The sequence below is a fragment of the Hemitrygon akajei genome, chromosome 16, assembly GCF_048418815.1.
Source record: "Hemitrygon akajei chromosome 16, sHemAka1.3, whole genome shotgun sequence".
NCBI lineage: Eukaryota > Metazoa > Chordata > Chondrichthyes > Myliobatiformes > Dasyatidae > Hemitrygon > Hemitrygon akajei.
The window spans coordinates 46693607-46963243 of NC_133139.1; the positions used below are offsets into that span (position 1 = coordinate 46693607).

Genomic DNA, 269637 nt, shown 5'->3' on the forward strand with positions numbered 1-269637 from the left:
TCCCCTCTCCCACTGGGCAGCAGATACAAAAACTCTGAAACACATACCACCATGAAGGCCAGCTTCTATCCGGTCTAATGAATGGTTCCCTGCAATGATTAATATGATCTCTTGACCTCACAATCTACCTCATTATGTCCTTGCATCTTATTGTCTGCCTGTATTGCACTTTATTCTGCATTCTGTTATTGTTTTACCTTGTTCTACCTCAATGCACTGTGTAATGATCTGATCTGTATGAACACTCTGCTTTTCACTCATTCTCAATGCATGTGACAGTAATAACCCAAATCCAGTTCCGCGCTTTATCTAAGTGGCTCACGCAGATTGTTGTCGCGTCTCTTAATGTGCATCTCCCCCAAGCACTGCACTCACAGACAGATTTCCATCCCATTCCATTTCATTGAAAGAGCATCCTGCACCTTGTGCATCGCTGGTCCCCATAGATACAGGCAACCATCGGCTGTGCTCAAGTACGTAATGGCTCCTAATCAATCTTTCCATTAACAGGGAGTGTTTCACCCCCTTAGTTTGTGGATAAGCATGAGACTTGTGCCATGCTCAATTCTTCCTGCTCAAGAAGTCTACACTACTGTGACTGGCATTGCCTGAAGAGTGGATACTTGGGGACATGGGCTGCTTGCAACTTCCCCAGCCCCACAGTTCAGGGTCCACCCACACCTCTCCACTGAGAGCCAGGCAACAACAATAAACAGTTAGTTGTGGAAGTCTTTCACAGCTATCCTTTTACAGTAGGAGCAGAATTTGTCCATCTGGCGCTGACATTCTATCATGATTTATAATCCCTCTCAAACCCACTCTCCTCCCTCCTCACCACAACCTTTGATGTCCTTACTAATCAAGAAACCTCCAACCTCCACTTTAAATACATCCAGTGCCTCGGTTTCCACAGCCATCTGTGGCAAGGAATTCCACAGATTCACAACTGTGTGGCTAAAGAAATTCCTCATCTGTTCTAAAGGGACATCTTTTTTATTCTGAGACTGTGCTCTCTGGTCCTAGATTAACCCACGATAGGAAATATCCACTTTATCTGGGCCTTTCAATATTTGATAGGATTCAATGAGACTCCCCCCCCCCCCCACCCTCATTCTTCTAGACTCCCGTGCGTACGGGCCCAGAGCCATCAAATACTCCTCACACATTAACACAGTCGTTCCCAGGGTCCTCCTCTGTACCCTCTCCAGTGCCAGCACATCCTTTCTTCGATAAGAGGTCAAAACTGTTCACAATACTCTGTGGTCTGACCAATGCCTTTTAAAGCTCCAGCATTACATCCTTGCTTTTATATCTAGTCCTCTTGAAATAAATGCTAACACTGCATTTGTCTTCCTTACCAGTGACTTAATTTGCAAGTTAACCTTTAGGGATTCCTGCATGAGGACTCCCAAGATCCTTTGCACCTCTGATTTTTGAATTTCTCCCCATTTAAGAAGACAGTCTATGCTTTTAATCCTTCTACCAAAGTACATGACCATACACTATCCTATCCTACATTCCATCTGCCACAATTTTGCCCATTCTCCTAATCTAAGTACTTCTACAGACCGCCTGCTTCCTCAACACTACCTGCCCCTTCACCTCTCTTTGTATCATTCAAAAACTTGGCCACAAAACCATCAATTCTGTCATTGAAATCAGCCTATTAATGTGAAAAGACGTGATACCAACATCAACCCCCAGAGAACAGCCCTAGTCACCAGCAGCCAACATGGAAAGTCTCCTATTATTCCCACTCTTTGCCTTCTTCCATTCAGCCAATTACCTATCCTTGCTGCTGTCTTTACTATATTACTCTGGCCTTTTAACTTGTTCAGCATTTTCATGCTTTGCAGCCTCATGTGTGCCACCTTGTCAAAATCTTTCTCAAAACCCAATTAAACAACATCCACTGATTCTCCTTTGTCTATGATGCCTGTTATTTCCTCAAAGAATTCAAACAGATTTATCGGGCAAGATTTCCCCTGAAGGAAGCCATGTTGACTATAACTTCCCAACTTTTGTCTCCTTCCCTTCTTAAAGAATGGAGAAATACTTGCAATTTTCCAGTTCTCTGGAACCATTCCATAATCTGATGATTCTTCAAAGATCATTATTAATGCCTGCACAGTCTCTTCAGCTACTTCTTTAAGAACCCTGACATGTTGTTCATCTGATCCAAATGACTTATTCACCATCAGACCCTTCAGCTTCCCAAACACCACCTTATTAGTAACAGTGACAACACCCACCTCTGCCCACGACACCCACCAATTTCTGACATACTGCTGGTGTCTTCCACAGTGAAGACTAATGTAAAACACTTATTGAGTTCATCTATCATTTCTTACTACCTCTCCAGTGTCATTTTCCAGTGGTCCAGTATCTATTTTCACCTCATTCTATATCAGAAAATTATATCGTTGGCTAGCTGACCTTCATCTTTCATCTGTCCCCTCTTTATGGCTTTCTTAGTTGCCTTCTGTTGGTTTTTAAAAGCTTCCCAATCCTCCAGTTTCCCAATAATTTTTGCTCTATTATATGTCCTCCCTTTTGCTTATATGTTATATTTCATTTCCCTCGTCAGCTACAGTTGCCTCCTCCTCCCTTTAGAATACTTCTTGGTGTATATCTACCCTGCACCTTCCAAGTTGCTCCCAGAAACTCCAGCCATTGCTGTTCTGACATCATCCCTGCTAGTATCCCTTTCTTTCTTTTTCCATCTTTTTATTATCATTATTAATAACAACAAAATAAAATTGGTACATAGATAATGGGATTACAAATGTACATATTTCAACTAACTATAAAAGATTACAAGAACAATAATTACAGTATAAATGAGTATTCCCACATCGTAAATGATACAATATATAAATAGACAAGGCAAACCTAGGTGTATCATAATATAAAATAAAAAGAAAAAAGAAAAAGGAAAAAAGAAAAAAAATCATTATGCAAAAAAAACTAATCTAAAAATCTAATAACTAATAGAAGAGAAAAAAAACAAAAAAGAGAAAAAAAGGGCTGTTTATAATATCTCACAAAAATACAAAATCATCAGTGTCGTCAACTCCGATCCTCTTGACATATATGAAATCAAAACTGGAAAATCAAATAGGCCTGGAACAGGGTCCTATTACATCATATGAAAATATTGAATAAATGGTCTCCATATCTTTTCAAATTTAGTAGAAGTGTCAAATACACCACTTCTAATTTTTTCTAAATTTAAATATAACATAGTTTGAGAAAACCAATGAAATACAGTAGGAGGATTAATTTCCTTCCAATTCAACAAAACAGATCTTCTAGCCATTAGTGTAAGAAATGCAATCATTCAACAAGCGGAAGAAGATAAATGAAGTGAGTCCATCATTGGTAAACCAAAAATTGCGGTAATAGGATGGGGTTGTAAATCAATGTTCAATACCGCAGAGATAATATCAAAAATATCTTTCCAATATTTTTTCAAAAGCGGACACGACCAGAACATATGAGTTAAAGACGCTATTTCAGATTGACATCCATCACAAATAGGATTTATATAGGAATAAAAATGAGCCAATTGATCCTTGGACATATGAGCCCTGTGTACAACCTTAAACTGTATTAATGAATGTTTAGCACATATAGATGATGTATTAACTAATTGAAGAATTTTATCCCAATTCTCAATAGGAATAATAAGGTTGAGCTCTCTTTCCCAATCATTTTTTGTCTTATAAAGGGGCTCTGAACGTTATCTTCATAATTATATTATAAAGTTTTGATATAAGCCCTTTCTGAAAGGGGTTTAATTCAAACAAATTCTCCAAAATGCCTGAAGACACAAAGTTTGGAAAAGTAGGAAGTACAGTATTTTAAAAATTCCTAATCTGTAAATATCTAAAAAAATGAAATCTAGGCAAATTATATTTATTAGATAATTGCTCAAAAGACATAAAACAATTATCCAAAAATAAATCAGAAAATTGTAGTAATCCTTTAGTCTTCCAAGCCAAATAAGCTTGGTCTATAATTGAAGGGTGGAAAAAACAATTGGATACAATAGGAATATTTAAAACAAACTGAGTCAACCCAAAAAATATCCGAAATTGAAACCATATATGTAAAGTATGTTTAACTATCGGGTTGTCAATTCGTTTCGGCAATTTAGAAAGAGCAAAAGGGAGAGAAGTCCCCAAAATAGAACCCAGTGCAAAACCCCTGGTACCGATTTAATTTCCAGGCTCACCCAATGAGGGCTAAAAGATCCATCCCAATCTTTCAACCAACATATCAAATATCTGATATTAACTGCCCAATAATAAAATCTAAAATTAGGCAATGCTAATCCACCTTCCTTCTTTGCCTTCTGTAAGTATATTTTACCTAACCTAGGATTTTTATTCTGCCAAATATATGAGGAAATTTTTGAATCAACATTAGTAAAAAAAGATTTCGGAATAAAAATTGGTACCGCTTGAAAAATATATAAGAACTTGGGTAAAATAACCATCTTAATAGTGTTAATCCGACCTATCAGAGATAAAGATAATGGTGACCACTTAGTAAACAAGCATTTAATCTGATCAATTAAGGGTACAAAATTAACCTTAAATAAGTCTTTATGGTTTTTTGTGATTTTAATCCCTAAGTAAATAAAAGAGTCATTAACTAATTTAAAAGGTAAGTTTCCATAAATTGGGACCTGTCTATTTAAAGGAAACAATTCACTCTTATTAAGATTTAACTTATACCCAGAAAAATCACTAAATTGAGCCAACAATGATAAAACTACAGGAATGGATTTCTCAGGATTGGAAATAAATAATAATAAATCATCTGCATACAAAGATAACTTATGAATATCTGTCCCACGATTAATACCAAGAATATCCTGTGATTCTCTGATAGCAATTGCCAAGGGTTCTAAAGCAATATCAAATAATAGTGGACTAAGAGGACAGCCTTGTCTAGTGCCCCGAAATAAACGAAAAAAGGGAGATCTTTGATTATTAGTAAACACCGAGGCTACTGGGGTATGATAAATCAGTTTAATCCAGGAAATGAATGTCGGACTAAAATTAACCTTCTCCAACACATTAAATAAGTATGGCCATTCAACTCTATCAAATGCTTTCTCCGCATCTAATGAAATAACACATTCTGAAATATTATGTGAAGGAGTATACACAATATTCAATAACCTCCTAACATTAAAAAAAGAATAACGATTTTTAATAAAACCGGTTTGATCCTCCAAGATAATTTGGGGTAATACCTTCTCCAACCTGGATGCAAGTAACTTGGAAAAAATCTTGGAATCTACATTCAGTAAGGATATTGGTCTATAGGATGTACAATCAGTAGGGTCTTTATCTTTCTTCAATATAAAAGAAATAGAAGCTCTATAAAAAGATTGTGGCAAATTGCCCAATCTAATTGCTTCTTCAAAAACCCTGTATAACCAAGGAGAGAGAGTAACGGAAAAACATTTTTAAAATTCTGCTGTATACCCATCCAGACCAGGTGCTTTCCCTGAATTCATAGAGGAAATAACCCCTTTGATTTCTGCATCAGTCATAGGAGTTTCCAATATTGAAAGATCATCTGGTGATAATCTTGGGAAATTCAATTTCCCAAGAAAATCACACATGGTACTACAATCCTGAGGAAATTCAGAATGATACAGGGAAGTATAAAAATTTTGAAATGATTTATTTGTCTCATGATGGTTAACTGTCAAATCCCCATTTTGCTGACGGATCTTAGTAATTTGACGTTTAACCAAAGCATTCTTCAATTGACTAGCTAGCAGTTTACCCGATTTATCACTATGTATATAAAAATCAGATCTGGACTTCATCAGTTGATTTTCAATCGAAGATGTAAGTAATAAACTATATTCTGTTTGAAGTTCAACCCTTTGTTTGTAAAGCTCCTTACTAGGAGTAATCAAATATTTCTTGTCAATCTCTTTAATTTTATCAACCAATAGAAGAGCTTCCTTCTTTATGCGCTTTCTCAGACCAACAGAGTAAGAAATAATCTGTCCACGTATATATGCTTTAAAAGTGTCCCAAAGTGTTCCGTAAGAAATATCTTCCGTGGAGTTGGTTGAGAAAAAGAAATCGATCTGTTCATTCATAAATTTAATAAAGTCCGGATCTTGCAATAAGGTAGAATCAAATCGCCATTGTCTAGCATTAGGAACTGTGTCCATAAATTTAATAGAAAGTTTTAATGGAGCATGGTCAGAAATAGCTATAATATCATAATAACAACCATTTACCGAAGGAATCAAACAAGAGTCAATACAAAAATAATCAATTCTCGAATAAGAATGATAAACATGTGAGAAAAAAGAAAACTCTTTGTCCTTAGGATGCCGAAATCTCCAAATATCAAAAATTCCATTATCAGTCAAGAAAGAGTTGATACAAATGGCCGACTTATTGGGTATTTGAGTCTGAGTAGATATAGATTTGTCCATCAAAGGATTTAAACAACAATTAAAATCACCACCCATTATTAACTTATATTCATTTAGATTAGGTAAAGAAGTAAATAAGGACTTAAAAAAATCAGGACAATCCACATTTGGAGCATAAACATTAACCATAGCAACCTTTTTATTAAAAAGTAAGCCCGTAATTAACAAAAATCTACCATTCGGATCCGAAAAGATATCATGTTGAACAAATGCAATAGAGGAGTCAATAAAAACTGAAACTCCCTTTACTTTGGCATTCGAATTTGAATGATACTGTTGACCCCGCCAAAACCTAAAAAAGCGATAGTTGTCCTCCTTCCTCACATGAGTTTCTTGTACAAAAATGATATGAGCATTAAGTCTTTGGAATACTTTGAAAATCTTCTTTCATTTAATCAGATGGTTTAAACCATTAGTATTCCAAGAAACAAAATTAATGGTCTGAGCCATATTTCTAAAATCAACCCTTTGGTATAAAAAGGGTTAACCAAATTATAAACTCATGCACCCGGCAGAGGAACAAAAATAAAGAGCTGACCCGGAAGTGACGACATTGCGGACATATTTGTAGTTCAAAATCAGCCCAAATGAAAAAACTAAAAAAAACTGGTAAAAGAAATATAGAATTGGAAAAAAGACCACCCACCTCCCACTCAAGAAAGAGAAAAAAAACCAGAGCCAAAAAAAGGCTGGGGAAAAAGAAAGAATGAAACTAACTCTACCCCCATATCAGCGGAAGACCACTCCGTATATAAAGGATATATATTTTAAAAAATCCACCCAAACTTTAAAAATTATAATCACTGTACTAAAACCAGACTTCTTAATATAATTGGTAGTAGAAAAAAACCGAAGAAAATATAATCACTAAAAACTTATAAATCGGGTTAAAACCCAAACAAACCAAAAAATATTTAAACTGTGATAAGCGATGCATTGTAGGCAGAAGACGAGAGAAAAAAATAGCATCATCTTAAAAAACACCAAAAATGTTTTTTCAAAAAACCACCATCTTAGTAAAAAAAGTATTCACCTTCGAAGGGTTAAAAATACACCTTCGAAGGAACAGAAAATAGCCAGCGATACAGTATAATGGTTTAAGTGTGTAAAACAAAACAATTAATATGTCGAAAGAACACTTTAACTTGAGTATAAAGTGTAGAGTAAACCTACACCAACAACCAGAAACAAAATCTGGTTTGGAGGATCAAAAACCATCTTATACAATCGAAATCACTCATTCATTCGGCCTGAGAGTCCGTAGCAGTAAGGAAGTTCTTGTTCAGAAAACTTCTCGCTTCAAACGTAGAAAGGAAAACCCAGCGAGGAGCATTCAGCGGGGAGATTCTGAGCTTCGCAGGGTATAAGAGCGCTGGTTTTAAATTTTTCTCAAAACATTCAGACATCAGCAGTTTAAAAAGAAGCCTTGCCTTCATTACTTCAGGACTAAAATCTTCTACTAAACGGAAATCCTTTCTCTATCTCTATAAGGAGAAGCACTGTTCTCTATAAGGAGAAGCACTGTTGACATTTCGGGCCGAGAAACGTTGACAGTGCTTCTCCTTATAGATGCTGCCTGGCCTGCTGTGTTCCACCAGCATTTTGTGTGTGCTGCTTGAACTTCCAGCATCTGCAGATTTCCTTGTGTTTGCAAAATGAAATGGATAGTCACCGGGAGATACTACCTTTTGCCAACACCTCATATTCCACCTGGGTAGCATCCAAAGTGATGGCATGAAGTCTGATTTCTCTAACTTCCAGTTATTTCTCCCCCTTCCCTTCTCTCCTTTTCCATTCTCCATTCTGGTTTCCTTCTCTCCCCTCTCTTCTCACCTCATCCTTCCATTTCTTCTATGCTCTATTGTCCTTCTCTTATTAGATTACTTCTTTAGCCCTTAACTTCTCCCACCTATCATCTCCCAGCTTATTTCAGCCCCACCCACCTTCCCCCTCAACTGGTCTCACCTATCACCTTCCAGCTCGTACTCCTTCACCACCCCACCTTCTTTTTCTGGCTTCTGCCCGCTTCATTTTCAGTCCTGATGAAGGGTCTTGGCCTGAAACATCTACTGTTTGTTCCCCTCCACAGATGCTGACTTGCTCCAGAATTTTGTGTGTATTGCTCAGGATTTCCAGCATCTGCAGAATCTCTTGTGTTTATGGGGGTGTTGTTTAGAAGCTGGGGGGAGAGGGGTAAGAGGCTGGGGCTTGTTTTCACTGGAGTGAAGAGGGCTGAAGGTGACCTGGCTCTCCCTTACAGCTCCAGAGATTTCGGTTCAATTCTTACTTTGGGTGCTGTCATGTGGAGTTCCTGAGTTTAATGGTTCCATTTAATATCAGAGGATGTATACAATATACAACCTGAAATTCTTACTATATGCAGACATCCTTGAAACAGAACCCCCCCAAAGAATGAATGACAAAAAAATGTTAAGGACTTCAAAGCACCCGACCCTCCCCCCACTGCACAAACAGCATCAACCCTCTCCCACTTACTCTAACATAAAGCATCAGCATTCTCACCGCTCACCATGCAAGCAAAAGCAAAACCCCCAGAGACTATGGTCTACGGCCCATTTAAAACTAAATGTTTGACCTCAGACTCTCTTTCTCACTAACAAGGGAGCGACAGGTATCACTCTTTCCACGACGAGAGGGGAGACAAACAGTCGCTGTTTCGATGTTACAATCACAGTCTGAAGCGTCGTTTTATTTAAGGTTCCCGGACGAGACCACCAGAGTTCAGAGGCTTCCTACAGCCTCCCTCTCCGTCCCGATGTACCGGCTCCCGGCGACGCTTCAGTACGCAACACCGGCAAGAATTCGTGTCGACAGGGCCGCACCTGGACATACCCAAAACACGGCCGCTGTAGATCACGGAGTCCGACAGAACCCCCAAACTCCTTGAAAAGGAAATCAGAGACATTAATAAAGGAAGAATTTAACTGTTTCGCTGATAGGACAGCAGAATTGGCCCTCTGGCGCCATCTTTCATTCCTATTGTTGTGTGGATTTCCCCCATTTTCTTCCCATAGTAGGTTAATTTGCCATGCGTGTGGGGTTAAAGACATTGAGCATAAATAATGAGAGTGATGTTTGATCGTGCCAAGCAGAGAGCGATGGGCCGAAGGGCCTGTAGCTCCGCATGATTCCTCATCGGGAACCACATTTAGACACCGATCAACAAGTATTGCGCTGTGCCGGTTCACACGCTCGGCACCACCGCCAATATCGGGGCCCATCCACTAACGGAGGGGCGAAACGGGCTCGGATGGCCCAGCCCGCTGCCCCGTTCCAGGGCCGATTTCTCTGGAGAGCAGGGTGAATGAATCTCCGCGTTGCCCCGGTACAGAGCCTGCGGCTGCCCGACCTCCTGGGCCGGGTTTGCAGCTGGTTGGTATTTGACAACATACAGCGGGCGGGCAATTCACTCATTCACAATGAAAGCGTGAAGCGAGGGGAAGGGAATAAAGATTGGTGTAAACGTTAACGCCTGTCAGAGGGCGGCGCCGCCACACTTCCACGTATTAATTAAACCTCAGCTGTGAGGTACGGGGCTGCAAAAACGCATCAGCTGCGATTTTGTGTAAAACAGTTGCGATGGCCGGGAATCGAACCCGGGTCAACTGCTTGGAAGGCAGCTATGCTCACCACTATACCACCATCGCAGCGCTGGGGAACAAGCTGAAAGTGCTCACTACATCAACACCACGTCAAACAGTAGCTATTGTTCAAGGATTATTGACTGGATTTTATGATTAAAAGTGGTGCTAGGAACTAGGAAAGACCGGGGAATGCAAAATGTGAGCAGCTCCCGAAGGAATATTTTCCTTCCGTATATTCTCCAATTTCCATCAATAGAATCACAGCCTTTTATGGAAATACCAAAGCCTACAAAAAGTGGTGGATACAGTCCGGTCCATCACTGGAAAGGCACAGCTACAAGAAGCGGTGCCAGAAGAAAGCACCATCGTAATCAAGGACCCCGCCATCCAGGCCGTGCTCCCTTCTTGCTGCTGCCATCTGTAAGGACGCACAGAAGCCTCAGGTCCCACAGAACCAGGTTCAGAAACAATTACAACCATCAGGCTCCTGAACCAGCATGGACATCTCAACTCTGGACTGAGTCCATAACCTATAGACTAACTTTCAAAGACTCTACAACTCATATTCTCAGTATTAATTAATCAATTCACAGTTTGTTTCCCTGTGCTCTCCAGTTGTGTGTGTCAGTCATAGTATGTAGTTTTTTCATTGCTCTATTGTATTTCTTTGTTCTTCTGTAACTGCCAGGAAGGAAATGAGTCAAGGTAGTATACTACTTTGATAATAAATGTACTTTGAACTCTCCCATTAACCTCAGCTTATCCTGTACTGCTGTAATGTTGGATCTACTTTTGTCTGGTGTCAGGATCCCGGACTTCCTGCCAGATGGCTGGCAGGTGGTAAGAGTGGGCTCCCTTACCTCTGACCCTCAACACAGGAGCCTCTCAGGGCCGCATCCTAAGCCTCCTCCTTTACTCTCTGTATATCTATGACTGTGTCACCACCCACAACTCCAATCTGCTAATTAGATTTGCTGACGATACTACATCGATTGTAGTATGACGAGGCAGCCTACAGAGAAGAAGTCATCACCCTGACACAGTGGTGTCAAGAAAACAAGCTCTCCCTCATTGTCACAAAAACAAAGGAGCAGATTGTGGATTACGGGAGGAATGGAGACAGGCTAATGCCCATTGACATCAATGGATCTGGTGTTAAGAGGGTGCACAGCTTTAAGTTCCTTGGCATCCACGTTATCGAAAACCTCACATGGTCTGTACACACCAGCTGTGTGGTGAAAAAAGCATAACAGTGCCTCCTTCACCTCAGACGATTGAAGAACTTTGGTTTGAGTCCCCAAATCCTAAGGACTTTCTACAGGGCACAATTGAGAGCATCTTGACTGGCTGCATCACCACTGCCTGGTATGGGAATTGTTCTTCCCTCAATCACAGGATTCTGCAGAGAGTGGTGTGGACAGCCCAGCTCATCTGTAGATGTGAACTTCTCACATTCAGGACATTTACAGCAACAGGTACATAAAAAGGGCTAGAAGGATCATCAGATCACCCCAACCACAAACTGTTCCAGTTGCTACCACCCAGGAAACGATACCACAGCATAAAAGCCAGGACCAACAGTTTCCAGGACAGCTTCTTCCACCAGGCCATCAGACTGATTAATTCATGCTGATACAATTGTATTCCTATGTTATATTGACTGTCCTGTTGTACATACTACTTATTACAAATTACTATAATTTCCACATTGCACATTCAGATGAGATGTAATGTAAAGATTTTTTCTCCTCATATATGTGAAGGATGTAAGAAATAAAGTCTATTCAATTCAGTTCAGAAGGGAGGTTGATAAATTGAATCTATTCTCATTTAAATTCAGAGCACTGTGGGTCGATGTTATTGAACATGTTAGTGCAGACACAAGAGACTACAGATGCTGGAATCTGGGGAGCTCAGTGGTCAGACAGCATCTGTGGAGGTAAAGGGATCATTGATGTTTTACGTGGTGATCCTGTACTCTTGACTCAAAGCTGCAGCTATCACAATCCTAGTGAGGTACTGGAGTTGTTTAACCATGGTCACACGCACAGTGAAATCACGCCATCCAGACAGATCATTCCGTACATCTAAGCAGATCAAGGAGGTAAACAGGAAAACAGGTGCACAAGGACCACATGAAGATAAGGAATTCATCTTAAGCATGAGGTCCATTCAAAAGTCTGATAAGTGGAATAGAAGCTGGCCTTGAATCTGGCAATGAATGCTTTTGTATTTTCTGTCCAAATTCAGCAGAGAGAAGAGAGATCTGACAGGCTGAAATAATATTTCTTTCCCCTGTTGGAGGTATCTATATTAGGTGGCATTATTTCAGAGTAAAGGGTTGTCTGTTTTGGAGGGAGGTGAGGAGAATGTTCTTCTCTTAAAGGATGTGAATTTTTGGAATTCTCCAACCCAAAAACCAGTGGAGACAGAATCAAGGGAAAGCATGAGGGTGTGGGTAAAGGGGTGTTAAACCCAGACTGCATCAACTGTGCTATGGAAAGGGAGGGAAGGTCAGAATCAGGTTTAATATCACATGAATAGGTTGTGGAATTTGTTATTTTGTGGCAGAACTACATTGCAATTTATTGTAACTATAAATTATAATAAGTATGCATAGTGTGTGTGTATATATATATATATATATATATATATATATATATATAGTGTAGAAAGAGAAGAAAAATTACTGAGTGTTCGTGAGTTTACTGCCCATTCCGAAATCTGATGGCAGAGGGGAAGAAGTTGTTCCTGAAGTGTTGAGTATGAGGGCATGTCCTGGGTGATGGATCAAGGGTGGACTAACCCATATTTGCTTCTGTTCCATTTCTCATTCCATTCTCTCACACTATCCTCCCTTTATCCAGCTCTCCCTTTCGTTCCTAGGGTGATCTTACAACCCAATAACATTAGAATAAGGGGTTGACCCTCCATGCAATTAATATTTTAATTTTTTTTCAGGATCTAGGTGCCATTCATTCTCAAATGCCTAGAAAAGCTGATGATTTTCAGTAGGATTTTCCAAGTTATAGACCCAGTGACAAAGAAGGACTGTCAATATATTTCCAAATTCAGTAACCTAGAGGGGAGCTCGGTAATTGGTGGAGTTCCCATTACCTGTTATCTTTGCCCTCTGTGGTAGATGTTGAGGGTTTGGGAGGTGCTTTCAGAGTAATCCAGGCTAAGAAGAGCACTGCCTTTCACCAGTGGTCCACACTTCAACCATTTTACAGCAGTGGTAGCAATAATCTTTGGTTCAGGTGAAGTCTGGGTGTCAAGCAGGCAGGTAGTTGTGCACCATTCCAAATGGTGTATAACTTCTTCAGAGCTGTTGGTGATGCATTCCTGCTGTCAAACTGAGAGCATTGTATCACGTACCTGACTTTTCCTTTCAGATGTTGAAAATTTAGGGTGTCTAAAGGAGGGCAACAAATCAAAATGAAGATTTTTTAAAAACAACTATCTCCAACTACACACCCCGCCATTACACTAACTTCAACCGGCCCCAAACATGCCCCGGTTTGTCACACATGCTACCTGAACTTCTCACATTTCTCCTATTCCACAATCTCTCTCGTCCCTTCTCTCCCAGGCCAAATCCATTCTTGCCATCATCCTGCAGAACACCAGAAATCACAGGCATCCAGTTGCAAAAACAACCCGCTACTATCATCTTATCGAAGCCAATTTCAAATTTAATTAAACGATGTGCCGTGTATCTCATGGGTTCTATCCTTTTGGACCAGTCTCCCTTGTGGGATATTGCCAAAGTCTTACTGAAATTTGTCTAAACCACACCTAATGCACTCTCTCCTCTTCAATATTTTTCTTACTTCAAGTTTAATCAGTTTGCTCAGAGACTCCCAACTCCACCCTTCTCCTGCATGACATGCTGTGTCTGCCCGTCATCCCTCACCTACCAAGACAGGTAGATAAGTCACCCAGACCAGATGGACTGCATCCCAGGATTCTGAAAGAGGCAGCGGAAATGACTGTGGATGCATTCGTATGATCTTTCAAGAATGACTGGGTTCTGGAAAGGTTTCAGAGGTCTGGAAAATTGCAAATGTCTCTGGAACCATTCCAAATGTTACTCCACTCTTTAAGAAGAAAGGCAAAAGACAGAAAATTATAGCCCTAGGCCAGTTAGCCTGACTTCAGTAGTTGGCAAGGTGTTGTAGTCCATTATTAAGGACAAGGCTTCAGGGTACTTGGGGGCACATGATAAAATAGGCCAAAGTCAGCATGGTTCCTTATGGAGAAATCTTGCCTGACAAATCTGTTGAAATTCTTTGAGGAAATAACAGGCAGGATAGACAGGGTGTTAAACACATGAGGCTGTTTAGAGGCCATGGCATTACAGGAAAGAATGGATAGGAGATTGGATGATTGGCAGGAGGCGAAGAGTGAAAACAAAGGGGGACTTTTCTGCTTAGGTGCCAGTGATTAGTCGTGCTACGCGGGGCTGTGTTGGGACCACTTCTTTTCGCATGATATGTCAATTATTTGAATGACGGATTTGATGTCTTTATGGCCAAGTTTACAGATGATACACAGATAGGTGGAGAGGCAAATAGTGTTGAGGAAGCAGGGAGTCTGAAAAAAGACTTGGATTAAGAGAATGGGCAAAGAAGTAGCAGATGGAATACAGTTTAAGGAAATGTATAGGCATGCTCTTTGTAAGAATGCATAAAGGAATAAACATGTATTTTCTAAACCAGAGCAAGTTCAGAAATCAGAGGTGCAAAGGTACTTGGGTGTTCTCGTTCTGGATTCACTAAAGGTTATCAGTGTTGTCAGTGCTAAGGAAGGCAAAATCAATGTAAGCATTAATTTTGAGAGGACTAGAACATAAAAGCAAGGATATAATGCTGAGGCTTTATGAGGCATTGGTCAGACTGCACTTGGAATACTGTGAGAGATTTGGGTCCTTATCTAAAGAAAGGATGTGCTGGCATAGGAGAGGGTGCAGAGGAGGTTCGCAAGAATGATCCCAAGAATGAAAGGGTTAACATATGAGCATTTGTTTGCTCTGGGCCTGTGCTCACTGGAGTTTGGAGGGGAAATCTCACTGAAACCTGTCAGATATTGAAAGCCTAGATAGAGTGGATGTCGAGAGGCTGTTTCCTATGGTGGGGATATCTGAGATCAGAGGGCACCGCCTCAGAATACAAATACATCCCTTTAGAATGGAGAGGAGGAGAAATTTCTTTAGCTAGAGGGTGATGAATCTGTGGAGTTCATTGCCACAGATGGCTGTGGAGGCCAGGTCACTGAGTATATTTAAAGCAGGTTTGCTAGGTTCTTGATTAGTCAGGGTATCAAAGGTTACAGGGAGAAGACTTTATAAAACTTTATGCAACTTTATAAAGCTCTGGTTAGGCCACATCGAGAGCATTGTGTACATTCCTCTAGCCCACTAGAGGAAGATGCTGAGGCTTTGGAGAGGGGGCAGAAGATGCTGCCCGGTTTAAAGGGCATGTGCTATCATGAGAGGGTTGTTTTCTCTGGAGCACCAGAGGCTGAGGGAGATCTAACAAAGGTTTATAAAATTTGGAAAGGCATAGAGTGAACGTAGACGTAGTGAATATTGAAGCAAAGTATTCATTAAGTACCTCCGCTATCTCCTCCGGTTCCATACACACTTTTCCATTGTCACACTTGATTGGTCCTATTCTCTCACATCTTATCATCTTGCTCTTCAATGCTTATAGAATGCCTTGGGGTTTTCCTTAATCTTGTCCACTAAGGCCTTCTCATGGCTCCTTCTGGCTCTCCTGATTTAATTCTTAAGCTCCCTCCTCCTAGCCTTATAATCATATTGTTACCTAGTTTTTTAAACCTTTCGTAAGCTCTTCTTTTCTTCTTGGCTAGCTTTACAACAGCCCTTGTGCAACACTGATCCTGTACCCTACCATCCTTTCCATGTCTCATTGGAACGTACCTACTCAGAACCCCACGCAAATATCCCTCGAACGTTTGCCATGTTTTTTCAGTTGTGATCACTGTCTCCAAAATGCTCTCCAAGGCAATTTCCAGTCTTAGCCTGGAACCATCACATTTGAAAAGATATATTTGAAGAACAATGCTGACTTTCTGCTGTATATATTCAGTGGATTTAAGCTTCTAATTATTGAAACATTCACTTGGACAAACTGAACCCATCTTGTTTTACTTGGGTGCCTCATCTTTAGTTGCCAGTATAAGTTTGGATTGAAAGGTTAATTAATCCCTGTAAGTTACCATTTATTTTGGGGATGATAGGAGAATCAGGGTGGAGTTGTTGCACTGAGAGGAGGGTAACTGAAAATCAACTCTAGGGACTGTTGGGATTACGGAAAGGCAGCACAGATTAAATGGGCCTTGACAAAAGGCCTGTGAGCCTGGTTCTCATTACACAGGTGAAAGGGGGAAGTTTAAAGGAGATGAGTGAAGCAAATTGGGTGCTTGATGGGCTGCCGGGGTGGTGGTAAAAACATACCATGATACCGTTAAGAGGCAGTTAGATAGACAATAGCATGCGGGGAATTGGGTGGGGGTGAGTGACGGAACAGGTACACACAGAAAAGATTTAGTTTAATTTGACATTATGAGCAACACACTGCGGGGTGAAGGCCCTGTTCCTCCACTGTACTGTGCCATGTTCTATAACAAGTTGTGCAACAGTGTCAAATATCCATTTTAGTTCTACTTCTGTAATTATAAATTTCATAGAAGTCCCAGAGTGCCTTCAATTACATTTCCCTCTAGCAATGTGTTCTGTCTGGTTTCTCTGAATGAAAGTGTACAATGGGGATTGTGTGGGTATAAAGTGTACTATTTTCTGTTGTGAAAAATCAGTCTTCCATGAAGAGAAAACTCCAGTTATACCATTTTCACAAAAAGGCAGATCTGGAGGATCACAAACATGAGAAATGCTGGAAGTCCAAATGAGGCCACACTCAGGTTAGAGGAACAACACCTTATATTCCATCTAGGTGGCCTCCAACCTGATGACATGAACATCAATTTCTCAAACTTCCAGTAATTGCCCCCCCTTCACCATTCCCCTTTCACCTTATCTCCTCATCTCCTTACCTGCCCATTACCTCCCAATGGTGCTCCTCCCCTTTCCCTTACTTCCATGGTCTTCTGCCCTCTCCTATCAAATTCCTCTTCCAGCCCTTTATCTCTTTCACCAATCAACTTCCCAGCTCTTTACTCACCCCTCCGCCAGTTTCACCTATCACCTACCACCTTGCAATTCTCCCTCCCCTCCCTCCACCTTCTTACTCTGACTTCTCTTTCTTTCCAGTCCTGATCAAGGGTCTCGGCCCAAAATGTCAACTGTTTACTCTTTTCCATAGATGCTGCCTGGCCTGCTGAGTTCCTCCAGCGTTTTGTGTCTGTATATCTGGAGGATTTACTAGAGGTCACTTTGTTCCAAGAAGTGTTGGGAGTTACATTGACACCATCTTTGAGCTGCAAATTTGTGGCATTTGGAAAACAATTTCCTTATAAGTGACAATAGCAACACCCTGGGAATGAAACTCATCCTAGGCTGTAGAATAAATGGTCGCAGGTACTGGCAGCCACCTTTTGTAAACCTGCCCATTAAACCAGCAGTGGAACTGCAAATATCAGTTTCTGCTGCCTCTCAAGACTAGTTTAAGTTGATCATTCCAGCCACTTCAAAATTAGTACTTGCTGCACCATACACCAGGCACTCTCGTCAGTTACCTGATGAGGTGACCGTAGCCTTTGGCCACGAGCAGCTGTCGTCAGAGAGTGTTTCAGCCCTTGACCACGACACTCTCTGGCTGATGGAGCAGCAGTGACTTCCAGCTCAGCTCCTCTGATTTCTGTGCTACACATGGGTTCAGATCTATCTCCTCTCTCAGCACACTAAACAGAAGTTAGATGCCTTCCACTGGGGAAATATTAATAAGTATGTCACAAGCCAATCTGCCACAAAACTCATGTCCTATAAGTAATGATAATTACCACTCTGAGTTACTCAAAATTTACCTTAGCCTTCAGTCCACTTAATAATTCAACAAGAGCTCCCTAGAGTAGGCATTTCCAAAGATCCATAACCAGTCAAAATTCCTTCACGTATCAGTCTTAAATAACAAACAGAAATGGAAACCAAAGTCTGGAAACACTCGTTACCTCTCTTTCTTAAAAACTCCAGATCTATTCTATTCACCAATTGAATCTATTAAGGAACTCCAGAATCTGTTCACGTTCCCCATAAATCAATCCAGTGATGTAGGGAAGCTTCACCTCAAATATAACCCTCTCTTGAACAAGGAGACTGGAACTGCACAGTACCTAGCCTCAGCATTGCCCTCTTCTACGAAAACGTTTGCACTCCATTGCTGTAGCGGAAAAAGGTCCACACTGGCTGTCTTCCTAAAAACGTGTACCTACATGCTACCTCTCATTTTAGCTCACCCCAAATCTTAATTATTCTGCTTTTCTATACTTCTTACCAAAACAGGTAACCTTGTACATTATCTGCCATCGATTCACTCAGTCTGTGGCCCTTTGTAGACATTGCACATCATTCTCAATTGGCTTTCACATTATTTGTGTATGTGATTAGGCCACATCTGAAGTGTCACAAAATGTTCTGGTCGCCCCACTGCAGGAAGGATGTTAAGCCTTTGGAGAGGGAGCAGAAGATGTTTACCGGGATGCTGCCTGCTTTGCTTTAGAGGGCATGTGCTATCATGAGAGGCTGGGTAAACTTGGGTTGTTTTCACTGGAGCGGCAGAGGTTGAGGGGAGATCTGACTGAGGCTTATACAATTATGAGAGGCATAGACAGAGTAGACAGGGAGTATCTGTTTCCCAGGGTTGAAATGTCTAATACTCCATGGCATGCATGGGGAGGGGGGAATGTTAGATTCAAAGGGGAATTGATGTTTAGATAGGCACATGAATGTGAGGAAGATGGAGGGATATGGACATTATGTAGGTAGGAGGAATTAGTATTTGGATGTTTTCAATTTGCTTTTTAGCTGGTTCCTCACATTGTGGGCTGAAGGGCTTGTTCCCATCCTGTTCTATGTATTCAAGTTTGCAAGTAACACCCTACATTGCACAGAAACCTTTCATTATTAAATGCAGTTGAAGCTCACAGTCTTTATTCTTCCAACTATCTCACCAGTTATACCCCATTTTGCTTCTTGTGTAATGAACAAATTTAACTAATATCTTGGAGGGAGGGGTACAGGAGTAGTAGTAATTATTCACATGAGCTCCCCCAAGATTACTCAGTGAAGGTAAGACAAGATGATATAGGACCCAGTCAGTCAGCTCATTCCATCATGGCTGATTTATTATCCCCCTTAACCCCATTCTCCTCATAACCTTTGATGCCCTGACTAATCAAGAACCTATCAACCTTTATTTTAAATATACTCAGTGACTTGGTCTCCACAACTGTTTGAGGCAATGAATTACACAGATTTACTACCCTCTGGCTAAAGAAATTGGAGAGGGAGAGAGAGTGAGCCTTATATTTTACTGAGGCAGTGGGAAATATAATGAGATGTCCATTGAGGGAGGCTGCTCCCTGTAATATCAACATCGCTCAGAGCAATTGCTGTACCAAGCTGTTTTGCCTCTGTATACAGTGCTTTCTATGGTGTAATGATAAAAATTAGTAAGGGTTGCTCGAGACCTGCCAGATTTCAGTAGATTCACAAGATTCTGGTAGTCCTATAATTTAACAAGCTTAAACATCAGTCTGCCTTGACTCGTTGTTCCAAATACACCATTCGTCAATTTTCTTTATAATTAGGTGCTCTCCACACCTCTTTCTGCAAAGTTGCCCTGTATGTCAGAAGGATTCAATTAATGCAAAGTAGTTTATTGATGCATAGTAAGCTCATGAAAATACTCTGTAGAGACAAGCACAAGGTGGTGTCTAGTACCCAAGTTCCATGCCACTGATCAGCTAAACATGAAAAGTCCTCAGAGGATCACAAGGTACATTTTTGGGAGGGATCAGCAATGAAAGATCTTAGTGACCTATTATAAATAGAATGCAAGTATAAAAATGCCACCATATTTTGTTTAAAAAGTTTATTACAAAATGTTAAAGAAACAAACCTTGGTCACCTTAAACAGTAAAATACTTTGTTCATAGCTCTTAAAATATTCGTGTGTGATGCATACAAATAGCAACTAATGATCAAAGTTTACAATAAAGGAAATTAGAAGTGGTTTTAAATACATGCGTCATATGCAATAGTTGGTGTATAACATGCCCACTAATGCACTAGACAGTGAAGACAAAATTAAAGTGAACACTAAATACTTGATAGATAATAAACAGACCTTTATCTCTCCCCATCATTCCTATTAAATTGACTAATGAAATACTGTATGCCATATGTCCCACTTGTTTAAAATAGTGTAGAAAGCTTTATCACATTAAAAACAGTTTCTCCCATAGAAGTTGTGTTCATTGAAATAATATTGGCAAGTTTCATTGCACCATAACAGTAATTAACAAGAACCAGCAGTCAGGCGAGGAAGCTAGCTGACATCAAGCTTCCAAACACAGGGCAGATAACTGCTTACCCCTAAGTGGAGCCTTACACCCACTGAAAAGGGCTTTAAATAGGAGAACCTCTTGGCTGTAGCTAGTTTTAACCACTACTCATTGAAGGAAATACATGGACAAGTGATCTTTTCAAATATGCAAATACAGCTCAGAAAAGTTCATTTCCATTTGCACTGAAAATTCAGGAAGTGAAACCTGCACCTGCAGGAAGGTTGGGTCTATGAGTATTTAAAATGGAAGCTGAATAAGAGAGGCACAGGTCATGTTGATAAGGTTCAATGAAGGTAAAAGCTGGACTATTTGCTGTATAAGTAAAGACCTGATAGATCAAACATCATTTACAGCCCAGAAAAATACTTATTTTGCTGTATTGAATGACTTGGATTCTGCTCATTAAATATGAAATGGTTTAATTATGTGTGCTTGTCTACAGATAACTTCTCCAGTGCTGGGTGGGCGAAAATGTTGCCCACTTTTTCTTTATAGTATAATTTGTTCCTCAAGTGTGTTACACTTGCAGCCCATCAAGTGCTGGTTCGATAATCATTCCAGAGTGTATACCTTACACGGTATTAAACAGCAGCTCAAGATGCAACAGGATGAACTTGACTGGTTACAGAATACACTTGACACTGAGTAAGGCTTTATCCTGCAACTCCTGACTTGCTGATACTGACCAAGTCATTTCATAGAACTCAGGACAGTTGAAACAAACTATAGCAAGATTTGCTGCAGCTACAGAAAGTCAGGATTTGTCACAGATTGTGTCTTTAACCAGTTCATATATTAGTCTAAATTTATACACAAAGCATTTAAAATATTATCTCTATAGTATTCTGCTGCAAGTTGATTAGCTATTAAATTGCTAGGTAACTCCATTTTATTGAAGGTTGGGTTACATAAGATAATCAATAGATCAAAGATATGAGGGTAATGAAATTAGTCACTGTTGCAATATAGAAAATGCAGCAGCCATTTTGTGCATAGCACATTTTCACAGATAAGGTTATAATGATTCCGTCATGGTGGGGATGGGGCACAGGGTCCACAGAAATCTAATTAACACTTTGCTATTCAAAGCACCAGGGTAGGCCAATTGTTTATCATTTTTCTCAATTCTAATTAACTAAGGACTAATAATCAATTTAGATTATTGATCAAATAAAATTAATGGCAAGGTTAATGTACTGCCAGATCAATTGGACGGAAAGCAAAGTGTGATTTTAAACAAAACAGTACAAAGATTTAAAATTACAGCGTCAAAAAGTTCCTTGTCAGAGATAATTTCCCAGTACAACATCCTAATAGAATTCTGCCCCTCTCTTCTGAACAGCCAGCACTGAATACAGGCAGAACAGGTCAACTATTCAACAGGTCTGAACCCAGTGTCAGGATATTTGACTGTAGGGAAGTAACATCACTAATATCCAAATAAGCATAATCACCGGAATTGCTAGAAAGCAGATGCTGGAATATTCCCTTGATTTTTCTCCTTGACATGTACATTGCTGACACTAAATATAAAGGACTGATAACTCCATGCAGATCAGAAATCAATCTAGTATGTTTCCATTCTCTCCGGCTGAGTGCAGGGTAGGTGGTTGAAGATGTGCAGTCTGGTGGTCTTTTCCAAGACTGAACAGACATTTTAATTCTATCATGTTTCTCCAGTACTGGAGGGATAGTTAGCACATTAACACACATTAATAGATTTGAGTTTAAGATGTATCCATATTGACCTATGCTATGAAGATCACATCTCTGCCATTTTCAAGAAATGCACTATGCGTTAAAATATTTAAAGGTGCTTTTAGTGTTCAGCTGAATAAATATGAACTTTGCAGTGTGTAGACAATGCCAGGACTCGATGTGCATATAATACATCTGGTCACATTCATTTTGTCTAGCAACCATCTCATACTACTGTGCAGGATTCGAGTCTTAAAACAAAGTATGCATGTGGAATGTTACAGTGACTTACCTCACAGAATAAGTTAATATTTTGCTATATATATATATTCCAGGATAGGAGAGAATGGAAACCCAGAATTTTAAATATCCAGAACTTAAACAGTTTAATGAAATGTTTTGGCTTTGTATTGAACATCAAGACAAAGTGACATGGTGATATTGCTGACAATACTGATCAGTTCTGATCACGACTGAGTGTTGCACTAAAAAGTCCGTTCAATGCAAAAGCACATTGTGACCAAAATGGATTTACCACCACAAGAGTATTAAATTACTCTAAGAAAGTTTTACTGTTCCCTCTGTTTGGTATTCAAGTATATTTTACTCAAACAGTCCAAGAATAGTTAATATCTGTGTGGCTATCTCCACAAATTAAACCCATCAACAAAACTAATTTCCTAACTTCAAATTCTTGGAATGGTTAATGTTTATTATTGCATGGAAAGTAACGCATTACGTGCAAATGGTGTTAACTGGACAGTTAAATATTAAGACTAGATCAAAAGAAATTTGCACAGTATACCACACTGAAGTTCTTTACATCACAAATTATAAACAAAGATTTAACTTGCTTATAACAAAGCTCAAAAGAAATCAAGTTAATGCCATATTAAATCTTAAGACAATATTGTTGTACAAATAATAGGAGTACAAAAAAGTGAAATATTTTAGCCGCTAATGTTACAAAAGGAGTTGGGATGGGAATGGCAGCAAATATCACTTGCAAAAGTTCAGTGAAATGAGTACAGTACCAGTGACTGCAGTAGATCCCTCTAGTGCATGGCACATTGAAACACCAGCTACTTACAGGTAATTCTTTCTTATAAGGACTTGCACCAAGTTACTACTAGTCAATACAACCTTTAAAGTATTTAGTGAAAACTGCACCACAAATTGAGCTGGTGGAAAAACATTTTTGTGAGGACAGGTCATCCCTTTCACACAAAGCAGGCACAATCTTGTACTCAACTACTGGCATTTGCACATCTCCTGAAGATGCACTAGCATTTACCCGGTTTGGCAAGTGGGTTGTGGGGGAGGGGCCACTGAAGGAAGGAACTGGTGTAACTAGAACTGACTTTGAACTTGCATAATGGTTTGAGGAATTCCAGGTTCATATTAGAAATCTGAAAATAAGCAAAGGATGCCTTTTCAGAGGATACTATGTTCTAATACACTTAAAAGGGAACAATGGAATTTTTGGAGATCTCAGCAGTCATTTTGCAAGAGGTAGTCAGGTTTGATAATTTGTGGAATTTAAGTTTGGTATCACATCATCCCCTGTTCTGCTACTCGACTTCTGCTAGCTGGACTTTCATCCCTGGCACAGGAAACATTAACTTTGCTGCCAGAACTTAAAGCTGTTCATAATTATGTAAATGTCTAAATAAAGTTTCCATAACACCTTTGTGTAGCAATGAACAAAGCATTTCATTACTGAGATTCAAATGAAGATCCATTTCAACTCATTCGTCATTAGTACCAAGTCAATGTCATAACATCCAAATTAGAGATTTACAAGCAACAAAATCCGAGACCCAATGTCAGAATGTTTTAAAGGAAATGCAAAAGAGCTGCCCGTTGGATTCTGGAGAATTGGACCTGAACTTGCAATGAGACAGAAGCAGTGATAGATTCACCCCACTCATCATCTCCTCACTACAGAAAACAAGGCAGCTGCTCAGAGAATTTGGCATTTTAGCTGTCTGCCCACATCCACAATTCAATCTGCCAATCAGAATTAGCAGCGAGTATTGCAAAAGGTTTACTCTCCCTACTGAAGCAGTGAAGCAAATGCCAGTGTGTAAAATAAGGAGATTGTCCTTCAAAATCAGAAATAAGTACATTTGGTCCTTAGTTTCACTAAGCACACTACTGAAGTCATTGATGCAAATCATGCATCTGGTCTTTTCTGAAGATTTTGCTATTTCTCCAGTGAATGTCAACTCATGCAAATAGGAAATTCTCTTAACTATTTCATATGTAACCATTTTAGATTATAGAAGGGATCAAAAGACTCAGGCCTGACAACAACTGAGTCATCCGACTAGATTAGTTATTCCTGTCAGCAAAAGATCCAAATAATTTCAGTAACAGTAAAGATTGGGATGGTGGGTGGGGAGGGTGTTTGAATCTCATCCAAAAGAAAGCACATCTCTCATAACAAATAAATGCCCTCCCTGCCAATAGGTGTTGGGAAGGAAATTGTGCTCACTGGGAGGTACACAAGTATTCAAATGTAGCAAAGGCAATGCCAATAGTAGCATGCACTGCTAGTGATTGAGAATCCACTGACAGGTCGTTATCCTCAGGGATTTAACAAAAAAATTCATTTACATTTAACAATAACCCTTCAGAGTGCCAGAATAAAGATAAACTCAAGTTTGTGAACTGTGGCTGAAGTGAAATTCCAATTTGGCAGAGTTCCAGATAATGAACTGGCTCAGGAGGTTCACATTTTTCCAACCGAATGGCACCTAGCGCATTCCTCCATGTCGGCCATCGTTCCCAATCCCTCCTTTCATTCCCTCCTGCTCCACAGACTTCAAGAGTTCCTCAACCCACTTTAGTTCTGCAGTTAATGCATCATAACGGGTTTCTAGTTTAGTATATTTTCGCTTTAGGATGTTGGTAGACAGCATGGTTGATTTGACTTCATCCTGCGCCTGCTTCCTCAAGGTTTCTGTCTTGCGCAACTCATTTTTAATGTGCCCAAGGTCCTGGCTGATGCTTTCATTCTCTTCTTTATACCAAGATTCCTTCTCATCGTAAATAGAGACAAGGGCATCAATGTCCTCTTTGAAGGACTTCTTGTTTCTCACCAGCTCCTGAATGCTTTCTTCTACTGCAGTGATTTCTTCGAGCACTTTGGAGAATCTCTCAAAGTTGACATAGGTGTTGTTTGGAGGCATGCTGGAGTGGGATTTGATTGTGTACTCCTTGAGGCGTGTTGTCTTCAGTCTACGACGCTCTGGCTTCTTGCCGTTATCCTCCCGTCTCACATTCCTTCTCTTGATCACCTGCAGATGGGTGAAGAGGAATAAGATGTTAAATTGGGTACTTCTCCTTTAATCAAGTTCTGCACCATTTCAAGGCACTTAACTGAACCTACCTGCATGCACTGCGTACTTCAACATTTCTAAATATCATTATACTGTCCAGCCTCCCATCTTGTATCCTGTATAAACAAGCTCTGGTACCTGAATACCTACTCACTTTAGTTTACTGATCTACTCTGGCTGAGAAATGAACCTCAGGGTAGTATATAATGACAAGCTTCAAAGTAAACTTATTATCAAAGTAGGTTACGAGCTCCTCAGGTTGAAACTTACATCCTCATTTTCAAATCTATTGATTCCATCTGTAACATTTTCTAATGCTTCAAATTCGAGGACTATACTCTGACACTTTAGATTTTTTATAGTTTATAGTTTGAGATGACTGGAACTTAAATTCTGACATTTTCTCCATACTAGGTAATTCTTAACACTTTGCATCTTTTACATACTCAAGTTTGAGTAACTATCTTGCAATCTGCTATGTGACTAGAAACCACATATTTATAACTTACAGATGATTTATCATATTAAAATAGTGGTGGGGGGGCCAATAAAACTTCGGCACGTTGTAATACTTGACTGATACTACTAAACACAGGTAGTGTTCTGGAGTGAATCATACTGCTTGAACATCACTACAGGCAGGGTAGAAGTCTTTGTTAGTTAGCAATTTGTTAGTTCCTGGTCATTTAGCAACAACACGAACAAGTAAGCTGTGTTCCCCACAGAATATCAAAGTGTAATTATTGGACCTCTACGATACAAACACAAAATAAAATAATTACCTTAATCCATGGATGTTCAAGACTATCACCAATGGTCATTCGTTTTCTGAAAGAAAGGCAAAAGATGAAAAATTGCACACATATTGACGGATACACAGGTCTCCACATTCTCTAACTAATCAATCAAAGTACTCTGTTCATTACAGGCACAACTGATACTTGCATTTGCCTACCACTAATTTGGCAAAAGGTGGTTCTTACTTGGGGTCTTTCACCAGAAGTCTGCGGATGAAATCCTTTGCCAGTTCACTGGTGTTACAGAAGTACTCTTCATCAAAGTCATAGTTCACAGCAGAAATGTTTGTCAGGGTTTCTTGCTTGGTTTCACCCAGGAATGGAGAAGCACCACTCAAACTGGAAATAAGAGGGAAGAATTGCACTTAATATCAACATATCATTCCATCAGCTGTCTCTTCTGAAAATATTAAGGACAGTACACCTCTGAACCATAAAGTCAAATAATTTTAAGAGTATAGCAGGCATATGGCAGATTCACTTCTAATTTCCAAGGGAAATATATTGAGAATTCAATTTTCTGGTAAAGGTTTCAGAAATCCAAATCACGTCATGCCAGAAAAAAGCACTTGCCTCAAAAACAGAAGAGAAAGGGAAATACTTCAACTATTTCATACCAATCAGTAAAAAGTATTAACAATCACAAGCAGGACAGTGTGAAAAACTGTTGTAAATGGAAGTTACTTTGTGATTTAGTTTCATAGGGGAGTGGCAAGAAAACCCAAAGATAAGTTTTTCACAGAAGTGATTACATGAAATAAAAAAATTGAAGTCTAAAATTAAGTGTTTTGATAAGAGTCCACGGAAAAACAAAGGATTCGTAACAAGATATTTGGTTAAGCCAAGCCAATCAACAAATATATCTATGGAAGATGTAAAAAAATCAGTTTTCAGATTTCATAATCAAGCCCGAGCCAATTCTGTATGAAAGTCCCAACTAACAATATCTACAATGCACCTCTTCTACAGTCCCTTACCTCAAGATCCTTTTTGCACTTAGCGCAAACCTATGCCCTATATTCTTAAGCACCTCTGCCAAAGGAAAGGTTTCTGCTCTCTACAACCCACCTTTGTCCCTCAATTCTGAATCAGGTGCCCCCCTCAGCACCCCCCGTTTCAGGGAAATCAGACCCTCCAGTCTTTCCTCACACTGAAACATTCCACCCCAACAATAACCTGGCAAATCTCCTCTGCACCCTCTCCAGTACAATTTCATTCCTTTTAATAGTGTACTGACTAGAACTGTACATGATACTCCAGTGACCCAAAGCCATTTTTAAAAAGATTGAACCAAGATCTCTCTGCGCTTATACTCCATCTTGATTAATGAAGCCAAGCATCCCATTTTTCACCACTATCTACTTGTATTGTCACCTCCAAAGATCCTTAAGCTTGTACACCAAGGTTTCTTCATTCCAATATACCCCCAAGGCACCTACCATTCATGGTATAAATCCTACCTTGATGAGAAGTCACAGCATTTATCAGGATTAAATTCCATCTGCTATTTCCCTGCCCAGTTTACCAACTGATAAAGATTATTCTGTAGCCCAAGATTACTTTTATCACAATCAATAGCAATGGTCATATCCTCTGCAAACTTAATCATATTATCACATCCAGGTTCTCAATGTAGATAACAAACAGCAGAAGTCTCAGCATTGATCTCTGTGGTACACTCCTAATCACAGGCTTCCATTCACAACAATAGCTCACCATCACCCTCTGCCTCCCATTCGTAAACATATTTTGGGTCCAATTTACCTTTGCTCCAACCTTTGGACTAGTATTTCAGTATTCAAAGATTTACTGATGTCCATGTAAAACCTCATCAACCACACTGTCCTCCATATATTAGTTTTCTTCAGAAAGCTCAATAAAACAGGACCTCCCACCAAATCTGGCAATTACTGCTCATCAATCATTTCTATTTAATTTTCCCTATTTGTTTGAAGCAGCTGCTTCTCAACTAATTGCCGGAATATAAGGCAAGATTACACCATATCCCACAAGTAATAATGGAGCAAAATTGGGTAAGTACCTGTTAAATTACCTTTGTGACCTAATGAACCAAAATAACCCTTGGTTAGCACTTAGTCCCTACCAACAAACATCCCAGTTATGATTTCTGGTTTAACTTGAGTTAGCTAACCTCAAACAAGTTATTAACAAAGCACTATAATTGGTGTTGACAGTTTTAGGCAGAAAGTGAAATAAAAAGATGACTTCTAGCTTGTAACCAGTGATTCCCACAGGAAATTACTCGTACTGGATTAGATATGGTCTAATCATCCAGGGTCAAATGCAGGAAAGGGAATGGGAGGAAGGCACGATGGGCAGAAGAACAAACTTGTACTCAAGTAGAAGGCTATGACATGACTGCAAAGATGGGGAAAGAAGTGAACAAAAAAAAAAATCAGTACAAATTCCAGTTATGCTATTGGGCATCCAGAAATGCTTTTGAGCTGCAGTCATGAACTTTGAAACTACTCCATGATCTCAACTGATCAATTGTCTTTATTGCCCTCAAGGAAAATACTTCTGCAAAACCAAACACGAATTGCAAACTGAGTCACACTATGCTCTTCGCAAGTTGAGGCATAACAGCCTTGATATACTTACAGAATGTAAGTGATAACACCAATGCTCCTGTAGCAAAGGAAAAATAAGATCTGGTTAGTTTAGAATATTCTGGACAAGTCTCAATATAGAATCAGCAATAGGATGTGTGATATGCTAAGTTAATTTAAGAAAAAAGTCTAGGTAAATCTGCTTTTAATTCTGTACATACAGCAACAATAGGTGACAGTATCAATTTAGCAGAACAGCAAAACGAGACAATGTCAGAAAGGATTCTTAATCTGTCGCAACGATGTTATGGAACTTTTCACAATAAAGTCAACCAAGGTTCATCAAACTTCTTCTGAAATCCTTCGGCCCATAAATTTGGAAATATAGGTGACAACTGTGCAATGCAGGACATCAGAAGTATTCTCATTTTTCGTGTAAACTATTGAAGAATGGCACAGCTGAAACCCAAGGATATGGCTTAACCCCAGTATTGCCTCACTTAGAAATGCTGCTAAGATACTACACCCAACACAATGATTATTTGCAACAGCTATATCTACAGTCATACCCATGGATCTGTATTACAGTGTAGAATGATGCCTTCAGTAAAGGGGATATCGAAAGGTAGAAGATTAAAGGATATATCCACTTTTTTTTCTTAAAAGAAAAACAATTTCATTACGGATGTGGGATGAACTTACCACATGTCTGCTTCTAAAGCCAAAGGCTCATAATTGACTATTTCAGGGGCTAAAAGAAAAAAAAGACAAAACGATGCTCAATAAGCTGCTATTTATCAAAAAACTGTCCTGCAATGACAGGGAGGAGAGAAAGAAGGAACAAATAATGCAGACTGTATGGTGGATAACCACAAAACAATGTTCTTTTTCTCAAACATACTTATCATTACAATGGTCAATGAACTTAGAGTGATGGAGCTCTCCTCAATCTTCTCTAAAAATCAAAGAATGTTTCAGACATCAAAACTTGGATGTCTCAAATTATTTTTGTTTAATGCTCATCATGATGAATACTTGAAACTGATTTGAGCATAAAGACAGGAATTCAATGGAATTGATTGAGGAAAGTTTAAAAACAAAGGTTAAATGGGGTTGCCGTTTGAGTAAAACACAAAAATTCAGATAAAACAAGTTCAAAGATTACAAGTCAAACATGCTCACATACATTGGCCCAGATATTCCTTTAAAGCCAAAACAAAGATTGTGCAATTAAAAATAATGCTTATGCTAAAGATCAGACCTCACCTACTGCCAGTTCTTTAGGAATCTGACAGGAAATCCAGTTTCTGGCAGAACTTTGTTAGCCCTGGAAGCACTTGATGCAACACTCCCCTTAAATGTCAATAATAGTTGATTGCCCAATATTCATCTCTTACTAGGCAGAAAAACAAGTTGCTTTTTACTCACAAAACTAACACTTTGACTTGAAACTGCACTCTTTAATACAGGATTCTGCAGACTCACTGCCTATTCAGAATACTGATCAGATATACTTCAACTCTTTTGCTCTGCAAAATGATTTCCAACAGGTGTATATCCACACTTAGCTCCTCTCTTGCTGCATGGTATGGAAGTGGATCACAGGTACTTTCAGAGAACACATGGTGAAAGGCTCAGAATCCTTGACTGTCTCAGTTTACAGGGGGCCATGTTCCTCAGACTTCTCCAAGGTACAGTATCTATGCAGGCCAAGCTGCATCAGTGCAATTCTCACTAGGTTGTGGCTCAAGACCTCAAATACAGCTTCATATACATGCCTGGACTACTTTGTCTTCAGGATCTCGATGACAACCTCTCTCAACAACCTGATCCAAATCATTTCAGGCTGACCTCGATCAGATGTTAGAATTTGCTACTCCCTGTGAAAGCAGCTAAGCTCTATATTCAAGGATAAAAGACAACCATTTTAGCTTACAGCCTTCAAGACATACATTGTCCGTAGATTTGCAAAGTGCAGGCTTGTATAGGCTACATTCATATACCAATCCTTCATGACTTCCCATGTAATCTCCTGCCACATGTACCTCAACAAGCTCCCGACTGAAGTACTATTCTCTAATGCTTCATCCAGAGTCCTCAAGTGAACTTTCCTCCTTCCATACCCCAATACCTTATCCAATTATTTGAATTCTTGAAACAAAGTTTCTCATAGTCTGTGCTGAAATTGCAGTGCTTATCAAGAAAGCCTGTCAATTTAGCTCTGAAAACCTTGCAAAATAAGACTGATTTGAGATTTAAAAACAGTATTGGGATGACAACACTGGCTTAAAGTAGCAAGGAATCTTTAGGCAATGTTAAAATAACATTTAAAATGCAAATATACAATTGAGCAGATGGGATGTGCTGAAGACTGGACAGTATATAAAAGAATGATTGAAAGGTAAAATTAAAAAAGGTGAGATGGAAATGCGAAAGTGATTAGTTTCTACAGAGACTTATAATAACAAAGTGAACACTGGACCTACAGAAAGTGACTCTGGGAATTAATGTTAAATAAATAGATGGCAGATGAGTTAAACAAGTATTTTGCTTTGGTTTCCTCGGTATATAAATTACCTTGCAGAAATATCTGTAAATTCAGCATCTGGAAGTAAAGAATATTCACTAGCACAAAGGAAGTAGTACACAGAAAATTATTGGAATTTTAGGCAGACAACTCCTTGGACCCTTGTAGTCTTCATCTTGGGTCACGAAAGAAATCCATGAGTATTAAATTTTCCAAAATTCTCAATATTTGGTTAAGGTTCTGTTAGAATAAGTTTGCTACTTTCCTATTTTTTTAAAAAAAAGGCAAAAGCAGACAACTGAAGGCCAATTGGATTAATGTCTCTCAGGGAAAATGTGAGATGCTATTACTAAGGTCATAATAAAAGAGTACTTAGAAAAATTAAAAGTATAGCCTACTCTCGTTATATGTGTCTTCAGACTATGCTGATTCAGTTATGCGAGGAACCTATTTCTACCAACGTCTCCTTATATGCGTCCAAAACTCAGTTATGCGAGGAGCACTGCTTTCCCGCCAATACAAGTCACGTGCGCACGCCTCACAGTCTCACTATTGGGACAAGAAGCACTGCTTTCCTGGCAACGCAAGTCAGGTGTGCACACCTCACAATCTCACTCCCAACAGTCTCACATTGGTTTTGGCAAGGTGTGGATGTGCGACCTTGCACTCTTAAATTTTTGTTGGTTTTATCTACGGTGCAGTGATTTTGTGCTTGAAATATTTAACTATGCCTCCTAAGCGTCTGAAGTCACGTCTGGGCCATCAGCCAAGCTGCAGAGAATCGCTTTAACACTTGGAAAAAAAGTTGGGAATTATAAACAGCGCGGCATCAGCTGAAGGTAACACAGCTCTGGGACGCTACTACCGGGAACAGAATCTTGCCTCTAAAGTTCTTTTGTTGCTTGACAATACGCCAGCCTAACACAACATCGCTGATTCAGCCACTCGACCAAGGTGTGATCCACATTCAAGGTGTTTTTTTTTTAATACGGCGAACTCTCTCATAGATGCTGCAAGCAACAGATGATTTTGAAAATCCCGGGAGTTACCCAACGATGAGGGAATGGTGAAAGTCGGAACACTTGGCACAAATGGCGATGGACATGGACCCAAGTTTAGAACGAAGTCAGCATTTCAGTTGTTCCCTGCCATCAACCCTTCTTCCCTACAAGCAAATTTATGCTGAAAAACAAAATGCTGCCAAGCAAACAACCCTCACCACTTTCTTCAAACCGGTGTCATCTCCTGCTGCCAGGAGTTCTAAGAGTTCTGTGAGTCTTCCTTCACCCCTTGCTGTGTTTGATATGATCCCAACACAACACCCACTCATCTCCTGGAGCAAACACACCTGTCACTGTTGGTGAGTACTGTACACCCTAGTATGTTAACTTTCAACTTACGCTGAATATTACCTTAAACTGATGAAATATAATACGAATGTTGCCTTGTGGTACTGCTTTTGTGTCGTATTGGTATAAAAATGTGAATAAATTACAGATAAAACATATTTAGGAAGCCCTCTGGAACGCATCCCTATTTTCTTCATTTAAATAATTATTCACATTATGCATCGACTGTGAGGAATGTATCCCCCACATATAACGAAGATAGGGTGAAATGAGAAAGTCAACCTGGCTTTGAGAGAATATTCAAGTTTGAACAATTTACTAGCATATTAGCATGTACAGTGAGTGGGTAAAGAGGAACATTTACATTTAGACTTTGAGAAGCATTTCATAAGGTGCTACATCAAAAAGTTATCAAAGATAAAAGCTCATGGTGTTGAGGTTCTGGGGTAGATGACTGGCAGCCTGAAGGATATATTTTCCAGGTTTATGCCATAGGGATTGGAACTGAGACAAATATAACAAATCTTAGTTAACACATTTTTTGATGACCAAGTGGAATTGCAAGTAGTAAAGAGAGTGACAGGCTGCAAAGGAACATAGATAAAATTAGTTGACTAAAAACTTAAGTGTAGTATGATGGGCAGGAAACATGAGGTTGTACATTTTGGCAGGAAAAATAAAGCACATTTTGAGAGAATGCAATGCTCAAACACATTGGGATAAAGTCATTCTATTGCTTGATTCACAGAAAATTAGTACTCAGATACAGCAAAAAAATTAAGTAAACTAAATGTTATTTGTTACTGTGAGGATAATTGAACACAAAAGCAGTTATGGTTCAGTTATTATAGGACCTTGGTGAAACCTATAATCAGACATACTCTTGACAATACTGCTCTAATTAAGGAAACAAGGAAATCCATTAGCAGTTCAGGGACGAGTTACAAGATGAACCATGGTTGAATAGGTTATTTTGGGGCAAAGCTTGGATAGACTTGTCTTGCAGCTTGATTAAAGCAAGATCCGTAAGAGTCTTTACATGGTTTATATGCAGAAAATGTTGAGAATCTAAGAGTTTGCTATTTAAAATAATGGGTCACTCATTTAAGACAAGGCAAAATTCTAAGGTTGGCCTTTGGAATCTTCGTTCAAAGAGCATGCTGACCAGAATCTTTGAATATGTTGTTGGACTAGACTGAAAATTATTATATGCCTTGTAGTTTAACTTTCTTATGCTTGTTTGTATTTTTGTATAGTTATCTATGTATAATGCAATTGTTCAGTGTGTTTTCTAGTGGTTACAGTACTTTATCTTTCTGGAAGCTGCTTGTGTATCACATTACTTGAATGGGAACCAATTTATTGGTTGATTCAAACAGAATTTGAATGAAATTTATTGCTAATTAGCAAATTGGTACAAGGCCAATCCACGTTGGATTCCTTCTCTTTTGACATTCTGCTTTCACCCTCCCTCACTATTAGACTTTGCTTCTGCTATGCCTTCCCAATTACATTGCTCTGAGTGCTTAATAATAACCAAAAGCAACAAGTTTTATGTCTCATTCTTGACTTCCGAAGAACCCCATATCAAAAACAGCAGGTATCCAACAATATTTAAAACAGAGTAGATAGATTCTTGATTAACAGAGATGAACAGTTACGTGGGTTGGGCAGAAATGTAGTGTTGACGGTACAATCAGATTCACCATTATCACATTGAAAGGTAGAGCAGGCCTGAGGAGCAAAGGAGCCTACACCTGTATGTTTCATTCATGTCTGTTCAACATTGTCAATACTTGGGTAATCAAAGGAGTGCGATTGCCTATCCCTCGTGTTCTCACCACAGTAGTCACGAATATGGGTTAACTTCACATTGAAGGAGAAATTTACAGAAAACAAGATGAACATGGGATAGCACAACAATTTGACATGGCACATCTTGCAACATCTGGAAGTATCAGTTTCCAAACAAGTTGGCAACACCAAGCAGCAAGACTCCACTGCCATCTCTATCAAACCTTTCATCACTGTGTCACTATCTTAATAAAGGAGTCTTCCCCTCAAATAGGGTACTCAATTACTTGATTTCAACTTACGTTTGTATTACAATTGTTTGAATAGCGAAGTAACTCAAGTAACCAACAGGTGTACTGACCAACAAACTCGGGGGTTCCAAAGATGTTTTTAAATTCATTTCCATCTTCAATTTTATGTGCAATACCAAAATCGATCAGCTTGATGCGGGGATTGGGAACATTTTTATCCAGAAGCATAATATTTTCAGGCTGAAAGAGATATTAAAAAGGTTTAAGATAGAGGAAACTTTTGTACATAGAGAGCAAAACCTTGAAAGCACATTTCTACTTGATAATGCAAGTCCAGATGGGACCGGGGTTCCCAACCCAAGGTCCATGGACTTGTAGGTTAATGGTAAGGGTACACAGCATAAAAAGTGGTGTGAACCTCTGGTTGGGACAATTCCAGTGTCTCACCAGGTTAATTAATGCAATGACATTGATCTGAAATCTTGGTTCAAGTAACATCAGACTCTTAAAAAGGTAGTCTTAACATACAGTTTATTCTACACAATAATGCACAACCAGATTTAAGGCATGAATTAAGTTGGCTGTTGATCACGAAGTTTTCAAAATCCTTCTGATGTTTTTAAAGAAACAGTATATCCTTTCCCAGGATTTAATGCGTGGCTTGCTCTCCAGTCTTTTATAGTACCAGCTACTTGTTTCTGCAATTAATACCATTTTTAATACACACAAGTGCAAAACCATCACAAGTTTTCTGTTGGCAATGATCACCGTACTATTTATTTTCTGGAGAGAATTGGAGAGTTCAAAAGAAGTTCACAAAAATGATTCTGGAATGAAAGGCTTAAGGAACATTTGATGTGGAGAAAATGTTTCCTACAGTGGAGGAGTCTAGGACCGGATCCCACGACCTCAGAATAGAGAAACGTCCATTTAGAACAGATGAAGAATAATTTCTTTAGCCAGAGGACGGTGAACCTGTGGAATTCATCGCCACAGGCAGTCCTAAAGGCCAGGTCATTGAGTGTGTTTAAGGCAAAGGTTGACAGATTCTGATAAGTCAAGACATGAAAGGTTATGGTGAGAAGGTATGAAAATGGGGATGAGAGGGAAATGGATCAGCCATGATCAAATGGTGGAGCAGATGCAAATGGGCAGAATGGCCTAATTCTGCTCCTATTTCTTATCTAATTCAAATATCGTGTTCAGTTCTAAGCTCAGTTTTTCCCTTGACCTTAACCGTCATTGCATCATCCCTACATCCACAGTATCCTCTGCTTATCATGTCAATGTGCTATTACCTTTTCCTTGCTAAATTTTAAAACTTCAAGCTGAAATGGTACCATGCAACCCACTATTTTGTACAAAAACTATTACTTTAACTTTTCCAACTTGCCAGGACATTCAGCCCAGCCCCATCAAAAATACAGTAGGTGCAGGCACGAGATCCCTCGAGCCTGCTTTACCATTCAACAAGATCATGACCATCTTCTACCGCAACCCTATATTATTCAGTTGCGATTGAATCCAGTTTTCTAGTCTTGAATGCAACCTGTGAAACCTCTGCAGCAAGGCAAAGGATTTTAATGATTTACCACCCTCATTTCTCCCGTCTAACACTGATGTCCTAACCCATATTGAGAGTAGTTCTACATTCATCAGCCAGGGGGAAACAAGCTCCCCATATCCATCTAGTTGAACCTTTTGGTAATCTTTGTCTAGCATTGTCACTTCTTGTCCCTCCAAACTCCAGAGAACAGAGGCCTAATCTTCTGTCTCTCCTCTTATAGCACACAAATATCAACCCAGGAGGAGTCTGGTGAATCTTCACCCTTCTTAGAAAAGAAGAACATAAATCATGCACAAAACTCCAGTTATATTCCAAGGCATTATAATTATAATTAAGTACCCAGATACTTGCAATTTAATGTGTAAAGCGATGCACTTTAGGGTCATTAAACCAGGCCAGGACATACACAGGCAGGGCCCTGGGGAGTGCTGCTGAAGGGAGAAATTTAGTCGTACAATGCCCAATTCCCTGGAAGTGGCAACATAGGTAGACAAGATAGTGCCTTCCATCAGTTGAGGCACCAAGTACAAAACCTGAAATGCCAAGTTACAGTTACAAAAAATGTTAGTTATTCACACTTGCAGTTCCAGTCACCTCACCACGATAACGTGATTATGCAAGGGGGTGCAGAAACAATTCACAAGGATGTCTACAGGACTGGTGAACAAGTTAAATAAATCTACAGTGGTGCTAGAATGTTCATCAGCCCTGTAGAATTTTCCCTATTTCTGCATAAATATGACCTAAAATGTGATCAGATCTCCAAACGTCCCAAAACTAGATAAGGAGAAACAATTAAATAACACAAAAAATTACACTTGTTCATTTATTTGAGAAAACTAATCCAATATTACATGTATTTGTTGGAAAAAGTATGTGAACCTTTGCTTTCAGTAACTGATGTGACCTGCTTGAACAGCAATAACTTCAATCAAACATTTCCAATAGCCATTGATCAGTCCTGCACATCGACTTTGAAGAGTTTGAGGCCATTCCTCCTTACAAAACTGCTTCAATTCTGGGATATTAGTGGGTTTCCTTCCATGAACTACTTGCTTCAGGTCCTTCCACAGCATTTCTATAGGATTATGATCAGGGCTTTTGACTCTCCATTCCAAAACACAAATTTTCTTCTATTTAAACCATTCTGTTGTTGATTTACTCATCTTTTAGATCATTGTCTTGTCGCATTACCCAACTTCTATTAAGCTTCCGGTGATGGACTGCTACCCTGACGTTTTCCTGCAAAACGTCTTGATACAATTTTTGAATTCATTGTTCTCTCAACAATTGCAAACAGTCCTTGGATCTGAAGCAGCAAGCAGCCCCAAACCATGATGCTCCTTCCACCATGCTTCATGGTTGGGATGAGGGTTTGGTGTTGGTGTCTGGTACCCTTTTTTCTCCAAACATAGCAATGTGCATTTCTGCAAAAAAGTTCAACTTTTGTTTCATCTGTCCACAGAACATTGTCCCTGACACATTGCAGAACATCCAGATGGTCTTTTGCAAACTTGAGATGTGCAGCACTGTTTTTTGGAGAGCAGTGGTTTCCTCTGTGGTGTCCTGCCATGAGCACCATTCTTGTTCAGTGATTTTCTTATAGTGCAGACATGAACAGAGACTTTAGCAAGTTCTAGAGATTTCTGCAGGTCTTTTGCTGTTACCCTTGGATTCTTTTTCACCTCCATCAGCATTGCACGCCATGCTCTTGATGGGATCTTTGCAGGATGCCCACTCCTAGGGAGAGTAGCAACAGTACTGAATTTTCTCTGTAAACAATTTCTCTTACTGATGAACAACACAGGTCTTTGTAGCCTTTTTTCAGCTTCATACATCTCTACAGTTCTTCTAAGATCCTCTAAAAGTTTTTTGATTGAGGCATAGTGCACATAAACAGATCTTTGAGAAAAGCAGTTTTTTTTTTAAAGTAGAGCAGGGCACCTCTACAACCCACACCTCCAATCTCCTCTCATTGATTGGAACACCTGACTCCAAATAGCTTTTGTAGAAGGCATTACCCTAGAGGTTAACACTCTTTCCAACAAATACAGATATAAATATTAGAAGCAGAAAGAATAAAAAATTAGTTAGCACAAACAGTCGAACAAGAGGGGGTCATCACTTCCCCGCCTATAGGTTGACTCATTATAGAGCCTAATGGCCAAGGGCAAGAATGACCTCATACGGAGCAGCACAGTTGTCTTACTGTTACTAAAAGTGCAATGCTGACAGTTATTGACGGTTATGTGATGGTTGACAGTTATTGTTATAAAGAATCCAAGCCCAAAGAAAAAAATTCACAGGATTAGATAGGAACAGAAAACTGATCCTGACTGAGAGCTTCCATCAGGAGTGTAAACCCAAGGAAAACATCTGGCCCAGATGGTGTATCTGGCCAAATGCTGAATACCTATGCTAATCAACTGGTTGGAGTGTTTACAGGCATCTTCAAACCTCTTGCTTCAGCAGTCTGAAATAGCTACCTGTTTCAAGCAGACTTCAAATCATACCAGTCCCCAAGAAGAATGTGGTAAGCTGCCTCAATGACTATCATCCATAGCACTTACATCCACTGTGATGAAATGCTTTGAGAGGTTGGTGATGAAACATATCAACTCCTGCCTGAGGAGCAACTTAGATCCACTCCAACATGCGCAACAGGTCCACAGCAGAGGGCATTTCATTTGCTCTTCACTTAGCCTTGAAACAACTGGACAGCGAAGATGCATACATTAGGTTGCTCTTCATTGACTACAAATTTTCATTCAACACCATCATCCACTCAGAACTAATCAATAAGCTCCTAGACCTTTGCCTCAATGCCTCCTTGTGCAACTGGATCCTCTGTTTCACTTTCAGACCCCAGTCAGTTCAGACTGGTGACAACATCTCCTCCACATTCACTATCACCACAGGTGCACCACAAAGTTGTGTGCTTCGCTCCCTACTCAACAATTATGTCTGTGAGGCTATGTACAACTCCAATACTATATTTAAGTTTGCTGATGACACCAGTGTTGTTGGCCAAATCAAAGGCCAACATGAGTAAGCATAAGAGAAAAATTGAAAATCTGGCTAAATGGTCACACAACATACTCGCTCAATTTCAGCAAAATCAAAGAGTGAATTATCAACTATAGGAGGAGGGAAGCCAGACGTCCATGAGCCTGTCCTCATCAGGGGATCAGAAATGGAGAGGGTCAGCAACTTTAAATTCCTCAGTACTTTCATTTCAAAGGATCTGTCCTGGGACCAGCATGCAAATACCATTAAAAAGGCAGCACAGCAACAGCTCTACTTTCTTAGAAGTTTGTGAAGATTTGGCATGCTATCTAAAACTCTGACAAACTTCTAAAGATATATGGCAGAAAATATATTGACTGGTTGCTTCATGGCCTGGTATAGAAACACTAGTGTCTTTGAACAGAAAAGCCAACAAAAGTAGTGGATACAGCCTAGTCCAACACAAGTGAAGTTCTCTCCACCATTGAACACATCTACAAAGGGTGCTGCTGCAAGAAAGCAGCATCTATCACTAAACACCTCACTTTTCAGGCCATGATCTCTTCTCGCTGTTATCAGGAAGGAGGTACAGGAGCCTCAGGTCCCACTCTACCAGGTTTGGGAACAGTTATTGCCCCTGAACCATTAGGCTCTTGAAGAAGAGTGAATGACTTCACTTACTCCAAGACTGAACTGATTCTACAATCAATGGGCTCATTTTCATGGACTCTATATCTCATGCTCTCCATATTTAGACTTGTACTACTTCTTATATTTACACATTTGTTGTCTTTTACATATTGACTGTTTGTTCACTTTTGTGCAGCTTTTCATTGATTACATTGCATTTGTTTGCATTTGCTGTGAATGCCCACAAGAAAATGTATCTCAGAGAAATATGGTGACACATGTACTTTGATAATAAATTTACTTTGAACTTTGAGAATGGCCATTTCCATATTTGAACATTTCAGGAAAGAACTTTTGGTAAAATTCAATATGTTGGTGATTTTTCAAAGTCTTTTAGATTGTTAAATTATAGGTACCACCAATATTATGTGGAACCAAAACTGTGGTTCAAAAATAAAATACCACAAATGGTGGAAATATGAAATCAAAACAAAGTGTTCCAGACTGATATCAAGTTATGCAGATTCTGCAGAGAGATACAGTTAATGTTTTCAGCTGATGAATTTTCTTCAGAAATGGGGAAAAATAGTAATGAATCAAGTTTAAAGTTTTGAGATAGGGGAGCTGTGGAAGTGAATAACCAGAGTTAGAGTGAATGCAATGAAATGAATGAAATCAAATGAGATCACAATACACACTGGAAATGAGACAACGGATTGGTTGATCATGTGAAATTGTGAAGCTGAAACCTGTATTCGGAAAGTCTGGATCAGAGTTTGAGCTGTGATTGAAGACCAGGTCTGAATGGAATGGAGAATTTAAGTGACAAGCAGCTGAAAGCTCAGCATCATCCTGGTAGAAATGTACAACTGTGTAGTAAGATTGCACCTTAAAAGCCAAATGACTATAGCTAAATCATTGAAATAGAATCCACAAATCTTTCAGTAACAGAGCCATAGAAACTGTACCTTTAGATCAAAATGTGCAATCTTCTTCGAGTGGAGGTAGTGTACACCATCCAAAATCTGTTTAAGAAATTCAGTTGCCTCCTCCTCAGTCAATGATTCTTTCTCAGCCAAGAAATCAAAAAGTTCCCCTCCTGACACCAGTTCAAGGATGAGAATAACATCAGTCTTGTTCTCAAATATATCATGCAGAGTAATGATGTTTGGGTGCTGGATTTCCCTCAGAATGTTTACTTCCCGCTCTATTTCCTCTAGGCTCACCCCTCGGCGACTGGAAGAGAGGCGGCGCTTCTTGATGAACTTGGCTGCATACTCAATATTGGTGCTTTTCTCACGGCATTTCCTCACAATGGCAAACTGGCCACTAAGGGAATAAATACAGTGGTGGTTATTAAGCTGCAAATGATGAGAATCACAATACTTAAGTATAAAGCTTGAAATATACAACAGATCTATCTGCACCTGGAAAAGGAATGAGCAAGCTTTTCAATGCAAAGAATGAAGAATTTGCAACCAGAATTCCCACTTCTCATAATGCTGTAATTCAAGGCCAAACTTTCAAAAGTTGAGCTCGCCAGGATAAATCGAAGTCTTAGGGAGAAAGTGCGAACTCCACAGATGCATCCTAGAACAGGATTGAACCCCATTCTCTGGCACTATGAGTCAATGTCTCTAAAACGGGTAGTGATATGGTAAGGATTATGATGTGATTCAAGTTGTATTTGGAGGGTATATTTGACAGCCAGGTGCAGAATTACCCAGCAGAATGCATAATTTATTCATCAGTAACATCCACAACCTGGAAATAAGATCGACATTTATTATCAATTATCTTCAGTAGTTGCCTTCAACCATTGTATCCGTCTAGTGAAAATAACTCAATGTTGTAGGTAGGGCATTATACAATCTGGACCCAGCAACAAATGCCCAACTTTTATGACTTGCTCACCAACTTGGTGGTTTTCAAAATAAGGAATAGTCAGCATGGCTTTGTCGAAGGCAGGTCATGCCTTACGAGCCTGACTGAATTTTTTGAGGATGCGACTAAACACATTGATGAAGGTAGAGCAGTAGATGTAGTGTATATGGATTTTAGCAAGGCATTTGATAAGGTATCCCATGCAAGGCTTATTGAGAAAGTGAGATGGCATGGGATCCAAGGGGAAATTGTTTTGCCCACAGAAGGCAAAAGTGGTTGTAGACGGGTTCTTATTCTGCATGGAGGCCGGTGACCAGTGATGTGCCTCAGGAATCTGATCTAGGACCCCTACTCTTTGTGATTTTTATAAACGACCTAGATGAGGAAGTGGAGGGATGGGTTAGTAAATTTGCTGATGACACAAAGGTTGGGGACGTTGTGGCTAGTATGGAGGGCTGTCAGAGGTTACAATGGGACATTGATAGGATGCAAAACTTGGCTGAGAAGTGGCAGATGGAGTTCAACCCAGATAAGTGTGAAGTGGTTCTTTTCGGTAGGTCAAATATGATGGCAGAATATAGCATTAATGGTAAGACTCTTGGCAGTGAGGAGGATCAGAGAGACCTTGGGGTCCGAGTCCACAGGACACTCAAAGCTACTATGCAAGTTGACTCTGTGGTTAAGGCAGCATATGGTGCATTGGCCTTCATCAATCATGGGATTGAGTTTAGGAGCCGAAAGGTAATGTTGCAGCTATATAGTACCCTGGTCAGACCCCACTTGGAGAACTATGCTCAATTCTGGTCGCCTCACTACAGGTAGGATGTGGAAGCCATAGAAAGGGTGCAGAGGAGATTTACAAGGATGTTGCCTGGATGGGGAGCATGCCTTATGAGAATAGGTTCAGTGAACTCGGCCTTTTCTCCTTGGAACGACGGAGGATGAGAGGTGACCTGATCGAGGTGTACAAGATAATGAGAGGCATTGATCATGTGGATAGTTAGAGGCCTTTCCCGAGGGCTGAAATGGCTAGCACGAGAGGGTACAGTTTTAAGGTGCTTGGAAGTAGGTACAGAGGAGATGTCAGGGGTAGGTTGCTTCTTTTTAAAAAAAAATGCAGAGTGGTGAGTGCGTGGAATGGGCTGCCGGTAGCGGTGGAGGAGGCGGAAATGATAGGTTCTTTTAAGAGACTCCTGGATGGATACATGGAGCTTAGAAAATTAGAGGGCTATAGATAAAGCTTAGGTAGTTCTAAGGTAGGGACATCATGTTCGGCACAGCTCTGTGGGCAGAAGGGCCTGTATTGTGCTATAGGTTTTCTATGTTTCTAAAGAGTGTCACCCAAGAGTTTAAAACCAGAGCACTAGAATACCAAAATTAATAGATGAGATAAAAACAAATGCAGGGAACATTTGTGGAAAGAAAGAGTTAATATCTGTTATCTGCTGAATACTTCCAGCATCTTGTTTTAGTTCCAGATTTGAAAGAACCTGCAACCTTCAGCTCTTTAGTAGACAGGATCCAAGTTCGATGTTCTGCAATAATTAGGAAAAAATGGACTTTTTTTTTTAATACTCCACTGAAAAAAGAAGCCTCTACTTTACAGACTTTCCTATGCAGAGTCATACTGTACAAAAATCAAACTTTCCCTGGACACCAACATACAACCCCCCAAAATGCAGGCTCCCACTCTTCAATATCAGACTGCACTGTACAACTCACTGAGCCCTAATGCGAAACAATAGGAATAAGCCATACAGCAGCTTGAAGAATGCTTCCTACTCAATGAAATCAATTGACCCTGTATCTTACCCACTTCCTTCCAATTTCCATGCCCTTTTATCTCCATCAATCTCAACCTTAAATACACTTAAAGCCTGAGAATCCAGAGCCGTAGCAGAGAAATTCAAATAATTTAAGTTCAAAATAATTTTATTATCAAAGTACATACATGTCACCATATACAGCCCTGAGGTTCACTTTCTCACAAGCATACTCAATAAATCCATAATACGATAACCAAAATAGAATCAATTAAAGACCCCACCAACTTAGGCGTCCCAACAGTGTGTAAAAGACAACAAAATGTGCAAATACAGAGAAAGAAATAATAATAAATAAATGAGCAATAAATGGTGAGAACATGAGATGAAGAACCCTTGAAAGTGAGTCCATAGGTTACCGGAACATTTCAATGATGAAGCAAGCAAAGTTATTCCTTTGGTTCAATAGTCTGACAGTTGAAGGGTAATAACTATTCCTGAACATGGTGGTGAGATTCTTGAGGCTCCTGTACTTCACGATGGCAGCAGTGAGGGAACAGCTTGTCCTCTGTGGTGGGGGTCCCCAATGATAGATGCTGCTTTCCTGCCACAGAGTTTTCAGTAGATGTACTCAATGGTTAGGAAAGCTTTACCCACAACAGACTGGGCCGTATCCACTTCTTGTAGGATTTTCTGTTTAAGAGCACTGGTGTTTCCATACAAGGCTGTGATGCAGCTGGATCAATACAATCTCCATCACACATCTATAGAAGTCTGTCAGAGTTTTAGACATCATGCCAAATCTTTGCAAGCTCCTAAGGAAATAGAGGCGCTGCTGTGCTTTCTACGTAATTGCAATTGCATGCTAGGCCCAGGACAGGTCCTCTGAAATAAGACTGAGTAACTTAAAGTTGCTGACTCTTTCCACCTCTGATCTCCCAATGAGAAATGGTTCATGGACCTCTGGTTTCCTCCTCCTAAAGTCAATAATTAGCTCTTTGGTCTTGCTGACACGGGGAAGCTGTGGCTTCACTGAGCCAGATTTTCAATTTCCCTCCTATATGCTTATTCATCACCACCTTTGATTCAGCCTATGATAGTGGTGTCATATGGCATTGGAGCTGTGCTTGGCCACACAGTTATAAGTGTAAAGTGAGTAGAGCAGGTGGCTATGCACAGCCCTATGGTGCACCTGTACTAAGAGGTCATGGAGGAGATGCTGTCAATCCAACCTGACTGGTATCTGCAAATGAGGAAATCAAGGACTCAATTGCATGAGGAGGTACAGAGGCCAAGGTCTTAAAGTTTATTAATTTTGAGAGGATGATGGTATTGAATGCCGAGCTGAGGTTGATAAAGAACATCCTGATGTAGGAATCTCTGCCGTCCAGATGTTCCAGGGTTGCATGTAAGATGGCATCTACAGTGGACCTGTTGCACTGGCAGGCAAATTGGAGCAGATCTGTTTCAAGATAACTAGTCCTGAACCGGTTGGTGTGAGGCCTGAGGCTCCTGTACCTTCCTTCTGATTGCACTAGCGGGAAGAGGGCATAACCAGAGTGGTGGTGGTCCCTGATGATGGATGCTGCTTTCTTGCAACAACACTGTGCAGATGAGTTGAATGGTGGGAAGGGCTTTACCTGTTATGGGCTGGGCTGCATCCACAACTTTTTGTAGGATTTTGCATTCGAGTATTGGTGTTTCAGTTGAGGGTAAGACTGATGAAAACTGATAGCTGATGAAAATAGTTTGATTTCAAGTTAATCTACAAATTAGACTAGTGCAACTTTCCATTTGATTACCTTTCAAAACCCAAATCAAAGTAAAACTATACAACTTAAAGGAAAGCATGGGGGGGGGGGGGGGGGGGGAAGAAAAACATATAATTGTTTGAATTCCAAAAGTCAGCACTGGATATGGGAGCAGTTTCAAGTTCCTGGGCCCAACGTATTGATGCAATTATGAAGAAGGCACACCATTGGCTATACTTCATTATGAGCTTCAAGAGATTTGGTACTTCACCAAAAACTCTTAGCAAATGTCTACAGATGTACTGTGGAGAGCATTCTAACCAGTTGCATCACTGTCTGGCATTGAGGGGATTGGAAAAAGCCAAAGAGGGTTTCAAACTCAGCCAGTTCCATCATGAGCACTAGCCTCTCTAGCATTAAAGTTATCTTCAGTCTGTTCCCTGGCCCAGGCAGTTGTCCCCACAAGCTTCAAGATCGCCACCATCGTGCCAGTCCCAAAGCATTCCACTGCCACGGGCCTGAATGACTTCCGCCCAGTTGCACTCACCCCCATCACTGCAAAGTGCTTTGAGAGACAGGTTCTATCACATCTGAAATCCTGTCTGCCCACTGCCTTGGACTCCCATCAATTTGCCTATCGCACCAACAGGTCAACAGAGAACACCATCTCCACGGCACTTCACTCTGCCCTGACCCACCTGGATAGCCCCAACTCTTACGTCAGAATGCTGTTCATTGACTTTAGTTCAGCATTCAATACTATGACCCCTGCAAGCTGATCGCCAGACTTTGCCAGCTTGGTATCAGCTCATCCCTCTGCAAATGGACCTTGGACTTTCTGACTAACAGACCCCAATCTGTTAAGTTAGACAACCCCTCCTCCTCCACTTTCACCCTGAACACCAATGTGCCTCAAGGCTGTGTGCTGAGCCCTCTTCTGTACTCCCTTTTCACCTATGACTGTGCTCCTGTACATGGTTCTAACTCCATAATCAAGTTCACAGATGACACCACAGTGGTTGGCCTGATCAGAGGGGATGACAAGATGGACTACAGGGACGAGGTCCAGCACCTGACTGTGTGGTGTGCTGACAACAACCTGGCCCTTAACACCCAGAAGACCAAGGAGATCATTGTGAACTTCAGGCATGCTAGGAGACACATTCACATCCCCATCTACATCAATGGAGTTGTAGTGGAGCATGTATCAAGCTTCAGATTCCTTGGTGTCCACATTTCTGAGGATCTCACCTGGTCCCTGAACTCCTCCATCCTGATCAAAAAGGTGCAGCAGCGCCTTTATTTCCTGCGGAGCATCAAGAAAGCTCATCTCTGTCCCAGGATACTGACAGACTTTAACGCTGTACCATTACGAGCATACTCACCAATTGCATCTCAGTGTGGTATGGCAATTGTCCCGTTTCGGACCACAAAGCACTCCAGCGCGTGGTGAAAGCTGCCCAGCGGATTATCGGCACCCAATTGCCCACCATTGAGAACATCTACCATAAATGCTGCATGGGCAGGGTGAAAAGCATTATTAAGGATGCATCTCACCCTAACCATGGACTCTTTACTCTCCTTCCATCCACTAGACACTACAGGAGCCTCCGCTCCCACACCAGCAGGCACAGGAAGAGCTTCTTCCCTGAGGCTGTGACCCTGCTGAACCTCACGTCACAGCGCTAAGCAGTATTGCACCCACATTGTACTGTCTCAGTACTTTTATATTTGTGTGCTGTAGCACTTACTTTTTATTAGCAGTTATTTTGTAAATAACACTATTCTGTACATTTCTGGTTAGATGCTAACTGCATTTCATTTGGTTTTGTATCTGCACTCGGCACAATGACAATAAAGTTGAATCTAATCTTTAAAAGGCGATGCCTGAAAAGATGACATCCATCATCAAGAACCCCCATCACTCAGAACAGGCTCCCTTTTTAATATCAGAAAAGGATTTACAAGAGCTTGAAGACACATGCACTCAATGTGTTAGAAACAGCTTCTTCCCATCGTCATCAGATTTCTGAATGGACACTGAACCAACCCATGACCACTACTTCACTATTTTTGCCCTATTTATTTAATTTTAACGTTTTTATGCATTTCATTGAAATTAAAGTATTTTTATGTATGCTACTGCAGCAAAGCAACAAATTTCACATCACTGATATTAAACCTAATTCTAGCCCTGAATCTGAAAAGTTGTAGAGTTACTAGCAGCCTTTAGTCTTTCAAAAAAAATCTCGTTCGTACAAAAATCCCTATATAGAGATCTATAGTGTAAACAAGCATATACAATAAAAAAATTATCCTTATAAAGGCAAAAGTCTGCACTTTAGTCTAAATGACAATGACTCACTGACTAAGAATGACTCAAACACTTAAATAATTATAGTCAGCTTGCATTGGGAATGTTTTAGTTATGTAAGGCTTCCCTCGAATTAAACTTGGGATTGCTCAAAAGCCTGAAGTGACGCACATATTGTGGAGGGAATACAGATTACCAAAGGTCAATGGTAGAGCAATTTGAAAATTAATAATTTGTAAACTGAGATTTTACGAAGCGGAAACAATGTGCTCAGGAGTACAGGGATTTTGCACAAATTTATTATCAGGAGGCAAGCAGATAATTTAAGATTGCCCAAAGTTAGAGTAGAAAAAGTGACATCAGCCAGACATTCATTACAATAGGCAATTTAAGACTGATAGAGTATGTGTGAGGATCTTGACCACAGAGGAGCTGAGGCAGGGGGCAGAGAAAGGCCTATGTTTAAAAAGATAGAAACAGCTAAAAAGGTTTTATTGAATCTTACTCATCTTGGAGCTTCGTGCTACACCAAGGTAGTGATCAGTGAGGGGAGGGAAGTGTTGCATTTCCAATTTTATTTTACATCCAAAACTGTGCTGGACTTTAGGTCAAATTAAGTAAATGACTATTCAATCCTTTTGTCAAGTGCAGGGAGTCATCAGCTTACAAGTGGAAATTGACCCTGTTTTTGACGTCAAAAGGCATGATATCAGAATTAGACTCAAACTCAAAGACTAACAATATCTGCAGCTGTGGTCTTTTTAGAGTTCTGAAACTTTGTAATCTCTCAAGTAGTTAAAATATTAATTCATGTATTTGTTTTCTAGAATTTAATATGTTCCATTAATACCCATTCCAAAGGGGCAAAGGCAAGAGGTGTGATCTTACGAGCCGGCTGTGGGGGTGTGGGAAGGGGTGACAAGATAATAGCCCCAGCTTCCTACTAGGCAATCTGAAGCAAAAGAAACCAGCCAAACATTGACAAGACCAAATAACTAGCTCAGTAATATTGCTCTCAAAAGTGGAGTATCAAATTTAGGGAAAGGAGCAAAAAGATTTTCAATACGAGAACATTCAAAACTCAAAGCAGAGGCAATGCTGCAGTGCAACCACACAACTAATGGTCCAACGAAAAGCTTCAAAATGAAGATCACCACCAGGTTTACTCACTGACTAAACATAATGTTCAATGATATTTCTTCATAAATATTCTTTAAAGGATTACTGCACATCCAAGGGTGCAAGTGACAATATTACACAGGCAAAATATTATGAGTACTGAAATCCTGAAACAAAACTTGAAAATTTCATAAATACTCATGACATGCAGCATCTCAGAGCAAAGGCTTAATGATTCAGATAAAACCTTCAATAGGTGAGATTAATCAGTCAGAAACATTATCTGTTTCTTGAATCACAGATAATGTTTTGACCAAAGAATGAACAAAGTTTCTGACAGCAAGATACCAGATTGAATAATGGCCTTTATTTACTCTTTAGACTACGCAATCCTGTAAATGATTAGCTACAAAAGTGACCACCAGATTATTTGTTAGAGGACGAAAAAGTAACAAGGAAACTTGAGTGTTCCCAGTAATGCATTCTAGAAGCTTAACATCCAGGACAAGAAGTCAACAAAACCGCAGTGAATAAGTCATGATGTCTCACCTTCCCAGCTCTTCACCCATCTCATAGTACTTCTCTACATTATCTTGCTTGAAAACTGCCATAGTGCAGGTCAGACCCAATGTCATTATCCACAAGAATTATCAGCCGGAAGTGATATTGCCTGGGCAAATCCTTCAAATTTCAATGGTCTAGAATACAAAATATACATTAAAAAAGTTAAAACAAAGTACGCAGAACAGTTCAGATTTTATTTACAGGAAATTAAAAGTCATGCTTTCATCTTACATAAAAGATTTTCTAAAACTGATTTTCTTAGAAGACGGTGTCTAAGTGACGCTTGGAATGATGTTTTCTTGTTGTCTTTAAAATCTAAGCAGTAACTAAGGCATAATTACAGCACATCACACAAGCTCTCCAGTGCACCATACATGGCTATCCGTCATCTATAGAGTGCCTTCTTCACTACGGATCATAGGGCACAGAAACAGGCTCTCTGGCCCATCACAACTATGCCAACCCATAGCGTAACCTTCTATAATCATCCCATTAACCAGTATCTGGTCTGTTGCCTTCTATGCTTTGGTGGTGCAATTGCTTACTTAAGTAAGAGAGTTTCTGCCTCCACCAATTCACCCCAATCTCTTAAACAGTGCATTTCAGATTTCATTGACCCTCTGCAAAACCACATCCTCAGAACATCTCTAAATTAACTGCATTGTTCCTTAAACTTGTGTCCTCCGGTTTCACGTACCATTGCACGGGAAAAGTTGACTATTATGTACCCTATCTATACTTTTATTTTATTTACCTCTGTTGGGTACCTCCCAGGAAAACAAGCCAAGCCAATCCAGTCTCTCCTCAAAATTGAAGCATTCCATCTCAAAGTTCAAAGTAAATGTATTATCAAAGTACAACCCTGAGATTAATTTTCTTGTTGGCATATTCAGTAGATCTATAGAATAATAACCATAACAATCAATGAACAACACCCCATCTTGCGTATCCAACCAGTATTCAAAAGACAACAAACTTTGCAAATTTAAAATGAAAGACATAATAATAAATAAGCAATAAATATCGAGAACACGAAATGAAGAGTCCTTGAAAGTGGGTCCGTAGATCCTGGGAATACTTCAAGGATGGGGCAAGTGAAGTTACCCCTTTGGTTCAAGAGCCTGACGGTTGAGGGGCAATAACTGGTGGTACAAGCCTTGAGGCTCCTGTACCTAATTCCTGATGGCAGCAGCAAGAAACGAGTATGCCCTGGGTAGTAGGGGGCCCCAATGATGGACGTTGCTTTCCTGAGACAGTATTTCATGTAGATGTGTTCTAAAGTGGGAAGGGCTTTACTCGTGATGGACTGAGTTGTACCCACTACTTTTTGTAAGATTTTCCGTTCAAGGGCATTGGTGTTTCCATACCAGGCTGTGATGTAGCCAATCAATATACTCTCTACTACACATCTATAGGTTTAAGAGCTTATTGGTTAGTTTTGAGGGGAATGATGACATTGAATGCTGAGTGGTAGTTGATAAGGAGCATCCTGATGTATACATCTTTGCCATCCAGATGTTCCAGGGTTGAGTGAAGAGCCAATGAGATAACATCTGCTGTGGACCTTTTGCTCCAATAGGCAAGTTGGAAGTTCTCCAGCTATGGAGAATGTTTGCAAACCTGTCTTCATCACCTTTTGTATTTAAAGATTAAAAACCTGAAAGTTTAGATTAGCTTTATTTGTCACAGGTACATTGAAATATACAGTGAAATGCATAATTTGCACCAAATCAGTGATGATCGTGCTAGGCAGCCTGCAAGTACCAACATAGCATGCCCCACAAATCAATAACCTTAACTGTATATTTTTGGAATATGGGAGGAAAGTGAAGCACCCAAAGGAAACTCACATGGTCACAGAGAGAGCATACAAACTCCTTACATGCATGGCAGGAATTGAGTGACAATACAGATATCGTTGTAAAGGTTTATACTAACTGCTACATTACCATGTCATGTGTTTGTAATCAGAAACCATTTGGGTTTATACAGGAGTCCCACGCTTTACGAACGTTCACTTTACGCCACTTCGCTTTTACAAAAGACCTACATTAGTAACCTGCTTTGGCATTATAAAGAGGATTTTTGCTTTTACGAAAATTTTTCCCATATAAATTAATGGTTCTTCGCTTTATGCCATTTCGGCTTAAGAAATGTTTCATAGGAACACTCTACCTTTGTAAAGAAGCGGGGGGTGGGGACACCTGTACTGATCTTCTTACACAGAATTCACTAGAGCCACAATTACCAATATTGGCCATGTGTCACAGCTGCTTTTGAACTAGCACAGACATTCTCCAGCATATTTCCATTTCAAATGGTTCTTCTATTCTCTACCTAGTCTTCTTCCGAAAAAATAATAAATTGCATTGTATTTAAAATTACTCTCGACATAAGCAAAATGTGAATTGCTATTAATTACTTTGGAAGATACAATTTCAAAAAAGCGAGTTTTATAGATGGCATACGGAAGGTCTTGCACTGTGTTAAAAGTATGGGCAAGTCAGATGAAGCCAAATCTAGTTGTGTTTTCTTTTAAAGAAACTGAAATTAATATACTCTTTAAGCTTGGTGCAAGGCCAGTGAGCTGCATTCAAGTGCACAATACAGCCAGAGACTATGAAAAACATCAGTAGAGAGGGAACAATTCGAATCATGCACATTTTTTCTCCAAAGTAGTGTCAAAATGAGAGTGTTGGAACACAAGCAACTTTGGAACTTATTTTTCCAAGCTCCACTAGTGATCTGTATCTTAACATCATTTATCCACTTCACTTTCACCTCTCCTGCTCCTGATTTGATAAAGATCAACCAAGGAGCTTTTTTGGTTTTAAAAGCTGCTAGCTCATCAGCCTAAAGCAGTACTTGTCTCCTGAATTCTCTGCTCATTAGCAAAATAATTTTTACTTTCAATTTAGAAACTCCTAAAAACTTCAAGGTTAAGATGTGACTTATATTGAAGTTCAGAAAGAGCGGATTCAAATTTAATTGAAACAGAATTTGGCCAACAGTTACAGAAATATTCAAACAGATGATGCAGCATCTGTAGAAAGAGAACAGTTAACCTTTCACCATATTTCATTTCAGATTTTCAGCATCTGCAGTCTTGTTTTTTATAATACTTGGGGACAGAGCAAGAAATATTTCCAATCAATGACATTTTATTTGAAGTTGAAAAAGTTACAAATAGAACAGGTTGAGTTAGGAAAAGGGCCAAAGAAAATTAAAGCAGGAAGAAGTCTTGCAAGGTGGAAGGTACGATCAATTGACAAATGAGAAGATAGTGAAAGAATGTGGTAATTAGAAATTAAGAAACAAATAAGATTCAGTCAAAACATGTGAAAAAGAGCAAAATTACCAAATGTACTCAAAAGTTGATCTAAATTGATGATTAAAGTTGAGAAGGCTACAAAATGTCAAATGAAATGTCACTACTGTGTAAGCTGTCCTCGAAACATAATATTCTGGCTTATCTGGGGTCAACCCATCCTTACCAAGGTGTGGTGCTCTGATTCAGATCCCTCGGGGCCATGACAACTCCAAAACAAACAAACAAAATAAAACCCTATAGATACCAAAAGTCCAAAGGAAATTACTGGAAGCAGGTCAGGCAACTTTTGAGTACACGGTTAATATTTTGGATACTGTATATAGTCAGTCACAATTGAAATATTCTCTTCGGTTTTAGGATGGAATGCTTGAAGGACTGGTTAGTGAAGTAAAACATACAAAATCATTAACTTCAATAGCTATTCATGAGAAATAGGAGTAGTTACAATCTGAATTTGGTGTTCTCTGCCGTCTTCTGCAGTGTGCAACTGACACCAAGAAGAGAAACTCATTTAATGATGAACCTCTGAGAATGGGTCAGTACATTAAAATGACAGACAACTTGGAGCTCAGGGCACAATTGCTCACAGAAGACTGTTAAAGTAGTTACTCAATCTGCACTTACCATCTCCAGCATAAATGAGACAATGGCACAAACTAATACAATATCAAATTGGGAAAAAATTAAGAAATACTGATTCATCTGGAATATGTCTTTGAGACTCAACATTGGAAGAGGGAAGTTAAAAGAAGAACGTACTACTTCCCCTGTGCTTGCACAGAAGTGTTGTGGGAATAAGCACAGAGGATGATGGAAATAGATTAGGGTATTGCAGAGCCGAAGATCCATCAGAACTTCCAAAGGGAGGAGAGGAAAAGTGTGGCCTGCTGACTAAAAATGGAGCATGAGGAATCCAACTATGGTTCTGGGAATGAAGACAAAAGCCCTGAAAAGAAACAGCTACTTGAGGGCCTCAGCTACAGAGGATTCCTTAACTGAGGTACAGTGATAGAGGCAAGGACACTGGTTTCTGATGCCCACTTCCAGCTCAAAAGCATCCCTATTTTGACATGGCCTATCTTTACAGCCACCAAGGCCCTTAACTTTGGAAATCAATTTTTTTCCTGCACTTCATCCCAACCTCCACTCCTTTATAGAAACACCCACCCCTTATTCTACCGCCTGTTCAAATGCAACTTGCAATTCATGGGCAAACATTGCCTGACCACACTTACAAATATTTTACTCCATTAAAGATATTATACAAATGCAAGCTGTTATTTGGTCATTAATACACATGGAAGAGCTTCATAAGTTCAACTTTACCAAAACCTGTCTTGACTGTCTCTCAATTGTTAATATCCTTGTCTGAAATCCAGTACTAGATTAGAAAAAGTTTTCAACTATGTAGTAAAACACCTTTAACGTCCGGTTACGATGGCGCTACTGAATGCTCACTGGTAGTTAAAAAGGCAGGAAGTTCAAATACACTAATAATACCTTTCCTGAGGTAAATTGTGTTAAATTATGGCCACAAACAGTGAGGGGCAAGCAAAGGCAAGGTGAGTTCGGGGGATGAGCCAAACTGGTGTGCTGCAGAATCGAGGCCGATGGAATGAGCTATTTGGACAGAAGTTGGGGCAGAGGAGATTCGATGTGTGTACAACTGATCTGGGTGCAATGCTGGATCGTACTGAGCACCGAGGAGATTTGAAGAGCTTTATCGATCTATGCCTTTCCTTTGGGTTCACTAGATTCATGGAGAAGGGGAGCTTGCTACATGGGCAACAACTTGTTCTCCATACCATACTGCACTGGCTTGCGTATCTAATCAGTTAGGACGCAACATCCATGGTCGACCCTGACCAACAGAGGCCTCAGACAGTGAACAGAAGGAAACACAGGAACTAAAACATTGTAGATTTCCAAATAGTCTGATAACATTAGTTTTACAGCAAAGTGGGGAAGAAAAAATTGAAACTGTTGTCTTTGGTCTTTATTCCTTACTCCTCAGACAAATGAACCAAACTTTTCAAATCTTACTACTGTCACTTTCTAAGTAATACACTTCACATCATCATCAAGAGTGCCTACATGGACCACCTCAACATTGCCTGGTACCTTTGCAGCAGAAACTGAAATTCACATTTTATACCAATGCACCCTCGCCCAGAGTCCAGCTACCTGAACTGAACTTGCAATAGGATCTGACTGCACAAGTTGGGTATTAAAACCATATATTCTCAGCCTCTGTGAGTTTGGCAGTGACAACTACTTATAAACAGATACTCGGGCTCAGAAATGTAAGATGTTATAGGCTGACTGCCAACAAATTGCCAGGAGATAGCACAGGAAGCACTTCCTCTTCTTAATACGACTCCACTGTACAGCTGCTTCCCTGACTTCAATTGTTTGTATCGGCAGTGCCAGGTCTGGTTTTCATTTTGTATCCTCTAACCTTGATAGTTCTCTCTCACTGTATTGCTTATAAATCAAATTTATTTTTATTTTTTTTAAATTCAGAGTCCATTAGTCCAAAAGCACCAAATTGGATTCATCCACCATCTCACCTCAGGCTGACCATATTGTTCAATTTAAGATTCTTAATTGTTTGCCATTTTCTTCATGGTCTTTATCCTCACTTTCCCCAACCTGCTCCAGTCTTCTAGCCCTTAGATATTTCCACAGTGCTAATTTTGGACATTATCCCAATTTTAAGTTAAATCCCTCTATCAAATGCCACATACTCAATGACCACCATCCCACGTTTAAAATCTTGTTTATAAATTTCTGCCCTTCTACTACTCTTTCATCCTTTGAGATGTTCCTTAAAACTTATTGCTCCAAACTTTGAGAAGCTTGAATGTTAAGTTTGCGTGGCTTAGTAATGCACCCATCTTAGACTTCCTGTGATAACATGACGTTGTGTGAGGATATGGCTTATCTTCCAGTCGAAACCCGCTTCCACTGTGTGAGTCGTTGGTTAGCCTGTTTGAAACCGGTAGCAGCTCTTTCCCATTGGTTGCTTTGTGCGCTACAGCTCTGCTGTCTGGTTTCAGACACCCCAGGTATAAGAATGACACGTACAGGAGGCTTACTCTCTTTCCTTTGTCCCTAGGGCGCACTTCACAGAACCACTGGGAAAGTAAGCTAAGTGTGCATGCCTGGAGCAAAGTTATCTGTTTGTCCAATATTTAGTCTCGTTGCTTGTGTAACTTGTAGGGGAGGGGGACACAAATGTTTGATTGAATCTTTTACTGCTTGTAAACAAGTTATTAATATGTTTATTCATAGTCAGTATTTTCTGTCTCACTCACCAATCCCTGAATCTGCTCCCACGTTACATGTGATTCTAAGCCTTTGGCGTATTAGAGTAGAATCATGACAAGAACCCAGCAGAGATGGTTATAGTACTTTACTGTTATGTCTACAATACAAAAATTCTGCACAAAAATGAAAATTAAAATGTTAAGAAACCAATATTTAATTGCAGCAAAGCAGAAGCCAAAATAGTATTCAAAAGGGTAACAAACTCCTTGACTAATTTTCTTGGAGTGTAGAAAAAGCAAATGGATAATCCACACGCAGTGGATGATACGATTGGTCAAAGCTGAGTACTCTTCTACAGACCGAACTTGAATGTTCCAAGCAAATCCTACATATTGCAGTTAGCATCCCTTGACACATGATAAATCAAAAATTCATTGACCTCATCCAAAAGGATTGTTCAATAAGGCAACTCGATGAACAGCAATTAGACACTTCCTCTATGCAGCTACAATTTAATCATATTTACAAGTAAAGACATTTCAGTCATTCTCTATATTAACCATTGGCTCCCAATGTCCCCACACTTGTGGAACACATTAGGCAGAACTGCAAGATCCACTTTTGCCTGCTTTGTGTTTGAAGGTAATAAACATGTTATTTAAATTCCTGAGTCATTAAATAATTTCAAGACTGTAGCTAAACTCATTGTTCCATAGACTCTGAAAGCAAATTAAACCAATTCCCATAAACCACACAGTGATTTATTAAGCTTTAGCATGTCATTTCCCACTATTACTCACTCACTATTAACCAAATTTGTGCTTACCACCATCCTGGTATGCAGTGAAACATGTAATGTATTGTGGATATGCTATTTATGGATCCCTTGTACTCTGACCACTTTTCAGATTGGTTCTGACAGAACATTCCAACTACTTCTGGAATCAATTTCCTTCCAATAACTCATTTATAGAGAATGTTCGAAGTAAACGCATTTCACAGTAGAATCTCGATGCCACGTTCCATTAGCAAACCAAAGGAAAACACTAAAGCCACCATCCTTTACATTTCAAGCTGAATGTGCACTTAACTGCACACGAACAATGTCAGTTTCTAACATCTGAAATAGTGCTGATCACAATCTTATTATACTTAACAGGTTTTGAATGTGTTTTTGCTACATGATACGGAGACCAGGTAATTCTCCGCTTAAATTGCTTTCTGATGACCCAGAAATAGTGTACACAAGTATACAGGATCACTGGATTAATGGTCAGCTGAACAATGAGAGAAAAACCCTAATCTATGATAGGTAAATTGATCTCGGCCAGGCAGCACTGCAGGGCTGAGTAGGTGGTAAATTACCCCTGAGGAACAAAGATTAAACACAGATCTCCATCTCAAAGCTTAGCCACAGCCAGGGAGTTGAATAGTACTTTTAGTCCTCATCTTCCAACAGTCCTTAGCAAAAAAATTCTTTCATCACAGATCACAGAACTTGGAGATGAGAATTTATTGTTGAATTTCTGGGAAAGAACACATTCATACAGCTCCTTGCTTTTTTTTTAAAAAGTGTGTCGCACCAGACAGTCAGCCATTCTCGTCTGGCGCGTGGTGTCAGGGTTGGTCCCCTTTCGGATTAACCGGGTCAAGGTATGAACGCTCCTGACTCGACCCTAGTTTTATTTTAAACGATGCCGAGTGGCTAGCTCAATGCTCAACCCGGCACGGATGGAAGTGGCCCGACTTGGATTCGAACTCGGGAGCCTTCACTCGAGTCTAGCTCCTTGCTGCATTACTGTTTTATACAAGTTTATACCAACAGCGGCTAACGAGAATTTTCTCATTTTATAAGCTGTGACTACAGTTATAAGCACCATGGTCATTTTACATACTGTAAGATTTTACAAACTACAGCAAGGTAAATAACTGAGTAAAGTATCCCAAGCTGGACGGACACTTGTGGAACTTTTTCAAACTTAACTGTGGCACAAGATCTTTAACAGCTGTGTGAAACAGTATCGAATGTGGTTTAATAAACTTGGGGACATGTCTTGTCATTAGAAAACCCAAGGATTGAAAGTACTTCTGACTCTTGAAACAGTTCGCTCTTCCTCAAAATCCACCGAGCTTGCAACAGCAGCAAAGTAAGGTTGCAGGTTTGTTAACACCACTTGTTGGAGGGTAATAGGGCCAGGAACACATTGCCTTTAAAAAGTGGCAGAGGCAAAAACCTACATCACATTTTGACAATATTGGATGTGCACTCAGGGCAATAGAGGGCTACAGACAAAAAGCTGCAAGGTAGGATTAGATTGTATGGCTTTTAAACAAACCAGCACAGAAATAATAGGTGAATAAGCTCCTGTTTCATTACTAACCAATGACTTCTTGATTCTACAACCTGATCCTAGAAACAAAAGTACATCTTACTGTCAAAGGTAGGTAACAGTAGGCTTTAGTTGTTTGATGTTGAACTAAGTAAATGCCACTATTTTGGTCTCTTGTTGAAAAGAAAAGCTTTAGGAACTCTGACAAATCAGTATTCCTAACCATTTGCATCTGAATTGAAATACAAGCCTCCAGCTGAATACGGAGACCAAAACTATTTTCTATGGATCCCACGCAATAACATGTAATGCCATCTCTCTCCGGAAAATATTTTGGTGAATTAGACCATCTGAAATCATACTGTCCCATTTGATCCCGAGAAGAGTTTAACTCTATGCTCTCCATCACAATAATAAACCTCCACTGAATACTAACATTACTCTTTGCCCTCATTTCAGAATCCTTGCTACTAAAATCTTATCACATTAGATTTCCCCCATCCAATCTCATTTTCCATGATCCAATCCAAAACACTGTAGTCCTTTGCTTAATTCACTCCATCCCATTCAGTCCTCCATGTTTGGAGAGCTAAACTGGTTCATCGAGGTACTTTTCTCATCACTGACTTCAAATCCCTCTGAGCCATCTGCCCTCAACACCAATATCCCCAAACCAGGGACACTGCCCATTTGGTTTTCACACAATCCCATTTATTAGACTTCAGTTAATGGGCCAGAGATTCTTAGAATTCCTCCCACATTCTTTCCACACTATTATTTGTGATTATTTGCAATTCTTTGATGCTTTTGGTCATTTGTCCTGGTATCATCTGTCAAGCTCTGAGATAAAGCATCCCAAAGGGACTTAAAATTTACAAATTTTAACTATTTAACACTTGCAGCTTCACCAGAAAACTTGTTTACATTGTTTTGTTAAAGTATTGTTACATTTTCCATATTTCATTAAAATAAATTTAGCTGAGGTAAACGCAGGTTATTTTTGTACACCTGAAAACTTGATAAAGGGATAAACTTGGTAAAAGGGAATATTCAGTAGAGATACATCATTTCAAAACTAGCCCAGTAATGGACATCTGGACTCTGGATGCATTTTCAAATCTGCAAATACCTCACACGAAATATTTCTATTTTACAGAAATAATATTAATTCTTTCCCCTTCATCAAACTCTTTGAACAATAGTCATAGAATCATACAGCACTACAGTGCAGAAACAGATCCTTTAGCCCATGCCAAACTGCATTTCTGCCTCATCCCATCAACCTCCACAAGTACCATAGTCCTCTATTCCCCTCCATTAAAGGTCTTGCCCAAACCTTTCTTAACTGTTGAAATCAAACCCACATCAACCACTTTCACTGCAGCTCATTCCACACCTACACCAACGCAAATTCAGTTCTCCCTTAGGTTCCCCTTAAGTCTTTAACCCTTAAATCCATAATTTCTAGTTCTCATCTCACCAAACCTCAATGAAAAAAGCCTGCTTGCATTTACCCCATCTATACTCCTCATAATTTTGTATTGTTGCTGTTGTTCCTTGTGGCGCATCAAGCAGCAGTCTAGCCATTTCTTTAGTGTTTTTGTCTATTTGGGGTTGTCTATTTAAAAAAAAATCAAGGCCAAGTTGCCAGCTCTATGTTCAACCCAGTACAGATGGAAAACCTGCAAGGAACCAGCCGGATTTGAACCTGAGACCACTCGCCTCAAAGTCCAGTGCGGATGCCACTACACCATCAGCCAGCTATAATTTTGTATTTTTCTATCAAATTTCTGCTCATTCTCCCATGCCTGGTGGAATAAAGTCCTAAACTAAACAACCTTTCCCTATAACACAAGTCTCAGCAACATCATTTTAAATTTTCTTTGTACTCGTTCAATCTCATTGATATCTTTCCTGCAAGTAGGTGATCAGATCTGCTCACAATCCTTCCAATTTGGCCTCACCAATGTCCTGTACAACTTCAAAGTAAACACCCAAATCCTGTACTAAATACTCCAATTATGAAGGCCAATATAACAACTCTATCAGTGATGCCACTTTCAAGGAATTATGTATTTGTATTCCCAAATGCCTTTGTTCTACTACATTCAGTACCAAGTTCTACCCCGGTTTGTCCTCTAAAATGCAACACCTCACTTGTCTGCATTAAATTCCACCTGCCATCTTTCATCCCATTTCCGGAACCTGCTGCAGGCAATGATGGCCTTCTTCACTATTCACAATCTTCCTGATTGAGTTTGTCACATTACCATGCAGAATGCTGACCACAGATGACAAACAACAGGCCCAGCGTCAGTCCTTATGGCAGAGTTCAGAGTTCAAACTCTACATCATCTGTAAAGGGTCTGTACGTCCTCCCCTTCAAATGCAGAAATTTTCTCCAGATCCTTCAGTTTCTTCCCAGAGTCCAAAGAACATACCGGCTCATAGGTTAATTGGTCATTGTAAATTGTCCCGAAATTAGCCTAGGGTTAAATTGGGAGTTGATGGCAGTGCAGCTCGAAGGGCTGGAAGAAACAATTCCACATTACCCCTCTAAATAAGTAAATAAACTACCAGTCACAGGCCTCCAGAGAGTCAACCACCCACTGCCACTCTCCGGCTTCTCCCCCTAAACCAATGCTCAATTCAACACCCTAATCCAAATTTTCCTCAATCCATTTCTGCAGAGGGGATGGCATTTTGAAATACAAGACTAAATATTTAATTACATTTAAATAACACTTCCATTATTACATATCCACCTCTGCCAAAGCATAAAGTCAGAGGTCAAAGCAGTTACAGGCACTTCAGCCCAAAGTCTGCACAAACCACAACTCACACTCATCCTGCATCAATCCGATTGTTTCATTTTCCCCACATTTCTACAATTCCCCCAGAATTGACCCATCACCTACAGTAGGTGTAATTTATAGAAGCCCATAAATCTCCCAACCTGCACCTGGAGGGAAAGCCACTCACAGGAGGAACTTGCAAACTCCACACAGATAGCACCCAAGATCAGGTTTGAATCCATATCTCCAACCTTAAAGAGAGAAGGTTCAGGCAGAAGTGCAAAGGAAGAGTCAGATAGTAAGGATAGGAAGACTCAAGACAGGGGCAGAGGGAATGAGGGTGGGTGGGGAGGGAGGGAGAAAGAGCGAATGAGGTAGGGAGGGTGGGGGAAGAGGGAATGAGGGTGGGTGGGGAGGGAGGGGAAGAGGGAATGAGGGTGGGTGGGGAGGGAGGGGGAAGAGGGAATGAGGGTGGGTGGGGAGGGAGGGGGAAGAGGGAATGAGGGTGGGTGGGGAGGGAGGGGGAAGAGGGAATGAGGATGGGTGGAAAGGGAGCAGTGAGAGTGATGCGGATGTAAGGAGGGGGAAGAGGGTATAGGAAGGGAGAATGGCGAGGGTGAGGCCGCCTTCGGCTCTCCACTATCCTCTGCGCCTCCGCTTTCATTGTTCGCCTGAAGGAGAAAACGCCTGCATTACCGGACAATGATACGGCCGCCCGGAGCCTCCCTACCGCCTGGCTATCCACCTGCTCACAGCTGAGAAAGGAACCCGTTCAGGGTCTCTCCCGAGACGGAATAAGGGGCCTCACCGTTGTCAGGATCCCAGACCCGGCGGAACAACCGGGAGGAACCCACGTCACGGACGCACCTCCCACCCTCGCATGCGATAGGCCTTATTACAGACTACGCTATACGTCAATCAACTAAACTGCATAATATAATAACATGACGTAGCACCGGCTTCTTTCTACGCTTCTGATTCGACCAATCTCACGTCAATCATCGAGTAGACTGACGTAAGTGGTTCACGGACGGTCGACCCTTCCTCCTTTGTAATTGGCTGCAGTGAGGACAATTGCTTTCTGATTGGACATCTATGATGTCACACGGTTGCTACGCGGGTGAAATGTGTCTGGCCTGAGATTATCAATCAAATCTGCTCGCTGTTGCTGCAAGGTTTGTTCGAAGATGGGGAAGAGTGCGAGTGGGGTTAGGATGATAAACTGCAGATGTTGTGGTCAAATCAACACGTACAACAAGCTGGATGAACTCAGCAGGTCGGGCAGCATCCGTGGAAACGAGCAGTCAACGTTTCGGGCCGAGACCCTTCGTCCGGTCCTGACGAGGGGTTAGGATGATACTTTCAGGAGATGTAACAGGAGGATTAAAGCGAAGATACTGTGGGAATGCGCTCTGGTATAACTTGCAGAAAAGCTGCGGAACGCTTTCCAGCCTCAGCTCCGGGAGGAGCGATGGGCTGTAAAACAGCTCTGCTGGGATCACCAGACCGGTTAGTGGACAGAGAAGCAAGGTTCTTCGTTAGGTTGAGGACCTTTCAAAGCGACCTAGCTGTATCCAGCATTTTCCATTTAATCCTCGAATTTTCATCACGGTCGCTGGTTTGAATTTATATAGAGAGGGTGTGGACTAGGAGTGAAAGGGTGCAAACTTTATATGCCAACAAATCTGAGGGAACATCTCGTTTTTTGTTCCAGCTACTCTGCATTTTCGTTTTTTCTTTTTTAATTTTAAAAACTAATTTAGTGGTTCTATCACGGAGTTAAGAGGTCGAGAAACTTGACTATGCGTTACACCAAAATAGAATATTTTACAAGCAAGCTAATGCTTCGCCTGGATTCTAGGATGACAGGTAAGGTTGTAGAAGGGCATTTGATCCAGATTTCCAGCATCTGCAGAATCTCTTGTGTTTAGGATTAACGAACTTTGGAAGCCTCGTTGTCTGTCTATGTTCCAAGCCTACACTGGTATCACTACCCCCGACGCTACATCGACCACCGCATTGGTGCTGCTTTTTGTACCTACGCCGAGCTCGTTGACTTAATCAACATTGCCTCCAACTTCCCCCGCCCTCAAATTAACCTGGTCCATTGCCGACACCTCCTTCCCCTTTCTCGATCTCACTGTCACTATCTGGAGACAGCTTGTCCACTGATTTCTATTATCAACCCACGGACTCTCACAAATACCTGGACTATACCTCTTCTCATCCTGTTACTTGTAAAAAACGCCACTCCGTTCTCTCAATTCCTCCGTCACCGCCGCATCTGCTCTCAGGATGAGGCTTTTCATTCCAGAACGAAGGAGATGTTCTCCTTCTTCAAAGGAAGGGGCTTCCCTTCCTCCACCATCAACGCTCGATACTCTCGGTGTGGCCTCCTGTATACTGGTGATACCGGGCGGAGATTGGGAGACACTTTGCCGATCACCTATGCTCTGTTCTCCAGACGAAGCGAGATCTCCCATTTTAATTGCACTAGCCATTCTGATATGCCTCCTCTACTGTCGCGATGGGGCCACTCTCAGGTTGGGGGAATAACATCTTGTATTCTGCCTAGGTAACCTCCAACAGGATGACATGAACATCGGTTTCGAACTTCCCCACTTCACCATTCCCATTTCTCTCACCTTATCTCCTTGCCTGCCCATCGCCTCCCTCTGGTGCTCCTTCCCCCCCCCCCCCATCTTTTCTTTCTTCCATGGCCTTCTGTCATCTCCTATCAGACTCCCCCTTCTCCAGCCCTGTATTCCTTCACCAATCAACTTCCCAGCTCTTTTCTTTACCCCTCTTCCCCCTCCCAGTTTCACCTATCACCTCGTGTTTCTCCCTCCCCTCCCCCACCTGTTACTCTGCTCCTCATCGTTTTTTTCTCCAGACTTGCTGAAGGGTCTCAGCTGGAAACGTGGACTGTACCCTTTTCCATAGATGCTGCCTGAGTTCCCCCAGCATTTTGTGTGTGATGCTTGGGTTGACAAGTGTCATTTTACACTGGAAGGTGCCAGGAGAAGGGAAATGGGTAGTGGTAGATTATCAGGAAAGGAATAGAGCAATGAGAGAATGCACAGCACTGGATCTGCTATTAGGGAACGAGACAGGGCAGGTGACAGAAATTTGTGTAGGGGGACACTGCATGTAGTGACCACAATGCCATGAATTTCAAAGTAAATATGCAAAAAGATAGGTCTGGTCCATGGATTGAGATCCATGGAAAGGTCAACTTTGATATTATGATCAGAAATGAACTGGCAAGTGTGGATTGCCACAGGCTGCTTTCTGGCAAAGGTGTGCTCGGAAAGTGGGAGGCCTTCACAAATGAAATTTTGAGAGTTCAAAGCTTGTCAGAATAAAAGGTAAAGATAACAAGTATAGGGACCTTGGTTTTCAAAATATATTGAGGTCCTGGTTAAGAGCAAAACTGAGGTGCATTGCAAGTAAAGGTAGGTAGGAAAAAATGAGGTGCTTATGGAGTCCAAGAAATGCCAGAGAACACTTAAGAAGGAAATCAGGAAGGCTAAAAGAAGGCATGAGGTTGCTCTAGTAGACAAGGTGAAGGAAAATCCTAAAGGATTCCACAGCTATGTTAAGAGCAAAAGGACAGCAAGGGACAAAATTGGTTCTCTGGAAGACCAGAATGGTAATCCATGTATGGAGCCAAAACAGACGAGGGAGATGGTAAATGCCATTCTTTGTATCTGTATTTAGTCGGGAGATGAATACAGAGTTTATAGAAGTGAGGGAAAGCGGCATTAACTTCATGGATCCTGTGCAAATTACAGAGGAGGAGATGTTTGCTACCCTGTGGCAAATCAGGGTGGATAAATACCCATGGCCTGACAAGGAGTTCCCCCAGACCCTACAGGAGGCAAGTACTGAAATTGCCAGGGCCCCAGCAGAGATATTTAAAACATCCTTAGCAACAGTAGAGGTACCAGAGGATTGGAGGATAGCCAATGTTGTTCTGCTGTTTTAAAAATAACTAAAAACCAGGAAATTATAGTTCAGTGAGTCTGTTTCCCATCAGTTGTGGGAAAGTTATTGGAAGGTATTCTAAGGGACCAGATATAGAAGTATTTGGATAGACATAGATTGATTAAGGGTTGTCAGCATAGCTTTGTGTGTGGTGAGTCATGTCTAACCAATTTTAAAGAGTTTTTCGAGGAAGCTACTAGGAAAGTAATTGTTGTCTATGTGGACTTTAGTAAGGCATTTGACAAGGTCTCGTGTGGGAGGCTGGTCAAGAAGGTTCAGTCGCTCACCATTCAGGATGAGGTAGTGTACTGGATTAGACATTGGCTTGGTGGGAGAAGCCAGAGAGTGGTTGTAGAGGGTTGCATCTCTGACCGTAGACCATAGACAATAGGTGCAGGAGTAGGCCATTCGGCCCTTCTAGCCAGCACCACCATTCACTGTGATCATGGCTGATCATACACAATCAGTACCCCGTTCCTGCCCTCTCCCCATATCCCTTGACCCCGCTATCTATAAGAGCTCTATCTAACTTTCTCTTGAATGCATCCAGAGACTTGGCCTCCACTGCCTTCTGGGGCAGAGCATTCCACATATTCACCACTCTCTGGGTGAAAAAGTTTTTTCACATCTCAGTTCTAAATGGCCTACCCCTTATTCTTAAACTGTGGCCTCTAGTTCTGGACTCACCCATCAGCGGGAACATGCTTCCTGCCTCCAGCATGTCCAATCCGTTAATAATCTTATATGTTTCAATCAGATCCCCTCTCATCCTTCTAAATTCCAGTGTATACAAGCCCAGTCACTCCAATCTTTCAACATATGACAGTCCCGCCATTCCGGGAATTAACCTTGTGAACCTACGCTGCACTCCCTCAATAGCAAGAATGTCCTTCCTCAAATTTGGAGACCAAAACTGCACACAATACTCCAGGTAGGGTCTCACCGGGGCCCTGTACAGCTGCAGAAGGACCTCTTTACTCCTATACTCAATTCCTCTTGTTATAAAGACCAGCATGCCATTAGCTTTCTTCACTGCCTGCTGTACCTGCATGCTTGCTTTCATTGACTGATGTACAAGAACACCTAGATCTCGTTGTGCTTCCCCTTTTCCTAACTTGACTCCATTTAGATAGTAATCTGCCTTCCTTTTCTTGCCACCAAAGTGGATAACCTTGCATTTATCCACATTAAACTGCATCTGCCATACATTTGCCCACTCACCCAACCTGTCCAAGTCACCCTGCATTCTCATAACATCTTCCTGACATTTCACACTGCCACCCAGCTTTGTGTCATCAGCAAATTTGCTAATGTTACTTTTAATCCCTTCATCTAAATCATTAATGTATATTGTAAACAGCTGCGGTCCCTGCACCGAACCTTGCGGTACCCCACTGGTCACAGCCTGCCATTCCGAAAGGGACCCGTTAATCGCTACTCTTTGTTTCCTGTCAGCCAGCCAATTTTCAATCCATGTCAGTACTCTGCCCCCAATACCATGTGCCCTAATTTTGCCCACTAATCTCCTATGTGGGACTTTATCAAAAGCTTTCTGGAAGTCCAGGTACACTACATCCACTGGCTCTCCCTTGTCCATTTTCATAGTTACATCCTCAAAAAGCTCCAGAAGATTAGTCAAGCATGATTTTCCTTTCATAAATCCATGCTGACTCGGACTGATCCTTCTACTGCTATCCAAGTGTGTCGTAATTTCATCTTTTATAATTGACTCCAGCATCTTTCCCACCACTGACGTCAGGTTAACCGGTCTATAATTCCCTGGTTTCTCTCTCCCTCCTTTCTTGAAAAGTGGGACAACATTAGCCACCCTCCAATCAGCAGGAACTGTTCCTAAATCTGTAGAATATTGGAAAATGATTACCAATGTGTGCACGATTTCTAGAGCCACCTCTTTAAGTACCCTGGGATGCAGACCATCGGGTCCCGGCGACTTATTAGCCTTCGGACTCAACAGTCTATCCAACACCGTTTCTTGCCTAATATAAATTTCCTTCCGTTCATCCTTTACCCTAGTTCCTTTAACCACTATTACATCTGGGAGATTGTTTGTGTCTTCCCTAGTGAAGACAGATCCAAAGTACTTGTTCAACTCATCTGCCATTTCCTTGTTCCCCATAATAAATTCATCCGTTTCTGTCTTCAGTGGTCCAATTTTGGTCTTAACTATTTTTTTGCTATTCACATACCTAAAGAAGCTTTTACTATCCTCCTTTATATTCTTGGCCAGTTTACCTTCGTACCTCATTTTTTCTTGGCATAGTGCCTTTTTTGTTATCTTCTGTTGCTCTGTAAAACCTTCCCAGTCCTCTGGTTTCCCGCTCATCTTTGCTATGTTATATTTCTTCTCTTTTATTTTTATACTGCCCTTTACTTCCCTCGTCAGCCACGGCCGCCCTTTACACCCCTTAGGATCTTTCTTCCTCTTTGGAATGAACCGATCCTGCACCTTCTGCATTATTCCCAGAAATACCTGCCATTGTTGTTCCACTGTCTTCCCTGCTAGGGTATTGTTCCATTGAACTTTGGCCAGCTCCTCCCTCATAGCTCCATAGTTCCCTTTGTTCAACTGTACTACTGGAGGCCTGTAACTAGTGGTGTGCCAGAAGGATTATTGCAGGGTTCTTTGTTGCTTGTCATCTATATCAATGATCTGGATGATAATGTGGTTAACTGTGTCAGCAAATTTGCGGATGGCACCAAGACTGAGGGTGTTGAGGAAGGCTATCACGGTTTGCAGAGGGATGTGCATCAGCTGGAGGAATGGGCTGAAAAATGGCAGATGGAATTTGATGCAGACAAGTGAGAGGTTTTACACTTCGGTAGGACCAGCCAGGGTAGGTCTTCCACTGTGAATAGTAGGGCACTGAGGAGTGTAGTAGAACAGAGGGATCTGGGAATACAGGTCCATAATTCATTGAAAGTGGTGTCACAGGTAGATAGGGTCATAAAGAAAGTTTTTGGCACATTGTATTCATAAGTCTTGCCTGCTTGCCTCTTTCTGGCCTTTTTCTGGGGTTTTGAGGGTGGGGGGAGTGGGATTCTTTTTTGCTTTTGCTTTTTGCTTAGTTTTTACTTCATGGGCTGGCTCGAAACTACCAAAATGACTGGAGTGTCGTAACTTCTGGTTCCTCTTTGAACTTGCTGTCCTCTTCCGGATTCATGAGTTCATCTTCTTTTTAACCTTATGTGTTAATTGCGATAAATATTGGCAATATGGATAAGATTATCAATTTTGTTTCTTGGAATACTAACGGTTTAAATCATCCGATCAAACAGAAAAAAATATTTAAAGTATTCCACAGAATGAGTGCTAATATTATCTTTGTACAAGAGACTCATGTGAGGAAGGAGGATAATGAACTTTTTTTAGGTTTTGGAAAGACCAACAGTATCATTCAAATTCCCAAGCCAAAGTAAGAGGCATTTCCATTTTTATAGATCCCTCAACCTCTTTAATACACTATGAAATAATTTCGGACCCACAAGGTAGATTTTTGCTTCTCACTGGTTTACTTTTTAATCAAAAAGTTGTTTTAGTTAACATTTATGCTCCAAATACTTACTGTCCTGAATTTTTAAAGTGTTTATTTACAACTTTTCCTAATTTAAATGAGTACATGTTGATAATGGGTGGGGATTTCAACTGTTGCTTAAATCCCTCGATGGATAGATCCAAATCCACTCAGGTTCTTCTGAATAAATCGGCCTCTCTTATTAAATCCGTTATGGTTGATTCTGGAATTTCTGAAATTTGGCGATTCTTACACCCCAACGACAAAGAATTTTCATACTTTTCTCATGTTTATCATAATTAATCAAGAATTGACTATTTCTTTATTGATCATCGTTTACTTCAGATTCAGATTATTGTCATTTAGAAACCACAAATGCAATGCAGTTAAAAAATGAGACAACGTTCCCCCAGAATGATATCACAAAAGCATATGACAAAACAGACTACACCAGAAAATCCACGTAATGTTTGACAATCCCCAATCCAGAGTCCGGAGAGGCTGCTGCGTATTAATATCGCGCTACCGTCTTCTTTTTTTTTAAATATGGAACGCTTCACGAATTTGCGTGTCATCCTTGCGCAGGGGCCATGCTAATCTTCTCTGTATCGTTCCAATTTTAGTATATGTGCTGCCGAAGCGAGCACCGCTACCGTCTTAGCGCATTCCCCAGAAAGGAGCTCCAAATCCACCAGACAAACAAGACAAAAAACTAAAGCTACAAGACCTGCACAAAACCACATAATTACAACATATAGTTACAACAGTGCAAACAATAGCATAATTGATAAAAAAAAACAGACTATGGGCACAGTAAAAATAGTCCAAGATGTTAAAGGACTGTAAGTTCAAAAGAAATCACCACACAGTTTCCACAAGTCCCCAGGGTCCCGACAGACTCGCCATCCCACGCCGGCGGCAGAAGGGAATACCCCTGCTGTGGACTTCCAAGGCGCCGCCTGACTCAGCCTCACAGACACAGCACACAATGAAAGCTCCGTCGAACTCAGCCTCACAGACACAGCACACAATGGAAGCTCCGGCGAAACTAGCCTCGCAGACGCAGCACACACCGAAAGCGACCTGAGTCAGTCGAACCTCCGAGCCGATGACCATCCCCTCCAGCACAGCTTCTCCGAGCACCATCCTCTGCTGAGTGTATTAAGACGGCCCCGCCAACGGCCATCAGCAACACGACCCCGAGGACTGGGGGCCTGTTCTTCCCAGCAGAGTCCCGGACCTCACAGCAGCAGCAGCAACAAAGAAGGTCTTCCTGGAGATTTCCTGATGTTCCTCCGTGCTCCCACGTCCGTTTTCAATCGATTATGATTGCGCACGGCACCCCACTTCACAAATAACAGATAATCGGTTCTGGAGTGGCCGCTGCAAGCTGCGTCGCGCCGCCATCTTGGATCATAATCATAACTTACAGATGTTATTGATTGTAAATATGATTCCATTACCATCTCTGACCATGCACCTTTGAAGCTATCTATTAAGACAATGGATTCATTTTCTAATGCTAAATCTTGGAGGTTCAACTCTACTTCAGGACTCAGACTTTCTTAACTTTATTAAACAACAAATTGGTTTGTTTTTTTTCAACAAACTCTACAGAAGAGATCTCTAGTGGAATATTATGGAACACTTTTAAAGCATTTATTCACGGACAGATTATTTCATTCTCTGCTGGAGTTAGGAAACGAACTAATACTGAAATACTAACATTGGTCGATAAAATTAAAGAAATTGATAAGATTTATTCAGTGACCCCAGTAAAGAACTTTATAAAAAGAGAGTTGAACTTCAAATGGAGCATAGTTTGTTATTATCCTCCTCGATTGAAAATCAGTTAATTAAATCTAGAACACAGTTTTATGTACATGGAGATAAATCTGGCAAATTATTGGCTAATCAATTGAAAACTGCTTTGGTTAAACAACAAATCATTAAGATTCGTAAATGAGATAGCACTTTGACGATTGATCATAAAGAGATAAATAAATCCTTTCAAAATTTTTATAACTCTTTATATCAATCAGAATTTGTTGAGGATTCTTCCATAGTGGATGAATTTTTAAGAAAATTGAATATCCCGAAATTAACTGCAGAAGATTGTGTATTTCTAGATGCACCTAGAGGTTTTTTTTATTAAACTTTTTTTATTGTGTTTTCAAGTAATTACAGAATAAAAGTATATTAAAAAATGTATATTACCCATCCCCCCTCCCCTTAACCCCTCCCCCCCTAACATACCTATAGAAAAAAAAGAAAGAAAGAAAGAAAAAAAAAAGAAAGAGTGCCTGGATATTGGAAGATCCCCACATGCTCCATGGAGTTCGTAATAACTTTAGTATATATATTTATTTCTTTCCCCAAATAACCAATTATTTCATCTTCGGAGCACCTATATATTTAATCCTGTCTTTTGTAAATAAGGGCGCCAAATTTTCAAAAGCACCTAGAGTATTGAAGCATTCGGGCTCTCACGACCAGACTGTGCAACAGTTTTTTCCCCCAAGCCATCAGACTCTTCAATACCCAGATTCTAGGCTGACATCTACATCATTTATTATTATATTGAATTTGTCCTCTACTGTGCCTGTTGTCTTGTTTATTAATTATTAATTAATTATTGTACTGACCTGCACTGTTTTGTGCACTTTATGTAGTCCTCTGTAGGTCTGTGGTCTAGTGTAGCTTTTGTGTTGTTTTTACTTAGTCTAGTGTAGCCTTGAGTTGTCTCACATGTAGCACCATGGTCCTGAAGGAACGTTGTTTCATTTTTACTGTGTACTGTACCAGCAGTTTATGGTCGAAATGACAATAAAAAGCGACTTGACTTAAATGGACACCCCTCTGTGTGGAGGCTGTGCCCCCTTGTCCTAGACTCCCACACCATGGGAAATATCCTTTCCACATCTACTTCATCTAGGCCTTTCAGCATTCAACAGGTTTCAATTAAATCCCCTCTCCTAAATTCCAGCGAGTACAGATCCAGAGCCGTCAAATGTTTCTCATATGATAACCCTTTCTGGAATCATCTTTGTGAACCTCCTCTGAACACTCTCCAATGCCAGCACATCTTTTCTTAGATGAGGAGCCCCAAACTGTTCACAACACTCAAGGTGAGGCCTCACCTGGGCCTTATAAAGCCTCAGCATCACATCCCTGCTCTTGTATTCTAGACCACTTGAAATAAATGCTAACATGGCATTTGCCTTCCTCACCACTGACTCTACCTGCAAGCTAAACTTTAGGGTGTTCTGCACAAGGCCAAGACCCTCTGCGTCTCAGATTTTTGGATTTTCTCCCCATTAGAAAATAGTCTGCACATATATTTCTACTACCAAAATGCATGACCATGCATTTTCCAACATTGTATTTCATTTCCCACTTTCTTGCCCATTCTCCTAATCTAAGTCCTTTTTACAGCCTACCTGTCTCCTCAACACTACCTGCCACTCCACCAGTCTTCATATCATGTGTGAACTTGGCAACAAAGCCATCTATTCCATCATCTAAATCATAAATATACAGCATAAAAAGTAGCGGTCCCAACATTGACCCGTGGGGAACACCACTAGTCACTGGCAGCCAACCAGAAAAGGATCCTTTTATTCTCACTTGCTACCTACCACCAATCAGCCAATGCTCTAACCAATAACTTCCCTGTAATGGCATGGGCTCTTAACTTGGTAAGCAGCCTCATGTGTGGCATCTTGTCAAAGGCCTTCTGAAAGTCCAAATATACAACATCTACTGCATCCCCTTCATCCATCCTACATGTAATCTCAAAGAATTCCAATGGATTCGTCAGGCAAGATTTTCCCTTAAGGAAACCATGCTGACTTTGTCCTATCTTGTTCTGTGTCACCAAGTACTCCAAAACCTCGTTCTTAACAATTGACTCTAACATCCACCCAACCACTGAGGTCAGGCTAAACTAGTCTATAATTTCCTTTCTGTTACCTTCTACCTCCTTTATTAAAGAGTGGAGTGACAATGATTTTTGAAAGATCATTACTAATGCCTCCACAATCTCTACCACTCTCTCAGAACCTTAGGGTGTAGCTGATCTGGCCTGGGTGACTTATGTACCCTTAGGTTGATCAGCTTTTTGAGCCCTTTCTCCCTCATAACAGTAACTGCACTCACTTCTCTTCCCTCTCAGCCTTCAACATCTGGTACAGTGCTAGTGTCTTCCACAGTGAAGACAGATGCAAAATACTAATTTAATGCAAAATACTTGTTTAGTTAATCTGTCATCTCCTTGTCCCCCATTATTGTTTCTCCAACCTCATTTTCTGGCAGTCCCTATGTCCACTCTCATCTCTCCTTATTTTTGAGGTGGTTTTATTGACATCTACAACTCTTGCTCTTTAGGGGTTCAAACTGGAGTTTTATTATAGAAATTAAAACTGAAAATGCTGGAAACATTGAGAAGATCAGGCAGCATCCATGGAAAGAGGAACGATCAACTTCTTGGGTTCAGACCTTCATTCCCAGATTTTGATGAAGAGTCCATGAAACATTAACTTTCTCTTTGCACAGATGCTACCAGACCTGCTGAATGCTTCCATCATTTTGGTTATATTCCAGATGTGCAGCATCTGCATTTTAAACAAATTCTTATTTAACCTAGCAAAGAGTATTCTTCACCACCCATTGCCTACAGCAGTTTTGCCTATTAACAGATTGTAGTTCACCCCAGACATCTTGAGTCACTGAGTAAAAATTCACACACTTGTAACAGGCAGTAAGATAATGGTGAGGCTATTAAAGTTTAAAATACATTTAATATGTATAATATATACAACCTAGAGATTTGTCTCCTTACAGGCAGCCACAATAGAACCCATTAAAATAAAGACCATCAAAAATCTGAACATCCCATGTGCAGAAAGAAAATAAATCATACAAACAATAAAAGCACAAAAATATCAGATTCAGAACTGAAGTTCAGTGTTGTATATCAGCCAAACAGGTGAGTCCTCACTCTTGGATCTGGCCCTGCAGCTTCGATATGCTCTTGGGCCCGGAACCTGCCATCTCCATTCGGCCCATAACCGATCTTTCCAAACATCTGCTTGATCCTCGATCTCAGGCTGGAGCCACTGCCTCAGCTCTGCTGCTTCAAATCACCTCCATTTCCACTCCAACACCAAAACAATGGCTCATGCACCAGGGCCTGGGCCCCACCACTTCAATTCGGCCCGTACACGCCACACCACAACTGTCCTGCACCTTTGAGTCTGCAGTTTCCATGGCAAAGATGTCAGGCCTTACAGGTGGTTCAAAAGCTCCATTCCAAAAGGGAAGTTACAGGCTATTGATTGCAGTGACTGATGTCGAGAAAAGTGTGGTTAATAAAGCAGCTAATAGTTGTGTTTATTGCCAGAAAGTCTTCACTGTTCTTCACCCGCATCATCTTAAACCAGAAATAGCTGATCAGCCAAGACTTTGTCATTTTCTTGCTTGAACATTGGCCTTTATCAGTCTATTTGAAAGGACTGACCTTAGTTTATCTGGAGAGGCCAGACCATGTGGCTAAGTTTCCTGAGCACCCATCAGTTGATGCACAAAATGCAGCCTTCCACAAAAGTATTCAGATTGTCTGCATTAATGATATTAGGTGAAGGATAAAAAGAGAGTGCATGTTCAATCAAGAGTACGTGTTTTAAACAGAAGTTATCATTAAAATGTTTACCAGTTAGTAGCTAATTAACCTTGTGGCAGATGGCAGAAGTAAAAGAAAATATCAGATATAATTAAATGCCTTGAGTCTGGAGTTTAACACATGTCTAACACAGAAATTGCTGAACAAAACAGGCTGTTCACCCCCAGCTAATCATTTTTTTGTTCTCAAACTGTCTTTCTATATCCTTGCATCTTCAGAAACAGCTCTATTTCCATCTTTAATATCTCTATTTTTCCTTTTCAGGGTTCTTTTGAAGACCCTGACCTGGAGTTACACATGGAACCGTTCTCGGGGTTTCAGGACGAGCTGTTGTTTGGCACGCCAAAGGTTCAGCCTTAGAGTCAGGCTCGAATTCAGAAGGCTAGGATCTCGGGACTCTGGAGATGGGCAGATCGAGGGTCGGTGTCACAACAGGAGACCCATGTGTCGTCGGGGAAGTTGGGATATCTGCTGTGTTCTGGAGACCCAAGATGTTTGCATTCTTTGGGCACAGAGCTCGATAAAAGTGATGTAATGGACTTTTAACATCGTAAACCAGCAAGTTGTTTATGTTTACCTGTTCGCTGGGAAATGGAGACACCTCTTTCTACCTTATTAGGGAGAGAGGGAGAGCCTGTGGTATGTCATATACCGGGTGAAGTGCAAAGTCTTTGGGGTAACTGCAAGTCTGTGTCTTTGCTGTTGCTTTGCTCACATTTGAGTGCTCAGTGGTGGTGCTGATGCTTGCTTTTTGCCCGCTGGGTGGGGGGGGATTGTTGCTCACTGCCTCTTACGTGCGGGAGGGGGGAGCTGGGGGAGACTTTGGGGTCCTAACATTTAACTGTCGTTCATTCTTTGGGGCACTTCTCTGTTTTCGTGGATGGTTGCAAGGAAAAAGCATTTCAGGATGTATATTGTATACATTTCTCTGACATTAAATTGTACCTTTGAACCTTTGAATCCTTTACCTTCAACCACCCATCTGACATTTACAAACATTGACATGATCTCTGCTTCAATCACTCCCTGAGACAAAATCTTTCAATTTCTTTCAATATTAGCAATTCTTTCTAATGCTTCTTATGCTGTACCAGCCTCATCTGTACACACAACACTTCACCGCACTGGTACCACTTCCTTCTACCCCTAGTGTTTTTTCTCCTCAAATCCTTTCCTTGTAACCAATTTTCCTGTCTTTAATTTAATTATAATCCCCTTAAGGTTGTTATAACTGGGGGTGATAAAAGGGACTAGCTCTCACTGCCTGTTAAATGCTGCCAATGGTGTGCATCTCAACTAACCTCTGACAACCAAGTCCAGCTCCTGGACCACGTGTGGCTTAGCTACTAAGCCCAGTGGAACCATTTCTACTGATAGAAGATGGGTTACTGGAACCTTAAAACCAGTTACTTTGGGCAGAATAGACTGCTCATCCATGGTTGGCAGCTCACCTAGTGTATCCAGAGATACCGGCCACGTGACAGATGCATTGCCACCTGGCTGGTCAGAGGACACACCACACGCCAATCAACATTTGGTCCCTCCCAACTAATCAATGCACACCTAAATTATTGGTCACCCTAACTGGATTATCTCACCCAGCCCCATGCTATAAAAGGTGAGACATGTGCCTGGCTCGCTCTCTTACAGACCACCTCATTGAAGGTAAGTGCATTGATTTATGTTTGGGAAGGTTTATCGTTTGTCCTGGCAGCTATCCAAGGTCAAGGGGGATAGCTGTTGTAGTGCTTTTCCCTTGTTCTTTGTATGTGTAACTGTACCCTGTCCCACACCACTTTCTGTGTATTGTACAGCTGACCCGACCTTACCCAGACGTGTTAACCCTAAGCGTTTTTTGTTAGAATATTGTAGTTGCTTATGTTGACCCAACTTCCCCATGTAAATAAATTCCTTATTATTAAAACTGTGTGTGTCCAGGCCTCTACTGTTGAGACTCAAAGAACCAGTTATTTTCCATCACAACACCTAGGAGAAAGAGAACTCCAATCTCAAAGCTCTGCTGCTATACCCACCCATGGGGAAGGCTTCAGGAGTACCTCCTGCAGTAAAAATCCAGAGCTGCAGTCCCTAAAGCAGCCTGGCATTGAAATCAACACTGGCTGGCAACTCCTGCAGCACACTAGTGCCAAACTGTATTGGTCCATGGCATTCCTTTGGATTCATCACCTGTGTAGAGAGGTGGGGGGCAACTGCAGGGCAGTTGCCTGCTCTCCATATTGTACTGCCACGGTTTGTGTATCACATAGACAGCTAGGAAGCAATATCCATGGTCAACCCTTACCTGCTATCTTGTCAAAAACACTAAATTTCCCACCATCTTGGAAAATGTATCTTTCCCCAAATGGACAAAAAGTTCAGAATAATGTCATATATTTAGAGATTTATCACTATCGTTCTACTTTTGAATATTTGTGCACTATGGTCACTGGGGCCCAATCACTTCAGCCCCCGAATATTGTGCGCAGAACAAGAAACAAACTGCTGGAGGAACTCAGTGAGTCAGGCAGCAGCTGTGGAGGCAGAGGGATGGTTGATATTTCATTTCAAGATCCTGCATCAAAATCTTTATCCACAGAAGCTGCCTGATCACCAAGTTATTCCAGTAGTTTTTTTATGACTCGATTCCTGCATTTGCACTCTCTTGTGTCTACATTCATTATCAGTCTTTGTCAGGGCCACATTGAAGGCCTATCAGCTTCTGCTGCTGCATCAGCAACCCTCCCTCTGTCAGACACACTGTTGTCTCTAAGCTGGCAGTATCTGAAATGCTCCCACACACATAGCCTTCGTCACCACGCATCTGAAATTTCCTTTAATATCATGTTTTATTAAAGTGCCGTGCAGTTTTCAGGCTATGCAAAAAATTGTCCTGCTCACAGCAATGGTTGATCCACACAGCTGTAAATAAATTATAGAGAATGTTAGTTAGACATGTTAACGTTCATGAGCATTATATCCACAGCGCCTTGGAATGATGAAGCAGGCAGCACACAGCCGGCTCCAAACCTAGTCAGAGCTGATGACTACTCTCCTAAAACGGGACACAAGAATTGAACAGTAGATCAGTCACAAAGAAGGTAAAGATGGAATATGAAAGTAAGGTAGCCAATATTAAAGGGTACCAAGTTTCTTAGTGTAAGAGAGAGGCAAGGGTGGATATAGGACCATTGGAAAACAATGCTGGAGAGCTAGTAATGGGGGACAAGGAAATGGGTATATTTTGTTAGTATTTTGCATCAGTCTTCACTGTGGAAGACTAGTAGTTTGGTGGAAATTCCAGGTGTCAGGAGTCATGAAATGTGTGAAGTTACCATTACTAGAGAGAAAGCTCTTGGGGAAGCTGGAAGGTCTTAAGGTAGATAAGTCACCCAGACCAGACTGTGTATACCCCAGGTTCTGAAGGTGGTTGAAGATGGCACCTGTGTACAATGCTCCTTCAGTTGACATCTTCTGGATAGATCGGTAAACCAGTGCATTCCTGAATGAGCAGCCTGTCAAGTGCTAGATTGGTTGTATAACGATTGTGGAATCAACCATCTCATTCTGGGAAAAGGTGAGGCAAGAACCCTATTTTGAAGGAGAGACTACCTCTGGAAACAAGTGTAAATAGTATGGATACCTATCGGGGATAGTGGGACCTTGGAGGTGCTAAAAAGTTTAAATGCTTCTGTAGATGCTGGAATTCCAAGCAACACACACACGCAAAATGCTGAAGGGAACTCAGCAAGCTATGCAGCATCCATGGAAGAGTACAATCAACACTTCAGGCCAAAACCCTTCATCAGGCCTCTTCTGCAGACACTGCCTGGCTTGAAGCATTTTGTTTGTTGCTTAAAAATTAACCTCTTGGTTTCACCCTTGTAGTTTATTGGCATCCATCACAGCCCTACAACCCACTGAACAGTAATTACACCAGTACAGGCAGCTATCCCTTCAATTGCAGTATTCTCTAATACATAATTTACCCCTGCCAAATCTACTATTTAAAAAAACATATCCTGAAACTACTGGACATTCAGCATTAGCTACATAACTTGGATTTGCTTTATCCAATGTGCCACACATGAAGTCGAATTAACAATTTACAGCTAAGATGTCAATTTTATCACTAACTGCAAAATGCTAGTTTATTTGCCATCCATTGTGGTGAATGGGATCCTTTATAGGATCCCAACTTGAAAAGGAACATTAGGACAGGAAAAGATCCTGTCTACTGCATTTAATACAAGTAATTTTCACTTGGAAAAATATACTTTAAAATGAATTCCTTAGAGCTTCCACTTTTATCATTTTGCATCTGCACATAAGCCCCACTTTCCAAGCCAATGAAACACAATGAACTTTAGAAATATTTAATTTAGGAAACAGTAGCCAACTTAGCACACAGCAAGTTCCCACTAACAGTGTTGTGTTATCAATTCCCGTAAGTCCCCAACAGATGGATTTGCACTCATTAATACCTTATCCAATGATTGGAGCTACCCTTGGAATCACTATAAAGACCCATCTCTGGCATGAAGTTTAAGTATAACTGACAGTGAAAGAATTGCCTACAGAGAAATCTGATATGGCATAGTAAAAAACATTCTAAGAAATTAATCTCAAATGCCATACTTAGAAAGCAATAACAAAGCTTAAAGCAGAGAAATATGCAACTTCATTATTGAGAAGAGTTACACTGAACTACCATTTAATTCAAAATATCCATTAGATCAAGTTTAGAGGAGGAAACCTTAAATCAGAGCAGAACAGTGATAGAAAAGGTATTTCTTAAGACATTAGCAGCACATTTAAATGGTTCACAAGCTCAATGAGATCACTGGAAAGAAAAGCTGGGCAATACAGATAGGAAAGTTAGGCAAAGCTGACTCATAAGTACACCACTGCAATTGTAGCAATGTTTATTGTTTACATACCACCAATACAATCTATTGCATTTTCATCTTTCACAATGTTAATGACAGTCAACCTCACTTCTAAGGTGCCATACACATTGGCCCCAGTCTCAGTTGGTGAGAATGACTTTCAATAAAGTCCACTGCTGTACAAACTTGCTGTGCATACCATACTGGCGTAGTGTTTCGTGTTCAGGATGTAGACCCCGAATTGGAATACCCCAACTCAAAGCACTGAGCTTAATATTCAAGCACTGGATAAATATTAAAACAGGTAACAAGTTGTTACCACATGAAATGAAAAGTAATGAATGCATATATAGCTAGCATGGCACAAGATGATTTGACAGCAATGCAATGAAAAACCCAGATATGAGGTAAACATTCTTTTAATTTATATCAGTATGATGTCCATTTTCTGTTTAAAGTGAATCTCATCGCAAAGGTACAATACAATACACCACCATATCTAATCTGGCAATGTTAACTTCACTAATTAGTTCAAAGCCATTCAACGGTGTGTTGGTCAGATTTCCAATGATGTGCAGCTGAACTTTATAATTTATCCAGGAAGTTGTCCAGAGCTGGGATGCCTTCTTTCAAGCCTTTACGTTTGCGTGTTTCAGCCACAACCTGGGATGGGCGAGTGCCGGATTCAAAGGGGTCACCAGGTAGGACCTGCCAGTGGTCAAAGACACATTGTGGAAATGCCTGGCCGCCTGTATTGGATCTCAGGTCAGCAGTGAAACCTGGGCAGGAAACAAATGTCAGCTCATTTTAGATTATCACTTTTTAACAGCAGAAACAGGCTTAGCCAAGCCCAGTTCAATTAAAAAATCAAACCAACTTTTCCTTGAAAGCTTAACTTTTATGTAGCATATTAAAAACTGCCTGTTTTTCATTAACAACAGCCCGAGATCAGAGCAAACGTCAATGTAACAGAGAAGAGGATGGAGTCAAATTAGCCAAGAAAAAGGAAATTTACAAATCCCAAACTGCAAGATGACTCCTGCTGTGCTTAAGACTATTTTCCATTTTCAACAAATGCTCAATGTCTGCAGGTAGACAAAATAAACTTACCAAATGATTCATTTACTGGGAGGTAGGCCTTAACAACAAACATGGGTGTGCCAGCTACATGGGATTCTTCAAAGACATGACCACGTTTTCTGTTCAGTACACCATAGATACCACCAACCACCTGCTCAGGACACTGCAATGAAAGGAATCACATGCTAAAACTGCAATATTTGAAAATACTAACCTAGTTAGATAAGAAACATGCCATTTCATTATAGTAGGATAGGGGGCAGACTAAATTAACAGATTTAACCCAGCAATAGGTGTTAAGTTCTTATGGGCATCTCAAGTCACTTGTAATTCACAACGAACTCTCTACAAAGAGTGAATACTGTTCAGCACACTGTCATGAAAATCAGCATCTAAATGATCAGTAATGAATACATTGTACTTCTGATTCCTGCCCATCCCACAAATCATACTGTAGACAATACCTGAATCTCAACCAGATAGACAGGTTCCATAATTCTAGGTTGGGCAGTCAGTACGCAGGCATACAAACATCTCCGGGCAGTGGGGATGATCTGACCACCACCACGGTGGATAGCATCAGCATGTAGGGTTACATCATGAATATCAAATCGTACCCCACGCATGTTCTCATCACACAGAGCACCCTAGGAAGGAGAAAGACTTGTTAACACCAAAACTCAAATTAAAAGTACCAGCTGCACAACCTGCATGTGCCCCATACTTGAGCACAGCACAATGAAAAAATTTTAAGTATTGTACCAAGTCTGAAATAAGCTCACCTCTTTGGTTGCCCACTGAAATCCAGCAACAACACTATCCTTGATTTCATTTAGATATTGGACTCCCTTAGTCACATCAACCAGGATATTTGGACCAGTGCCATCAGGTCCAAAGCACCAGATCTTGCGTGCCTCAGTGACATCCCACTCGTATTTCTCAGCAAGATATCTGGCTCGTTGTTTAAGTTCTTGACGGGCAGCGACATCACCCTTATCAATGTCTTCTGGTAGGCCCTCAGGTAATGGCCGTGCCTTCATATACAGACGGTTGTGTTTGTTGGGAGACTTGGACAAGCACATCATGCTAGATTCCTCAGCAACAGTCTCACGGTAAGAAACAACAGGATCAGATTTCTATGGCAAAAAGATAACAACATTAGAGAAGTCCAAGTTATCAAATAAGATATTTATCATACTGTTAACCCACAGGCATTACCTTGATAGGAATGCAAGCATGGTCTTCTTCAAGATCTTTCAGGCAGATTTCCAAATGAAGTTCGCCAGCACCAGCAATGATGTGTTCACCAGATTCTTCAATAATACACTTGAACAAACAAGGAGAGGATTAGCATATTATCTATTTATCCTCAACAAAAAAAAAATTCTATGTGAAGGACCTACCTGCACCATTGGGTCAGACTTGGCAAGACGCTTCAAGCCTTCAACCAATTTGGGCAAATCAGCTGGATTCTTGGCTTCAACTGCAACCCGCACAACAGGACTGACACTGAATTTCATCACTCTTAAGTTGTGAGCTTGATCGTAAGTAGTAATGGTACCAGTCTTCACCAGGAATTGATCAACACCAACAAGCCCCACAATGTTTCCACAAGGCACATCCTCAATAGGCTCTACATAACGACCCATCATCAGAATGGTTCTGTTTTTCAAGGAAGAATTAGGTAAATGTCCAATACTTGCAAAATCACTGCACATTGTGGTAGATAAGCTACTGGAATAGATCTATCTCCAGTCTCTAATGTTTTTGTTCTTGATTGAACTCTACCCCATTGTGTAATTCTTGGAGAAAAATAGCAACTTGCTTAAAACTAAAGAATTGGGTAGGAATGAATTAGGTCTGGGATCCGGTGTTGATACGGTAACTCCTATGAATAAGGCGGACGGGAGTTTACCCCGCCAAACTACTCGAGTTCCTCCCGTAGAAACTCACCGAAAAAAAAGGTGATGGTTAATGGGGGCGCCATTTTAAATAGGAAAACTGGCTGTACGGGATTTTGACAAAAGCATGTGAATAACAAAGACAACCCCCTTGGAACCTGCCTGTTAAGTTGAAATCTGATGCTACCAGCCTTTAGTCAGGTACAAGAGAAAAAAAATATTAAAGTGCCACTGTACTCGTTACCTGTTTAGATGCTGAATTAAATGTATAACTGTACAGCTCTGTAGTGAAACGGAAAGCTTGTGTATTGTGTTAGATTCTAAAATCCTGTAAGACTCTGTACTGCTTCGTTTCACCGCTGGTGAAAACGCTTTGAAGAAAGGGGGTGTTATGAATGTACCACAGCTCTGAGGGGCCGAAGGGTGCGGGACCAGCCCCCTCCTTCCGGAGAATCGCAAGATCGCTATTAATTCGGGTCTTGGACCCAGGAAATGAGAGACAATGCAACAGATTTGACCATTGTTCTTAGAGACACCTGTGTGAATTGCAACTCTATAGTATGTGCCAGCTATCAGGGACATGGACACCCTCGGGCAATGTGGGGTGGGGATTGTATCACCCTACCTTGAGTGACATCTACAAATCTGCCAGTCACGATAAAAGGGGACAGCAGGAGACAGTACCCCAGCGACGCACCAGACGGAGACACCATCGCTCATGTAAGGACGGGAAGCTGTTCGGGAGCCAAGTGATTCGGTTCCCCTAGCTAGGGAATCGAGTGGCTGATAACCCCGAAAAGGATTCCGAACTGACAACGGGGAGCTCACGTTCCCGATTCAACGATTTGAGTCTAACAGGCTGGCAAGTTTATTTTCTCTCTCCAACACGTGAGCCCCAGCGGTCTCAGAAAGGCTAAAAGCCTGCATGAACTTCAGAGACTTTGATATTTCCATTGGACAATAGTTTTACCCCATGACAAACGAAAGAGCTACTTCGCATTGTTGATTATTACTATACCCGTGCTTTAGATTGAGTATTGACGACGTATATTATCTGAATGTTTGTATTAACCTTACTTTTGTGCCCCTTTATAAATAAAAACGTTTAAAAATGGTACCATCAGACTTCAGTGGACCTCTCTATCTTTGCTGGTAAGTGACCCAGTTATGGGGTTCTTAACAACGTACATTTAATTTAATACGATATAGACTGCCAGCTGAATACATGCCAAATTTTAAAGCTAAAGAACTTTATTTTACTACTTTTTTGAGAGCCCAAATCACTAACCTTTGGATTGGCTTCAGGTACAGATCTTCCTTCTTGCCTGGAGTGTAGTTAGGGCCCATGATTCGGACCTTGAGACCAGTTGAGACAACACCGGAGAAGACGCGGCCAAAAGCATAAAATCGACCCTTGTCAGATGTGGGTACCATCTTGGAGATGTACATCATCAAGGGACCCTTTGCATCACAGTTCTTGATGCCTTCAAAAGAACAAAAGTTTAATCCTTCCACTCAAAAATGCCATCTGCAAAGTTGACAACTTCTGTAGTCTAAGGTTTTACAACTGAAGCAACAGTTAAGGCAACTTATTAATGCAGCTGGCATCTTTTACATCCAGCTTCCAGAAAGTTTACACAATTGGAGACAAATCATAGAAATTAGGGCTTATGGAAAGGTCTGGGAATCTCTTAAAAATTATGGCTTGAGAGGCAAAGGATCAAGTTGAGAGATTTAGCCATCAAGGCCACAGCAGAAATCACAACAGAGACCAGAATGAGGAACAGACATAAAATCCAAAAAAAGACAGATTGCAGGCAAGGTGGAGACCAATTTAAAATGCAAATGTAAAATTTTAAATTTTCAAGATGGTGGTGCGACACAGCTTGCAGCAGCCACTCTGGAGCGCGAGGAGTTGCGGAAACTGTGTCGGTTTCTTTCGGACTTAGTCTTTTAACATCCTTAGACTATTTTTACCGTGCCCATGGTCTGTTTTTCAAAATCAAATTATGGTATTGTTTGCACTGTTGTAACTATATGGTTTTGTGCAGGTCTTGTAGCTTTAGTTTTTGGTCTTGTTTTTGTCTGGTGGATTTGGAGCTCCTTTCCAGGGAATGCGCTAAGATGGTCTCGCGATATTAATATGCAGCAGCCTCTCTTGACTCTGGATTAGGGATTGCCAAACGTTACATGGATTTTCTAGTGTAGTCTATTTTGTCATATGCTTTTGTGGTATAATTCTGGAGGAATGTTGTCTCATTTTTTAACTGCATTGCATTTGTGGTTTTTAAATGACAATAAACTGAATCTGAAATTCATTTTGGAATTGAGGAACCGAATAACCTTCAAGTCAGGTGAATGAACCAAAACAGCTAGTCTCTAAGATCAGAGACAAACTATTCATCAATGCAGAGATCATCAGTAGCTCAAGTCTCAGATGACCTAACAGCCAAATAACAATTAAGCAGTGATGCGTCTTTTGAAAACGAGTAGAAACAGAAAATGCTGACGTCATCTCTGACAGATTAGAAATAAGAATGGAACCAACAAGGCAGTAACACTACATCATGGGCAGTACTAATTAGCAATTATGAGAAAGGTTTATTACAAAATTTAATTGTGATGGGAAATAAGACCCAATACAAAGAACTGCAAACAGACAGGATTAAAAATTGGGAAATTTGGAGATGATTTACAAAGATGTTTGCAAGAGGAAAAAAGATTAGGGGTGTCTAGGAGAGCAAGCCAGTGGTATTGGAGAAGTTTCAGAATCAGTTGGCTTACCATTTGAACATTTTGTTTCATGCCCTCATGACTTTAACACCAGCTATAGGACAACTTGTTTATTCAGATGATGTATTGGATAATTGTCAAGCCTCTGACATCTTTGACAATTTTACTTACCCATGGCAGCCTCATCATCAGGAGGTCCCTCATAGAGAAGGTCACAGCGGTACCTCTGAGCAGTGACAGGGGATGGAAGGTGAATGGTAATCATCTGCAGGAGAGCATCTCCTGCAGGCAACCAACGACGCATCACAGCCTGCACAAGACATCACATACCAATGGATAAATATTGCTAACAGGAATCAAATCAATGTTTTGAGTTTAGAAATACAACTAGCAGCCAGAACTTGAAATGTATTTCCTAAACAATGATAATTAAAATAAATCTCAAAATCATAGCATGGAGTGAAGTGAAATAGAAACCAATGTGCAGTGTGTGGGAGAGCTATTCACCTTTAATAGAGGTTTCCCCTCTTTCCCTTTATCTTCATTATCCAATTTAATATCCAGCTTCTGAATCAATTTTTCAGTCTCTTCCTTCTTGAAATTCATAATTGCATCAAAGACCTGGAAAGAAAACACCCAATGTTACTTGAAATTTATACTATCCTGGACTAAAGTGCAATGCTTGCTTCTGTCCAGAGATTAATTTCATATTATTTAAATGGCTACAAATCTTATAATCAAACAGGAAACTGAGCATCAGATATGAGTTATCATCACTTAACAGTCAGGTCAAAGTGAAGAAAACGCAAACAAGTCATCACACACAGCTCAATGCACAGTCCATTTGTTCTCATGCTCTGATTTCCAATCCTACCTTAAAGATGGGATCCAAGACTAGTTGACAGAATGTTCTGGGCAACTTCTTGCCATCAGCATTGGTGGCTGACTTGCTAAATTTACCAGCAGCAGGATCAAAATACCTGGTACAGAAATAAAGCTCGTTAATCTACAGCTTTTCAGCTTTCAGAACTAATTTCCATACCAGAGGGGAACAACAGAGGGAAAATGCAAAATTTAGAACCCAGGGCAAATAACAAGAATGTTCTCCCTCACCACCCCCCACCCACTGCCCTGGCAATTCTACTAATCCGACCACAGTAACCATGCACTAGTCTCCCTAAAACACGATCTTGATTAAACATCAACACTGTATCTTAGGCTGCACTAGAGATTTCAGTCAGACTTTACTGAGCTCCTCCTGCTGTAAATGCCTAAAGTACACAAAATACTAAATCCCAAACCACAGAAACTCACCTGTCACCCCACAGTTTTTTCATCATATCTTCCACTTTCTTGGCACGCTCATCTGGAGAGAGGGCAGCCTCACCCTTGGCAGAAAATTTGGCAACGTACATTTCCGCAAACTGCTTCAGAGTGAAGGCCCAGCCATGAAGTCCAGAACCAAAACCAACTGTTCCAAAAATTGGATCTACCTGGAAAATCAAAGCAATTGAAATTCAAGATTGCTTTAGTGAGATACCAGACAAGGCACAAATTTGAACCTTATCCTGTTGGAAGGGACCTCAAAAATAAGAGGGCATTGGTCTGACGAAGGACGTTTCAGTTTTAAAGCACCACTTTTTAAACAGTCCTTCGTGGAACTATGCCACAGGATGTGGAGGAGTTAGGAGCTATCATTATATTCAATAAGCATTTAGAAAGGTAAGGATTTGAAATATGAACCCAGCACAGGCATATATTTTAGTTAAATACATGCTGCAGAATAGGCTCTTCTGGCCCTTCAAGCTGTACAAACCCAGTCCCGATTTAACCCCAACCCAACCAACGGACAATTTGCAGTGACCAATTAACCTACCTAGTAGTCTTTGGACTGTGGGAAGAAACTGGAGAACCGAGAGAAAACTCAAGCATTCCACGGGGAGAACGTAGAGGTCCTTACTCCAAACACCCAATGCCTGAACTGCAACAGCAGCGCACTAACAGCTAGATAAGCAGAGGTTGTACTAATATGTTGGGCCAAAATACCCATCTTGTGCAATACAACTATGACTACAAAACAGTGCCAAATAAACTAAGACACAAAGACACTGCTCATGCAGACAGCTGTTCCTGCTAGAATGTATTCAGTGTAACCAATTGCAATGCACAACTGTAAATGGTACAAAGTGAGAAAGTTACCAGAGTGTAGAAATTAATGTACAAATTGGCCAGCTCCCAACCCAAGTCAAATGCTTTTATTGTATCAACTAGCTTGAAAGGTACAGATGAGATTATGTTGCAAAATCCTGTGGACAATCTTATTAAATAACAGAAAAGTTAGTTCTAAAATAGGAAGACAGCAGAAGATTGACATTGAAAGTATGAAGCAGCAAGCTGCTTCAATCTACTGCATTATAGCTTGAGCAAAAAGTATTCTGCAGTTCAGCTGCTTTTGTGCAGAACACCAACGATGAGACAAAATGTCTGATACAGCTGATAAGAACAATTTCCAATTTCACAGGAGAAGAGTCAGAACTATAAAATCAATATTTGAAGGATAAGAATTATCCAGTCAGAATGACAGCAATCAGGAGTAGTAAAATGGAAGTGAAGGCAGAGTCTTTTTACCCCATTTTCCAAGTGTGGAGCAGGATGCAGCTGGCACTTTATATACTGCACCTGATTCATTGTCAGTTATATTACAGCAAGAAAAAATAAAACAGTGCAAATTATTCTTACCATGATGTTGCCCATGGGACCACCTTCGTCTTCACCATAGGTGGAGATGATGACATTGACATTTTCCACAATGCGCTGGAAAGTCTGGTACAGCTCCTCAGGGACAAGCTGCAGCTCCAGCAAGGCACGGTCCATTTTGTTCATCATTAGGACAGGTCTGATACGCTCAGCAATTGCCTGGCGGAGTACAGTTTCAGTCTGCACACAAACCCCTGGGAACAAGTAGCAATGCCAACTTAAATGACAGGCTCAAATTCACACAAAGTTTGAATCTAGAAATCATCCACCTTAGAGCACCTCCACTCCATCTATCAAAAATGGACATTCCCAGTGGCCAATCATTTTAATTTCCATCTCTACATGGTAGACAATGGCCGCCTCTTTTTGCCATGACTAAGTCACCCAGGTTGGAGGAGCAAGGTAGCCTCCAACTTGATGGTAGGAACATTGTTTTCTTTCAATAAGAATTTTCCACCCCGCACTCCCTTCTCACCATCTCCCCTTATGCCCCCCTCCCATTTCACTCAAGTCCACTCCACTCTCCATATTCCTTCTTCAGATCTTTACCTTCTCTTCACACTTGGCTTCACATATCACCTTCTAGCCAATCCCCTACCCCCACCTTTTTGTTCTGGCTTCATCCCCCCCTTCCTTCCTAGTCTTGAATGGTCTCAGCCCAGAACTTCCAAGTGCTTATTCATTTCCATAGACTCTGCCCAACCCAAGTTCTCTAGCACTTTGTGCACCCCACCTTGGATTTTCAGCATGCGTTTACAATATGGTGAGTTTGAAACTATTCCATTAAGCGACAGAGCACTAAAGACTACATGGGGCCACAACTCAAATTGTAATTTCTGAGAATTTTCAGCCGCATTCATGCTGTACCTCCTGCTTTTAGAAGATATATGCCCAATTCCTTGGCCGCAAGATGACTTACAAATTTTACTTGATTTCCTGTTGTGGTGGGTTGAAAACTTCAATCACACAGCTGTTCAAAGCAATGGAGTATCACTGCTGAAGCTTACCAGACACACAGTCCACCACAACCAGCGCACCATCAGTTACACGCAGAGCAGCCGTCACTTCAGAGGAGAAGTCAACATGTCCAGGTGAGTCAATCAGGTTGATAAGAAAGCCACTGCCATCCTTGCACTGCTTAATGAAAGCCAAGTCTTCATCTTTGAGCTCGTAATACAAGGAGATAGCACTGTATAAACAAAAAGTCAAGTTGTTAAGGTTCTGTACAAGTGCAGGAAATTAATTTGCAAAATGATGGTCACTTAATGGAGACAAATTACTCTGTGGCTTGATCCACAATTCAGATCAATGGACCCTGGACTAAATTTTTAGTGTTGACTATTTTACTGATATATACTTGCTTCTTTATGAATTAGGTGCCTTGTGCTGTGTGTGACTGTTGGGACTGAGTTTTACATCTTGGCCCCAGACTAACACTGTTTTGTTTGATTGCATTCACACAAGGCTGAATGACAACTAGACCTGAACTTGCTGCTGATTGCTACAAATTCTTGTAGAGTGGAACTAGCACGTAAACCAGCACAAGGATTAAACATCGAAAACAATGTTTTCCTCCAGACATTGCAAGGTCACGACCAGATCAGGTTGATCCAGCTTGCAGAACTCTTAATACCAAAACAGAACACTGACAAAGGGTGACTCACTAAATAAAGTCCAAATTACTCACGTAGACTTAATGGTGATACATCTTTCTTGTTCATCCTTGCGTGTGTCAGTGAATCTGGTTTCACCAGCCCGAGCAGAAGCAATGATTCCAGCCTTCGATACGAGAGAGTCAGTGAGGGTGGATTTGCCGTGGTCAACATGTGCGATCACGGACATGTTCCGGATGTTGGACTTTTTGTCCATGATCGCACGGATCTGGTCTACTGTGAAGTTCACCTGAAGGACGAGAAAATAAACATCCAGAACTGAACTGCCCGCGTTACCGAAGCATATACCAGTATACAACTCCGGCAAGATTGCTTCATACTGAAGCCAAAACCAAGGATCGTGCTGTGTCTCGCCATATTATGAAGTCAAAACGCAGACAGGCTGCCAAATCAAGATCCCAATACGGCATTTATTCTCAATACGAGCCGAAATTATAATTTGCAATGACAGCGATGCGCTAGTGTTAATCCACAAACCGAATCAAAATGCTAAGCGGCCACGTTACAGAAGTGTCGAACGCGTCACTCCGACGGTAATAAATATCGGACTCATGGTAAAACATACCATGATTAATGCTCGGGATTAAGTCGGCATTTGAAGGCAAACGGCAGGTTTGAACAACAATCCCGGTCAGGTTGATAGCGTCATGTGCTGCAATCAATTCTATAACCCCCCCCCCCCCCCACCACCACCACCCCACCCCGGGGAATGACTCAGACGGGAAGCAAAGTCAAGCTAGGTTTTGCAGCCGGGGCCACGTCCAGCCGAAGCCGCCGGCGGCCGCAGTGCGGGTACGGGGACGGGGCGACAGCCTCCCGGCGTCACAAAGGGGGCAAACGCTTGGACGGAATGTGGCAGCGATGACTCGCTCCACGTGGCGGGCAGTAGCCGCCGCCGTTACCGACCCCAACCAACACCGGTGGCGGCACTGCGGCTGCGCCGGAGATGGGGGGGGGGGGGGGGAAGAAAGGCAGAGAGGCCTCCCAATGACGCACAACCGCACCCAGCGGCCCCGACCCCGAGCTGCGGCCACCGGACCGGCATAACCCCCAGCAGTGCCGTCTGCCCTGCGGAGAGCCGGGAACCCGTCATGGCGGCCCGCCGCCTGCCCTTCTTTGTCCTGCGCCGGTGGCCCGCATCGGTGAAGAGGCTCCAGGACAAAGCATCTGTCGACAATATGCCGGTAAAAACTCCGTAAGCAGTGCCCCGAGTCCGTCCAGTGCCGGTCGGGCGGCCGGAGACTCACCATCTTGCCGGATTGCGGTGGATTGTGCGGCAGTCGAACTCCGGCTTCTATCCGCCTCGCTGGACGGCGGATGGAGAAAGGACCGCTGACAGCAACTTCCGGCTTTTTACCAGCCGCAGCGGTGTCACGTGATTTCCCCCCCCCCCCCACCGGTGCAGTCCTCCGGCTGTAACGCCAACTATCGGCAGGAATGGCATGTTGTTCCCGCAGTCGGAATCAGAATCAAGTTTATTATCGCTGATAACTTCCACTCCTTCATAGCCCCCACCCTCGGCTTCTGCCCCCTTCCTTTCCAGTCCTGATGAAAGTTCTCACCCCGAAACGTCGACTGTTTATTCCCCTGCTGAGATTCTCTAGGACTTTGTGCATTGCCCTTGAATTCCATTATTCCAGTAATATCTTGCTTCTAGGATATGGAAATTGTAGCTTTGCAGTCGAAATACTGCACAAAGGTATAACAATTATTATGAATTACAAAATATATAAATAGTTCAAAGTAAAAGAAATAATAAGGTAGTATTCATGGATGTGTGGAACATTCAGAGATATGATGGCAGAGGGGAAGATGCTGTTTCTGAATTGTTGAGTGTGAGTCTTCAGGCAGGGACAAGAGAGGGCATTCCCTGGATGGTGAGGGTCCTTAGTGATAGATGCTGTCTTCTTTAGTCACTGACTCTTCAAGCTGTCCTTGATAGCAGGATTGGCAATGCCAGCAATGAAACTGGCTGACTCTACAACCCTCTGTAGCCTGTTATAACCCCGTTCATTGGTGCCTCAATACCAGGAATTCCCCTCCCCACCATGGACACATCTACAGGGAACACTGCCACCAGAAGGTGACATCAATCATCAACGCCCCCACCATCCAGGCCATACTATCCTCTTGCTGCTGTCATTGGGAAGGAGGTGCATGAGCGTTGGGTTCATCAAAGCAGAATCAAGGTAACAGGCACATTGGGTCGGATGTTTGAAGTGTGTATATTTTAATGCTATGAGTATTTTGGCTAAGGGTGATGAACTTCATGCATGGAACTACAATGTTGTGGCCATTACTGAAACTTGGTTGAAAGAAGGGCTTAAATAGGTGATCAATGTACTCGATTTTCAAAGTTTTAGAAAAGATTGGCGAGGAGGTGAAAGAGGGAGGGAGAGTTCACTACTAATCAGGGACAATATCACAGCTGCACTCAGGAGAGACATAATGGAGGGGTCAGAGACTGAGTCCATTTGGGTGGAACACAGGAATAGGAAGGGTGCAATCACACTGATGGGATTGTACTGCACACCCTCAAATAGCCACCGGGACATTGAGAAACAGATATGTAATCAGATTAAGGAAATGTGTAAAAGCATTAGGGTTGTTGTCATGGGGGATTTCAACTTCCCTAATATAAACTGGTCAAATGGTTGTTGTGACTCATCTAGTGTGGTGGAACTCACTCTCAGTTCCACCGCAGGCTAGCAGTCTCATGAAAAGGTGAGTTCAATGCGTATGTCTCTCCATGCCAGTACATAGCCTCTCCAACAGCAAGCCTCCTCACTGGCGACACACAGAGAGACTGAAATCCTTTCAGACTCAGCCTGAACTTCTAAGGATGGGGAGGAGGTCTGGCTCCTGCACATGTAGCACACAGGCCCACCGATGTGTGGACATGCCCTGGTGCTCGGGATCCAGATCCCCAGCTATGGGTAAACAGCTCCACTGCCTCGTGGGCAGCCTTGGTAGAGACAAAGGCTATGGGAGAAAACCCAGACACGAATCCCGAGTGGAGCCCCTAAGGCGGCTGGACGTCATTGAACATCCTTCTGGCAGCTCCTGCGGCCAAACGTATTTCTTCATTTTCCCTTGAACAACACCGGTGAGGCCAAGAGGGGTCACTCCAGTGCTGCTGTCCATTGTTCTTTGAGACAGACAGATGCCATCATCATCAATATAAACTGGGACCTTCTTGGTGCAAGGGGTATAGATGGTGCTGAATGAGTTAAGTGTATCCTAAGCCAATATGTTTACGAGAGGGGTTCTGGACTAGACTTGGTGTTGGGTAATGGGCCCAGCCAGATGATTGACCTTTCAGTGGGTGTACAATTAGGAAACACTGACCACAACAGGTCATTTTTATAAACGACCTGGATGAGGAAGTGGAGGGATGGGTTAGTAAATCTGCTGATGACACAGAAGTTGGGGGTGTTGCAGATAGTGTGGAGGGCTGTCAGAGGTTACAGTGGGACATTGATAGGATGCAAAACTGGGCTGAGAAGTGGCAGATGGAGTTCAACCCAGATAAGTGTGAGGTGGTTCATTTTGATAGGTCAAATATGATGGCAGAATATAGTATTAATGGTAAGATTCTTGGCAGTGTGGAGGATCAGAGGGATCTTGAGGTCTGAGTCCATAGGACGCTCAAAGCTGCTGTGCAGGTTGACTGTGTGGTTAAGAAGGCATACGGTGCATTGGCCTTCATCAATCGTGGATTGAGTTTAAGAGCCGAGAGGTAATGTTGCAGCTATATAGGACACTGGTCAGACCCCACTTGGAGTACTGTGCTCAGTTCTGGTCACCTCACTACAGGAAGGATGTGGAAGCCATAGAAAGGGTGCAGAGGAGATTTACAAGGATGTTGCCTGGATCGGGGAACATACCTTATGAGAATAGGTTGAGTGAACTCGGCCTTTTCTCCTTGCAGCGACGGAGGATGAGAGGTGACTTGACAGAGGTGTATAAAATGATGAGAGGCATTGATCATGTGGATAGTCAGTGGCTTTTTCCCAGGGCTGAAATGGCTAGAACGAGAGGGCACAGTTTTAAGGTGCTTGGAATTAGGTGCAGAGGAGATGTCAGGGGTAAGTTTATTTATGCAGTGAGTGCATGGAATGAGCTGCCGATGATGGTGGTGGAGGCGGATACAACACGGTCTTTTAAAAGACTCCTGGAAAGGTACATGGAGCTTAGGAAAATAGAGGGCTATGGGTAACCTTAGGTAATTTCTAAGTAAGTACATGTTCGGCACAGCTTAGTGGGCCAAAGGAACTGTATTGTGCTATAGGTTATCTACAAACATTTGTATGTTCTATGTTTCTAACTCCTCAACTTTCAGGATAGCTACAGATCAAGATAGGTACGGTCCTTGTGGGAGAGTTCTAAATTTCAGTAGAGCAAAATATGAGGGCATTAGGCAGAAATTAAGAAGCATTAATTTTCTCTGTTCCACATTAGATATGTGGAGGGTGCTTAAGATCAATTGCACAGAGTACAGGAAAGGTATGTTCCTGTTAGAAGGAAGAACAGTCCCACCCACGGATTTGGCAGCACAGCAGATTCAGCAATTGTGCTCATGAATATGCACGTGTCAGCTAATTATTATTTCATTGTGATAGTATTTAACTCCATTCATTCTGGTATAGTATTTGTCGAGACTTCGACACAGTAATGCTTCGCTGCCTGTTTGCATTCCGCTTTGCCTGAGAAATTGGACCGTCGTGTCAACTGTCCGTGAAGACTAGTGGTATTCGTTTTATTCTTAGTTGTTCTTCTGTAGTGTCGGCTTCGTTTTCCACTTGAGAGTTGGAAACCCAAACAATTTAATCTCAGTGGCATGGACGTTTCTCCAAACATTGATCAGGGACAGGAGGAGAATGATTAGTTACAGAGCACAGATTTGTCAGGGGCAAACTGACCAATTTGATAAAATGTTTTTGATGAACTAGGATGGGGTAGATGGAAATATGGGCTTTCCAGAAGGTTTTACTGCATGACGGACTTGCAGCAAATTGAAGCTTAAAGGGGAGCATGGGTACAAAGCAGGAAACAGAGGGCTGCAGTGAACAGTTGTGTTGGAACTGGAGAAATGTGAATGGTGGTGTTAACCAGGAATTGGTATTTGTATTGGTGCTTTTTGGTCTATACTAATGGCCTAGATTTGGGGGTGTGGTGAGAGGCTCATGGTTATAAGCCACAACTTGCGGATGTTAAAAGATCTATCAATTTGCAAACTACTAGGAGGACAGTGATAAACTGCAGCAGGCTGGTGGAATGGGCAGATGAGCAGCTGGTAAAATTTGATGCAGGGAAATGCAAGGTGCTGCATGTTGGTAGGAGTAGTAGAGACAAGGAAAGACAAAGGATATTGTTCTTAGAGAGGTGTGGAAGCAGAAGGGCCTGCAGGTATGGATGCACTAGTCATTGAAAATGGAGAAGATAACAGCATCTGTTAATCATAAGCTGGAACAGTTTGATTCATACTGGGAAAAATGGTTTAACTACATAATGCCTCATAGGCCTGATTTTATTCTCACAAATCAATGAATATGTTGTACAAAAAAAGACCTCTCCCTTCTTATATAATATATAACAATCACAGCACGGAAACAGGCCATCTTGGCCCTCCTATTCCGTGCCAAACTCTTACTTTCACCTAGTCCCACCTACCCGCACTCAGCCCATAACCCTCCACTCCTTTCCTGTCCATATACCTATCCAATTTTACCTTAAATGACACAACTGAACTGGCCTCTACTACTTCTACAGGAAGCTCATTCCACACAGCTATCACTCTCTGAGTAAAGAAATACCCCCTCATGTTTCCCTTAAACTTTTGCCCCCTAACTCTCAAATCATGTCCTCTCATTTGAATCTCCCCTACTCTCAATGGAAACAGCCTATTCACGTCAACTCTATCTATCCCTCTCAACATTTTAAATACCTCGATCAAATCCCCCCTCAACCTTCTACGCTCCAATGAATAGAGACCTAACTTGTTCAACCTTTCTCTGTAACTTAAGTGCTGAAACCCAGGTAACATCCTAGTAAATCGTCTCTGCACTCTCTCTAATTTATTGATATCTTTCCTATAATTCGGTGACCAGAACTGTACACAATATTCCAAATTTGGCCTTACCAATGCCTTGTACAATTTTAACATTACATCCCAACTTCTGTACTCAATGCTCTGATTTATAAAGGCCAGCTTTCCAAAAGCCTTCTTCACCACCCTATCTACATGAGACTCCACCTTCAGGGAACTATGCACTGTTATTCCTAGATCTCTCTGTTCCACTGCATTCCTCAATGCCCTACCATTTACCCTGTATGTTCTATTTGGATTATTCCTGCCAAAATGTAGAACCTTACACTTCTCAGCATTAAACTCCATCTGCCAACGTTCAGCCCATTCTTCTAACCGGCATAAATCTCCCTGCAAGCTTTGAAAACCCACCTCATTATCCACAACACCTCCTACCTTAGTATCATCGGCATACTTACTAATCCACTTTACCACCCCATCATCCAGATCATTTATGTATATTACAAACAACATTGGGCCCACAACAGATCCCTGAGGCACCCTGCTAGTCACCGGCCTCCATCCCGATAAACAATTATCCACCACTACTCTCTGGCATCTCCCATCTAGCCACTGTTGAATCCATTTTATTACTCCAGCATTAATACCTAACGACTGAACCTTCTTAACTAACCTTTCATGTGGAACTTTGTCAAAGGCCTTGCTGAAGTCCATATAGACTACATCCACTGCCTTACCCTCGTCAACATTCCTCGTAACTTCTTCAAAAAATTCAATAAGGTTTGTCAAACATGACCTTCCACGCACAAATCCATGCTGGCTACTCCTAATCAGATCCTGTCTATCCAGATAATTATAAATACTATCTCTAAGAATACTTTCCATTAATTTACCCACCACTGATGTCAAACTGACAGGTCTATAATTGCTAGGCTTACTTCTAGAGCCCTTTTTAAACAATGGAACCACATGAGCAATATGCCAATCCTCCGGCACAATCCCCGTTTCTAATGACATCTGAAAGATCTCCGTCAGAGCTCCTGCTATCTCTACACAAACTTCCCTCAAGGTCCTGGGGAATATCCTGTCAGGACCCGGAGATTTATCCACTTTTAAATTTCTTAAAAGCGCCAGTACTTCCACCTCTTTAATTGTCAAAGGTTCCATAACTTCCTTACTTGTTTCCCACACCTTACACAATTCAATATCCTTCTCCTTAGTGAATACCGAAGAGAAGAAATCATTCAAAATCTCTTCCATCTCCCTTGGCTCCACACATAGCTGACCACCCTGATTCTCTAAGGGACCAATTTTATCCCTCACTATCCTCTTGCTTTTAATATAACTGTAGAAACCTTTCGGATTTACTTCCACCTTATTTGCCAATCCAAACTCGTATCTTCTTTTAGCTTTTCTAATCTCTTTCTTAAGATTCCTTTTACATTCTTTATATTCCTCGAGCAATTCCTTTACTCCATGCTGCCTATATCTATTGTAGACATCCCTCTTTTTCCGAACCAAGTTTCTAATATCCCTTGAAAACCATGGCGCTTTCAAACCTTTAACCTTTCCTTTCAACCTAACAGGAACATAAAGATTCTTGTACATAGTTTTTTTCTTTCCACTCTTTTCTATAAGTGTATACCTCAGATAAATACTATGTGGAGATTTGTGATATATATGATATATACGTACAATGTCTGAAATACATCTTATGGAAATGTTTGATGATGAACTTCAATAACAAAACAAATTACAAAAAAAAAGAAAAAGGTGGCAATAAGACTAACATAATACCAGTTTTTATCTAGGAGGGAAATCATGCTCAATCTTTATGATTTCACCTCATTACCTCATTAAAGAAAGAATGTGAAAGAAATGGAGAAGGTCCAGAAAGATTTATGAGATTTGGTCCTGGGATGATTATAAGGATAGAAGCTGGGTCTGTTTGCTTCAGAGAAGGTAAGTGAGGGGGAACCTGATGTAAATATTTTGAAGGGTCTGGGCAAAATGGAATATGGCAGGCAGTCTTCATTCATGGGGGAGCTGAAGTCTGAGATGGCAAATAATATAAAGGGGAAAAATCCAGGAGTGACATGAGGATAAACATTTTGCACAGCACGTAGTTGGAATTGGGATTACATTTCCTACAAGTGTGGTGGAAGGAGATTCCATTGTAGCCTTCATGAGGGAAGTGGATAAATCCATTTTGGATAAAGAATTGCAAGGCCAGGAGGAGCTAGTGAATTGCTGTGGTTGAGAGCTGGTGTAAATACAATGGGCTGAATGGCCTTCTGCACTGGAACCTTTCTATGATTCAATGGTCTGTCAGTTGAATAAAATGAATTTTAAAAGCACTGTGGAGACATCCTATTATATTTTAAAAGGTAGCAGAAAAAATCATAACCCCAGAGCTCTTTGAATAGCTAGCATTTAATACCTTCCTCTCAGAGGTAAAGGAGCCCCACTTTACTGTCAGGAAGCAGGTCACATTTCCTCTCCATGCACACTCAGAAAACAACGTTTCACATCATCAGCTTTATCTGGAAATCCCTCCGTTCTCAAATACATCCGCTTCAAACAGAAGGACATCAGAGGAAGGCCGATTGGTAATTCAAATTATCTTTTCTTTTTTGTGCACCACTGCTGTTGGAAAAATTGTGTTTTAAATTGTAGTTATTGCCATCAGGAGAGCTGGATCCATCAGGGCTGCATGAAGAATTGAAGTGAAAGCTTTGTGCCGGTCAGTACTGTACCCCAGTGTGTTATATAGTGACAACCTTGCGACCTTCATTTGTTAAGACCAGCCTGAATGTCTGTGTCTCAAGTTGACCTGGGTAGGAAAGGACTGGGTTTAACTGGATCCTTGGTCTGTGTGGCCCAAGCAACTAGCCAATACTGGGTGGGACCAAACTATCCAGGTCTGATGCAGGGGGTTCCAGGGACTGGATAGACAGCAGTGGAAGTCCTGACCTTAGTCAGTGTACACAAGCCACAACAACTTATCACTCAACATCGGTAAAACTAGAACTTATTGTTAACTTCGGGAGAGAAATATACATTAGTCTACCTTGGGGGAAATCAGTTGTGCAGAGAGTCAGCAGCTTTAAATTCATGGGCATTAACATATTGAATGACCTATCCTGGGCCCAACACATAAAAGCAATGGAAAGAAATGTACATCAGCAACTTTACTTCCTTTGAAGGTTAGAGGTTCGTCGTGTCACCAAACACTCTATCAAACTAATACTGATGAAGGGTCTCGGCCCAAAACCTCAGCTGGTTATTCCCATCCATAGATGCTGCCTGACCTGCTGAGCTCCTCCAGCACATTGTGTGTATTGCTCTAGATTCCCAGCTTCTGCAGTACCTCTTGTGTCTATAACATACAAATGTAGTGTGAAAGTATCTACCAATGAGCTATGAATTTGAACCCCAAGATCTCTCTGTTCAGCAACACTGCTTGCATTTGCCCTACCAAGGGGCAACACCTCACATTTATCAGGGTTAAATTTCATCTGTTATTTCTCTGCCCATATCTACAACTGATCTACATCGCACTGTTTTCTTTGCCAGTCTTCAACACTATCCACAACTCCACCAAAGTTGGTATCATACACACTTACTAATCCACCCATCTACATCTTCCTTGATCTCTAAATGCCCTAACATATTTATGCACTCAGCACTGATCTTCTGGTCCTCCATATCCTTTTCCTTGATAAATACTGAAGCAAGGTACTCATTAAGTACTGCACTCACATTCTCTGCATCCAAACAAATGTTTCCCCCCTTTATCCTTGTGATCCCACCCTCTCCCCAGTTATCCTCTTGCTCTTGATGTTTGTATCGAATACCTTGGGATTCACTTTGACCCTACTTGCCAAGGGCTTTTTGTGGCCTCTCTTGGCTTTCCTGATTTCTTTCTTTAGTTCTTTTCTGGCTCGTTTATACCCCCCCCCCCCCCCCCCCCCCCCGGTGCAGTACTGTTCTATGTTCTAAGAGGAGAAAGGATTAAAGCTTATTCTGTAAATTGTCTTGAAATTCTCTTGATTCAGTCATAAAAGGTGGGTGTTAGTGGTAAATCTTCAGGTGACCCCCATTTCAATTCAACTTCTTTCCCAGTCTGGCTTGTCTGTTCATGGCCTCCTCTGCTGCCTGATCAGTCCAAACTTCAGTTGGAGGAGCAACATCTCATATTCCATCTGGGTAGCCTCCAAGATGTTGGCATGAACATTGATTTCTCCAGATTCTGCCCCTCCCCTGTTATCTCTTCTCTTCCCTGTTCTGGTTACCCTCTCTTCTCTTACCATCTCCTCCCTTCTAGTACCCCCCCTTTTCTTCCATAGTCCACTGTCCTATCAGCTTCCTTTTCCTTCAGACCTTTATCTCTTCCACCTATTCCCTCCCCACCCTCTCACCTAAACTGCCAGTTTGTACTCCTTCCTCTCTTCCCACCTATTTATGGCTTCTGACCCCTTCCTTTCCTGTCTTGATGAAAAGGTTTGGCCTGAAATGTTGACTGTTTTCATAAATGCTGAGTTCCTCCAGCATTTTTGTGTTGCTGGAGATCTGATGCTGGCTCATTTGACGTGCTCTGATACAGGACTCAGCACTAAGTCACATGATGAAGCTAAACTATGTGGAACTGGGTAAGTGACCTATTCAGCCTCTTAATGCCCCTTTTGTGTGAACCCCCTTGCTCATTCATTTGAACAAGTCACTGATCAGGATTGAAGAGGTAGTTACAGATGAATCAAACACAAGGAAATCTGCAGATGCTGGAAATTCAAGCAACACACACAAAATGCTGGTGGAACACAGCAGGTCAGGCAGCATCTATAGGGAGAAGCACTGTCGATGTTTCGGGCCGAGACCCTTTGTCAGTCCTGTCGACAGTGCTTCTCCTTATAGATGCTGCCTGACCTGCTGTGTTCCACCAGCATTTTGTGTGTGTAGCTACAGATAAATGTTCATTTTACCACACATTCTACTTTAGTATCTTGTTTTAATTTAATTCAAATTCATTTCAGTTATACAAATTAATTCAACTTTAAAGTCTTTTAAAGATTTTGAAATGCATTTGATTATTTGAATCACCTGAAGCTTACTCACAGATTGAATCTACTAGGGTAGCTACTGGTCTGTAAGGACACTCGGTACGATTTGAACCAAATACAATCCAGCCCACTCACCATCCATAAATGTTCCCTGAACTAAAGTGATTTGCTTGGCTATTGCAGAGAACAGTTAAGAGTCAACCACAATGGTGGATCTGGGTCATACATTGGCCAGAATGATATAGATAACCTTAAAGGAAAATAAATAAAGAAGCAGACTTTCACAACAGTCCAGGACTTTCATTAAACCTCTGAAATTTGATGTACCTTTTCAAATTTACCCAGAAGTGGTTGAATGAGAGTTGTTTGCCATGCAGAATTCCCAGAATATAGATGTTATTCCAATTAATTCACTAATACATTCTCAATTTAAAAAATGTATACAGTAGAATAAATTTAAAGTGTGTGTGGTTATCGGGGCCACAAGAGCCTAATTCCCAAACAGTGGGATTTCTGAACAGTCACAAAGCAGACTGTTGGGAGTTTTATGGTTGTTGTTGATCTGATCATTGGAGCAGTATGTGAAACTGTCCACAAAAACTGGCAAAAGATCTTCAGGTTTTGTGATATTCAGTCTTACTATGTGATTTTATTCAGTTTAAAGTAAATGAAAACCTTCCAGAAATTCATTTATTCTATTCCACAACAAACTTCCAAAGTTTCAACAGTTATGTGGAATTTCTTAGAAACATTATGAAGCTTTGTTTATGTTTGTGCATTTTGTTTTTAGTTTGAAGAAATGCTCTAAAATAACAAGGATTTCAATAAAGGTACATAGGATAATTAAAACAAATATTTTAATTAGCTGCCTAGCTTCACCATTCATTACATTTAATTCTGTCTACCTTCCAGCCAAACGTGCATTAATTTGAAACAAAAGAATTAGGCAGAAATGTTAGTGATCCAAAGCTTTAATTTAATGGCAGAGACAATAGCATAAACACTGATATTCACATGAAAATCATGGTGCAAAACCATTGTTATTGTAAAATAAATTTGCTTGACCATATTTCATTTTAATAACCAGATGACAGGTAAAATTTTCTGTGAAAGTAGTAAACTCACCCAAAGTGATTTACGGTTTCAACAGAAATAATGCCAATACAGTACATGGAATCTGAGACAGGCAAAAATTAATTAACCTAAATAATTTCTCTTCAGAATCTTTATGCAGTAAATCTAAATTTTCCAGGATTAATTCTCATTTAACTGCTGAAAAATTAATTGTTAGCAATGTTCAATCTTTTCACATCACAATAACTATAGGAATCAGTGATGAACCTGATATGTAAAATATCCCAAAGATCTGCTTGTTGCTCAAACAATTCATTTGGAATCTGAATTGTGACATAATAACTAATTTGAGTGTTACAAATAAACTAAATAAACTATATAATATGTACAACTTTGTACAGCAACATATTCAAAGTAACAAAGGAATAACAACTGTCAACCATGTGGTACATCAGTAGCTAGAGCACCAAAGTAATGGGCTCAATAATGTTCAAGTCAAACTTGGACTAGTATTTGGATTCCTTATCAGCAAATTTTCCTGTCCAAGGAAGGAAAAGAAAACAGGGCAGCCTCCTTGCATAATTCTAGAGTGCTTCATGGTGGAAACGAACAGAAAATACACTGGCAAAATCTACTCATTGATCCACGCAATCTCAATGTTTGCTAATGTGGTGCCCATAAGTTTGGAAAATTAAACAATAATAAATATGGGCAGTGTAGTTGACAAGGAATACTACTCCATCAAAAAAAAGAGCCTCCATGTTTGCACCCTTTTCAGGAAGAAAATTTCAAGTATTGAATCTTTGGATTGGATATTCTTTGTAGTTTTTATTTTGTATTACTATTTTCCTGCATTGATAATGGAGGATGCAGTCAAAAAGTCTTTCCATCCAGTTAACCGAACTTAAAATCTTAAGAGATTTATAAATGCAAAACACTCAAAACACTCCTCTCTCAAGCCTTCCCATCTTGAGAGTAGCGCTTACACTCATGTCATACTTTCCTGGAAACCTACCATTTTTGCAAGGTAGTGGGAAAAGGATTAAGTAGGCAAGTTTTTTTGCACCTCAGCCAATGTACTTCTCCAAACTACCTGTTTAAACTAAAAAGTTGTAATCAACACTGTTTGTCTATAGCTACCTCAGTTTTAACCAATACTAATATATTTGCAAGGTGTTTAGAATCAAACAGTGAGATGGAAAAGGGCTAGCATACACCACTAACCCAAAATGTTTCAGCTTCTAAAATCAACTTATAAACTCTTGGGTTTCCATGACGCAAGCACTTGCTTTGGAAATTAAAAGTGAAAGCAATTAACAGGAGAAGCCAGTTAAACTTTGTTCCTATATGCTTCATTCTAAGAACAAGAACATGACCAGGTATCAATGTTTGTTCAGCAGTTAATACAGCAGAATTTAAAAGCAATCCAACTATGGGGTACTGTACTCGTTTCTCCAAACAATTTATAAACTATGTATCAGTCCTTCACATCTACAACAATGCACTCTTCAGGAGCAGCATTTCTCCAAACAGACTATTTGTCATCTTTTACTGTACTAATCCTTTCAAGAGGTAGGTATGGCTGGAGGGCCTCAAAGAAAGTAAAGCCTACAATGTCAGAGGTAGACTTCTTTCAATGGATCTTTCCATAATGCGTCCTTCATGTTTGTTGAACTCTCTCCAACATTCACAGTAACATTCTTTTTGAACAGCTGATCCTCCTTATTAACAGTCTACAGTCAGGTCGATAATGTCCACATCACTTTTGCCATTTGCAGGATTACTAAACTGATTGTTGCTGGAGTCTGTGAAATACAAAATTGACAACTGGTGAGTCAAGTACAAAAATGCAGTGTATAAAGACTTCCATTTGCAGAGAACTTTTTTCCAATACAGTGGCTTTCCAAAACATAATAACCCATTAAACATCAATCCAACAACACCAGTGTGGAGTGCTAGACTGGAATTTTACTGTATCCTCATCCACTCATTGCTACCTCAAAAATACCTCAAAGTCACACACTACTTTCCATGGACATTTCCCTTTACCAGTTCATGCTTATTCAAAATGTTAATTTTACCTCTATCTTGAGCTTTCAATCAGTGCAGGATCAATAAAACCCAACTCTAAAATATGGTATCAGATCCAGATGCAAAATTAAATCCTCAGACATGTCAGAGTCAGAGCTAAACAGACACGGGGGAAAAAAGCATCATACAAAGAGGAAAGAAAAGGAGCATCTGAGGCTGGGTAAATTATTGGCCACTTTGGGCACATCAAATAAGTACATCAGCTGTGTGGAAATAAGTCTTCTCTCCTTTCTTGAAGAAGAATGTGATTAACCAATCCTCAGAGGGATCAGAAGTGGAGAGAGTGAGCAATTTTAAGTTCCTGGTGTCAAGATCTCTGAGGATCTAACCTGGTCCCAACATATCGATGCAACTACAAAGAAGGCATGACAGCGGCTGTATTTCATTAGGAGTTTGAAGAGATTTGGTTTGTCACTGGAAAACTTTTATAGATGTACTGTGCAGAGCATTCTGACAGGCTGCATCGGTGCCCGTTATGGTGCGGCTACTGCACAGGACTGAAAGAAGCTACAGAAAGTTGTATAATTAGTCAGCTCCATCTTGGATACTAGCCTCCATAGCATACGAGACATCTTCAAAGAGTGGTGCCTCAGAAGCGAGGTACAGAAGCCTGAAGGCACACAGTCAGCGATTCAGGGACAGCTTCTTCCCCACTACCATATGATTCCTAAATGGACATTGAAACCATGAATACCACCTCACTTTAAAAGAAAATTCTGTTTTGCACTATTTTAAATCTATTTAATATACATATACAGTATACTTACTGCAATTTATTTCTACATGATCATGTATTGCATTGTACTGCTGCCTCCAAGTTAACAAATTTCATGACACATGCTGGTGATTCTGATTACCCCAAGAAAATTTAAGTATTACACATCAATTTAAAACACAAAATGGATGATGGATAGAAGCGTAAATGTTCCAATGAAACCTTCACGTTAAACCAAAGCAATTATAAAGTGACTCAATCTGTCATCCCTTCTCAAATAGCTACTGAATAGGCACAAATAGGAACAAGGAACTGTACAACCACACGAATATGAAATATAATTTATGAATATAGAAAATACATGTTTGTATTTCAGATCCAGGTCTTCCACTGCAAACAAAAAACCTTTAAAAAATAAGGCCATAGTAAAAGGGTAGAAGAAAGTATCAGAGGTTTGTTAAATGTTTTCAAAAATGTGCATTAACAGAAAACTTTCAAAGCACAGATGAAAATGGGGAGATGATGAGTGGGTAAACATTAAAACAAAATAGTTGAGAATGAAACGTCCATTTTCTTTTTCAAATCTGTTCAATGATTAACTAATGGCATTCACTGCCCTTGATATTTATTTGAATAGGAGCAACGTGACAAACAGTAAAGAGCTCCAAAAAGGCTCCAAACTGTTTTCCAAGCCTTTGATTAAATTTATGCAGCATAGGTCAATTATAAACACATTATCACAGTCGCAAAAATTGCCCTGGTACTTTGACCCCTGTAATTTTGACTTTTTATTTGTAGTTTTGACTTGTCCCAAATTTAGCACACTCTTGTTTAGAGGATGTTACCATAATCTATTGGCATATATTGAGACTTGAAGTTACAGAACTCTAATAGTAGCAGCATATGTAGTCCTGCCGAAGGGTCTTGGTATGAAACTTCAACTGTACTTTTTTCCCCATAGATGCTGCCTGGCCTGCTGAGTTCCTCAAGCATTTGTGTGTTGCGCTTGAATTTCCAGCATCTGCAGATTTCCTCTTGTTTTCTACATGCAGTAGTATACACAATGCATTGGGACACCATCGCTACCTCAATATCCTGTGCTCTCAGTCCATTCATCTGCTTCCAGTATTGGATGAGATACTTTCCTTCATTAAAAACTACAATATGACCAAACCAGTACTGTTTGTTCTCATCAGAAGCTTTTTTCACAAACGACATCCATCTTGCCAGCTATTGCCTCACACTAAATGAGACTGCACAACCTTGTTGTCATATCTGATCCTGTTCTGAGTCAGTTATACACATTTTGTTGAATAACAAAACCACCAGATTTTGACCTCCATTAACAGAATTCTTCTCTACTCTTGCCATTGTTAGGTCAGATATACACTGTATATGAGGTCCGTTCATAAGGGGAGAGAGTGTCGGGGCCTTACCAATGTGGAAATGTATTTTACTTGTAGTAACAAAATGGCATTTTTGTCTGTAACAAAATAGAACCTGCTTAAGATGGTGCTACTAAGGAAGGGTGACAGCATAGTGGTGGTTCACAAATCAAAAAATACAACTAAATACCATTAATAACACTTTTTCTGTGGTAACTTGTGGTAAACTATCACCACAAACGATGAATAGGCAAGAAAAGGTGAGGCTGACCCAAGGGTTGAAGTATGCAGTGTGATGCAAAGTTGGAACGTTTGAGAAGTGGTCGGAGCAAGGTTGAGGCACGTCAAGGAGTCAGGGATGGAATTGGAATGAGCAAATTTGAAAGCAATCAGAGCAGAGAAGCTTCAGAGCCTGTCCATTGAAATTGGGAGTGAGGTCAGATTGATCTAAGCACCAAGCTGATTTGGAAAGATCGTGTACGGCCTCAGGCTGTGCACAGGGTACAGGTCCAGAGTGTATCGCTGCAGCAGGGCCAGTATCCTAGTGTAGGCACGACCCGGTATTTGGACAATTAAATGTTGGTCCAGATAGACTGAAAAAGCAGCGTGTCAGGACTGCAGGCAAGGGTTAAGCCAATTCTGCTCACTCTTCCATGGCACTGAGGCTGTGAGACTTCTCCAGGCTTCACACCTGTGAACTTCACTGTGATTAGCCCTACTGTGTGATGAACTGAGATGGAGGCTATGGGCATACTCAGGCTCCAAGTCAATGCGCTCAATTTCACTCTGTATGGTGTTGTTTGCTTTTATTGTTTGCATGTTTTGTGGTATTTTTCCCCCCTCTCTCTCTGCATTGGGTGTTGGGTCTTTTTAAAAATTGGGTTATTTTGGGTTTCTTGTTTTTTGGCCGCCTGGAAGCAGATAAATCTCAAGGTTGTATAATTTATACATACTTTGATAATAAATGTACGTTAAACTTTGAACTTTTATAATAGTGTTTTGCTAATAGCGCTCGTGTAACATTATGCCGATGGAAGAATGCTAAATACACTGATCAAGCAGACTTACAGAATGCATCATATCCTTGAACTTGTGTATAAACGAGTAACTATGCTGTTTTATCAAAGCTATCGCCAGCTCCTGTGTGGTGCTAGTCTTCCCTTGCTGTAAGTAAAATAAACGCACATATGATTGATCCATTCTGAGTTAATTTTTTTTGTTATATTACGTAGTATAAAGGTGCTCGACATCAGAGATCTTTGTACTTCTTTAGCTATGAGTTAGGTCTCAGAAGACTAGATAATAGCCAATATTGTTCCTTTCTTTAAAGGCAACAGAGACAAACCACAAAATTACAGACAAGTGGTTCTTGCATCAGAATAATTATAGAAAACTCTTAAGGACAGGGTTTACTTGCATTTGGAAGCATGGCTTTGTGCAGGTGTGGCCTAGTTTTAAAAATGAGGTTTTTTTAAAGAAATGATAGAATTGGCAAATATAATTCATAGTCGATGTTGGCTGCATAAATTTTGGTTAAAAAATTGACAGAGTTCCTTGTGGTAGGCTGGTCCAGATATCACAACAGATCCATGACAAGTTGGTAAATTGGATGCAAGATGCCTTGATCATTTAAGTCAGAGGGTAGTGGTGGAAGAGTATTATTCTGGATGGAGGTCTGTTTCAAGTGATGTTCTACAAGGATCAGTGCTGTGATCTCCCGTTTGTGATATACAGTCAGTGGCAGCTTTATTATTTACCTCTAGTAACTAATAATGTGGCCACTGAGTGTATGTTCATTGTCTTCTGCTGCTGTAGCCTATCCACTTCAAGATTTGATGTGTTGTGTGTTCAGAAATACTCTTCTGCACACTCATGGTTATTTGAGTTACAATTGCTTTCCTGTCAACTTTAATAGGTATGGCCATTCTCCCTTCACCTCTCTCAATAACCTCTGCCCATAGAATTACTGCTTACTGGATTTTTTTGTTTTGGACGGGCAGAGCAAAGAATTAGGACAGAACTCACAGAATTGCTCGTTGTTAAAAACTCACTGCTTTTTTAACTACCAGACCTTCCAACCTGCATTAATGAATGGCTAATTAAGTTTCGCTTTCCCTTCAATTTCTCTCGCTGCATCAGTCATTAGTGAGTATGGATTTACTATGACCTGCAGCGATGAAGCCAAAGAAAACTTTTACAGTGATCTTGACTGCATTGTGAAAGCAACAACACCTGGTGACAAACTACTGATGGAAACAACTTCAGATTTTGGAACAGGGTACTGGGACATCAGTCACACAAGTGGGACATTTTTGATTTCAGATTGCTAGAACTACGTGCAGTGCAGAGACTGATCGTTGACAGGTCAGATTTGTTCACTGCATCGCAAGAAGCCAAAAGTCATTTAGACTTTTAACATTGGAAAACTGAAGCAAATTGAACATCGTGAGCAATTTGCAGCTAGTTTTGATGACAAGCTGATGTCCCGTGGACCCCTCACTGGAAACACAACACAAAATTGGGATTTGTTTATAACTGTAGAGATAGAATCAGAATTATCAGTCCTCAGATTGAAAAAGAGGCATCGCCACGACCGCTTTAATGAAAATGATGAGAACATTATTGTCAAGATACTGGCAGTGAAGCAAAATGCCTTTATCACATGGCAGAACAACATAAGCTCCAAACTAAAATATGATCGCTTCAAATACCTCCAGAGCCAGGCACAGACTGCCTTGTGTAGAATGCAGGATGAGTGATGGGAGAAGAAATAAGAAAAGGTCCAGCACTATGCTGACATTAAGAACTCCAAGTTGTTCTTCAGTGCTATTAAATGTGAAGAGAAAAACACCTGCCATATGAAATAACAACATTAAGGCAATCTGTAGATACACCAAGCACAACCTTGCTTAGAGAGAACAACATTAATACCAGGTGGAAGGAACCCTTCAACAACCTGTTCAACAGGCTCTTTGCTGAAGACCAGGGTGCACTTAACCAGTTTCCACAGAAACCTCTTGTTAACACTCTCAGACTTCCTCCTATGTGGATGAGGTCAAGAAAGTCATTGCTCAAACAAGCTCAGGAATATCACCTGGACAGGACTGAACACCTGTCAAGATCTTCAAGTCAGTAGGTCCAGTTGTAATTAAAACCTACAGAATCTGGTTTATCATCAACGGCATGTGTTGTGAAATTTATTAATTTAGCAGCAGCAGTACAACGCAATACATGATAATATAGAAAGAGAAAATAAGTAAATCAATTATAGTAAGTATATACAATTGCAAGAAAAAGATTGTGAATCCTTGTTTTCTGTATTAATTATGCATAACCTCTAGTCTGATCTTCATCTAAGTTAAAACAATAGACAAACACAATCTGCCTAAATTAATAACAGAATTGTACTTTTCATGTCTTTGTTGAACACGTTTAATCATTCACAGTCCAGGCTGGAAAAAGTATGTGAACCCTTGTATTTTGTATTTACTAACTGGTAGAACCTCCTTTAGCAGCATTACCCTCCAATAAATGTTTCCTGTAGCTGCTGATCACAACTGCGAGGAGGAATTTTAGACCACTCCTCCACGTAAAGCAGTTTCAGTTCATCAATATTTTTGGGATACCTTGCATCAGGTCATGCCATAGCATCTCAATTGGGTTAAGGCCTAGACTCGGACTTGGCATTCCAAAACACAAATTTTCTTCTTTTTAAATCACTGTTGTTATTTACTTTTGAGTCTTGAATCATTGTCCTGTGGTATCATCCAACTCCTATTAAGCTTCAAGTGATGGACAGCTACCCTGGTGCTCTCCTGAAACATTTTGAATTCATTGTTCTCTCAATGATCGCAACCTGTCCAGGCCCTGAGGCAACAAAGCAGTCCAAACCACGATACTCATGCTTCACAGTTGGGATGAGGTTTTGGTGTTGGTGTGCAGTCCCCTTTTTCCTCCAAGCGTAGCAGTGTGCATTTCTGCCAAAAAGTTCAACTTTTGTCTCATCTGTCCACAGAATATTGTCTCAGAAGCACTGTGGAACATCCACATGGTCCTTTGCAAACTTGAAGCAGGCAGCAATGTCATTTTTTGGGAGAGCAGTGATTTTTCCATTGTTTCCTTCCAAGAACACCATTTTTGTTCAGTGTTTTTTCTTATTATGGACACATGAAGAGACCTTAGCAAATTCTAGAGATGTCTGCAGGTTTTTTGCTGTTACCCTTGGGCTCTTCTTCACCTCCTTCAGCATTACACATTGTGCTCTTGGCATGAATTTTGCAGGATGCCCACTCCTAGGGAGAGTGGCAACAGTACTGAGTTTCCTCCATTTGCAGACAATTTATCTTACTATAAAATGAAGAACATTCAGGTATTTAGAAGTGCTTTTGTAGACTTTTCCAGCTTCGTGCATCTCTGCAATTCTTCTAAGGTTCTCTGAAAGTTGTTTTGATCGATGCATGGTGCACATTAACAGATCTTTCTTGAGAAAATACAATTCTGTCAGTAACCTTACTTTGTGTGTCTTTTTTGTAGAGCAGTGCACCTCTACAACCCACACCTCCAATCTCATTTCATTGATTGGAGCACCTGACTCCAAATAGCTTTTGTAGAAGGCATTACCACAGAGATGCACATACTTTGAAATAGACTATGATTGTTTAAATGGTGAACTCTGTATTGATGAGAAACACAATTATTTGTGTTATTAGTTTAGGCAGATTGTATTTGTTTATTATTGTGATTAGATGAAGATCAGACCAGATTTTATGAGTAATTAATGCAGAAAACTAGGTAATTGCAAAGGTGAATGTGTGCTTTCAGGCTTCTGTACCTCCTTTCTGACACTAGCAATGAGAAGTGGGCATGCCCTGGGTGATGGGTGTCCTTAATAAAGGACATCGCCTTTCTGAGGCACTGCTCTTTGAAGGGGTCCTGGATACAACGGATGCTAGTACCCAAGATAGAGCTGACTAATTCTACAACTTTCTGTAGCTTCTTTCTGTCTTGTGTGGTAGCTGCTCGCCCATGCCGGACAGTGATGCAGCCTGTCAGAATACTCTCCGTGGTATATCTATAGAAGTTTAAGTGCCTTAAGTGACAAACCAAATCTCTTACTAATTAAATATAGCTGCTGTCTTGCCTTCTTCACAGCTGTGTCAATATGTTGGGACCAAGTTCGATTCTCAGATCTTGACACCTAGCAATTTAAATTGCTCACTCTCTCCACTTCTGATCCCTCTAAGAGGATTAGTTTGTGTTCCCTCGTCTTACCCTTCCTGAAGTCCACAATTCTTTCGTCTTACTGACATTGAGTGCAAGGTTGTTGCTGCGACACCACTCAACTAGCTGGTATATCTCGCTCCTGTACGCCCTCTCATCTCCATCTGTGATTCCACAGCATTCGCACGAGCATCTGGGAAGAAGACAACATGCAACATGCCTGAAGACTTCAAGGATGCCACAATCGCCCTGCTCTTCAAAACGGGAAGCAAAGCTGCCTGTAGTAAATACTGAGGCATCTCCCACTTGTCCATTGCCAGGAAAGCTCTGACCTGTATAATTCTCAACAATCTGATCACCAGCTTATCAGAAGACAACCTCCCTACAACACAGTTTGGTTTTTGTTTGGGTCGCAGCACCATTGAAATGATTTTCGCTGTTCCTCAGGTTCAGGAAAGGTACCCGGAACAAAATTTGAACTTGTATGCTGTTTTCACGCACACATATGAACAAATAGTCTGGATGAAAATGAAGGTCTTCTCATTAGTGAACTTACAAATGACTCAAAAATTGATGGAGTTGTGGATAGTGAGGAATGCTGTCAGATACAGCAGATTATCAGCTGGCTATTTAGGCTAAGAAATGGCAGATGAGCTTATTAAGGAAAAGTGTTAAGGATGGACCATTTTGGGAGGTCAAGTGCAAGAATAAAGTATGAAGTAAATGGCAGGACCCATAATGTTATTAATGTACAAAGAAATCTAAATCCATAGTTCATGAAAATAGCAACAGAAGTAGACAGGGCAGTTAAGGCAGCATATAGTGCTTCATCGGTTTGACTATTGAGTGAAAAAAGTTGGGAAGTCATAATGTAGCTGTATTAAACTTTGGTCAGGTCATATTTGGACTACTGTGTACAGGTTTGGGATCACCACATTGTAGGAAGGATATGGAGGCTTTCGAGAGGGTGCATAAAAAGTTCACCAGATGAGTTGCATGGGTTGAAAAGTATTATCCATAAGGAGAGACTGGACACACTTTCTTTGTTTTCTCTGAAGCATCGAAGGCTGAGGATCAACTCAAAAGAAGCATATAAAATTATTCAGGCAGATTCAGTACATAACTAGAGTCTTTTCCCCCAGGATAGAAACAGCAAATATTAGAGGGCATAGGTCTATGGTGTTTCTTTGCTTTGTGGGTGCTTGCAAGAAGATGTGTCTCAAGGTTGTATATGGCACATATACTTTGATAATAAATTTACTTTGAACTCTAAGGTAAAAGAGGGCAAGTTTAAAGCAGATGTGAGGCATTTTTATTTATATATACAGCGAGTGATAGGTACCACCAGGGAGGTGGTAGAAGCAGATAAGACAGCTATGTTTAAGACACATTAACAGGTAGGAAATGGAGGGATATGGACGCAGACAGACAGATGGAATTAGTGAGATCGGCATCATGATCAGTGCAGACAAGGTTTGTTCTTGTGCTGTATTCTAGTTACCTTTGACAAAATAGTGAAGGATTTTATCAGTATTTTTAGGAAGAGTTTTCTATTATTTAGATCCTATATGTCAAACTCAAGGCCCGCGGGCCAAATCCGGCCCACGGTGGAATTATCTTTGGCCCGCGAGATAATATCTATTTTCTATTAAAGCTGGCCCCAGTAATCGAAGCGCCTATGGCGTATGATATGGCTAATGCTGAGTTTATTCAGGTACCAGGTTTTCAGGGTTTTTTGTGTTTATTCGGCAGGCTTGCTCGGCAGTCTTCTTCATAAGAAACGGAATTTGTAAAGTGAAACACTTTGTAGTTATAGCAGAGACTGAGACACATGACAGCAGGCTGAAAAAACGGAGGCAATGAAAGCTGCGTTCGCACGCGTCCGACTGATCCGGCCCGCGTGAAGCTGCATTTTGTTCAATCCGGCCTGTGACCTAAAATGAGTTTGACACCCCTGATTTAGATGATACAACAAAGTGGAAATGTTATACATTTCAAATCATATTTTATGGTTCTTAATGGGAAAGACTGAGCCTTTTAGGGATATTAACAGTGAAATCTTGTCATTTGCTTCTATGTGGATGGTACACACCACAAATGGCCAATTGAGTGGCAACTAAATGGTTGCACAAACACGAGAAAATCTGCAGGTGTTGGAAATCCAAAGCAACACACACACAAAATGCTGGAAGAACTCAGTAGGTCAGGCAGTATCTATGGAAAAGAGCAAACAGTCGACATTTCACACTTAGACCATAGTTTGGGACAAAATAATTGCTTTGTCTTGTTCTTTAATACCATAAAACATAGGAGCAGAATTAGTCCATTTGGCCCATTGAGTATGTTCTGTCATCCTTGGCTGATTTATTATCCCTCGCAACCCCATTCCCCCCAAAATTTGACCCCCTTAATAATCAAGAACTTGTCAACCTCCATTTTAAATATACTTAATAACTTGGCCTCCATAGCCTTCCATGGCAATGAATTCAACAGATTTATCACCCTCTGGCTAAAGAAATTCATCCTCATGTGTTTTAATCTTTGTATTTTGAGGCTGTATCCTCCCTTCCTACATTTCTTCACTCTAGGGACATGTTCTCCATGTCCACTCTATCTCGACCTTTCAATAGTTGAAAAGTTTCATAGTACATAGAATAGTAAAGCACAGTACAGGCCCTTCGGCCCACAATGTTGTGCCAACCCTTAAACCCTGCCTCCCATATAACCCCCCCACCTTAAATTCCTCCATATACCTGTCTAGTAGTCTCTTAAATTTCACTAGTGTATCTGCCTCCACCACTGACTCAGGCAGTGCATTCCACACACTAATCACTCCGAGTTAAAAAAAACCTTCCTCTAATATCCCTCTTGAACTTCCCACCCCTTACCTTTAAAGCCATATCCTCTTGTATTGAGCAGTGGTGCCCTGGGGAAAGAGGCGCTGGCTGTCTAAGCTATCTATTCCTCTTAATATCTTGTACATCTCTATCACTGAAATCCTCCCCCTCACTTCATTCTTCTAAACTCCAGTGAGTACAGGCCTAAAGTCATCAAACACTTCATAGCGTAATCCTTTAATTTCCAAAATCATTCTCGTGAATCTCCTCTGGACCCAATACCAGCACGTGCTTTCTTAGATCAGGTGCCCAAAATTTATCACAATACTCCTAAATGGGGTCTGACCAATGCCTTATAAGACCTTAGCATTACCTTCTTGCTCTTATATTCTAGTCCTCTCGAAAGGAGTTCTAACATTGCATTTGCCTTCCTTATCAATGACTCCACCTGCAAGTTAACCTTTAGTGAATCCTGCTAAACCTCTGATTTCTGAACTGCTCCCTGTTTAGAAAATAGCCTACGTCTATAGCCTTTAATATTGTTGCAAGTTCACTCATCCAGGCAGTGGTGATAATATTCCTTCAGCATCCTAATTTGTAGATAATGAAAGGATTCTGGGAAATCAGATGAGCCATGGTATACAATTTCTCTCATTTTTGCCTGTAGTAAACAATAGATAGGTTTAGACCCTAATTAAGTTTCTGGTCCATAATGATAGACAGGATGTTAATTTAGGATTGGAATTCCACAGTGATTATAATGTCATGGGGAAGTGGCTAATTGGTTATGATATTGTCAGATGCTTGGGCAGTGCAAATGCTTCTTGCCACCAATCAGCCCATAAAGTTATCCAAATTTTAACCAGACTGCTTCAATATCCAAGGAGTTACAAATAATTCGATCATTAATCAATCCAATACCTGGTTGAGGAATGCCAAATATACAAACAGCCAATTGTGACTGAACTCAGCACACTGTCATGTGGACCAACTGCAATGACTGGCACATCTCGATTAAAATAATTGATCACTGATAATCACAAAAGTATCAATTGCATATGTTTTCCCTTCTAAAGATGAACAGGGAAGGGGGGAAAATGACAGGAAACACCGGATTGATGTTAATTATATGCAAACTGTGGTACATCTAATATCCAATAAGTGTACTAGCATGCCAGAAAAGCAATCAAGAGTAAAAATGGGCAGAAATTAAAAATGAGCAAAATGAACATTACATATTGCTTCTTTAATGTTGGCGCCTGGATTGAAATGCAATCTATTGTGATTCCATACCAGTAAATTAGCAAGTGAAAAAGAGCCAATATGCAATCACCAGAATTCCTTTTCTGGTGTGAAACTACAGCACAAAAGCTCCCCCAGCTTCCTTCAAATACAAAAGGAATGGCTGCTCCTGTAAACACCACATCAATACAATCAAAAGTGTCTCAAAGTTAAATTCAAGATATAATGAAGGAGCAATATTCAGCATCAAGCAGTGTGACAACAGTAAGGAATACATAACATAATGTACTAAAGAGACTAAGTGTGTTGTATTTTACAACATCTTTGTAAGCACAAAAATTTCTGTTTCCTTCATTATAGAGTAGCTGATTTGCAACTTATAAATCATGTTTCACCGATTATCACATCAATAGGACAGAAGTTAAAAAGAGACAAACCATCTAATTCCACTACTGAACATTTGGTTCCAAAGTTCCTCGGAGGCTGTTTTTCTGGCTTTATTGGAGACCAGCTGCCATCATCCTTAAACTGAACTTCAGTAGCATCTTCACACTCCTTCAATATATCTAAAAACAGCCTAGAAAATAAAAATGTATTTATTCTTCAAGCAATCCAACTATCACCATCATCTCAACTCTACTCTGAGGAGATAGCAAAGTGAATTTTTTTTCTAATCATGGCATTGTACATAACAAGTTACATATAATGGTTCATACATTAACACATCATTTGTAGATCCAGCTGTTAATCCAGCAAAGACCTCCTTACCTTTACCTGGAACCTTTGTATCAAAATTAAAAGAGCTGCCTCTCAGGTTAGTCGAATATTAAAGCAAAACTGCGTTTTTCAGTCAAAACTCCAAGCGCTTCAATCATCATTCATATGATTTGTAACAAAGGCAGAATAAAGCCACCACAGACGGTGGCACATAGTGAACAAAACAGTGATGTAACAGCAGAAAGTAGTAAAACTTCTACAAAAGAATAATAGAACTGAGCAGAACCCATGAAGATTTCCAAAAGGAAAATCATGTTTGACTAATCTGCTGTAGTTCTGAGGATGTGACTAGCAGAACAGATGAGGAGGAACAAGTGGACATAGCTTTCTAGCTCTTCGGAAGGTACATCACCAAAAAAGAATGTACTAAAGAGACTAATACTACGGATGAATAAATTATAAATGGAAGAAAGGAAAAACAAACAATATATTCATTTAATAGATTAAATTATACACGTTACACTATTCTCTGTATCCTATGAATCATAAATAGGTTAGCTATGTTCACAGAAATGTTCCACAAATTTAACCAATGGAGAGGTAAAACTGTTGGGAATACAGTGAACTGAATACTTTGGTGGAATGAATCAGAGAGAGAAAAATAAATTAGCATTTCCATAAAGGATCTTGTCCAATTTTCCTTTAAGAATGAAATTTTTCTTTTTTTCTAGCATTTCAATGTGGGGTAATCAATGAGACTGCAGTGAAATAGTTCACAATAAACGGATGACCACACATAGGAGAAGCTTCACTTCAACTGAGTCAAAACTAACCCAGCTGAACTACCGCTTCCGACCCAGCCTTTCACTGATCCGCTCTTTCAGACAGTCCCCACTAAATCAGTGCTTGTGGAAAATAAAGCCACAAAAATCCCACCTGGTGCTGTTGGGTTACAGATGCTTTGTCCAACTGCCTCCCGACCTGAAGCTGGTCACGCAAGAGGTACAGTCTGTTTGGACAATGAGAAGATGCACATAGAAGTGTTAACATATTCTTTTTTGTGGAGGGGAGGTGGAGGGAAAACTTGGTTTATCCATTTCATCAGATAGCCCAATCAAACAGTGAGTGTGAAACCAGTCACTTCAAGAATAGCATTGAAAACAGTACTGTAGGTTTGCAATAATAATACTTACTGATCTACAAACAACAGTTCATAAGGAGCTGGCTTGTCACACACAGGGCACATCCATGTAGGTTTTTTTTCATTCATCTGAATATATAGAGCTGCATCAAAACACTGTAAATGTGTGCAGGTAATACCACGGCAGGGCACTGAAAGGCGCATCTTACCAAGCTGTTAAGCAACAAAATTAGAAAAAGATTAGAAACAAGTTCCCTTTTATTAATGCAGTAAGATTCAATAACATGATTTTTGAACTGCTATATCCACTTTCCTGGGATTAGATCTAGCACTGCCCCATTCCTACAACTATCTAGTACTGGCAGAAAATGTTTCAGTGATGAAGATGGACCACATGGGTTTGTTTTCCTTGGAGTAGGGGAGTCTGAGGGAGACCTGATAAAGGTATACAAAATTATGAGGGTCATAAATAGGGTAAATACTAATTTCCAGACAGCAAACCTGCATACAAATTCAAAGCAGGAATGGCCTTCTTGGACCCTTGAAACCACTCCATTATTTACTAAGATTCTGGTTGATCTGATCATTTCAACCAAACAGATCATATTGCATGATCCTGGTTGCAACATTTCATCCATCCTGGTGATCCGATTCCCAGGGTTGTGTGCTCAAATCACTGTATACCAATGATTTTGTGACCAGTTACAGTGTAAACATGATCTTTATGTTTGCTGATCATACTACTGTTATTGGCTGTATCAATGACAACGATGAGATAGAGTACAGGAAGCAGATTGTGAACCTGTGTCATGGTATCAGAACAGCCACCTTGCCCTTAACATCAAAATGGAAGTTGGTTGTTGACCTAAACAAGCAGGATTAGCTGGTTTGATGAACACAACTCAGCCCTCATCAACCGAAACAGATTCAAGTTTTTTGCCATCCATATCACAGCAACCTCACAAGATTCTTCCACATTGATGTGGTTATCAAGAAAGTGCATTAGTGCAGTTATTTTCTCAGGAGTCTGAGAAGATGCAACTTATCCACAAGGATTCTCTTGAACTTCTACAGATGCACCATATGAAGTATCCAGATAGGTTGGATCTCAGCCTGGTAATGGAAACTGCTCCATTCTGAACCGACAGAACCTGCCAAGAGTTGTTAATATGGCCCAGTTCATCACAGGCTTGTCACTTCCTTCAATGGAGCCCACCTTCAGGATGCATTACTTCAGGAAGACTAATAATATAATCGAGGACATCAACCACTCTGGTCATTCCCTTTTGTCTTTTCTGTCTTCTGAGAGAAGTCACAGGAGTGTGAAGGTCCAGATATCCGGACATTACCACAGCTTCGTCTCCACTGCTATCAAGACTTCTGAACCAATCATCTCAAGATGGCGCCAAACTGTGGTCTCTGTCAAGCTCGTGGTTCTTAGTTGTTTTTTTTAAAAAATGTTGGTAATGATGGTTCTGAGGACAGAGAGGGGAGTTAGGGTTAGGGACTGGGAGGTGGGGGAATTAGCAGATCGGTTGGAGTCTAAGCCTTTGCTCTGCATTTGAAGACCAGCAATACGTACATGATCGGATGTCCGGCCAGCAGACTGGCAAGGATGAGGGCAGGTGCCCCCCACAACCACCACTCTCCAGGTATGCAAATAGTGAGAACAGAGTTAAAGGCCTAGTATTCAGGGTCCTGTCATTAGTGAGTCCTGAGTTGATAGTAAAGATCAAAGCCTGAAGACCGTGAAGCCCAAAGATTGATTGGAAGTCCAGAAGTGAGGTCTGAATCCTGTGAATCTCTGCAAGTCCACTGGAGAAGTTGAAGACCCAATATCTGCGATCCACGAGTCTGCTGAAGTCTGGAGCCCGAAGATAGTCTGCCCTGGGGTTAGAGTACTGTGTATGTGTGTATGTGAGTTGAAGGTAGGGAGGAATAGGGCTTGTTTCTCTATGTTCAGTATTACTGTGATCTCTAATTCCACCGAGCATGGTGGGCATGCTATGTTGGCAACAGAATGTGTGGTGACCATTGTGGGCTGTCCCCAGCACAGCCTTCAGTGTTGTTTGTTAATGCAAACAATGTATTTCACTGTACGTTTCCATGTTTATGTGATAAATAAACCTGAAATCTAAACTTTTCTCACACCTCCTTCCTGCTGATGCTGCCATATTCTCGGACTCTTAACTTGACCTTTCTTAGTTGTGCTTAGTTGTAGGTCAGTTGTGCTGTGAGGATTACATTCCTTGACTTCTCTAGTGCCTTTAACACCATCCAGCCCAAGATCTTAAGGCACAAACTAACAGAGATGGGAGTAGACTCTCACATGGTGGATTGGATAGTGGACTACTTGACAGATAGACCTCAGTATGTGCGGTTGGGAGACTGTAGGTCTGACACGGTGGTAAGCAGCACAGGGGCGCCGCAGGGAACCTTACTCTCTCCGGTCCTGTTCACCCTGTACACATCAGACTTCCAATATAACTCGGAGTCCTGCCATGTGCAGAAGTTCACTGAGGACACGGCCATAGTGGGGTGTGTCAGGAATGGACAGGAGGAGGAGTATAGGAAACTGATACAGGACTTTGTGATATGGTGCAACTCAAACTACCTGCGTCTCAATATCACCAAGACCAAGGAGATGGTGGTGGACTTTAGGAGATCTAGGCCTCATATGGAGCCAGTGATCATTAATGGAGAATGTGTGGAGCAGGTTAAGACCTACAAGTATCTGGGAGTACAGTTAGACGAGAAGCTAGACTGGACTGCCAACACAGATGCCTTGTGCAGGAAGGCACAGAGTCGATTGTACTTCCTTAGAAGGTTGGCGTCATTCAATGTCTGTAGTGAGATGCTGAAGATGTTCTATAGGTCAGTTGTGGAGAGCGCCCTCTTCTTTGTGGTGGCGTGTTGGGGAGGAAGCATTAAGAAGAGGGACGCCTCATGTCTTAATAAGCTGGTAAGGAAGGCGGGCTCTGTCGTGGGCAAAGTACTGGAGAGTTTAACATCGGTAGCTGAGCGAAGGGCGCTGAGTAGGCTACTGTCAATTATGGATAACTCTGAACATCCTCTACATAGCACCATCCAGAGACAGAGAAGCAGTTTCAGCGACAGGTTACTATCGATGCAATGCTCCTCAGACAGGATGAAGAGGTCAATACTCCCCAATGCCATTAGGCTTTACAATTCAACCGCCAGGACTTAAGAACTTTTTAAAAGCTATTATTAATGCTTTTTGAGATAGTGATTTAGATGCATATCATTTTTTTTTTACTGAGTTAAGTATTGTATGTAATTAGTTTTGCTACAACAAGTGTATGGGACATTGGAAAAAAAGTTGAATTTCCCCATGGGGATGAATAAAGTATCTATCTATCTATCTAGTTATTATGTCCACCAGGCTCATTGCTGTATTCATTCTTATTAGCATATACACCACTTCATGCAAGGAATTTCACTGCATATTGGTTTATGTGAGAATGACCAATAAACAATGGCACGGTGTTATGACCTCAGCCCCCTCCTTTGTGAGAATCACAAGAGAGAGAGAGAGAGCCTTACGGTTTTGAATGTGGGCTGGTCGCTCAACAAGACAAAAGCCTTGGACATAGCCATTGTCTTGGGAGACACCTTTGTGGAATAAGGAACTGGCCTACGTGCAGACCCTCAGGGCAATGTGAGATGGGTGATGGGGGAAAGATTGCCTCGCGCCCCCCTCCCCCCCCCCACCCTGATGGACATCTACAACCCTGCCAGTCCAGATAAAAGGTGGGCTGCCGAGGCGGGGCCTCAGACGCACCAAGGAGACACACGAAGGAGACACGATAGCGCTTCCCGTCGGAGCGGGAAGCCATTCTGAAGGAAGCCACGTGCGTTAGATTCCGGATCGGGAGTCTGTGGCTGGACCCAAAAGGAAAAACCGCTTTAACTAACAGCAGGGATTTGCCTCGCAAGGACGACGGGCAAGTGTTCCTTTTCTCTCTCTCCAACCCATGAACTGTCAGCGGTTCCCGAAACGGGGAAGTTTGCAGACTTTGAGTGACTCTTATACCCAATTGGACTCAGTATCCCCTAGACAATGATAGAGCTCATCTTTGATTATTACTACACCTGTGCTTTAGATTCAGTTTTGACGATGTATATGATCTGAATGTTTTGTAGTAACCATACGTTTGTGCCCCTTTATAAATAAAAACGTTTGAAAATAGTAGCACCAGGCTTCAGCGGACCTATCTATCTTTGCTGGTAAGTCACCCGGTTACTGGGGAACGTAACAACGGTAATTTCTTACCCCTTGCTTTTCAAGACCTCAATCCCCCTACCAGATACTAATTCCCCCATTCTTTCATTGATTTCCAAAGTATATTATTGATGACATTGAACTCTCTCTTTACTAAGGAGTGCAAATAGAAAAAAAAATGATTGTTGTCAATTTAAGTTACACATGATCTTTACAAATACTATTTTAAATATGAGGAAATATTTAGTTTTTCTTTTAACTAAAAGAACAATTATATTTATTACCTTGTCGGTAGTGTTTAAAAATATTAAAGTAGTGTCTAAGCATTAAAGTAATTCTTGCAAATCTTTTACTAATTTTAAGACATATTGTCACAGGAAGGAATACATACGCTACACATAAGAGAGACACGAAGGCCAGTTGTGGTAACATCATTATCAGGTTCCAGCTGAAGCTTTTTGCGAACTTTAATGAAGAAGAAAAAGATAATTTAATTTATCAAAACTTTTCAATAAAAGCAAAATTGCAATTATCCTAGCTTAACCAAGAAACTGTGCTCCTGGTATGATTTTTTTGTTAAGCAAAATCAAGTTACAATATATGTAATTACTCCATTGCACTAACTGAGTATAATGGGTCTAAGTACTTACTTAACTCCCTGGACACTTCCGAGGCTCTGGTTTCATTTACTTGAAGTTTCTGCAACAACTCTGCAGCTCTGTGCTGCCTTACCAGGTTTAGTACCACAGAATATCGCTACAAGAAATAACCAAAGAGGATAGTTACATTCATTAAATAGCTATAAATCTCCTTCAAATTAAATCCTGATTCTGTAACTATACCAGACAACGTATCACTTGCAACACAAGAGTCTGGTGATACTATTGCTAAAGCATCGATTCTAAATGATCACATCACACATAATCATACCTGAGTAAAATGGCCCCAAAATACTTTTACATAGTTAGCTCCACGAGATGTCAAATTGAGAAGAGGTGTAACATCAATGGGTCGACAAGGTCTTTTTGGTTCTACTCCAGGTCTTCTTGATGAAAAGTAACTCTTAAATGAAAAATACAGAGGATGAAAATATCTGGCAATAAAATTTAAGTCCAACACTTGTTATTAATTAAAGCAATTGATATTTAAGCTGCTTCTAGCTTTCAGAGGACCAAACCTTAGGCCAAGGAGTCTGTCACAAAACTAAGCTATAATTTCAACTTGCAAGTCTGAGCCAATTTTAGACCAAAGGTCAGAATTTTGTCTGATGGTAAAGGCTATCTGTTTATGGATGCTTGCAAGATAAATTCAATACCATAGCATGCAAGTCGGATGCTGGCACCAAAGTGATGATTCTTCTTTACTGCTTCAAAGTAGAAAAATTTTTTTCCTTGTCATGATTTATAACCCCAAGTTATAAATTACACTACTAATATCACCGCTGTATTCATGGGAGACATAATGGAGGGGTTCTGACATCCAGTCCATTTGGGAAGAACTCAGTGATAGAAAGGGTGCAATCATACTGATGGGATTGTACAACAGATGCCCCCCCACCCTCCAAATAGCCATTGGGACATTGAAAAACAGATAAGTAATCAAATTAAGGAAATGTGTAAAAATAATTGGGTTGCTGTCATGGGAGATTTCAAATTCCCTAATATACACTGGGACCTTCTTAGTGCAAGGGTTTAAATGCGGCAGAATTTCTGCATCCTGGAAGGATTCTAAAATCAATATGTGGATGGTCCAACGAGCGGAGGGTCTGTACTGGATCTAGTATGGGTAATGGCCTCAGCCAGGTGACTGACCTTTCAGTAGGTGAGCAATTCAGGAACAGTGACCACAACTCCTCAACTTTCAGGAAAGCTACATATCAAGATAGGTATGGTCCTTGTGGGAGAGTTCCAAATTGCAGTAGAGCAAAATATGAGGGCATTAGGCAGAAACTAAGAAGCATTAATTGGGAACACCTATTCTCTGTCAAGTCCACATCAGATAAGTGGACACACACAAAACGCTGGTGGAATGCAGCAGGCCAGGCAGCATCTATAGGGAGAAGTGCTGTTGACGTTTCGGGCTGAGACCCTTCATCAGGACAACGCTTCTCCCTAGAGATGCTGCCTGGCCTGCGGCGTTCCACCAGCGTTTTGTGCGTTGCTTGAATTTCCAGCATCTACAGATTTCCTTGCGTTTGTCAGATAAGTGGAAGGAGTTTAAGATCAATTGCACAGGGCACAGGAAAGGTATGTTCCTGTTAGGAGGAAGGACAGGGATGGAAATATAAGAGAGCCTTGGATGTCCAGAGAGGTGAAGAATTTAATTAAGAATAAAAAGGAAAAGTATATAAAACTTCAGAAGTTGGGGCACCCTGGTCAAAATTTGTCACTGTGAATGGCTAAGTGAGTAAAAGATGACCTGATTTCCAAAAGGCATAAAGTTAAAGATTACACATTTTGTAGTCGCGCTGATACGCAGCCAGTGAAAGCAACACATTGAGTCGAGCAGGGTCTGGTTGAACTGTTTATTGTTTCAATCAGCGTGCGCTTAAGTGCCTGCTCCCAGCATTACCCGGTCTTTGCAGGGCGGAAGTGACGTCGGCTTCCGGGCCAAGGTCTGCCCCGCACTCAGAGCCCTCTCAGCTGTTGCTGGCTGCGGACTCGCCCGCGACTGCTGGAGCCAGTTCGCTTGCTGCGTGGGCGGGCTGCCACATGACCCCCCCCCACCAAACCGGCACTAGGAGGTGCAGAGTCACAGCCTGCACACTGTCAATTCTTTTAGGTGGCCGGCCTCGTCGTTGTGGGGGTGGCATTGCAACCGGGCGTTCAAGGTCTAGATGCGCCGGTTTGAGACAGTCAATGGTAAAAGTCTCTTCATGACCACTGATGTTGAGAACGCAGGTCATCCCATTATGGCGCACCACCTTGTAGGGTCCTTCGTATGGTCCCTGCAGGGGTGGTCTGTGTGTGCCTTGGCGAACGAAAACACACTTGCTCTGTTGTAGGTCCTTGGGCACAAAAGAGGGTGCTGTTCCGTGATAGGACGTCGGGACTGGGGCAAGTGTTCCAAGCCGCTCCCGTAGTTTAGTTAGGACTGCCGTAGGTGTGTCCTCCTGGCCACTGGGTGCTGGCACAAACTCACCGGGAACTGTGAGCGGGGCACCGTAAACAAGTTCGGCCGATGATGCGGCCAGGTCCTCCTTGGGTGCCGTGCGGATGCCAAGCAGCACCCAGGGGAGTTCGTCAACCCAGTCTGGCCCTCGGAGGTGTGCCATCAGGGCTGACTTCAAGTGCCCGTGGAAACATTCCACCAGACCATTGGACTGTGGGTGGTAAGCAGTCGTTCGGTGGAGCTGGGTTCCGAGGAGTTGTGGCAGTGCGGACCACAAAGCCGATGTGAACTGCACACCCTTGTCTGAAGTGACGTGGGCTGGGAGTCCGAACCGTGCCACCTAGGTGGTAATCAGGGCTCTGGCGCATGTCTCCGTGGCCGTGTCAGTGAGTGGGACAGTTTCTGGCCACCTTGTGAACCTGTCCACCATGGTGAACAGGTATCTCACTCCTCTCAAAACTGGCAGCGTGACCATGTCCATGTGGACATGTTCAAACCTCCTATGTGTCAGCAGGAAGGGTTGCAGTGGGGCCCTCACGTGTCTCTGGATTTTGGAGGTTTGACAGTGCATGCATGACCTGGCCCAGTGCCTGACCTGCTTGCGTAAGTCGTGTCACACAAGCCTGTCTGCGATCAGCTGGATGGTTGCCCGGATGGAAGGGTGGGCTAAACCGTGCAAGGTGTTGAGAACGCGGCACCTCCAAGTGGTTGGAACAATGGGCCAAGGTTGCCCGGTGGACACATCACAAGTAGCTCATTACCTTTGGGCCCAATGGGAATGTCTTCGAGGCAGAGTCCTGAAACTGCGGTTCGGTATACCGGCATCTCGCTGTCCAGTTGTTGCGTCTTAGCTAACGCCGCATAATCCACCCCCGGAGACAGAGAGTGCACTGATTGGATGGAGGTGCGTGACAGCGCATCAGATAGATAGATACTTTATTCATCCCCATGGGGAAATTCAACATTTTTTCCAATGTCCCATACACTTATTGTAGCAAAACTAATTACATACAATACTTAACTCAGTAAAAATATGATATGCATCTAAAATCACCCTCTCAAAAAGCATTAATAATAGCTTTTAAAAAGTTCTTAAGTAGTTTACTTAAATACATTGAGTCCTAACCCCGGCACTTTAACATATCTTACTCCTGGCGGTTGAATTGTAAAGCCGAATGGCATTGGGGAGTATTGATCTCTTCATCCTGTCTGAGGAGCATTGCATCGATAGCAACCTGTCGCTGAAACTGCTTCTCTGTCTCTGGATGGTGCTATGCAGAGGATGTTCAGGGTTTTCCATAATTGACCGTAGCCTACTCAGCACCCTTCGCTCTGCTACCATGTTGCTCTTCCCAGAGATGAGCTCGATCGTGGTGGTAAACTCCGGGATGTATGACAGGTGGTGTTGCTGGCAGCCTGAACACGGGTCTGACACTTTGGCAAATGCGAAGGTGAGGGGCTTGTGGTCTGTGAAGACCGTGAACTTCCTCCCTTCCAGGAAATACCTGAAGTGCCGGATGGCAAGGTACAGGGCCAGCAGCTCCCTGTCGAAAGTGCTGTACTTAAGTTCTGGGGGTCGTAGGTGCCGGCTGAAAAAAGCGAGCGGCTTCCACTGGCCTTCGATGAGCTGCTCGAGCTCGCCGCCAACTGCCGCGTCAGAGGCATCCACAGTGAGGGCAGTGGAGACGTCGACCTGGGGGTGGACCAGGAGCGTGCCGTTTGCTAGCATGTTCTTGGCTTGTTCGAAAGCCGCCGTCGCCTCCTCTGTCCAGGTGACCTCTTTGACCTTGTCAGACATCAAGCCGAAAAGGGGCCGCATGATCCTGGCCACTGAGGGCAGGAAACAGTGGTAAAAGTTAACCATCCCAACAAATTCCTGCTGGCCTTTAACAGTGCTGGGTCTGGCAAATTGGTGGATGGCTTCAACATTTGCCAGCAGGGGCACAGCTCCATGGCGGTCGATCTGGTGTCCCAAGAAGTCGATGGTGGTTCGGCCGAACTGGCACTTGGCGGGGTTGATAGCCAGGCTGTAGTTGCTTAGGCGGCCGCAGAGCAAGCATAGATGTGCTAGACGTTCCGGCTGGAGCAGCTGGCGATAAGTATGTCATCCAGGTAGATGAACAGAAAGTCTAGATCTCGCCCTACTGCGTCCATCAGGCGCTGAAACATCTGCGCCGCGTTTTTGAGCCCGAATGGCATCCTGAGGAATTCAAACAGGCCAAAGGGGGTAATGAGGGCCGTCTTGGGTACATCGTCAAACTGGACTGGGATCTGATGATACCCTTGAACCAGGTCAATCTTGGAAAAGATGCGTGCCCCGTGCAGGTTGGCTGTAAGGTCTGGGATAGCAATCGGACGTGGTGGCGTCGTTTAGCCTCCTATAGTCGCTGCACGGTCTCCACCCTCTTGCGGATTTGGACACCATATGGAGTGGGGAGGCCCACGGGCTGTCGGAACACCGCACAATCCCCATCTCCTCCATCTTCTTGAATTCCTCTTTCGCGAGGTGGAGCTTGTCAGGCAGTAGCCTGCAGGCCCGGACATGGAGGGGAGGTCCCTGTGTGGGGATGTGGTGCATCACGCCGTGCTGGGGTCTGTTGAGGAAAACTGCGGCGTGATGATGGATGGGAATTCCGATAACATACTGGCGAACTTGTCTGAATACGTGACAGAGTCCAGGTGCGGGACCAGTAACCTGGCCTCACCGAGGGAGAAAGTCTGGAACGTCTTCGCATCGACCAATTGTTGTCCCTTCAAATCCACGAGCAGGCAGTGCGCGCGGAGGAAGTCCACACCCAGCAATGGCTGTGATACTGCGTCCAGCGTAAATGTCCACATAAAGCGGCTGGAACCAAACTGCAAGGGGATGGTTCTTGTGCCGTAGGTGCGGATGGTGCTGCTGTTGGCTCCTTTAAGTTCCGGTCCTGTTCTGCTAGCTCGGGTATCGTGGTTTGAGGGGGGTAGGATACTAATTTCCTCCTCCGTGTCCACCAGGAATCTATGCCCAGAGTGCTTGTCCCAAACGTAGAGGAGGCTATCATGGTGACCAGCTGCTGTAGCCATCAGCGATGGCTGGGCCTGGTGTTTCCCTGGAATGAGCATGGCAGTCGGCAGCGGCGGGCCCCGGAACCCCACCTTTGATGATGAAAACACCAAGACTCAGAAGTGGTGCCGCCCCTTGGTGTGGGTGTTACGTGGTCCGCTGCTAGGGTGTGAGAGGGCTGGGATTTTGGCCGTGGCGCAGCACTAATTTCGATTGGTGGTTCCGCCATTTTGTTTGACGCGCCAAAGCACGTCCGTGCAGGCAGCCACCATGCGCAGGTCTCTGAAGTCTCCACCTGCTAGCAGGAGGCGGATATCTTCAGTCATTTGCTCCAAAAAGATCTGTTCAAAAAGGAGGCAAGGCTTATGGCCGTCTGCCAGTGCTAGCATGTTACTCATCAGGACTGATGGCGCGTGGTCACCCAGGCTGTCCGTATGCAGTAACTGCGCGGCCCGTTCGCGGCAGGAGAGGCCAAATGTGCGAATTAACAGGGCCTTGAGTGCCTCGTACCTGTCTGTTGCCGGGGGCTGATGCAGGAAGTTGATATCGCAGCCCGCTGTCTCCTGGTCGAGGGCGCCCACCACATAGTAATACCTGGTGGCGTCTGAGACAATTTGACTGACCTGGAACTGGGCCTCTGCTTGCTCGAACCAGACCAGGAGCTGAGTGGTCCAGAAGGTTGGCAGTTTAAGGGAAACTGCATTCTGCAGAGCCGAATCGTTCATGCTGGGTCCAAATGCCGTTGGACCGTCGGAGTCACCAATGTAGTTGTGCTGATACGCAGTGAGTGAAAGCAACGCACTGAATCGAGCAGGGTCTGGTTGAACTGTTTACTGTTTCAATCAGTGTGCGCTTAAGTGCCTGCTCCCAGCATTGGCAGAAGTGACGCCGGCTTCCAGGCCAAGGTCTGCCCTGCACTCAGAGCCATCTTGGCTGCTGCTGCTGGCTACGGACTCGTTCACTTGCCGCGTGGGAAGGCCACCACAATTTATTTTATATTTTAAGCAAGATTACTTTAATTTCCATCTTTTAGTTTCAAAATAACAAAAAAGGAAAAGGGCCCGAAGCAAAAGTTTGGGCACCTTGCATGGTCAGTACTTAGTAACACCCCCTTTGGCAAGTATCACAGCTTGTAACGCTTTCTGTAGCCAGCTAAAAGTCTTTCAATTCTTGTTTGGGGGAATTTTCGCCCATACTTCCTTGCAAAAGGCTTCTAGTTCTGTGAGATTCTTGGGCCATCTTGCATGCACTGCTCTTTTGAGGTCTATCCACAGATTTTCGATGATGTTTAGGTCAGGGGACTGTGAGGGCCATGGCAAAACCTTCAACTTGCGCCCCTTGAGGTAGCCCATTGTGGATTTTGAGGTGTGTTTAGGACCATTATCCTTTTGTAGAAGCCATCCTCTTTTCATCTTCAGCTTTTTATTTTACAGACGGTGTGATGTTTGCTTCCAGAATTTGCTGGTATTTAATTGAATTAATTTTTCCCTCTACCAGTGAAATGTTCCCTGTGCCACTGGCTGCAACACAAGCCCAAAGCATGATTGATCCACCCCCATGCTTAACAGTTGGAGAGGTGTTCTTTTCATGAAATTCTGCACCCTTCTTTCTCCAAACATACCTTTGCTCCTTGTGGTCAAAAAGTTCTATTTTAACTTCATCAGTCCACGGGACTTGTTTCCAAAATGCATCAGGCTTATTTAGATGTTCCTTTGCAAACTTCTGACTCTGAATGTTGTGGTGAGGATGCAGGAAAGGTTTTCTCCTGATGACTCTTCCAATGAAGGTCGTATTTGTGCAGGTGTCGCTGCACAATAGAACAATGCACCTCCACTCCAGAGTCTGCTAAAACTTCCTGAAGGTCTTTTGCAGTCAAACAGGGGTTCTGATTTGCCTTTCTAGCAATCCTATGAGCAGTTCTCTTGGAAAGTTTCTTGGAAGACTTCAACTTGACCTCCACCGTTCCTGTTAACTACCATTTCTTAATTACCGTAGATTCCGGACTACAGAGCGCACCTGATTAAAAGCCGCTGGCTCTAATTTTAGAAATAAAATCAATTTTTTAATTGTACAGGCCGCACCGGATTTTCGGCCGCAGGTGTCCCACGTTGTAATATGAGATATTTACACAGAAAGATATTACACGTGAGGATTTTTTAACTTTTAATTAAATCCATATGGTAACAAAAACAAATACATATTGCAAATGCTTTTTTTCGAACCGTGCCCGTAACGCGGCTACTTTTAAATATACGTTGCGTATACTGCTTTACTGAACAACATTCCAATATCTCCTAACGACTGGTAAAAAATATATATACTGCAGCCTACCAGGAAAAGTTATTGATCGCCTTTAACTTAAAAGCAGCGTTCGCTCAGATCCAAAGCCGCTCGCGTAATGCGCTCCCTCCCTCCGTCCCGTTTTATCGCAAACTGGCATTTTTCCCACAAGACGCGGCGAAACCGGGTGTGACGTCATAGCATCCCGCAATGTAGTACAGAAAACAAATATAGTTAAAACTCTTCTAACTTTAACTAGAAAATGAATTACTAAGCGAAAATATTATAAACTAAATAACTGCCATAAAGGCAGCACAATGCTTTTCTTCGAGTGTTTTCCATGTTGATGAGGGTGAGTACAAATGACTGATTTACAATAATTTAATTGTGAAAGTGCGCTTGATTTATCGTACAATTTCATTGGACCTCTGTGAACAACTCATCAATTTTATTGGTCTACTGTTATGAGGCAAAATGTTTACGAGGCGGCATGAAAAAAAATCATGTATTAGCTGCTCCGTTTTAAAGGCCGCAAAGTTCAAAGCTGTTCAAAATGTGGGAAAAAAGTAGCGGCTTAAAATCTGGAATCTACGGTACATTACAAACTGAGGAAATGACTACCTGAAAACGCTTTGCTATCTTATAACCTTCTCCTGTTTTGTGGGCATCATTTATTTTAATTTTCAAAGTGCTAGGCAGCTGCTTAGAGGAGCCCATGGCCGCTGGCTGTTGGGACAAAGTTTGAGGAGGCAGGGTATTTATTAAGGTTTGAAATTTGCATCACCTGGCCTTTCCTAACAATGACTGTGAACAAGCCATAGTGCTGACAAGCTATTAAGATCTGAGACCTTGGTAAAAGTTATCTGAGAGCTCAAATCTCTTGGGATGCCCAGACTTCTGCATGCCGCTCCTTTCCTTTTTTTCACTCTAAAATTGTACAAAACAAAAATAATACACTAATGTTGAATAGAATGTTTTATCTTTAACTTTATGACTTTTGGAGATCAGTTCATCTTCTACTCACTTAACTATTCACAGTAACAGAAATTTTGACCGGGGTGCCCAAACTTTTGCATGCCACTGTACATCAAGAGCAAGAGGATAACTGGGGAGAGGGCAGGATCATGAGAATATAGGGATGGGGGGAGGAAACATTTGCTTGTGTAACCCCTGGGTCGCCTCAGGCATCACTCAAACTCATTCTAGTCTAGGGGGAGCAGCCTTCGGCCCCGCCAAACTGGGTAATCAGCTGGTGTGGATGCTGTGTGATGTCCCCGCCTCGCCCAAAAACCAGACAGTACACCTTATGCGATTAAATGAGTACAATTTATAAAGATTACTATAACTAAGCGATTACTAACGATACAGTATATATGAATAAGAGGGAAAAAAAGAAAAGGCGCCAAACTTATCAAAGTCCAAACCACTTCGTGCACAATCGTTGGAGCTCAATTACTGAAGTATTTTGGCATTCGATCCCCTCGACTCCTCGACCCGCCTCCTGGGACCCCCACGGTGGTCGACCAGACGCTCCACACTCCTCTGTCTCCGTCTCCTCTCATCACCGAAACCTTGGGCCGGGGACCGTCGCCCAGCTTCCAGCATCCCGTCCTCTCTCTCTCACTCCATCGCCCTGACTCCCCAAAATCCCGCCAACAATCAGTTTACAGTCCCAAACAAGCTTCCAGCACTTATCATAACAAAGACGCTAGCATTCCTACTATTAACACAGGCGCCAGCATTCCTACTTTTAACAAAACAAAGACGCCATTTTGATTACATACACAGTAACAAAGAAAAAGAAAAAACCCCCGTTACACTCTCCCCCCACCAAATAAAAGTCATGTCCTCATGACTATTAGATAACTCGTCACCTTTCCTGCCAACACACCGTAACCCAAGCACAAGCAGTGACATCTCCTCCCCACACAGTAAACCTCACGCCCTGTTCCTTAGGCGCTATATAGGCCAACTATCTGGGCGTTCCCTAACCCTTCTGAGACCTCCGTACCCCCCTCACCTAAACCCTTAGGCTAGGACACAGCTGGGGATACCTTGGGTCCACTACCAACTCCTCTTTCAACCTCTCACTCATGCCCCACACTGCACACAGCTAACCCTCCCCACTACAGCTGACTCAGTGGAAGAAGGGCCAAAGATCTCTTCCTCAATCGAGGGAAAGTCAGCAAAAGGCAGCATGTACCACACACCCAGCACATCAGCCTTTGAATCCGTATTCTTCCTCATTTCTTTGATCGGTAGCTGCTGTTTGATCTTCTCCAAACGGAAACACGTGACCTGCACTGCTCCTGCAGTCTCTTCAGCCTCCTGCAATTGAGATTATCATCTTCTCTGGCCCCTGGCTCAGCAGTTCTGACTCCTGCATCCCGGCCATCTCAATCTGGAATGCAGTTACTCCAACAGCTTCTTCCACTCCGACCTGAAAAGCAGCAGTTAAACGATTGGTCACCCTCCAGTTCAGTATTCACTGCACTTCTCTCCAGCTTCTTTTTTTCTCCTCATGACTTCTTCCAAATCAACTTCATTTGGTGTTGCACTTCATTTGAACTGTCGATGGTCATCTTCAGGTTCCCTTCAAGCTACCGCTTCCCCCTTCCAAGATTTGTCCGCAATTTCTTCACCTCCGCAAACTCCCTTCTCCAGGCTCTCAGTTTGCTGTGGCCCTCAGTCAAACAACTTTCTTCGTTCTATCCAATTTGTACGTCTTTCAAATGGTTCCAGATCACTCTCTCTGGTCTCTCAGTCTTCATTTCAAACTTGATTCCGTAGAGACAGTCACTCACGAGCTGCGACCTTCGCCAGCCCTGGCACGTGTCCAGAAAACACTTTAACTCTGTAGTTCTCAGCCGCTCCTGCAACGACCTCACTTCATATTCTCCTGAGGCAAATCCAAATACCAGGAGATCATCCACATACGTCAAAATTCCAAACACCTCCACACCCCCATGGTCTTCCACATGCCCTGCAGGAAGGTTGCAAGGGCTCCGGAGATATCCTGTGGTATCTTTTCGGACCGGAAGACTCCTAGGGAACTTATAACCACCGTTTTCTCCTTGTCGGCCTCACTCATCGGGATCTGGCAACATCCACTCCTCAGATCCAGCACCTTAAACTTCTTCGCACCACTCAGATAGGCCATCGCCTCTACGGCCCAATATAATCCACACACATGCTGCCTACGTCTGCCACGCTGTAGGGGCCAGTCGCCGCAACCTCTGCCTCACCAAGGTGTCTTCAGCAGTCAATTCCCCTCCCTGGTGGTATTTCGCAGCGTCCACTAAGAGGGTCCCACCCTCAGATACTCCTCCAGGCCATACCACCACCGGCTCTTGTTTGAATTCGGTATCGGCCCAATGCTGCTACACACGTCCGCACAAGCAGCTCGAAACTCTGGGTGCATCGATAATGCCTCCAAACAGCTCTCACCCGCCTCCTCCGGGCAGGCCCCCAAGCGCACCAACAGGATATTGGTTCTCTCCATAACCGAAACGCTGCCCGTCTCAACAGTTTCCGGACACATCAGCATCAACGATTCACGAACCTCAGTCACCTCCACATTTGCCTCTAAGAACTCCATTTTCACTGACCAACAACCGTCGTCTTTATAATCACCGGCACTGGTACCCCAAATCTCCAGTGCCGTCAATGTCATCAAGGGTAAAGGCTTCCAAAAACGGTTATAAAACAAACTGAACAGCAACTTAACCGGTGCCCCGGTGCCGAGGATGGCTTGAACTTGACCTCTATCCATCCGTAACAACACCTGAGTGCGTGGTCCCTCTAAGCCTTCAAGAATAGGGTCTGTTCCTTGCGGGAGTTCCTTGGTACATTGCTGGGAACGTGCTCCCCCAGAGACCCCAAGCCGTTCTCCCACTGGGCCTCCTCTAAGTTTCCCGACACCTCTCGGATCAACGGAACAACTGATCCCCTTGACAAATCCCCGTCTCCGCAAGCAATTTATCTGCCCTCCTAACCAAAAGGGATACCCTAAAAACTTCCCACCAATCTCTGGCCACGGATATGATAAGCCCCCCAGCTGCAGCATTTGACTTCCAGTCGAACCACACGCATTTTCCCACACTTTCCCAGAACTGGCAGTTGTCACTTCGAGATAACTGCGCCCGACAGTTCTAACAACGCTACCAGCCCGCCTACTCAAACTTTCAACCAATCCCTGTCACTTTCCCTCAGCCAAGCACTGCCACTCACCCAACAACTGAGAGGTCTGCTCCGCCCACGTCTCCGCCCCTTTAGGGCTGGACATTATTCCAACAACTGGGCGGAGCCCAGCATAGCTGAAACATCCCAACCTGTCACTCCTCACTCTCCAAACAGTACGGACAACCCATGGTACCATCACCATTTCGTCAGCGCTAGTCGGAACTCGAACAACGACCTCCGGGCCACCAACAGCAGCCACCCTACCCAACACACATGCAGAGACAACCGGCAATCGCACACCCACAAAGGCACACCAGCTCTTCGCCGCAGATACAATTCAAAGAGGGCGATCACACAGCTTCCACAGAAATCAATCTCGGACGAACACCCCCACAATGTAACCCCTGGGTCGCCTCAGGCATCGCTCAAACTCGTTCTAGTCTAGGGGGAGCAGCCTTCGGCCCCGCCAAACTGGGTAATCAGCTGGTGTGGATGCTGTGTGATGTCCCCGCCTCGCCCAAAAAACAGACAGTACACCTTATGCGATTAAATGAGTACAATTTATAAAGATTATTATAACTAAGCGATTACTAACGATACAGTATATATGAATAAGAGAAAAAAAAGAAAAGGCGCCAAACTTATCAAAGTCCAAACCACTTCGTGCACAATCGTTGGAGCTCAATTACTGAAGTATTTTGGCATTCGATCCCCTCGACTCCTCAACCCGCTTCCTGGGACCCCCACGGTGGTCAACCAGACGCTCCACACTCCTCTGTCTCCGTCTCCTCTCATCACCGAAACCTTGGGCCGGGGATCGTCGCCCAGCTTCCAGCATCCCGTCCTCTCTCTCTCACTCCATCGCCCCGACTCCCCAAAATCCCGCCAACAATCAGTTTACAGTCCCAAACAAGCTTCCAGCACTTATCATAACAAAGACGCTAGCATTCCTACTATTAACACAGGCACCAGCATTCCTACTTTTAACAAAACAAAGAAGCCATTTTGATTACATACACAGTAACAAAGAAAAAGAAAAAACCCCCGTTACACTTGGATGCAAAGAATGTGAGTGAGGTACTTAATAAGTACCTTGCTTCAGTATTTATCAAGGAAAAGAATATGGAGAACCAGAAGATCAGTGCTGAGTGTATAAATATGTTAGGGCATTTAGATGTTGAGGAGGAGGAAATATTGGGCTTCCTAATGAGTATTAAGGCAGATAAGCCCCGGGGCCTGATGGGATTTATCCCAGGTTATTGAAGGAGGCAACATTCAAAATTGCTGCGGCCTTGACAGTATCTTCATGTACTCTCTAGCCACAGGCGAGGTCCTGGAGGACTGGCAAGTGGCTAATGTACCTCTAAGGAAACAAGGGAAAATTCTGGGAACTATAAACCAGTGAGTCTCACATTAGTTGCAAGGAAATTGCTGAAGAAAATTCATAGGGAGGGGATATATTAGCTCTTGGAAACCCATGGCCTAATTAAAGAAAGCCAGCATGGCTTTGTGCGGGGCAGGTTGTGTCTTACCAACTTGATTGAGTTTTTTGACAAGGTGACGAGAGATTTGATGAGGGTAGGGCAGTGGATGTTATTTATGTGGATTTTAGTAAGGCTTTTGACAAAGTTGTCATGAGAAGCTAATCCAGAGGTTAAGATGCATGGGGTCCATAGTGAATTGTTTGGATTCAGAAATGGCTTGCACGTAGAAGACAGAGGGTAATGGTTGAAGGGACTTATTTGAGCTGGAGGTCTGTAATTAGTGGAGCTACACAGGGATCTGTCCCAGGAGCTCTGCTATTTGAGATGTATATAAATGACCTGGATGAAAATGTAGATGGATGGGTTGTTCAGTTTGTGGATAATACCAAGATTAGTGGAGTTGTGGATAGTGTTGAAGACTGGCAAAGAATACAGTGCTATGTAGATCAGTTGTAGATATGGGCAGAGAAATGACAGATGAAATTTGACCCTGATAAATGTGAGGTGTTGCACCTTTGTAGGGTAAATGCAAGCAGACAGTACACTGTTAAGGACAAGACCCTTAACAGTGTTACTGAGCAGAGATCTCCGGATCCAAGTTCATAGCTCATTGAAAGTGGCTACACAGGTTGATAAGGTTGTTAAGGATGCTTACGGAATGCTTGCTTTTATCAGTCAAGGGATTGAGTTCGGAAGTCAAGCAGTTATGTTGCAACTTTTTAAACTCTGGTTGGGCCACATCTGGAATATTGCATACAGTTTTGGTCGCCCCACTATAGAAAGGATATTGATGTTTTGTAGAGGGTGCAGTAGAGGCTTACCAGGATGCTGCCTGGTTTAGGTGGCATGTACTATCGTGAGAGGCTGGATAAACTTGGGTTGTTTTCTCTGGAGTGACAGAGGCTGAGGGCAGATCAGATAGGGGTTTACAAGAGAGGCACAGACAGCGTAGAGAGGGAATATCTGTTTCTCAGGGTTGAAACGTCTAATACCAGAGGACATGTGTTGAATGCGAGAGGAGTTAGGTACAAAGGGGATGTAAGGAGCAAGAGTCGTGGATGCCTGGAATGTGCTGCCAATTATGGTGGTAGAAGAAAATACATTACAGGCTTTTAAGAGATGTTTGAATAGTCATATGGATGTAAGGAAGATGACATATGGACAATGTGCAGGTAGGAGGGATTAGTGTTTGGGTGTTTTTGATTTGCTTTTTAGCTGGTTCAGCACAATATTGTGGGCTGAATGGCCTGTTTCTATACTGTACTGTTCTATGTTTTATTGACACCAACTACTTATATGCAAACCCAGTAAGTTCAATTCTGTTGTCAATTATAAAATTTAAGCAACAGTAGCCAAGAGTCAGTGAAGTCTTTGCCTCCTAACCCATATTTCCTATAATTATAGCTTTTTCTCCTCCCACCACAAAAGAACAGATACTTGGTTAACTCCATTAGTTACAGGTCTCCAGACAGACAGAGAGCCAGCCACCTACAACTACTCTCTGGCTTTTTCTGCAAAGCCAAAGTCTAATTCAATTTACTACCTCATTGTGAATGCCAAGTGACTAAACCTTCCTGACCGACGTCCAATGTGGGACCGGGTCAAAGGCCTTTCTAAAGCCTGTGTAAACAACATCCACTGCACTGCATTCATCAACTTTTCTGCTAACTTCCTTGAAAAACTCTAAGATTGGTTAGACACGACCTACCATGCACAAGCTATGTTGACTATCATTGATCAGTCTTATACATCTGGTCCCTTAGAGTGCCTTCTGATATTTTCTCCACTACTGATGTCAGGCTCACCAGCCAATAATTTCCTGGCTTTTTCTCAGAGCCTTCCTTAAACAGGACAGGAGACGGAGTTTAGAAAGACAATGGTGCCTAACAGCAGCTCCTTTGCTTGCATCTTAGAAACAGCTCTATCTATATCTTCAAAATCTTTTCCCCCTTTCAAGGCTCTTTTGAAGACCGTGACCTGGCGTTACATGCTGTCATCAGTTCTTTGCGGAAATGGGACCCGCTCTCGGGGCCTTGCGACCAGCCGCATTTCAATACGGCCTGGAAGACCAGTGCGCCTTCAGGGTGCCGGATTTTTGTGGCTCTGGATACGGGTGGATGCAAGGCCGGTGCTGCCGCCTGATACATCGTGGGAGACGGAAGATCGTTAGCAGCAAGTTGGCTGCTGGTTATGTGCCAAGAAACCTGAGTTCTCTGGGCACAGTGTTTGGAAAAAGCAACGCAACAGACTTTTAACATCATAAATCAGTGAATTGTTTTGTTATGCCTCCCCTCTCACTGTGAAACAGGGACAACTCTTCCCTTATTAGGGAAAGAAAGAGCCTGTGGTATGTTGAATTACTGGTGAACGAGTACTCTTTGGGGTACTGCAAGTCTGTGTCTTTATTGATACTTTGCTGCATGGCTGAGTGCTCGATGGGAGGTGCCAATGCTTTTTTGCTGGTGGGGGGGGGGGTCGTTGCTTTGCTACTGCTTATGCGTGGGGGGGGGCTTTGGGGTTCGAACATTTAACTGTCATTCATTCTTTGGGGCACGCCTCTGTTTTTGTGGATATTTATGAAGAAAAAGTATTTCAGAATGTAGAAACATAGAAAGCCTACAGCATAATACAGGCCCTTCGGCACACAAAGTTGTGCTGAACATGTCCCTACCTTAGAAATTACTAGGGTTACCCATAGTACTCTATTTTTCTAAGCTCCATGTAACTATCCAAAAGTCTCTTGTAGCCATTGAACCATTGACATTTTAGCAGAAACATAATCTTTCATCTCAATTAGCCTTAAAAGGGAGCTGTGATTTACCATGTTGTTTCAGTGGATTCTTTTTTTACAATGGATAAAAACCCAGAGGAATTGTTTTTAAAATATCAGGATAAGTCCACACACAAAACATAAGAATGTACACTGATAAAATAAAATCATTGGTCAACTCCAATGTTCCTTGTCAAACCATTTCCTATTCATTCTGACAGAATAGGGCAAAAAGCATTACTTATGTGCCTTCAATGTTATCATGTACTCTATTGTTAGTTTAAAAATCAAAAACAATCTCACTTGGAACTTAACAAGAAACATTTAATTGTCAAAATCCAGCCAAATGTAGGAAATATCTGTATCATTATTTAGGAATGCCTATGAGATTGATGAATAGCACAATAGCACAATAGCTCAGCGACTGACTCTCTGCTTCTCACTGGGGACAAGTAAATCCATTATCTTTGCTGCTGACATAAAAATTACAGATCCTTTACAGCAAAATTTTAAAATTACAAATCCAAAATTATAGGAACATCTTTCTAGAAATTCAATGAAAAAGTGCCATATTAGAAGTTTTCAAAGCCCTTTCCAATTAGTGAAATGTCACTCAATAAAGCCATCAATTTCAAGCATGTTCATATCTATGATATAGATCTCCTTAACAAGATGCCTCTAGCTCAACCATAATGATCATTTGTGGTTGTTGGTCAGAACAAGCACAACAAAATGTTCACAACTGTTAAAAGGTAATCAACTTGGTTTCATGGCATCAATGCCTAGCCAGCCACATCATTAGTAACCAGCCATCATTAGCACAAAATTAGATTAGCTGAGGAAGTTGGTTGTATTGTTTATGGACAATTGTGTAATGTTCAGTGCTTTTTACAACTACTCAGATAGTCCAGCATGCAGCAAGACTTGAACAACAGGTATGGGCTGATAAAAGCAAAGTACAATTCACATTATGAGTACTAGGCCATGACTCCTCTATGACATTTAATAATGTGTCCAACAGTCAACATTCTGACAGTGAAGTGAATAACGTAATCAGAAACTTTATAGAATCAGCCACATAAACTGTAACTATTAGCATAAGTCATCCAATCATTAATAACTTGTCTCCCAACTTCTCAAAGATGTTTCACAAACCATGTCAGGAACTTGGGAGTATTTTTCACTCACTTTAACAAAGCTCAGAGTATCCAAGTCAGAGTATCTTAACTGACCACCAGAGCACCGTAGCTGTAGTGCATACCATCTGGAAAATGCCTTACATCAGCCTGGCAAAGATGTTACACAGCATTTTCCAAGTGGACAACCTCCACTGCACAGAAAGACATGTGAAGAATATCACTTTTAGCAACTTCTCCTCATTGCCTCATACTATTCCGATTTAGAAATACAATTTCCATTTCTTTATCCTTAGAGGTTCAAAATTCTAGAAAGTTTAACAACATTTTGAGAGTACTTTCACCACAAAGGTTGCAGTTCTTAAAGATAGTACACCTCTACTGTTTCCAAGGTCTATTAAAGATGGGCTTAAGTACTGGCCTTCTTAACAACATCTGCATCTTGGGAATGTAAAAAAAAATTCAACTGCCTGGCCTGAAAATTGTTGTTGGGTGTTCACACTCATTACTAACTAAGAAATTAAAGCAGAGAAAAAATAAAGTTGGAGCAGTGAGCATTATAAATCAAATATGAACTTAAAAAGGTAAATGCAAGATAGCAACGTAACCTACAAGTATTTAAAGATTATTTCAGAATGTGGTTAGGTTTCATTCCACTGTTACTAGCAACTGTTTTTACACTATTACTTTTACCAATTGCTTTTAAAAAGTAAAAAGACATGCAAAATAAAATATACTACTTTGTTTATCAAAGTTTTACAACCAGTTGTGAAATATTCTTTTCTCCCATGCAAGTCAATGACAAAAGCTTACCGTGAAAGGACACACTCTTGAGTTTACTTTTATTGACAGGTAGGGGGGATACTGGTCTTCCTGAATAAATTCAGTGTCTGTATGACAAATCCTTAAAAATAAAGTAACATACATTCAGGATTAACTGAGAAAAAGAATTACAAGTGTTTCTACTGTTATGCCTTTTACAAGAGCATTAACAATACATGCTCTTTAATAGTTGTAAAAAGCACTGAACATTACACAATTGTCCATAAACAATACAACCAACTTCCTCAGCTAATCTAATTTTGTGCCAATGATGGCTGGTTACTAATGATGTGGCTGGCTAGGCATTGATGTCAGAAAACAAAAGGTGCTGTTCCAATATTAGTTCTATCATTGCTAGAATTAAAATTATGTTAGTTCTGATCGGCTGTCTTCCATGTTACAGTCAAAAGTAATTTGGCAATTAGAAAACAAATTTTCTTGACAAGTCAATACTACTGCTTACTGAGAAAAATCAGAATATTTTCCACTTTTTGTAGTAATTTCAATTTCTGATTGCAGCATGTATCTACTTACAAAGTGAGAAAACATGAAAAAATTGCTTGTTTTAAAAAAAGTGGAAACAGATCATTATTTCATCTATCTTATTTGGGGAAATACTCAACAAAACACCATGTTCAAATAGTTATCTTAGCTCTCATCTACAATAAATAACTAGGATTTAATTTTACACTGGCTTCACATATGATAAACAGACTGTTCTTAGTTATTACTGGTCTCAACTCCTTCAGTGCAGAGTCGATACTTTAAATCGAAATTTACAACCTAGTGACTCCAACTCATTTTTGGGATACAAAATTCCGAAATATTAGGAGTCATGACCACAGAAAAATTCTGAAAAGCTGTCCTGCATAGCATAAGCACAACTTCAGCTGTCCATTGCCTTTATTAGATTAACAAAATTATACCATTAAAGCAGGTAATTTTGCTACATTAGAAATTGCGCACACTTCTAAAGTTGTTTGCACCGTTAGTGATAAACAGAGAGTAAGAAGTGGAGAATTTCTTAAATGCATTTATTTTAATGCTAGGAGCATTGTAAGAAAGGTGGATGAGCTTAGAGCATGGATTGATACCTGGAAATATGATGTTGTAGCTATTAGTGAAACATGGTTGCAAGGAGGGGTGTGATTCCTGGATTTCGTTGCTTCAGGTGTGATAGATTCGAAGTGACAAGAGGGGGAGGTGTTGCATTGCACAGAGAAAATATTACAGCAGTGCTCTGGCAAGATAGATTTGAGGACTCGTCTAGGGAGGCTATTTGGGTGGAATTGAGGAATGGGAAAGCTGTAGTAACACTTATAGGGATGTATTATAGACCACCTAATGGGAAGTGAGAATTGGAGCAAATTTGTAAGGAGATAGCAGATATTTGTACTAAGCACAGGGTTGTGATTGTGGGAGATTTTAATTTTCCACACACAGACTGGGAAGCCCATACTGTAAAACGGGTGGATGGTTTGGAGTTTGTAAAATGTATGCAGGATAGTTTTTTGCAGCAATACATAGAGGTACCAACTAGAGAAGGGGCAGTGTTGGATCTCCTGTTAGGGAATGAGATAGGTCAGGTGACGAAGGTATGTGTTGGGGAGCACTTTGGGTCCAGTGATCATAATGCCATTAGTTTCAATATAATTATGGAGAAGGATAGGACTGGACCCAGGGTTGAGATTTTTGATTGGAGAAAGGTTAACTTTGAGGAGATGGAAAAGGATTTAGAAGTAGTGGATTGGGACAATTTGTTTTACGGGAGGGATGTAATAGAGAAATGGAGGTCATTTAAAGGTGAAATGTTGAGAGTACAGAATCTTTATGTTCCTGTTAGGTTGAAAGGAAAGGTTAAAAGTTTGAGAGAGCCGTGGTTTTCAAGGGATATTGGAAACTTAGTTAGGAAAAAGAGAGATATATACAGTAAATATAGGCAGCATGGAGTAAATGAGGTGCTCGAGGAATATAAAGAATGTAAAAAGAATCTTAAGAAAGAAATTAGAAAAGCTAAAAGAAGATGAGGTGAAAATAAATCCGAAGGGTTTCTACAGTTATATTAATAGCAAAAAAATTGGTCCCTTAGAGAATCAGAGTGGACAGCTATGTGTGGAGCCAAAAGAGATGGGGGAGATTTTGAACAGTTTCGGTATTCACTAAGGAGAAGGATATTGAATTGTGTAAGGTAAGGGAAACAAGTAGGGAAGTTATGGAACTATGATGATTAAAGAGGAGGAAGTACTGGCGCTTTTAAGGAATATAAAAGTGGATAAATCTCCAGGTCCTGACAGGATATTCCCTGGATCCTTGAGGGAAGTTAGTGTAGAAATAGCAGGGGCTCTGACAGAAATATTTCAAATGTCATTAGAAACGGGGATGGTGCCGGAGGATTGGTGTATTGCTCATGTTGTTCCATTGTTTAGAAAAGGGTTCTAAGAGTAAACCTAGCAATTATAGGCCTGTCAGTTTGACATCAGTGGTGGGTAAATTAATGAAAAGTATTCTTAGAGATGGTATATATAATTATCTGGATAGACAGGGTCTGATTAGGAACAGTCAACATGGATTTGTGCGTGCAAGGTCATGTTTGACAAATCTTATTGAATTTTTTGAAGAGGTTACAAGGAAAGTTGACTAAAGCAGTGGATGTTGTCTATTTGGACTTCAGTAAGGCCTTTGACAAGGTTCCACACGGAAGGTTAGTAAGGAAGGTTCAATCGTTAGGTATTAATATTGTAGTAAAATGGATTCAACGGTGGCTGGATGGGAGGTGGATAACTGTTCGTCAGGTTGGAGGTCGGTGACTAGTGGTGTGCCTCAGGGATCTGTACTGGGTCCAATGTTGTTTGTCATATACATTAATGATCTGGATGATGGGATAGTAAATTGGATTAGTAAGTATGCAGATGATACTAAGGTAGGTGGCATTGTGGATGATGAAGTAGGTTTTCAAAGTTTGCAGAGAGATTTAGGCCAGTTAGAAGAGTGGGCTGAACGATGGCAGATGGAGTTTAATGCTGATAAGTGTGAGGTGCTACATTTTGGTAGGAATAATCAAAATAGGACATACATGGTAAATGGTAGGGCATTGAGGAATGCAGCAGAACAGAGTGATCTAGGAATAATAGTGCACAGTTCCCTGAAGGTGGAATTTCATGTGGATAGGGTGGTGAAGAAAGCTTTTGGTATGCTGGCCTTTATAAATCAGAGCACTGAGTATAGGAGTTGGGATGTAATGTAAAAATTGTACAAGGCATTGGTAAGGCCAAATTTACAGTGTACAGTTCTGGTCAGAGGAGATTTACTGGAATGTTACCTGGGTTTCAGCACCTAAAATACTGAGAAAGGTTGAACAAGTTAGGTCTTTATTGGAGCGTAGAAGGTTGAGGGGGGACTTGATAGAGGTATTTAAAATTATGAGGGGGATAGATAGAGTTGACGTGGATAGGCTTTTTCCATTGAGAGTACAGAAGAATTAAACAAGAGGACATGAATTGAGAGTAAGGGGGCAAAAGTTCAGGGGTAACACAAGGGGGAACTTCTTTACTCAGAGAGTGGTAGCTGTGTGGAACGAGCTTCCAGTAGAAGTGGTAGAGGCAGGTTCGATATTGTCATTTAAAGTAAAATTGGATAGGTATATGGACAGGAAAGGAATGGAGGGCTATGGGCTGAGTGCAGGTCGGTGGGACTAGGTGAGAGTAAGCGTTCGGCACGGACTAGAAGAGCCGAGATGGCCTGTTTCTGTGCTGTAATTGTTATATGGTTCTTATAATGCATGAAAACAGAAACTGCTGGAAATATTCAGTGAATTAGGCAATATCTCTGGAGAGAGAAACAGATGACCTCCCATTGACCCAAGATGTTAATTCTCTCTTTACAGATGCCTCCTTCAGAGTATTTCCAGCAGTTTTGTTTTTGTTTCAGATTTACAGCATCTGCAGAATGTTTGTTTTTCTGTAATTACACTTTTGATTAAACTCCATTCTAATAAAACAATAAATATCAAGAGATCATAACTAGTTTCATCCACTTGCTTTTAACATGCCAGTAGGAATGCCAAAAGTTATATCCACTGTGAGATGAGCTGTCTGCTTTTATATAGGCAGTGATTTATCACCACTCAGGAGGTCCCTGACTTTGTGTCCTTCTGGTATTATTTTTGATTTTCAGCAACTACGACTTCTATTTAAAATTTTATTTTACATTTTCCAACATGTTTGAGGAAAAATTCAGAGAGATCATAACAATTATTTTGTTTTAGTGGAAGGATAATTACAAGGCATAACAGCAACACTTTTAGTCTGAGATCAGGCAGCTGATAGACTAAATCATAATTTCGGTCAGGGGCTGTTAACATGACCGCATTGCCTTTGCCAAGGCAGATAATGAAAACTACTGGATTGTCCATCACCAAACCCACTCGAGTATCTCCATCAGCTTGGCTTAAAACATCATCAGCAACAGAAGAGCTACTGCTAGAAGGTCAACGTCAACCCCAATACACAGAAGTGTATTTCTTATCAGTTAGTGCCTCACAGGTGACCTGTCATCTCCCAGCTTTAACAGGAGCCAGAGTGCCCACATCTTATGGGCTACCCTGTTTCACCATAATCATCCTACAAAGACATATTTGTTTCCATCAAGAGCAACCATGACAAGTTTGATAAGAATCATTCAACAATCAAAGAGCTAATTATCAGTAAATGTTGAGCTTTCCTGATTGGAAGCTTCAAAGTACAAGCAGTCCAGTAGGCACCTGAAGGCAGATGTCTTGTGTGATGTAAAGAACAGATAATGGATAGAGAAAATCACAACTTGCTGATAGCCATGAGTGAGTGGTCTCTTCAGTACTCTTCAGGCCATCCAGATCCCAAACATCCTTGAGTCAACATGGCAGAGATGGAGTCAATGCCTGCCAGAATGAATACTTCAAATACCTTCTTATCTATAACTCGGTTTTTGACATGAGCACCCTTAACACCATCCCAGATCAAACCATTTCAATCTCACGGCAACAAGTCAAGACCCTATCCTAACTAAATAACAAGGACTCATGAAAAAAACAGTAGAATATGTAGGACTTCAGTCATAAATGCAATCTTCAAGAAGATAAATTAGTCTGACTGCAGCAGCTGTAGATTAATATTCCTGCCATCGTCCTCAATTATAATTGAAGTTCAAGACCTTAGATCTGGCATAAAACTTATGGTATACTAGGCAGCAGGATCGCTGGACCCTCTATATTAGTGGTCGCCAACCCATCAATCGTGATCGACTAGTCGATCTTTGAGACTTTCCCAGTTGATCCCAAAAAAAATGAAAAATAAATACACAAATACTGTTGAGAGATTGTTTCCGGGTTGCGGGGTTTTAGTTCCGTTCTTTCTGTCCAGTGTGCATGCGTATAGCTCTCCTGCACTACACAGTGTAATTCACTGGTCTCCAACCACCGGGCCACGAGGAAACGAAATGAGTCAGCTGCACTTTTCCTCATTCCCTGTCAGCCCACTTTTGAACTTGAACCCACGCAAAGTCATCAGGCGACCAAACGCAGCGATACCTCACGCCAGGGATCACCGGTTGGCCTCGGGCGGCTGGCGGAAGTGCCGTTGCTACTGGCCTGCAGCGCTGCCTCTAAACCTGTTTAGCACACCAATGTTCGTGGGGAATCCGGTGCTAAAATATTTGCAGACGACCTAATTGGGACTCAGTGTTTCATAAGTATCAGAGCAGCTACCGCGCTGCGATCTACTGAAACAAACATTTGTCAGCTGATAGATCCTACAAGGGGGGCGGGCGGGCCCACTCCCTGTTACACTCCTCGCTCGGTCGGCCGTGCTCTCTGGACTGCGACTGCCGCGGCCCCAGTACGGGGACCTCCATCCCTGAACTTGTCCTCTCACCCCACCCACTACCAGCTGCACCTGGCCAAGGCGTCTGGCGGCAGGCGGGCGGGAGGCTGAGTTTGGGCCCGGAGGCTGTCTAATGAGGCAATGTCTCAAAACTGCTTCAGTACCCTGAGTCCAAGTACCCAGCACTTAAAGATGAACCTGCTGAGTTTACTCAGCGGAAAAAATTTGAGCAAGTGGGACAGAAGCCGAGAGCCACGAAAACTAGAATAGACTCTTCATAAGGAACCTGCTTCGAGTATCACTGTATTTCGGTCATGTTTAACACCCCCCCCACCCCGCCCCCGTCAGCCGGTCCACAAGAATATTATCAATATTAAACCGGTCCGTGGTGCAAAAAAAAGTGTGGGTACCCACGGTGTTTATATATTATTTCTACTTCCGGGTTGCGGGGTTTTACTTCCGGTCTTTTCTGCCCTGGTGCACATGCATGTAACTAATTGATGTGGGGTTGATCTTGCCTTTTACTAGGGCCGAGGTAGGGGATCTTGGGCTTAAAAAGGTTGGTGAGCACTACTCTATATGCTTCACAGTCACAGTGATGTTACTTATACCAGGTACCTCAAGGCATTGGAATATTACCATATATACTGTCACTGCAAAATCTTTCAACTTGAAGTTTAAAGTTCAAAGTAAATTTTTATCAGAGAACATATGTCACCACATACAACTCTGAGATTCTTTTTTCTGAGGGCATACTCAGCAAATCTATAGAATAATAACTATAACAGGATCAATGAAAGATCAAGCAGAGTGTAGAAGACAACAAACTATACAAATGCAAACATAAATAAATAGCAATAAATAATGAGAACATGAAATAACAAGATAAAGCGTCATTAAAATGAGATCACTGGTTGTGGGGGCATCTCATACAGATGAATGCAGTTATCTCCTTTTGTTCAAGAGCCTGATGGTTGAGGGTAGCAACTATCAGTAGTTCTTGAACCTAGTGGCGTGAGTCCTGAGGCTCTTGTACCTTCTACCTGATGGCAGCAGCGGCACGACCTGGATGGTGAGGACCTTTGATGATGGATGCTGCTTTCCTACGACAGTGTGCCACTTAGAAGTACTCAAACTTAGATGGCAGGGTTTTACCCATGAAGTACTAAGCTTAATCTATTATCTTTTGTAGGATTTTCCCTTTAAAGGCATTGGTGTACCCATACCAGGCCATGATGCAGTCAGTCAATACACTCCACATCTACAAAGGTTTGCCAAAGTTTTTGTCGTCATGCTGAATCTCCACAGACTCCTAAGGAAGTAGAGGTGCTGTCATGCTTTCTTTGCAATTAATTTCTATGATGGGTACAGGATGGGTGCTTTGAGATAGTAACACTTTGGAATTTAAAGTTCTGACCCTCTCCACCTCTAAACCTTTGATGAAGACTGACTCATGGATTTCTGGTTTCCCTCTCTGAAGTCTATAATCACTTCCTTGGTCTTGCTGACATTGTTATTCTGACACCACTCAGTCAAATGTTCAACTTCCCTCTCATATGCTGATTCATCACCAACCTTAACGTGGCCCAAACAGTGGTCTCATCAGCAAACTTGAATATGCTGTGCTTAGCTACAATCATAGATTGAAACTAAGTAGAAAAGGGGGCTAAGCACACAGCCTTATGGTGCACCTGTGCTGTTGGAGATTGTGGAGGAGATTTTGCCAATCTGAACTGGCTGGGGTCTGCAAGTGAGGAAATCCAAAATCCAAATGCACAAGGAGGTACTGAGGGCCAGGTCTTGGGAGTTCACCGATTAGTTTTGAAGGAATTGTGTATTAAATGTTAAGCTGTAAAGGGCATCCTGATGCATGTATCTTTGTTGTCCAGATGTTCCAGGGTTGTGTGAATGGGATGGCATCTGCTGTAGACCTGTTGCTCTGGTAGGCAAACTGAAGCAGCTACAAGTCATCTCTCACACAAAAGCTGATATGTTTCATCACCAGCCTCTCAAAACACTTTATCTCTGTGGATGTAAGTGCAACTGGGCGTAGTCATTGAAACAGGTTACCACGCTCTTCTTGGTTATATTGAAGCCTGCTTCAAGCAGGCAGGTACCACACACTACCAAGGTGAGAGGTTGTAAATATCAGTGAACACAACAGCCAGTTGGTCAACACAGGTCCTTAGTACACAGCTAGGTACCCCTTCTGGGCTGGAAGCTTTCCTTGGAGTCATCCTCCTGAAGGCAGCCCACACATAAGCTTCAGATACTGAGATCAAAGGGTCATCAGGAGATGTGGGGGTTCATGATGGTTCCTTCATGTTCTGATGGTCAAAGCAAGTATAGAAGGCATTGAGGGCATTTGAAAGCAAGCCCTGCTGTCCCCATGTCGCTTGATTTAACTTTGAAGGAGGTTATAGCGTTCAAACCCTGTCAGAACTGTCGAACATCCTATGTTAATTCAAATTTGTTGCAGTATCTCCACTTCGCCCATGAAACAGCTTTCCAAGATCATATCAGCACATCTTGCAGCATTCTTGATCTCCAGACTTGAATGCCTCCAATCTGGTCCTTGGCAAATTTTGGATTTCATAGCTCATCTAGGGCTTCTGAATGGGGAAGACTCTGAACAATTTCATGGGGACACACTCATCTAGCCTGAAGGTGCACACACAGTAATCCAGGAATAGATACTTCCCCTCTACCATATGATTCCTAAATGGACATTGAAACCATGAAAAGTACCTCAAATCTTTTAATGTATATTATTTTTGTTTTGCACTATTTTTAAATTTTTATATATATATATATACACACACACACACTCACTCACTTATGGTAATTGATTTACTTATTTTTTCTTTCTATATTATCACTTATTGCATTGTACTGCTACTGCTAAGTTCACAAATTTTACACATGCCAGTGACAATAACCCTGATTTTGATTTACAACTGTGTTAGTATAGTCATTCAGATCCACAGATGAATGCTTGAACACAGCCCAGTCCGTGACTCAAAGCAATCCTGTAAATGTTCCTCTGCCTCACGTGAACACCTCTGAGTTGTTTTAATTTCTGTAGCCTTACTTTTTAGGCTATGTCTGTATTCAGGTAGTAGTAGGACAGCCAAGTGGTCTGATTTACGAAAGTGTACCCTAGGCAAGGAACAATAAGCATTCCTTATTGTAGTGTAGCAGTAGTCTAGTGTGTTGCAACTTCTGGTGCTGCAGGTTATATGTTGGTGATAATTGGCAGGGTTTTCTTCAAACAGGTGTGGTTGAAGTCTCCAACTATAATATGAAATGGGATAGGCTGTTCCTTATCTAGACGTCAACATGCAGAGTCACGAGTTCTTGCTTATATCTGGCCACTAGTGGTATATAACAGGCAGTCAGGATCTCAAGTGAGAACTCTTGAGGCAAGTAGACTGGTCTGCATTTGGTGTTCCAAGTCAGGGGAAAAATCAGTTTGACATAATTGCCACTTCCGAGCACCAACGAGAATTGACCATAAAACAAATGCCACCTCCCTTTGCTTTACCAAAATATGCAGTTTGATCCATTCTGAAAATTGTAAATTCTTCTGCTGCATCCAGCGTCTGCAGATAACCAAGTCTCGATACTGCAAACAATTGAGATCTGCCTCCAATACAGAAGTCCTGCCTACAGATCAAGCGACTGCACATTTGGCAACAAGATGCTGGGTAGAGGAAGCCTCCTCCCTCTGTGTTTCAGCATGGCTTGGATTCCTCTTCTCCTGCCACGCTTCCAACCATGGTATTCCAACCCTTAAAAGGCATTGCGCCTGACTGATCTATGTTCCTTCATCAATTGTGAGATCTGAAGATCATTGACATAATTCAGAAGTTCGTTGTTAGGAAATTTACAGATTGTAGCCAAAGTAATTCAAAAGAGTTGCAAGAAAAAAAGGTTATGAACCCTTTGCAATTAACCAAATTTCTATCCACTGAGACACTAACCTGTGATGCAAAGGGGTTATCAGTTGGACAGAGGAAACAGTTCAAGATATACTACAAGCCTCTGAAATAAAATGCAATTCCTATGCACTCTTGCAAATTCCTGGTCCACAATCACTCAAAGTAGAGAAGACGTATTTAGGCTTGTAAATCTTGAAGCCATGCACTGGGAGCAAATGTATGTGTAACTGGGAGATGGTTTTTGAGGTGAGAGGGATATAAATGCAGATCTTGAGATGTTTTATTTTTAAAAATATGTATTTTACTGGCTAAGGAAAACAGCAAAAACAGGAGTAGAAGTTACGTGCTCTACCCACCATATTTTACTTCTCCATTTAACCAAACATTTCCAAGACTAATAACTCATATGAATTAAAATTAATTGTTCTTTCTACTGCTGTCATTGAATAATACTCCAAAGACTGACCACTTACTGAAATAATTCTGTAGATTAATTTTGAATTCTCTCTATTCAAAAATCCCTCAGTTCTCTGGACAATGGGTAAACAGTTCATCATACTTTACATTACCTAGTTTCTGGAATCTGAAAAATGGCAATCATTTAATTTCTCAATCATCTTGGCCAAGAACAAAACTGGATGACAGAACAGTTCCTCATTATCAAATCCCTTTATTCCTACATTAGAATGTAACTAAAAAATGTTGCAAATGCTGTAAATCTTAAATTTAAACAGGGAAGTGCTGGAAATGCTCAGAAGCAGGCAGCATCTGTGGAAGGAGAAACACATTTAATATTTTGGGTTCATGAGTTCTAAATAAAGGAAAACAACCTAAAATGCCAAATCTGTTACTTTCCACAGATGTTGTCTGACTCGCTGAAATATCTGTTGCTCCTTCTACCTTAATATTAAAGCCCAAAAAGAAGAAGAATAGCCCTTAACTCGGCAGTGGAGTTATCAGGGCACTGTCTTTTGATGATGTTTCCATAGCAAACTATTCTTGTTTTTACGAGGCTGAGTTGCTAGCTCGACGCTCATCTCGACTTGGATTCGAACTCGGGAACCTTCGCTCCGGAGTCTGGTGCTGATATTATTGCGCCACCAAGTGGGATATTAAATCCCAAAGCTACTCTAAAATTCAAAATATTTTAGATAGGTTCTTTGCATATAGAAGTCATATTCAGTAAATTAAAATATATGCTGGAGATCTATCGTTCCAATTGTTGAGGTACCAGTAGCTCATTAAGATGCTGTGTGCATTTACAAAGCAAGAACAACAATAGCTACTGTGCCTATGGTTACTTTTAAAATATTTCATATCTACTCACAATTCCAAACTATATTGTTCTGTAAACTGTGTACTGCTTACCTTAACTGAACTTGAACTGTCTGCACACCAGTTTTAGAGCACCTGGAGAAAATAAAATATATTTAATGTTTTTCAGCAAGCCAAAATTTAGAAATTACACATATGTTCACAGAATAAATATTTCTACATCACAGTTCATATCTAAGAAGTAAAATGTGTACAAAATGGGAAGACCAGGTCACCAAACCTATATCATTCATGAGCTCATTAGATTCAACCCGTGATAATCAGCAGACAACTGTCATAGCTTTCTCATGCCTGCTATAAATTGGAGACAATGACCTTGAACATAGCTGCATTAAACCAGTTAAGATGAAGGCAAAGCAATACTTTAAAAAAAAAATTGGCAACAGCTGCACATTCCCAGTTCACTATTTTCTCACAGATGTGACAGAAATGCTGGTTATACTTCAGGACAAATGAAGTTATTTTTTGACAATATTCAAATTTGTTAGTACAGAAGAATACACCTGAAGTTAGGGAAGACACACACACACATATTGCCAAAGAGAGATAATCATTTTCTGAAAATTTAACAGTCATTTGTAACAAGAGCCATTTTGAAAAAATATACAAATCTAGAAACTTACCCAGCAATAATCTGCTCTCTTTGCTTTTCAGTTAATGCAAAACGAAACTCATTTGATTGAATCCTCTCAATGCTGGTTGGGACTTAAGACAAAAAAATGCCAATAATTAAATTATTTCACACTGCAATCAAAGCTGAAAAGAAATTGAGCATTCCTGAATGGAATTATATACCCTTCTTTTGTATATACATTCTTAATCAAGAGTAAATTCTAGTTCTTAAATTTATCAAAATGCTAATTTCCCTTTTTATCCAAGAAATAATTACATATTAACCAAGTAATAGTTTATTAGGTTTGATTTACTATAACAGAAGAACAAAACAGTCAAATTATCCTCTTTTCTTAAAAAAAGTTTCATGTTTCAGGGCTTTTTTGGGTAATTGCTTGCAAAAATGCTTATCTTTGATTATGTATAAATAAAGTGAATATACCAGCTATTCTTTCTATGATAAAATGCAGGGAACAATAATATCACATATGCAAATTCTACCCCTGATGTCAGCATTTTTACTATTCCATCAGGACTGCTTCCATTTCTCTTTGAGGGAGAGAAGTCCAAAGATCCACAGACCTCAAAATATTTATGCCACAACTTCATTATTTTTCCTCAAAATATTTATGCGACAACTTCATTATTTTTAATTAGCAACTCAAAAGTATAATTTAAAGTCCATTTCCAACCTGGTTTTGATTCACAGCAATTTGTCATAAAACTACCAGTCTGACTTAAAAATGTAAACTTGCAACAAAATCATTCTCACATTTCCTTTCAGACTGAGAGGTTGAAAACTATATCCAATTCATGGAAAATCTGGCAAAGTCAAAATTGTAACTAAAAGGATAAAGTAATTTATAAAGGGTGAACAGCTGTTCAGCCAATATCTCCAGAGAGAAGAACTTGTTTTCAAGCTTTCAAGATTATCTTTGTGAATGGCAAAAATATATTTAAAGTATTTTAGCTTAATATCACGCAAGTGATACTGTTGCTCTCAAAGATATTTTCTTTCCCAAATATCAGATTTACTGTATTTTAACATAGGTAACACTAAATTTGAAGTATTTGGTTATCCTGACAACTGAAAAACACTAGAGAAGTCAAGGGCTAGAAACTTGTCACCACAATAAAGTTGATCTAGATCTGAACAATCATCTTAGAAATCTGATTTTATGAGGATGCTCATGCTATTTCAGATATCCTACAACAAACTACACAGGGAGTTAAAACAATATTTTTCAAACAGGCCATCAAAAATTATTACAATTAGAACTAAACTATTTCAAAAAACTTAATTATTGAAATCAGCCATACTGGTGAATGCATTAAATAAGGCATTTTGCTTAAATGTACAAATGAATTAAAGTTAAAATAATTTTTTCTTAATAGAAGTAAATTCATGTATGGTACAATGCCAAAAAATGTTACTAACAAAGTTAATGCACTCTTCAGTAGTGCCATTAGCCTGTGGATCACTGGAGAGTAGCTGCATTAAACTATTCTTATAGTCCATTACACTCTTGACTTGTCACTTATAAGATGAAAGACTTTTGGGAATTCATAGGATATGCTAGCAAATGTATTCAAGTTGATGTACCTCACTGAGATCAACAGATTTACGAATTGAGCAGCACTTTATTATGTAACTCAAAATACATAAATGGTGTAAAATTCAAGCAAGTGCAGGCTTGTCACTCTGGAACTGGCTCAGATCCATTTATACACAAGGGCTCAATATGCCTTTAAATCAGCACAGCTCAACTTACAGAAATAATGCCTATAAAAAGTATTCACTGTCCTTGGAAGCTTTCAAGTTTTATTGTTTTACAACATTGAATCACAGTGGATTTAATTTTGCTTTTTTTGACACTGATCAACAGAAAAAGACACTTTCATGTCAAAGTGAAAACAGATCTATAAAGTGATCTAAATTAATTGCAAATATAAAACAAAATAATTGATTGCTTACATATTCACCCCCCCCCCCCCCCCAGTCAGTATTCAGTAGATGTACCTTTGGCAGCAATTACAACCTTCAGTCTGTGTGAATAGGTCTTTAACAGCTTTGCACATCTGGACACTCCAATTTTTCCCTATTCTTCTTTATAAAATTGCTCAAGTTCTGTCAGATTACATGGGGATCGTGAGTGAACAGCCCTTATCAAGTCCAGCCACAAATTCTCAGTTGGGTTGAGGTTTGGACCCTTGACTTGGTCACTCCAGGACATTAACTTTGTTGTTTTTAAGCCATTCTTGCATAGCTTTGGCTTTATGCTTGGGGTCATAGTCTTGCTGGAAAACAAATCTTCTCCCAAGTTGCAGTTCTCTTGCAGACTGCATCAGGTTTTCCTCCAGGATTTCCCTGTATTTTGCTGCATTCATTTTACCCTCCACCTTCGCAAGCCTCCCAGGACCTGTTGCAGTGAAACATCCTCACAGCATGATGCAGCCACCACCACGCTTCAGCCACTACCACCATGCTTCTCGGTAGGGATGGTGTGTTTTTGATGATGTGAGGTGTTTCACCAAACAGTTTTTTGTCTGATGGCCGAAAAGCTGAAGTTTGGTTTCATCAGACCACGGAACCTTCTTCCAGCTGACTTCAGAGTCTACCACATGCTTCCTGGCAAACTCTAGCTGAGATTGTTTTTTTTAAAAAAACAGTGGCTTTCTTTTTCCATTCTCCCAAAAAGCTACGACTGGTGAAGCACCCAGGCAACAGTTGTTGTATGAGTAGTCTCTCCCATCTCAGCCACTGAAGCTTGTAAATCCCCTAGAGTTGTCATAGGTCTCTTGGTGGCCACCCTTGCTAGTCCTTTTCTTGCACAGTCACAGAGTTTTTGAGGACTCCAGCCAGATTTACAGCTGTGCCATATTCTTTCCATTTCTTGATGATTGACTTAACTGTACTCCAAGGGATATTCAATGACTTGGAAATGTTCTTGTATCCATCTCCTGACTTGCGCTTTTCAAGGAGTTGCTTGGATTGTTCCTTTGTCTTTGTGATGTAGCTTTTGCCAGGACACTGACTCATTAGCAGTCGGATCCTCCCCGGTACAGGTGTACTTTTACTACAATTAATTGAAACACTTTGATTGTACAGAGGTCTCCAAATACAGATCTCCATATAATTAATTGTGACTTCTAAAACCATTTGACTGCACCAGTGATGATTTGGTGTGTTATATTAAAGGGGTATGAATACTTATGCAATCAATTATTTTGTGTTCAACATCTGTAATCAATTTAGATCACTTTGTAGAGATATATTTTCACACTGACATGAGTCTTTTTTCTGTTGATCAGTCAAAATCCACTCTGATTCAATGTTGTAAAACAAGAAAACATGAATTTTTCGAGGGGGGGGAATACTTTTTATGGGCACTATGTGTGCAAACCTTGTTCACATTTAGTATATTTACATCAGAAACTCTACCAAAACTTCTCTATGAAAGGACGAGGTCAATAAAATTCTAGCAGGACAAGTCAAGGAACCTAATTTGGAGAAATACTTTAATCTGCTAGGCTAGATTAATTTACCAGATAAGAGCTTAAGATATTTGGCAAAAGAAGCAGAACATCAAACTCCAATTTAAAATTTATCAGCTTATTTGACCAAACTACTATAATCTTAACGAGTAAGATGTGCTGTGATAAAGGACTATCTGTTTCTGTACTATTCAGTATTTGATAAAGTTCAGCATCAACAATTATTGTAGAAAATGAAAGCTCACGGTGCAGAAGGTAACAGCATGGATGGACCCTTTCTGATTGGCAAGACGTAACAAATGGCATCCCTCAGTTTATGTTTTAGGGCGTCAACTTTTTACAATCAATGTATTTAAATGGGATAAAGTCATCTATCTAATTTGTGTCATAGTAAAAGGAAACCAAACTGTGAAGACGGCAAGAAGACAAGTGACAACAAATGATAGCAATAGGATAATTAAGGGAACAAAGATCATGATGTGCAAAAATGAGAGACTGCCCATCTTTGCTAAAAAAATCTTATCTAAATGGTATGTGATTGCACTGCTTGAGGTTGCTCTAGGATCTCAAAAATCCTCTGCATGATTGACAGATGTCTAGTATACAGCAAGTAATTAGAGAAGTTGAACAATGTATGGGTTATTGCTAAAAGAATCAAACACAGAAGGGTTTACCTCAGAGATAAAGAACATTGATTAGACCACATGAGAACAGGCAGCCCCAGAATTCTGCAACGATTCAACTCCTGAGAACCATCCATAAGCCAAATTCTCTGTGTCAGCAAAATCTGTTTCCATAGAACTGTAAATCATAGCACTCCACATACACTCGCCGTTAAGCCATTCACTTCACTGACTACTCTTCATAACTACTCATGATTAAGCTAATGAAACATATCTTATATCCATCATCAATGAGTAACTGGAGCATATAGGGTGGGATAACACCTCTGGTGAAGGGCCTTGTTATCCTCATTCCAGGGTAGCTAACTCACCTTTGGTCCTCACTGGACACTCAGCTCTCACTGGTGGCTCCAAGGAGCTGTTTGCATGCAACAGTGGCCACACCCTGATACATGCTTTTACAGGTGGGCTATACCACCTGAGCGTAGCTGGTATTGGAGTATAAAAGTTGCATTGTTTGCTGTGTAACCAAAACTATGTAGTCAGCTTTGAGCTTGCTATTTGCTATTCATGTATCCAATTTAGTAGGAGAATGAAATCTTAAGAATGTAGAAGATAATGGAGTGTTAATGAGAGGTCGCTAAGAGATGTAGACTAGAACATGATTAAGTCAATGGGTAGAAACAATAGTGGCGGATGTGCTTGTCATACGCAACTGTAGACCGATTGGATATCCTAATGCAACTAAACCAGGAGATTGCTATAAAAAATGCTATGTACAAGGATCGGTGGGCAATCAGCGACTAGCTCAATGACTGTCTCAGCTTTGATTTGCAAATTAAAGTTTAACCCTTCTTGAAGAATCTTCTGCGTCTCCTGGTCGTTTGTGGGGCACGAGAAACCACGACAAAATTGGCGACCGTGACAGGACCGGAAAGAGACCCACGGAAAGGAAACGGCAGATTGGGGACGCTTCCCAGTCCTCGAGGGACCCCCACAAGGCTAACAGAATTAAGGGTGCACCCAAACAAAAGGTAAGCGCTTTTTGTGACAATTTGGACTAAGAATTCTGTTGGTTTTGGGGAGGTCTTGGAGTCTCAGAAATGTGGAACCACTGCCGAAGGGTCTCTCTGGTCCAAAGAATCTGGCAGAATTGGGGGTTAACAGGAGGTTCAGAGGATTGATCAAGAACACTGCAGTGAGGGTAAGTACAAATAAGCTAATAAGAAGTTAAGTGAAGAAAAATTCCACGTGGTGTTGGTAAGTCCCTGTGGATACCGCTTTGTATGAAACGAAGGTCTGAACGGGCAGGGAAAGGAAAAATAGAGAAAATCCTCGTGGATACCGCCTTAAGAGATAAGGGTCTGAATAGACGAGGTGCAAAGAGAAAGTTCTGTGGATATCGCTCTGAATAGAGGTCTGTACAGGCAGAACAGAATAGGAAACAAGGACAGTCCAATATATTGTTTAAAGCACTGGTAGATAGACGATAGACTAGGCATAGAATTAGAGTAAATAATATTATCGAGTAAACGAACTGTGAATCTCTGAAATACCTTAAAAAGAGAGAACATGACAGGCAAAGGAACGGCAGTAGAGATTCTGAGCAAAAAATCCCGGTAAATAAATATGAGATCACAAAAACTTCAGAAAAATGGGAAAAAAGAACCAAAAACCTGGTCACAAAATGGCCAAGAGAAGGAACGTTTGATGTAAGCTTGTGCGAAGAAATGGAGGCACTAATTAAAAATTACAAACCAAAAGATAAATCTAAGAAAAGAGGGCAAAAAAGAGAATGAGAAATGGAAGTGCTAAAACTCTTCAGAACGGAGGGAGAAAGCCTGAGGAGGACAGGTAGAATATTGATTACAAGCGAGGAAGACACTAAGGTGCTGGAGAAACAGCCTGTTAGCGAGAGAGGAAGGTACAGTGAGAAGCTGGCTTCAGCTCCGTACCTGGATGTGAAAGAAACAAAAAAGCCCCCTCCCTATAATGAAGAAGGAACCCCTAAGCAGTGCCCCCTGCTGACGGGAACAGTAAACATGCAGGGAGAAGTACAAGTTTGGGATAATGAGGAGGAAAAAAGACAATACGAGAAGGAAAAAGTGGCAATATGGAAGGAGATACAGGCAGAAAGGATAAAGGTGGAACAGGCAAAGAGAGAAATGAAAGAAGAGATTGAACGGATGAAATACTTGAGAGAGGAAAAGGAGTATGAGGAGTATTGGTTGTACCATAGAAATAAACAGACTAGAAAAGAAAGTGGCTCATCAGGGCAGGAAGAGATGAGGCATTCAAGAGGAAGTGGAAAAAAGACAGGATATGAGAGCCTTGGAGAAACACAAGAGAGAAGGGAATCAAGCACGAGTAAGGATCATGAGGAGTCCCTGCCACAGGTGTACAGACACGGACAGGAAGAAAGAGAAGGTGACTCATTGGAGGAGCAAGAGTTAAGTGGAGAGAGAGAGGATGCAAGAATCTGTGGGGAAGAGGTACGAGGCAGAAGCCTAGAAGAGCAGAAGGAGGTGGTAGGGAAGCGACTTGCGGAAGTAGAGAGAGAGCTAGATAAGTTACTGAGAGGGGATTGCCAGAGGAGATGCGAAAAATACTCCAGGGGCCAACCAAGTATTGAATCAGGACAGAAAGGAAGGACTCCACAGGGAGACCGAGGGAAGAAGAGGACCCCGGAGAAATTTGTGTGGGAGGCAGTAAAAACGTACCCTGAGACAGATGGGGAGTCAGGCGAGGAGGAGAGCCAGGGCAGGTGGGAAGAAGGAGGAAGAATGATGCCGTTGTTAGTTAAAGGATCAGGACAAGTGCAGTACATCCCTTGGGGATCCCAGGACCTAGAAGGGCTGAAAAACACTCTGCCCAATCTACATGAAGGAGCAGGGAAATGGATTAGAGCCTTTGAAGAAGAAACGGCGGGACGATTATTGGCTATGGGAGATTTGAAGGCACTATTGATAAGGTTGATGGGAACCTCCAAATTTAACGAACTAATGGAAATGGCTGGCATAGTAAACTCGAACGACCCGAGAACTGATGGAGACGGGTTTGACAGAGTGAAGCAGAGGATATGGCAGGCCCTCAGGAAGCTTTATCCACCCAAACTGGACCCCAAAGCCTTAAAGGGGGATCCACTGGGAGACACTGAAAACCCAGCAGCCTACGTAGAAAACCAGTTGAAAAGGTGGAGACTGGAGACTGAGCAAGAGGTGGAAAATAGCTTATTTATCACCACACTGTTCCGACATAGCATTTTGGATGCAATGCCTCCACAAGTAAAATCCAAACTGGAGGAAGTGGTTGGGCTAACGTCAATGACCCCACAAGAATTTAGAGACCACGTAGTCCATGCGGTTGAGAAATACCGGAAAGACAAACGAAGGTTGGCTGAGCAGCAGGAAGAGGTGCAAAGAAAGTTAATACAAATGCAGCTCGAAGAACTCAAAAAGGAAAAAGAGAAAAGCAAAAAGATGCTGCCAGCAACCATCGGTCCGAGTACAGCCATCGAACAGGATGAAGCACCGCTATATGGAGGAACCGATCATACTGTAAGACAAGGGCCGGAAAACCCCATGCCAATAATCAATGTCTTTGGAGGAGCATTCCCACAAATGCCCTTTCAGGAACAGACTAAATTCAAACAGCCCAGACAAAACTGCAAGTCCCAAGGAGGGGGACAGAGGAGCTATGGGCAAAGGGGACCAGTGAGGAAACACAGGGAAAGAGAGGTAGAGAGATTGTGCTGGGGATGTAATCAGCCAGGTCACATGAGAAGAGATTGTCCGTTTATACCATGGCCTGTCACACACCAGCAGGAACCGATAAGAAAGGAACTAAAGTTTAGCTAAGGGCCAGCCCCCACAGGCCCAAGCGGACCTGTGAACCCCTATGCGAGGTATTAGGGGTGCCCCGAGAACTCGAGTGGGAAGGGACATTACCCAATGATAACAAGGGAGGCAGACGAGGAACCCATTGTTCAGGTTATGTTAGAAGGGCAACTGACACCAATGATGACAGATACTGGAGCCACGTACACTTGTGTACAGCCACAGTATGCCCTTCACCTTCCCATGTCAGGAAAGTTTATTAAGACGGTAGGGTTCTCGGGGAAAACACAGTTGACACAGTGCAGTTGAGAATGGGAAATAAAGGAATTGTTTTGTCGGTGCTAGTATTTAAAGGAACTCTGATTAATTTGTTAGGCAGAGATGCCTTATTGAAACTGGAATTAAAATTAGAATGCACCAGAAATGGGCTGAGTGTGGAAATAGCAGGGGCTCAATTGATAGTGCGAGAAGACAAGAAAGCTAATGTCTTTTGGATAGGAGACATCGCAGATCAGATTCAGGAAACCTGGGAAAAATGGAAAAAGGGCGTGCAGGCTATATTACCCAGGGCTGTAATGCCCAAATCTGAGCTACATTGTACAGTGATTTTTGACGAGACTCAGAACAGGGAATTAGAGGAGAGATGGCACCTGGAGGCATGTACCCAACAGCACCTGAAAAGGGAGGCTGTGATAATTGGAAAGCAAGGGGCAGCTTTAGAAGTTAAGTGGAACACCTTTTTAGAAAAATGGTACAGGATACCGGACGCTGCGCCCCACGTAACGTTGTTGGTAACCAAGGGATATCAGTCTAAAGACTTAGGACCCTTAGTTAAGAGTGCTGAAACCATAACAGTGTGGAGGAAGATCACCCCAGAGGTGTGGATATCAGAAGACAACAATTGCATTAAAATAATGGTAAGTGTAGATATGGTAGGGACAGTGAGAGAGGTCAAAATAACTCCCCAACCACACATGCCATTGCTGGGAAAGGAAAGAAGCCAGCAGAAAGATAGAAGGTTAGATGAGTTGCCATCTATTCTGTGGTCACAGCATGACACGGACGTAGGGAAAATAAAAACAGCTAGTCCGGTGGAAATAAGGCTGAAAAAAGGAGCAATTCCACCCAGGAGACCACAATACCCTCTAAGACCAGAAGCAGAAGAGGGAATAGTATCGACAGTGCAGGGGTTGCTTGAAATAGGAGTGCTTAAAAGAACAAACAGTCCATGCAATACCCCGTTGCTGCCGGTCTTAAAAGCAGATAAATCTAAGTGGAGATTGGTGCATGATTTGCGAGCGGTAAATGATGTGGTAGAGGACTGGCCAGCGGTAGTCCCCAACCCACACACGCTTTTGACTAATGTTCCACCAGAAGCGGGTTACTTTTCAGTGATTGATTTGTGTTCGGCTTTCTTCAGCATTCCTCTGGCCGACCAGTGTCAGTATCTGTTTGCATTTACTTACAGAGGTGCTCAGTATACCTATACCAGAATGCCGCAAGGGTTTAAACATACACCACATGTTTTTAATCAGGTGTTGAAGGCAGACCTAGAGGGCATGCCATTGGAAAGTACATTGTTACAGTATGTGGATGACCTGTTGATTTGCTCCCACAGTAAGGAACAGTGTGAGCAGGACACTATAACTCTGTTAGAGAAACTAGCGCGCGGAGGACATAAAGTATCCAAAAAGAAACTGCAATTTTGCACGCAGCAAGTGGAATACTTAGGCAGGGTAATATCCAAGGGAGTGAAGGCGATAGCACCAGATCAGATTGAGGCAATAACTAAGGCCCCAAAACCCCAGACTGTAGGGCAGATGATGACGTTTTTGGGAATGGCAGGGTACAGCTCAGATTGGATAGGAGAATATGCTGAGATTGTGGCACCTTTGAGAAAGATAATGAAAGAAGCAGGACATACAAATTTGAAGAACGGCTTACAGTGGAATGGAGAGGTGGAGATAGCTTTCAATACTATTAAGCAGGAATTGCAGTCAGCACCAGCATTAGCTTTGCCTAACTACGAGAAGGTTTTTCATTTGTATGCATCCAACCAACAGGAGGGTTATGTCACAGCGGTTCTAACACAGGAGACAGGCACAGGAAAAGCAAAGCAGCCAGGAAAGCGTCTGGGTGTACATCAGTTATTATTGCACCCCAGGTAAGCCTAGAGCTGGAACCCATGATAGAGGACCTGGTTGAAATGCAAGGTAGGGCAACGTTGGCAGAACAGACAAACAGGACACTATAACTCTGTTAGAGAAGCTGGCGCACGGAGGACATAAATAGTGCGTGCTGCAACCAAACAATTTCCGATGCTCGTGGCAATTACTGAAGCAAGCTTAGTGGAGAAAGCAGCACCGAAGATGTATTGTTATAGCCTACAACACCTGCAGGATGAACAAGAGCAAAACGACAGTGTGGGAGTAGATTGTAAGGGCTTCTGAGTTTTTTTTCCCTGTCTCAGGTACAAAGGGACAGGTTTTTGGCTCAGCGGCCCAGGGTAACAGGGAGAGAATACTTTGAGGTCTTGGCGCAGAAAATTATAGTTTAACCCGAGATTTGGGAATAAGTGCTTGAGTTTATTGGGGCTTTTGGGCTTAGTCTTCTTTCTTAGGGGGGATATATTGGAGTATAAAAGTTGCGTTGTTTGCTGCGTAACCAAAACTATGTAGTCAGCTTTGAGCTTGCTATGTGCTATGCATGTATCCAATTTAGTAGGAGAATGAAATCTTAAGAATGTAGAAGACAATGGTGTGTTAATGAGAGGCTAGCTAGCTAAGAGATGTAGATTATGTAGTCAGCTTTGAGCTTGCTATTTGCTATGCATATATCCAATTTAGTAGGAGAATGAAATCTTAAGAATGTAGAAGATAATGGAGTGTTAATGAGAGGTCGCTAAGAGATGTAGACTAGAACATGATTAAGTCAATGGGTAGAAACAATAGTGGCGGATGTACTTGTGATACGCAACTGTAGACCGATTGGATATGCTAATGCAACTAAACCAGGAGATTGCTATAAAAAATGCTATGTACAAGGATCGGTGGGCAATCAGCGACTATCTCAATGACTGTCTCAGCTTTGATTTGCAAATTAAAGTTTAACCCTTCTTGAAGAATCTTCTGCGTCTCCTGGTCGTTTGTGGGGCACGAGAAACCACGACACTGGCAGCCTCATACCCCAATGAGATATGGATATGCCTGCCCTAGCATGCGAAGTCAGCTCTGGCAGACTAGGTGGATAAAATCTACAGTGAAATTTAACGGCCAGGAAGGTACTGCAACGCTCCATGGAAAGCAAAGGGCATGACAGGGATAGAAAACACCATGGTCATCCACTGCAACCAAGGAATACCTGGAATTACAGGAATTGTGATGCCTGTTCGTACCACTGGACCTGGATTTCTAAGGTCCAGAGTGGTACTGCCCCAATACAATAGCTTTTCCACTTTAAAATCTCTCCCTCACAGGTTTTCTGTCATTGTTGGAAACGACAGACAGCAACAAATGAATGACATGAAGCTTTCTACTATCACCAGTCTGAAAAAAGCTTTAAAATGTATGGGAGAATTTGCATAATCATATTTCTGCAAATTAGGTCATTCATATCCGAAGGGAGCCCTGTATTGTTCATACTATTGACCTCCTTATTTAATGAATGGTGTTATTGCAAGTGATAATTAGGGAAGATTAAATAGACCAATACAGGTTATCTTACGTTTGACGGAGTTTAGATAAGTGAGAGGGATTCAATGTATATGTACCTTGATGAGAATTAAAGGGAGTCTTAACATGGTGGGCGTGGAATGTATGCTTCCTCCTGTGGGAAAATCTACAACTAGGGATCACTGCTTAAAATAAGGGAGAAACCATTTTAAATCAAAGACAACATGAAAATAATTTCTCTCAGATCTGGGTCATTGGAACTGTGGCACCCTTGTTCTTAGAGGAAAAAGTCGTTACTTATTTTAAGTCAGAGGGAGATAGAAAGTTAGTAAGTAAGGAAGTGAAAGGTCACCCCAGATAGATAGGAATGCAGATGAAAGGTTTCCATAGATCAGACACAATTATATTAAAAGGTGGAGTAATCTTTGAGGTCTGAGCGGCCTACTCCTGTTTTTAGTTTCTATGTATTCAAATATATTATTTAGTAAGCACTACAGGACTGTGCAAAAGTTTTAGTTATATTTATACCTATATAGCTTTCTGTTTAAAGGAATTAAATGTTAAAATAAAATTTTTTAAGGAAACATGGATGGTCGTTTGCCTCCCAGGTGCTGGGGTCTGCGATGTTTCTGAACGCATCTACAATATCCTGAAAAAGGAAGGTGAGCAGCCACAAGTCGTGGTACATGTTGGTACCAATGACATAGGTAAAAAAGGGAAGTCCTGAAAACAATACAGGGAGTTAGGAAGTTGAGAAGCACGATCTCAAGGGTAATAACCACGTGACAGGGAGGATAGGGATAGAATGTGGCAGATAAATGCATGGCTGAAGAATTGGAGCAGGGGACAGGGATTCAGTTTTCTAGATCATAGCGGCCTCTTTTGGGGCTGGTGTGACCTATAGAAAAAGGATGGGTTGCACTTGAATCTGATGTGTAATATGATTCACATTACTCTTCTTATGTGTAATAAGAGTAATGTCACAATTGTAATGAGACACTTCAATATGCAATGGGATTGGGAAAATCAGGTTGGTGTTGGATTGCAAGAGAGGTAATTTGTTGAATGCCTACAAGATGGTTTTTTAGAGCAGTTTATGCTCAAGTCTACTTGGGGAAAAGCTATTGGGTGTTGTGTAATAACCCAGATCTTATTAGGGAGTTTAACATAAAGGAACTCTTAGGGAGAAGTTATCATAATATGATTGAATTCATACTGCAATTTGAGAGGAAGAAGCACAAATCACATGAATGAGTATCGTAATGGAATAAAGGGAATTACAGAGGCACGAGAGAGCTTACCCAGGTAGATTGGATGGGGATACTGGTGGGGATGATGGCCGAACAGAGGTGGCTGAAGCTTCTGGGAATAGCTCACAAGGCGCAGGATAGACATGCCCCACAGAAGTTGTTCTCAAATGGCAGGGCTAGGCTACTGTGGGTGGCAAGGGAAGTTAAAGACTGCATAAAAGGCAAGGGAAGGGCATATAAGGTAGCAAAAGTGATTGGTACGTTTTTAAAATCGAACGAAATGCAACTATAAAAGGTATAAGAAGGGAAAAGATGAAAATGAGGACAACGTAGCTGACAAACTAAAGCAGGATACTAAAAGATTTTTCAGTTATATAAAGAATAAAAGGGAGGTTAGAGTTGATATTGTACCACTGGAAAATTATGTTGGTAATGTAATAATGGGAGACAAAGAAACGGCAGATGAACTTAGTAAGTACTTTCAGTCTTTACTGTGGAAGACACTAGCTGGATGCCAGAGGTCTGTGAGTGTCAGGGAGCAGGAGTGAGTGCCATTGCTATTACAAAGGAAAGAGTACTAGGCAAACTGAAAGGTCTTGGTGAATAAGTCACTTGGACCAGATGGACTACACCCCAGAGTCTTGAAGCAGGTTGCTGAGGAGATAACAGATGCAATTGTCACAATCTTTCAACAATCACTTGATTCGAGCATGATCCTGGATGACTGGAAAATTGCAAATGTCACTCCACTCTTTAAGAAGACAGGAAGACAAAAAGAGAGGTAATTATAGGCCAGTTAGCCTAACCTCAGTGGTTGGGAAAGTGTTGGAATCCATTACTAAGGACGAGGTTTTGGGGTACTTGGGGACTAATGATAAAATAAGTCAAAGTCAGCTTGGTTTCTGTAAAGGGAAATCTTGCTTGACAAATCCGTTGGAATTCCTTCAAGAAGTAACAAGCAGGGTGGACAAAGGAGAGACAGTGATGTTAGTTACTTAGATCTTCAGAAGGCATTTGATAAGGTGCCTCATGGAGGTGCTTAACAAGATAATATCCTATGGTGTTACAGGAAAGATACTGGCATGGACAGAGGAATAGCTGACAAGCAGGAGGCAGCAAGTGGGAATAAAGGGAGCCTTTTCTGATTGGCTGCCAGTGACTTGTGGTGCTCCTCAGTGGTCAGAATTGGGACCACTACTTTTCATATTGTCAATGATTTATAGACAATAGGTGCAGAAGTAGACCATTTGGCCCTTCGAGCCTGCACTGCCATTTTGAGATCATGGCTGATCAATTCCTATCAATACCCGGTTCCTGCCTTGTCCCCATATCCCTTGATTCCCCTATCCATAAGATACCTATCTAGCTCCTTCTTGAAAGCATCCAGAGAATTGGCCTCCACTACCTTCCGAGGCAGTGCATTCCAGACCCCCACAACTCTCTGGGAGAAGTTTTTCCTTAACTCTGTCCTAAATGACCTACCCCTTATTCTCAAACCATGCCCTCTGGTACTGGACTCTCCCAGCATCTGGAACATATTTCCTGCCTCTATCTTGTCCAATCCCTTAATAATCTTATATGTTTCAATCAGATCCCCTCTCAATCTCCTTAATTCCAGCGTGTACAAGCCCAGTCTCTCTAACCTCTCTGCGTAAGACAGTCCAGACATCCCAGGAATTAACCTCGTGAATCTACGCTGCACTTCCTCTACAGCCAGGATGTCCTTCCTTAACCCTGGAGACCAAAACTGTACACAATACTCCAGGTGTGGTCTCACCAGGGCTCTGTACAAATGCAAGAGGATTTCCTTGCTCTTGTACTCAATTCCCTTTGTAATAAAGGCCAACATTCTATTAGCCTTCTTCACTGCCTGCTGCACTTGCTCATTCACCTTCAGTGACTGATGAACAAGGACTCCTAGATCTCTTTGTATTTCTCCTTTACCTAACTCTACACCGTTCAGATAATAATCTGCCTTCCTGTTCTTACTCCCAAAGTGGATAACCTCACACTTATTCACATTAAACATCATCTACCAAGTATCTGCCCACTCACCCAGCCTATCCAAGTCACCCTGAATTCTCCTAACATCCTCATCACATGTCACACTGCCACCCAGCTTAGTATCATCAACAAATTTGCTGATGTTATTTTCAATGCCTTCATCCAAATCGTTGATGTAAATTGTAAACAGCTGTGGTCCCAATACCGAGCCCTGTGGCACCCCACTAGTCACCACCTGCCATTCCGAGAAACACCCATTCACCGCTACCCTTTGCTTTCTATCTGCCAACCAGTTTTCTATCCATGTCAATGTCTTCCCCCCGATGCCCTGAGCTTTGATTTTACCCACCAATCTCCTATGTGGGACCTTATCAAATGCCTTCTGAAAATCGAGGTACACTACATCCACTGGATCTCCCCCATCTAACTTCCTGGTTACATCCTCGAAAAACTCCAATAGATTAGTCAAGCATGATTTACCCTTGGTAAATCCATGCTGGCTCGGCCCAATCCTATCACTGCTATCTAGATATGCCACTATTTCATCCTTAATAATAGACTCTAGCATCTTCCCCACCACCGATGTCAGGCTGACAGGTCGATAGTTCTCTGTTTTCTCCCTCCCTCCTTTCTTAAAAAGTAGGATAACATTAGCCATTCTCCAATCCTCAGGAACTGATCCTGAATCTAAGGAACATTGGAAAATGATTACCAATGCATCCGCAATTTCCAGGGCCACCTCCTTTAGTACCCTAGGATGCAGACCATCTGGACCTGGGGATTTGTCAGCCTTCAGTCCCATCAGTCTTCTCATCACCGTTTCCTTCCTAATGTCAATCTGTTTCATTTCCTCTGTTACCCTATGTCCTTGGCCCATCCATACATCTGGGAGATTGCTTGTGTCTTCCTTAGTGAAAACAGATCTAAAGTACTCATTAAATTCTCCTGCCATTTCTCTGTTTCCCATAACAATTTCACCCAATTCATTCTTCAAGGGCCCAACATTGTTCTTAACTATCTTCTTTCTCTTCACATACCTAAAAAAGCTTTTGCTATCTTCCTTTATATTCCTGGCTAGCTTGCGTTCGTACCTCATTTTTTTTCTCCCCGTATTGTCTTTTTAGTTAAGTTCTGTTGTTCCTTAAAAACTTCCCAATCATCTGTCCTCCCACTCACCTTAGCTCTGTCATACTTCCTTTTTTTTTAATGCTTATGCAATCTCTGACTTCCTTTGTCAACCACTGTGGCCCCTTCCCCCCTTTGAATTCTTCCTTCTCTGGGGGATGAACTGATTTTGCACCTTGTGCATTATTCCCAAGAATACCTGCCATTGCTGTCCCACTGTCTTTTCTGCTAGGCTATCCGTCCAGTCAACTTTGGCCAGCTCCTCCCTCATGGCTCCATAGTTTCCCCTGTCCAACTGCAACATATCCTTCTCAAATTGCAGATAAAAACTTATCATATTATGATCACTACCTCCTAATGGCTCCCTTACCGCAAGATCACTTATCAAATCCTGTTCATTACATAACACTAAATCCAGAGTAGTCTTGTCCCTGGTCGGCTCTCATACAAGCTGTTCCAAGAATGCATCCCGTAGGCACTCTACAAACTCCCTATCCTGTGGTCCAGCACCAACCTGATTCTCCCAGTTCACCTGCATGTTGAAATCCCCCATAACTACTGCGACATTACCTTTGCCACATGCCAATGTTAACTCCCTATTCAACTTGCACACAATATCCATGCTACTGTTTGGTGGCCTGTAGACAACACCCATTTGGGTCCTTTTGCCCTTACTGTTCCTCAATTCTATCCACACAGACTCTACTTCTCCTGACCCTATGTCCCCCCTTGCAAAGGACTGAATCTCATTCCTCACCAACAGGGCCACCCCACCCCCTCTGCCCACATTTCTGTCCCTACGATAGCACATATACCCTTGAACATTCATTTCCCAGGTCTGATCTCCCTGCAGCCATGTCTCCGTTATCCCAACAACATCATAGTTACCCATTCGCACCTGGGCTTCAAGCTCATCCGCCTTATTTCTGACACTTTGTGCATTCAGATATAGAATTTTTAGCCCATTTCTCCTCTCTCTGTTTGAATCGCTGCCTATTGTGCTTAACCCAGCTCCCCGAACTCCAGTCGGGCTATACGCCCCTAGAATTTTGTTGTCCTTCCTAAATTTACTTATTCTTTCAACACATTTAACTCCATGTTCCGTCAGACCATCCCTCTGTACATGTGTCCTCTTTATATAGTGGAATTGATGGCTTTGTGGCTAAATTTGCAGATGATATGAAGATAGGTGCAGGGGTAGATAGTGCTGAGGAAGCAATGCGATTGCAGCAGGACTGAGACAAATTGGAAGACTGGGCAAAAAAAGTGGCAAATGGAATGCAGTGCTGTGAAGTGTACGATAATGCATTTTGGTAAAAGGGACAGTGCAGATTATCTAAATGAGGAGAAAATTCAAACATCAGAGGTGCAAAGGGACTTAGGAAACAGGTTAATTCATAGGTTGAGTCTGTGACAAAGAAGACAAATAGAATACTGGTATTTATTTCAAGAGGAAAAGAATATAAAGCAAGGAGATAATGCTGAAGCTTTATAAGACACTAGTCAGGCCATACTTGGAGTATCGTCAACAGTTTCTGGCCCCTTATCTCAGAAAGGATGCACTGTCATTGGAGAAAGTCCAGAGGATGATTCCAGGACTGAAGGGGTTAACATATGAGGAGCATTCAGCAGCTTTGGGCCTGTATTCACTGAAATTAAGAAGAATGAGTGGGGATCTCATCAAAACCTACCGAATGCTGAAAGGACTATATAAGGTGGAAGTGGAGAGGATGTTTCTTCTGGTGGGGGGTATGCAGAACTAGAAGGCATTGCCTCAAAATTGAGGAACCTTTTAGAACAGAAGTAAGGAAGAATTTTCTGAGCCAAACAGTGGTGTATCTGTGGAATACTCTGCCAGACTACGGTTGAGGCCAAGCCCGTGGGTATATTCAAAGCAGAAGCTGATAGATTCCTGATTAGTTGGGGCATCAAGAGATATAGTGAGAGGGCAAGTGTATGGGGTTGAATGGAATCCAAGATCAGCCATATGAAATGGTGGAGTGGACTTGATGGGCCAAATGGCTTAATTCTGTTCCTATGTCTTATGATTTTAAGGCGAGGTGATTCATTTGATGGGAAAAAGAGATCCAGATTTAATGGTGGGAGTAGCAAGATTCACAGCATGTGTCTTTAAATATGACAAAACTGCATTTATGAAGGTATCTTTGAGTGTTTTGGTCCTCCTCACTAGTCTGTTTTGTTACTTGATTATTCACATCAATTGCATTGCTATTCTTAATACATTACCATTTTTAACCATATTAAAAGAGTTCTTGTTATTTGTGTTAAAGACTCCTGATCTAACCTGCCCAACTGCAACATTCAATTCCTTTCTACCCAATACATTTATATGGCTTCACCTTAAAAGCCTTTTCTTCTTGGGCATTTGCTTGGGATCAAGGAATATCTGCCTCCATTCCAGTTTTGTGGATTATGAAGTGACTGACAAAGCCAAACTGATGGAAAAAGCAAACTGATCTATCAATTAAGATGACTGGTGGGCTGGGCAGGTGGGTAGTTTAAGACTGCATACTCCTATATTTAAATAGAACCTCTGCGTACTCCTAATGCATGCTCACAAATTTCTCTACAGCATCTGAAAAGCTAATTTGCCATGAATGATAATTGGCCAGGTATTCCCAAGAATCAATGGGATCAACATCGAAATTTGTAAATATATGTTGGAATTCATCATACCTTTTACAAAAGTGACAACTTTTTCAAGGCAAGAGGCTGCTAAATATCTTTTGTGCATCATTTTGAATTTTTATTCCAAAGTTTCCTAACATCTTTGTGCTCTTCAAAATGGGAGATGTTAAGGAGAGAATTATACATTCCAGTTATTAAACAAGCTGCACTATTAACCAAGTTAATTTAGCACAGTTAATGCTAGAAACAGTGTCTTTTACTCTGAGGGCAGTTTTTCTGTTTTCCCCACATCATTCATCCCATGGCCTCCATACAATGTTTTCATTTTACTTTACAGTACTTAGTCACCAGTCAGAAGTAATAATCTACAAGAGACTGGGTTGAACTAGAAAAGAGAGACCGTTAAGGAAGGACTGCATTGAAGACTCCTACACTATACCTGAACTTGATTATAATTTTTTAGGTTACAGATAGTTGTAAATTGCTTGACTATCATGTTCTAATTAACAAAGTAATTTATAATTATTAGTTCCCTAAAAAATTAAGGCCCTGCACAGTGAAATGAGTCACTGCCTTCAATGACAAAAAGAATTGAGATAATGTAAAATTGCTATTTTGACAGGTGAGCATATTTAAACCACTACTTCAATGAACTGAAACAAAAACAAAAGGATTTTGAAATCTGTAAAAACTTTCGTTCATATTATTGACACAACTACATATTATTGAGATGTTTAGTTAAGAGCAAATTTTGAAAATAATCAGTTATCTCCCAGATAACCCAAGTACATGTTCAAAATCTATCTGAGAAAACTTTATCACTAAGACATTCCTAATTTTGGGCTTTATTTTTAAACAAATGCGAATCAAAGAAAATTTATAACTCTGGAGGCTATTCATTATCACATCATGTCTGTGCATGTTGAAAATCTAACAAAGTATTAACCTACCTAGTTCTGTAGGTACCATGAGATTATCCAATATTTCATAGAAAGGCAATTTGGTTAATCTCACTTTAGACTTTGTATCATCCTTTCCTGCGAGACAAATTGGAACTGATGTTCTTGCATTCAAAGCTGCTTCTGAAGAATGCAAAGGAAAGGTTGGCGCAGACAGAAGCGGTTGACTCTGTGCATTTGTCGAAGCCAAACTGTTCCTCTGAGCATGCAAGTCTTGAATCTTCTTTAGAATCTCTGACGAACAGTTGGTCCTTACCAGGTGTAAGGCTCGTGACACCAATTCATGTTTCAGTCCGCTTTTGTTACGTCCTGCAAATCTTAAAAGTGCTTGAAGCTCAGATATCCTAAAGCCCAGGATCATGTTCTTTTTTTGTGGGGTGGGGGGAGGAAGAATGAACAAGATTATTAATATAGTTCTGGTGATTAGCACATTGAAATTACAAAGTAGAATACACACACATGAAATGATAAGAAAATGAAGCCATGATTTCAAAAAAATTGAAGAGTTAAATAATTTTTTTTTAAAATCCACCAAATAACTAAGAATTTGGAAAAAGGGAAAAACTAACAAGACATGATTTTGGAGCAGTTTATCTTTAATTAATTACTCTATCTAATTTTATGTACCTTAATTAAGTTGCTTCTCAATCTTTCCTAAGGAAAAAGAAAATCCTAGTTTATCCAATCCTACCACAAATTTTTCTACTGATATCTCATAAATCTCATTTTCATCTTGCCTAGTAGTGACCTAATGTAGTGACCAGAACATTATGCTAGACTCAAACTGTGGCCTGACTGATGTTGTATAGTGCTCTAGCATAATTCCTTCCATATATTCATATACAAAATACAGATTTTTCAGAATTACAAAATTATGTCATCTTTTCCATTGTATTTAGTCTACTGAAAGAAAGCATACCATTTAAATCATCTCACTGCTTCTTTAAGGATGTGACATAAAATCGTTTCCAATGGTTCAATGTACACATTGCTTCATGCATAAATTATTAAAAATATATAAAACTATCTTCAGGGTATATTTATAAACTACATATGTATGTAAATGAATTTTGTGTTTAGACTTGGGTCCCAACCTCAAGCTATCTCATTATAAGATGCAAATATTCCAAAATCTGAAACACTTCCAGCCCCAAGCATTTCAGATAAGGGATGGATGCTCAACTTAATCTACAAAAAAAAAACAAGATACAAATACTGAATACAATGAACTCCAAAGGGAGCAACTTTCTAGTCACAAAACACTCAGCAAATATTACAGCTTGCTTCTTGCAACTGAACCAATTTTGGATGCAATTTACCACATGCCCTAAACTTAACTTTTGGATTCCTTACTGAAGTGCATGATCTAGCTCTTTCTCACAATAAAAACAATTTCCCCTGTTTTTGATTATTCATTCACCCTATATACGTCCTCCTGCACAGCTCAACCATCCTCATTACAATATGTCCTCTCACCTATTTTAGTGTCACCAGAAAACTTCGCATTCTGCCCTCTTCTCCAGGGTCATTAATATAAGCAGTAAATAATTAAGGGCTAAGAAATGATTCCTGGCTATCACAGTTATATGATTGATACTAGAAATTCAAAATTATCAGCAAGAGACAACAGAAATCCCAACTCCCAAACTCTCATTCATTTTTCAAGGTTCAGGTTCCCACACTCACTTTAAACTTACTTGATGCATTGGGAAATCGTTTAATATTAATAACAGTTTAATAATAAACTGAAGTTAAAAAAGTGTTGTGTGCAATAATACCATCTGCATTATAAGTTATGGTATATGAATGGAGATTGGAGAAAGAAAAATGTAAATCGGCAGCGTCTCGGGGATTGCCGGATTATCGGAGTTTTGTTAAGTCGGACTGCCTTGCAACATTTTAAGGGAGAACCTCATTGAAATGGCACAGAAGTTATTGCATCCCTCAGGACGAAGCCCATCTCTTTCCTTGGACTCCCCGCCCAACAAACAAGCGAAAGCATTTGGCGGGAAACTTAGACATATTTAAAAATCCTGAACTGAGCATGCTCAAAAACGGGAGTGGGGGTCGCTCACTCCCGAAGCACCTTAAGAAAAAATATTTTTAAAAAATGAAAAGCGGAACTCATCCAAACCCTAGCACTGTCCCGTGGCAACCGCTGGCTCCGTGCCGACGCCGACAGCCCCGCGAACAGGCCAAGCCGTTACCTTCGCCGCGCTTTGTTCCGCCATGTTTTGTCCCGTCTCTTCCCCGAGCCCGGCCCGCACTCCTCAGTGAGCCGCGCGCAGAATCACTCCGCCCTGACCGGCGAACCAATCAGGCGGAGGCGAGCGGGGCGCGCTGACCGGGGTTAAAGGAGAACCGGCGGCCCGGCCCGTCCCGCTCCGCTCCGGGTACTGTGGTGCGCCGGGGCAAAGAACCCATCCGCATATACGTTAATTTAATTTTTTTTGCCTTGTTTAAAATGAATCTGTGAGGTAGCGGGTTGACTGACAGTTCAGAGGCGTTCAGTTAAGATTGCCTCCTCTCCGCAGCAGGTCATCCAAGAGTAAAATACGTTCGAATCTGCAGTAGCGCACGGAAAATGCTGGTGCCTCGAGACGCTGAATGAATGAAGTTGCTGAATGCCCGCAAAGAAAATGAGTCTCAGGGTAGTATATCGTAACATATATGTACTTGACATAAATTGAGTTTGAAAATACATCTGACGGGTAGGGTGGGTGGAGAGAGAAGCCTGACCTATGTGCTTCCCGCACGTTTCATTTTGTTTTAAACTTCAGATTTCCATCATCTGCATTGCTGTCACTTTCCCTTTTTTGAAGGTAAAATGGATCCAGTTCTCTTTTCAAAACCTATATTCTCCATTCCACTATCACATAGTGTGCAATCATTTTAGGCAAAAAGTTAAGGAAAATCGGACCAAAACTGCTTTTGGCACCATTATTTTCCTGCTTTCTCTTTTTTTTCCAGCATTTTGCAGGGACCATTCCCTGATTCCCTGGTCCATTTTTTCTCTTCCCCTTAAAATGGCACTTTACCATTTAACTGCAGGTGATTCAAGACTTGCCTTTTCACCTTTTTTCCAGGAACCCAGTCTGTCCAGGTGAAGTAGATGATTCACTTGCACTTTTTCCAGACTAATGTACTGCATTTGATGTTCACATTGTGGTTTCCTATACATTGAAGAAACCAAATTTGGTGAATACTTTGTGGAACACCCTTGTTCAGACTACAGGGTGATTCTGAGCTTATGTTGTCCATTTTGGTCCCACTGTGGCCTGAGAATGTCCAAATCAGGCCCAACACATGTGGCATTCATGTGATGCAGGTCTGTACAAGAAAACCAGGTATGGCTTGCAGAGGGCTACTTCAAGAGCTTAGGAGCACTATTCTGGGTTGGAGGCAACATCAACTCTGGCAGGGTTTGCAGTCTATTACCTCCTACAAAGCAAAACTCAACATCATGAATGGCAGTGATGCTTCAAGAGCTCACCAACTTTTATGCTTGCTTTGAAAGGGAGAATAAAACTACAGCTATGAAGAACCTGCAGCACCCAGTGACTTGTGACCTCTGTCTCAGAGCTCGATGTCAGGCTGATATAAAAATGGTTGGGAACCCTTGTCTAGACTCCTACACTATTTCCAATAACCTGTCTTGCATCATTTCTTGTCCTGGAGATTGCATTTCATTCCTAAATAAACTTCCCACAGACGGGTTAATTTTGTTATTCAGGTATTCATCACTGTATTGCATACTTGGAACATGGTCAACAGTTTTAGGCCCCTTATCTAAGAAAGGATATGCTGTTATTGGATAGGATTGGAGACAAAGATGCACAACACAATACATAGAACTCACCCACATGAAGTAAAAAGAAAAGGCTCCCAACCTTTTCTATGCCATGGGAACAATAACATAAAGCAAGTGGTCCTTGGATACCAGGTTGGGAACCCTGACGGTGGCAGGGAGTTCAGTAGTCTTACTGCCTGGGGAAAGAAGCTATTTTCCATCCTTACAGTTGTCCTAATGCTACGGAACCGCCTGCCTGAGGGTAGTGGGTGAAAGAGATTGTTGGATGTATGGGAGGGATCATTGACAATGCTAAGGGCTTCTGATAAATATTTCTGATGGGTGGAAGTGAGACCCTAATGACCCCCTCAGCAGTCCTCACAATCCTCTAGGGACTTGCAGTTAGATGCCTTGCAATTCCCATAGAAGACAATAAAGCAGCTGGTCAGGGCACTTGATGGTGCTTCTGTGAAAAAAATGATTGAAATGGTTTGGGGGGAGGGGGGGGTAAAGGAGCCTCAATCATTTCAATTTCCTCAGGAAGTGGAGACGCTGTTGTGCTTTGTTGACAAAAGAGGTGTTGTTGAGGGACTAGGTAATATAATCTGCTATGTGCATTCCCAAAAAACCTGGTGTGCCTAATTCTCTCCATGGAGGAGCCGAGTATGTGCAGGGAGGAGCGGTCAGCCTAAAGTCCATGATAATTTTTTTGGTCTTGTCCAGATTGAGAGTCAAGTTGTTATGTTCACACCATTCTACCAGCCACTCCACTTAGTGTCTGTATGCTGTCTCATTGTTATCGTTGATGAGGCCAGCCACTGTTGTGACAGTGAACTTGATGATTTGGTTTGAACCATAATTCCTTCCAGACTTGACAAGAAGCTCAGAGACTTTGGTTTTCACTCTGCCTTATGCAGCTGGATCCTGGACTTCCTGTCTGATCACCGGTAGGTGGAAAGAGTGGGTTCCCTCACTTCTGCCCCTCAGGGCTGTGTCCTAAGCCCCCTCCTTTACTTTCTGTATACCCATGACTGTGTCGCCACCCACAGCTCCAATTGGCTAATTAAATTTGCCGATACTATATTGATATCAAATAATAACGAGGCAGCCTACAGAGAAGAAATCATCACCCTGACACAGTGGTGTCAAGAAAATAACCTCTCCCTCAATGTCACAAAAACAAAGGAGCTGGTTGTGGACTACAGGAGGAATGGAGACAGGCTGACCCCAATTGACATCAAAGGATCTGGGGTTGAGAGGATGAACAACTTTAAATCCCTCCGCATACACATTACTGAGAAACTCGTGGTCTGTACATACCAGCATGTGGTGAAAAAAATCACAATGCCTCTTTCACCTCAGACAGCTGAAGAAGTTTGGCATGAGTCCCCAAATCCCAAGGACTTTCTAGAGGGGCACAATTGAGAGCATCCTGACTGGCTGCATCACTACCTGGTATGGGAACTGTACTTCCCTCAATTGCAGGACTCTGCAGAGAGTGGTGCAGACAGCCCAGCATATCTGTAGATGTGTACTTCCCACTATTCAAGACACTTACAGGGACAGGTACTTAAAAAAGGCCCAAAGGATCATTGGGGACCCAAGTCAACCCAACCACAAACTGTTCCAGCTGCAACCATCTGGAAAACAGTACCACAGCATAAAAGCCAAGACCAACAGGCTCTGGGACAGTTTCTTCCACCAGGCCATCAGACTGATTAATTCATGCTGATACAATTGTATTTCTATGCTATATTGAATGTCCTGTTGTACATATTATTTATTACAAATTACTATAAATTGCACATTTAAATGGAGATGTAAAGATATTTACTCCTTGTGTACGTGAAGAATGTAAGAAATAAAGTCAATTCAGTTCAACCTAGCAGTGCAGAAATGTGTCAGCAGCAGGCTGGGCATGCAACCCTGGGAAGCACCAACGCTCAGCATGATAGAGCAAGAGATGTTTCTGCCAACATGGACTGCCTATGGCCTTTCTGTGAAGTCCAGGATCCAGTTACATAGAGAGGTGTTGAGACCCAACGAGGACCGTTGGCTTCTGAGGGATGATCTACTAAATGTTGAGCTGAAGTTTCCTAATCTGATGAAAAACGGATGTGGGAGCACGGAGGAGCATCTGGAAATCTCCAGGAAGGCCTTCTTCATTGCTGCTGCTGCTGTGAGGTCTGGGTCTCTGCTGAGAAGAACAGGCCCCCAGTCCTCGGGGTCGCATTGGCGGGGCATCTTAATACGCTTGGCAGAGGATGGTGCTCGGAGAAGCTGTGCCGGAGGGGATGGTCGGAGGCTCGGAGGTTCGATGGACTCGGAGTCCGCTGCAGCCGGGGCGCTTTCACTGTGTGCTGTGTCTGCGAGGCTGGGTTCGACGGAGCTTTCATTGTGTGTTGCGTCTGCGAGGCTGAGTCCAGCGCCGTGGAAGTCCATAGCGGGGGTATTCCCTTCTGCCGCCTGCGTGGGATGACGAGTCTATCGGGACCCTGAGGACTTGTGGAAACTGTTATGGTTTCTTTCGAACTTATAGTCTTTTAACATCTTTGGACTATTTTTACTGTGCCAATGGTCTGTTTTTTTATCAATTATGCTATTGTTTGCACTGTTGTAACTATGTGGTTTTGTGCAGGTCTTGTAGCTTTAGTTTTTGGGTTTATTTTGTCTGATGGATTTGGAGCTCCTTTCTGGGGAAGGAGCTAAGATAGTAGCGTGATATTAATAAACAGCAGCCTCTCCGGACTCTGGACTGGGGATTGCCAAACGTTATGTGGATTTTCTGGTGTAGTCTGTTTTGTCATGTACTTTTGTGATAACATTCTGGAGGAACGTTGTCTCATTTTTTAACTGCATTGCATTTGTGGTTTCCAAATGACAATAAACTGAATCTGAAGTCAATAAAAAGCATCCTGGCCCATGAGGCATTATGTTTCAGCTGGGACAAGACAGAACTGAGTGTAGAGGCTATGGTGTCAACAGTGGACTGATTTGAGCGATAACCGAACTGGAAAGGATCCAATGTAACAGGAAGTTTTGATGTGATCAATAACCAGATGCTCAAAGAACTTCATTATTGAGGTCAGTGCCACTGGATGGTACTCATTGAGGCAGGTCACTGTCATTCCTCTTGGGCACAGGGATGATGTTGACCTGAGGGGATAGTGGACTGTTCCAGACAGATGGTGAAGATGTCTGTTAGAACCTCAGCACCTGACCAGCGAATTTATCAGGCCCTGAAGCTTTACCTGTGTTGACCCTGGCTAGGCTCTTTCTCACATCACCACACAGAGTGCCTGCTCCTTGGGGGGAAGGGGGGCTTTCCTCACCGGCACATCGTTCCGTGCATCAAACTGAGTGTAAAAGACATTCAGTCTATCAGGAACAGAAACATCACTGTTGTTGATGCACAGGGTGGATTCATAGGCCACTATGGTCTGAATACCCTGCCAAATGCACCTCATGTCTCTGGCTGTATGAAATGGCTGAATATTCTCTGTGAATAATACTGTTTTGCCTTCCTGATGGTACAAGAAAGCATAGCTCTTGCTTACCTGAGAGCTGTCTTATCCTCCAATCTGAAGGCAGCATCCCGATCTCTCAGCCATGCTTGGACCTCCGCTGTCAGCCATGGCTTCTGATTTGTCCTCATGTAGATGTGTTTAATAATGGTGACATCCTCAATGAATGTACCTAGTCACAGATCTTGCATATTCATTGATATTAGTGTGACAGTCGTAGGTAGCTGTCTCCCCGAAGATGTTCCAGTCCATGTTTTCAAAACAGTCCTGTAATGCTGAGGTTGCTCCTGGCCAGGCCTAATCTTCCTTTGAAATGGTTTGACAGTTTAATCAGTGGTCCCTAAACTGGAATTAGCATAATAGATAAGTGGTCAGGTAACAGGCAAGATGGGGTGCAGCTTTGTATTGCTTAGGGATGTTGGCATAAACCAGGTCTAATGTGTTCTCACCTCTGGGAGCAATGTCAACATGCTGATAGGATTTAGGCAAGATGGTTTTTAAGTTAGCATGGTTGAAGTTGCCAGCAACAATAAAGAAACCATTGTTTGTAAGTCACTGATGGTGCCATAGAAGTCACGCTTTACTTCACCAGCATTCACCAGGGTGCGGGGGGGGGGGGGGTGAGTGTATACAGCCACAATCACAATAGCAGTGCTTCATCAGTAATCAGAAGGGCCTGCACTTCACTATTAAGAACTCTACATAGGCGAACAGAGGGTTATCAATACTGAATCGTTCACAAACCAGTTCTTATTAACGCAGACACATATACCTCCACCGCAGGTCTTACCAGAGGTTGTGGGAATTCTGTTGGCCCCAAAAGGGATAAAGCCTTCTGGCTGGATGGCTGCTCCAGCCATGTTTCCATCAGAATGAATACACAGGTGTCATTCATCTCACGCTGATCCCATCTCAGACACAGGTAATCTAGTTTATTTTCTAGCAATCAAATGTTTGAAAGCAGAATTGATGGGAGAGCTGCTCTGAATGGTTTCACCTTTAGTCTTGCACAAATACCAGCGTGCTTTCCTCTCTTTTGTTCCCTTGTGCATCGCTTCTGACAGCATATCCCTGAGTGGCTGTAGCAGGTGACAACATGGTGCACAATAAGCTCTGCTGCTGAGCCTATTTGCTTCCCACTCACTCACTAGTGAGGTAGACTTGCAGTACTTAGTGTTCTTAATATCCAGCAAAGTCTTGTGATCATAAGAAAGATGTAAAGGATAAACAATTATACCATTTGTTGGAGCTGAAATAGTCACTGCAACTGGACACACTGCCATCTTGATTGAATCAACTTCAGTTTGTTTCAGAAACATTTTTACAACCTGTAATGTTAATTCAGTTTTTCTTATCCTACAGAGGTTGCCTAATCTATGGTCTGTTTCCAGCTTTTTGTTTTATTTCAGATTCCTGGCACCTGGATTGTTCTGTCTCTCAGCTCCAGCATGGTTTCTTTTCTTTCCCTGTTTTCATCCATCTTCTGCATATTCTTTGCACAGATCAGTGTGATTAATAACCTTTATCCAGTATCACCAATTTGTCTCTTTTTATCTCCTGCCTCTTACTGACATAACTCCGCCAGATGATCTGAAGCCTGGCTGCGAAAGGAGGAAGGTTGGACATGGGGCTAGGAACCCCATCCCGTTAAAAACCCAGCACTACAGAAATGCCAAATTAAGCTCCAAAGCCCTCGTCCCTGGGAGATGAAGGATACACCAAGAAGATAAGCTAAACCTGAAGACAACATGAAGGAGTGGCCCAGGACAGAGGACTCTGGTGAGCTAATGCCGGTTTAAGTATCACTGACATTCTTTGCAGGTCTCTCTTTGCAAATTGAATAGGTTAGACCTCTAGCTTTTCTCAAATCTGATATAAACCTATTATATGATATTACCTCTTCCTAAGGAAGCTACCTAAGTAGCCTACTAGCTTCTGTTTTGTTTCCGAGTTCTAAAATCTGTAGTTCATTATTCTTTAATTTTATTTTTCTGTTATATGTGAGAATTCTTTCATGACATATATCTCATTCTCTCACTCAAAACCCCTCTCCAGCCTATGTCTCTTTTATGTAGCCATACTGATTCTGTTTCTGTTTTGCTTCCATGGAAAAAGTGTCTTTTAAGACTGGTAAACACAAGACATTCTGCAGATGCTGGACATCCAGAACAACACACCCAAAATGCTGGAAGAACTCAGCAGGTGAGGCAGGAGTCTTAATGATGGGTCTTGGCCTGAATTTTCGACTGCCTGACCTGATGAGTTCCTCTAGCATCTTGTGTGTTTTATTTGAAGTTTCTTTGCTGTGCAGAAAAATTGAAGACAGCAGTAATAAATCTGAATGATCCCATGGAGACTTATACTCATGACAATTTAATGTACCTTTGACTGAAAATCATACCAATCTGTTGCATGCTAGCCTCCAACTGATTTTACAAAGTAACACATACTAAATGTTGGAGGAATGCAGCATGTCAGGCAGCACCTAAGGAAAGGAATAAACAGTCAACGTTGCAGACCGAGACCCTTCATCAGGACTTAGTGCTAAACCCGGTGCTATTGCTACACACAATGTTTTAGTCTGTCAAAGGAGAAATCTAGGTGCCAGGGAAGGAACTTCCAATAGAAATAATAATAAAATGTATAATTTTAAAATAGAGCTTGAAATAATTCAGATGCCTTAATGCAATTAGCCCGAGATTGCGATGCAGATTTCACCTATAGATTACATTCAACATAGAACAGTACAGTGCAGGAACAGACTCTTCATGTCACCATTCCTGAGCTGACCATGATGCCAATCTAAACTAATCACAGCTGTATGCACATGGTCTATAACCAACCCCTCCCCAATTTCCTGCCTGTTCATGTTCTTTCTACAACTGCACACAATACTCCAAATATTGACCAAAGTTTTATACAGCTTCAACATGACTTCCCAACTTTTTATATTCAACAACTTGACTCTTTTCCATAGATGCTGCCTGGCCTGCTGAGTTCCTCCAGCATTCTGTGTGTTTTGTTTGGATTTCCAGCATCTGCAGATTTTCTCTCGATTCTGATTGGACCTTCTTTACCAGAGTCTTTTCATTCTGGCACTTTCAGGCAACAACGGACTTGTGTGTATTCTTAATTACTTGAGTGCAGCATCAGGAATTAACTGGCAGAAAATAAAAATTAGTGTAGAATGTATAACTTTGAAATGAGGATTCAATTCATTTGTTAATCTGATTCCATTAACTCAGCATTTGACCACACTACACCTTAAATCCTAATTTAATCTTGACTGTTCAGGAGGTTGTTTATATTGTTTTTTTTCTGTATTCATTCCAGTATATAATTCTGCATTTAAATGAAAATTTCCAATATAAATTTGCCATGCTATTTAACCTTCCTATCATTGTACCATTATAATGCAAATATATTACATCAATCCCACCATCCTTTCTTGTCTGAACATAGAACATTATAACACAGCTCAAGCCCTTTGGCTCACAACATTGTTCCATTGTGCCGATCTTTTAACCTACTCTAAGGACAATCTAAGCCTTTCCTCCTACATAGCCCTCAAGTTTTCTATCATCCTTCTGCCTATCTCAGGGTTTCTTAAATGTTGATAATGTATCTGCCTATGTCACCACCCCTGGCAGGGCGTTCCATGGACCCCACCACTCAGTATAAAAAAATGTTAACTCTTTGTCACTCCACCGTACTTTCCTCCAATCACTTTAAAATTATGCTGCCTCATATTAGCCATTTTCACCATTGGAAACACTCTGGTTATCCATTTGATCTATGCCTATCGTTTTGTACACCTCAATGAAGTCACCTCTCAACTTCCTTTGCTCGAAAGAGAAAAGCCATAGCTTGCTCAACCTATCCTCATGAAGATATGCTCTCTAATCCAGGTGACATCCTGGCAAATCTACTCTGCACTCTCTCTAAAGCTTCCACATCCTTTCCAGAATGAGATTATCATAACTGAACATAATGTTCCAAGTGTGATCTGACCAGGTTTATAAAGAATTGCAACTTCCTTGATTTCCTCACTTACAACAGCACAGGTGCACCACAAGGCTGTGTGTTTAGTCCCCTGTTCTACTCACTTTATGACTGTGAGGCTAAGTACAGCTCCAATGTCATGTTTAAGTTTGCTGATGCCAGCACTGTTGGTCAAATCAAAGCTGGTGATGAATCAGCAAAGAGGAGAGAGATATTTATTGAACTTTGAATATTAGCTCATAGCTCTTGAATTCAGTCCCCTGACTAATGAAGATTGACAACCATATACTTTCTTAAGAACCCTATCAAAATACGCGCCAGTTTTGAGAGATCTGTGGACGGGCACCCGAATATCCCTTTTTCCCTCAACACTACTAAGACTTCTGCCATTAACTTTGTATTCTGTCTTCAAATTTGACTTTCCAAAGTGAATGACTTCACACTTTTCCAGGCTGAGCGCTATCCACCACTTCTCAGCCCAGCTCTACATCAGTCAAGTGTCCTGTTGGAGCCTACCTTCTATACCATCCAGACCTAAACCAACCTTGCATTATCTGCAAATTTACTAATCCACCCTTCCACATCCTTAACTATGTCATTTATAAAAATCACAAAGAGCAGGGGTCCCAAAACAGATCCCTGAGGAACACCATTAGTTACTGACTTTCAGCCTGATTCATGCTGTTCTCACAAACCTCAAGGTCCCTCTCACTGGTGAATACTAAAGCAAAGTATTCATTAAAGAGCTCTCCTAATTCCTCCAACTCCAGGCACATGTTTCCTCTTCTATCCCTGATCGGTCCTCCTCCTGTACTTCACGTAAGTGTAGCATACCTTGGGGTTTTCCTTAATCCTTTTTGCCAAGGCTGAGTTATGCCCCCTTCTAGCTTTCTCAAGTCCATTTTTAAGTCCTTTCTGGCTACCTTGTAATATTCCAGAACCTTAACTGAATCTTGCTTCCTCAACTTTAACCAAGTTTCCTCCTTATTCTTTCTTACAAAGAAACTCAGTATTCTAACCTCCTAATCTCTCTACCTTGGATAACTATCTTCCTTAAATAATGTTTGGTGAAATAGAAAATTGCATTTAATTTGTGTTTCCTATTTTTTGGGGGGAAATTTTCCATTTTATTGAAAATGGGTATAAACTACTGGATCTGTACAACTCAGTTATTTCCAACAGAATCGAAAAGCCTTAACTCCCCACAAAGTGCGGTGGATGATCTACTAAAGAGTGCCTAATGGAGATATATTCTATCATTGTTATTAATTACTGCTGACTTTACTATGAAACAAGCAGAGGTCTGAGGACTCAAAGCCTTAACAATTATCTTTGGAATTACACCTTCTTTTGTATAACAGTATATCACTCAGCTTGAACAAGTACTGTAAATGGTTACGTAATATGTAAACATTTGTATATCCCATTTGAGCAGTTGAGCTGTTAATCACCATATCTGTTTGATTTCTTTGCAAATACAACAAATTCACCTTCTACCTGACTGCAGAAAAACATTTTTTCCTGTTTTGCATATGCAAGCCTATGCTATCCGTATGCCAATGCAGAATTCAGTACTTTAGCCTGAATAGTGGGTCACTATCCTTGATGAACCCCACCAGATGAATGTCTGTTATCAAAAGTAGCTGTACATACAATTAATTCAACTAAGAAAATCTTTTCCAACTCTCTCTTGTGTTACTCAAAGTTCATTATCCACTAATGGGTTATCCACATATTTATGAAATAAGCTCTAGGCTCTAGTAATATATCTATATATATGTACACATTCAGGAACCAATCATTCTATAAATATGGTGATCAGTTTCCAGACTACTTCTGTCAAATGGCTCCTTACTGTGTGCTATTTTAATATTTACACAGTAGTTCCTTATGATATCAAAATCTTTTTCTGGTTGTATGTTTCATTGGAAGTAGTTTGTTTACTAATATAATTTCTTTTAAGATATTTAAACCTTGTAGTAAGTTTACTAATGCATGTTAATGCTTTTAGAACATTATTTTCATAACTACCAATAAGCAGGGGGTTCAAGAACAGCTACTTCCCTTCAACTATTCAGCTTTTGAAACAACAGGCAAAACTCTAATAAACTATTATTTTAACAACTCTAGGATCACTTTACACTAAAACAGACTTTGTTTTTAGTTCTAATTGCATTTTTTCTTGTAAAAATTGTGTATAATTGTGGTGTTCTTGTTAATGTTGCTTATATAATACCATGCCCCTGTGATGAGACTGCAAGTAAGTTTTTCATTGCACCTGTGACTGTATGTACTTTTGCATATGACAATAGACTTGACTGAAATATTTCTGTTTGTTTGGCAGTGTATTTAGTTCAAGGGAGAGGGCCCTGGAGGTATCCACATATTTTTTGCTACCTGTGGAAAATTCTTGCCCCATTCTTCAAGGATATCAAGGACTTGGTGTATATGATGCTGTTATGCTCAGTTTTATGATTTCAACAACTAATTATGTTGTTGGCCACCCTAGCTAATCTTTTATTTGTAGATATTACAAATAAAAAGCAAGTCTGTAGTTCAGAGTTATTGGGATCATAAGATAGTGGGTACATATCATTACATATTAACCATTAATCATGTACATATATGATTTTTGAGCAATTTTAATATTGATATTTACATTGTCAGTGTTCGCTTAACATACATGATGATTAAAAGAAAAAATCAAATTGGACTTTAAAAAGGGATATACAAACCCAAATCAAGGAAAGCTTCAAGTACTCAAAGGAGATTTAGCACCAAGCTCTGAAATTAGCTGATTCTGTGGGATCACTGTAAAGAACATTTTAATCCATGAGAAAAGAACTGCCATGTTTCATCATTTGCTTAAATCTTTAACTTTTCAAGTAAGCTGAGTGACAATAAATAGCTTAATTACTTGTTTTAATTATAGTGGTGCTAGAAAGTTTGAGAACCCTGTAGAATTTTCTCTATTTCTGCATAAATATAACCTAAAATAAGATCAAATTTTTACACGTCCTAAAACTAGATAGATAACCCAAATAAGTAAATAACACAAAAATTATACCTGTTCATTTATTGAGAAAAATGATCCAATATTACATTAATTTGTTGGAAGAAGTATGTGAACCTTTGCTTTCAGTAACTGTAACTGGTGTGACCCCGCCTTGTACACCAATAACTTCATAGAAACAGAAAACCTATGGGTTATCAATAGTATTTATGTACCTTTGCAGGTTGTTATCAGCCAAAATTGCTTGAATAAGGATGGGAAGTACCCGCTCCTCAATGTTTTTTCCATTGAGCGTCATATGATGGGTTGCACCAACTCTCTTTGAGCACAGCTCTCAACTGTGCTGCAAAGGTACATAAATACTATTGATAACCCATGGGTGAAATTAACTCTTAAAATATGGAAAACCACTATAAAAGAATATAATCTAGAGGGAGATATTGCAATTCTTAAATGGTGTGCATATGACTCTGATTTTACACCAAATAAATTGGATGCTAGATTTAAGGACTGGACAGCTAAAGGAATAACAGTTCTTTGCAACATAATGAATGAAGGAACACTGTTCAGTTTTGAAATGCTTAAAGAGAAACACTTATTAGAAAAATAAGATTTTTATTGGTATTTACAGATGCAACAATATGTTAATAAGATGCTTAAAAATGTAACCAAGGCAAATACATGCTTGATAGAGCTCTTTAGAAAAGCATATAATTCAGATAATGGTAGTAGAATCATTTCAAGCATGTATAAGGGGTTGTCAAATCTTAAAACACATTCGACTTCATACATTAAAACAAAGTGGGAGAAGGAAGGAGGGATAATTATATCTGAGGAAGAATGGACAACAATATGGAGATATCAATGGAAGTGTACCAATTCACAGAAATGGAGGGAGTATGGATGGAAAAACTTGATAAGATATTTTATTACACCCTCTCAGAAATCCCATTATGATGGTAACCTCCCTGTTTGCTGGAGAAATTGTGGAAATCAAAATGCAAATCATTATCATATTTTTTGGGACTGCCCTGTTATCAAAAACTATTGGAGGGGGATACACAATGCCTTACAAGACATCCTTAAATGTGAAATACCCTTGGAGAGTAAGACCATATATTTTGGATATATACCTTAAGAATGGTTGAAAAGAGATAAATATTTAATGAATATACTGTTGGTGGCTGGTAAAAAGACTCTTACTAGGAAATGGTTATCACAGGAGAGCCCATCTTTAAATACATGGATGGAAATTACAATGGACATTTACAAAATGGAGAAGATAACAACATCTGTTAATCATAAGCTGGAACAGTTTGATTCATACTGGGGAAAATGGTTTAACTACATAATGCCTCATAGGCCTGATTTTATTCTCACAAATCAATGAATCTGTTGTAAAAAAAAATCATTCCCTACTTGTACATAGTTCTTTCCTTTTGCTTGTTTTTTCTTTCCACTCTTTTCTATAAGTGTATACCTCAGATAAATACTTTGTGGAGATTTGTGATATATATGATTATATGATGTATATGTACAAGGTCTGAAATACATCTTATGGAAATGTTTGTTTGATGAACTTCAAATAAAAAAATAAATTACAAAAAAAAAGAAACAGAAAACCTACAGCACAATACAGTCCTTTCGGCCCACAAAGCTGTGCCGAACATGTCCTTACCTTACCTTAGAAATTAGCTAGAGTTACCCATAGCCCTCTATTTTTCTGAGCTCTATGTACCTGTCCAAGAGTCTCTAAAAGACCCTATGTAATCTGCCTCCACCAATGCGGCAGCCCATTCCACGCCCTCACGACTCTCTGCGTAAAAAACTTACCCTTTATACCTACTTCCAAACACCTTAAAACTGTGCCCTCTTGTGCATTTTAGCCCTGGGAAAAAGCCTCTGACTATCCACACGATCAATGCCTTTCATCATCTTATACACCTCTATCAGGTCACCTCTCATCCTCCGTCGCTCCAAGAAAAAAAGGCCGAGTTCACTCAACCTATTCTCATCAGGCATGCTCCCCAATCCAGGCAACATCCTTGTAAATCTCCTCTGCACCCTTTCTATGGCTTCCACATCCTTCCTGTAGTGAGGTGACCAGAACTGAGCACAGTACTCCAAGTGGGGTCTCACCAGGGTCCTATATAGCTTCAACATTACCTCTCGGCACCTAACTCAATCCCATGATTGATGAAGGCCAAATGCACTGTATGCTTTCTTAACCACAGAGTCCACCTGCGCAGCAGCTTTGAGTGTCCTATGGACTCAGACCCCAAGATCCCTCTGATCCTCCACACTGCCACTTCTCAGCCCAGTTTTGCATCCTATCAATGTCCAGCTGTAACCCCTGACAGCCCTCCACACTATCCACAACACCTCCAACCTTTGTGTCATCAGCAAATTTACTAACCCATCCCTCCACTTCTTCATCCAGGTCATTTATAAAAATCACAAAGAGTAGGGGTTCCAGAACAGATCCCTGAGGCACACCTCCATGCAGAATATGACCCGTCTACAACCACTCTTTGCCTCCTGTGGACAAGCCAGTTCTGGATCCACAAAGCAATATCCCCTTGGAATCCATGCACCCTCACTTTCTCAATAAGCCTTGCATGGGGTACCTTGTCAAATGCCTTGCTGACAACTGCAACCAAACATTTCTGGTAACTGTTGATCAGTCCTGCACATTGGCTTGGAGGAATTTTAGTCCATTCCTCCTTACAAAACTGCTTCAACTCTGCGATGTTGGTGTGTTTCCTTGAATGAACTGCTTGCTTTAGGTCCTTCCACAATACTTCTATAGGATTAAAGTCAGGACTTTGACTCAGCCATTCCAAGATGCAAATTTTCTTCTTTTTAAACCATTCTTCTGTTGATTTACTCTTAACTTCTGGATCATTTTCTTGTTGTATTATCCAACTTCTATTAAGCTTCAGGTGATGGATTGCTATCCTGATGCTCTCCTGTAAAATGTCTTGATAAAATTTTGAAATCATTGTTTACTCAACGATTGCAAATTGTCCAGGCCCTGAGGCAGCAAAGCAGCCCCAAACCATGATGCTTCCACTATACTTCACATTTGGGATGAGGTTTTGGTGATGGTGTGCAGTGCCCTTTTTCTTCCAAATAGAGCAATATGCATTTCTTCCAAAAATTTCAACTATTGTCTCATCTGTCCACACATTGTCCCAGCAGTGTAGAACATCCAGGTGGTGCAGCAATGTTTTTTTTGGAGAGCAGTGGTTTCCTCCATGGTGTCCTTCCATGAACAACATTCTTGTTCTTGTTCAGTGTTTTTCTTATAGTGGACACATGAACAGAGACTTTAGCAAATGCTAGAGATTTTTGCAGGGTTTTTGCTGTTACCCTTGGGTACTTTTTCACCTCATTCAGCATTGCATGTTGTGCTCTTAGTGTGATCTTTGCAGGATGCCCAGTCCTCAGGAAAGAAGCAACAGTACTGAATTTACTGCATTTGTAGACAATTTCTTTTACTGTCGACTGATGAACACTCAGGATTTTAGAAATGTTTTTGTAGCCTTTTCTGGCTCAATGCATTTCTACAATTCTTCTTCTAAGGTCCTCTGAAAGTTGTTTTGATCGAGGCATGGTGCACTTACATAGATCTTTCTTGAGATGAGCAGGCTCTATCAGTAACCTGACTATGTGTGTCTTTTTTACAGGGCAGTGCACCTCCACAACCCACACCTCCAATCTCATCTCATTGATTGGAACACCTGACTCCAAATAGAACATAGAACATAGAATAGTACAGCACATTACAGGCCCTTCGGCCCACAATGTTGTGCCGACCCTCAAACCCTGCCTCCCATATAACCCCCCCACCTTAAATTCCTCCATATACCTATCTAGTAGTCTCTTAAACTTCACTAGTGTATCTGCCTCCACCACTGACTCAGGCAGTGCATTCCACACACCAACCACTTTCTGAGTAAACAACCTTCCTCTAATATCCCCCTTGAACTTCCTTCCCCTTACCTTAAAGCCATGTCCTCTTGTACTGAGTGGTGGTGCCCTGGGGAAGAGGCGCTACCTGTCCACTCTGTCTATTCCTCTTAATATCTTGTACACCTCTATCATGTCTCCTCTCATTCTCCTTCTCTCCAAAGAGTAAAGCCCCAGCTCCCTTAATCTCTGATCATAATCCATACTCTCTAAACCAGGCAGCATCCTGGTACCCTTTCCAATGCTTCCACATCCTTCCTATACTGAGGCGACCAGAACTGGACACAGTACTCCAAGTGTGGCCTAACTAGAGTTTTATAGAGCTGCATCATTACATCGCATCTCTTAAACTCTATCCCTCGACTTATGAAAGCTAACACCCCATAAACTTTCTTAACTACCCTATCTACCTGTGAGGCAACTTTCAGGGATCTGTGGACATGTACCCCCAGATCCCTCTGCTCCTCCACACTACCAAGTATCCTGCCATTTACTTTGTACTCTGCCTTGGAGTTTGTCCTTCCAAAGTGTACCACCTCACACTTCTCCGGGTTGAACTCCATCTGCCACTTCTCAGCCCACTTCTGCATCCTATCAATGTCTCTCTGCAATCTTCGACAATCCTCTACACTATCTACAACACCACAAACCTTTTTGTCGTCTGTAAACTTGCCAACCCACCCTTCTACCCCCACATCCAGGTCGTTAATAAAAATCACATAGAGGTCCCAGAACAGATCCTTGTGGGACACCACTAGTCACAACCCTCCAATCTGAATGTATTCCCTCCACCATGACCCTCTGCCTTCTGCAGGCAAGCCAATTGTGAATCCACCTGGCCAAACTTCCATGACTTCTGACTTTCTGAATAAGCCTACTGTGTGGAACCTTATCAAATGCCTTACTAAAATCCATGTCCATCACATCCACTGCACTACCCTCATCTATATGCCTGGTCACCTCCTCAAGGAACTCTATCAAGCTCGTTAGACACGATAGCTTTTGTAGAAGGCATTACCCCAGAGGTTCACATACTTTTTCCAACAAATACATATAATATTGGATCATTTTTCTCAATAAATGAATGTAAAAGTATAATGTTTTTTGTGTTACTTAATTGGGTTCTCTTTATCTAGTTTTAGGACTTGCGTTAAGATCTGATCGCATTTTAGGTCATATGCAGAAAGATAAAATTCTACAGGGTTCACAAACTTTCTAGCATCACCGTACATTTCAGAATTATAATATTTGTAGTTTAACACTTGAAGGCAGCAACTGTGGTATTCACAATTTACAAGTATTCTTAAGTAGCATTTAGTCTGAATTTTGTTCAGTTAAATGTTAGTTAAAATTGATATGAGACAGAAATTTTAAAAGTTTCATTCATGTAAGTTTATGTTGGTAATTTTGAAGCACACTAGGCTGGAAATAATGTAATTATTTGTGAATAGCACTAATAGTGTGATGTGTGTAGCCTGTAATATCAAGTAATACTGCAGTACTCACACAGAATTTCACCATTTAGAAAGTGCACAAAAATATCTTCAATGTTCATTTCAATACCTTGCTGAAACTGCATCATTTCTAGCTGATTAGGAAACTTAACTTAAAGGGAAGTATATTTTTATAGCACCTATTCACAATAGCTGTTCAGTGGTTTTCACTTAGACATGCAATGATTTGTTTTGTGATCAAAGCCACAGATTCTGAGTAAATTTTTCAAACATCACCTTTTTTTCAATATTTTGGTTCCATTGAATGCATTCAAGAAGCACAAGGTAGAAGTGGACTCCTAAACACAGCATATTTGGTCAAGTTCATGTATGCAAACCTTAATCCCTAGGAGTACGGGGGAGCTAGCTTCGCTTTTAGTGTCATAAATATAAAGCAATATACATATAATTCAGTAGTTGTGTTCATATGAAACCTTGCATTATAAAAATGTATTATAAAAACAGTTGTCAATGGGAAAAAGGGGATTGGGGCTAAAGTTTTAGAATCATAATAACAAAGTTATTTCCCTAAAGGATTTTCAGTCATGATAAGTTTGTTACAATAAATATGCTCCATTGTTTAATGAAGTATCTCTTCATCAGAGTGATTGCTTGTCAATTTTCAATGGCACCATTGGCAACCTAAATAAAAAATGTATTCCACCATTTTTATTAATGATGTTGACTTTGCTATCAAGCAGCAAAGGAGGTCTGAGGACTCAATGCCTGAACATTTACCTTTGGAGTTTCACCACCTTTTGTTTTTAGTACAAAGATTATCTATGCAATATCAGCTCAGAATTTAACCTCCCTACTTTGGGACCGACCAGGTTAGGTATCGCAATCACTTCATTGCCTGTCTGGAATCATTCCTACCAACAGCTATAGAAGATAATTGTTTAATCATACTCATTGGTGTGCCGGATGAATACATCATTCAATTACTTCAGATTTCTTAGTCTCTTATGCAACCGTGACAACACAGTGCAGTTCACTTTTTAAACTTGTAAAGGTCACTCTTCATGAATGGGCAATGCTTCCAAGTTATTGACAGTTATTAAGGAAACAGATATTTGGAAAACACTTGTCTATTTGAAGAAACCGAAAAAGGCACTTTATGAAACATAAAACAATCTGTTGGGGAGGAACTCAGAGGGTAAGCAGCATTATTGGGAAGAAGTAAACATGTACAAACAAGCTGGATGAACTCAGCAGGTCGGGCAGCATCCGTTGAAATGAGCAGTTAACGGATGCTGCCCGACCTGCTGAGTTCATCCCCAGCTTGTTTGTACATGTTGATTTGACCACAGCATCTGCAGTATACTTTGTGTTTCTCCTCTCAATGCTGGCTGTTTTCCCTCTCCACTGTCAGTCCTGATGCAGGGTTTCAAACTGAAATATTCAAATTTATTTCCTAACATTGATGCTGCTGTTCCTCTAACAAATTGCTTCAGATTCCAGCATCTGCAGTCCCTTGTGTCTCTCAGACACAATTGCTTAGAAATTCAACTATGTGATATCATGTTACACAATTGTAAATTAACTCTACTGGAATGAAGCACAACAATGAATATTTCCAGGTTGTTGCTCATCAGTCCAGAAATTCAACCTTAAGTGCTGGACATAAATGCCTTGCCAGTTGCACAAGGGACTCTGTAATGGAATGTTTCCTACTGCAGTTAATTTGACCTACATATTGTGGAAGTAAAAATCACTGATCTTGGAACAATTACATTTTAACATGAGACGACTACACTGGGACCCCCATAACTACCTTTGATACTGTAGGCTAACTCACAGCATCTGGCACAAAACCTGCAACTCCCCACCAATCTTACATAGTACCTCTTGGCCCAGGCCCTGAATCCCTGATGGCACAGATCTCTGGTGCTCAAGGCCTTGCCCCACCACCCCACAAGACCCAGGAACCCCTCTCACGTCTCCTTTTTGATCCGGCACCCAGTGGAAGCCATGCAAACTTCAATCTACAAACTGCCTCCACCCCCACCCCCTTGGCAATGTACAAACCTCTCCTAGGTTGTATCCTTGGAAAGCTATACCAATCACCTTTCACCTGACACTGGTCCCTGTAAAAGCAGAAATCTTGAGCATCACCCCAACCCTTCTCTGGTCTCAATCTTTTTTAAGGATATTATCTAATGTTCTCACCACTTATCTGGTTCGCCAGGCTGACCATATTCCATAGGCTTTGGTCTACAGTTACCAGCCACTCTCTTCTTTCCTCAAACTCAGTCCTTGATTTCGGGTGATTCATGTTCAACAATGAAAACACTTTCAGTATTGCTGTAGCCATTATGGTCTCAGACACTACTCTAGCTCGCAATAGGGTGACCTTAATTTATATGCTCATTAACAGTGAGATGCAAACATCATCTGTGCAAATATTTGGATATCAACAGACTAACAGACAGTTGGCATGTGACTAATATCTAAACACTTGATGCTGTACTACTCACAGCAAGAAAACTTGAAAACTGATTACTTAATGTCTGTAACAACATACAGTACATAACAACTAAAATGTCAGCCTATCTACAGTTACACTAGTCTATCTGACTCCTGGTAGCAGTTGACTTCTTGGATTAAGCAGTAGCATAACACAAGTTGTATCTCCTGTTTCATTCATCTGTACAGCTCATTTGCCTAAATTATGTGCTTAAGATTTCAACCCAAAGGATTCCTTCAGGGATCAGTGGTACTTTCTCCTTTCAAAAGTAAGCTTTGAGAACATAGTTATGATTGCATCATGGCACATTGTAAAGCTGGTAACCATAACTGTTAAGACTCCAGGTTATGAGTTTGCAAATGCTCTCTTGCTCTGATAACTGGCAAATAAAATTCATGCTACAGAAGTGCCAATGACTGTCTCCAACAAGTGAATCTATCCTTGAGATAGGTTTAGATCAAATCTCTCCCTCTGCCATTAATGCTGTTCTCACCACATCTCCTCCATATCTAGGACATTCGCACTCACCCCATCTTTCCGCTGCCTTAACAGCAACAGAGTTCTTGTCCTTACATACCACCCCATGAGCCTCCAGATCCAACATATCATTCTCTGCACCTTCCGCCATCTCCAAAGGAATCCTACCATCTAATACATCTTTACCTCTACCCCCCTCCCCCACAAACTCTGCTTTTCACAGGGATCATTCCGTTCGTGATTCCCTTGTCTATTTGCCACTCCCCACTAATCTTCCTCCTGGCACTTATTCCTGCAAGTGGCCGAAGAACACTGGTCAAAGAACACTGAGGCTGTCTACAAGAAGGGTCAGAGCCGTCTCTATTTCCTGAGGAGACTGAGGTCCTTTAACATCTGCCGGATGATGCTGAGGATGTTCTATGAGGCTGTGGTGGCCAGTGCTATCATGTTTGCTGTTGTGTGCTGGGGCAGCAGGCTGAGGGTAGCAGACACCAACAGAATCAACAAACTCATTCGTAAGGCCAGTGATGTTGTAGGGGTGGAACTGGACTCTCTGACGGTGTTGTCTGAAAAGAGGATGCTGTCCAAGTTTCATGCCATCTTGGACAATGTCTCCCATCCACCCTATAATGTACCGGTTAGGTACAGGAGTACATTCAGCCAGGGACTCATTCCATTGAGATGTAACACTGAGCGTCATAGGAAGTCAAACCTGTGGCCATCAAACTTTACAACTCCTCCCTCAGAATGTCAGACACCCTGAGCCAATAGGCTGGTCCTGGACTTATTTCCACTTGGCATGATTAACTTATTATTATTTAATCATTTATGGTTTTATATTGCTATATTTCTTCACTATTCTTGGTTGGTGCGGCTGTAACGAAACCCAATTTCCCTTGGGATCAGTAAAGTATGTCTGTCTGCCAAAGTGCTACATTTGCCCGTTCACCTCCTCCTCATCTCCAAACAGTATTCCAGATGAGGCAACACTTCAACTGCGAATCTGCTGGGGTTGTCTACTGTATCCAGTGCTCCCAACGTAGCCTTCTCTATACTGGTGAGACCCATTATAAATTGGGGGAATTCTTCACTGAGCACCTCTGCTCCATCCACCTAAAGCAGAACGCCCTGATGATGGAACATTTTAATTCCGATTCCCATTCCCATTCTGATGTGCTGATCCATGGCCTCCATTTGTGCCACGATGATGCCATTTTAGGGTGGAGGATCAACACCTTACATTCTGCCTCCATAGCATCCAACTAGGTGGCATGATATTGATTTCTCTAACTTCCAGTTTAAAAAAGATCCCTCCCTCGCCCCACCTCTTTTATTCCCCATTCTGGCCTCTTCCCTCTTCTCATCTACGTATGTATTACCTACCTCTGCTCCACTCTCCAGTCCTATCAGATTCCTTCCTCTCCAACTCTTTACCTTTCCCACCCACCTAGCTTATCACCTTATCAACTTCTAGCTATCCTCCTTCCCCTGGACTGACTCTCTGGTGTCTTTCTCATTCCTTTTCAGTCCTGAAGAAGGGTCTTGGCCCAGACCCAAAATGTCGACTTTGTTTATTTCCATGGATGCTGCCTGGCCTGCTGAGCTCCTCCAACATTTTGTGTGGGTTGTGCTGTTAATGTCATCTGATTCACTAATATGAAATTTAATCAAATCTTCTACAAACTGGCACAGATCAGAAGTTGTGTATCCTGCTGACATTGTAAAGTCAGAAGTGAGTCAGAACACTCTCCACTGATAGATATGCGCAGTTTCAACACTCAAGCATCTTAATCCTTTTCAGGACAAAGTAAATAACTCCTTGGTAACCTTCCTCCATCAGTGTATCATGCTGCAACGTTTAAAATCTACAAAATTCATTTGTAGTTACTCACTTGCCTGGGTTACCTCAGGAATTTTTCCCTAACTTGCTTGCACTTTTGCATTAAGTTCACACAAAAAGAACAAGACTTCGGGTATATGGAAATATCCCTAACACTCCAATTGAACAATATCCTGGCTTGAAAACCATGTATACCTTCATTGCCCCTGGCTCTATAACTTCTACCCAACAAACATGTTAGAATAGCTTCTCTAGACAGAATATGGCAGTTCAAGGTCAACATTAGCATCCCATGGGACATTTAGAGATTGGCAATAAATCTTGAACTTACTGGTTATGTTTTAATTCCCTAAAAAAGATTTTTAAAAATAATCTGCATATCCACATTCTAAGTACTGATAGACATGTATCATAGCAACCTACTTCCATGGGTTACAAGTTTCAGTAATATTCCTCCCCAAACATAATAAGTATACTTACTAGCACCACAGCTTTATTCAACAGTTATGTTTACCCAATTTGTGTTCTCACCACTGCTAAACAGATATGTAATGCATATATAACATGTGAACTGTATCACTCTGAGACAAATTGAGAGCTTAAATTGAGTTATTTAATGTATTTAAGTAAACTACTTAAGAACTTTTTAAAAGCTATTATTAATGCTTTTTGAGAGAGTGATTTAGATGCATATCATATTTTTACTGAGTTAAGTATTGTATGTAATTAGTTTTGCTACAACAAGTGTATGGGACATTGGAAAAAATGTTGAATTTCCCCATGGGGATGAATAAAGTATCTATCTATCTATCTATTCAAAGGAAACCATAGGGAAACAGTTCAATAAGGATTCAATGCAGCCAGTGCACTAGGAAATTATTGACCACATGGGGATAAAATGGGAAGACATTTACGGTATCACTTTCAAGGCCATAAGAATGTCCATCCACATCGCTTATCCATGCATAAGGGATAGAAATAAGTTTCAGTTCACATTTGATTCTTTTCTTGATCATAGGGCTTTACAACTTTTGTTTTCAAATTATATACATCTCATTATTTATATAGCGTCATTTAAGTAATTTCCAATGGGAACAGTTCATGTTTTTGAAAGGGACCTGAACAGGTATTTAGTTGAAAAGGAGAAGCAAAATAAATCCCACTCTGTAGGAAGAAAATTGAAGAAAATGAAGGTTGCAAGAATGCTGTTTTATATTGACACAAGTTCATTCACCTCAACTCTGAACTGATTCCATAACCTGCACTCACTTTCAAGGAATCTACAGCTATTGTTCTGATTTTTATTTTTTGCACAGAAAGTTAAACCTCCTACAAAGTTAAATCTTGCGACATAGGGGACAGCAGAGCTTCGCTTCCAGATGAGCTCAATGCCTTCTATGCTTGCTTTGACCACTGGAAAAGGAAGGAACCATCATGCACCACCCCCGTCTCCCAATGTTCCTTTGGTCTCGGTATGCTAAGATGACGTGCGGGCAACCCTGGACTCACAGGGTCACTGGACCTCGTTTCTCCTGCTCGTATGGACTCCGGAAACCTACTGACAGCTCGCTGGCAATGGTGGGGAGGGGTGGGGAGGGGTGGGGGGGTGGGGAGTAGGTGACACAGCCTTCATCCATGCTGGTCTTCCAGTCCAGCTTCTGGCTGGACATCCTGGCCCAGCCTCCAGATGTCCTATGCCCTTATCACTGGCTTTCAAACATGGAGTGGAGACTTAAGACTCTGGGCAGTCCTCTATTTGCCCCACAACCTTAACCTAACTTCTCTCTTCCCTGTCCCTAAAAACCATCCCCACCCCCAAAAAAATTAAAATTGAGCCACAACCTCAACAGAGGTTACAGCTTGGTGCTATCTTGAGTATATAGTATAAGGTAGTACATGGTGACATATACATACTTTGATAATAAATTGACTTTGACTTTGGACTCTGACTTTGACAATATAGTTACAAATAAACTTAATATGCAGTGATTATTTTAAATCTACCATTACCCAGGCATTATACTTGCATTGCTAAATGTGCTATGGGATATCGATATTTTGTAATCCCATCTGGTGGCACAGATAGACCCAATTACTGAGAGCGATTAGTTAATTGCTAATGAGCTACATAAGTATGTACCACAAAAGCTATTTACCGCTATCATATTTCACTTGTAGCTCAGATAGTAGTCACAATGTTTAAAAATGTGTTATTTATATAAGTTTTTAAGTTACCCAATCCAGAAGGCTCAAGTTTCATGATGTATTCTAGAAATATGAGCACAAAAATCTATAATAAAAATAGCAATGCACTACTGAGGGAGTGATACAGCTTTCAAATTTCCCCATAGTTTTGGTAAACCAAAGCATCAAACCACTTTGGATGCCATATTCATGAATGCCATAATGTGTTTGCAATGAATACATGCTTCTGGTGGGCAAAATTAGGCTACGTCCACTAACTGTGAAGCATAAATGCTGGATTAAATTCAGCAATTCAGTCAACACCCTCAGCATCAAGAATAAAGTTTAATTATTACCATTAAAAAGGAATTAACAGCTATATTAGAGGGTTGTTGCTAGTTGATTTCTTCTACATGTGTTTGTGCTTTCTATAATTGCTTCAGTTGTCAAATGGGAATGATGTGGCAAGTTCTCAAGGTTCCATGTAAGCAAAGTGTTTTCAGGCAAGAATGCATTCAGACATTCTTCATAAAATGTAGCAACGTTAAAAAATAAAATCACATATAAAACAGGAGAGACGGTGAGAGGGACTCTCAACAGGAAATTATATCAATCAACTGTGCTCAGGCAGCAATTCTCCATGCCGGAACAAAGAATAATGTATGATATGTTTGCAAATGGACATGGGAGTCCTTGTGCAGGATTCCCTAAAAGTTAATTTGCAGGTTGAATCAGTAGTGATGAAGGTAAATGCAATGGTGTCCACATTTCCCATGATCTCACCTGGTCCCTGATCTTCTCCATCCTGATCAAAAAGGCGCAACAGTGCCTTATTTCCTGCGGAGCATCAAGAAAGCTCACCTCTGTCCCAGGATACTTACGGACTTTTACCGCTGTTCGATTGATAGCATACTTACCAACTGCATTTCAGTTTGGTATGGCAATTGTCCTGTATCAGACCGCAAAGCACTCCAGCTGGTGGTGAAAACTGCCCAGCAGATTATCGGCACCCTATTGCCCACCATTGAGAACATTTACCATAAACGCTGCCTGGGCAGGGCGAAAGGCATTATCAAGGGTGCACTCACCCTAACCATGGACTTTTTACTCTTCTCCTATCCGATAGGCACTACAGGAGCCTCCACTCTTCCCTGAGGCTGTGACCCTGCTGAACCTCACATCACAGCGCTAAGCAGTATTGCACCCATATTGTACTGTCTCAGTACTTTTATATTTGTGTGCTTACTTACTTTTTATTTGCAGTTATTTTGTAAATAACACTATTCTTTTGGACTTCTGGTTAGATGCTAATTGTATTTCATTGGCTTTGTATTTGTACTCGGCACAATGACAATAAAGTTGAATCTAATCTAATTTCAAAAGGACTAGAATATAAAAGCAAATATGTAATATTGAGGGTTTATAAGACACTGGTAAGGCCTCACTTGGAGTATTGAGAGCAGCTGTGGACCCCTTATCTAAGAAAGGATGTTCTGACATTGGAGAGGGTTCAAAGGAAGTTCATGAAAATGATTCCAGGATTGAAAGGCTTGTCATATGAAGACAGTTTGATGGCTCTGGACCTGTTCTCACTGGAATTCAGGAGAATGAGGGGTGACTTCATTGAAAACTATCAAATTTTGAAAGGCCTCAATAGAGTGGATGTAGAGAGGATATTTCCTATGGTGAGGGAGTCTATGACCAGAGGACACAGCCTCAGAATAAAGGAATGTCCTTTTAGAACAGAGATGAGGTGATATTTCTTTAGCAACAGGGTGGCGGATATGTTCAATTTGTTGCCACAGATAGATGTGGAGGCCAAGTCATAGGATATATTTCAGGTAAAGGTTGATAGATTCTTGATTAGTCAGGGCATAATGGGACACGAGGAGAAGGCAGGAGATTAGGGCTGACAGAGAAATTGGATCAGCCATGATGAAATGCTGGAGCAGATGCAATGGGCGAAATGGCCTAATTCTGTTCCTATATCTAATGGTTTTATGTTTGTAATTTAATTAGTACATTTTTATTGAAACCTGCCATCTGTTGCAGCCACCAATACAAAATTAGAGAAGTATGGAGGCTGTCAGTATCTATAACAGTGATGCCAGAAATAAATTTTTATGCATCTGGCTCCTTCCATTCTGAAGTTAACGATATTTGCAGTATCTTAAAGTATGTTGCTGCTTAAATTTGGATACTAATCACAGGGGTTCTCTTTTCAGAAAGAACTATTTCAAAGATTCAACATACATTTATTATCAAAGTATGTATGCAGTATCCCCTTGGAGTGTGCCTATCACTGTACAACCTCCTTGATAAATGCCGACCTCAAGATATTTTCCAAAGTCTTAGCCAGTAGACTTGAGACAGCAGTGGGAAAATAATTAGCCCAGATCAAACGGGCTTTATCAGGGGACATCTCACATCTGATAATATTCGCCGGCTCTTACACATACTGAGTGCAACACATAAAATCCCGCCTGCTACTTCCAGATGCTGAAAAAGCATTCGATCACCTTGAATGGCCATATCTTTAGAGAGTTCTAAAAGAATTTAAGTTCAGCGATAAAATTATCAATATGATTCACTGTATGCTAATCCTTCAGCTCGGGTAAGTGTGGGAGGAAGTTTCTCAGAGTTGTTTGACATAGGGTGGGGCACACGACAAGGGAACACTTTGTCTCCTTTAATTTTTACTGTATCTATTGAACCACTTCACATTTAATTAGAAACTCTCCTCAGATCTCCCCTATTACAATAGGTACAACATCACATTCGATATCACTTTACACGGACAACACATTAGTTTATGTGGCAAATGTTCAACAAACTCTCCCCTAAGTTTTAAAAACACTGAAGCAATTATTTCTTTCAGGATACAAAGTTAATCTGTCAAAATCAGCACTGATGCTGATTAATACACATAAAAGTAAGGTGTCTTTCCTTCCCCAGATTAATGTTACAAATGAGGTCCTCTACTTGGGTATTAAAATTAATACTTCCCTATCATCTGTGACTAAAACAAATCTCTTTAATTTTGAAAAAAATAGAAGATATTAATAGATGGAGACCTGCCAGCATCAGTCCCAGCCTGTATATCAGTCATTAAAATGAACATCTTACCCCGCAGTAATTTTATCAGCTCAATGATCCCACTTGCGCCTCCAGCAGGATATTGGCAAAAACTGGACTCCTTACCACGATGCTATGTTTGGAATGGTAAACGACCCAATATAAAGTGGTCAGCTCTACAATTCATAAAGTCGGATGGGGGATTGGCATGTCCAAATTTTAAACTATATCACTAGGCATTTGTATTGAGAAGTCTTAGCTATTGGATGGAGGAGGAGAAAGTTTCATCATGGAAAAATACAGAACAAGAGCTAATAGCACCAATAAGGTTGAAGGACTTTCTCCTTATAGGTACGTCTATCAAAAAATGTGATTTGTATTACGGTCCAATTTTAACCCATATGCTATAAGTGTTGAGAGCAGCAGAAAAATTCCTAAAATTTAAAAGCGTATGGTGCAAATCATCTCCATTATGGAACAATAATCATATTCTATCTGGGGGGGAAACCATTCACTAACAGAACTTGGGAAGATAAAGGTATTATTACTACTCTTCAAGATAGTGTTGGGGCAAGTACTATCCTCAGCTTTCAAGAACTGGTATCTCGATATACAAACGTAATATTGATAAACACTCACTTCTGCTTTAGAGAAGGATCAGCTTGGAAAGCCTACGGGGTTCCCTGGGGGTCAGATTTAAAGGACCATCCCATTTTAAGTTGGATACAGAGTGCTCCAAGACAGATAGTATCATATATCTATGATAAATTAAACTCCCAGAAATATATGCCCACATCAGGAATGAAAGCCTGGGATAGGGACATATCTAAATTGGGACAAGACTTAGACTGGGATGCGATTTGGGATAATGCTGCCAGTGCTTCGAAAAACCCAAATCATCGGTATATACATTTAAAATTTTGTCATAGAGCATATCTAACACCAAGAATTAGACATCAAATGGGACTGGTTCCTGACCCATATTGCTCATTTTGCCCCCACGGAACCATTGGCTCTTTTATATATGTTATATGGGAATGTCCCAGGGGTTTTTGGTTTGTGGAGGTAGGTTATCAGTACTCTTACAGAACTAACAGGAGTACAATTACCAATGGACCCCACTGAACATCTTCTAAATGATGACTCCCACCTTTCCCTTACGGGGAAAAATACTCAAAATCTGGCTGGCAGGCCTGACTGCAGCTAAGAAAATTGTAGTCCAGCGTTGGAAACCTCCTCATGATATTTCAAGTACTCACTGGCTTTGGAGCTTTTTGGACATTTCTTATTTGGAATTATCATCAGCAAGAGTAAATGATTCACGACCAAACACAATCTTACTGTGGACAAATTTGATATCTAACTTAAAAGATCTTCTGTTAAAATAGGAATGCTCTGTGTATGCTCTACTATTCAGTTGGTTGGTGGAGGGGAGAGGGGTGGGGGGAGAGAGAGGGTTGGAGAGGGGTGTGGGGATGAGGGTTGGGGATGGCTGGGTTAAACAGTCAAACTGTAATTGGCAACTGGTTGTATTGAATGTAATTCGTTGGTGTTGCAATAAAAATTAGTGATAAAAAGAGGTATGTATGCAGTATACAACCCAAAGATTCACCTCCCACAGACAGCCATGAAACAAAGAAAACCATGGAACCCATTCAAAGAAAAGTATCAAACCCCCAACGTGCAAAGAAAAACAACAAATTGCGCAATCCACAAACCATGTCAATTGAACCTTCCCCAAGACTCGAGACTCTGGCACCATTCTCCAGCAGCAATGAGCGAGAGGTGCTGATTGAATACAGGCACCTTCCTCTGGGAGCAGTAAGGGAGAGACTGGTCACTCACAAGCAGACAGCGCCAAACACCCCCTCGCCTTCTGCTCTCACCCTCAGTCAGTGCTTTAACTGGTAAGATTGGCAAGAAATGGCCTCCAGGCCGCACACTTCATTCGAAACCTCACCAAACTCCCTCTGAGATAACAAAATGCCAGATTGCTCAATACATCATCAAACTGTAGATCACAGGTTCCAACAGTAGCTGAATCATATTTGAAAGAAGAAGGAAGTAAATTAAGTAATTTTGAGAACTGTCTGAAGGATGTCGCCTTTCATTGCATTGTTCACTGGCGCCATCTTCTTCAGGACTTTAGATTCTGTTCTGCCTTTCGAGACAGACAAAACAGGTGGCAATGCTATGGTTTTCCCTTAACGCATGCAGGGTGCCATCAAAATTAGTTTCAGAAAGTCACTTGTCAACAGTGACCTACACAGAAACCACAAGGAATTCCATTTCCTCAATATCCAGCTGGCAGACAGTGAATCACATTATTTTCATTCCACAACAGTCCATTGTAATTGAACAAACATGGGAAAATGAAAGTGAAACACTGGTGTTTCCTTACAACACAACTGATGACTTTAGTGCACAATCACTGCAACATACTAGAAAACATTCTTTCATGCAAAAAGAATAACAACAGCCTTTATTCACTAACAACTCTACAACTTTTTTATGACAATGATCAATTTTACTTGGCCACAAAAGTAAATGCAAGAACAAATACAAAATAGAGATCAAATGTATGAATAGAATCATGTCATAATGTAAACAAAAATAATTTATTTTTGTCCATGCCTTTGGTGTGCCTTTGCAGGTCCTAATGTTCTTTTACAGAACCACTCCAGTAGCCAGCACAGCTGGAGAATGATGGATGATGTTTATTGGGAGAGTTGTAGATGACCTTGAACAATGACTTCAAACAGCTCCTGATAAAGAAAACCCAACTGCATATACACTATGTGGCCATATAGCAGTGGTTGGAATTGTGGCTGGCTGAAAGGCGACAGCAATGACACAGGCAGAGAGAGAGATGAGACTTCCCCGCTCCATGGAGCCACAATCTCTACCAAGAGTGGCACCATGGTAATCCTAGTAACCCAATTAATTGCTGGACCACCAGGATACACTTTGCACTTTCCAAAATAGCAGAAGATGGACTGCATGGATTGGAATGAGCTGGGAAACTGCCTAAACCACTGGAATCATACAAGATTGTATGTATTGCTGGTGCTGGAATGTTGGCCTTCTTACACTGTGTTATAGATTAGCTTTATTTGTCACATGTACATCGAAACATACAATGAATTGCATAATTTACAACAGATCAAATCTGCAGGGATTGTTCTGAGGAGCCCACAAGTATCATCATGGTTCCAGTGATAACATAGTACGCCTACAACTCGCTAATCATAACTGTGTGTTTTTGGACTGTGGGTGGAAACCAGAGCACCCGGAGGAAACCCATGCCGTCATGGGGAGAATGTACAAACTGCTTACAGGCAGCGATGAGCGTTGAAGCCCAATCTTACAGCTGGGGTTGCACTACCATTCAGTTCAGTTCAGTCCATGCAGACCAAAGTTAGCCATCCTTTTCCTTGCAGAAAGGATGGGCTTTAAACTTTGTACAAAGCTTTGTAATGGACACCTTCACGCTGGTTGATAGTGAAGAGAGTTTTGCTGGTATCTTGTCGGCCTTATCCATGATTTGGCAGTATCATTAAGTACCTGATTTATCACCATATGCAGATTCTGCCTTATGCTATACAGTACTCAAAATTATGTGTATTGTCAAATCCAATTTGGAATTTGAGTAGCAGTTTATCTTCTCATTTGGCCTGATCTTGGGTATCTGAAATGAAAAAGAGATAATGGTAAGGTTGTGATAGGTGGGGGGAAAACATTTTTATATTATTAACAACTTGTAAATTAGAAAGGAATGTATCAGGGGAGATTTGGGATGTGATAAGTAAGCATGAAAATACCATTATCTTTGAGCCAAGGCCTAAATAATGGACACACTAATAATGGTCTGTATTGTCTCCTTCAATGATGACTGTGGCACACAAGCATGCCTGTCTGCTTTAGTTAGTTCCTTCTGCATCTTGTTATACACCACTTTGCCCTGCAAGAGTGAGAGAGAGAAGTGTGAAATTCAGTGCCATGCAACTTGTTTGGTCAATGTAGTTATCATGGATGAATACTTCACTGTGTTTAGACTATGAGATACCAGTATGAAAACTGCAGCACAGAACATAGAACAGTGGAGCACAGTATAGACCCTTTGACTCACTATGTTGTCCCAACCTTTTAACCTATTCTAAGGTCAGACTAACACTTCCCTTCCACATGTCCCTTCAATTTTCTTTCATTCATATGCCTATCTAAAAATTCTCAATGCCCCTAATCTATCTACCTCTACCACCAATCCTGGCAGCATGTTCTACACATCCTCCATTGTGTGTGTAAAAAACCTACCTCAGGCATCCCACCTATACTGTCCTCTGATCATCTTAAAATCACACCCTCTTGTTTTAGCCATCTCCCTGCCGGGAAAAAGCCACTGGCTGTCGAATCTATTATCATCTACTGAACCTCTGTTAAGTCAGCTCTTATCCTCATTTGCTCCAAAGTAAAAAGCCCTAGCTCACTTAACCTTTCCATAAGATATTCTCTCTTATTCACCCAGCTTCCTGGTAAAACTCCTCTGCACTCTAAAGTTTCCACATCCTTTCTATAATGTAGTAGCTAGAACTGAACACAATACTGCAAGTGTGGCCTAACTAGAGTTTTATAGAGCTGAAACATTAACTTACAGTTCTTGATCTCAATTCTCAACTAATGAAAGCCAACACACCATATGCCTTCTTAACCACCATATCAATTTTCAAGGCAAATTTGAGGGGTTATTGGATGTGGATCTCAAGATCCCTATGATTCTCCACCTTGATAAGAATCATGCCATTAATCCTGTATTTTGCCTTAAACTTTGACCTTTCAAAATGTAACACTTTATACTTTTTATAGATTGAACACCATCTGCCACTTCTCAGCCTAGCTCTACATCCTGTCAATGTCCTGTTGTAACCTACAACAATCTACACTAACCACAACACCTCCAACCTAGCAACATCAGAGCTAGATGTTAGGAATGAGTCTTGATTAATCAAGACTGTTGGCAAAACAAACGGAGACATAGTGAAATAAAAAATAAGAAGTTTATAAATATAAGATACTACATTTAAAAATTACTCACAGACCTTGACAAGTGTGACGAAGTTGAACTCCTTGTGGCAATGCATTCAGGTCCTTGAGACTCGTCTCCCAGGGTTAACATCAAATGCTCTCCTCCAGATCTTTCACTTTCTTGACAAATAGCTGCACAGCCTTCTGGTTATGTATTGACACAGAATGTCTTTTGCAGTTTGCTGCAACTGAAAACCTCATGCCTTCTCCTGTGTTGTGCCATTCTTCTTTGTTTTTCAGGTCATTGCAGAAAAGCAGACAGCAACAACCACCAGCTACAGTGTGCCTCCTCTTTAACGGGTGCAGAGTAACTAACAGAATAATATCACCCATAAAATTGACTCCAAACTGATGTGTCAAGCTAATTAACAACATGGTCAGTGCTGGCTGACCACTGCTCTCATGAAAATGAACAGGTAGTATAAAATTAGCGAAGCTTAAATCAGACACTGCATTTTTTATTTTCAGAAGGCAGAGAACTTAGTACACACAGATTTTAATACAAAGACTTCTCTCATTCTATTCCAGATAGGCAACCAATACTATGTATAGTGGTCAGTAGAGCAGAATTAGAATTTTGTGTTCCTGCTTATCACTTTTCAGCATCTGTCTCCAATCTTCCCCCTACCTTCTTTCATCTAGTTCTCAATCTTTCTTGTCTATTTATTTTCTCCTTGTCTGGCACACTTATCATCTTCCTGCTACTGTCTTTCAACTCCTCCACCTTTCCTGTCACCTGCTAGTTACCTTTCACTCCTCCTAAGCTCACCACTCTACTTTCAATCCTCATGACCAACTCGCAATATTGACTATTCTTCCCCCCACCACCACCACCACAGATGCTGCCTGGCTTGCTGATAGTTTGCTGCTCAACAGCTAACTGGATCTAGGCATACGAATTGAAAGTCACACATTTTGACCATATTTTTCATTACAAATTCCAAAGCCCAAACTATATTGACAACTACATTCCCCATTTCATTACACTGACTTATTAGCAGCGGTATACGTAGAGTGTAAGTTCAGAATTTAGAAACAGAAAGAGCTTAATGGAAAAACATATTCACAATATTTTTTTCAAAACTTGTGTTGGAACTGCAGATCAATGTTAATATCATGTGCAATCTTCAGATGAATGAAGTTACAGGCTACAATATGATGGACCAGAGAAGGCTAACTTAGTTGGTTTGTCAACTTCAGTTCACAACTTACTTCTAATTGCACCAGAACCTTCAATTCATTTTTTTCTTTTCATCTCCGGTCAATTTTGCTAAAAAAAAAATTTCAAAATGCAACTCTAAAAAAAATCAAACCAGAATGAGAAAAGAAATGGTCATTTTTTTTTGCTGACTTTCTGTCTTCCTACAGATATTAGAAATGAAAAGTTCTTCCTTACTCTTATAAGCCAGTAAAATTATCTTTTCTAAATGTAAGAAAATACAAGTGAGTTAGAACATAGAACAGTACAACACAAGAACAGAAACTTGCCCTGCACATCTCCTTTGAACTTAATTAACCCCCTCACCTTTAATAGATGCATTTAGTATTAGGCATTTCAACCCTGGGAAAAAGATACTGGCTATTTATCTATGTTTCTCATAATCATATAAATCTCTAGCAGATCTCCCCTTAGTTTCTGCTGCTGAAGAAAAAACAACCAAAGACCATCCACCCTGTTTTTTTTAGCACACTCCAGTAATCCAGGCAGCATCCTGATAAACCTCTTCTGCACTCTCTCCAAATCCTTCCTATAATGGGGTGACCAGGAGTGAATGCAATATTCCAGATTCAAAGAACATTTATTACTTAACTATGAATGCAGTATACAACCCTGAGATTTGTCTTCCCCACAGACAGCCACGAAATAAAGAAAACCATGGAACCTGTTTTTTTTCCTTCCAGCAAGGGGGCAGCACTACTGGTTACAGCGGCTTCTATGGCGTCAACAAAAGGTGTTACCGTTCTACTCAAAATCCTTCTATACATTAAGAACTCAAAGGACTGCATGTCTACACCATCAGCAGGTTGCACACTAGTGGAGAAAATTAAGGAGCTGCAGAACGTGCTGCTGTCTGAGTCGATGGAGGTGTAAGTCAAATAGCAAGTGGCCATCATGATCGCTTTTCTTGCAATTACAAGACCCCTTTGGACATTGTTAAGCTGCTATGCCACAAGTTTGATTCACTGACTTATTGGATGTAATCAGGGGCAGATGAAGGGGGGCTAGGGAGGACTAGGCCTGAAAGTCAAGGTGTCGCCCGTTTGCAGCCAACCAGAATGAGAGGATGAAGCCATTGCACTTTACTGGGGGTGGTGTGGCACGGTGTCTGTACACAGTCGGAGCCACCCTCCCAGTTTCACTCAGCAGAAGACAAACTCTGCTGCGGCTGACTGAAGATTTTTTAGTGGCACTCAATGGACTTAGGTCTCAAGCCACGAGATTGCTTGCTTTTCAGCCACTAGAGACATCTGAGCCATCGCACTCTACCAGGAGCAGAGTAGGGCAGCTGTGCTGACTGAAGATTTAAAATGAACTTGACTATATGTATGGTTAAATGACAATTAAACTTGAATTGAATTGGAGAAACAGCAAACTCTCCCTCCCCCCACACAGAAAAAATCATGCAACTGGCAACAAATAAAACAAGCGAGAAAACACAAAATCGAAAGAGTCGAAACATACCGGTACTTCAGTTCTGCTCAGTGTTCTTTATCTGAAGGCCATGCTGATACAAAGTCACCCAAAATAACAACAAAAAAAGAAACACATCATAATGTGAACTCACGCCCTGTCTCCGGGTTCTTGGCCTTGAGGCCAAACATTTCATTCGAATTCTCCCAGAACTCCCTCAGAGACAGCGAAGCGCCATATCACTCAACTGGCTCGATAAAACACCACCAAAATGTAGATCACAGACTACTTAGATGCAGTTTAAATGTTATAAAGCTACAACATAAAAAGCTGCAATATATAAAAGCTGCAACATAAAACGCAACTACAACTGAAATTGCAACTTCATTAACAGGTTTTAACTGAAATAACATCATTTTATGGACTATTTTCCCTTGCTTAGCCCAACTGCTCCAATTTCAATTTCTCTTTATCCCTATGTCATGGCTCACTTTCTCTCCTTTCAAAGTTCATGGAATCAAAAACAAAACAAATTGAAACCAGAGCAGACATTTCATCCATTCTTACAGATACACACCAACACATCATTTTAAAGATATACAAAACTACTATCTTAATGTTTAAATTTTTTTGCTCTGCTTCATTCACAAAGCTATCCTGCTGCTGAGATTATAGCAGTAAAACCTAATCTTGCTGGAATTCCCGAGTATAATGTCTTGGACCTGAAAGTTCCAATGAGGCTTAAAGGTCAAAGATTTAAGGTGCAAAGATGTTATTCTTAAAAATAAGTTTGGATTATTTTGATATTTCACATTCCTGAAGGGGAAATCTTGCCTGACATATCCGTTGGAATTCTCCTGGGGACATAACAGGCAGGATAGAAAAAGTAGAGCCAGTGGATGTTGTTTTCTTGGATTTTCAGGCCTTTGACAAGTTGCCACACATGAGGCAGCTTTACAAAATAAGACCCCATGATAATATAGGCAAAGATACTAACGGACGAGGATTGTCTGATTGGCAGGAGGCTAAGAACTGGAATAAAGGAGGCCTAGTCTGTTACCTGCCAGTATCAAGTAATGTTCTGCAGGGGTTGGCTTTGGGACCACTTCTTTTCATGTCACATGTCAAAGATTTGGATGATGGAGTGAATGGTTTGAAGACAAGGTGGAGGGGCAAAAAATGTTGAGGGAGCAGGGAGTCTCAACAAGGATTTGGATGGATTGGAGAAAGGGCAAAGAAGTGGCAGATGGAATATAGTGTAGGGAAATATATGGTTATTCACTTTGGGTAGAAAGAATAAAGGCATAGACTATTTTCTAAATGGGGAGAAAAATTATAACTCAGATTAAGAAAGAGACTTGGGAGTTGTTGTGCAGAATTCCCTAAAGGTTAACTTGCAGGTTGAGTCAGCAGTAAGGAAGGCAAATGTAATGATAACATTCATTTGAAGAGGACTAGAATATAAGAACAAGGATGTAATGCTGAGGTTTTATAAGGCATTGGTCACACTGCATTTGGAGTATTGTGAGCAGTGATGGGCCCTTACCTAAAAAAAATGTGCTGGCATTGGAGAGCGCGCAAAAAAGGTTCGCGATAATGATTCACAGAATGGAAGGGTTAATGTATGAGGAGTGTTTCATAGCTCTCGGTCTTCTGCAGACTCCCTGCTTTCTCAACGCTACCTTCCCCTTTACCTGCCTTTGCATCGTCCACAAACTTGGCGACAAAGCCATCAATTCAGTCATCCAAATCACTGACATATAATATGAAAGAGTAGTCCCAATACCGACCCCTGCAAAACCACATTCATCACTGGCAGCCAGCCAGAAGAGGCATCTTTTATTCCCACACTTTGCCTCCTGCCAGTCAGCCAATATTCTATCCATGCTGGTATATTTCTTGTAATGCCATAAGCTCTTATCTTGTTAAGCAGCCTCACGTGTGGCACCTTGTCAAAGGCCTTCTGAAATATCAAGTCCAACATCCACTGACTCTCCTTTGTCTATCCTGCATCTGTTATTTCCTCAAAGAATTCCAACAGATTTATCAGACAAGGTTTCCCCTCAAGGAAACAATGTTAAATTTGGCCTATTTTATTATGACTCTTCAAGTACCCCAAAACTTCATCCTTAATAATGGACTCCAACATCTTCCCAATCACTGATGTCAGGCTAACTGGCCTATAATTTTTAAACACAAGAAATTCTGCAGACGTTGGAAACCCAAAGCAACACACACAAAATGCTGGAGTAACTCAGCAAGACAGACATTATCCATAAAAATGAATAAACAGTCGACATTTCGGCCCAAGACCCTTCTTCAGGAGTGGAAAGGAAGGGGAAAGATGCCAGAATAAAAAAGTAGGGGGAGGGCAAGAACGATAGCTAGAAGGTAATTGGTGAAGGTAGGTGGGACGGAAAGGTAAATGGCTGGAGATGAAGGATAGGAGAGGAAAGTGTACCATCAGATAAAGGGAAGGAGGGTCACCAGGTGGAGGTGATAGGTAGGTGAGCAGAGGTAAGAGGACATAGCTGTGGTAACGAGACTGGGTGAGTATATGGTCAAAGTGTGAGAGGGCAGTAGGTATCACAGAGGGGGAGCAGTGGGAGAGCGTTTCACTGAACTCCTGTCAAAGAGAAGACATAAACTTCTTCAGGGTTGGCATCCATTAAAGAGACTTCGCAGTGGAGCAGCAAATCATAAACACAAGAAATTCTGCAGATGCTGGAAATAATTTCCTTTCTTCTGCCTCTCTCCCTTCTTAAAGATGCAGCGACATTTGCAATTTTATAGTCCTCTGGAACAATTCCAGAATCTAGGGATTCTTGAAAAGATCATTACTGATGCCTCTACAATTTCTTAAGCTACCTTTTTTAGAGCACTGGGATGAAGTCCATCTGGTCCAACTGACTTATCAACCTTCAGACCTTTCAGCTTCCCAAGCATCTTCTCCTTAGTAACAGCAACTACAATCGCTTCTGCCCCGACACAATCGGATTTCTGGCATTCTGCTAGTACCTTCCTCAATAAAGACTAATGGAATATACATAAGGCTTATCCACCATTTCTTTATTCCTCATTAGTACCTCTCCAGTGTCATTTTCTAGCAGTGCGATAACTACTCTCACCTCTCAATATATATCTGATAATACTTTTGGTATGCTTTTATGTTTATTGGCTAGCTTTCCTTCATATTTCATCTTTTCTTTTCTGATGGCTTTTTAGTTGTCTTCTGTTGTTTGTTAGAAGCATCCTAATCCTCTAACTTCCCACTATTTTTTGCTATATTGAATGCCCTCACTTTTGCTTTTATGCTGTCTTTGACCTCTCGTCAGCCAAGGCTGCCTCATCCTCCCTTTAGAATACTTCATCTTTGGGATATATCTATCCTGCACCTTCTAAATTGCCTCCAGAAACTCCAGAAATTGCTGTTCTGCTGTCGTCTCTACTAGTGTCCCCTTAAAATCAACCTTGCCAGCTGTTCTCTCATGCCTTTGTACTTCCCTTTTCTCTACTGTAATACTGATACCTCTGACTTTAGCTTCTCCCTCTAAAACTGCAGGGTGAATTCTATCATATGATGATCATTGTTTCCTAAGGGTTCCTTTTCCTTAAGCTCCCTAATCAAATCACAGCACCCAATGCAGAACTGCCTTTCCTCTAGTGGGCTGAACTACAAGCTGCTCTAAAAAGCCACCTCGCAGGCATTTTACAACTTCCATTTCTTAGGATCCAGTACCAACATGATTTTCCTACTCTATCTGTATATTAAAATCCCCTGTATTATTATAACATTGCCCCTTTTACATGCCTTTTCTACCTCCCATTGTAATGTATATCCCACACCCGAGCTCCTATTCAGAAGCTAGTACATAACTCCCATCAGGGTCTTTTTACCCTTCCAGTTTCTTAACTCTACCGTCAAGGATTCTACATCCTCCAATCCTATGTCACCTCTTTCTTAGGGTTTGATTTCACGTTTTTTACCAAAAGAGCCAGCCACCCCCTCTGCCTACCTGCCTGTCCTTTTGATACAACGTGTATCCATAGATACCGTAAATTCCAGTGTACAAGCCGACCCGGTGTATAAGCCGATCCCCCATTTTCCAGGCTAAAAAAGTGACTTTTTCATGTTACCTTTGTATAAGCCGTCCCCTTTTGTAGAGGTTTTTGATTTAACCAGAAAAGATCACAAGATCTCACATGCCGGTACTCAGCTTTGCCAGATCCAGAACCTGGAAATTTTGTGAACCAGTACCCGCTAAGAAAACAGGCCTATAAATTGTAGAGCATTATAAGCAAATTCTTAGTAAATAAATCAGGGAGGGAAATTTTGGATTAGGTTTCCAAAGGAAAAGAATCCTCTGAAATGTAACCCCGGTGAAACCATTTAGTGCCCATTGTAATCTTGTTAAAACATAACACGGGGTAACTGGATCAGTACGTGTACTCAGTATTGAGTTTGCAACCACCATGTACAAAAGATTAAAACAAATGTGATATGATGCTGGCTTCAAGCTGAAGGTTGATTTTGCTAAAGGAACGAATAATTCTGCAGCTGCTAAGAGGTTTAGTGTAACCGAGAAACAAGTGAGAGAGTGGAGAAGGGCAGAAGACATGCTGAGGGAAATGCCAAAGACGAAATGTACAAACTGAGGGAAAACATGCCAGTGGCCAGAACTGGAAGAAAAAGTGAATCACCAGCGATCGTCTAGATACATTGTTACCAGAGAAATAATTCGAGTTCGAGCATTGAAATGAGAGGAAAAACACTGAGAGGTCAATGAAAATTTCAAAGCCACGCGAAGTTGGTACACCCGATTTATGAATAGACATGATCTTGTGTTGAGAAAAAAAAAAAGATTGCTCAGAAAATTCCTGCGGGTATTGTTTACGTTCAAGAACACTGCTGGATGGACGAAGTGGGTTGCTTGAAGTGAATTAAAGAGGTGTGGTGTCGACGTCCCGAAGGTTTCAGGAAGAAAAAGTTGCTACTTGTCTGGGACATGTTCAAAATGCACTTGTCAGGTGAGACAAAAGCAGCACTGAAAGCTGAAAATATGGACATTGCAGTCATCCTCAGTAGTTTCATGTCCATCCTCCAGCCACTAGACATGAGTTTAAACAAACCATTCAAAGAATTCATGCGTCAACAGTGGAACACATTTGACTCAATGACAGCCAATAAATACGACCTGTCTTCCGTGTATCCGTTTTTCTAAAGTTGGCACCCTCTGTATAAGCCGACCCCCTAATTTTAGGACCAAAATTTAGGGCCAAATTCTCGGCTTATACACCGGAATTTACGGTATTAAGCTCCAAACTATGATCTTCTTTCAGCCATGAGCACCTGCCAATCTCTGAATGTGCTGCAAGATCAACTACCTTATTCAATATATTGTGTACATTCAAATATAACAGTTTCAATCCTATATTCATCACCCTTTTTTATTTTGCCCCATGTTACACTTTAACTCGTCCCACTGACTGCAATTTTAGCCTATCAACTGCCTGCCCTTTTTCACAGTCAGACTACACACTGCATCTGCTAATATACCAACTGCCCCACCCTCATCTCTATCACTCCCTTCCCCTGCCAAATTAACGTTGTTATTCATAAATCAGTGGTAGGGTGATTACTGGAAAGAATTCATAGGGATAGGATTTCTGAGCATGGAACAATTACAGAGAGCCAGCATGTCATTGTGCAGGGCAAGTCATGTCTTACTAACTTGACAGAGTTTTCTTTTGTGAAGTGATTGATGAAAATAGACTGTAGTTGTTTTAGTAAGGCATTTGACAAGGTCCTTCATGGGAGGCTCATCCAGAACATTAAGATCCAAAGTTAATTGGCCATTTGGATTCAGAACTGGCTTGCTCATAGAAGACAGAGGGTAATGGTGGAAGGGACTTATTCCAGCTGGAGGTCTGTGCTTAATGGTGTTCTGCAGGGATTTCTACTGAGATCTCTGTTGTTTGTGATGTATATAAAAGACTGGGATGAAAATGTAGATGGGTGGGTTAGTAGGTTTGCAGATGATACAAAGATTGGTGGTGCTGTGATAGCATAGAAGAATTGCAAAGAATAAAGAAAAATGTAGATCGGTTGGAGATATGGGTGGAGAAATGGCAGATGGAGTTTAATTGGGCCTCAATTTTTAAAAAAAGGATTCTAAGAGTAAAGCTAGCAATTATAGGCCTGTCAGTTTGATGTCAGTGGTGGGTAAATTAATGAAAAGTATTCCTAGAGATGGTATATATAATTATCTGGATAGACAGGGTCTGTTTGAAGAGGTTACGAGGAAAGTTGACGAGGGTAAAGCAGTGGATGTTGTCTATATGGACTTCAGTAAGGCCTTTGACAAGGTTCCGCATGGAAGGTTAGTTAGGAAGGTTCAATCATTGGGTATTAATATTGAAGTAGTAAAATGGATTCAACAGTGGCTGGATGGGAGATGCCAGAGAGTAGAGGTGGATAACTGTTTGTCAGGTTGGAGGCCGGTGACTAGTGGTGTGCCTCAGGGATCTGTACTGGGTCCAATGTTGTTTGTCATATACATTAATGATCTGGATGATGGGGTGGTAAATTGGATTAGTAAGTATGCAGATGATATTAAGGTAGGTGGAGTTGTGGATGATGAAGTAGGTTTTCAAAGCTTGCAGAGAGATTTAGGCCAGTTAGAAGAGTGGGCTGAACGACGGCAGATGGAGTTTAATGCTGATAAGTGTGAGGTGCTACATTTTGGTAGGAATAATCCAAATAGGACATACATGGTAAATGGTAGGGCATTGAAGAATGCAGTAGAACAGAGTGATCTAGGAATAATGGTGCATAGTTTCCTGAAGGTGGAATCTCATGTGGATAGGGTGGAGAAGAAAGCTTTTGGTATGTTGGCCTTTATAAATCAGAGCATTGAGTATAGGAGTTGGGATGTAATGTTAAAATTGCACAAGGCATTGGTAAGGCCGTATTTGGAGTATTGTGTATAGTTCTGGTCACCGAATTATAGGAAAGATGTCAACAAAATAGAGAGAGTACAGAGAAGATTTACTAGAATGTTACCTGGGTTTCAGCACCTAAGTTACAGAGAAAGGTTGAACAAGTTAGGTCTTTATTCTTTGGAGTGTAGAAGGTTGAGGGGGGGACTTGATAGAGGTATTCAAAATTATGAGGGGGATAGATAGAGTTGACATGGATTGGCTTTTTCCATTGAGAGTAGGGGAGATTCAAACAAGAGGACATGAGTTGAGAGTTAGGGGGCAAAAGTTTAAGGGTAACATGAGGGGAAATTTCTTTACCCAGAGAGTGGTAGCTGTGGGGAACGAGCTTCCAGTAGAAGTGGTAGAGGCAGGTTCGGTATTGTCATCTAAAGTAAAATTGGATAGGTATATGGACAGGAAAGGAATGGAGGGTTATGGGCTGAGTGCGGGTCAGTGGGACTAGGCGAGAGTAAGCGTTCGGCCCGGACTAGAAGGGCCGAGATGGCCTGTTTGCATGCTGTAATTGCTATATGGTTATATGGGCCAAATGTGAAGTTTTGCACCTTGGTAGGTCAAACATAAAGAAATAGTACACTGCTAAGGGCAAGACCCTGAAGAGTGTTAAAGAGCAGTGAGATCTTGATGTCTAAGTTCATAGCTCCCTGTGAGTGGCTATACGGATTGACAGGGTGATTCACAGGGCATATGGCATTCTTGCCTTTATTACTCAAGGCGCTGAGTTCAAGTCAGGAAGTTATGTTGCAGCTTTATAAAACTCTAGTTCAGCTGCATCTGGAGTATTGCATACAGTTCTGGTTGCCCCACTATAGGAAGGATGTCGAGTCTTTGGAGAGGGTGCAAAGATGATGCCTGGATTAGGGGGGCATATGCTATTGTGACAGGTTGGACAAACTTGGGTTGTTTTCTCTGGAGCGGCGGAGGCACAGGGGAAATGAGAAGCATAGATAGAGTAGAAAAACAGTACTTTTCCCCAGGGTTGAAATGTCTTATACCAGAGGGCATGCTTTTAAGGAGAGAAGGGTAACTTCAAAGGAGATGTGAGGAGCAAATTTTTTTACACATAGAGTGCCTGGAATGCATTACCTGAGGTGGTGGTAGAGGCAGACATGTTAGAAACTTCTATGAGATGTTTAAATAGGTGCATGAATGTGAGCAAAATGGAAAACATGGACATTGTGTAGGTAAAGGGGATTAGTTAGTTGGCCATTTGATTGCTAATTTAATTGATTCAACACAATATTGATGGCTGAAGGGCCTGTTTCTGTGCTATACTCTTCTATGTTCTAATACACACCTCTGAATATTACAGATTCTCAAACACTATTCAGACCAATTACAAATGTTACAGCCAGGACTCCTAACCTCAACCTTACTGACTGTCACAGGTTGTCAAGGGTTATCAGGCATTGGTGCCTCTTTGCTGCAATCCAGACCACATAGCTGCATCTTAGAATACAGAATATCAGTCATCATTGAGTCAGGTAAATACAGGAGTGGTTGGTAATTCCTAGCTGGTGATGTGCATGATTTGGCTCTATGTGCTTACATTGTACAATCCAAGTTCAGCTTAAGGGCATAGTAAATCAAGAAAAGGTCAGTCATTTGAAAGGGTCCAAGCCCTTCATAAAAAAAATGAGGATGTTGAGAGACACTGAAAGAAAGGATTAAGAGACATCCCACTGAACGTGTTTCATCATCACATGGTTCAGGGTGTAACTCAACTTCTTTTAATGTTTTGTTTAAACTGATACTTTTAGTTTGTGTAATTTGGAAGAATAATTTAGAAAACTCCTGTGAGAACTGGAAATACAGTGGCAGATGAAGGCCAGATTTTTCATTGGAAGGGCCCATAACAACAAATGAGAGAGAAAGTAGTTATGTAGAAAAATATGGAATAAAAGCTCTATCATATTTATGGAAGGGAATAATTTGACTCTGAGCAACAGTGTAGGAAGCATGTCAATTCACATGTTCCTTGTATATTTCTTTCAACCATCACCCAAAGTCAAAATTACACCAATGATATAAGTAAATGTTTAATATATTGCATGTTTTATACATATACATGTGCACTCACTGAACCAAAAATAGCCCTGCATGCAGATAATGAAAAGCATTTATAGATTTAAGATTTTTGCACCATTGTTTACATAACTTTACACTCACTCGACATCTTGCAAGTGGATCAGAAGATTCAAGACTACGACTCAAGTTACGAAGACGTTCTCGCCGCCTTCGTTGGCTCAAGCGTATACTCTCTCGACGTCTCAGGATTCGCTCAAAGTCACGTAAATCAATAGTCTCTCTATTTTCTTCCAGTTGATTAGCAGTATCTTCAACAGTGGAAGACTCGGCATTGTTGCCATTAGGAATGCTTTCAAACTGTTTTTGGTTCTCCGAATGAGTTTCAGGTTGTTCAGTTTCATTTGCAGTAACTTGTATTTGACATCCATTTTGCAATGGTTCCACTCTCTGTGCTTCATTTCTAGCAGCACGAAGACGCTGACGTCGCCTTCTTTGCCGTAATCGATTACCCAGTCTAATTCGTACGATTGCATCTTCAGGTTCCTCCCTTTCTATCTGGAAAACAGATACTTCAACTTCCACATGTTCTTCTGCACTAGATGGAATCTCTTGATCAGAAGACAATGATACATCCATTCTGAAAAAGAACTGTTTATTGAAAGAAATATTAGGAGCTTTGAACAAAACCAAGATTGAGTATCAACTTGCACAGCCAAACTCCCCAAATCTAGGGAAAGATATATAAAGTAGTGTATGCAAACATTTATATCCAGACATTTTATACATATGCATGTGCACTCACATATATCTATAATGTGCAAAATAATACAGAGGTGCTAGAAAGTTTGTGAACCCTGTAGAGTTTTCTCTATTTCTGCATAAATATGACCTAAAATGTGCTCAGATCTTCCGGTAAGTCCTAAAACTAGATAAATCATTTATTTATTGAAAAAGATCCAATATTACACATATTTGTTGGAAAAAGCACATGAATCTTTGCTTTCAGTAACTGTAACTGGTGTGACCCCCTTGTACAGCAATAACTTCAACAAACATTTCCGGTAAGTGTTGATTAGTCCTGCACATCGGCTTGGAGGAATTTTAAGCCATTCCTCCTTACAAAACTGCTTCAACTCTGGGATTCTGGGATGCTGGTGGGTTTCCTTGCATGAACTGCTTGCTTCAGGTCCTTCCACAAAATTTCTATAGGATTAAGGTCAGGACTTTGACTCAGCCATTCCAAAACACAAATTTTCTTCTTTTTAAACCATTTTGTTGTTGATTTACTCTTGTCTTTTGGCTCATTCTCTTGTTAGATTATCCAACTTCTATTAAGCTTCAGGTGATGGGCTGCTATCCTGAAATATCTTGATACAGCTTTGTAATCATTGTTTCGTCAACGATTGCAAATTGTCCAGGCCCTGAGGCAGCAAAGCAGCCCCAAACCATGATGCTCTGTCCACCATGCTTCACAGTTGGGATGAGTTTTAGTGTTGGTGTGCAGTGCCCTTTTCCCTCCTGTTACGAATGTGCCACAACTCTGAGGGGCCAAAGGGTACAAAGTTGCCCCCTCCTTTTTGAGAATCGCAAGATTGCTATTAATTCGGGTCTGGGACCCAGGAAATGAGAGAGAGACATGCAGAATCCACAAGGTTTGGAATGTGTCCTGGCCTCAGCAAAACAAAACCATTGATAACGGCTATTGTCTCTTGGAGACGGAATTGTGTATTGAGTACTGTACTATTCATTGAAGCCCTCGGGGGACGACCAGAGTGGGCTGGTTGAGGGACTGCATCATCCCAACCCGAATGACATCTGAGACCCCGTGAGTAAGGATAAAAGAGGGTCTGGGGAACAACCCCTTTAGACGCACCAGGAGAAACGCTAGAAATCCAGTGACAGCGTTTAATAGTGACAGCCGGTGGGGGGCTCGTGTGCGTCCTTCCCTTGCCTGGGATTAGCGGGCTCGCCACAGAAGAACGGCTTAGCTAAAGGAGAGGCCACAAGTGAACGGCCACACCAACGAGACTCTTACAGATCGAAATCATAAAAGGAAAGCCGGCAAGTTTCCCAAATTCTCTCTCTCTCTCTCTCCAACCATTGCAACCCAGCGGTCCCCAAAGGCTGCAGCCTGCATGAACTGAGTGACTTTTATATTTCCATCGGACAATACATTATCCCCTAGACAACGATAGAGCTATTTCTTATTGATTATTATTATATCCGCACTTTTAGATTTAGTATTGATGACGTATATTATCTGTATATTTGCATTGATATTATTTTTGTGTATTTTTACTAATAAATACTGTTAAAAATAGTACCATCAGACTTCAACGGACCTCTCTATCTTTGCTGGTAAGTGACCCAGTTACAGGGTTCGTAACACTCCGAACATAGCATTGTGCATTTCTGCCAAAAAGTTCAACCTCTGACTCATTTATCCACAGAGCATTGTCCCAGAATCATTGTAGAACATCCAGGTAATCCTTTGCAAATTTGAGATGTGCAGCAATGTTTTTTTTTTGGAGAGCTGTGGTTTTCTCCGTGGTGTCCTTCCATGAACACCATTCTTGTTCAGTGTTTTTTCTTATAGTGAACACATGAACAGAGACTTTAGCAAGTTCTAGAGCTTTCTGCAGGTCTTTTGCTGTTACCCTTGGGTTCTTTTTCACCTCCTTCAGCATTACACATTGTGCTCTTGATGTCATCTTTGCAGGATGCCCACTCTTATGGAGAGTAGCAAAAATACTAAATTTCCTCCATTTGTAGACAACTTCTCTTACTGTGGACTGATGAACACTCAGGTCTTTAGAAATACTTTTGTAGCCTTTTCCAGCTTCATGCATCTCTACAATTCTTCTAAGAAGGTCCTCTGAAACTTGTTTTGATCAAGGCATGATGCACATAAACAGATCTTTCTTCAGAAGAGCAGTCTCTGTCAGTAACCTGACTGTGTGTCTTTTTTATATAGAGCAGGGCACTTCTACAACCCACTCATCCAATCTCATCTCATTGATTAGCACACCTGACTCCAAATAGATTTTGTAGAAGGTATTACCCCAAAGGTTCACATACTTCTTCCCACAAATATATGTAATACTGGATCATTTTTCCTCAATAAATAAGTTAACAAGTATAATGTTTTTAGTGTTAATTATTTAATTGGGTTCTCGTTATCTAGTTTTAAGACTTACCTGAAGAACTGATCACATTTTAGGTCATATTAATGCAGAAATAGAAAATTCTACAGGGTTCACAGTCTTTCTAGTATCACTGTATAAAGACAGAGCCAGAGATAAGATTAAATAGATAACAAAGATGCTGTGATAGTACAAGAATCCTGGTACGATGCAATGACAATAAGTTACAGGGAGACTGTAGGAGTGGTGAATTGGAACAACAATTGGGAGAACTGCAGCAAACTTTTTGTTATATCCTGTAGAAAAGTGGATGGAATTTCATAGAACATAGAACAATACAGCACAGAACTGGAGCTCTTTGGCTGACAAAGTCTGTGCTGACAATGATGCCAATTTAATCAGCACATCTGCCTGCACAAGGTTTACACCCCACAATTTCCTGCCAGTTCATGTGTCGGTTTAAATATTTTAAATGTTGCTATTGAATCTGCTCCCACCTCTTCGCTTGCCAGTGCTTTCCAGGCACCTCCCACTCTCTATGTAACAAAACTTGCCATGTAGATTTCCTTTCAAAATTTCCCCCTCACCTCTTGCCAACAACTAAACACAAAAAAAGTCAGAGACAAGGTAAAAAATATTCTCTCTGGCATTAAGGTTAATGAAAAGTAGAAGCAGGCAGCCTTGATGCAGAGTTGGAGAGAGTCCCTATATCTTATGGTCTATATCTAATAAAATGGCCACTGAATATATCAACCTCCACTTTAAATATACTGAATGACATGGCCTCCACAGCCACCTGTGGTAATGAATTCCACAGATTCACCATCTTCTGGCTAAAGAGAATTCTCTTTGTCTCTGTTCTATAGGGACATCCCTCTATTCTGAGGCTGTAGCCTCTGGTCCCAGACTCTACCATTCTATCTAGGCCTTTCAACATTTGGTAAAATTCAGTAAGATCTTCACTCATGCTTTGAAACTCCAGGTACTTTCCTACACTATATCCCATCTACCACTTCTTTGCCTATTGTCCTAATCTGTCCATCCATTTCCAAACTCCTTGGGCCTATTAATTACCCATTCCCCATCCCCTTTTCCCTCTCTCACCCGACCTCCTTGCCTGCCCATTCTGTCCTCTCCTATTAGATTCCCCCTTCTCCAGCCCTGTACCTATTTCACCAATCAACTTCCCAGGTCTTTACTTCACCCCTCCCTTCCAGGTTTCACCATTCACCTTGTGCTTCTCCCTCCCCTCCCCCACCTTTTAACTCTACTCATTTTTTTTCTCCAGTCCTGCTGAAGGGCCTCAGGCTGAAACATCAACTGTACTCTTTTGCATAGATGCTGCCTGGCCTGCTGAACTCTTCCAGCATTTTGTGTGCATTACTTAAAATAGTAATAGAAGATAGATAGGATATTAATTAATAAATTAGCAAGTCATCTATAAAAGCAAAACAATACTTAAACAGTGCAAAGACAGTTTAATGTTGAGGTTCACAGGGCTGTGGGCAAAGGACAAGGGAAGTTAATATGCAGGTATAACAAACAATTAGAAAGATATGTGGAAATTTTGCCTGTATTTAAAGGGTACAGAGTACAAGAGTGATGAATCTATAATTATAGGGCTTTAGTGAGGTCACACCCAAAGTGCTGTGTACAGTTCTGGTCTGCTAATTTAAGGATCATATATTTGTTTTGGAGGTATATCAGTAAAGGTTCAGTAGATTGATAGATAGAATGATGAGATTGCCTTCTGTATTTAATGAGCCTTTAACTCTTACATTCAAGGAATGAAAGGCGATCTTCTTGAAACTTAAAAGATTCTTAGGGGCTGACACAGTTGAGGCTGTGAGAGGGTCAAGAACTAGGGTGCTTAAACACAGAATAAAGTGTGGACCATTTGCAATGTTGAGAAATTAAATATATTGACTGCTGAGATAGTTTAGCAACACTACAACCACTTTGATCATTTTGCCCTAAAATGGACTATTTTTGTTCTATGTTTTTTTGTAAAAATTGTGTACAAATTATGTTTTTCTTCCTAATGTTGCTTATATACCAAATTCCTGCAATGCTGCTGCAACGAAGTTTTTCATTACATGTGGGCATATATGTACTTGTACACATGACAATAAACTCACCTTTGATTGTGATTTTTGCACAACACTGAAATCAATGATTTAAGAATTGGGCAGGAAATTGCAGGTAAATTTATAGATCACATTAACCATGATTTTTGAGGCTAAGAGATCAAATGGCCAACTCCTCCTCCTAAATTTTATGCAATGCTAATTACTTACAGTTTAGACACCCTACTTTAAAAAGGGCCTGAATCTTAGAAAAAGACACTACTGCAGTCTTAACAAGGATTTGAGACAAGTATCAGGAGACACCAAATAAATTGGAATTATTTTTAGATACATCAATGGGCTAGATAAACACAAAAGTTTCTGCAGATGTTGGAAATCCAAAGTGACACAAACATCATGCTGGAGGAACTAAGCAGGTCAGACGACATCAATAAATAGTAGACGTTTTGGACTGAGACCTTTCCTTAGAACTGGAAAGGAATGGGGAAGACGTCTGAATGCAAAGGTGGGGGAAGGGAAGGAGGACTAGCTATAAGGTGAGAGATGAAGCCAGGTGGGTGGGAAAGGTGAAGGGCTGGAGAAGAAGGAAACTGATAGGAGGAGAGTGCGCCTCCTATCAGTAGGAGGGGCAGTAGGGGAGATGAGGAGAAAAGAGACCAGAACAGGGAATAGAAGAAAGAATTTTTACCAGACGAGAAATCGATGATCATGCCATCAATTTGGAAACTACCAAGAAGAAATATGAGGTGTTGCTTCCCCACCCTGAGAGTGGCCTCATCATGGGAAAAAAGAAGTCCATGGACTGATATGTTGGAATGGGAATGGGGATAAGAATTAAAATGGTTGGCCACCAGGAAAAGGTGCTCAACAAAGTGGTCCCCTAATTTATGTCAGTTTTCATCAATGCAGAGGAGGCTGCACCGGGAGCATTGGATACAGTAGACAACCTCACAGATTTGCAGATGAAGTGTTACCTCACCTGTAAGGACTGTTTGGGACCCTGAATGGAGGTGAGGGAGGAGATAAATGGGCAGGTATAGCACTTCAGTAATTTTAGACAAATAAAAATTTTTATGGTCTTTATCAGAACATTATGAAGGTTGATGATGTGAATAGGAACTATTTCAAATGCTCCATAAATAGATTAGAACATTTGTTCAAGATCCTCACAAATACAATAAAAGGAACATTGAAGAATATTTTTAGCAGGGCGATTGTAATGGCCCTGTATATTCTACTACTAGATTTCACCACTTTACTACCTCTCTTTCATTGTCTTTACATTAATCCTCATTTCTCACCATTGCAAAAGGTGAAACTCTGAGCAACTGAGATTTTTCCAATGAATGTGGCCACCCTGCCTGTAATGCTGTTGTTCCTGTTATTTAACTCTGCTGATCAACAAATATTTCCTTTTCAATGTCCAATTTCACTTTAAAATCTATTTCTAACTCTTAATTCATCACTATTCCTGAGAAACACTCAACATAATAAAAACACATTGTATAAAAATGTTTCTCATCTCCCATCCAGATTTTTATAATTATCTTTATTCTATCTGTTCTACTTACTGAATCATCCAGTTTACCAATATCCTACATAATTTTCAATACCATCTGACATACTAAATAGAACAGAAATTGTGTCTGAAAGGGTGCAACTTACTAAGAATTTACATGTTATCAAAACCTAGCGCAAAATATAGTCCCTTGATATGGCATGTTTCTATATCTGCTGTATTACTCAGATTTTGGGAAATAAACTACATAATCTAGGCATTCTGTTTGATCACTGAGCTATGCTTCAATTCCTACATTCTCCCTGGACCACTTGTTTTCTCCTGTTCTAACAGTAACCCCTCCACTAATGAAATAATTATCTTCACATTAATTGTTAAAACACTTTTCTTAGGTTAAAGTTATGTCATGCACTCTATGTACCTGATAATGGACTGCAGAAAGGGGAAGTTGGGAGAATACACACTAATCCTGAATGAAGGGTCAGCTGTGGAAAGGGTAAGCAGTTTCAAGTTCCTGGGCATCATTAACTCAGAGGATCTATCCTGAGCCCAACATACTGATGCAGTCATGATGAAGGCATGTCAGCGGCTAATCTGGAGTTTGAGGAGATTTGGTATGTCACCAAACACTCTATCAAATTTCTACAAATGTACCATGGAGAACATTCTGACTGGTTGCATTACTGAAAAAATGGAGGCACCAATGCACAGAATCGTAAGAGGCTTCAGAGGGTTACAGATTCAGTCAACTCCATCATGGGCCCAAGCCTCCCAACACTGAGGTCATCTTCAAAAGTGGTATCTCAGGAAAGTGACACCCAAAGTTACGGCACCTCACCACCAGAGGCATGCCCTCTTCTCATTACTACCATCAAGGAGGAGGGAGAGGAGCCTGAAAACCCACACTCGACATTTTAGGAACTCTGCCATTGGATTTCCTTATAGTACATGAACACTCTTACTGTTTGAAGAATTTATTTTTATTGTAACATAATAATTTGTTATGTCTGCACTGTACTTCTGCTGCAAAACCACACATTTCATGACTATTGTCAGTGACTATGAATCCAATTCTAATCCTGTAATACAAGCAAGCTTCATACACCCATCATTCATTTACATCTCTCTAAAGTATTCAATTCAAAAGCCTTGTCTTCATCTTCAACCCCTTCAATGTACAGCTAAATGGTAATGATTTCTTATGTATTCAACAGTTACAGTTTAATTTCACTTTTGAAGGTATTTTCAGATATTCAGATCTACCTTTTCTGTAAATGGCATTTAACTAAAGTCAGTAAACTGGATAGGGTTAGGTTTTATTATCAAATGCACTCACACTATTAATGATTAAAGACAAATCCATATCAACACTTAAGAATAAATCAGGGGCAGTAAGTGGTGAGTTGAAAATATAAGAATAGAATAACAAATTGCTCTTAGGTGAAAATAAAACATTTCATTGCACTAAAACAGGTTAACTAGTCACTGTAAGTGTGGTGTTTGTAGAGTGGACTGTAAGCAAAATAGCCATCAAAGTTACAACATACTATTACTAATAGGCTCCAAAAAGTGGCTTATTGCCTTGTAATGCCTTGGGAAGTTCTGCAAGACACCACTTAATAAAGCATTTCTGTTTATGCAACACATTATTGTAATAAAATAGCTCAATAAGGTGGCTTTTTAGAGCAGCTTGTGGTTGAGCTCACTAGGGGATCTGCTATTCTGGATTGGGTGTTGTGTAATGAACCAGATCTGATTAGAGAGCTTAAGGTAAAGGAATCTTTGGGAGCCAGTGATCATAATGATAGAATTCACCCTGTAGTTTGAGAGGCAAAAGATAAAGTCAGACGTATCACTATTACAGTGGAGTAAAGGAAATTACAGTGGCATGAGAGAGGAGCTGGCCAAAGTTGATTGAAAAGGAATACTAGCAGGGATGATGGCAAAACAGCAATGGCTGGAGTTTCTGGGGGAAATTTGGAAGTCACAGGATAGATACATCTCAAATTATCCCACTATCCCAATATACTAAAGTGAGGGTGACACAACTGTGGGTGGCAAGGGAAGTCAAATACAGTATAAAAGCAAAATAGAGGGCATAAAAATATGGCAAAAAAGTAAGAAGTTAGAGGATTAGAAAGCTTTTAAAAACCAACAGAAGACAACTTTAAAAAAGAGAAAAGATGAAATATGAAGGTAAGCTAGTCAAGCATATCGAAGGATAACAGAAGATTTTTTTTCCAGATATATAAAGAGTAAAACAGAGGTGAGAGTGGATATTAGACTGCTGGAAAATGATGCTGGAGAGGTAGTAATGGCAACAAATGTCAGGCAGATTTAATAAGTATTTTGTGTCAGTCTTCACTGTAGGAGACTAGCAGTATCCCAGAAATTCAAGAGTATCAGGGGGCAGAAGTGAGTGTAGCTGTTATTGGTAATAAAAAGGTGCTTGGGAAGCTGAAAGGTCTGAAAGTAGTTACTAATGGTGAGGTTTTGGGGTACAGAGGTGCATGAGAAAGTAGGCCAAAGTCAGCACAGTTTCCTTAAGGGGAAATCTTGTCTGATGAATCTGTAGGAATTCTTTGAGGAAACAACAGGCAGGATGGACAACAGAGAGTCAGTGGATATTGTATACCTGGATTTTCAGAGGGCCTTTGACAAGGTGCCACACATAAGGCTGCTTCAAAAGATAATAGCCCATGGTATTATAGAAGATACTAGCATAGTATTGGCTTACTGGCAGGAGACAGAGTGGGAATAAAGGGGACCTATTCTGGATGTCTGCTGGTGACAAGTGGAATTTCACAGTGGTCATTCAGTATTGGGACTGCTTCTTTTCACGTTATAAGTCAACAATTTTGCTGATGGAATTGATTGCTTTGTGGCCACATTTGCAGACGGTACAATTTTAAGTGAAGAGTCAGTTAGTGCTAAGGAAGCAGGGAGTTTACAGAAGGACATAGACAGTTTGTGAGAATGGACAAAGAAGAGGCAGATGGAATATAGTGTAAGTGAAGTGTATAGTCATGGACTTTGGTAGAAAGAATTAAACCATTTCTAAATGGGGAGAAGATTTTTAAAAATCAGAGGTGCAAATGGACTTGTGAGTTCTTATGCAGGATAACCTAAAGTTACCTTGCAGGTTGAGTTGGTGGTAAGGAAGGCAAATGCAATATTAGCATTCATTTCAAGAGGACTAGAATATAAGAGCAAAGATGTAATGCTGAGGCTTTGTATGGTATTGGTCAGATTGGATTTGGAGTATTGTGACCAATTTTGGGCCCCTTATCTAAAAGCTGTGTTGGAATTGGAGATGGTCCAGAGGAGGTTCATGGGAATGATTCTGGGAATTAAAGTGTTAACATACGAGGAGCGTTTGATGGCTCTGGGCCTGTACTTGCTGGAATTTAGAAGAATAAGAGGGGATCTCATTGAAAGACCGAAATAGAATGGATGTAGAAAGTATCCATGAAAACAGCCAATCAAGACAGCATTATTCTGGGGCTAAGGTTGCAAAAGACACTACAAAGTCACACAGCACAACATAGCACATACAAGATAACAAGCACATAGAAGTGTCAATAAGATACAACCAAAAAGTAATTAAAAGTACGGTAAGTCCCGATTTGAGCCACAATAGAGCTTTGTCTTCTGCCAAGCGAACACCAGGGGCAGCACTGAGTCTAGCGTGGATGCTGTGCTTCATCACGCCTGGAGGACAGCACCTCTTCTGGCGGTTGTAAACAGCTGACATCACAGCTTGAGGCCCTGAATCCACTGAATACTGCATAAATCTGCAGTCGACCACTGTAGAGCTTGTTTTCTGCCACCTGAACACTGGGGAAGTAGTACAAACTCCAGATGGACTCTATTCCACACAGCCCCCGACGGAGCAAAGCAGCTTCGACGCCTTTCTCCTGGTGACACCGCGGCTCGAGTCCTAGTCCTCAGTCTCATCAAGGCCACACAGCTCCTCCGCCAATAAATCCGTGAATCAAATTTACGCCATTCCTCATTAATAATGTTTGAAAAGGTTTTGTGATCACAAGAAAAGCAACCAGGACAGTTGCTCGCTATTAGACTGTGAGTTCTTCCAACTCAGGCAGCAGCACAACATGCAGCTCTTTCATGATGAGGCAGAGCTGCAGTACTTTAAATTCTTAATGTATAGCAGGACCTTGCAATCATAAAAAATACACTTAAATTGGACAGTAACACCTTTTGTTGACCCTGTAGAAGTCGCTGCGACCAAATGTGCTGCCACCTTACTGGATACAGTAAGAGAAAATGCTCCACTAAAAGATTTACTTCAAGGTTTCAAAGTGTTAGCATGCATAAATAGGTATAAGAATCAAATTTATGTAATGTGCATGCACAAATTCCCCCCCTCAAAAAATCTGCAGATTATTTTATGGTAATTGTAACAATAGCCAGCCACAGTGGAGATGATAAGTTCATCCCTGCTATACATGACACCATTCACTTTCTCTAACAGAAGTTACTGCTTTTAGTGTTCTTTAAACTTTTCAAACATTATTTATTGTAATATACTCTGATAGACACACTTTCAACTCATTATTGTTGTCAATACCAACTGTTAATAAATATTTATATCTCTAATTTGCAGGCAAATTTATGAAAGGTCCAACAAATCAGCAATAAAATGAATGAATAATTAATGTTTTGTTGAATACGGCTGAGACACAAAAAGAACTGCCACCCTTTCCTTCAATGGATTTGCTTTTACTTGGCCAATTCACTGTACTATCAGCTAACATTTTGTGAAGCTCTATAGAGATGATCTTGAACCCATGAGTTTCTAATGTGGGTTGTGTGCTGTTCTTTGATATCAATGAATCCTGTACTGTCTTGTCAGAGGTGCTCTCTCAGGTAGGCATGAACTGATTGACATTAACAATAATTAAAGCGCAGAATTAATTAATTTACTGTGAAGTGCTTTGAGTCATGCAGTGAATGTGAAATGCATATTTTAGAATTCAGATGCTCTTTCACAAACTACCTCAATTGCAGTTCTTAGCATTTCAGAATTTCCTTGCTGCGAAGTATAACTAATGGATATGTTCATAACCCATTGCAATCATACTATATTTCTTGTATGAAAAAGTAAATAATTTAACCATTTCACCAACAGAAACTTAATTGCACAATAGTATTAACATAAAAATATCTAAGATTTAATTTAAAAGTAAATCAATAGGTCAGACAGCATTTCAAGAGAGTGAAACAGAATTGACATTTCAGGTTTCAGCCTTGCATCTGAATGGATAAAATGTCATTGACCTTAAAAATTAACTTTGTTTTACCTTTCTCCACAGATACTGCCTGATCTGCTGAATAGCTTCATAGTTTTCTTTTATAAGTCTCATGTCTGACATGTGCAGGGATTTTTGTTTGTTTTTTGATTATTACCTGATACAGTGATGATTTTCAAATTTGCAATTACTCTATAACCATTCTAGCATTTCAAATTTTACTATATAAAAATGTGCCTTGAAAATAATGGCTTATTTGAGGTCAACACATTTCTGAGCTATGTTTTTTGAAGGCATCAGTACACCTTGAATGTGGGTTGGTGCAGTAGGGTAGGGAGCGTCATGGTAGCATAGAGGTTAACCTAATGTTTTACAGTATCAGTGACCCAGGTTCAATTCCCACTGCAGTCTGTAGGAGTTTGTATGTTCTCTCTGTGACTGCATGGGTTTCCTACAGGTGCTCCTGTTTTCAAAGATGTATTGGTTTATAGATTAATTGGTTGCATGGATGCAAATGTGCAAGCGTGGTCTCGATGGACCAGAAGGGCCTGCCTGCTATCGTGCTGTATCTTTTAAAATGAATAACCTGTGAGCTAATCAACAGATTACTCAACTGACTGCTTCCCTACTCCTCAAGGTGCTATCCAATGGCTGTGCTTGGCTCCATCAACAGTCTTCAAGAATTAGATGGGACTTTTCTATTTTGGACTTTCCTCAATAATGTATCCACCTGTATCTGTATGCAGCAAAGAAATGGGGGGGGGGGGGCTCATGAAATCCTTCCAATTAAACCTCATCTCCTTTCCGCAAAACTTACTCATTGCAATCACGTCGACTGGAGATCCCAAAACTCTATCATTATGAACACTGATTATATATATGTACCTCTCTTAAATTTAAACCCTCAGAAAATATGATTATAGGAGAGGAAACTAGTGGAATAAAACCCTAAAGAATGTAAAGTTTGCTGGGGGTGCGGAGAAAAATGAGACACTTTTTATTATTGTCGGAAGTGGGGCGGGCGGGAACCCTTTGACGCCCAAAGCGGGAGGGCGGACCCCTTGGTTTGGTTTGGTTATTTTCCGGAGGCCGGGGTGCCTGTTGCCGGAAGTAGATCCGGTTCTATCGGCCCTCGTTTATTCTTCACCCGGGAGCCGGGCGGTAGACGGCGCTGGGGATGTCGGCGATCCGAGAGTTTTGCAGCCACTGTGAGAGGTGGCGCCAGGTTACTCCCAGGCCCCGGGCCAAGGCGGCACGTCAACAGAGCCCCGCCCAGCTATTTACTCCTTTGGGTGCTTTAGATTTGAAGAACTTTTGCGAATGACCGAGACCAGGGAGCGGATTTAAATGTTAAATAATTTTCCTTACGGTTTTTCACATGCAGGTTGCCAGCCAGCCGGGAAGGAGGTTGGGATTCTGTCTGGAGTGGGCCGCGCTCGGCAGCGCCGCCTAGTAACGGGAGAGGGCGGGGTGATTCCGCAACGCCGCCATGTGGCCGGAGGCCGTCGGTACAGCGTGCCTTGCCGTTGTTGACATAGGGGCCGCGAATGTCCTCGGCCGGTTCCCGCCGGGAGGTTCATCCTGAGCAGGGACATCGCCGGCTGGGGTGTGCTTTAAAAAGCTCCTCTCCTCCCTCTTCCCTTTTATTCTGACCTCTCCCTCTTGAAGGCTCTCTGAAACTTCCACTGTTCATTACCCTCCACAGATGCTACTTGATATGCCGAGTTCCTCTAGCATTTTGTATGTGTTAGTCCAAGTTTCCAGCTCTGTAGAATCTCTGTGACACAGCAGGGAAGGGCAACTTCTAATCAGAACCAGGTTTAATATTACCAGCATGTTGTGAAATTTGTTAACTTTAGGGTAGCAGTATAATGAAATACACAAAGAAATATAGAGAAAAACTGAAATACAGTAAGTATATTGTGCCTATTACATAGTTAAGTTAAAATAAGTAGTGCATAAAAAAGAAATGTGACATAGTGTTCATGGGTTCAATCACGAACAAGAGAAAATCTGCAGATGCTGGAAATCCAAGCAACACACAAAATGCTGGAGGAACTCAACAGGCCAAGCATCATCTGTGGAAAAGAGTACAGTCAATGTTTCGGGCCAAGACCCTTCAGCAGGACTGGAGAGGGGTAGCGGGGGGGGGGAGGTCTTGAATCGAAACGTCGACTGTACTATTTTCCATTGATGCTGCCTGGCCCGCTGAGTTCTTCTAGCATTTTGTGTGTGTTTCATGGATTCAGTGTTCATTTTGAAATTGAATGGCAGAGGGGAAGAAGCTGTTCCTGAATCGCAGAGTGTGTGCCTTCAGGCTTCTGTACCTCCTTCCCGATGGTAACAGTGTGAAGAGGGCATCTCCTGGGTGTTGGGGATCCTTAATGATGGATTCTGCCTTCCTGAGGCACTACTCCTTGAAGATACTATGGAGGCTGGTACCCATGAGGAGCTGACTAATTTTAAAAGTTTCTGCAACTTGGTTCAATCTTGTGCAGTACTCCCCCCCCCCCCCCCCCCCCACCATACCAGCCAGTGATGCAGCAAGTCAGAATGCTCTCTATGGTACATTTATAAAAGTTTTCGAGTGTTTTAATTGACAAACCAAATCTCCTCAAATTCTAACAAAATATAGCCACTGTCTTGCCTTCTTTATAGCTGTATTAATATGTTGCATCCAGACTAGGTCCTCAGAGATATTTGGAACTGGTATAACTGTTGCCCTTTTGAAGCAGGTGGAAACTTCCAGTCGTAGCAATGAGAGATTGAAAATGTCTTTGAATACCCCCGCCAGTTGGTTGGCACAGGTTTTCAGAGCCTTACCAGGTACTCCATCAGGCCCTGCTGCCTTGCAAGGGTTTGCCCTCTTGAAAGATAGTCTGACATCAACCTCCGAGACAGAGATCACAGGGTCACCGGATGAGCATAAAAGGCGTTGAGCTCATCTGGTGGTGATTCATGATGTTGGGTTTTGCTTTGTAGGAAGTAATCCCTGCAAACCATACCAGAGTTGATGTGCATCTGATGTTGCCTCCAATCTCTCTCAGAATTGCTTCTTGGCTCTTGAAGTAGTCCTCTGCAAGGACCCTGAACACTGTTCAGTCCACCAATTCAAAGCAGTCCTGTAAGTGCTCCTGTGCCACACTGGTCCATATCGTCTTGCTCCTCACTACTTGTGTGCAGAGCTCAGTCTCTGCCTATACTCAGAGAGAAGTACAGCCAAGTGATCAGGCTTTCCAAAGTATGGGCGTGGAATAGCACATCAGGCACTCTTGAACTTAGTGTAACAGTGGTCCAATGTGTTACTTCCTCTGGTAATTATTTAGTGACTTTCTCAAGCTGGCTTGGTTAAAATCCCCCATAATGATGGGGAAGGCGTCAGGATGTGCTGGTTCATCCTTGATGATGGCATCAACAATGATTCCTGGGTGAAAAAGCAAGGGACTGGTAGTGGTCTGACAGCTTGGAGAGCTGTTATGAGAGTTGGAGGATACTGGATGAAAATCGAGGTTGCCCGAGTGGTGTATTAAATGCAAACAAAACAGTTTGGATGGTGAATGGAAGTTGGAGCAGCAACCAGAAAGAGACCTGTATCCCTTTTGTATATATTTTGGAGGTGACTATGTAATGTGTGCAATTTTTGTCATTTTTCCTACGGAAAGTTATGGAGTGAAGACCAGAATTGTCTTAGGGGTGGTAGGCCTGTTATATGAGGAGAACCTTTATTGTCCAGGCTTTAGTGAAATGCAGGTGACCTCATTGAAATTCATAAGAAGCCTTGGCAGATAGATGAAGAGTGCATATTTCCCCTGTTCAGGAGCCGTAGGCCACTACTAAAATGAAACAGGCCCTTCTGCCCATCTAATCCAACTCTTGCCAGCTCTCCAAGCAGTCAGACCACTACCAGCCACTTGCTAATCCAAGCCAAATTGTTATTTTGCCTAGTCCAATCAAGCAGTACTTGGTCAATAGCCTTGTACACCCTCATAGCCATGTACTTATACAGATTTATGTAATATACTTAAATGTTACAATCAAATCAAAATCTACCACTTCCATTTGCAGAACTATCCGAATGAAGAAGTTCCCCATCAGGTTCCCCTTAAATATTTTACCTTTCACTATTAACCTATGATCTCTAATTTTAGTCTCTCCTAACATCAGTGGAAAGAGCCTGCGTTGTATTTACCCTATCTATATTCTTCATAATCTTGTACTCCCCTTTCAAATTTCCTCTCATTTGCCTGTGCTCCAGGGAATAAAGTCCCAACCTACTCAGCATTTCCCTATAACTCCAGTCCTGTCTGGTACAAAAAGAGGTGTAAGCCATTGTAGGAGCCATCTATCTATTTTTGGTCTGTATTGTAGTTTGTGGTGCATTTATTATGGTAATCTGTCACGTGGATAGGGGTGTAGTAGAAGCAAATGACTGTAGCTACATATTCTCGTTTTGTTAGTCAAGTGGAGAGTGAGTAAACCATGAGGAATGATATTTTTTGTTGACTGTTAAGTGAGATATTATTGAAACCTAATTGGATCACTAACTTTGCTTAGTTATCTTAATATTGCTAATTAGACTGTTGTATCATGAATTTAGTTTCATTAGATTTTTATCGGTATAAGAGTGCTCATCTTTGCTAGTTTCATAATAAAGGATCGTACATACTTTTTTCAATTTCAAGATTTGTTATTTGTAACTGCATCACTGAATGTTGTGTACCCTGCCTTGGTCTCCCAGTGGGTTTGGTTTGTTTTTAAGTAACTGCTACAGCCACTTAAGATCGAGATGGGAAATTTCTCCGAGTATCATTAACCTTTTGAATTCTGCATCCTGCAATGCTGTGGAGACTTTGTTTGAATACGTCAATGATCAATTTCTGGATGTGAAAAAAGTCAACGGACACGGGTCTGGTACAGGAAAATAGTCTTATGGTAGAAGATCTAAAATGATTTTACTGAATGATGTTCAGGCTTGAGGGACGGGATAGATAATCCCGCTTCTGTGTTTGTAATGGAGTGTATGCTGAGAGAAGGGAAATGAGTGGTTGATTAAAGTCCCACTCCAGAGATTTGAGCTCATAATTGAGACTCGCAAATGTGCAGAAGCTTTGCTGTATAATCTGATTTGCCTTCTTTCTAGATGAGATGTTGTTCTCAGGGAGATGCAAAGTGAAGAACACAGCGCTGTTTTTGAAGTGGAGTGAGATTATTATGATCATACAACGAACTGTTAAAGACTTTGCTCATAAAGCTTGTACTGCACACGTCTGAAACATTATTTAAATACTGCATCATCTCCTGCCAGCCACCTTATGTACAGATATACCTGTGCCTGGTGCACTTTATGGACATATGATCAATCTATATATATATACTGTGTGTGTGTGTGTGTATATATATATATAGATACACACACACACACACACACACATATACTCTTATGTATTTCTACTTAATGTTATTTTTTTATTATTGTGTTCTTTATCTTATTGTCTTTTTTTTGTGCTGCATCTGATCTGGAGTAACAATTATTTTGTCCTTGTGTACTGGAGATAACTTTAAACAACCTTGAATCTAATTTTTTTTAAATTGAGCTCCTCTGTTGGTCAGGGTCCGTCATGGATGTTACATCCAAGCTGTCTACATGATATGCAAGGCAGGGTACTATGATGTGGAGAGCAAGCTGTTGCCTATGCAGCAGACTCCACCTCTCCAAGCAGCTGATGAATCCAAAGGATGGCAGATTCCGGTTCAGTTTGACACCAGTGCTGTCTGGAGTTGCCAGTTCAGTCAACTTTGAACTCAATGTAGGACTGCTTTAGGGGCTCCAGTTCCAGATTTTTTCCTCAGGGTTTACTTCCTCATGAGTGGGTATAGCTGCAAAGCAGCAGAGGTTTAAGATCAGTTTTCCTTCTCCTAGATGAGCTTATGAGGATACAATGGTGCCTAACGGCGACTCCTTGGCTTAAATCTTCGGAAACAGCTCTATTTCCATCTTTAATATCTCTATTTCTCCCTTTCAGGGTTCTTTTGAAGACCCTGACCTGGAGTTACATACTGACTACAGTTTTTACGGGAATGTGACCTGCCCTCAGGGTTTCGCAACTGGCAATTATTAGGCACGCCAAGGGCACGGCCTAGAGCTTCACTTGCCTTTAGAGGTTTGAGATTTTGTGGCTGTGGATATGGGTGGATCGGAGGTCAGTGTCCGGGCAGGAGATCGGTGTGTCGTGGGAGATGGAAGATCTAAGGCTGTGTGCCCAGAGACCCAAGACCTTTGGGCACAGAGCTTGAAAAGGCAACGCAATGGACTTTTAACATCGTAAACCAGCGAGTTGTTTGTTATGTCTCCCCTCTCGCTCTGAAATGGAGACATCTCTTTCTCCCTTATGTCAGATACCAGGTGAAAGATCAGTCTTTGGGGTAACTGCAAGTCTGTGTCTTTGCTGTTACTTTGCTCATGCTTGAGTGCTCGGTGGCGGGTGCCGATGCTTTTTTTTTGCCGGTGGGGGAAGGGGGGATCGTTACTTGCTGCTGCTTATGTGCAGGAGGGAGGGGAGCTGGGAGGTGGGATTTGGGGTTCTAACATTTAACTGTCATTCATTCTTTGGGGGCACTCCTCAGTTTTCATGGATGGTTGGGAAGAAAAAACATTTCAGGATGTATATTGTATACATTTCCCTGACATTAAATGTGCCTTTGAAACCTTTGAACTGTGAACCACAGCTGATGAGTCCCATCTGCCCGAAGTGACTGGTTTTAAGGCACCAGTAACCCGTCTTTGCCCCTTCTTCTGTCAGTAGAAACATTTCTGCCGGGCTTAGTAGCGAAGCCACACGTGAAGGCCAGGCACTGGACTTAGTTGTCAAAGACTATTTGAGACGCACACCATTTAATTGAGCATTTAATTGGTAGTAGGAACTTATCCCCACTACCTCCGCTGACCATAATAACCTTAAGGAACCTTGAATCTATCAATCTATCTGTCTACGTATGAGTCAGAAAGTACTACAGCATAGAAACAGACCATTTGGCCTATTTAGTCCATGATCTTCTGCCTACTCCCATCTACCTGCACCCAGACTATCCCTTTGCAAACCCCTCTCATCCATGCACCTATTCAAACTTTTCTTAAATTCTCTATTTAGTCAGGGATATCTAGTATTGAACGAGGCTGTGATGAGGTCTGTATTGTCTCGATGGAATTCTGACCAAGCTTTTGTCTGCAGATTATTGGCAAGTAAATTTAGGCCAATCTTGTTAAGCAGTCTTCATATCAGAAATAAATCAACAGAATCTAATGCTGCTGTGACTCCAAGATCAGGTGTTCCAGTTAACATACAGAGACCAAAACTCCACACAACGGTCAAATCAAGTTTCACCATACACCTATACAATTTCATCAAGACTTCCTTTTTTTTTTACTATTCCAACCACTTTGCAATGAAGACTAATGTACAGTTTCATTTCCAAGCTGCTCTGAGATTACATTCTATAAACATAACCAGTACATCCAGATTTCTCTATTGATAAACATTTACCAGTTTTATGCCAATGGTAAAATATTCTGTTTTTCTGTTCTTCCTATCAATGTGGGGAGTCTTACTTTTTCATGTATTACACTCTTTAAGCTCCCTTTCTGAGCCCTCACTGAACTAGTTTCTATGTATCTACAATGTCCACATTGTCTTCATGACCAATTCTCCAATCTATCCTTGTGAAACATGTTGGTGCTTCTAGGTTTTGGCTTTTTGGTTCAGCTTGCTTGTGTTTTCTAGGTTTCTTTTAAATTGGTGTTTGGTTAATTCCGTTTATTTGAAAAGTCTTTATTTGGTCTGTCAAACTGCAACTGAATCAAAATAGCATAATTATTAACATTTACTTCATTGACATTTTCAAATTTAAATATTTACTTACATTCAAAATATATACTTGCTCACCTATATAAAATATATGGTTAGGTATACATACCGTATATAGGAAAGAAGTAGGTTGATACTATTGTGCACTTTTGGGACTGATTCAGACAATGCATTGTAAGAAATCATGGGCTACATTTTACATGAGTCTGGAGACATTGGTGTACTTTCCCTCTGGTTACTGATGACAAATCTCAGAGAAAGAAGTGTCCACATGTGTATGAGCTACATGTTGGCTATTACTGGCCAGTAGGTGTGCAGCGCTTTACGAAATACTAATTCTGAAACATTTTAATTCTTACATGAGCATATTCTGATTCTTTAACAACTCTTAATCTTCCTATACAAAAAATGATGGCAGAACAAATTATAATCTTTAATGGTTTGGGGAAAAATGTTCCTTGCCTAAAGATCAGAAGACCCCTTCTTTCAATCCATTGCACTTCAATCAGTGCTCAGGGTTTGGTATTCTCTACACTGGAGAAATCAAATTATTACCTGTAAATGGACTTTGTGGCCCTCGTGTACTGCATTTTCTCTTCCTTTCCATGATTCTATAATTAATTATTCCTCATTTTTCTTTGGAATGCTTTACAGATGATTAAATACATTTTAAAGTGTAATGCAGGAAACACAACAGCTAATTTGTATACAGCAAATTTCACAAATAAAAATAAAATAACTATTATATTATCTGGTTGGCTGATGATAAAGTCTTATCCAAACAATATCCTGCAAATGCAGCCCCCTCTCAGGGCTATATTAAAGTTTTAGCTCAGATGAATTCTTTTGTACCACCCCTAAATTCTGCCTAAAGGCTGTCGATGGAAAACATTTCATAGTAAAGATGATAATATTACCTAAAAACATTGTTAAAATATTTTCCTTTTCAGTTAGAGAAATGGTGTTGGTTTTCTCTTGGATTTATAAAGGCCATGTAAGGATTGCTGTTAAATGACTGACAATGGAGAGCAGTCAATGAGTGAGTGGGCCAGTGAAGGAGTGGAGCTTTGAGGCTTTGGCTCAAGAGGCTTCGGCAAGAAGAGGTGGAGGATGAGCTTGCTCCCAGTGAGGTAAGACTGGGTAAGTTTCTTTAATTAATTTAATTAACTTAGGAATTGGTAATGGAGGCAGTAGATAGGGCAGTCCAGTGCTACAATTGTAGGATGTGGGAGGTCAGGGACAGCACAATTGCCTGCAAAAGGTGCATCCAGCTGCAGCTCTTGTCAAACTGAGTTAGGGAGCTGGAGCTGGATGAACTTTGGATCATTCAGGAGGCAGAGGCAGTAATAGATCGGAGTTTCAGGGAGACAGTCACCCCTAAAAGTCAGGAGACAGGTAACTGGGTGACTGTCAGGAGAGGGAAGGGGATTAGACAGAAATGTGTCTATTTCAATGCTAGGAGTATTAGGAATAAAGGGGATGAACTTAGAGCATGGATCAGTACATGGAACTACGATGTTGTGGCCGTTACTGAAACTTGGCTGGAGGAAGGGCAGGATTGGCTGATGCAGGTACTGGGCTTTAGGTGTTTTAAAAGGAATAGGATGGGAGGTAGAAAATGGGGGGAGCAGCATTACCGGTCAGGGATAGTATCACGGCTATAGAAAGGGAGGACGCTGCAGAGGGAGTGTCCACGGAGTCAGTCTGGGTGGAAGTCAGAAATAGGAAGGGATCAATCACTGTGTTGGGAGTAGTCTATAGGTCCCCAAATAGCCCTCAGGACACCGAGGAGCAGATAAGCAGGCATATTTTAGAATGGTGCAGGAAATACAAGGTTGTAGTTATGGGTGATTTCAACTTCCCTCATATTGACTGGCACCTCCTGACTGCAAGGGGGATAGATGGGGCTGAATTTGTCAGGTGTGTTCAAGAAGGATTCCTGACACAGTATGTGGACCAGTGAGAGGAGAGGCCATACTGGATCTAGTTCTGGGTAATGAACCCGGTCAGGTGGCAGACCTCTTGGTGGGGGAGCATTTTGGTGAGAGTGACCACAACTCTGTTAGCTTCAGTATAGCTATGGAACAGACAAAATGGGAAAGTGCTTAACTGGGCAAGGGCTAACTATGAAGGGATGAGGCAGGAACTAGCGAGAGTAAATTGGAAACAGGTATTCAGGGTGAAAGCACAGAAGTAATATGGAGGAAGTTTAAGGACCACTTGTGCTGGGTTCAGGATAGGTTTGTCCCACTGAGACAAGGAAAAAATGGTAGGAAAAGGGAACTGTGGCTGACGAAACGTGTAAGGCAACTCGTCAAGAGGAAGAAGGAAGTATATATTAGATATAAGAAGCAGGAAGCAGGAGGGGCTCATGAGAAATATAGGGTAGCCAGGAAGGAGCTTAAGAAAGGACTTAGGAGAACTTGAAGGGGGCATGAGAAGGCCTTAGCATGTAGGATTAAGGAGAACCCCAAGGCGTTCTATGTGTATGTGAAGAACAGAGGATGACAAGAATGAAGGTGGGGCCACTAAAGGATAAAGAAGGCAACATGTGCCTGGAGGCGGAGTTGGGGAGGTCCTAAATGAATATAGCATTCACAAGTGAAGAGGACCTTGATCAGGGTGAGGTCAAAATAGACAGGCCTGTGTGCTGGACAATGTGGAGAACAAGTGTTGGATCTTCTTAAAAACATCAAGATTGATAAGTCCCCAGGGCCGGATGTGATATACCCCAGGTTGCTGTGGGAAGTGAGAGAAGAGATCGCTGGAGCAGTAGCTATGATCTTTGAATCCCCTTTGGCTGCAGGGGTGGTGCTAGAGGGTTGGAGAATGGCAAAAGTAGTTCCCTTGTTTAAAAAAGGTAGTAGGGAGAATCCTGGGAACTATAGACCCGTGAGTCTTACGTCAGTGGTCTGCAAACTATTGGAAAGGATTCTTAAGGATAGGATCTACGAGCATTTGGAGAAGTATAGTCTATTCAAGGATAGTCAACACACACAAAATGCTGGTGGAACACAGCAGGCCAGGCAGCATCTATAGGGAGAAGCGCTGTCGACGTTTCGGGCCGAGACCCTTCGTCAGGACATCTACCTGTCCTGAAGAAGGGTCTTGGCCCGAAACGTTGACAGCGCTTCTCCCTATAGATGCTGCCTGGCTTGCTGTGTTCCACCAGCATTTTGTGTGTGTTGTTTGAATTTCCAGCATCTGTAGATTTCCTCGTGTTTGCTCAAGGATAGTCAACATGGCTTTGTGAAGGGAAGGTAGTGCCTCATGAGCCTAATTGAGTTTTTTGAAGAGGTAACAGAAGAAATTGATGAGGATAGGGCAGTAGATGTGGTCTACATGGATTTTAGCAAGGCATTTAACAAGGTCCCCCACGGGACACTGATCCAGAAAGTCATGAGGCATGGGATCAGTGGAACCTTGGCTGTTTGGATTAAAAATTGGCTTACAGGAAGAAAGCAGAGGGTAGAAGTGGAAGGGAAGTATTCTGTCTGGAGGTTAGTGACTAGTGGAGTGCTGCAAGGATCTGTCCTGGGACCCCTGCTCTTTGTGAGTTTTATAAGTGACCTGGATAAAGAGGCAGAAGGATAGGTGAGTAAGTTTGCAGATGACACGAAGATCGGAGGAGTTGTGGATGGAGCTGTAGGTTGTCGAAGGTTACATGAGGATATAGGCAGAATGCAGAGTTGGGCAGAAAAGTGGCAGATGGAGTTCAATCCAGATAAGTGTGAGGTGATGCATTTTGGAAGGACAAACCAGAAGACTGAGTACAGGATTAATGGTCAGTTACTTAAGAGTGTGGATGAACAGAGGGACCTTGGGGTTCAAATCCATACATCCCTCAAGGTTGCTGCACAGGTTGATAGGATAGTTAAGAAGGCCTGTGGTATGCTAGGCTTCATTAATAGGGGATTTGAGTTCAGGAGTAGAGAGGTCATGTTACAACTCTACAAATCTCTTTAGGGTATTGTGTTCAGTTCTGGTCACCTCATTATAGGAAGGATGTGGAAGCTATGGGGAGGGTGCAGAGGAGATTTGCCAGGATGTTGCCTGGATTGGAAAACAAGTCTTATGAGGCAAGGTTAGCAGAGCTGGAACTTTTCTCTTTGGAGTGTAGAAGGATGAGAGGGGACGATAGAGGTCTAGTAGATTATGAGAGGAATAGATAGGGTGGATAGTCAGTACCTGTTTCCCAGGGCATGAATAGCAAATGCCAGAGGGCATATGTACAAAGTTAAGGGAGGGAGGTTTAGGGGAGACATCAGGGGTAAGTCTTTTACATAGAGGTTTGTGGGTGCCTGGAATGACTTGCCAGGGATAGTGGTGGAGGCTAAAACATTAGGGGTATTTAAGAGCCTCTTGGACAGGCACATAGATGAAAGAAAAATAGAGGGTTATGGGGTAGCGTGGGTTTAGTACTTTTTTAAGGAATATATGGGTCGGTACAACATTGAGGGCTGAAGGGCCTGTACTATGCTGTAGTATTCTGGTGTCTAGTATGAATAATTTAAGAAGTTTGTCTTTAACTCTTTGGTGGACTTTGAGTCTATCACAGAGTCAGAATTGTACAGCTCTAAAAGCAGATCCGTCAGAACACATCCATGCCAGCCTATTTCATATACACTAATCTAATTTGCCCACGTTATGTCCTGATCTTTCTGTCCCTTGCCAACTTAAATGTCTACCTAAATATATTTTTCATTTGGTGGGGGGGGGGGGAAGTCACCATGGTAGCATAGCAGTTAGCATAACACTTTTACAGCTGGGGACATTCTGGAGTTCTGGGGGGGGGGGTTACACAGTGAATGTAACACAGTTACCGTTACACTACTGTATTACAGCTCGGGACATTTTGCAGTTTGTGGGGGGGGGGTCAGGGTTAGTAAAACACTATTACAGCTCAGGACATTCTGGAGTCCATAGGCGGGGGGAGGTTACAATGTTAGCATTACACTGTTACAGCTTGGGACATTCTGGAGTCTGGAAGGGGGGTGTGGTTGCCGTATCACTATTACAGCTCGGGACATTCTGGAGTTTGGGTGCGGAGGGGAGTTAACCATAACACTATTACAGCTCGGGACATTCTGGAGTCCGGGGGCGGGGGGGGGTGTGTGGTTGCCGTAACACTATTACAGCTCGGGACATTCTGGAGTCCGGGGGCGGGGGGGGGTGTGTGGTTGCCGTAACACTATTACAGCTCGGGACATTCTGGAGTCCGGGGGCGGGGGGGGGTGTGTGGTTGCCGTAACACTATTACAGCTCGGGACATTCTGGAGTTCAGTGGGGGTGGGGTTAGCATAATACTATTACAGCTTGAGACATTCTAGAGTTCAGTGGGGGTGGGGTTAGCATAATACTATTACAGCTTGAGACATTCTAGAGTTCGGGGGGTTATGGGGTTAGCGTAACCCTATTACAGCTCGGGACATTCTAGAGTTCAGTTGGGAGGGGTTTATTCATGGATTATATTTTTTGTGTGCCTGTATTATACTGATATGTGCTTGCTATCTTACATGTGCTTGTGCTGTGTGTGCCTGTTGGTACCATGTGCTGAACCTTTACTCAGGGTACGCAGTCTGGCATGGCTGTATTCATGGGTATTCATGTATGGTTGAATGACTATTAAACTTGAACTCTGAGTTTGGAGTTCAATTCCAGCACTGTCTGTAAGGCGTTTGTACGTTCTTCCTGTGAGCCGCATGGGTCTCCTCCAGGTGCTTTGGTTTCATCCCACAGTCCAAAGATGTAGCGTTTAGTAGGTCATTGTAAATTGTCCTGTGACTAGGCTAGTATTAAATTAGTAGGTTGCTTGGATGAGTGCAGCTCATTGGGCTGAAAGGGTCAGGACCACACTCTATCTTGAAATAAAATGAAATAAATAAATAGAGATGGTGTCTGACTCCACCACCTCCTCTGGCAGCAAAAGTTCCAGATACCAACAATAGCCCTTGGAGCGTCAGAGTGGGCCTGATTTTCCTCAGGTTAGTCCTTTTGAAGATGCTGACACAAAACAGGGTAGCTGCTGAAAATATGACACAGAACATAACTGCTGGAAACACTCAGCAGACCAGGCAGCATCAATGATGATCCATTTTAATATCACCGGCATATTCTGTGAAATCTGTTGTTTTGTGGCAGCCAGTACATTGCAATAAATAGCAATTTAAAAACTACAAATACGTTAAGATATATATATATATATATATATATATATAATAAAATTGTGCAAAAGGGGAAAATTACTGAGGTAGTGTTCATGGGTTTATTGTCCATTCAGAATCTGATGGCAGAGAGGAAGAAGCTGTTCCTGAAATGATGCATGTGTGCCTTCAGGCTCTTGTACCTCCTCCTTGATGTGGCAATGAGAAGAGGGCAAGAGGCCTGAGTGATGGGGTCCTTTTGAGGCATCACCTTTTGAAGGTGTCCTGGATGCTGGGGAGTCTGGTTCCCATGAAGGACCGGGCTGAATTTGCAACTTTCTGCAGCTTTTTCTGATCCTGTGCAGTGGCCTCCTCGCCATACCAGAAGGTGATGTAACCAGTTAGAATGCTGTCCGTGGTACATCTGTAGAAAATATACAAGTGTCTTTGGTGACATCCTCAAACTCATAATGAAATATAGCTGCTGTCGTACCTTCTTTGTAATTGCTTCACAGTGTGCATGATGAGTTAAAGAGTGATGTCTACTTCTGCACTCTCATCTCGTCCCTCACACCCAACCCATTACATTCACTCCAGTCAGGGTGAATGTGTCTCATGCACCTACCAGATGCAGTCAGCCATTGAATAAAGGAAGTGGTTCCACTCTCCTGAGCTGGAGTTGAACCCATCAATTAGGATATAGCTGGAAGGAAGTGAGACTTCACTGAGCTATGTAGGACATTCTACTTCAGAGACTGATCACTATCCACATTCAGGAATGGTGTTATCTCAAGTTGTACCAATAAGTTATAAGAAGAGGAAATTTTGTGCTTTATTTGGCAACTGTCCTATGAATCAAGTTAAAAGTGGGGCTCTAAAGCTCAGTTTTGATTGTACATAGTTTAAGGTGACACGAATGCTGGGCTGAGAAGCAGAGTACACTGGTATTAAGCCATTTTGTCTGTAGACAATGAACGGCATTCTCAGAGTTTGAATGATGCTGAATAATCAAAGCTCCTATGGTGGAAGATAAATAATATTTCTATTTCAGGACATGAATTGACGGTATTTTTCTTGACTATCACAAGATGCTGTGTACATCTTTCATGAAGTTTTATTATCACTTTAAATGTAGGACAATGCCAAATGAGCTGAGAAAACCTGAAAACTGTTGGGGAAAAAGTGTGGGAATCAGGGAACATATACTAATCAATTTCAGCTAATGATCATTGAAGCCATAGAAGCAGAATGTGACTGATACATTAATTAATTTGGTCTCAGCCTATTAGAGATATTCCTTTTGCTCTTCCTATTCCTATCCACCTTCTCTACTAAAAGCTGACCTGTTTTATCTATGTCCCAGTACTGTTGAAGGGTCTGGATCAAAAACTGTTCCCCTTTCCACAGTTGCTACCTGACCTGTTGAGCATTCTTAATTTTTTTTGGATTTGATCATAGTTGACTATTGCGCCTGGTGACTCCAAAGGAGAGTGAACTGTCTCTTCTTATGAGGACAGTTATCCCCATGACCTGAGCTCTACTCTTAGTGAAGGCTACTAACCCAGGATATCCTAGTCACTCCAGGCAGTGAAGTTACTGCTCTATGCCACATCTCACAATTGGCTGAGAGCCATAACACGAGAGAGGCTGCTAATGTTCTCTGGCCAAATAACAAGAAGTAGGAATGGGAATAAGCCATTCAACCTGTGTGTTTGGACTTTCTTGCATTGATGCCTTTGTTTCCCTTATTATCTAAAAATCTACGTATTTATCTTTCTCCTGAATATACTGAGTGACTGAGCCTCCATTTGTCCCTTGGGGAGAGAATTTCATGTAAGAGAGTATGGTCCCAGTGTTCCCTTGAAACAAACCTACCAAACCAGGAGCAGAGCAGAGCTCACTCCCTCAATTGCATGTACGTCCCTCCTTGGGTAGGTAAACTAGACTTTCACACTAGAGTTCCAGTTTCAGCCCTGTTGCTATGACATCACTACATTTGTACTCAAATCCTAGTTCAATAAATGGCAACATATTGTTCTATTGTTTAATTGATTGCTATAGCTGCATATTAACTTTCAGAGATTTATGTTCAAGATCAGCTAGGATCCTCTGAATACCAACTAGTCCCATTCAAACCTTCACCATTTAAAAAAAGTGGCCTTTCTATTTTGTCTACCAAAGTGGATGAACTCATATTTTCTGTTTCCCATTTACAAAACCTATTCATGTCCGTCTGAAGCCTCTAGGTCTTTCTTGCAGGCAACACTGCACTGCCTCTCATTTTTGTACCTCAACAAACTTGGATATATTGTCCCTGATGTTCTCAGCTCTCATCCAAAGCACTGGAGCAGCACACATAAAATGCTGGAGGAGCTCAGCAGGTCAGGCAACTTCTATGGACATGTGTGTTTTGGGCTGAGATACATCTGAGTGTGTTGCTGTGATTTTGTAGTAACTAGCAGCTTTGGAAAAATCTATTTTACTGCATGGAGCATCATTATGAAAAGGCGGAGCTACACAGCGACAAATTGGCATGTTGGAGGGGGTTTGGAAATCTGGTTGAATGGTGCTACAGCAAAAACCTCTCACTCAACATCAGCAAAACTAAAGAGCTGATTATAGACTACAGGAGGAAGAAACCAGGGTCTATCAGCCAGTCCTCATTAGGGTATCAAAGGCAGAGAAGTTTGGCAACTTAAAATTCCTTTGTGTTGTCTTGACATAGGATCTGTCCAGGGACCCGCACAAAAGTGCCGTTTTAAAGATGACATGGCAGCGTTGCTACTTTCTTATAAGTTTGCACAAATTCAGCATATCATCTAAAACTTTGGCAAACTTTTATAGATGCACAATGGAGAGTATACTAACCGGTTGCCTCATGGCCTGCTCTCGAAACACTAATGGCCAAAAACGGAAATGACTTGAAAGAAGTGATGGATACAGCCCAGTTCAACACAGGAAAAGCCCTTCCCACTATTGGGCACATCTATAGGGAGGACTGTTTCAAGAAAGTAACATCGGTCATCAAGGGCCCCCACCATTCAAGCCAAGCTCCCTTCACACTGGGAAGAAAATACAGAAATCTTAGGTCCCACACCACCAGGTCCTGGAACAGTTAATACTCATAAACCATCAAGCTCCTGAACCAGCATGGATAACTTCACTACCTCAACACTGAACTAATTCTACAACTTATGTATTCACTTTCAAGGACTCTGCAACTCATGTTCTCAGTATTTATTTTTTTTAAATTTATTATCCTTTTTTTGTATTTGCACAGTTTGTCTTCTGCATATTGGTTGTCTTGTCAGTCTTTGCGTGTAGTCTTGCACTGATTCAGTAGTATTTCTTTGTTCTCCTCTGAATGCTTGCAAGAAAATGAATCTCAGAGTAGTATATAGTGACAAAGACTGAGTGGTCACTTTATTGGGTATACTTGTACACCTACTCATTAATGCAAGTATCGAATCAGCCAATCATGTGGTAGCAACTCAATGTCTAAAGCATGCAGACATGATCAAGAGCTTCAGTTCTGTTCAGATCAAACATCAGAGTGGGAAAGAAATGTAATCTAAGTGACTTTGATGGTGGAATGATATTTGGTGCCAGATGGGGTGGTTTAAGTGTCTCTAAAACTGTTGATCTTCTGCGATTTTCATGCACAACAGTCTCCAGAGAATGGAAAACAACAAAAAACATATTCAGTGAGCAGTAGTTCTGTGGGCTAAAATGCCTTGTTAATGAGAGAGGTCTGAGGAGAATGGTCAGACTGGTTCAAGTTGACAGTAAGGTGACAGTAACAAAATTAAGCATGCGTTACAAGATTAGTGTGCAGAAGAGCATCTCTGAATGTACAACATGCCAAACTTTGAAGTGGACATGTCATGGTCCGGTCCGAAGTCCGCATTCCGGTTCACGTTCCAGTCCGTGGACTCTGGACTCTGTGTCCTCCGACTGTCCCTTGTTTCGGTTGGGCTCAAGCATTTGCACCTGATGCTCATCTTGTTGGTTGGAAATATAAGTGCCTGTGGGATTGAGTGTAGTTGGGGGGGTCGTCTCGTCAGTTTCCGCTTGGAGTAACCCACTGGTGGGAGGCTAGTTCATTCAGTGAGTTATGGATTTGGCTGTTCCGTAGCCCGCCGAGGTTACCAGCCGCCTCGAGTCTTGGAGCCACCCCAGACCGAGCTCCCATCCTGTCCCTCGCCTCCGTCGGGTGAGCCAGGCCAATTGCCGTTACCCTGCGGTTGATTCAGTCCCTCGGCTCCGTTGGGTAAGCCAGGCCGTTTGCCGTTACCCTGCGGTTGATTCTGTCCCTTCCTGTCCCTTGCCTCCGTTGGGTAAGCCAGGCCGGTTGCCGTTACCCTGCGGTTGGTTCTGTCCCTTCCTGTTCCTTGCCTCCGTTGGGTAAGCCAGGCCGGTTGCCGTTACCCTGCAGTTGGTTCTGTCCCTTCCTGTCCCTTGCCTCCGTTGGGTAAGCCAGGCCGGTTGCCGTTACCCTGCGGTTGATTCTGTCCCTTCCTGTTCCTTGCCTCCGTCGGGTTGTGTCCCGCGTCCTGCCCAGGAGGCTAGCTCCAAGGACCCAAGACTCCAGCCTGGAGCTACCCAAGCCTCCAAGAACTCCAGACAGACAGACATACTTTATTGATCCCGAGGGAAATTGGGTTTCATTACAGCCGCGCCAACCAAGAATAGTATAGAAATATAGCAATATAAAACCATAAATAGTTAAATAATAATAAGTTAATCGTGCCAAGTGGAAATTAGTCCAGGACCAGCCTATTGGCTCAGGGTGTCTGATACTCCGAGGGAGGAGTTGTAAAGTTTGATGGCCACAGGCAGGAATGACTTCCTATGATGCTCAGTGTTACATCTTGGTGGAATGAGTCTCTGGCTGAATGTACTCCTGTGCCTAACCAGTACATTATGGAGTGGATGGGAATCATTGTCCAAGATGGCATGCAACTTGGACAGCATCCTCTTTTCAGACACCTCTGTCAGAGAGTCCAGTTCCACCCCCACAATATCACTGGCCTTAGGAATGAGTTTGTTGATTCTGTTGGTGTCTGCTACCCTCAGCCTGCTGCCCCAGCACACAACAGCAAACATGATAGCACTGGCCACCACAGCCTCGTAGAGCATCTTCAGCATTGTCCGGCAGATGTTAAAGGACCTCAGTCTCCTCAGGAAATAGAGACGGCTCTGACCCTTCTTGTAGACAGCCTCAGTGTCCTTTGACCAGTCCAGTTTATTGTCAATTTGTATCCCCAGGTATTTGTAATCCTCCACCATGTCCACACTGGCCCCTTGGATGGAAACAGGGGTCACCGGTGCCTTAGCCCTCTTCAGGTCCACCACCAGCTCCTTAGTCTTTTTCACATTAAGCTGCAGATGATTCTGCTCGCACCATGTGACAAAGTTTCCCACCGTAGCCCTGTACTCAGCCTCATCTCCCTTGCTGATGCATCCAACTATGGCAGAGTCGTCAGAAAACTTCTGAAGGTGGCAAGACTCTGTGCAGTAGTTGAGGTCCAAGGTGTAGATGGTGAAGAGAAAGGGAGACAGGACAGTCCCCCGCGGAGCCCCAGTGCTGCTGACCACTCTGTCTGACACACAGTGTTGCAAGCACACGTACTGTGGTATGCCAGTCAGGTAATCAATAATCCATGACACCAGGGAAGCATCCACCTGCATCACTGTCAGCTTCTCACCCAGCAGAACTGGGTGGATGGTGTTGAACGCATTGGAGAAGTCAAAAAACATGACCCTCACAGTGCTTGCCGAAACCCAAGTCTCTAAGTCTCCAAGAATTCTAGGAACCCAAGTCTCCAACTCCTAGAACCCAGGCCTTGTCACGTCTTTGCCTGGTTTGGGGGTCCGAGCCCGAGTCAAGGCCCAGGCTCTGGGTCCGTGTCCAGTCTCGAGCTTGGAGTCCACCCCAGGCTGCTTGTTCCCAGTCCCTCGTCCCGGTCCTGCTTCCCCAGCCCTGTCTGCGACCTGTCCCGTCCTTTAGTTTTGTCCCTTCCTGTTCCTAGTACTTCAGTGTCTGCGTCCTGCATTTGGGTCCAGCCTCAACGCCCCCCTTATGACAGGACAGGCTATGGCAGGAGCAGTGGAAGACCACACTGGGGTTCAAGGAGTACCTAATGAAGTGGAACTAGGTATTACATTTGCTTTGAGCTGCAGGGTAAAGCCTGGGCTGTCAGCAGAGCAGGCAATGCATGTGATGTGGTTTGTAATTAATGTACATGCTGGTTCCATTTTTGCTGTTAACTTTACAAATGCAAGGTATTTGGGAAGAACTTTGTTGGAGCCATGTATCTATCTTCTATCTGTATTTTATTTTGTGGTGCATTTATAATGGCAATCTGTCATATAGGTTGGGGCGAGGGAGAAGCAAATGAATATAGTTACAAATTCAGGCTTTGGTCTTTAGTTGTTAGTTAGAGGCAGCCGGGAACAACATTTTTTTGTTGACTGCTAAGATTGCAAACTTTGTTATTTCACTAATTGTTATACTGTTTAGTATCGCTAATATCGCTATTAGTCTGCTAATTAGACCCTTACACGGCTAATTTAGTTTTGTTAGTACTTTTATCGCTACAAGATCATTCGTGTTTGCTGGTTTTGTGATAAAGGATCAAATGTACCTTATTTTTGATTTGGAAATTTATTTGGAAGCACATCAAACAATGTCAGTCACCTTGGCTTAATCTCCCAGTGGTTTGGAGTTGTTTTCAAATAACTACATTTTGTCAACAAAAAAATAGTTATATCAAACACCAGTCTACAGCGAAGGATTGCCTGGGACCTATTGGCAAAACTCAATAAACTTGCGGCAAGTACACAACTTTTAGTGATTCATGCTGTGTATTTGTGATCTGAACACAGTTTTGTATGGTCAGCGCTGCCTGTCCACTGGGGACCTTTGCTCGATCATGTGGTGTTTGCACAAGGGTTTGTGGCTTAGTTTTATTGAAGTGCAGAATATTCTGATGGCCAGTGTTTGCATTGAAGGCTGTTTTTTGTTTGGTCTGCTTTAAGCGCTGTGGATGTGCGGACAGCTTGTTTGTTGCTGGTGTTATTGAATATCGCTGGTGCTGAGAGCAAAGGGTTAATTGCGAATCGTGCAACTAGTAAAACTAACTTCAGAATCAGAATTGGGTTCAATATCACCAACATATGTCATGAAATTTGTTGACTTGCATTGTACTGCTGCCACAAAGTCAAGTCAAGTCCATTTATTATCAAAGAATGTATAAATTACACAACCTTGAGATTTGCTTGCTCTCAGGTAGCCAAAAAGCAAGAAACCCAAAAGAACCCAATTAAAGAAAAAAATGAAAAGACCACACTTGATGCGAAAGAAAAAAAAATGTAATGCAAACAATTGAAGCAAACACCAGCATTCTGAACCAAAATTGAGTCCTCAGATCTGAACCCCGGAGTAGGCCCAAAGCCTCTCTTATATGTACGTTGTATTAGTGGGCACAGAGCACAGCAGCCGGGCAGTCTTCATAGCCTCAGTGCTGTGGAGATGACCATCGTGAAGAACAAGGGAAATCAACTCTTGACCTGGTCTATCTGGTCCGGCGTTTAAACTGAGCCAACAACGCACTCTGGGGAGAAGAGTGAAGATCACAGAGAGTGAGTGCAATTGGCTCTTGCCTCTGATCTTATCAGTATTTAAATTGTTTAAACAGTGAATCGTACCTTGCTGTAGGACCAAGCTGAAGTGAAAGGCTCTGGGTCTGGACCACACGTGCATCAAATTGCTCCAGGCCCAAATTTTGTCGCCCAGCCCGAAGCCGCTCCCAAGCTCTTCAAATTAGCTCGGCGCCCAGAGCAATCCAACCTCACACCTGGGCCTGTTGAATGAGCACCGAATCTTCTCTGCCTGGTCCCAGGGTGACCCAACCTCATTCCCAGGTCAGCTGTAAGGGCATTGGAAGTCAGAACTCCATCTTGCTCGCCATCGCTCATCCCTTCACTGTTTGTGGCAATAATTTAACACAATTTACCTCTGAAGGAATTTTAGTGATGTTTTTAGTCGGATTTTTTAGCTTTTGACTACCAGAAGCTGTTGCACACATTCGGTAGCACCATCTTTACTTGAAGCAATAAATCATAATATAATAATAATAATAAGTACTTATTTATCCCGAGTGGGAAATTACTTCATTACAGTAGCAACATTTGAAAACACACTTAGTAATGATGATAAATAATAATATTAACTAATAATAAAGTACAGAACAATATATTCAATAATTCACTAATATGCAATAATATTGTGCAAAATATAGAAAAAAGCTGGGAATTTGAGTTCATATAATAGCTAAATTAAATAAGTAGTGCAAAAAAAAAGTAGAGGTAGTGTTCATGGGTTCAATGTCCATCTAGGAATCAGCTGGCAGAGGGGAAGAAGCTGTTCCTGAATTGCTGAGTGTGTGTCTTCAGGCTTCTGTACCTTCTTCCTAATAGTAACAATGAGAAGAGGGCATGTTCTGGCTAGTGGGGGTCCTTAGTGATTGACATCGCCTTTATGAGGTACAGTTCTGTGAAGATGTCTTGGATATGATGGAGGCTAATGCCCATGATGGTGCTGACTTAATTTACAACTCATCTGCAGCATTTGGTGATGCAGCCAGTTAGAATGCTCTCCATGGTAGAAATTGGTGAGTGTTTTATGTGCGATACCAAATCTCTTCAAACTCCTAATGAAATATAGCTGCTGTCATGCCTTCCTTATAGCTGCATCGATATGTTGGGACCAGATTAGGTCCTCAGAGATATTACTCCCAGGAACTTGAAATTGCTTACTCTTTCCATCTCTCTATGAGGACGTGTTTGTTCCCTCATCCTACCCTTTCTTAAGTTGGTCTGGGTCCTAGCTGAGGCAGGAGTTGATTATAGCCATGACCAACCTCTCAAAGCACTTCATCACCATAGATGTGATGGATGATAGTCGTTAAGGCAGCTCACACTACTCTTCTTGGGCACTGGTATAATTGTTGCCCTTTTGAAGCAGATGGGAACTTCTGATTATAGCAATGAGAGATTGAAAATGTCTTTGAACTCTAGGTACTCCATTAGTGACTGCCACTTTTCGAGAGTTAACCCTCTGAAACAGAGATCACTGTGTCATCGAGAAATGCAGGGATCCTGATATCTATAGTTTTATTCTCCCATTCAAAGCAAACGTAAAAGGCTGTCTTTCAGGAGCCTTTTATGTTTCAAACATGAGTGTATCAAAGCATGGAACTGGGGGCAATGACCCTGGATTTGGGGCTTGGAAAAGAGAAATTAAATCTAAAGCTAATCCGATCGAAAGTCTTCAGAAGGAGTATGAAACAAATGTGAACATAATTAAAGGTTTAATACCATCAATTGATGATCTTATGAAAATTAAAGAAAATGCCTTAGAAGTACAATCTCATCTTGAGGGCTCCACTAATCTCTGTGAAGCTATTGCTAAGCAACATCACACTGCTAATCTCATTACTTCCTAAGCTTGAGCAGAAGAGCAGAAAAGAGAAAATAGATGTTTTTCAAACATTGATTGCTTTGTTGTGCATTCATAGGGGATGTGAAACGATGGCTGAACCAAACATGTTATATTGAAGGTCATGTTGCTGAAACAAGTGAATATGTGTCTCATCTTCCATCAGACAATGTTTTGCAAATTCCATGCCAGATTCTGACTATGCATAAAGCAGGTGACCAACAGGCTGACATAAAACTGCCCCAAATCTCTGCCATTTAAATCTTGATCACTGATCTAATTGAAAATATTTTCTTCCTGCAACAGAACTTTGAGCGCTGACATTCAGAGATTTGGGGCAGTTTCTCTGAGTAGTCCAGCAACTAATCAGCAGAAAGGGATTTATTAGGAGGGTCAAATAAAGGTAATACAGATACAAGCGGAGTGACCATTGCTTTGAGTGTGCCTTTAGAGTGGCTTTGGCTCATCAGGTTTGGGCAAGGTAAAGTATCTGACAACTTTTTATTGTTCTTTTTACTTGGTTCTTCATCTGTTAGGGCATAATACTGTGGTGAGAATGGCTCCAGGGGCAGTGCCTTGTATTGTGTGTGGAATGTGGGAAGTCTGGGAGACCTCCAGTTTCTCAGATAAACATATCTGGACCAAGCAGCATTTTCTGAGAGAACATGTTAAGGAACTGGAGCTGCAGCTGGATGACCTTTGACTCATATGGGAGATTGAAGAGGAGGTAGATAGGAGCCCCTAGGCCCTAGGTTGCAGGTAACTGGTTGACTGTTAGGAGAAGGAAGGGAAATGCACAGTCAATACAGAGGGCACCTGCTCCCCTAAATTAAAAGTAAACAATTTTAGATTTGTGGAGGGGAATGATTTAACTGGGTTAGCAACAGTGACCGGCTCTCTGGCACTGAGTCTGGTGCTGTGGCTCAGATGAGCAGAGAGTGAAGAGGTCGGCAGTGTTGATAGGAGATTCCATAGAGGAACAAAGACGAGATTCTGTGGGTGCGATAGAAACACCCGGATACTATGTTGCTTCCCTAGTGCCAGGGTCAGGGACATCTCAGATCGGGTCTATGGCATTCTCAAGGGCAACAGAGAGCAGCTAGAAATTTTGGTGCATATTGGCATCAATGACATAGATAGATAAGATGAGGAGGTCCTGAAGAGAGATTTTTGGGAGCTGGGTAGAAATCTGAAAAACAGGACCTCCAGGGTAGTAATCTCTGGACTGCTGCCTGTGTCACATGCCAGTGAGGGTAAGAATGGGATGATTTGGCAGGTGAATGCGTGGCTGAGGAACCGGTGCAAGTGCAGCGGCTCAGATTTTAGATCATTGGTATCTCTTTTGGGGTATATTAGACCTGTACAAAAGGAATGGGTTACACCTAAACCCAAGGAGGTCCAATTTCCTTGTGGGCAGGTTGGCTGGAATTGTTTGGAGAGGTTTTAACTAATTTGGCAAGGGGATGGGAACTGGAGTGATAGTGCTGAAAATAATGTAGTTGGTTTATAAACAGTGGCAGTGTGTAGTGAGACTTCCAGTGGGGTGAGGCTGATGATAGGACAAAATTGCAGTCAATAGGATGAGTTGCAATGTTTAAGGCAGACAAGATCGAAAGGGTGAATACAGGACTGAAGGTGCTATATTTGAATGCATGCACTATATGGAATATGGTTGATAAACGTAGGAAGTTACAGACAGGCATGTTTGATGTGTAGGCATCACTGAATCAGGCTGAAAGAAGATTATAACTGGGAGCTTAACATTTAGGGATACACATTGTATTGAAAGAACAGGCAGGTAGGCAGAGAGGGTCTGATGGCTCTGTTGATTAAAAAAAATGAAATCATATAATTAGAAAAAGATGACACAGAGCCGGAAAGTGTTGAATTGTTGTGGGTAAAGCTAAGGAACTGCAAGGGTAAAAGGATCCTAATTGGAATTAGATACAGACCCCCAATTAGTAGTAAGGATATGATCTACAAATTACAATGGGAGATAGAAAATGCATGCTGAAAGAGCAATGTTACAATAGTCATGGGAGAATTCAATATGCAGGTAGATTGGGAAAATTAGGTTGGTGCTGGATTCCATGAGGGTGATTTCTGGAGTGCCTACAAGATGGCTTTTTAGAGCAGCTCATGGTTGAGCCCACTAGGGGACCAGCTATTCTGGACTGGGTGTTGTGCAATGAACTGAAATTGATTAGCGAGCTTAAGATAAAAAAAACCTGAGAGGAAAGTGATCATAATATGATCAAATTCACCCTGAAATTTAAGAAGCTAAAGACAGATGTATCAATATCACAGTGGAGTAAAGGGAATTAAAGAGGCATGAGAGAGGAGCTGGCCAAAAATGATTGGAAAAAACAGAGGCAGGGATGACATCAGAGCAGCAACAGCAAGATGACACAACTGCAGCTAACAAAGGAAGTCAAAGCCGACATAAAAGCCAAAGATAGGGTGTATAATAGAGAAAACATTAGCGGGAAGTTAGATGATTGGGATGCTTTTTAAAAACCAGCAGAAGGCAACTAAAAAAGGAAAAGATTGAATATGAAAGTAAGCTATCCAATAATATTAAAGAAGATATCAAAAGTTTCTTCAGCGACATAAAGTGTAAAAGAGAGGCAAGAATGGATACTGGACCACTGGAAAATGATGCTGTAATGGGGGACAGGAAATGGTGAACAAACTGAGTAAGTATTTTGGATCATTCTTTACTATGGTAGACATTAACAATATGGTGGAAGTTCCATAGCGTCAGAGTCAGAAGTGCGTCACATTGCCATTACTGGGGAGAAAGTTCTTGGGAAAGTGAAAGGTCTGAAGGTAGATATATCACTAGGACTAGATGGTGTATATCCTAGCATTATGAAGAAGGCGGCTGAAGAAATTGCAAAGACATTAGTAATGATCTTTCAAGAATCTCTAGATTCTGGAATGGTTCCAGAAGACTGGAAAATTGCAAATGTCACTCCACTCTTCAAGAAGGGAGAGAAGCAGAAAAAAGGAAATTATAGACCAGTTAGTCTGGCCTCAGTGGTTGGGAAGATGGTGGAATCGATGGTTGAGGATCTGATGTCCGGGTATTTGAAGACACGTGATAAAATAGGCCATAGTCTGGCATGGTTTCCTCAAGAAAAAATCTTGCCTGACAGATCTGTTGGAACTCCTTGAAGAAATAACAAGCAGGATAGACAAAGGAGAATGGGTTGATGTTTGTATTAGATTTACAGAAGGCCTTTGACAAGGTGCCACACGTGAAGCCACTTAACAAGTTAAGAGCCCGTGGTATTACAGGAAATATTCTAGCCTGGTTGATTGGCTGGAGGGTGAGAGTGTTAAAACAGAGAGCTCTTTCTGGTTGACTGCCAGTGACCAGTGGTGTTCCACAGAGGTCTCAGTTGGGACTACTACTTTTCACATTATATGCCAATGACTTAGATGATGGATTTGATGGCTTTGTTGCAAAGTTTGCAGATGATATGAAGATAGGTGGAGGGGCAGGTAGTTTTAAGGAAGTAGAGAGATTACCGAAGGACCTACATTAGGAGAATGGGTAGAGAAGTGGCAGATGGAATACAGTGTCAGGAAGTGTATGGTCATGCACTTTGGCTAAAGAAATAAAAGGGCAGACTATTTTCTAAATGAATAGAAAAGGGACTTGGGAGTACTTGTGCAGGATTCTCTAAAGTTTAATTTGCAGGTTGGACTGTGGTGAGGAAGGCAAGTGTGATGTCAGCATTCATTTCAAGTGGACTGGAATATAAAAGCAAGGTAATGTTGAGATTTTATAAAGCACTGGTGAGGCCTCATTCGGAGTATTGTGAGCTGTTTTGGACCCCTTGTCTTAGAAAGAATGTGCTGACACTGGAGAGGATTCAAAAGAGGTTCACGAAAATGATTCCAGGATTGAACAGCTTGTTGTATAAAGATTGTTTGATGGCTCTGGGCCTGTATTCACTAGAATTCAGAAGAATGAGGGGTGACCTAATTGAAATCTATTGAATGGTGAAAGGTCTTGCTAGAATGTATGTTTCCTATGATGGAAAAGTCTCGGACCAGAAGACACAGTCTCAAAATAGAGGGGTATCCTTTTAGAACAGATATGTGGAGGAATTTCTTTAGCTAGAGAGTGGTGAATCTGTGGAATTTGTAGCCACAGGCAGCTGTGGAGGCCTTGTCTTTATGAACATTTAAGGAAGATTTTTATAGATTCTTGTTTGGTCAAGGCATAAAGGGACACAGGGAGAAAGCGGGAGACTGGATCTGAGAGGAATAAAGGATAAGCCATGATGAAACGGCGGAGCAGACTCGATGGACCAAATGGCCTAATTCTTTTCCAATATCTTATGGTCTTATAGCCTAATGCTTACCCTGCATGTACTAAATCAGAGACTGATAAAGCAGAGGCTGATTTGGCTCCATTAATTGCATGTGAACTATTATTGAAGAACAAGCAAGAGGAATAGTTATGGAAAAGGAAGGAACTGTATAAATTGGAGGAAGAAATTGCCACACCTGTCCAAAGTTAATGTGCTAAGAGTTTCAAGTGTGATGAGTGCTGAAAGTGCCCCAGCAGGATGGTCCTATGGTGAGAGTTCCTACACTGATAGGGCACGGAAAAAAGCAAAAACATTTGATGTGAATGTTGATTCATTTGTTCCTCAAGTATCTGTCAAACATGAGCTAGACCCTCAAGAGGTAGTTCAAGGTGTTTACTCTCAGCATGTACTAATGAGGCACTCTGAACCTGTGTCATATCCAACAGCTCAAAGGGTTCATGGGGACATTCACACAGCATGGAAACACTCTTGGTTTAGACAATAGTATTATTGATATTACAAGGAAGCAAAATGAAATGACCTTATTGGCCAACAGTCCTGCCTAAAGGAGATTCACATCTTCAATGGTGATCCATTACAGTATTATGCATTCATGAGGGCTTTTGAAAAATGTTGAAGACAAGACTGACAGCATTAGTGACTGCCTTTATTTCCTTGAACAGTACACTAGAGGTCGCCCTAGAGAACCACTCACCAGAAGTGGGATCATCTCTATAGTTAGTTCCATCTATTCTCATTTAGGAATCTTGAGTCCGGTGGTGCTATCTGCTCAGACGATCCTATAATATCTATGGAAGAAAGCTTGTCTGGGATGACACTACACCAACATCAGTTGCTCATGAGTGGACAAGCTGGCTGGAAGAACTCTGCCAGTTGGAAAACGTCAGGGCTGTTAGATGTTTGAAACCCCTGGATTTTGGAGAAATTACTGCTGCAGTTATACTTCTTTATAGCTGCAAGCAAAGATGGCCATGGAGCAGTGACCTACCTGTAGTTGCACAGCACGTGCTCTCAGATGCAGTGCTTTTATCATGGGAAGATCTAGGGTAGCTCTGTTGAAGTCAGATTCCATCCCTCATATTGAGGTCATCACTACTATGGTGGCAATCTGTATGGACACATTGTGGGGGAAGGAGCTACACATGCAGCTCAGGACTCAGTGTTTTGGACTGATGGTACTTCTGTGGTGAAGTACATTGAGAATGAAACTATCATTTTCCAAACCTTCTTTGGAATGAGCGTTTCAGAAATTCTCAAGGTCTCACAAGCTTCTCAATGGAGGTACGTAAACACTTCAAGCAGCCTGGCAGATGTGGCCTCTAGAGGGTTAAAGGTGAAAGTATTCCTGAAGAATGAAACATGGGTGTCAGGGCCTCTGTATCTTCTTCAGCCTGAATGGGAATGGCCTGTGAATCCTGATGGTTCTGGAGAATTTCTGCTAGATGATCCAGGAGTCAGGAGGAGTGTTAGAATGAATGCTATGCAGATTGAAGAGGAGGTGGACATGGTAACAGGTATAATCCATCACTTCTCATCTCAGACCCATTTGAGGAAGACAGTGGCCTGGATTCTTAGCTTTGAGATATGATGTCTCATTCCATGTATGGTTTGAATGACAATTAAGCTAGATCTGATTTAATTTTGATTCTTTGGGGAGAAAGAGAGATTGAGAAGATCAAAGGTCAGATCAGTCAAGATTGTCTCTCAATGGAGGAGCTCAAAAAGGCTGAAATGGAGATCACTGGGTTTTGCCAGTAAAAGGAGATTTCCAGATAAATTCTTAAGTTTTCAAAGGGCAGAAAATGTGAAAGGGAAGAGCCACCTTCAATCTAGTATTTGAAGGTGCTGTCTTAAGAGTTGGTGGACATCTTAGTAGGGTAGCCATGCCTGAAGAGTCTAAACATCCTGTTACCCTGGCAAAGGATTTCCATCTCAGACATCTTGCTGAGGCATGAACATCAAGAGGTGGGACATGGTGGCCATAACCACGGTATCCAGGTTGAGTCAAAATTACTGAACTCTCAGCACTAGTACAGCATAAGAAGGATCCTATCTAAGCGCTTTGTTTGTTGACGGCTGCACGCAGCTCCAAGATGCCAGCATGTGGCAGATTTCTCTGGATGGTGTCTCTTCAGATGAACCTCCGTTTACACGTGTAGGAGTAGACTACTTTGGACATTTTGAGGTGAAGAGCAGGAGTACAGTGAAGAGGTAAGCAGTCATTTTCACCCATCTAGCTATACGAGCTGTTCACATGGCAATAGTATCTTCTTTAGACATAGATTATTTTGTTAATGCATTTTGACGCTTTATAGCAAGATGAGGACAGGTTCGTGAACTACAGTCTGATAATACAACAAACTTTGTTGGAGCTGAGCACAAGTTAAGAGAAGCCATTGGGAAGTAGAATCATTCTCGGATCGGTGATGTCCTACTCCAGAAAGGAATTCTGTAGATTTTTACACCCCCCCCCCCCCAACAGCTGGGAACATGGAAGATATTGATCAGGTCTGTGCAAAAGGTCATCAATTCCACCATGTCTTTGAAAACCCTCCAGGTGGTTGTCACAGGTTTTCAGAACCTTGCCAGGAACTCCATCGGAGACTGTCGCCTTGAAGGTTCAGCCTTTTGAAAGACAGCTTGATGTCAGTCTCTGAGACAAAGATCACAGGGTCACTTGGGTCCTCATAGCTGTAGTTTTATTCTCCCTTTAAATGCGAGTATAAAAGTTGTTGAGCTCATCTGGGAATGATGCTTTGTAGGAAGTAATGGCCTACTAACCCTGCCAGAGTTGATGTACATCCGATGTTGCCTCCAATCTCACTTGGAATTGTTCCTTAGCACTTGAAATATCCCTCTTCAAGTTGTACCTGGTTTTCTTGTACAGACCTGGGCCACCAGACCTGAATGCCGCTGATCTAGTCCTTGGTAGACAATGAACCTATAAACCTTCTGCTTCATCCTCGCCTTTCGTAAGTTCCTGTAGACACACGCTCGTCCGCACAGGTTTTAATGAAGTCAGTGACAGCTGTGGTGTACTCATTTAGACTTGAAGATGAATCTCTGAATGCACTCCTGTCCCGGTGCGCTCCTGCACCTCCCTTGTCCATACCTTCTTGGTTTTTATTGCATTTGCTGCAGTCTTCAATCTCTGCCTTTACTCAGGTGACCAGACTTCCCAAAGTATGGGCGTGGGTTAGCACGGTAAGCACTCTTGATGGTGGTATAACAGTGTGTTGTTTCCTCTGGTACTGCAAGTGAGTTTTTTGGTAATAATTATTTCGAGTCTTTCTCAAGCTGGCCTGGTAAAAATCCCCCTAGGTGATGTAGATTGCATCAGGATGTGCTGTTTCATATCTGTTGATTATATTACTCAGTTTGTCTAGAGGCTGTCTATACTGGCCTGAGGTGGGACATACACTGCTACCAGGACAATTGCTGAAACCTCTCATGGCAGATGAAATGGACAACACTTGATTGTGAGGTGTTCCAGGTCTGATGAACAGGGCTGGGACAGCACTGCCATGTTAGTACACCACGAAGAGTTGATCATGAAGCACAGTCCTCCTCCCTTGCCTTTGAAAGACTCAGCAGTCTTGCCTTGGCGGTGTACTGTGACCCCTTCAATCTGAATCACTGCATCTGGAATGGAAAGGGTTAACCAAGATTCCGTGAGACAGAAAATGCAAGTGGTCCTAATGTCCCTCTGGTACATTAATGTCCAGCTCTGAGATCTTCAGTTTTATTTACCAGAGACTGGTTGGTATTGGGAGTTGAAAACTACACTTCCTTAAACAAACTTTTAAACCAGTTTGGCATCCCTTCTTCCACTGTCTTAAAGGAGAAGCGCACCATCGACTAGAGTCTGTTCTTTTTAAGAAGCGATAGGTATTTTAATTGCATTAAACCAAGTTACTAACTGTGTTAAGTGTTAAGATGACTGGCCTTGATGACTTCAGGTCTCCTGTTTTAGGAGTATGTAGTTGTAGTGTAATAATTAGGGTCTGGGATGGAAGAGCCTTGTATCTATTTTCTGTCTGTATTGTATTGTGGTGTGTGGTGGTGATCTGATGGATGGATTGGGGCATGGTAGAAACAATGGCTGTAGTTGTGTATTCACACTTTGTCTTAGTTGTTAGAGGCAGCCAAGGAATGACATTTTTTGTTGATCACTAAGATCGCTAACTTCATTATTTCGCTAATTGGAACACCTAGTTATGCTATTATACCACATAGTACAACAGTCTCAGTTACCCTGGCTTTGTTTCTCAGCGTTTTTGGTTTGTTTTCACGTAGCTGCTACAAACGGAGAACAATACAATGCAGAACAGACCATGTAGCTCACTATACTGTGCTGAGCTTTTAACCTACTCCAAGATCTCTCTAACCCTTCTCTCCCATAAAGCTCCCCGTTTCTCTTTCATCCACATGCCTAAGAGTTTTTAAAATGTCCCTAACATATCTGCCTCTACCACCAGCCCTGGCAAAGAATTCCATGCACTTACAACTCTCTCTTTAAAAAAAAACTGCCTCCAATATCTCGCCATACTTTCCTCCAATCACATTAAAGCTTTGCCCTCTTGAATTAACCATTGCCACCCTGGGGCAAAATGCACCTTATCTATGCCTCTTATCATCTTGTACACCTCAATCAGGTCATCTCTCACCCTACTTTGTACAACCTTTCCTCACAGGACATGCTCTCTAGTCCAGGCAGCATCCTGGTAAATCTCCTTTGCACTCTCTCTAAAGCTTCCACATCTTTCTATAATGATAAGACCAGAACTGATCACAATATTCCAAGTATGGTCTAACTGGAGTTTTACAGAGCTTGAACATTACCTTACCGCGCTTGAACTCAATCTGACTAATGAAGGCCAACACTATTGAACAACCCTATCAACTTGCATGACAGCTTTGAGGGATCTGTGGACATGGACACCAAGATGCTTCTGTTCCTCCACACCGCTATGAATCCTGCTATTAACCTCGTTCTCAGGCTTCAAGCTTGACCTTCCAAAGTATCCTTTCACACTTTTCCAAATCGAACTCCATTTGCCACTTCTCAGCCCAATCTGTCAATGTTCCATTGTAACCTATGGCAACCATTTACACTATCTACAACTCCACAAACTTCATGTAATGTGCATATTGACTAGCACACTGTTCCAGTTCATCATCTAAGTTATTTAGAAAAATCACAAAGAGTAGGGGTCTCAGAACAGATCCCCGTGGACCAACACTAGTCACAGACCTCCAGACAGAATACTCTCCCACCTTCTGCCTCCTATGGGCAAGCCAATCCACAGAAACAAATCTCCCTGCTTCCCATGCCTTCTGACCTTCTGAATGAGCCCACCATGCAGAACCTTGTCGAATGCCTTACTGAAATCCATTTACACCACATGCATTGTTCGATATTCATGAATTCATTTTGTCATTTCCTCGAATAATTCATTCAAGCTCGTGATGCATAACATGCCCCTCGCAAGTCCATGATGATGATCTCTAATCAGGCTACATTTCTCCTTCCTCTAAGAGTCCTCACCTTCCATGTAAGACTTGTTGGTCTGTAATTCCCATGTTTATTTCTAGTATCTCCCTTGAATGCAGGAAAAACATTTGCTACTCTCCAGCCACCTGGTACTTCTCCTGTGGCCAGTGAACATGCAAAGATCTTTGTAAAAGTCTTCCATAGTAAGCTGGGTTATATCCTGTCTGGCCACTGTGACGTACTTACTCTAATGTTTTACAAAAGTTCCAGTAATCCTCTTTTTTTAATGTCGACATATTCCACCAAATTTGCCTGATCTACAATGACTTTACATTTGTCAAGGTCCCCCTCACTGGTGAAAACTGAAGCAAAGTATTCATTACAGAATTCCCCTAACTCCTCCAACTCCAGACATGTTTCTTCTTCTACCCCTCATCGGTCCTAACCCTCCCTCTAGTCATCCTGTTGTTCTTCACATACTTGTAGAATGTCCTGGGGATTTCCTTAATCCTACTCACCATGGCCTTCTCAAGCCCCCTTCTAGCTCTCCTAAGTACATTCCTAAACTCTTTCCTGGTACCTTGTACTCTCAAGATCCTTGTCTGATCTTTGCTTTCTAAACCCTAAGTATACTTCCTTCTTCCTCTTGACTAAATGTTCCACTACTGTTGTCAGCAATGCTTCCCTTACCCAACCATCTTTTCCTGGTCTCAATGGAGCAAACTCATCTGGAACCCCATGTAAGTGCTCCCTAAACAACATTTAGATTTCTGTTGTTCATTTCCTGAGTACATCTGTTCCCAATTTATCCTCCCATGTTCCTCCCTAATAGTATAAAAATTCCCCTTTCCCGAACACTTCCACTTGTCTTGCCAAAGACATATCTGTAAAGGTCAAGGAGTTGTGGTCACTGTCTCTGAAACGCTCACCCACTGAGAGATCTGTCACCCAGCCTGGTTCATTGCTTAGTACTAGATCCAGTATGGTGTCTCCTGCAGTCAGCCTGCCCATGTATTACATAGAACATAGAAGAGTACAGAACAGGAACTGGCCACATGGCCTAAAATGTTGTGCCAAACCAGCTAGTAAGCAAATTAAAAACACTCAAACACTAAACTTCCTACTTATGCAATGGCCACACATCCATTTTCCTTACATCCATGTGTCTACCTAAACGTCTTTTAAAAGCCTCTAACGTATTTGCCTCTGCCACCATTCCAGACATCCACCACTCTCCAAGTAAAAAACTTGCCCCTTTGAATCTACCCCTCTCACCTACAATGCATGCTCTGAAGTATTAGACATTTCAACCCTGGGAAACAGATACTTATCTATGCCTCTCATAATCTTATAAACCTCCATCAGGTCTTCTCTCAGCTTCTGCTGCTTCAGAGAAAACAACCCAAGTTTACCTAATTTCTCATGATATCACATGCCTTCCAGACCAGGCACAATCCTAGTAAATTTTCACCCTCTACAAAGCCTCAATATTCATTCTATAGTGGGATGACCAGACTGTATGTAATATTCCAGATGTGGCCCAACCGGAGTTTTATTAAGTTGCAACATAACCTCTTGACTTTTGAACTCAAAGCCTCGACTAATAAAAGCAAGCATTTCATAAGCCTTCTTGACCATCTTGTTGATCTGTGTAGCCACTTTCAAGGAGTTATGAACTTGGATCCCAAGATTTCTGTTGCATTTTGCCTTACCAAGGTGCAACACCTCACATTTACCTGGGTTAAACTCCATCTGCCATTTCTCTGCCCATATGATCTATATCACACTGTAGTCTTTGCCTGCCTTCTACACTGTCCACATCCACACCATCCTTCTTGGGCTCACCTAACAAACACTGGCACCTTCTTAGTGCAAAAGATTTAGATAGGGCAATCAATATTAGGGAAGTTGAAGCCATCCATGGTAACAACCCTGTACATTTCCAAAATCTACCTCCTGATCTGCTTCTCAGTATCCTTGTGCTATTTGGGGTCTATAAAATACTTTCAATAGAGTGATTGCTCTCTTCCTGATTATGCCTTCCCCCTACCCCCCCCCCCCCACACACACTGACTCGTGGACAATACATCCACAACATCTTCCCTTTTTGCAACTGTGATACTCTCCCTGATTAGCAATGCCACTCCCCCAACTCTTCACCTCTTTCTGTTCTCTTTGAAACATCTAAACCCCAGAACAGGCAACAGCGATTCCTATCCTTGTGACAACCAAGTCTCTGTAATGGCCAAGGAGGTTCCAGTGTTTCCAGTGCTCAGCAAACACAACGGTGTTTCCTTTCAAGTTCTTGTTGAATTCTGGTTTCTCATCTGATCTTTAGAATGCCTTCACCCTTCAGTCTCCTTACAGTTAATGTCAACAGGTGACTTTCCAGAAAGGCCATGGTGGTGGGTCATTACCAAAGGAGCTCATGCCCTTAATGGTTTGGGGGAATCAACCACAGATACAGGGCTGGAAAAGTTTACACAGACCTAGAAAGCAAAGTGATTTGAGTGACTTGCAACATTATTGCTTCCTGACTCTACAACAAATTCCATCACGAAGAATGCAAGGAGACCTTTGGAATCTGCTTACATTGAAGAAGGATTACCTTTCAAAAATGAATGAGTAATTACACAAATGAAAATCGCATATTGTCAAGCACTTCGATTGCCTAGAATGCAAGGATGCAAGAAGATTGATTAATATAGATGGATGCCCATTGGTAGGCATGCTGAGCCTAATGGCCTGTCCCATGGTTTATGACTCTATGAGTCCAGCATTTGGAAGATACTCAGTTACTCCTCTAAATTTTATTAAATATTTTTAAAAATATCTTAATAAAATGCCAATATCAAGAAAGGATATGTACTTTACATTATTATTAATTAATCATTATGGTGGTTACCATTCTGCATACATTCTAATATGCTTGCTGATCGATTACTTCCAAGCTGTGTCCCCATCGTGGGTGTGTCCAGGTTGTTGAGAGGCTCTCCTGCATTGTTGGGAGGAATGGAGACGGGCACAATGGATGCCCATGGACAGCTCTGGCGCAGGAATGGCTGCCTGATAACTGCAATAGCTCAGTCTGTGGGGCAGAGATGGCCATTTAAGGCAGCAACCCAATTCCACCTGTACTTTTGTACACTGACTGCAGTCAAATGGCATGTCATGTGACAGCTGGGTGTACAAGTGCATTGACAAGGACTGAGTCTCCAATTTCAAGCAAGAGAGCTCGCTCACTGGCCAGGTCACCCTGGGTGGTCTTTCTTTTCTACTCTTTCATCGGGAAGAAGACACAAGAGCCTGAACAAATGTACCACTGGGCTCAAGGCCAACTTCTACCCTTCCAGTGTAAGACTATTAAGTAGTTCCCTTGGATGATAAGTTAAACTCTGGACCTCACAATCTACCTCAATATGATTTTGCACCTCTTTCCCTTCCTCTGTAGCTGTTGCACTTGATATTATCTTCTCTTGTTCTTCTTCATTGTACTGTGTAATGATCTGATCTTATAGGCAGTATGAAAGACAAGCTTTTTCACTTTATCTCAGTGCAATAAACTAATTCCAATTTTCATCCTTCAGTCATTGCCACCAAAACATGCCTATCTACTCAGATACTTTATTTGCTGTTCATGGGGAATTGTCTTTGTTGGTTCATGTAGCCTCATTTGTGTTACCCATGACTGAGATATCCTCCTGTTTGCAGCATGCTACGTAATTTCTCTTTCTTTGCAAGCCCATGACCTCAAGCATTTGGAGGAATAGGAGCATGGGATCACCACCAGTAGAAACTTGCCCTCCAAGCCACACACCATGCTGACCAGGGAATGTATCACTCTTCCTTCACTGTCACTGGCTCAAAATATAATGGCTTTCCAAGACAGGTAATTCCACACATTTTGGAATATCATTGTGTTGCACCTGCAGATGAATTCAAGGCACTGGCAGCAAATAAAAGACTATGGATCATTTAGTTTGCCCACTACAACACCAGTACAAGTTCTAAAAAGAGATTCTGCAGATGCTGGAAATCCAGAGTAAAACACACAAAAATGCTAGAGGAATTCAGCAGGACAGGCAGCATTTATAGAAAGCATTGAAGAGTCGATGTTTTAGGCTGAGACCCTTCATCTGGACTGAAAAGGAAGGGGGAAGAAGCCAGAATAAGGTGGGGGGGGGGGAAGGAAGGAGTACAAACTGGTAGGTGATAAGTGAAGCCAGAGGGGGAGGAAGGTGGGGGAGGGTGGATGAAGTGAGAGGTTGGAAAAGGTAGAGGGCTGAAGAAGGAATCTGATAAGAAGGGAGAGTGGACCATGAGAGAAAGGGAACGAAGACGGGCTCCAGAGGGAGGTGATAGGTGGAGAAGAGAAGGGTTAAAAGAGGAGCCAGAATGAGAAATGGGAAAGGAGATAAGGGGGAAGTAGGAATTCCCAGAAGGTGGAGAAATTGATGTTTATGCCATCAAATTGAAGGCTATCCCATATGAAATATGGAATGTTACTCCTCCATCCTGAGAGTGGTCTGACTGTGGCAACAGGAGAGGCCATGGACTGACATGTTGGAACAGGAATGGAGAGTGGAATTCAAATAGCTGGCCACTGGGATGTCTCCTCGTTGCAGATGGTGTGAAGGTTCTCGACTAGGCAATCAAACCAATCTATGTCGCATCTTATCAATGTAGAGGAGACTGCAGCAAGAACACCATACAGCAGATGACCCTGACAGATTTGCAGGTGAAGTGTCGCCTCCCCAGAAGGACTGTTGTCAGATGCTGATGGATAGGTGAATAGGCAGGCGTAGCACTTGTTCCGCTCTCAGAAATAAGTGCTGGGGTGGGTGGGAGGCAGGAGAAGACCAACAGGGTGGGACGAATGGACAAGGGAATCATGGAAAGAGCAATTCCAGTGTAAAGTGGAGAGTGGAGAGCGTGTGGGGGGAGGGAGGGAGACAGCTGAAGATATGTTTGGTGGTAAGATCCCATTGCAGATGGGGAAAAGTTGTGGAGAATGATGTGCCAGATGTGGAGGTTCATGGGGTGGGAGGTGAGGACAAGAGGAACTCTATCCCTGTTAAAGTGGCGGGGAGATGGAGTGAAGGAGGATGTCTGGGAAATGTAGGAGATGCAGGTAAGGGCAGTGTCAATGGTAGAGGAAGGGAAAACCTGTTCTACGAAGGAGGAGGACATTTCGGATGACAAGTTATCTTCATTGCAGATTGGAGTTTAAGAGCAGAAAGGTTTTGTCACAGCTATACGAGGTGTTGATGAGACTACACCTGGCACATCATGCACAGACATGGTGCCTTTACTTTGAAGAAAGCATTAAGCAGTCCTTAGGAACTACTGTTTGGGCTGAGAGGTTTGTCCCATGAACAGAGGTTAGACAGTTCGGGTCTGTGTTTCTTGGAGTCTGGAAGACAGAGGGGTGACGTTATTGAAACACACGTGATCCTAAGGGGCTTGACAGAATGTTGGGAGATGTTTTTGCTAAAAAGAGTCACAAACAAGGGGCATAACTACAAGGGGCTGGTCAATTAAAATTGAGGTGCATAGAAACTTCCTCTACCAGACAGTGTGAAAGGAGACATTAAGGGTAATGGGGAACTTGTACAGGAGTTGAGGCTGCCAGCAAAAATCAGCCATGGTTATGCTGATTTGTAGGACAGACTGGAAGGGCTGGTTGCCCATTTTCTTGTGTATTAACAATAAAACTCTGTTAGTCTGGATTAGACCCACATGTGGAGTTGGAAAATCTCAGTGGGAAATGTCTTGGAGAATTATTACTTCACCTATTCATCCTCACTCATCTTGTTATCTTTCAGGTTACTGAAAAACTGAATTCTAACATAAATATCATTATTTCTGGAAGGAATCTAACAGGTGGATGAATCAATTGCCTTCTTTGACCATGCTCTTGGGGAGCTATGCGGCCCAGGCTCAGTAAACTCGGCTTTCTGTGATTAACTTTTAATTGTAAGAGGGTAAATGGGTACAAATTGATTGTTCACTTTTGAAGTGTGTCTTTTTGCTGGAGGACCAGGGCAATCTGCAATATTGATCCAGTAGTGTAGTGCATACATGCTGATATACAGAGTCAGACAGCTCTCTGCTAGTACTTGCACATTTTTCTGGAGTGAGCAAACAGTTTGTGAACAGCTAGAGAGCTTAGTGAATAATCAGGCACCTCTCCCCAGTTTACAGAGGCACGTGTGCTA

At 41.4% G+C, this 269637-nt stretch overlaps 3 protein-coding genes and 2 non-coding genes across 11 annotated transcripts; all 5 read right to left on the reverse strand.

Moving 5' to 3' along the window:
- Positions 1-10074: 10074 nt before the first annotated feature.
- Positions 10075-10146, reverse strand: trnag-ucc (transfer RNA glycine (anticodon UCC)). The gene has a single exon. It is a non-coding gene; the product is annotated as a tRNA-Gly (tRNA).
- Positions 10147-23020: 12874 nt separating this feature from the next.
- dapk3 (death-associated protein kinase 3) lies at positions 23021-62157 on the reverse strand. Of its 4 annotated transcripts, none has more exons than XM_073068803.1 (9): positions 62094-62157; positions 49545-49693; positions 41133-41493; positions 35072-35201; positions 29743-29791; positions 29093-29119; positions 26657-26809; positions 26456-26501; positions 23021-25631 (listed from the first exon to the last, which is right to left on the reverse strand). In XM_073068803.1, the coding sequence occupies exons 2-9, from the start codon at positions 49628-49630 to the stop codon at positions 25089-25091; spliced, it is 1395 nt and encodes a 464-aa protein (XP_072924904.1). In that variant the 5' UTR covers positions 49631-49693; positions 62094-62157; the 3' UTR covers positions 23021-25088. The 4 variants fall into 4 exon arrangements, with proteins under 4 accessions (XP_072924904.1, XP_072924905.1, XP_072924903.1 ...); XM_073068804.1 differs by having other exon boundaries at positions 62031-62140; XM_073068802.1 differs by having other exon boundaries at positions 61982-62134.
- Positions 62158-69345: 7188 nt separating this feature from the next.
- Positions 69346-69452, reverse strand: LOC140740430 (U6 spliceosomal RNA). Its single transcript, XR_012101861.1, has one exon. It is a non-coding gene; the product is annotated as a U6 spliceosomal RNA (small nuclear RNA).
- Positions 69453-79774: 10322 nt separating this feature from the next.
- LOC140740018 (elongation factor 2) lies at positions 79775-90893 on the reverse strand. Its single transcript, XM_073068806.1, has 15 exons — positions 90763-90893; positions 89530-89744; positions 88850-89031; positions 87825-88036; positions 86400-86578; positions 85960-86065; positions 85593-85706; positions 85257-85395; positions 83641-83836; positions 81855-82113; positions 81670-81777; positions 81234-81587; positions 80916-81098; positions 80482-80614; positions 79775-80150 (listed from the first exon to the last, which is right to left on the reverse strand). The coding sequence occupies exons 1-15, from the start codon at positions 90763-90765 to the stop codon at positions 79957-79959; spliced, it is 2577 nt and encodes an 858-aa protein (XP_072924907.1). The 5' UTR covers positions 90766-90893; the 3' UTR covers positions 79775-79956.
- A 10686-nt stretch (positions 90894-101579) lies between these two features.
- LOC140740020 (E3 SUMO-protein ligase PIAS4-like) lies at positions 101580-231523 on the reverse strand. Of its 4 annotated transcripts, none has more exons than XR_012101779.1 (13): positions 231441-231523; positions 218192-218698; positions 171464-171836; positions 151872-151953; positions 151282-151323; positions 140109-140199; positions 122220-122351; positions 121940-122045; positions 121681-121754; positions 117099-117259; positions 115626-115765; positions 111161-111302; positions 101580-103503 (listed from the first exon to the last, which is right to left on the reverse strand). XR_012101779.1 is itself a non-coding variant. In XM_073068807.1 (12 exons), exons 2-12 carry the CDS (start codon positions 218684-218686, stop codon positions 103424-103426), a joined length of 1776 nt encoding a protein of 591 aa, XP_072924908.1. In that variant the 5' UTR covers positions 218687-218698; positions 231441-231523; the 3' UTR covers positions 101580-103423. The 4 variants fall into 4 exon arrangements, 1 of the variants encoding a protein (XP_072924908.1); XR_012101780.1 differs by lacking the exon at positions 111161-111302 and adding an exon at positions 116842-116914; XR_012101781.1 differs by lacking the exon at positions 101580-103503 and adding an exon at positions 116842-116914 and having other exon boundaries at positions 111206-111302.
- Between the last annotated feature and the right edge of the window lie 38114 nt (positions 231524-269637).

Excerpts from the sequence above, each read along its gene's own strand:
- dapk3 (XM_073068803.1), bottom strand. The coding sequence starts at position 49,630 with ATGACATTGGGTCTGACCTGCACTATGGCAGTTTTCAAGCAAGATAAT. Across the intron at positions 29,120-29,742 it reads GCTTTAGAAGCAGACATGTG|GAGCATTGGTGTTATCACTT; the intron begins GTAAGTTCATCC and ends CCTTTGCTACAG. Across the intron at positions 26,810-29,092 it reads GGTGTTATCACTTACATTCT|TTTGAGTGGTGCTTCTCCAT; the intron begins GTAAGTATATCA and ends TCTTATTTCCAG.
- LOC140740018 (XM_073068806.1), bottom strand. Across the intron at positions 83,837-85,256 it reads TGATGATGAGGCTGCCATGG|GCATCAAGAACTGTGATGCA; the intron begins GTAAGTAAAATT and ends GTTCTTTTGAAG. Across the intron at positions 81,099-81,233 it reads TTCAGTGGGCAACCAAAGAG|GGTGCTCTGTGTGATGAGAA; the intron begins GTGAGCTTATTT and ends TCTCCTTCCTAG.
- LOC140740020 (XM_073068807.1), bottom strand. The coding sequence starts at position 218,686 with ATGGATGTATCATTGTCTTCTGATCAAGAGATTCCATCTAGTGCAGAA. Across the intron at positions 151,954-171,463 it reads CATGGTACCTACAGAACTAG|TCCCAACCAGCATTGAGAGG; the intron begins GTAGGTTAATAC and ends TTTTGTCTTAAG. Across the intron at positions 140,200-151,281 it reads ACAGTTCAAGTTCAGTTAAG|GATTTGTCATACAGACACTG; the intron begins GTAAGCAGTACA and ends TTTATTTTTAAG.